This window comes from Sceloporus occidentalis, unplaced genomic scaffold (assembly GCF_023333645.1).
Source record: "Sceloporus occidentalis isolate IW3139 unplaced genomic scaffold, rSceOcc1.0.p SCAF_4, whole genome shotgun sequence".
NCBI classification, from domain to species: domain Eukaryota; kingdom Metazoa; phylum Chordata; class Lepidosauria; order Squamata; family Phrynosomatidae; genus Sceloporus; species Sceloporus occidentalis.
This window is the reverse complement of record NW_028316984.1, coordinates 90,838,230-91,066,348: the sequence shown is the minus strand read 5'-3', so window position 1 is coordinate 91,066,348 and position 228,119 is coordinate 90,838,230. Positions and strand designations below refer to the sequence as shown.

The window sequence follows — 228,119 nt, the reverse complement described above, 5'->3', positions numbered from 1 at the left end:
TTCAGTACAGATTAGTGTTTGTCATTATTCCACTTCTGTGCTGCTTGATGTAATAATGTTAAGAAATCCAAAGTTTACCCTCTTTTTATAAACAGGGGTTTGGGAATTAAACTATGGAATGATATGTCAGAGGAAAAAGGCAATGGCAAATCGCCTCTGGGTATTCCTTGCCTGAGAAAGAAAATTGTGGGGTCACCAGAAGTCATTCCCACTACGCTTTAAATCAGTTTGCAAACTAGTTTGAAGTGGTTTAAATGACCCTTGTTTGCACTCGGTTTGGAGAGGGGGGGCCCCACCTGCTAGACCAATTTAACAAACTTCTTTTTCATGCTCATTTTCCCCACGTCTTTTGCAATACATTGATTCAGCACAAGGGTAAACAGGATGCGGATCAGAATCGATTTTTTAAATGATATGAACAGGGAGGGTGCCTTTGGAATCGAATTGTTGGTCAATGTGAACAAGAAGTGGGTTATTTTACAACAAGGAAATGTGATTGGAGCAATTGATCTGCTACTGAATTGATCCACTGATCTGGATCGCAAACTGATTTATTTGTAAGTGGGAATGAAGCTGATATTTCAGAGGAAGAAGGCAATGGCAAAGCACCTCTGAGTGTTCCTTGCCTAAAAGAAAGAAATTGGTGGGTGACTAACTGAAAGAAAGAAGCTGGTAGCATGAACTTTTGGAGACTTGAGCTGACTTCCTCAGATACAAGATCCCTTTGCATATTTGTGTATATGTCTTCAAGTCACCTCTTGACTTATGATCACCTTATGAATTTGGTAGGATTTTCTTAGACAAGAAGTCCTCAGAGGGTGGTTTTGCCAGTTCCTTTCTCTGAAATATAGCCTACAGCTTCTGGTTTTCGTTGGTGGTCTCTCACACAAGTAGTAACCAAGGTTTACTCTACTTAGCTTCCATGATCAGATGGGATCTAACACTTATGAAAATAAAATTCTAATGTCAACATTTAACACGTAGAATGATTAAACAACAAACCCAGCAGCAGATCTCTCTATAATATGGACTACTTACAGTACACATAATTTAGATAACTTCCTTGGGAAATGTAACCCAGAACATTGCTCGGTTGTTATGGTTCTTTTTCCTCACTCTTAAAAATAAGCCAGATCAGTCCATACCTATCCTGCCAACACTTCCCTGGGAACTGAGCATCAGCACCTGGCAAATAAATACAAGGCACTTACTTATCTCCTCTGGAACGGTACCTGCTGCATGGTTAGGGAGCTGAATCTAGCTGCATTTTAAGGTTTAGAAAGTATTTTCAATACTGAATCAGCAAAGAATTGAATGGTAGCTATTAGCCAGGAGCCTAGAAAACATTTTTGTTGCGCTTGATAGTGTTTCTGTCAGCTTCTTGTAATGCTGCCACCACATTTGCAAATGAAGAGCTCACTAGAATGCCAGACATCTGAAAACCAGAGATCTCACATGTGCCAGTCCCTGTGACAGCTACTGCTGCTAGTTAAGATGTATAAGAAGAATCAGTCTAGCAAAGGATAGCAAAAATTGCAGACGACCACCAATGGCAACTCAACTGTCTCAGGATTATAGGTGCTATTAGATCCTTCTTGGTTTGCTTCTTTGTTTGTGACAACAGTCTCTTGAGAAACTGATGTCAGGAAGCTACCTTAAGAGACTTGAGCTAGTCTATTGTGACATCACACATGAGTGGTATTGTCTACTTGATAGATTCTATTGGGCCAGCTACCTCTTTTATCAGCTGATACTTCAGAAGATGCTCATAAATACTGCATACTGTATAGATAAGAGGACCACATCACCTACTGTCCCAAAGGTCCTTTTTATGTGGAGCCATTACAGCTAATAAGATCTAATCTACTTTAACTCAGATGATATTATGTATGTACTTTCACTTTGTGATGCCTATCACTCATCCTAGGGTGCATCCACCTTGTACAATTATAGCAGTTTGATATCACTTTTAACTGCTATGGATCCTTCCTAGGGAAACCAGGAATTTGTAGATTGTAGTCTCTAAATGCAATCCCCTTAACTACAGCACTAAAACTCTCTGGTACAGAATTTTCAGTACTTTACCAGACTATCCCATAATTTGATGAGATTGAGCCATGGCAGTTAAAGTATATCAAATAATAAACAAACCAAAGCACTATGTACAGTGCTGTGTACATTTACAGCTCTATATAAATAAAGCTTAATAATAATAATAATAATAACAACAACTAGAATTGTGTAGCATGGATACAGCAACTGTGTTTCAGTAAAGGTCTGCTTTAGTGTTGGGGTGGTAGCGTAGGGCATTACATCTAACTGTCCATTTAAAAACAGAAAATTAAGCCTCTCTCTTGTTATGCAAAGCATATATCTAACATACAAGCAGACTATATCACAAAGTTATGTGATCAAACATATTCTAGAAGCTTTGTTGAACACATGGAAGACAATATTTCGATTACCCACAGGTTACAAAGGTGATCAATCTTTTCTGACTGCTTCCTCACTTGTATTCAAAAATGCTGTAGTAAATAGTGATTTGACAACCAGCCCTGAAAAAATTATGTTATTGAGAACTGTGATCTTGATTCATCTTATTCCCTCCCACAAACTTATGCCACAACTAATGATATCAGGATTGATATTAATATATATCTACTCCACTGTCATTTCAGAGAATCTCCTGCTTGTCTCCACTTCACAAAGAGAAACCCCATCTATCTTTTCTTTAATGGCAGAAATACTCCTGGCTTTCAGTTTTGTTTAATATTGTTAACAACTTTTTAAAAGCCTAACAAGGGTGGGAAGGTAATAGCATAGAGCGTTCAGTACTATGAAGGATGATGTTACAGACAGAATATTCAGTTGGCTCCCTAAGGAAGGGTATATGAGGCCAATATGGTTCAGAATATTTGGCCCATTTTGCATATTGATACTTTTCATGACTGATGTGCTCTTTGCCTTTAACAGGAGGATACAAATGATGTAGTACTTGTAGTAATGATGTTAGTCACGACTTTCCCAGCATGGAGATAGTACACAGATGGGAAAGCTGCCCTGCTGTGTTCTGCTCTCATGTGTGTATGAGGTCCAAAACAGACTGCAGAAATAATCCAGTTTGAGACTGCTTCAACTGCCCCAGCTCAGTGCTAGTGAATCCAGGAAACTGTAGTTTATTGTGGCACCAGAGCTCTCTGACAGAGAAGGCTAAATGTCTCACAACACTATAGCTCCCAGAATTCACATACCCCAATTCATTAAAAGATGGCAAACTTTGATTTCTTAACATTACATCAAGCAGCACTGATCTAGAATAATGACAAATACTAATCTGTACTGAAAATAAGACTAAGGGTCCCATTGGTAATCAGCTGGCACTGTAACTGGAGAAGGCTATAACCCACAGAGAGGGCTCTACTGTAATCCTACCAGTATCTGCAAGGAAATAACCTATTGTGCCACATGAGCTGCTGCTAGATAATTGGATGGTGCCTTTATTTTTACCTCAGGTTAAATACCACTTCCACTATTCTAAGGCATAGAATGGTTACTAAGTGAACAGCAGAAGACAAGAAGTGAATCAGCGAGTGGCTCCAATCAAGTGGCCTATCCAAAACTGTTATCTGACCAATTACAAGAGTGGTATTAGGCATATCAAAGAAGATGCTACAGACAATTATGGGATTCCTTGCGAAACCAGAGATAACACATCCTAGCCATGATTAGGATTTCTCAAAGTGGCAGCTTTGACCAAATCAGGAGGACTGGGACAATAAATTTGGGAGCATAGCAGTGAATTGCTTAACTTTTAATCTCTGCTGCTTCCAAGGGTTCCTTGTACTACCAATTAGAATGCACTGTGCAAGTATTCTGTCTTTTAATCCTGGAGAGAGTTTCTATGATAAGAAAAAAGTTGGAGAAAGTGATGGGAAAACACAGGCAGATTATGAATAGAAACCTCTGGACCTCCAGTAATATTCATCGAAAGAGGCATGATGATATCTGGAAATGTGCATGTTCTCTCAGTCTAAATTCTCCTTCCAGAATGGTAATTTGTCCTCAAGGTAGATGCAAGTCCTTAAATGGTGCACCCTACAGGGCAAATACACAGCCCAAACACATTTGGAAGGAGAAAATAAGAATGGGGAAATGATGGCACAACTAACCTAGCAGACTATTATTATTATTATTATTATTATTATTATTATTATTATTACCTGTTTTAAAACACTTCATATTAGTATTATCTTTCTTCTATGGTGAAATAATTATCTCATTAAAAAATAAAAATAAAGCATCACTTCTTCCCTAATACTACTGCTCCAATTTATTTCTCTTCCCTTCATCTGCAATGATCTTGAAAAAAGAAAGGGCTGCAAGAGATTTTAATTACAGATACCTTGCAACATGTCTAGGAACCTGAAAGATCTCAAACCAATGACTATTTGGTCTAGTTTCTCTTCCGTTCTTCTTCATTTTCTCCTAAATTTGTATTTTGTTTAAAGAATAGATATTTGTTGCTCCAGTGCCTAGAACAACAATTTTGCACATTTTTATCATGTGGAAAAACTGAGGAAATCAAGTTCCATGAGCATATAAACATTTTAGTCGTCTTCTACAACTATATTATACATGCTACAAAATCTAAGCTTGTGTATCTCTGTGTTTTCCATCTCAAGGTGGGAGTCTCTTAGACCACATTGTTTATTTCTCTGAAAGTAAAATCCAATGCTGTTTTGCCAATGCAGTTCAGAAAACCCACTTAAACAAGAGAATGTCAAAATGTCACAATGATTAAATCATTCTGGCTTATAAGATTCCAGAATCCTTAATTACAAGCCATAACCTCTCTCCTTTTTTAGGGGAAATCCCTGCTGCACATTGATCTGGATTCATAATCGAAAGGAAAAGCCATCAGGGAGTTTTTATTGAACGCAGCAAGATAAAACTGCTTCATAAAAATAATTAAAAGCCTGTGCTCCTCTGATGATAAGGCTATGCCATAAAACTGTCACCTTTCTTGGCAACGATCAACATGGGGGTTTGGAAAAACAATCTCTGTTTAGAGAACTGTCACAAATTGAAATGTGTCTACTTGATGTTTTCTAAACTCCAGTCATTTGCTAAAGCCTTTAAGGATTAGGGTTTTAAAGAAGATGAGCTCTGACTCAAAAGATTTTGGGCTGTCCCTTAATTTCAGGTATTCTGAAATCCAAATGCTGTAGACTAAAGGAAGGCAGAACCTAACAAAAAGGCAAGAGGAACAGGTTTCTGGGAGGGGAAAGAGGTTTGTCTCATTATGTAGCAAGGGACTAAAACAGCTTCCTTGGAACTGCAAGTGGATGAGTGTTCCCTTTGCAAACACTAATCCCAAACATTATTTTCCCACTTTATGTTAAGCAAAACAGGGTGCAAAAGTGTCCTTTCAGTACCTGGTTTGCATTCTCTCCTCATGCTCATAGCAAGAACAGGAAAGTAGCAGAACCACTGGATGATAGCTAAGCCAAATAATTATGACATTTTCATATTTGAGGCAGAAAAGCTAAACAGTGAGCCACCGGGGGGGGGGGGGGGGGATGAAATAACAAACTTAATATATTTATTTTCTGTCTTTTAATATCTCCGCCCCCAAATCTGCCATCTGAAGCCGACAACTGCACCCTATGTAATAGCAGGACTCATCTTCTGTGCCAGTGTTGAGGTTAGAGTTAGTTTTGTCCCAGTACCTGTATGTCTTATTGCAGACTGTTATGCCTGATCCTGAGATACTGAGCCAGCTCAACCAGATTCAAACTATCACACTATAAGATAAAACGTCAGGCCATTTACCTATCCATCCTGAATCACAAATACATACACACATCTTAAAAAAGAGGACTGCTGGTCTTCACAGAGTGTACCATACTGGGTCTGGGAGGACTGGTCTCAAAGAAGTTCAAAGGCTATCAAAACTGATAATTGTTACATGGAAACCCAGCACAGATAATGCAGATACTGAATGGATTCCAAAGCTTCTTATATTGCATTAAGTGAGGATGGCTTGACAATGGACTCTTGGATCTATTAAGAACCCCAAAAAGGAAGGCTTCCAAGACAAACTCATATCTTTCTGGGGAAAAAGTCCAAAGGGAGCCCCAGACCCACTCACTATTCAAGGAGCCCTGATGGCACCGTGGTTAAATGCTGGTAGTGCAGCCACTCGCAGCCACAAGGTTGTGAGTTCAATGCCAGGGGCTCCAAGGTCCACTCAGCCTTGCATCCTTCCATAGGTCACTAAAATGAGTACTTGGGTTGTTGGTGGCAATTATCTTACACATTGTAAACCCCTTAGGGAGTGTTAGTTCACTGATAAGTGGTATAGAAATGTACTTTCTATTGCTATTCTGAGAATCAGTTACTTATGCCAAAATATTAGCCTGACACCCAACAGGTCTGGACTTTGCCAGTAGTTGGATGAGACACCATCACTAGATAGTCTCAAGATCAATGCTCTTAGGTTCTTGAAGGAAGAGAAAGACATCAATCTAGCAAATAAACTAATTGCTTGAAGGGAAAGTAACTCTCCACTGGCTCTTTCCAGCCAGAATCTCTTGATTTTGCACAACTTGAAAAGAGCTAAAAAGGTCATAACTTTGTGTGGCTTTAAAAAAAAGATCCTGCATTTTCTAATTTTCATCTGACTGGTTAGGCCATTTTTTTTCTGGGATTGTTGTGTGTGAAACAAATCCAGTATGGCTTTTTACACTAAATTTAATTTATGGGGAAACTGACAAGATTATTTCTGTTTCCTTATTTAAACTATTACAGCTCACTCAACACTTTTAAATTAACTTTTTACTTACTAGTTATTTATTACATTAAAAAAAATAAGCACAACACCAGACCAGATCATTTTTTTGAAGAACATATAGTCTAGAAATAAAGGTCTCCTGCCGCCCTGGTTTGCTGCGCGAGGGAGCTGCAGCGGACAAACCGCATGGCTCCCTCGCATAGCAAAAGGAACCCACAAAAAGTGGGTTCTTTCTGTAGTGTGGTTGTGATGCCGCAGTGCGCCAATGGCGCACTAGCGGCATCACAATGATGCCAGGACGTGTGGACACTAGGCGTCCGTCACGTCAAAATGGCGGCACCCATATGTACAAGGCGCCACCATTTTGATGCCCTCATCACGTAGAAGGGGCGAGTCGCATCTGGAAGCGCCACGCCTCGCACGTAACAACGGCACCCCATAGGGCCTGTCTGTACAGCGCCATAGATAAAATACACAACTGAGGTTTATGCAACACAACCTATGCACATTTTCTCAGATATGAACCCCACTGGTTAATGGTATTTATTCCAAAGTTATTCTGAGTAATTGCAGCCTTAAGGTTTTAAAAAATCATCTCAACAACTTTTATGGTCATCAAAATGTATTATTTACTGAGTTATGATGACATTTGTCTATGAAAACTGATTATCCCTATCTTCTGCAAATACTGCAAGACATCTTCCAATAAGCATTTTGAGTTCTGTTTAATCCTAAATTTAAGGAAATCCTATGCACTGAATGGGACACGCAAGCTGTCAGTTTTCCTTTATGTCCAATGGTTGTGGCTACTGAAAACTAACAGTGCCCCAACACTGGCTTGCTGCATTGGCCGGGAGCTGGGCGAGATGACCCTTGAGGACTATTCCACCTCTACAATCCTACAGTTCTATTATTTATTTACTTATTTATTCTCACTGTGTGACCTTGAGCAAATCACACTCTCTCAGCCTGAAAGGATAACAATGGCAAAGCCTGTCTAAAGAAACCTGCCAATAAAACCATGTGATAGGTTTGCCTTAGGGTCGCCATAAATCAGAAAGGACTTGAAGGCACACAACAACAATAACAACGCTTCTGTATACTGGTGAAATGTTACATGATATATGTCTTCAGCTGTCTAAAATGTTTCAGTTTGATTGTTTAAAGTTTTTTTCAACTTTTGAAATATATTTTACCTATATTTTTTAAAAAATTATATTGTAAGCCACCTTGGGGCACACATCTGGAGAAGGTAGGATATAATGCAATGAATAAAATAATAATAAGTAATATTTTAGTACTCTGGAAAGTGAAGTTACCCAACACAAACCCCAGATAGGGGGTGAACATGAACTAAATAAATGCTTATCTGTTTGCACGTAAACCCAAATTGAAACAGACCCTAATTAAATGTTTTCAAAAATCAACTACTTCTAATTTTCCTCTAGGAAGCTTCAAGAGAATAAGAAATGCAAGCAAAGGCCACCCTGGAGCCTAATCTAGCTGGACTGTCTCTTTCCCAAGAGCACACTGGAGCCTTTGGCCACCAGTGACTTGAGGAAAATTCTGATGATTTTTAAATGCTAATATTGTTTAGTGTGAGTTTTAAATGCTTTTTGATGTTACTGCTAAGTCACTTTGAAGGCATTGTAACTCAGAAGGCAAAATGATGATGAGCCAATGACAAGGAGGTGGTGGTGGTGATGATGATCCAGCTGATTTTTGTCTGACTCTGAATTTCTCTCTCTCTCATAGTCAGAAAGAGACATGCTGTACATGCTCAAAAGCACTCCCTAGCCATTTCTATATTAAATCAAATCATTCAGAACATATCTGAGTCTTGGTTTAAATTAAACCCAGCTGACCTGTGAAAGAAGTTCTGCCTGAACAACCCTGTGAGTAGTTACCTAATGTGATGTCTACAGCCAGAAAGCTCTTGAGATTTTTTTACACAGCATCCTCCATCTCAAACCCAACACTATGGTTTCTGACATAGCCCCTGACCCTAGCAACCTAACAGACCACCTCAGTTCCACACACAGTTGGCCTTCCTTTCCACCTCCCTGGCCAGAGGATTAACGAAAGAAATCCTCTTGGGAAAGGATTTCAAAACTACTACTGGCATTTCAATAGTTAAATGTAACTCATCAGAACAATGTTGATAAGTTTTCAAAGGTAGAAAGAAACTGCAGTTGCTGTTGATCTCTGTAGAGGAGTGTTTGCTCAGCAATTGTGAAATGTCAGTGGCTCTTCACCTGCAATGGTAAGTGTTATCAGTGAACACTTTCTTTGGTTCATGCATATGCACCCATTGAAGGGCAGAGCATAAAAAAGTGGATTTGAAGTACAGGCTTAAAATTCTTTTGATTTACATTGTGACACATTACATTTTCTATTTCCCTTAAAGTATTAATGGCAATACAACTCATATCTTAAGAGAAGTGTTAAAGTCCCTCTCTCTCTTCTTTGAGTTTTGGTTTTCTTTTCTCCCATCCTGTGTATTTTCTTGAAAAGTAATCATTATCCCATGCACTATGTACAAGTTCACTCATCTGGAAATCTCACTGCTGGCATGGTCTTACTACTAAGTAGCAAGTTATATTGTTACTTAACTTATATGTTACTTGAGAGGTTTGGGATCTTGCAGGCAAGATTCTTTCTTGCTTAATCCAGGAGCTAAGGTGCTATAATAACAATATCAAGTACATTTCTATTCTGCTTATCAGTGCACTTAAGCACTCCCTAAGCAGTTTACAAAGTGTAAGCAAATTGCCCCCAACAAGCTGGGTACTCATTTGAGCCACCTCAGAAGGATGACAGGCTGAGTTGATCCTGGGCCCTGGGTTGGTACTGCACTCAGAACCTTGTGGATTATGAGTTAGTGGCTGCAGTACAGGCATCTAACGACTGAGCCAGCAGGGCTCTTCCTCTGCTGTTTCCACTGCTATGAACTAACACAACTACCCTTGTGGAAACTGTACTATGTAATGTTTGTTTAGCACATGGGAGGATGTGTTACAAAAAAGAAGTTTCTCTCTTTGTAAAAGGGCTGTATCAGTGGACAGTAGTCAAAAGTTGTGTGGTATTTCATTGTAGTTGTGTGTCTTCAAGTCACCTCTGACTGATGGTGAACCTATCACAGAGTTTTCTTGGCAAGATTTGTTCAGAGCAGAATTGCCTTTGCCTTCTTCTGAGGCTAAGAGTTGCCCAAAGTCACTTAGTGGGTTTCCATGGCCGAGTGGGGACTTGAGCCCAGGTCTCCAGAAACACAGTCCAAGGCAAAAGTCCTGAGTTCTGCAGCTCTGTGCCAAAAATGAGAAGGGTAACCTTGGGTCTCACTCTCACAGTAAGTTGAACTATGCACCATACAGCTCAATGTGTAACAGGTGGCTAGATGAAATGTAAAAAGCAAATGCAAGGTAAGCACACTGTAACAGGATTTTCTTTTCCTATTGATTACTGTAAAGCACTATGAAAATAGGCAAAAATTGCATATTTCGCTGTATGTCTTAATTTCTACTGTGAAAAAAGAGGTTTGATCCAATAGACCATGAAAGTACAGTGAGAACCAATTCTGATCAACATTTTCAGATCACCCAGTTGTTTTACAGTGTTCTTATGAGTTTTAAAACAAAAGAGGATATTGTTTAAGGAAATTGTAACAGAAGCCCCACACTTCCATTTTTGTTGACTTCTTTTTAAGTATTGGGATTTTAAAAAAGGCAAATCACCTATTGCACTAATGGGAACCCTTCTAACCTGTGCAGGCAAAATGTTATGTTAAAAGTTGATATAGGACTGCACTCCTATAACCACTTACCTGAGATAAAGTTTCATTGAAATAAATAGAGTTTAGACTATTAGAACCTCTGATCTGTATTAACTCAAACATGGAATGACATATAAATTATTCCAATATATATTATGGATCATCAGGTGCAGTAATAGTTACAGTACCTGTCTGAATCTGTAAGCCACGAGTGATCAGAAATGAGTTACTTTTAAATAATCCTTTCCACAGGAACACCAATACCATTACACTACATTATATCTGTAGCTTAATAAGGGAAATCCTTTTACTGTATACAGGTTTGAGTCTCCCTTATCTGGAATTCTGAAATCCAAAATACTCCAAAAACCAAAACATTTTTCATGTTTGGTTGAGATAGTTACATCTTTGTTGTCTGATAAGTTTTGTTTCATGCACAAAATTATTTTAAAATAATATATAAAGTGACCTTCAGGCTATGTGTATAAGGTGTATATGAAACATAAATTAATTCTGCATTTAGACTTGGGTTCCAGCTCAAAGATATCTCATTATGTACATATATGGAAATACAGTATTGGTATTCCAAAATCCAAAACACTTCTGGACCCAAGCATTTTGAATAAGGGAGACATGTTCTGTACTCCTTTGACTGTGTAACTATAATTTTATAGTTACAGGGGTGTGACATCATTAGATGGCAGAGAGGAAATAGCACAGGGTTCAAATGCTGCCTCATGCTGCGCCACATGCAGCTGCCTTAGTATGAATGTTGAGGCAACAATTAAAGGGATGACAGGAGGGTATGGTACCAAGATCAGCTGATTGAAGTATTTGGGTTTTTTAAAAAAAAGTAATGGAAAGTATCTATTTTAATCATACTGCGGGAAACAAGAATCTAAAACAATGGCATTTTCAAAACTGTCACTATAACAGCAGTTATAACTATTAGCTCTAAGTAGCAAATGCAAGAAGGCATGAAACTGTAACTGTAAGTAAGTATTTATTAAAAATAAATCTGTTGTAAGCTTTGTTGTCTCCACCCCCTGAGTTACTGGCAGGGATAAAATGTGTGTATCTTGTAACGGGGAACTCAGTAAGTGAATACCAAAATACCAATGTGCAGATGTCAACAATCCCACCATTATTAAATTATTTTAGCCCAAAAGGGAGAAGGTGATGGACCCATGTGCATGCCCAATAACTTAATGCCATACTATTTTAAAACAGAGGTCTGCAGTTACTGCAGTGGGTAACTACATGCATATGTGGTGGAGGTGTGAGAAGGCTAAACTATTCTGGAAGAATATTCATTCAGAAATAAAAGAAATTTTTGGAATTAAAGAGGAAATGAACAGCAAAATGTATCTCCTGAATATAACTGGAAAATTGGTGACTGAAAAGAGAAATCAAAAGGTATTACAATTTGCGATAATCGCGGCCAGAACGATCTATGCCCAATACTGGAGAAATAAGGAATGCCCAAAACTAGAGGAATGGAGGAATAAAATGATGGATATATATGAGATGGATAAATTGACACATTTGGTAAGAAATAAATTGGTAGATAATTTTTATAAAAAGTGGGAAAGCTGGACAGAGCATATGCAAAAAAGCAGTACAAAACAAAGATATCTGGCGTTAGAAAAATGAAATAATTTTTAATATATACAGAATCCTCTTTATAGATAGTGACTAAGAATAATTAATGAATAGCGGTGATTTGATTGATAAGTTATGATACATATTAGAAATAAGAAATCCAGAAGCTATTAAGGCAACAAAAGGCAATAAAGAGGAGGAGGATAATGAAAATCAATTAAGGGTAATGGTAAGAGAATCTGTAAACTCCTAAGAGTTCAGTAAGTTATTAATAGGTGTGAGTATAAAAACCAGGAAGGACCAGCGTTTCAGGAAGTTTAAGTAAGATAGTATGGCTGATATATGCCATAGGTTTTATATGGTTGATATGAATTAAGGTTTTTTTTTTCTTTTTTTTTTCTTTTTCTTCTCTTCTTTTTTTTTTTTTTCCCTTTCTTTTTTTCTGACCTATTTTTTGTTTGGTTTCTTTCTTTTTCTTTTTTTTCTTTTGTTATATGTGAGGATTTGATGTTTTGCTGATGTTTTTTGTAATGTTATAATGAATAATGGTTGTTAAGAATTTCTTTTTAACCAATAAATTTAAAAATAAATAAATAAAAATAAAACAGAGGTCTGCAGATAGCCACAAATTTGAGCAACATATGCTTCACGGGGCTGTTGTAAGAATGAAGATACTGTGGTCCTAAACACATTTGCTAAGAAGTAAGTCTCATCAGACACAGTGTATCTTACTTTTGAGTCAGCATCTCTAGCGTTTATTAGAAAGTCCTTTGTACATAATTAGTAATAGAAGCAAAATTCACCATGTTCAGCAAAACTTGCTTCCACATAAAGGGGACGAAGTTTCCCGCATGGATAATGAAGCCAGTTTGTTAAGAAAAACAAAGCTGAAGCAACACAGCTGGTAACTCCCTTTCCCTGTCCCAAAGCCACCAGTGTTTGTTTTTCACAGGTATCAAGAACCATATATTTCTCTCTTTTCCTGGGCTACAGCAACACTCAGGATCTTAACTGGGCATGGGAATGCAAACAGCTCTTAGTGTCTCTTGCCAGGCAGCTGGTGACCTTCGCCATCTGGAGCTCTCAAGCAGTTAGCAATGCAGTCACACTAATTTAGTTAAGGTTTTAAAAGACTTTCTGGGAGAAGATTCCTTCTTCCCAGGGGCACTGACAGTGATGACCCACTGACCCCTCCTTTATGGTTAAGGTTAAAAGCAAAAACTACAGCTGTTAAAAGTTTTTCTTCCCTCCACGGTGACAGTCTTATGGAAGGAGCATGGCTACTAGAACAGCAATAACTGTTTATTTATGGCTGACACAGGGTAAGCCTATCTTCTTGACCCTTGCTCAGATACCCTCCCGAGCTGCCAAATACTTGTTTGCCATCATGCCTCAAAGTTAGCCCCTCCATGGGGGTGGAACCAGTCACTCAGATCCTAGGCATATCCCAGAAGCTGGCATGAAAAGAAGCTGCTCGTTTTAAATACAGGCTGCACCACAGATCTTGGCAAGAAATGTGCATCCTGATAGTCCATTACCCTTGTAAACCAAGGGAACCAGTGCTGAGAAAGCAGGTTGACTAGCAGTTCGGTGTCAACAGCTACTGTGCAGCACTAATAGGTAAGAAGAGAGCTGGAACCAAGGGATTTTCCAAGGCAAATCTCACCTTTGCCCTGGGCTTATTGGGTGGTCTTCAGGATTGTTGTAAGCAGGGTTGATGGAAGTGGCAGCACTCTTGGAAAGCTGTTGGGGTCCAAGAGCTCTGGCAGGACCCACCAATGCTGATGCTTGTCTTGGGAACTCCAGTGCTCTTTTGGCCCTTCTACCCATGGACTTATCTGTGACAGCAGCCTCTGGCTGGAAAATAATTTACTATACTATATATCTCACAGTGCCTCAGAAAATGCAACATAAGTAGGCTCTGGGACACTGAGAATGTAAAATGGCAGACTAAGATTTCCAGGTGAGCAGGTTCCCATTCCCACTGATTTCAGCATGGGCCCTTGTAATGTCACAGGGTTAGTCTTGTGTAACCATTACAAAATAATAGGTATGCATGATACAGTGAGACAGAAAATTCCTAAACTATCTCCTAAACAAGATTATTTTGGATATAAATAGCTAGTCTGATATATTATATATAATATGATATAATACAGACATACTCATTTTCTTATGTCCAAAGAACTGCACATCACATATGTAGTAATTTCCTAGATAGTATCACATGAACATAGTTAAATATAACTTAGCAACTGCCTAAAACTAGTATTAATCAATGATTAATTTTGCTCATTAATTTAACATTTTATTGATTCAGAAGCATCTAAATCCCAGCTGTATATGAACAAGCATTTGTGACACTTCACTACAGGTGCAGAATTATGGACTTTATCACACAGGGGAAAACGGGGGTTTAAAAAGGCATTTTCCTGGGAGATTTTCCCACAATGTAGCGATTAGAGAGTACTTATCCCAGGAAGAACCAGGAATGCTCTAGCAACAAATAATTCATAGAGAAATCCTGTGAATAAGTCCTCTCTAAGCATGGTGAGTGGGAAAATCTTTGTCGTGATCATGTGAATGTCCTGGGAAAATGCCGTTTTAAACCCCCAATTTTCCCCTGTGTGATAAAATCCTAAGAATGCAAGACTTGAGATATCATATCCCATAAAGCAGAGCCTTGATAATGAGTAGTCCAGTGGGATCACTCATGGCTTTCATAATGTTTAAGGCCAGCACTATGATTATGTCTATATCTGCCTTCAAGTTGCCTGTTGACTTATGCCTAGTATTAATTGGTAGTCTGGTTAGTACTTGGATGAAAGACCCTGCTTAGCTTCCAAGATCTAGTGCCTTTAGGGTATTTAGGCCCTTAGCATAACGATTACTCTTCATTAAATATGGTTTATATAAAATGGCTATGAAGAAGACTGCCTTATTTTAAAAACAACAAAAAATATTCCTCCAGAAAGCAAGGCATATCTGAATGCATGCAGATTTGTATGTTCCTATGCATAAGCCTCAGATTGGTTTCCTCAATTGCATTCCCAAGTTCATAAAGGAAGATGAAACAGACATGGTTCCCTACCTTAATCTCTTAAAACTGAGTGACGGAGAGTCCTTCCCTCAGGGTCCTTGTCAGCTAATCTAGATTCTGTCTGGGGTTCCATTGTCACCTTCTGGTCACCTGCATGGTTGCTTTGTGATAGTTGGTTAAAGCAGATAGGCTGAGTTAACATCAACACTCCATTTAAACATTCTTAACAATTGGAATCTTGGGATATTTACAAGGGAAATAAGTAGGCTCTTTGGTAATCTTTTTAAGCTATTTATTATAAGCAATCATAGATGTACAGATCTACCAATGTTTGGGTACTTGTTTCCATCACTTTACATTACACTGCATGTAAGGCATCATACATTCATTACATTGCATCATGCTGTCGTGATATCATTCATACATTACATTATATGGCCAAAAATGCCTGGCTTGTAACAAAGATGTTTTAGGCATTTTCCTTCCAAAGCTTATCATGTAGAAACAGTGTGGCACCATGAATAGAGCTTTGGATTGGGACTTTGGAGAACCAAATTTGAATGCACACTGGTGAGTTTGGGCTAGTCACTTATTCACAGCATGACTAATCTCACATAATTGTTTTAAGGTAAAATAGGGAAGAAGAGAACCTTGAGCTTACTGGAGGGATGATGGGATCCAGTGGCATCACTAAGGATTGGGAGGCGGGTCAGACTGCACCAGGTGACTCCCTAAGGTGATTTTTCTTCTTTGCAGAAACAGGCTGTTGCATTTGCCTGTTTCTGTTTAAAATGCTGTAAGAGATGGAGTGAGTGTGATGAGGTTCAGTGAGAGGATAAAGGAGAGGTCAGTTGTGTGTGTGAGAGGGGTTACACCATGAGCTACTGCACCGGGTGACACCAGCCCTAGTGACACCACTTATGGGATCTACATTTGAACTATTTTTTTAAAAAAATCAGAAAGTTCCTTATCATCAAAAAGACTAATTGAAAAGTCACCATAATAACCCCTTTGGTGGTTTTTTTTTTTAAAGTCAGTTATTGTCGCTATCTCATATGTGTGAATTCACCTAAAAACTCTTTCCCGAAATCAGTTTACATATATATACAAGTTATCCTGTTGGCTCTAGATGCTACAGCAAATTTTCTATTGCCAAATAACATTTTAATAGGGGTTTCTATCTATCCATTGAGAATCATACTATTGTGAATTTTTTTATCTACAGCATGATGGTAGAGGAGAAAAGCTAGACTGACTGTGGGGGCCATCTTATCATATGGAGCCCTGGTGGCGCAGTGGTTAAATGCCTGTACTGCAGCCATTCACTCAAAACCACAAGGTTGCGAGTTCAAGACCAGCAAAAGGTCCCAAGCTCGACTCAGGCTGGCATCCTTCCGAGGTCGCTAAAATGAGTACCCAGACTGTTGGGGGCAAATTAGCTTACTTGATAATTAGCTTACTTGCTGTTCACCGCTATGATCTTTGGAATAGCCGTATATAAATAAAAACAAAAAAAAATCTCAGAAAACATCCTTTCCTCCCACTGTCTCTGCAACAAGTGTAACATGTATGAAAACACCTTTGAACTGAACCAAGGAGCCCTAGTGCCAATGGGAAATGTGTGAGGTGGCTTTAAATAATCAATAATAATTAAACAATCACATAATCAATTCAAACTTTCTTCTCCTGTACTACTGTTCACCATAAAAACTACTTCCTGCCTGGGGACAAGGAGAAGCATAGCCATTCCCTGAGACTTCAGCTGGTGCTCTGGGACTTGGCAGCTTTATGGCAGACATTTTCTCAACTCCTGCCATCAGAGAAGCCCATGTGGTGGTGGGATTGTGTCACAAGGAGGCAGCTTGCCAAGGGGCTCCTCAAACCTGGATCTGGTCCTGGTTCTAAGGAAACTCTGATGGTCCACACATTAAGGGCTTTTGACAAACTATAATAATAGTAATTAAATATCACTTTGATCCACAGTTCACTCAAGTTGAAGTATTTGGCTGTGAGATAATTTAGTCCACTGAAAAGAGTGAAATTCAGTTTATGTCCAAATTCTTTGTTTTTAAGTGAAGTGGATCAAGCTATTAGTGCTCATATGACAATTTGGCAAAACTTTTGTCTATCCCAGATTAGTACTTAGGGTAGTCAGACTGAAAGCAGGAGAAGGCTACTCTGTCTTTAATGGCTGTATGGCAGAGGGAGTTTCAACAAGTTTGTTCATCACACAACCAGATAACAAGCAACACGTGCTGAAATTCCCTCTTCTACACAACCATTAAAGGTACAGGAGTCCTCCCCAGTTTTCAGTCTAACAAGCCTACAGCACAAGCTTCATCTTCACAAGAAAAGTCTCTGGATCCCAGTAAAGTTTGTTTGCAATAGAGGTAGGAGTCATGTGTCCCTCCTGATTTTATTGGCCTATAACTTCCAGCAACTCAAGCCAGCAAAGCCAGTGGTGAGGGCCACATAATTCCCACCCTGATTTAAAAGATGAGAAGAAAAAAAAGATCTCTGAGAAAACAAACAGCGCAAAGCATACAAGGAAAGAAGATGGTTTCAAAATAATTAGTACTGTTAATTTCCCCAATGTAAACACCTTACAGATATCCCCCCCCCGCCCCATATTTGCTTAGCTCTTTTCTGTACTTGACATGCAATAGTCATTCTCTGCAGTATTTTGTAGACCTGTTTAATAACCTGTGAAATGGCAGCTCACACCCTGCATTTATGTTAGATTCATCCCTTTGATTTCCGTGTGATGGAAGAGACTGCTGCTCCAGAAGAAAAGGGGTGGTAGATGCCAAAAGACCCTAGCAAAATCTGTGTCAGAGCAAGGACTTGAATCTAGGCCTTTTATTTTTCAATACTATGTTGACTTATACGTTGATGCATTTTAACTTACTCTCTAGTCATCCAGTGTACCGGAAATAATGATGTATCATGAACATGAAACTGGCTTCTGACTGAAGTACTGATTGGTGATTTTAAAGAGGAGAGATATTTCTTAAGGATTGCAGCAACAGGGAAGGGCATGTTGGTGATCTGAAACAACCTCCTTCTTTCTCCTTCTACAGTTGTACCTTTGGCTCTCTCAGCAAGAGCTTTATTTTTCTCTTTATGTGAAGCCCCAAAGCTGACTTAGCATCCAACAAAAATCAGCTCATTGACTTCAAATTCTTTCTATCCAGGTTAAAGAAAGCAGCATGGTGTTGTAGTTTAGTTTGCTGAGCGACTTGGCTCTATATATATATATATATATATATATATATATATATTTCATTCCATTATTTGTATCTGGGCCAGCATTCAGCTAGGAAGAGGATATTAGCAGAATATCTGAGCATGTGGTGTAGGGATGAGTTTGAAGTGCAGGTACATAATATCACAACAGTCTCTGTAGCCAAGACCCAAATGAGAGTCCAAAAATGCAAGATGAATTATTGGTCTCTGTTCACAAACTATCTGGACAGGGTTGCCAGATTTCAGGGCACTATCTAAAGTGTCAGTGAATTGATATGTTTCTCCAGGGAGGGAGACAAATATGAAGGTAAATGATACTGAAAAAGGACATTTGGCTTTTGTAAGAAGCTTATCCCATTAACATCCCAACATTTTTTCGAGGTTGGGGAGCTTGTGACTTCAAAAATTGGCCAGCTGAGCGAGACTTTGAACCGGGATGCATCCGGGTGGCATCCCAGCTAGATAGGTGGCGATTTAGGTATGATAACATCCGGGGGAATCCTGGATCCTGAATTCAAGGCAGAAGAGGTAAGCCATCTTATTTGTTAATGGGATAAGCTTCTATATGGGATGGCTTTAAAATACATTAAGGGTACTAACATCCAACCACTTAGAAAAATGGTTCTTGCCTACAATGGTGTAGTACTGAACTTCAGTTTCTTATTTTAATTAATTGCAATGATAGGAGAAAGTAAAGAAGAGATAGAGGAAGCTCAACTGCATATTTTGACTCATTCCATAGATGTCTGTTTTCCATAGGATCTCAGAAGGCTCCAGTTCAAAGAAGTAGCAAAAATGTCACACCCCAAGAAGACCACCAGGTAAGAATTAATGCTCAGATAGCTGAAAGCAAGCAGAACATCATGTATCTGCAGATAAAGGTCAAGGCTGAGAGCCTAGCTGGAAGCCAGGTCAATGAACTTATCATCACAGACATGTAAGGGTCAAGGGTCATGGCTAAGAACAGAGCAGTAGACCTGTTGTCTTAGCACAAGACTAGAATGAACCAATGGGATAAATAGTAGTGAGCAGAGGGAAATCTTCTTTGAACCACCCTTTTCTTTTGTAAATTCTTAATCTGTCAAGGGCCAAGTAGCATTTGGACACATTAATATCTTTGTGAGGCTTCAGCATTGGGGCTGTTGTCTATTTAGGTGGATTAAGGAAATTCCACACAGTCATACATTGAATTTACTTCTACTGGTCTCAGTGGCTTAAAAGTCTAGGCCAGTGAATTCCCAAACTTTAGTCCTCCAGGTGTTTTGGATTTCAACTCCTAGAAGCCCCAGCCAATGTGGCCAACAGTTTGGAATTCTTGGAGCTGAAGTCCAAAACATCTGGAAGACCAAAGTTTGGGAATCGCTGGTCTAGGCTGAAGGTGGAGGTATCGGGGAAAACACTGGATGAAATCTGGGGAAACTCTGGCCCTGTACAGATAGGCCATTAAGTACGTCCTGGCAATGTACTAGGGTTGCCTCAGGGCGTTGCTTATATACGCCCCACAACCCTAGTAAGTCACTGTAACGTTTCCCCAACACCTCACAATTCTTTCCTTCTTTGTGACCCAACACACCTGTGGGTTTTGAAAGGTCAGTAGCGTGGATGGATGTTAAATCACAGGCCAAGTGGATAGTTAAACAAGAATAAAAGTTTATTTTAACACAGAATAGGCAAAGGTAACTTTGACATGAAGTTGTTACTATGTCTTCTTTTGTTACATATATATATATATATATGTCTGGTTTTAACTTTCCAATAATAACTCAGTCGCACAGGCTATACTATCACTCAAGAAATTATGTAACCCAAACCCCTCTTTCTGAATCTGGCTACACTGAGTCTCTCCTCTCTAGACTCTCCAGAACTAATACTGTCCCTCTCTGGACCTAACAGACTCTTCCTTGGTCTATTATCAAAATACTGTTCCCTCAGTCTCTAATCCTAACTATCTTCCCCACTGAACTCCAGCTTCATCCCTCAGGTTTCCAAACCCTAACTGACCCAACCCAACTGCCAATCGGAATGTTCAAACTCCTCAGCCAGCACCTGATTGGCTTCTGATTGGCTGGTTTGTAAGTCAGTTCGTCACAGTCACCAGGACATCAAAATGGCAGCACCCTGTCTATATGGGCGCTGCCATTTTGACGTAACGGCCACATCACGTGGTGCAACCGCTACATCGTGGCGCCGATGCAGGGTGCCTGTGACGCCCTTTCAGCAGCGCTGGAAGGAGCTCCGAAACAGAGCTCCTTTCACACCGTGTATTGCTGGCGCAGCCTTTACACAGCTGCTCCAGTGATACAAAAGAGAAAGGGGCTGAGCGGCCCCTTTCTCTCTTTCCCTGCCACTGTCGGGGTGTTCTTGGGGCATGAAGCCCCAAGGACACCCCTTTCCAGGCTGTGGGGAAGTGGCGTTTTGCCACTTCCCCAAGGCCTGGAAAAGCGGAGGATCAGGGCCTCCAGGGCTGCCACTGTGGCAGCTCAGGCCCTGATCCGTCAGGGAAAGGGCCGGTCTGTATCCCACCTCTGAGACTCTCTGGTTCAGTACTGATGAGTTCAGTGCAACTCTTAAGTGGCCTCATTTTTCTGGAGGTTTAAGCTTCCCATCTTTTAATGAAGAGGGTCTGTGCCCATTGAGCTAAGTATGACATTGTTATAGTTTCTTTACTTCTCCAAACAGAGAGAAATTCTGCAGTGCATATTAACCAAGTTTAATTGTGTTTAGAAGAAGTTCACAAAGAATTTATGGTATTTTGTAATATTTGAAATTATTTATATCAGTCTCTTCCAACCTGGTGTCCTTTAGATGTGTTGGACCTCTAGAATCACCAGAAGACATGGGTAATGGTGATGATGTGACCTGCAATCCAAGTTGCCAGGTTTAAGATGGATGGTTGACACATATACAAGCTGAGCATATGTGAAGACACAACTTAAACACTCCGACAGACAGCAAAATCTATTATTCTACATCAAATTCCCAGGAAGAGAGACATATCTCCACCTCTTATTACTATTAGGTTACAAAGATTCAAAATCTCCTCTCTTGTTCGCTCACTCATTCCCTGCCTCAGCACTGCAGTGTATCTCTCTCACATACCTACACCTTTTACAGATACACTCTGCATTCTGAGTTGGTAAACACATGACATGAACTTTCCTCTAGTGTTCCTATATTGTGGTTTTCTAACCATTTGTTCCTGTTGAGATGCATTCCCTGAATCTCGGAAGCTATTAACACTTCTTCATAAGACTTTGTCCTGGTATCTCTGCAAAACAAATCTAAAGCCCTGAAGTTCTCAACAGATGTGAAGAGCCTCCTTTCCTTGCAATACCTCCAGCGCAAACATGCAGCAGATTCAGTGGTGATCTGACCACATCCTGTTCACAGAATTCTAATAGCAAAACCTGTAACACCTGTAATATATTGCTTCATACCAAACTAACAGTGTCTAATTGATTTACAACTGTAAGCTAATTGCCCCCAACAATCTGGGTACTCATTTTAGCGACCTTGGAAGGATGCAAGCCTAAATCGAGCTTGAGCCCTTGGCTGGTATTGAACTCGCAACCTTATGGTTTTGAGTGAGTGGCTGTAGTACAGGCATTTAACCACTGCACCACCAGGGTTATTACTGTTATTATTTAGCAAAGGTACTAATTATTTCAATATATAACCACCTCTGAGTATTCCTTGCCTAAGAAAAGCCTATGAAATTTATGGGGTTGCTATAAGCAGAGAGGTGACTTGAAGGCACGGACACAAACACACAAGATTTCTAACCCCTTGTTATTTACTTGCTTTTCTGCTCCTCCCCTTATAAGAGGGCCAACCAGATGCCTATGGAAAGCCCACAATGCACCTAAAGACTGGAACAGCACTAATCCACGTGTATTCACAACAACTGGTACTAAGAGGCAATGTTTTGGAGGCATCTCCTGCAGCCAGACATCCTGTTGGTCAACAAACACAAAATTGACTGTGAAATTATGGGTGCCCCCTGCAGGTACTTGAGACCGTTTGTGACAATGGACAGTAGCCAGCCAAATTCCACAGGGAGTGGAGCAGGATACAGTGGCAGTATCTATGGGCCCATTCACATTACAAAAAAAATCGGTTCTGAAACCGATTCAATCACGTGAAGTTCATACTCACCCCGAATCTCACACAAGCGAATCCGAGGCTTGCACACCCGTTCCATGGTAAATGGCCCCTAGCGCGGTGTTTTTGAAATCGGCGCAAATACCGTTTCTTTTGGAAAACCCCGGGTCCTGGGAATGAGAACTTGGCCTCGATCACGATCGAGGCAAATTGAGGGAGGGATTTAGGTCAGAGGGTGGGCAAAGGGCAAGGCATTTCCTCCCCTCATCGGCGGGGAGGGGGAGGAGGAAAGAGCCCTGGGAAGAAGGGAGCAAGGGAAGGCATTCTTTAGGAGCCTCTTTTCCCTGCATCCCCTGCCCAAAGCCCTCTGTCGCTGGGCATTCCTTCCCTTGCAGGAGGAAAAAATTCAGGTCACGAACGGAGCTCACGTCAGGCAACCCCCCCCCTTTTCAAATTCAAACACATTTTTTGAGCAAATATGCGCATTGTTTGTATTCCAGAGGCAGATGGAGCCGGGCTTGCACTTTATATCCTTGGATCTCCTTGCTTTCTGCAGAGGGGGAAGCTACAAATGTTGCAAACAATCAATGTTACATTTTAAACAATTTTTTTGAGCAAATATGCGCATTGTTTGTATTCCAGAGGCAGATACAGCAAGGGAAGCAAAGGGAAAGCTAATGTTGCTTTTAAAAGCATAAAAAAAAATGCATGGCAATCCCATCCTTTGCCTGGGACAGGGGCAGATCTGACCCAAAAGCCCACAGGTTTATAAAAAAAAGAGAGAGAGAGAGAGGCATCTCTCTCCCTGCTTCAGCCGCTGAAACCCCTGTGCCTGGCTCTTTAAAAAGGGAGGACACTTTCCCCGATGCCCTGCAAACGTCACCATGACGATAGCTTGATTGGCAGCAGCCACCTCGCCAGCAGACACAGAATGCATTCGATTTCTAAATTTGCAGGTCAAAATGCATTCGATTTCAAATTTGTAGTGGGCACTTGCTAACGGAGCGATTCAGGGGAGGGGCATCCGGATCAGCCCAGTTCCTTCCAGGTCTTTTCGCCAGTATGAATGGGGCCTATAATCTATCATTAGCTGTGCTTGGGGTTAAAGCATACATCTTAACAAGAGCTTGGAAAACTTCCTTTTTCTTTTTTCTTTTTATCAGACCACTACTCCCAGAATCTCCCAGACAATTGCCATCTTGGCTGAATGATCCTGGGACTTGTGGTTAAAAAAAAAAGAGTAAAACTTTCAGGTTCTGTTTTTCCTATGGCTCTGCCAGCAGCTATCATAATATCATGTGGCAGTCTGTTCCACAGGTTAATCATATATTGCATTTAGTACATGTTTGTGAACATGATTAATTTTCATCTTAATTTTATTTGCACCATTGGCAGTCTCATAAAATATCATGTTCTTCATTAAACATCTTTTTCTAGGCTAAAAAGCACCACCAGCATAAACTTTTCTTCAACAATATGATCCAGCCCCTAAAAGTGACAATCTTGCTTCTCCACTTGCTGAGCTTTGGCAGGAGGTAAATGTGGGCATTCAGAAGAGGAAGAATGAGAAAGAGACAGTCTAACTGGCCAGAAGTGTACAGAGCATTCTAAATATGTACACACACCAGGATTATATAATGCCATTATGAAACTTGCCTTTTTATCTTCTGTCTCTTTCCCAATAGTTTGTAATATTTTACTGGCACAGTACACTGAGTTGGTTGATGTTTCCAGAAGCAGCCTGAGATCTTAATCCCAAATGAGCATCAGAAATAGAAGTTGTTCTACAAGAAAGAGGAACCAGATTCCACAAGCATCAATCAAGCTCTTTTTTTCTTTTTGCTAAGATTGAGAGTTAGGGGCTTAAATACCCTAAAGGAACCAGATCCCCATCTAATCTTGGAAGCTAAGAATAGTTAGCCCTGGTTAGTATTTGGATGGAAGACTGTCAAGGAAGACCATGTGTTGTAAGCTATATTCCAGAGGAAGGAACTGGCAAAATCCCCTCTGAGTATGCCTTGCCTAAAATAATCGTATGAAATTAATCAGATCGCCATAAATCAACAGGTGACCTGAAGACACACACACATATACTGTACACACACACACTCACACGGTTGAGAGGTATGGTGTTTCCCTCTCAGCTTTGAGAAGCATGAGCTACACTGCAGGCAGTTGATGCCCCTTGTACAGCCAGCCCTTTGGTGGCTGCTGAAGAGGTCTAGAACAGGATGAAAGATTTCTGTATGCATCCATCTATTTAAATTAGGGAGCATGCTACAGACTGGGAAAAGGGAAAGGAAGGACTGTTCTGGGGTATGTCAGAAAGGAATTGGTATCAGAAAACAAAGCAGTATGAAGTTAGATGCAATCTAGAAATGTAAATTTTTTCTGGAATCTTGAAACCAAGGGGGAACCTCTCTTTTTTCGACTGGATAGACTGATCTATCACTTAAGCAGCCTGATCTATGCATGTTTTCTCAGAATCAAATCCAAGTGGCCACGTTCTTCCACACTAGTAGCTTTCTTTAGGACTGTATACTTTTCTTTGGATCAATACTTGATCCAAAAGCAGTTTGGAGCTTTAAAAATAAGTAAAAACCAGTTGAACCAGAGGGTGAGAATCAAGAAAGGAGAAAGATTTCAAGACCTGAGAAAGAGTGGAGATGGAGCTGCTTGGGATCCATTTTAACAGCATTTTAATACAAAAACAACTCAGTTCATCACTGACTAAAGTATCTGTTTGACAGGCAGAGTAGCTTAGGACAATTATTTAGCAGCCTCACAAGATGCATAATATCAAAGAAAGGATGCAATAAATCCTTTCTGCATTCATAAGTAATTCCCTGGGGCATAGGACAATGGTTGGTTCATAAAGAGTTGGCATTTGCCTCCCTGTCACATTGGATGAGCAATCAAGAAAGGAAAAACAGCACAAGATGCCATTACTTCCTTTCTTTTAATCACATTTCCAAAAGCATTTGCACATGTATAATTAGCAAAGACAAAACAGGCTGGGCACAATCTAGAGGGCTGTTTTAAGTTTATCCAAATAATTCTGCTCTTGCAGGATCACTTGTTACACTTAGTTTGTGTCCTTAACAGGATTCACCACCCCCATGCCTCACAAACTGATCTTGACATTTGCTCAAAGGATTAACATTGTTTTAGAAGATACTAGCTACACAAGGCTAGTGGTCATGATGCAGATTCTTTTCCTTGTATCCCATAAATAGCTAGCATGCAAATAGCTAGCTGTGCTTACAGATAAATCTAAGAATTATTGAACAAAAGACCACAACTAAAATCATTTTAATCCAAAATCAGTCTTGGCAAAAGAAAACGTAACAAAACACTCTTGTCAGAGCCAGATATCTATCCATGCTTGATATTTATATGAAGCATCTGCTACGGTACAAGGAAGTATGTGAGGGGGTTTCTTCCATCATCATTATAAGGTGCAGACTGTTAAGGAGGAATGTGGACCATGTTCAGTTTACCAATGAGGAAAAAATATAAAGAGATGTTTGGAATTTGCTGGCAAAGAAAGAACTACTGTTTTGATGAATTTACAGAAGATTATTATTACTATTATTATTATTATTAACCTTTATTTATAAAGTGCTGTAAATTTACACAGCGCTGTACATACAATCTTTTTAATTGGACGGTTCCCTGCCCTCAGGCTTACAATCTAAAAAGACACGACACAGAAGGAGAAAGGAGTGGTGGTGGGGAAGGGGATGAGGGCCAGCAGTTCTTCTATGCAGCACAGTTGTCCTGCATAGGCTACTGCAATGTTTTATACACGGGTCTGTCTTTTGAAAATTTCAGGAAACTTCAGTAAGCTAAACTATTAGCAAGAACTGGCTAACACAATCATAGTATGCCAGTACTGTATCATCTGTCATACTATGATCGTGTTAGCCAGTTGCCACAGAGAATGCTTTTTGCATTTTGTGCTTATTTTACCCCCAGTTTACAATTTTCCCTCACTAAATTATGCATGTATGTATGAGTGCATGATGTATATATGCATGTAAGTCAGTAGTACATATGTACTTAAGTAGACCATAACATACACTAAAAATTGTTACGTTTCCACTATAAAATAATGTTTATAGGTATACCTTTTACTAATATTAATTACTATAACAGCCTAGGTCTCTATACATAGAGTAGATATGCTCTTCATGATGTATACTGTTACTAAGCCTGTTATTGAAGATAAGATCTTAACTAATTAGGATACCTGTAGCACTTCAAAAACTAACAATTGTACCATGTCATTAGCTTTTATGGACTACAGTGTATTTCCTTTCCTGATGCATTATGAAGGTAATATCAAGAGCTGTTAATGTGGGCCTCATCATGTCATTTCAATTCATGTCAAACTATTTTTAAATTATGACGAGTCATGATCATTCTCATTTTATATGTTTTATATTTTTAAACCTATTCCTATCTAATCCTCTACAAATATAACACCTATTCTAGAAAGTTTACCCATCTGTATCTATGTAGATGTCAGGTTGTTTATTTTGCCCTGCTGTGGTTACTGGCCTTAATACTGATGTTGTAACTCTTCTGCAAGACTTAAATATATGGACAGTAGTAACAACAAGAACAAGAACAAGAACAAGAACAACACAGTACAGTGGCACCTGCAATTATTACAGGAGCATCTATTTATAAAAGGAAATATCTGTTGCCTCTTACATCCTGCTTGCAGCACAGTTTTGACCTTCAGTATACAGAATACTGAGCAATGAAAAGATAAAGTGGGATGGTGCTTATAATTAAGTAGTGGATGGAGCATCCATAATAAAGCCAGACTCTTTCCTCTTGCAATGGCTGTTCCTAATTCATCTGCAGGTTTACACACTAGTTAGCATGTATACTGTGTTTGTAATCATCAAAGTATTTTCACAAGTTTCTCATTAGCTAATCTGCACTGTGGAGTACTATGTACTCATATTTGATGGGGGTGAGTAGGAAGGAGCACAACACAACTGAGCAGCTTGCTCAAGGGCAGAGTGAGGAGGTGTTGTTTTGCCGAGCCAGGAGAGACTCAGCAGTTGTTGGCTTCCAGTCCAGATCAGTGATTATCACTAGTACACAAGTCAAAAGTATAAAATGAAGAGATTCCCAAACCGGGCTACCCATAAGAAGGCTGCACCTCTTATAAGCCTGAGGGGAAAATAGCACTGAAAAATTAATACAGTGTAAGAAGAAAGAAAGCTTTGAGGTACAGGATAGATGAATGCACACACATCCAGTTTGTACCTGCGGTGGGAAGCCACCACCCATTGTTACTTCCTACCACTTCTGGAAGCAGTGAATTAGACAAGTGCTTAAATCACACATGACATATACCAGTTTCACAAGATTTCTACAGGAAGAGATATCTGTGTGGGAAATTCATCTTGAGAGGTGGCTGTATACTTTTTTTTAAAAAACACCCTTTGTTAACCTTTGATTGAATTACAGTTCCAAATATTCTTCTGTACTAAGTTTTCACAAGCATCTGTGTATGGTGTAGATTTATGTTCGATGGAAGGATCCGCTCATGCAAAGATTTATGGGCAATTCAGTACTTGCCAAGTGAAGTCATCCCCCCCTCCAGGTGCCACACCCTATGCATATGTCAGTTTTATTCAGACAAACTATAGGTATTGAAGTCACCCCTTAATAAATTAGGGGGTGGGGGATCCAGAGCCAATCTTCTGCCCTAAGGACCCTCAGGGGATAGTACAGACTGCTGAAAACAAATCTAAAACAAAGATCAGGCCAAAAGTTTACTTCTGGCATTGAAAAACAGTTGCCATCCCCCACTTTTAAACAGTGTTCCTTGCTGCAGTCTATTTATAGTTAAATTGTCTCTTCTGTGGGCTTCTAGGAAATTTGTCCCTCCTTCCAAAAAGGGTAGTCTAAGAAACCCAGAGGGGTCAAGGCAACAGTGTACCAAGGATGGAGTGGTGGATGTGGTCTGCTTTGGGTGAAACAATAATGGGGTGCACTTAGATGTTCCCCCGCTCACCAGCTGACAGCACAAGTTCTGCTCTAGATAACCTGGCCCCAGCAGCAAGGCTATGGTGGCAAACTGTTGCTGCTGTGAGACTTACCTCTGAGTAATTAGACAGAAGGAAGTTCATTTCTAAGTACTAAATATAAGTATGCATGCTAACTTGGAAATAAGTTTCACTGTGTTTTGCAAGGTATGGCGTTCATTTTATTCAGTGTGGCTAACTCCTGCGAAAGAGTGCATACAGCCTAATGTTGCAGTCCTAACAGTATTTTCCTGGAAATAAACTTCATCCTAATCTACAACTCCCAGCATACCCAAGCCACTGTGCTTGCCAGTCATGTTGGCTGTGGAATTCTTAGTGTTATAGTCCTTTTCCAAGGGACTACAAGGACGTGAGGCATCTTTTGATCAGACTGAAAGTCCTAGCCATGGTTCCATGGATAGTGAAACAAGTGGAAAACTCACCTTCACAAGTGTTCCCAAGCTAATCTGGCCAGGGCTGATTGGAGTTACATCTACAGAACAGCACTTTGACCAGATCTATTCTCTACAGAGATGTGGAGGTAGTGCATGTGGAGCAGACCTTCCCATATTTTCAAGAAGTTACTGCTGGGTGAATTTGGAGAATGTAGATTGAGGATGCCATGGACAGCCAAGAAGACAAACAAATGGGTTCTAGATCATATTAGCCCCAATGATCCCTGGAAACCAGAATAACTAAACTAAGGCTGTTGTACTTTGGCCAAATCATGAAGAATAATGAACCATTAGAAAAGGCAATGATTCTAGGAAACGTTGAAGGCATTAAAAAGAGGGGACGACTATATGTCAGACGGTTAGACTCAATCAGAAAGGACATGGGCCTCAGCCTGCAGGACCTGAGCAGGGAAGTAGAGGATAGGGGGTCTTGCAGATGTCTCATCCACAGGATCGCCATGGGTTGAAGTCAACTCAAGGCCATTTAAAACAAGAAGACTGTCTTATAGTGCTGTAATAGAAGGAAAAACAGTAGTGGTTGAATCTCTCCTTTGTTGCTGTTATTGTGTGCCTTCAAGTTATTTCCAGCTTATGGTGATCCTAAGGTGAATGTACATTATAGAGTTTTCTTGGCAAGATTTGTTCAGAGGGGGATTGCCTTTGCTTCCTCTGAGGTTGAGAGAGTATGGATCACAACACATTGCAGAAATAGTCCAGTTTGGGATTGCTTTAACTGCCCTGGCTCAATGCTAGGGAATTCTGAGAACTGTAGTTTTGTGAGACATTTATCCTTGTGTTTCAGAGAGCCCTTGTGCCACAATAAACCACAATTCCCAGGATTCCCTAGCACTGAGACAGGGCAGTTAAAGCAGTCTCAAACTGAATTATTTCTGCAGTGTGTTTTGGACCTATGATTTGCTGAAGGACACTCAGTAGGTTTTTGTGCCAGAGTGGGGATTTGAACTCTGTTCTCTAGAGTCATAGTCTAATGCTCAAACCACTACACCTGCTGGCTCTGAGGCTCTTCTTCCTACAACCCATTGTAGGGTACAATTATATTGAAAACAGCAACTGAGCCACATTACTAATTGCAGGGATATTTTTCTATACTTATTACAATACCTTTATAGATTCATTATTGTCAATATGATATGCTGCCACTTTGCATTGTGAAATACTCAAAGCAACAAAGATACAACAAAGACAGGTCAGGTTTCTTATGAAGGGCTTTAATGGCTGTGGCATGGAAAAGAAAATATAAATATGGAAAACTAACATTAAATTTAGCAATAGCAGATATTTTCAATCCACCCCTACACTATTTACCAGCTGCATGACATATAAACATGTTAAATAACTAAGTAAACTGCACATGGTATAGGGTAGGCGATTCATTGCCAAGTCTTCTAATACTGTATCTTTTCCTTTGGTTACAACAACCATAAGAAAAGTGTAGATTTGGACTGCAGCTGCTGTTAACCTTATCCCCCCTCCCCCACAGTTTCCTAATGAAAACTACTGCCCAGTTAGCGCAATAGAGGATAGGTACAATATGATGTATTTCTAAAAGTAGCTATATTTTGCAGAAAGAATAGTTCACTTAAAATTAGTAATTTCTACACAGGATATGTTGTACTCTGACAGATTTCTCTCTGCTATAAAGAAAGCTGTAATTCAGGTAGTAGTTACAGGCATTCTGATTTCCCTTTCTCCCTTTGAGTCTTACTCAGAGTGTTTGTTTTTTCCATAGCCGTTTTTTACATTATTCATTCTTTTAATCTGCAGTCTTGTCTTTTAAAAATTAGACTTTCTGTCCAGTTGCAGGAGGGAAAAAAGCAACAACCCGGGAACACTCCATCTCTTTCTAATCAAGAGAAGCAGGAGAGGCCCCAGCAGAGGACTGCCAATCATAGATCAATTTACTACAGCAATCACTTGGTGTGGCAGCCATCTGATTAGCTCCTACATTGACTAAATGGGTAGCAGCACCAACAGCCCTTCAGTGCTCTCACACTTTCCCTTACTCTGTTCCTATTCAAGTGCCTGCACTGTTCTTCGATCAGATGGGGAGGGTTAAATAGAAAAAGGGAAATTGGTTGAAAACATTATTTCTCACTAACAACTACAAGCAGGAACCAGCAGTGTTTTACCGATTATAACACAGTTGTACTTTCCTCCCTGGTGTTTACTCATGACTACAAAATTAAGATGGCCACCAGGGTGACCAGGCATCCTCCTTTTCCAGGGCATGTCCTATATTTTAAGCTTTCTCTTCAGGATGAATTTCAAAATGCCCTCCATTTTGAGCAGGACTAAGAAGCATGCATTTAAATTGATATGAAGGTTTTTAGCTTTTATTTTGTAATTTTTCTTGAATGTCCTGCATTTTGTGGTGCCTTGTCCTCTTGTGCAGTTATGGTATATGGTCACCCCGGATGGCCACGCATATGTCAAAAACAGACGAAACAGAAATCCAAGATTCTCAGTGAGAAAGACAATGAGTGGGTGACTTATGTTCCACTGTCCAGATGTTAACTGCTAATGTGCAATTTCGAGACTCCCGATTATTTAGGGTTGCCAGATAGAAAACTGGAGGTCTTTTGTACCTGTAATAGTTGTGTAAAAGAGAACATTTCAGCAGGTATTGTTTCTCAGGTAACCCAGTAATAAGTAACACCAGCTGAAATTTTCTCTTCTATACAACCAAGAAGCACAGGAGCCCTCTCCGGCTTTCACTCTGGTAACCTTATGTGTGTCCTCTGAGACAGATATGTACATCCACATACAGATGTAAAGACAGAGCAGACAAAATGTGTCCTGACTGAAAGTAACTCTCCATTATGGATACGTTAGAATACACCTCAGACTGAAAAATTTCTACTAGGAGAATGACCAGGAATTACCTGTTTGTATCATACTGATTATTTTTGTGCCTTTAAATTGTTTTAAAGTATTATAATTAAGTATTAAAAATCTCATTCCAGCAAGGGAAATAGACATGCATGCAAGGAAATGTAATTAAAACCCATGAAGATTTGCAGGTATACTACCTTTGTTACCTAACTGCTCCTGGTCACAATATAAAGCAGAATGTTCTTAACCTTGTTTACCTTTCTGGGAAGCAGCAGCAGCACGTTTCACATTCAGAGTTGAGATTTAGGAATGAGTTGTCATGTGGTTTACAGTTCTCTGACCTGGAAGACATTGGAAACTGGATGACCAAACTGCTAAGCTCGCCCAATGCTTGAGTCTGGAACAGATGCCAAGAATGCCTGTTAGGACTTGAAGTGCTGTAGCTATAGAAAGTTCAGGTGCAGAAGGTGGAGTCTGCAACATAGTTTTGTAGATTACGTCTTGTACTGCTGTTAACGATGAAAAGATTAAGTAACGATGAATTTCCTATTAGAGATACTTTCAGGGGCTGTGGGGACGAATATGTGTAGGTGGAAAAAAGCAGCTCATCACAGAAGGCTAACAGGGTAACATGAAGCCAATTTTATTGTTTGCCTTCAAGACATTTCTGACTGTTGGCAACCTTAAGATGAACCTGTCATGGAATTTTCTTGGCAAGATTTGTTCAGAGAGGGTTTGTCTTGGCCTCCCTCTGAGACTGGAAGAGTGTGACTTGCCCAAGGTCACCCAGCAGGCTTCCATGGCTGAGCAGGGATTCAAACTCTGGTGTCCTAGTCCAACACTTAAACCAGTACATTATGCTGGCCAGCCCCTGAAGCCAGTTTACTTAGATGTAAAGGCCACCGAGTTCAGTTGGACATATTTCTGAGTTAACATGCCTGGATCACACTTTCAGGCTAAAGATCACATTTGGATGTCTACCCAAATGTGCATCCCATTACAAGTAATGCATGTTGTGGCACACCCAAATGTGGCTGTTTTTTCTTTCCACACATAAAATCAGATGGCTGTGTGAGTAAACATCACCATGTGTTGAAATATCAGCCTGATAGTCTCAGCAGAAGGGATGAGTTCCCACTTCCTCTCATTCTGTGTATCAGTAGAATGTGGGAACAAAGGCTGCACAAAAACATGGGGAGGGGGGGGAAGAGTGTGAAACAGTGGAGGTAAGGATTTTTTCATGAACACCTTCACATGCCCAAGAAAGCAAATCATCCTCATGAAAATTCAGTGCAATGCTAGGGTGCGCTCAATTTATTAAGCTCCTTCAGTTCTATTTAATAAGACACACCTCTCCAACCTGATGCATTCCAAATCTTTTACACTACTGCTCCCAAGATACCTAATAATTGGGTTATGCTGGCTGGAATTCATGGAAGCTCGGTCTTTCCCAACAGTACAAAAGAAGCAAAATGAAGGTATATAGGAGTTGAGATTTATGTGAAAGGACTGTGAATTCCATTCAGTTCTTATTTTGAAACAGGTTCTTAGGTTTAGAAAATACCCAAAGACATCCTGTTCATTAATTATAAATGTACATATTTTGCTGGGTGTTTCTTATGTGCCATGAAGGTGCATTTGAATTGTTTAAACCTTATGAATGAGAGATCTCCAACAAACAATGTTATTAAAAGCCCTGCTCAAGTGTTGCATACTCAGGGTCAGGATTCCTTGACTATCCATCCACAATGTGGTCTTCTCCCTTTCCTGCTCCCCTTAGCTTTACCCAGCAGTATTGCCTTTTCTTCATAGTAACCTAGTATGGTTGAGAAAAATAGTTGTTCCTGTTTGGCTTAAAAGTTGGAAATCAGAACCCCCTTCCACCTGTTGCAAATTACCCCCCATGCAACATTATTGTAGGTTAAAGTTGGTTAAAGATGTGTATTTTTAAAAAGATAGCAGTTCACAGATGGAAACTGGGACATGTGTGGCAAATCAACATCATAGTGTGTTCAACATGACAAAAGTTAATAATGACAAAAACAGGCATATTAGAAGAGGTTGCAGCATTTTGCTTGTTGCCTGAACCTATTGGTAAGGGCATGATTCTGCCTCCTCTTCTCTTTCCCTCCTCCTGAATTAACTGAATGCAAATTACTTTTCTGCTTTGAACTCAGTTTGCTGCAATTGAAATAAGCTGAGGACAAAAGGTAGAGTGGGAAGAGGAGAAGGAAACTGGGACACATGAAAAGCAGCTGAAAAAGTGGGATGACAGAGCATTAATTGGGAGTGTACCTGCCAGCAGTGGTACCAAGTAAACAGTACAGTTTGGTTAGGTGTAATAATGGAAGTTTATTTCAAATGTTATTTTTAGAAGCAGATATTTTAATGCTACAAACATAAGAACATTCACTAAGGAAATCAGTGTTGTTGAATGCAGTAGTACTTAGCTCCAAATAAACACTTAATCACATTGTACAAACAGCAGTAGCACAATTTCTAACAATCTTTTATCAAATATAGAAGGAACAAACTTTCTAAAAGCAGCAACACTACTTTATGATTTGGATTCCATAAATCTCTTGCAAGGGAGAACGTGCTGGAAGATGAACCAGTAGAAATGAAAGCTGGCTCCGTGTTTGACTGTGAACAACTAGCACAAATAGTTGTACAACAAATGAAACCCTGGATTTAAGAAATCAGAGGGAACAGTACACTGTGTTATTCAGAATGACTGCCTTTGAAAAATGACAGCCCTTACTATCTGCATTCCACCTAAAAGTTTATGTGATTATTTGTTACTCCTTCATTATTCGATTACACAATCTTGAAATTCCTCACTTTTCATATAAATAACTTTGAAAAATCTATTTAACTCGCAACAAACAGGATTGCACTGGAAAGAACATTTATGGAATGTAAGGGATTATTTTGCAAAGTACTTGCAGAGATAAAGATAACCTTTCAAGCAAAGAATGACCACTATTGAAGCAATGCTTGCTTTGCTCCACACTTGAACATAGTTACAACACATCCCACCAAACAGATGTTTTTAAAAGGTTATAATACCATACTTTGGTAACTTGAAATTAACTAGTTTTTCTCCAGCCTTGCAAGTCAATCATTGACAATCATAGTCTCATTTTATGTATCACTGCACCTGACCCTTGCTCTGAGTGTTGTTATGAATAATTCATATCCTACATCATCATTTAACTGTTGAAGTGAGTTTATTACTAGCCATACTATGATTGCTGTAATTACTTGTAGGAGTTATATCAGCCAAACAAAGAGCACGATTACAAATAACAATCTTCATTCCATCCAAATTAAATGCTCACCTTTCATATTATATAAATTTCAAAGGAAGAAATTTTAACAAAAAATGCTGTGGCACTTCTTTGGATGGCCTGAATTCATGCAGGTAACAGTTCAGTGCACTAACACAAAAGTCTTCTATGCCTTCTATGAAAAGTAAACCAATAACTTAGGTATCACAACAGTTTCACACCACTACTTCTCATGCTGTACAATAGAGGAGGAGAACCATTTGGCCCTCCAGATGTTTTGAACTGCTAACTCCAGAATATCTTAAATTTGCTTGTGCTGTGTGGGACAGATGGGAACTGAAGTCCAAAACATATGGAGGGCCAAAGTTTCCCTACCTTTGCCTTTTTTCAAGTAGGCTGGTAACCAAGCTCTATGTCATTGAAACTGAAACAGTGCCATAGTCTTTCCTCCTTATCCTCTTTCCCTGCCATTTTCTCCTGTGTTTCATTTTAGATTGTAAGGTTCTTGGGAGAGGTTCTGCATCCATGGTACTGTGTTTGGCTGATGGCTCATTATTCAAAAGTGGTTGCAGAGTCATGTTGTATTGCACTAATGCTTTGACAACAATATTTATTGTTGTCATTTTGCCCCACCCACCTTGGATATGTATGTGTGAGGACATGTATCAGTCCTGTGGAAAGAAATCGAGGCCAGTTGCTTTTTTAACATTTCTGTATCAGCAGCTGGGAATAGAGTTAATAGTGGACTGCATGCCAAAGGTTTGCATTAAATGCACACATGTAGAAATACTGGTGCTCACTCCAATGAATTACACTGTCCCCACCTTCAGCAATTGACTTGGTCTAGAATGGTTCTATTCATCATCAAAAAGGTACATTATACTCTTGTAGAGAACACTGAATACACACACACACACACACACACAGAGAGAGAGAGAGAGAGAGAGAGAGAGAGAGAGTCCAAACTGTGTAATATCATTGTCTAAGTACAAAAGCTTTCAAAGCTCCAAATATTCCTGACCACTAATTTAAATAAATAAATAAATAAATCTCACACCAAAGAAGGGAGGAACTCTGGAACCTGTCTAGGCTAGGCAACTGTGGTCCTCCAATTGTTGCGCAATTATGACTCCTTCACAATTGGCTTTGCTTGCTAAGGCTTAAAGAGGTTGCAGTCCAACAACATCTGGAGGGATACAGTTGTCCACTCCTGCTATGTACTACTTGCAAGCATTGTGATTAGGCAAGATTTCTCAGGGTTTGGAACAAGAAGCTGATCATACAAGTGTATTGCAACTGCTGGCATAACCTCTTGAGAATGAACACTTAGTATTACAGACCCCATTGCTCTCTGGGAACTAGCCCAAATGACTGAATAAACCGGGTAGTCATGTTCTACAACTGCAGACCAATAAACCCTTCACATGTAACCCACCCCACCCAAAACAAAGGCAACGCTGCTTGAATTGCACATAAGAGTGCAATCCAGCATTACTAAGAACAAGGAACTGCTAAAATAAGGAGAAGCAAATCAGACTGGTTTTTACCTTCAAGGCAATTGCCGGACTCTTCAGTTGGCTTGCAATTCCATAATACTGCAACTTTGCACTTAATGACCTTTCCTGCAATTAACTCTCACATTTCTACAGGGCTGCACTCCACACACCTTCTTTGTAACGTGCGCTTCTCCTTAGCCAGCACTTCTTATCCTTGCTTTAACGATGTAATTCCCTCCTCCACCGTTCTCCTGGCCTGAAGGGGCTCAGAAAACAGCTTTGTTCTGACAGGTCTCTGTCTAGAGTTGAAGGCAGAAGATTGTTTTAGAAGTCATGCACCTCCTTATGCTGTTGTAATTTGTTTTAACAATCCAGGGTCAATTTCATACCAGTTCTAGCTCCCCCTCCCTCTTTCTTACTACCAAGAGCAGACTGAAAGCATCAGACTGCCCCCTCGGATGTTTATTAATCGAGAATTTGTTGGTGTTGTGTGTCTTCAAGTATTTTCCAACATGGCGAACCTATCATGATATTTTCTTGGCAAGATTTGTTCAGAGGAGGTTTGTCATGGCTTTCCCCTGTGGCTGAGAGCAATTGACTTGAGCAAGGTCACCCAGTGGGTTTCATGGCTGAGTTGGGGATCAAACCCAACACTCAAACCACACACCAAGGAATGTGTGTACATACATCCATGAGGCTGCTCCTCTGTAGCTCACCTTATAGTCTAGTTTGCCCCTTTGTTGTTGTTGTTGTTGTTGTTGTATGCCTTTCTGACTTTGGCAATCCTGTCATGAGTTTGTCCTGGGAAGTTTCTTTGGAGGGGGTTTGCCCTTGCCATCCTCCGAGGTGAGAGTGTGACTTGCTCAAGGTCACCCAGTGAGTTTACATGGCCAAGAGTGATTCAAACCCTGGTCGAATTCAAACTCCTAGTTGGAGTTGGAGTCCAACACTCAAACCACTACAACATGCAGGCTCACCAGTAACCTTACTTACCCATATTTCTGGGTACACTGATATCCTCCAATTTAGGGAAAATTTATTTGTTTTAAAATTTCCATCAGAAACAACTTGAAACTAAGCTGAAATCAATGGTGTTACTTCCAGTGAAGTATATGTGCCTCAGATTCTGTGTTTTCTCTATCGAATTCCACTTACAATGCTCCTTTTGAAAGACACTAGTAGGCACCTGCCTAGACATACATGAACCCCATGATAACTGAAATATGATTCACAGATTTTAATTTTTGATGAATTATGAGACAGAATCCTGGAGACAGGGCCACAGCTTGCCTCCCTGCATGTGTAGAATAACTGTCAGGCGTAATCATTATTTCCACAGGTTTTTCGTCAGAGGTTCAGTTCCCAAGAGTGCAACTTCCAGTCCCATGAAAAATGTCCCATAAAAAGATCAGGGATGCATAGTCTGATGCTCTAAGCAAGAGGATTAGGTGTAGATTTTATACAAATGACAATATTTCACTTGAAAATACTTTTAGCACACGCACACGCACACACTTGTGCTCACACAAACACATATACACATTGGCATACCAAAGTTTGATCTGACTCCATATATATATATATATATATATATATAATCACCCAGCCTCTAAGGTACCTGAAGGATGTCTGGCCGCCTCTTGCAGTGCTGCTGATCTTTCTCCTCTTCGGCTGCACCGACTTCTCTGGGAGGCCAGGAAAGTATGGCTGACCTGCTTCCCGTTGCCAGGGACACCTAAGGCTTTCAAAAAAGGAGCCCCTGACCAATCAGGCCTCTGAGTTCGAGCGCTCAACCCCAGCCCATGTGATGGCTCAGTGTCTGTCTGAGTGAAAAGCATGACAATATCCATAAGGGGCAAAAGGAGCTGCTTTTGTATAACTTCCCTCCTCTCTCATCACACTGCCCCTCCTCACAAGGATCCTATTTAAACCCTGCCACAAAGCTGCAGGTTGATAGGGAGGGGGTGATGCACAAGAGAATAGAGCGGGTTGAGTCAATACCCTAAACTGTGCAACTTCCCAAAATCTGATTCCAAAGCTTTGCCCTCCCGCCAAGGCTTTTTGTGTGTGCCTCTAACTGCTACTTTCACGTGGAAAGTTACAGATTCAGTTAACTTGCCCCCACAAGTCCTGGGGAGATTAGTCTGAGGATCTTTCCATACAACGAGGCTGCATCTGCTTTGTAGAAATAATCTGGTTTGACACCACTTTAATTGCCATGGCTCAATGCTATGGAGTTCTCAGAACTGCAGTTTTGTGAGACATTTAGTATTTTCTGTCAGACGTTGGTGCCACAACAAACTACAATCCCAGAATCCCATAGCACTGAGCTATGGCAGTTAAAGTGGTGTCACACTGGATTATTTCTGCAGTGCGGATGCAGCCTGAGTCTTGTGAGTCTTTCCACACAATGGGTCAAAAGTGTTTTTCAGCCACATTTTAAACTTCTGCATACCCCAGTTTCTAAGGGCAACAGCAGAACTTCTTAGCTATGTCTGTATCTGAATTGCTGCATGGCAAAATATACAAGCTATTCTTTTTTAAAAAAAATCTAGGGAAAGATGCACAGAAGAGGGGGAATGCTATTTATAATAACTTATAACTGTTATTTTACAACAGCAGTTTATTGGTATAAGGCCATTAACAAAATGAGAGGATGATTCTCAAGAAAACACTTGGCATTGCTTTGCTATTGCTCACCACTTTTTCCTGCTCATAAATCAAAGGAGCAGAACTTTCAGCTGGATTCTCTAGGCCCAGTACACAATTCGTACTCATTCTTCCAGACTGAAAAAATACACTGGCCTGAGCCCTTGGAGAACAAAAGGAATAAAAAAAAGTTGCAAGAGGAATGAAAGGGAAAAGAAACCACAATGACATAAGCAAATAGGTGGGAGCCTGAACATTTCAAGACCCTTCAGTTTCTGCTGCTGATGTGCCCCTGTGGGATGCATGACAAAATTGTAATTGTTGAACCTGAAAATTTAACACATGCTGACACAAGGTTGCCATGTGGAGGTAGATTATCCACTGGATGCAGAACCTCATGGAGGTCTTTATGAAGCTTATTCTTTGTGGGTTTGTGATTAACACAGTTATACTGTGGTTCCACTGCATGTAGGATGGTCAGCTGCAAAGGAGGAGAACACACTGCAAAAATAGGACATTCAATAAAAATGTAGGACTTTACAAAATAACAACTAAAAATACTCATATAAATATAAATATGCTTCTTGGTCATGCTCAAAATGGAAGACATTTTGGGATTCTTCCTGGACAGAATAATGAAATGTAGGATGTGTCAAGGAAAAGGAGGACATCTAGTCCACCCTGACTGCATGGGATACAGGAAACACATAGCCTCCAAAGAGAAAAGGATCAAGAACAAGAAGTGACTGTGTGCAAGGTGGGATCCCATCTCTGACCATGTCATAAATTAGAGCTTAATCAGAATCCATGGCCAATACCCATAGTCCACACCAAAAATATGCACTGTCCAGCAATAGAGAAAAGGGAACATCATTTCATGAGATTTTGGTACCTAAAGTGTGCAGTAACTCATTATGACCATAGCAGAGGCAGAATCTTGAGGGAAGGTATGTGGTATGCACAGAATAAATTGTAGAAGTAAGGGCTCTAATCTCATCTAAACTATGTAAAAAAGAGCAGTATGTTCCCCTGTGTATGTGTACGAGCTTTCAGGTCACCTGTCAACTTATAGCATGAAATTCATGTCATTTTCTTAGATAAGGAATAACACTCAAAGATACTTTGCAATTGCCTTCCTCTGAAATATAGCTGACAGTAATTGGTATTCCTTGACAGTTTTCTTTCCAAGCACTAACCAGGCCTGATCCTGTTTGGCTTCAAAGATCAGACAGGATCTGGTACCTTCAAGGTAGTTAAGCTAAGCACATTCCTACTGTACAAAATGGTATTGTTCCATGCTGCACTGTGTATTATAGTCAGCCAATGTAGTTTTTCTTCCATTTTCTTTTTCACCTACATTATCCTCTGAGTCTGTGAGCTTTATCATGACTTTCCCCTTCTGATCACTCTCCCCATCCACACTTAAAAAGACGTACACATTCTCCTGCTAACAACCATAGCTTGGGAAGGTTACTTTTATGGACTACAGCTCCTGCATGTGCACTCTGCACTTTTAATCTGTCTCATCAGCACTAACAGATATAATTACATTGTAAAATTTCACTCTTGTCTTGCCCTTGGGATAAAGAGGTGGTATGTACATAATGAAAGAAGTCATCTGTTGCCATGCTACATCACTCCTTCTAATACAAACTCAGGAAGTGAGTGCTTGGAGGACTGTGGCCAAAACAGAACCAATGAGACCTAGCCAGGAAGTAGTAACATGTTTAGGGGGACAAACCTCAAGATTTTCAATAAAAACATGAAAAATTCTTAAGACACACACACCCTGCCTTGTGCCTCCAAAGCACAAGGAATACGCACACTCACTAGACATGGAATGAAAAGTTATATTTGGAAAGTAAAAATATAACTGGGAGGAGAGTAGAATGCCCTGCTTAGAGGAAACAGCTAGCTGGAATGGGAAGAATAATACTTTTTTAAGAAGAGAAGATCAGCTGCAATGTTTTCTTCAAAGGTCCCACAGTATCAGAATGTACATTATAAATTTAATCCATGGAGAGCAACTCATGGCTTATGGAGATGTTGTCAGATACAGATCCCTTTTGGTACTGCTCAGTTCTTCAAGCATGCAGGAATCTCTGCCAACTTGCATAACATAAATCCTTCAAGCTTGCTCCCTGGATTTGGAGCAATTATGTTTGGCTCATCTTTTCTTTTTTCAATATGTTTCTAATGCCTGACCAAGCAACATCAGGTTCCCAGACATATTTTAGTGGGCCAAGGCCATGGGTGTAACTCCTCTTCCAGAAGGAAGAAAAAATAGTTGCAAAGAAATGCTATTTCTTCTAATCTTTCCTACAACTAATTGACATATATGATTGTTCCAAACTGTATTTCCATCCCATAACTGGCAACTTTGGATAACTTGTTTATGCACATTTATGCAAAATTTCCTATTAATACCAAAGTTATTTCAGTTTAATACAGTCTAGTTTACCCACAATTTTCTTAAACCAACCTATAAATCTATCTATCTATGCAATCTATAAATAGACACTGCCTATCTGCAACACCAGCACATGTGGTTATTAATTTTATAATCTCCAACATCACAGACAAATGTGTATTATACAAGACCCATTTTCCTCAAAAAATCCGTTCTCAAAATGCCTTCTGGAATAAAAATATTTTATTTCATATGAATGTGCAGATAGTGAGGATGATGTCTAACCTCTCTGAGAAGGGACCTCCAGTGCCTGGGAGCAACCACTGAGAAGACTCTCTCCAGTTTTCCTACCACACAGATATATCTGTGAAGGTGGTGGAACAGAGGGAAAATTCTCCCCAGAAGATCTCAAAACATAGGACCCTACTGCATGGGGTTAAAATAGTGGCTTACCTTTCCCGAATTCAGTGCTAACTTCAACACAGAAGCTTCCTACTTCTAAAACTGGCTGTGGAAGCAGCTTAGATAACCCAGTCTGCATCTGGGATGGACCCGGGTGGCGATTCAGCGCCAATTTCTGTGTGATAGGGGCTGACAGCCTCCCAAATTAGCACTGACTTTGGGAAAGATAAGCCACTGTATTAACCCCATGCAATAGGGCCCATAGTCAGATCAATATGGGAAAACTGTTGCTGTGTGCTTTCAAGGCTTTTCCGAGTTATGGCAACCACAAGGTGACCTTGTCATGGGGTTTTCTTTCTTCTTCAGAAGTTTCTTCAGAAAGGTTTGCTATTGCCACCCTCTGACGGAAAGAGAATGAAACTTCCCCAAGTCACCCAGTGGGTTTCCGTGGCCAAGTGGGGATTTGAACCCTGGTCTCCAGAGCCATATCACAGTGCTCAAACCACCAAACCACACTGGCTCTCTATGGGAATACAGTCCTTCAAATAACTTCTTATCTTTCCATTTTATCTTCACACACAGTTTCAGTATCAGGTATTTGTTGGAACTATTCTGAATGAAGAGATGGGCCATTGATTCTCTCCTCCCACCCACTCCAAACATGGCAAGCTGTGCTTGCTCCCAAGTAAATGTTTCCCCATGGTTCCACCCATGGACATTTTTAAATACTCACAAACTGGCATACTTAATTCCACTTACAATTAGGTTAGTATCTGCTGTCCCCTTGCTTTTCCTAGCCAACAATTCTTTATATTCATAGTCAAGTGTCACTTAAAGCTATCAAAAAGCATCTTTAGACTGCTGCTGACTTAACAAAATTTCAGCGTCATATTCCACCCATCAGAAACAAAGCTCATTAAGCTACACCTAAATTTGTCTCTATGTGTGGTCTGAGATAAAAAGAAACAAGGAAATTAATTGTCCTGTAATCAATGAGGTGTGGAACACCTTCATGTAAATGTAATTAAACATACCACTTAAAAGTGGGAAAAGAGCTTAGAGATTTACACTGCAGGCAAATACTGGAGGACAAGGAAGAGCAGTTATAGAAATGACCTAGGCTACAAAGCTTAAGAAGAATAAACCAGGAAAGACAGGCCACCTGAGCATTAGAAATGAAAAGCACATTCATTGTGCAGACCAAGAGACATGATATTTTAGATGTTGATATTAAACAGTGGCATTGTTCCTTCAAGCATTTAGGACTTTATCACACCAGCTTGTTTTCTCACAACAAACATATTAGCAAAGCAAATGGGAATATACTGGTTTGGAAACATTCAGTATCACACTTCTCTGCAGTTGCACAAGTGTGCTGCTTTGGTAATCCCTGGTCCCTTCCACACCAGCTCCATAACCTTGTCTTTCAACCTATGTATGCCCTACTCAGTGCATGTGTGCCTTTTTATTTTTATATTTTTTTATATTTTTTTTGCTACAATTCCATAATTATGGGCAAACAAAAAAAATTGCTTTAATTCCAATTCACTGACTGATGTGATAAAGTCCATAATGTACATCAATCTAGTTGTAATTATTACAACCACTTTCCAGAAACCCTATACAGCCTGTGAGGGTGTCTCTGCAGCCTATGACCACTCCAAACTATTTGGACTACCCTTTTTCTGACTAAAAATGGTGAATTGCTTCTGCTGGAAGCCTTCAAGAACAGCAATTAATCTTTTTAAATAGGTTGAAGCCCTCCACCCCACCCCACCGTTTTCCATTTTTTAAAAACCAGTTTTTCAAAACTGGAAGTCAGCTTCAGGCTACCTTCAGATTGTTTTTTTTTCCCCTTTGGCAATCTGTGTGTATCTCACTGAGAGTCCTAGGGGAAAAAAATTGGCCCCAGGACCTAACCATTCCACTGTATTATCATCTGTCATCATGCCAAAACAGAGGGAAAGGTGTAGGAGAGACCAAGTGTGACTTGCCAAAGGTTATCTAGCAAGTTCATGGGAGAGGCAAGAATCAGCATGAGAACCTCTTGATCTATTGCTTGTTTTCTTCATCACTAGCCTATGGCAGGTCTCTGTACAGAAAAAAATTCTCCATAGAGAGCTCCTATATAAAATTTGGTCACTTTAGTTAATATGGCCATTTAAGAAGGCAGCAACTTCTGCCCTAGGTAGCTCTTCAAATTATTTGGCAACATTAATCTTTTTTATTCTGACACCCAGATCAATTCCTGACTTTATCAGAAGTAATTTTTCCTTATGAATTGGAATTACATCCAGAGATCTTCATTAATCCAGTTGCATTACCCAGAAGGCCATCTCTCATCTCCGTCACACCTATCTAAATAGTTTTACCTTCCTGCTCTCTAGGTATCATGTACACATACTGTACATACCACAACTATTCAAGTGTTCAGTACTCACCAATACTGAACATGTGAAAGGAATATCCAGAACAAATGAGCTAGTCTCTATTAGATGAGGGCTGGAAATAATACTGTTCTCTAGATGTTGTTGGATTGCAAGTTCTAGCAGCCTTAGCAAGCATAGCCAATGTTGAGAAACCCTAAGATCTGCAGTCTAGCAACATCTGGAGGGCCACATAATTCCTACTCCAAGTTATTGACTTCTATAAATCTTATTCAGAATTATGTCAAAGCTATGTCAACTAGGGATATGTGTCCTGAATGCACATGGGTGTTTAGAAAGCAGGCCTGGTCTCTTCAGACAGTTGGTACCTGTGGATGCTGAATGTCAGCATAGGACCACAGTTAAGAACTCCTACTTCATCAAGCAGTGAGGAGTTAGTTCTAGGCATAGTGCTACTCAGGGACAGATTCTTTTGTATGAGAAATGACTGAAAACATGATTTTTCTAGTGCAGACAAACATCAATTGAGGCAAACAACAGGTATTCCTTTAAGACTGCAAATTCATTACCCCACATCAGATCACAAAGTTACATCCAGCCTACACAGCTCCACTTGGCTCAGCATCCCTCTGTCTCAGTTGACAACAGCTGTCTTTATATATGTCTTACTTACATCATTTCCTCCTCTCACCTGAGGGTATGTCCAGCGATACCTGGTGGCTTCTATCTGGGCAGGCCACAAATCTTTTCCTGGTTTTAGCTGGATTATTAAAAGAGCTATACTGGATATTCAACCCTTTTCCCACAAACAAGTTCACCACTTTGGATAGCTTTTTAAACTTCACACTAAAACTCATAGTTGATTCACCATCTAGTGTCTTCAAAAGCAACCAATAGCACTGGACACAGGGATGGAAATCACCTCCTCTGTGCTTTCTCACCTTCAAAATGCACAAATCAATTTCCTGGTGTCATAAGACCATGTTCTGACAAGTACAAAGGAGCCCTAGTGGCGCAGGTTAAGTGCCTGTACTGGAGCCACAAGGTTGTGAGTTCGATTCCAGGCAGGGCTCCAAGGCCCACTCAGCCTCCCATCCTTTCATAAGTCAGTAAAATGAGTACCCAGTTTGTTGGGGACAATTGGCTTACACATTGTAAACTGCTAGTTCACTGATAAGCAGCATAGAAATGTACTTGCTATTGCTATTGCTATACCTCCCATGGCTACCTTGGGCTATTTAGCATGATGAAAGAATATCCAGAAGCCACAACATTATAACAGAGAAGAAAAACATTAACATCAGGAATCCCTGACATTATCATGTGAGCACAAACAGTATCAAAAGGTTCCCACTGTGCACAGCTATATTACTAATGCCACCTGAATGCTAGCAGATACTTACTATTGTGAAAAAAAACCCAATGAAATTCATGGGGTCTCTGAAGGTCAACAGACAACTTGAAGGCACACATAGACACACCACAAGAAAGGTACTGAAAGTCTATGTGTCATCTTACACCTGTTTCATAGGCTACGCCCATTTATTCTGTTGTCATTTCCACTACTTTTTGCAAGAGAAGAAACAGTTGTGACCCTGGGAGAGGTGCATCTCTCCCGATTACATTAATATTTCTCTCAAAATGATATTATCTTCAAAAAATAATTATGTTTATATGTTAGAGCAAAGGAGCTATCTAGACATCAAAGTACAATACCAATGGGATTACAAATGGTGGTATAATAAAACCACCATACTTACGTTATAATTACATTGTTTACATAAATATACAAGAAGTGTGCAAGCAGGATAGTACATTCATATTACTGAACCAGCAACATACCACAGTGAAGGATCTCAACAGATATAACATATGAAAGTGAATAACAAATTGTCTTGTAGTCATTATGATAGGACAGATAAAAATTACATATTCCGGCAAAGAAAAATCTTTTTTCTAATATTGTAGCTATTTTAAACATATTTTTGGGTGCTGAATTAAAAAAAATTGTAGTATAACCAGTTCTTTTACAAATTTGATATTTTTATCAATTCATTAGTTACTCAGCTTTGATGTTCCAGTGCAATTTCTTTTAGTGCTTTTGAATGGATTTTTGTATTTCATATCAGCAAATTAAAGTGTTTTGAAAGTCTGTTAAGAGACTGTAAACCCTTTCTTACTCTTGGTGGGACTATCTTTTGCAGGATTATTTCATTGAGTCACATATTACAACAAAGAAATGTCAAAGTAGGTTGTGAAAAAACTATATGTGATGAAGCAAATCTGAGGTCATTTTTGGATTTAGAATGCCAACTTCTTATAAAACCAGCAAACGTTTTTTAAAAAAAACCCATGGCCCTCAGTTTTACAGCCCTGTGTTATTTTTTAAGTAAACACAACTTCAGAGTGTTTTGCCACTGTCTTAATTACATCTCCATGCGTGGAGAATAAAACGTTGTTTTAATTATCTGAACATACATTAAGTGAGAAGCATAATCCAAACTCTCTAACTGATGCAGCAAAAAGGTGCTGACATGGTAAGAGAAGCAGAAATATTTAATAAAGACTATTATATGTGATGCTTTGACTATCATTTTTCTTTCATTTGCTTTCATTTTCAACTTTGGAAAAGAATCTAGAAGGAGTTTTTCATTCCTAATCGATACCTTTATGCCCTAATATTGAACAAATAAAACATGTGACATTAGAATATTTTTAAGCATCAAAACAATATTTAGAAATATTGCCTGGCATCCTGTTCAGTAGTTATGAAAACTGGATTTAAAATCTTGTAATTTGGGGAGTCATATCTACAGTGTTTTATAACCAAATGTGGCCCCTCAAAAACTACCTTTTCAGTCAAGAAGTGCCTCAATCAGCGGTACAGCACTGCAAGTCAGACACTGGGAAATGATAACTGCAGCACTTTCCTATTCATGGAGCACATTAAGAGAACAAGTTGCAGCAAGACCCACACTGATCTCTCTTACTGCCTCTTCTTGATGCACCACATGACAGGGAGGGCACTGTATACATTATTACCCAGTGCCCTGAAATCCTTCAGTTGGGCTGAGTTTGAGGACTGGCATTGTCAGACATGATGAGAATGCTGATGAGATGTAACTGTGAAGAGAGAGTTCCATCATCCTGGTTACAACTGATCATGTAGTGTTTTGGACCTTATTGTAAATGTTATCTCTGGCTCATAAAATAAAAGGTCTATGATTCTATGGAGATTATCGCACTGTGTTCTGAGAACGTTCCTGGAACAGATATTACTGCATTAGTAAACTAGAACGTGATCAGAACTGCATTTTACCGCACAGCGATTCCTGAAACCGTTCCGAGAACATATTCCACCAAGGCCGCCTCCGTCTCCTGATTGGCTGAAAGAATGACAGGCAGGGAGGCAGTGAAGCAGGCAGGCGAGCGACTGCAGTGAGGGAAGGGGTGTGTGTGAGAGAGAGAGGGGGGAAAGGAGGAGGGAGGGAAGGGAGGGAAGAAGGAGGGATCGGGAGGAAGGCAGGGAGAAAGAGAAATGGGGAGAGATGAGCCTTGCAAGTTACATCCCAAACCTCCTTTGCAAGGCTGGGAAGAAGGAGGAGCTCCATGCAGGTCTCTTCAAGCCGAAGAAAAGCAAGTTGCCAGGGAGGGGACTGGGCCAAGGGCAGAGCCCCGGCAGCCATAGCAACTCTTTAAACCGGTTAGAAAAGAAGAGTCCTCTGCTGTCATCCCAATTCCCCATTTTGGCTGCTTGTCAGCCTTTTGCCTCCTGTGTGTGCGCGCATGTAATGTGTGCCTTCATAGAATCATAGAATCACAGAGTTGGAAGAGACCACAAGGGCCATCCAGTCCAACCCCATTCTGCCATGCAGGAAATCACAATCAAAGCATCCCCAACAGATGGCCATCCAGCCTCTGCTTAAAGACCTCCAAGGAAGGAGACTCCACTACACTCTGAGGAAAGAGTGTGTTCCACTGTCAAACAGCCCTTACTCTCAGGAAGTTCCTCCTAATATTGAAGTGGGATCTCTTTTCCTGGAGCTTGCATCCATTGCTCCGGGTCCTAGTCTCTGGAGCAGCAGAAAACAAGCTTGCTCCCTCATCAATGTGACATCCCTTCAAATATTTAAACAGGGCTATCATATCACCTCTTAATCTTCTCTTCTCCAGGCTAAACATCCCCAGCTCCCTAAGTCGTTCCTTGTAGGGCATGGTTTCCAGACCTTTCACCATTTTAGTCGCCCTCCTTTGGACACGCTCCTTTTTGAATTGTGGTGCCCAGAACTGGACACAATATTCCAGGTGGGGGCTGTGAGCTTCCCTCCCCGCTTTAATTCTTGTCTGGCTCTTTGCTATGGAATTCTGGGAGTTGTTTGCTTGCTTTTGTGTGTTGCTCCAAACAGAGGAGCTTTTGTGGGTTCCTTCCTGGAGGGAAGGAGGAGAAGGTCCTGGGCAACCCTGCCATCCTTGCCTCCTGCAGGCTGCCAGCACAGGAGCCCCGCTGGACATGACACTAGAGGCCCCCGCAGAAGCAGCCAGACCCTCTCCCTCTTGTTCTCTGCTCTGCCCCCCCTGTTTCCCTCTCTCTTTCTCTCTCTTTCCCTTCTTTCCTCTTCTCTCACTTGTCCCAACTTTCCTCCCTTCCCTCCCTCCTTCTTTCCCCCCTCACACACACACACCTTCCCTCACTGCAGTCGCTCGCCTGCTTGCCTCCCTCCCTGCCTGTCATTCTTTCAGCCAATCAGGAGACGGAGGAATGAGAGAACGGATTTGAGAACAGATAAGAATATCGCACACACCTCTGTTGGAATGTTCTCATCACGTTTCAGCTCTCTGGGAACACATTCATATCTGTACCCTCCTGGAACACATTTGGAACACATTTAAACGTTCTGAGAACCCGATTGGAACACATACGTGCGGTATACTCAAATGCGTTCCGTTCTCATCACGTGATGAGAACGGTCTCAGAACGCAGTGCGATAATCTCCTATGTCTGGAGGAAACCATGTCCTATGAGGAGCAGCTTAGGAAGCTGGGTATGTTCAGCCTGGAGAAGAGAAGTTTAAGAGGTGACATCATAGCCATGTTTAAATGTTTGAAGGGATGTCATATTGAGGATGGAGCAAGCTTGTTTTCTGCTGCTCTGGGAAATAGGACGTGGAGCAATGGATTCAAGCTACAGGGGAAAAGACTCCCCCTAAATATTAGGAAGAACTTCCTGATGATAAGGGCTGTTTGACAGTGAAATACACTGCCTTGGAATTTGATGGAGTCTCCTTCTTTCAAGGTTTTTAGACAGAAGCTGGATGGCCATCTATTGGTACTTCTTTGATTGTGTATTCCTGCATGGCTGGGAGATTGGACTGGATTGCCTTTGAGGTCTCTTCCAACTCTAGGATTCTATGATTCTAACTGGAAAGCCACTGTAACTCTATCGACTCATCCATATGTTAACTTTTCATTTAATGCATTCACATGGATCCTATCCTTCCCATATATCATTGCTGCTTATCTATCAAAACATTACTCTTTTCAGTCCATAGTCTCCCCCCCCCCCCCCCCCGGAATAGCTATCATCTTTATTGCTAGTGAACAGGAAGGAACACAATGCAAACAGCTATATATAGCCACAGATTGTCTCAGAAAAGATACAAATGCTGTTGTGAATTGCATCCATAGCAACACACTAACACGTTGCAGAGTACAAAGGGGTCAGATCACAGAAATGCAAAACTGAAGAGAACATAGGCTTAGATTGGTCAGTTAGACTTGTAACAAATTGAGGGTGGAGAAATACAGAATGTTAAGCATGTTCCTATCAAACTGGTTTTCTCCTCTCTAAAACCTGACATAAAATAAGAGCTCCTGTTGTCCAACAGGTAGTGTCTTCTCCCTCCTTTTATGTTGTGGTCATAGTCCCCCTTAAGAAAGTAAAGATGCTGCTTTAGCCCATGTGAAAAACAAGGCAGGCTTGTTGTTTCTTGGGTGATTTTGGTAAGACGGAAAGCTTCCATCAGAGCACTGATTGGGGATGGATCTTGGTCAGACGGCAGCACAGCAGCAATTTTGTGTGCAGTAAAACCCATTTCTCCCCGTTCCAGCCTGATCCCAACCAGTACACAGATGAGGCTGGAAAATGCATGCAATAAACTCCTAGAATATGGAACAATGGGTGCAAGCTACAGGAAAAGAGATTCCACCTCAACATTAGGAGGAACGTCCTGACAGTAAGAGTTGTTCAATCATGGAACACAATCCCTTGGAGTCTGGTGGATTTTCCTTCTTTGGAAGTTTATAAACAGAAGCTGGATGGCCATCTGTTGGAGGTGCTTTGATTGTGAGTTTCTGCATGACAGAAGATTGGACTGGATGGCCCTTGTGGTTTCTTCCAACTCTATAGGATTCTATTATCCTCTCTCCCTTCCTCTATCATGGCTGTGAAGAAGAGTTCAGAAGTTTCTGCACTTCTTTTTTTAATAATCACAACTTGACATTTTGTTCAAACCCAGACAAACTGTAGAAAGCCTTACTATAGCATTATTAAAACAAGACAGTTCAGTACATATCCATTTGAAGAGGTTTTTCTTTAGTAAACCAAAGTTCACACTGATTGGGTTCAGGTATACTTAGTCAAAAACCAAAACGGAAACTTCCAGGTTCCTTCATTAGAGGAAGAGGGAACATGTGAACCCAAAATGCTACATAGTCTTATTCTTGTCATGCTATGCTGTCATTTAGCATTTCAAATGAATACAGCCATCTGTGGTCCCCAACCCAAGTTGGCTGTCAAGTACATATCCAATTACTGAGGAAGTCCCTCTCACTGTATAGGCTTGCCCATAGATTGAGGTAAGCTAGGACCCTCCTTTGCATCCCACCAGTGAATTCAATAAATACACTATGCAAGAATGTGGGACAGGGCCTTCTCAGCTATGGCATTCCCCCCCCCCCCCAGTTGTGGAAGTCCCTCCCTTTGGGATGTGGCCAGCACTGGCCTCATTTATGTGCCAAGTAAACACAGAGCTGTTTATTAATGTGTATAATTACAGCGCTATAGAAATAAAGTTTAATAATAATAATTTAATAATAAAACCTTTTGTGACCTAGGTAAGTCATTCTGCTTTAACTGTTTTGACCTGTTAATGTGTTTACTATGTTCCTAGTCTATTTAAATGATTTTTATTATTGTAAATTATCTAAATCTGTTTATAATGGTTTTACTTGTGTCATGTCCTGGGATCTTGTGACATAGGGTGAGATATAAATACTTTAATAAATAAAATAAATTTGTTAGCAAGCTCACTTGTACATGTTTTCTGTCACCCTTTGCATTTTAACACAACAACAACCCATGAATGCATACATTTTACTGACAAGTCTTCCAATAATTATTTACATGAAGTAGGCAATGTAAGAGTCTATGGCTAACAGGGAGTGGCAGAGGTGAGAACTGAGATTGTAGGTGTGCACTTATTATATAACTTCAGGATTCAATTAAAAACTAAAATGTGTAAAATGGACCCATTGGGTATCATTGTAAACTGCATTATACCCGCCAATATTTCACAGATAAAAACTGGGACACATGTGTCCAAGTAGCATCAGAGTGTGGTCAAGACAGCAAAAGTTATTAATGAGAAACAACACATGAGCTGGGAGAGGCTGTAGTAATTTGCTTTTGCCTTCGCCTACTGGGAAGGGCAAGATTCCATCCCTGCCCCCTGCTGAGTTAACTGAATGAAAACCACTGTATCTTTGCACTTTGAACTTAGTTTGCAATGGAATTAAGCTGAGGACAAATCCTTTGGCTAACCACACTGGGAGGCCCATCGTCTGTAAAGTTCTAGGGACAGGCACTTTTTATGCATGTGGAGCTGGCATGCTACTTAGGTGGCTTCAGAAACGCTACAACATGAGTAAAGGGAGGAGTTGCATTTGTACTTGATCTCTGTACCATTGCAGCAGCCACAAATAGTAAAGAAGATTAGAACAGCATAATGGAGACAGGGTGAATGATGCCCCATTCCCACTGGGCATATAAAACGACGTATATCACTGCGAGTCTGGATCGGATCAAGTTTCCGAGTCGTATTCGAATCAGGTCCATTGTTCCCATTACAAAATGGAGCAAACGTACTCAGTTTTTCTTGAGCCATGTTCTCATTCCCATTGATATTTCTCCGTTGTATTTGGACACGGGGTTTTTTTTGTTCCCCGTTCCCATTGCCTTTCTGGAACTGTTTTTTTAAAGCTATCAATCAAGCGCTTAGGCGATTAAACGTTACAGTGATGTCTAATCCCCCCTTCTTCTTCTTATCCCCCCTTCTTCTTCAAACCACCCCAATATGCAGCAGCCAGCCACCCCTTTTCTGTCTCAAAAAAAAGAAACAAGGCTGGATGCAGGAGTCACATTCAGGGTTTGGGAGTTTTTTTTCTCTCTCTCTCTCTTTCCTTTCCGCTCACAAAAAGTTTTCGCCAGCCTCCCTTTCTACATATCCCTTCTCCATTTTCCTTTCCTTTTTCCTTCCGCTCCAAAAAAAAACAGTTTAACTTTCTTCTTTTTTTAAAAAAAAAAACGTTTTACACACCACTGTAGAAAAGCAATGCGAACGGGAGAAAATGGCGCCCGGAATGCCAGGAAAGAACAAAGCTGGTGACATCCCCGGGACAGCCCCTTGAATATTGCTCCTCCCCCGATTTGCTCAGCCTTGTCATTCCCATTAGTTTGCCGTGGATCTGACACGGCAGCTGCAAAAAAAAACCTCTGGAAAAGTGGTGTCAGGATAACCCAGGTTATCCACCACTGACTTGGGTTTCAGCTAGAGAAATCAATCAAAGCTGGATCGAATGTGGATACAAATGGGAACGATTTTCCTTAAACAAGGAACAAAAACGAGTTCAAATGGAAATTATGTTCCTATAATCCGATTCTTCATTCGATTTATAGCCCAGTGGGAATAGGGCCCGAGATTAGAAATGGTGTTACAGGTTTAAAAGCTCTTTCCTTCCCTCCTGTCAAAGGAGTAGTAGAGAATAATAACAACATTCACGCAACAACTGTGGCAATAATCAAAGAGGGACCAATATAACGTTCTCTATATGAGGTATGTATGTGGCCAGTGACTACAGTATGAAGGGTGGTATAAGGAGCAAGATTTATATATGACACATGATATGAATCTTAACTCTGTCTCCTGATATCAGCCATATCATCTAAGTCCAGTTAGGAAGTACTAAGAGTAGGACATTGAGCTATGAAACAACCAAGTAACACATATACACAACCAGTAAAAGAAGAGATCACAGCAAGAGTTAAAAATGTGATTTATGCTTGGGGCAGAGTTAGAAGCTGCAAACGTTTTTAGTGAAGAAAATGACTACTGAAGTTTTACTTAGCATTTGTATCAACTCCATTCATTCAAAAACATACCAGAATATTAGCAAAACTTACACCAGGTTTCAGACTGTTATTCACAACAAGGTTATACAAATGGGCTATGAAAACAGCAAATACCCCCATTCCTGTTTACCTTGAATGAATAAAGCAAAATATATAATCAGTAATGGCTTTTTCCTTCCCCTTTTATAAATATTAACCATCCATTTTTTAAAAGTTACCATTAAAATATAAATCAATGAAGTAATTATGTCCTTAACCTGCAATCCCCCGGCAATGCAAGATTAGATTTACAATCAATTTCTTGGGTGTTTTTTTAATATTGGGGGAGGAGCTTTAATTACAGGAAAAGCCCTCAAATTTCCCAGCTCTGTAGTTGTATGATGGCAAACTGTCTAGACAGCTTTAAAGAAACATAGCACACAGCACCCTTTCTTGAGGGAGAAAAAGAAAATATAAACTTATTATACATAGAATTCATTGTAAGTTAAAGAGAATTGTAGGGACCAGCCTGTAGCCAGAGTGAAATGGAAAACCTAGGACAGAAGTATTAACTACCATACGCTCCAATATTTCACAGATAAAAACTGGGATGCATGTGGCCAAAGCAACATTAGTGTGGTCAAAAGTGTGTGGCCAATTAGCAAGAGGACAACATCTATTAATGAGGAAGAACATACAGTGCCCCTTTGTATCTGCTGGGGTTTGGTCCCAGGATCAGCCATGGATACCAAAATCCATGGATGCTCAAGTTCCATTAAATACAGTGGCATAATAAAATGGCAAAATTAAACTTTGCTTTTGAAAATTATATTTAAAATATTTTCAAGCCATGGATGGTTGAATCTGTGGATTAAAAGTCCATGGACAAGGAGGACCGATTATATTTAACTGCTATTTTAAGCTGTTTAAAGTCATTTATGTATTAAGTTTAGGAATACCTGAAAAAAAAAGGGGGGGGAATCCAAATGAGCCTATTGGGAAGGGCAAGATTCTACCCATTCCTCTCCTTTCTCTCCTGCATGACTTTCACACTTGGAACTCAGTTTGCAGAAACTGAAGTAAGCCAAGGACAAAGGAGGAAAGTGGGATGAGAAAAGAGAAACTCAGATAGCAGCTGAGAAAGTGGGATGACAAGGGACTAACCAGGACCATCCTTGTGAAACTGAGGGTATGGACTACAGACTTATCACAACTCTGTGTTACTGTTTCTGCGAATGCTGTGCTGCCTAATTGCAATCAGTAGCAGATATAAATTGTGTGTCTTACACAGAAAACAAAATTCTGCATCAAGAAAATTTGCATTTTGAATCCAAATAAGTACAGAATCTTTTTGCAAAATTTTGATAGTAACTGTACCAGAACATGGAGCCTTAAAGATCATGAGACTTGTATCCTAAGCACTACAGGTGCATCTACACTGCAGAATTAATGCAGTTTGACACCACTTTAATTGCCATGGCTCAATGCTATTGAATTCTGAGATCTGTCGTTTTGTGAGATATTTAGCCTTTTCTGTCAGAAAGCTCTGCTACCACAACAAACTACAAATCCCAGGATGCCATAGAATGGAGCAGTGTCAAATTGCATTAATTCTGCAGTGTGGCAGCAGCTTCGAAGGCTTGTTCCAAAAAGACTTCTTATTCATAAGACTTTCCGTACATGCATATTTCAGTCCTTTGGTGAGAAGAGCCTGAGGGACTATTTTTGAGCCAAGTCTTCAACACACAATGCCCGCCACTTTGTTTCCACATTGTCAAAAATTTGTCTATCATGACAATGGGCCCATATGGACAGGCCAAAATAAAGCTGCTTCGGGTCACTTTGGAGGTATGCTGTTTAAATGATGCATGTATCCTAAGGGGCCAGAAACTGCACCAAAGCTGTGCTCCAGTCCTTAAGACGGGAGTATGGTGTTGGCATGGCTTTCGGCCTATTAAGATGCATGCATAATTCAAACAGCATACTTCCAAAGTGACCTGAAACGGCTTTATTTTGGCCTATCTGTATGTACCCAATGGCTAAGATCTGTTTTCTAAAAGACAAAAATCAAAAGAAAATCAACATGCTTAAGAAGCCAAATCAGATTTCAAAGGTTTTTTTTTATTGTTGGCTTTTGTTTTGTTTTGTTTTTTGGACCGGTCACAAGGCAGAAATGTTGAGCACACTAAACATTTTTGTTATGGTAATTCCTGATAGCCTAGAATTCCAACACCTACCTTTTCCCCCCTTCAATAAGTAATAATAATTGTCATAGATCCCACACATTAAGATACACTGTTCCTGGCACTGCAAAACAAACTCAAATTATTATGTAGAAATCTGTGGTCATTCAAGTGGTATTTAAGCTTCCATTGTTGTGCACACAAAAGAGGATAAAGTCCTATTCAAACCAAATGTAAATTAGGTGACAAATCTCTAGAAATATGCTTTGTTGTACATTTCCCCCCAAGATTAAAGGAAAGAGGTAGCCAGATAAGAAGGCTAAAGTTAAAAGTTAACTTTAGGTCAATACATGTCCATTCAGTTTGGAAACAAAAGACAAAAGTAGGAAAATAACCAAATAAGAGGATAATGAATGCATTATCTTGGAAGGAATCTGTAGGAAACATCCAATTCAACGCCTACAAACAAAACTAGAATATTTCAGAATGTTTCTGTTGAATATTTATTCAATGTAGGAAAGTTCAGATTCCCTATAGAACATTATAATCTATCTGTACTAGCACCTTGTGGTATGATCTGAGGATCAAATGTACTTTTCTTTTCTTGGTAACATTTGTCAATTTACAACCCATACATGGAGATAGGAGTTCCAAGTAGCAAATAGAACACTTCCTTGAGAGCAGAATAGCTAGCAGGGAATTTTTACACACTAGTAAATGATCCATGAGCTAGTGTGGTGTGGTGATTTAAATACTGGACTCAGAAGGTTTCAAATCCTCGCTCAGCCATGAAAAGCCACTGGATGACCTTGATCAAGTCACATTCTCTCAGACAAAGGTAAACCCCCTCTGAAAAAAAATCTTACCAAGAAAAACTCATGATAACTTCACCTTAGGGTCACCATAAGCTGAAAACAACTTGAAGGAATATGACAACAATTCAATTTAGTTTACTGCTTGACTTAAGGCTGAGGTGGGAATGTGCAGTCTCCAAATGCTGTTGGAATGCAAGTACCACCAACCCTATCCAATGGCGAAGAATGCTGAGAGCTGCTGTCCTGGAGGGCCATGGAATTGTTGACCTTTGAACTAGGACAACTCTCCACTGAACAGATTTGCTCTCAGGTTAGCACCACAGAGTGATAAATGTAGTGGTGGTGAGAAAGGAAGGCAATGATCCCCTCAATATGGATGTTACATTTTTGAATTAGATCCCTGCAAAAATCAACACCAACAATATAATTTTAATCAGAGATACATAGCACAAGATAAACAATATACCTTTTGGTATGTCTTGAGTTACCTGCCTTTGTTGTTGTTGTTTTATGGGTATGTACATTCTGAAATATCTTGGTACACACTGCACCACTTCCAGGGTGACATTAAGGCCTCATTCACACTATGTTCTAAACCAGTTTGCAAAACAGCTTAAAAGTGGGTCATTCACAGTTGCCCCATTTTTCTCTGACCCGAATTGTTTTTTTCTTTGGAGGGGGTGTGTGGCGCAAATCCCCCTTAACTCAGTTCTTTTGAAACTGAAGCATTGTCTTTTCAAAACAACCGGGTTATTTTAGGGAACCGCCAATGGGAACATGCTGCTGATCACATTCGGGTACCCAGGAGGGAGGGGCAAGGGGCAGAAGGTGAGCAGAAGGGTGGAACATAATAATAATAATAATAATATGTTTTATTTATAGACCGCTATTCCGCGATGATCATAGCAGTGTACAGTAAAATCGTAAAAAATACAAAATAGAGTTAAAGGAGGGAGAAGTCTCATCCTTCAGGCAGTCCAAGATGTTGCTGGTCTGCCTGATGGCTCCCTCTGAGGCCGAGATGACAGTTGAGGAGGGAGGGGCCTCTTCCTTCAGGCAGTCCAAGATGTTGCTGGTCTGCCTGATGGCTCCCTCTGAGGCCGAGATGACAGTTGAGGAGGGAGGGGCCTCTTCCTTCAGGCAGTCCAAGATGTTGCTGGTCTGCCTGATGGCTCCCTCTGAAGCCGAGATGACAGTTGAGGAGGGAGGGGCCTCTTCCTTCAGGCAGTCCCTGATGTTGCTGGGTCTGCCTGATGGCTCCCTCTGAGGCCGAGATGAAACATACTCATCCTACAGGTCTTGGCAAATCACCATTGTTTTTCCCTTCTCAGGCTTGCGGTTCCGTGGGCGAAGATACCAGCTCTTTAAATCCTGTGAAGTCAAAATTTCCATGCTGTCAAGTGGTCTCTTTAAACCACTGCACAGCTGTTTCCCCATTCTCCAGTGAATTAGTCACCTTATCTGCATCAATGCCTGATGACCAGAGGTCAACAAAGTTGGGGAGAGGGGACCTTTTGGGGACATGGTGTAGTGTGGATTTTTTAAAAAAAAACGTTGACAGTTTCTGCGCACCTTTGCCTTTGTGTGGCACTGGGAGTTCAGTTGCTGGCACTAGCAGTTGCATGGCTGACACTATGGGGTTGAGGTTTCACCTCTGCTCCGTGTGTCTTTGTTGCCTGCCTCTGTTTACGACTTCTGGCAATCCTCCTGCCACCCTATCATGGGGAGTTTTTGGCATGAGGTTTCTTCAGAGGAGTTTGCCATGGCCATCCTCTAAGGCTGAAATAGTGTGACTCCCCCAAGGGGAACCACTCACAGGGTTTTCACGACAAAGATGTCTTCAGGGCATGGCACCCAAAAAGTAAGTGTTAGTAGTGCTAATGTGACTCTAGAGTGACAAGGCAGCATTAAATTCCCCAAATCAAAGAGTTGAATTTAAAGATCCTTGCAGTTTGCACACTTCAAATTCCTCTTTAATATACAACAGGGGAATTCAGATTAATGAATTGAACTTGGCCTGCACAACCGCAAAGTGACAAAGGCGTGTGTCATTTGATTGACAGTTTTTTTAAAAAAAAAAAGCCAGCTATAATTGAACTTATCTGCAATGGAAAATCTACTTTGAACAGCTCCATAGGTAAATGTGAACTTGAATTGGGTTAACATGCCATAGACAGGTTTGATCATGGCAAATGTAGTTCTGAACTTCTGTTTGGTGTTGAATCGATTATGTTATTTGATTGTCATAAGTGCAAAAATGTAAGTGTGAATGAAGCCTAAGAAACTTTTTGTGATTAGGTACAGTTATGACTCCAAGGCCCAGAAGCTAGTTGTTCTTTTATTGTTGTGATGCAAAAGCAATGATTTATTTCCCCAATAACTAATTAGTTAAATTTAGCTATAATGAGCCAACAATTGAACTACATGATATCCTATCATTTTGTGAACCCACAACCCTAAACTGTAACTTAAAATAACAGTTACACTGCAAAAGGAATGACATTATCCCTCATTAAGGCACAATCTTAATGAAACTTAATTATAATTTATTCATTGGAAGAAATGAAATAAGTACAAATAACTTGCTAGTTGTGGCTAATTACTTCAGAGCTCTGGCAATCCCATCTCTCAGCCATAGATGCTGGGACAGACCTCCTCAATGGGATTTGATTTCGGTATTGTAATGAGCTTTGTTAGTTTGACCCATCATTCTTTCCTGCTCTTTGTAAGTCTGTTTAGTTAAGTCTGAAATAATCAAAGAATAGCCCAAGAACAATCAGAGAAAACCATAGGATGAGCCATTAAGAAGGAATGTTGTCAGGGCCACAATATATGATGTAGCTGAGGTGGCAGATTGGCTGGGCTGTGGGATTGTGCAAAGCCATCCATCACTGCTGCCACCAAGAATTTAAAACTTTTGCTTATTTTGTTCTTGTATGCAGAAATGAAAAACTGTATAGCATAGTGGTTTGAGTGTTAGACTACAACTCCAGAGACCAGGGTTTGATTCCCAGCTTGCCCATGAAACCCACTAGGTGATCTTGGGCAAGTCACAGTCTCAGGGGAAGGCAATAAATAGCAAACCGCCTCTGAACAAATCTTGCCAAGGAAACCCCATGATAGGGTTGCCTTAGGGTCACCATACACTGAAAACTACTTGAAGGTACACAACAACAACAACTGTAAACATTGAGAGAGATTATGAGAGTGTTCATGCATATTTCAATTTTTTTCAACTTTCTGTTTTACCCTAAAACCCAGCATTTTTGCACAGAAAACAGAATGAAGGAGGTTAAAGAAAGAGCTAGAGGAAAGTCAAGATATCTGGAGTTAGTTTAGAAATAAAGGAGAGTTGTATGGTAGTTGGGAATGGAAAAGGATGATGGGTGGAGGGAAAATTGGGTGAGGATAAGGGAAACAGTGGCACATTTGATTGCAGTACTGACAGAGCCCAAGAAGAGCAATACTTGGTTATGTGATGGGAGTGATAATGGTGAAGGAGGGTGATAGCAGTCAGGGAATGGCACCAAGAGCGCATGTAGAGAAGGTAGGTGAGGTGAAGAGGATAGTCTTCTCAGTGACGTAGCTGGGGGGGGGGGGATTCTGTGGGGTCTGGACCCCCCTTCTGTTAATTTATGTTAAAAATAATATCAACCAAACCTTACGCTGAAGCTGCGCTGGAATACAAAGAATGGTGTGTGTGCCCATTGCATGCGCACAATGCTACACCCAAGCCCCCCCCCTTTCCCAAAATCCTGGCTACATCCCATGTCTTCTCTTGCTACCAAGTGAGATGGTGGGGAAAGAGGAAAGGCCTGAAAGAAGAGCATTTATTGCACAAAGAGATTAATCTGTCTGACTTTCTTCTTGTTTGCTTTGAGAACTAGGCATAAACTTTGATAAATAAATTCTTAATACTCTGCTGCATTTACTGCTTTGTTAATACAACACATTCTCTTTGCAAAGTCAGCAGAAACGTTTTTCTTTTTTCTTTTGCCTTGGGAACCTGGCCAAGTAGCACTTTGTAAAGGCTCCAAATGGAGAAGCCAGGCTGTTACTAAACAAACACCTTAGTGCATCTTACTGATAAATCCTACCCATGTTGGTAAAAAAAGAATCCCACTATCAAAGCCTCCAAGTGCCTTTGTTTTTCTTTTAGTAAATGTGAGGCTTATCTGATTTCTTATATTTTGAGGTCTGGAAAATCTGCATGTGCTTTATAGACTATAGCAAAGCCTTTGACTGCATAGACTATGAAAGTGTATGGAACACCCTTAAAACAGGGGAGTACCAACACATCTGATAGTCCTGATGAGGAATCTGTACTCAGGACAAGAGGCTACTATCAGAACAGAACATGGAGAAACAGAATGGTTCCCAATTGGCAAAGGGATCAGACAAGGCTGTATCCTTTCACCCTATCTGTTCAGCTTGTGCGCAGAACATAAGAAAAGCAGGCTTGGATACAGAAGGAGGAAGAGCGAAAATAGGAGGAAGGAATATCAACAATCTAAGGCAGGGGTAGGCAACCTTTTTGAGTCGGGGGCCGGGTTGCTGTCCCTCAGACAACTGGGGGGCCGAAGCTGGAGGGTGGAGCTTCCACCCTCCGGGGGCGGAGCCTCCACCCTCCAGGGGTGGAGCTGCACATGGGGGTGGAGCTTCCACCCTCTGGGGCGGAGCTTCCACTATCCAGGGGCGGAGCCAGATGTCAGGGGCGGAGTTTCCACCCTCCAGGGGCGGAGCCGCATAATATTTGCAAGAAGCTACTAGGGCCGGCAATGCCATAACACAGGAAAAACACATGCACACTGTCTCAACCTACAAAAGAGCAAGCAAGTCCATGTGGGGGGATTTTACAAAGAGAATACCAAAGGAGAACAACAACAATAATAAGAGCAATATTTGCAAGAATGGAAGTGACTGGGCAAGGCCACAAAACAGCAAAAAATGCATGCCACTGTCTCAACCCACAAAAGAGCAAGCAAGTCCATGTGGAGGGATTTTGCAAAGAGAATACCAAAGGAGAACAATAACAATAATAAGAGCAATATTTGCAAGAATGGAAGCGACTGGGCAAGGCCACAAAACAGCAAAAAATGCATGCCACTGTCTCAACCCACAAAAGAGCAAGCAAGTCCATGTGGGGGGATTTTGCAAAAAGAATACCAAAGGAGAACAACAACAATAATAAGAGCAATATTTGCAAGAATGGAAGCGACTGGGCAAGGCCACAAAACAGCAAAAAATGCATGCCACTGTCTCAACCCACAAAAGAGCAAGCAAGTCCATGTGGGGGGATTTTGCAAAAAGAATACCAAAGGATAACAACAACAATAATAAGAGCAATATTTGCAAGAATGGAAGCGACTGGGCAAGGCCACAAAACAGCAAAAAATGCATGCCGCTGTCTCAACCCACAAAAGAGCAAGCAAGTCCATGTGGAGGGATTTTGCAAAAAGAATACCAAAGGATAACAACAACAATAATAAGAGCAATATTTGCAAGAATGGAAGCGACTGGGCAAGGCCACAAAACAGCAAAAAATGCATGCCACTGTCTCAACCCACAAAAGAGCAAGCAAGTCCATGTGGAGGGATTTTGCAAAGAGAATACCAAAGGAGAACAACAACAATAATAAGAGCAATATTTGCAAGAATGGAAGCGACTGGGCAAGGCCACAAAACAGCAAAAAATGCATGCCGCTGTCTCAACCCACAAAAGAGCAAGCAAGTCCATGTGGAGGGATTTTGCAAAGAGAATACCAAAGGAGAACAACAACAATAATAAGAGCAATATTTGCAAGAATGGAAGCGACTGGGCAAGGCCACAAAACAGCAAAAAATGCATGCCACTGTCTCAACCCACAAAAGAGCAAGCAAGTCCATGTGGAGGGATTTTGCAAAGAGAATACCAAAGGAGAACAACAACAATAATAAGAGCAATATTTGCAAGAATGGAAGCGACTGGGCAAGGCCACAAAACAGCAAAAAATGCATGCCACTGTCTCAACCCACAAAAGAGCAAGCAAGTCCATGTGGAGGGATTTTGCAAAGAGAATACCAAAGGAGAACAACAACAATAATAAGAGCAATATTTGCAAGAATGGAAGCGACTGGGCAAGGCCACAAAACAGCAAAAAATGCATGCCACTGTCTCAACCCACTTTCTTTCTCTCCCTTCCTCCCTCCCTATCACTCCCACCTTCTCACCTTTTCTCTCTCTCTCTTCTCCTCTCCCTCCCTCCCTCTCCTCTCCCTCTCACCTTTTCTCTCTCTCTCCTCTCCTCCCTCCCTCCCTCTCTTTCCTCTCCCTCCCACCCTTTCTCTCTCTCTCTCTCTCTCCTCCCCTCCCTCCCTCTCTCTTCTCTCCCTCCCACTCTCTCTCTCTCTCCTCCTCCCCTCCCTCCCTCTCTCTCTCTCTGCCTCCTCCTCCTTCCCCCTGCCCCTCCATTTATAGGAGGGAGGAGGGCGGGGCCAGGAGGGAGGTGGGCAGGGCCCATTTGAAGGCCCGGTGCGGCTCCTGGAGCCCCGTTTCAGGGCTCCAGAGGCCGCATCGGGCCTCCCAATGGGCGCCGCCATTTTGCCCTTCAAAATGGCGGCGAAGTCTCACGCAGCCTTTATGGTCGCGCGAGACTTTGCCACCATTTTGAAAGGCAAAATGGCGGCCAGAGCGGCCGAAATCGGCGGCGATTTCGGCGGCAGGAGGGAGCGGGGGCCGGCAGAAAGGCGCCCGCGGGCCCCATCCGGCCCGCGGGCCAGAGGTTGCCAACCCCTGATCTAAGGTATGCAGATGACACAATACTACTAGCAGAAAACATCACAGACTTGAAGCAAATGCTAAGGAAGATCAAGGAAGAAATGCAAAGGCAGGCTTATTGTTTAACATAAAGAAAACAAAGATAATTCAACCTAGACAATGAGGAAACAGAAATAGTAAAAGAATTCTCATACCTAATTGTTAACGGTAAAAAAACAAACAGGTGTTTGATTTCTAAAGGAACTCATCAGGGATGCCCCCTCTCCCTGTTACTTTTTATTATGATAATGGAAATCCTGAATAAAAAGATCAAATCCGAGAAAAAGATCAAAGTCCCAAAACCCAAAAATTTCCAATATCATCTGCGAGCATATGCAGATGATGTAGTTATATTCCTTGATGATCCAATAATAAGCATACAAAAAGTAGAAGCAATATTAGAGGAAGGGGAAATAACTGGAATCAAGATAAATAAAAACAAAAGTGGAATAATAACCAAAAACCTAGAATTAAAAGAAATTGAAAAATTAAAAATGGAAATTGGATTTAAAATTATTGACAAAATCAAATACTTAGGGATAACAATCACCAATCATAATGAGGAGTTGTATAAAAACAATTATGAGGCCGTTTGGAAAAAAATTAAAGAAGACTTAAATAATTGGGCCAATAAGTTCTTGTCACTTCTTGGAAGATTAGCGATAATACAAATGTGCGTGCTTCCTAAAATGCTGTTCCTCTTTCAAACTCTTCCCATAACAGTTAACAAGTCATCTTTTAAATTATGCAATAAAGATATAATCAAATACATATGGAGGGGGGAAAAACCCAGAATAAAATCCAAAGTGATGCAAGACAGAAAAGAAAATGGTGGTCTTGGTCTACCTAACCTCGAACTGTACTACAATGCTTGTGCACTTTTGTGGGCTAAAGATTGGATTCTGTTAGAAAACAAAAAATTGTTAGAAATAGAAGCAGTAGATATGAAATTAGGATGGCATGCACACCTGTGTCATGAACAAATAGATAAAAGATTTAATACACATAAGGTTAGAAAGGCAATATTAAAAATCTGGAAAAAGTACAAAGATTTCTTCTACTCTAAGATACCGAGATGGACCTCACCGCAAGAGGCATTTCACAAAGACGAATACCAGGGGAATTACAAGTGGATAAAATATGAAGATTGTTTGTTAAACACAAAGGGTGAGATAGAATTAAAAACTAAAGAAGATCTGGAACGAGAAGGGATAAGAATTAACTGGATACATTATGAACAATTAAAGTTAGAATTTAACAAAGATTTGAAAAACAAAGGTATAGAAATGGAAAGAACAGAAATTGACAAAATCATAATAGGAAAAGAAAAAGGATTTATTTAAAAAGTTTATAAAACCCTTCTAGATATCGAACTGAAAGAAGAAACTGTGAAGGAATCCATGATAAAATGGATGACAAATATAGGAAGAGTAATACCTTTAGAAATGTGGATAAAATCGTGGAAACACACCCAGAAATTTACAAAATGTAATGTATTGAAAGAAAACTATCTAAAAATTCTACATAGATGGTACCTGACTCCCTCAAGATTAGCAAAAATGAAAAAAAATATGGATGAAACTGTTGGAAGTGCAGAGGGAAAGTGGGTATGATGTATCACGTATGGTGGCAATGTGAAGAAATTCAAAAATATTGGAAGAAGGTACATAAAGAAATACAAGAAGCAGTTAAAATAAATATACCCTTAATTCCAGAATTATTTTTATTAAATATTGTAAAGGTTACAATCAAAGTTAGACAGAAATCAGATTAGTATAATACTGTATTTAATTACGGCAGCACGAATGGTCTTTGCTAGACACTGGAAAACAAAGACAATACCAGATATAACAGAATGAAAAATAAAAGTTTCTGAGTTTAAAGAAATGGATAAAATGACAATGTATATTGCAGGAAAAACAAAGCAAGAATACGAGAGGAAATGGGGAATTATTGGGGGAATGTGGTACTAATAGAGAAAGATGGATAACTACAGGAGTAGGATAGATAAACCTGATTTTTGCAGAACTTGTTTTTAGGAGAACTCCTTTCCTCAATTTGATGGAATTTTCTTCTTATACAACCTGGTATTCAAAGTTATAGGCTCAAGAGAACTGTGATGCCTTATAGAAGTAGGTTGATGACAATTTAATTGTTCCTTTCTGTTCTTATCTTGAAATTACTTTCTTGGTTGTTTTTTGCTGGGTTTTATTTATTTATTTATTTATTTTCTTTTTTTATTTATTTTTTCCTGTTTCAGATGAGAACCAATATAAATACAAATATGTATACAGAAGAATCTTTTATATTTTGTTAAATCTCAATAAATACTAACATTGGGGGGAAAAAGAGTTCTCATACCTAGGCTCAAACATCAATCAGAGCGGGGACTGCAGTCAAGAAATCATATAAAGACTAAGAACAGGGAGGGCAGCTATGAAAGAACTTGAAAAGATCCTAAAATGTAAAGATATACACCTGAACATGAAAGTTAGAATCATACAAATCATTGCATTCCCTTGTATGGATGTGAGAGTTCTACAGTTAAGAAAGCGGATAGGAAGAAAATAATTTGAAATGTGGTGCTGGAGAAGATTGCTGAGGATACCATGGACAGCCAAGAAGTCAAACAAATGGGTGCTAGATCAAACCAGAAATCTTTCTGGAAACCAAGATGACTAGACTGAGGCCATTGTACTTTGGCCACACCTTGAGAAGGCATGACTCACTGGAGAAAACAATAATGCTGGAAAAAGTGGAGGGAGGCTGAAAGAGAGGAAGACTGCATGCTATATGGATGGACTCTATAAGAGAGATCACAGGTATGAATTTGCAGGACCTGAGCAGAGCAGTAGGGGACAGGGAGTCTTGGAGATGTTTCATCTACAGGGTGACCATGGGTCCAGGTCGACTTGAGGGTGGATAACAACAGCAAAAGCCTTTTGCAGTTATTTTTCTATGTTCCTCTCTTTGTCAAAGGAATTATTGATCTGCTCTATTTTGGTTTAGGTTCCCACAGACTCTAAATGTACACTAATTTCTCTTTCCCTTCTTCCTATAATTTTGCTATTCCATCTATTTCCAGGCTATTTTCAAATATAGATATAGATTAGATATAAATACAGATACAGATATAAATATACGAGCAACTTCCGGCAAACCAAGGCTAGCTTTAGCATCATATAATGTTACATATCTGAATTCCCAATCACAGATCAAGTGCCATAGAGAGAATCATAGAATCATAGAGCTGGAAGAGACCGCAAGGGCCATCCAGTCCAACCCCCTGCCATGCAGGAAATCCAAATCAAAGCATCCCCAACAGATGGCCATCCAGCCTCCGTTTGAAGACCTCCAAGGAGGGAGACTCCACTACACTCCGGGGAAGAGTGTTCCCCTGTCGGACAGCCCTTACTGTCAGGAAGTTCCTCCTAATGTTGAGGTGGAATCTCTTTTCCTGCAGCTTGCATCCATTGCTCCGGGTCCTAGTCTCTGGAGCAGCAGAAAACAAGCTTGCTCACATGACCTTGCATCACTGTGAAGACAGTGTTTCTTAATGGAGTAAATTCATCAATTGAGCTGCAAGGCCTCAAATGTGAATAATGCAAGGCAAGAAGCAATCATGGATATGTGTGCATGAATGAAAGCCTCAGTTTCTCCCCTGCTCCCCCCGCTCATTCATTTGTGTATATATGGTATGGAAGATAGTTAAGCACAAGAAGACAGCATGAGCTGTGTAACCGCTGTCATTATTCAGAACTGACACTACACTCATGATAATTTTATGAAGCCACAGCTACAGTAAACTTAATACACTGCACTAGACAGAGAAAGTTGCATACAGTCCAGTCAGCCTAATCATGCAATAGTTAGCTTCCCTTTTCCCTCTACTTAATCAATTCTATGGATATAGATTTTTTTCCCAGGCTGGGCTCAATGGAAATAAAACCTTTTTAGTGAGTCTCCTTCCTTTTAGCCTCCCCCTCCCCACCTTGTAAGGGAGTTCATTGGCTCTCCCCACCTTTGCTATGTTACTATGGTGACCTCAACAAAGACCTTAGTAGGCCTCTAGGACACAGAGATGCAACCATGGGACTAGCATCACAAAGCCTTCCCCTCACTCTCTAGAGTAGCAAATGGCAGAGGAAAGATAGACATGTGAGTTACAGGGATGGGGGTGGGGTGGGGAAGTGGAGAAAACATGAGCAATTATTTATATTTATATTTATATTATGCAGAATTAGTGCAGTGCAACAGGACACAGGTTCTGACCAAGGAGCAAAGACATCAATGCCTTAGAGAACAAACAAAGGGCCCAAACAGGCAGGCTAAAATAAAGCTGCTTCAGGTCACTTTGGAGGTATGCTGTTTAAATGATGCATGCATCCTAACAGGCTGGAAGCCATGCCAAAGCCACGCTCCAGTCCTCTTAAGATGCATGTGTCATTTAAACAGCATATCTCCAAAGTGACCCAAAGCAGCTTTATTCTGGCCTGTCTGTTCGGGCCCAAAGTCTTTATTATATGAACTCCATTCTATGATAGGAAAGTTACTGAGGGAGCAATTCTGATGTAACTATTCTACATCTTCAGCATGGTCTTGGAGAAGAGAGGGAGGTGAGAAGAGGAGTGGAAATATCCCTGAGAGTATGAGTTTATATCCCAGAGGGGTCAGGATAGGTAGACAGAGAGGGAGACCACACCAGGTCATTCAAACCCTGTTACAGTTGCCCGTTCTGAGGCATTAGCTCTTTCAGTGCAGGGTATTGCTGCACTTCCAATAGAAACAAGAACATTTACTTCCGGATTATTAGATACTCCATTGTGGGACTTTACTGTACCAGCCCCATTCTCATAGCAATAGCAATATAGCAATAGCAGTTACATTTCTATACCACTTTATAGTGCTGAGCACTCTCTGAGTAGTTTACAATGTGTTAGCCAATTGCCCTCAACAATCTGGATACACATTTCATTGACCTATGAAAGGATGGAAGACTGAGTCAACCTGGAGTCCTGCAGGCTCAAACTCACCATGTTTTTGCTGCAGTACCAACTTTTAACCACTGCTCCACCATTCATGTTAGGAAAAGCTTTCCAGCCATCCACCTTATTGCACCTCAGTCAATCATGCGACCGGAGCAGCTGCTTCTATCGTGCTCTGTCCCTCACCCTTCCCTTAATCCCATCTCCCTGCCTTATTTCCTAACCAGAATGTCTCTCGCACATTTTTGCCCCCCCCCCCCATTTTTCATGCAATTCTGGAGTTCCATTGCCCCATGGGAGTCAAAGAGAAAGAAAATATATAGGACATGGGAAGGTCATCAGGGTGCTTTGGAATAGCGAAGAGGAGGGGGACTAGGGAGAGAAGGAGACAGTGTGAGGCCACATAACTTGCAACTGCACAACTGTTCTGGGAGTGACGTTTCACACCTGGGGACTTGCACGATTGCCAGGTCATTGATGGGTTTCCCCCATGAATGATAAGGGATGCTTCAAGGACAGGGAAGCTATGTGTGAGAGGTGGCATCATGTGATGATTATTGCCAAAGCCGCTTTCTTCCCAGTGCACTTATGGTTTAAAAACTGTAGTAATGTCCCTGTTCTTGTGGTGAGGGCAAGTACAATTGCACAGGGAGAGTTTTAAACTGGCTGCACTTCCACTGCATGAATAAAATAATAAGCCTGTACAGTCCGCCCTCTGTATCCATAGGTTCTGCATCCACATGGGGTGTGGGCATCCATAGAGGTTCTACATCCACATGGGGACCTTGCACCCAATCCCAGCAGATGTCAAGGGCCCACTGTATTTCCATTTGACATTTTCAAAGTGCTTTATAGGCTTCATAGTATGCCTGCTACCAGTCCTGGATGACTGGCCACTTTCCCTCTGCCATTTTGTACATGGGGAGGAAAACTGAGAGATAATGACTTGCCAAGGGCTGCTTGAAAAAGAGTTACAACACAGGTTCCCAAAGCACAATAAAAATTATCACTGGACCATCATAAATACTGACCCATAAACAGGTCTTTAACTGTCAAAATCAACACTCAGCTTGTCACTGTTCACACACAACTGGCCATAGTAATTTTGAATATCATCTGTAATCTGTATATCCTATAATGAGGTTTAGAAGTTCACTCTTATTGCATATATCAGTGCTTCTCAAGCTACCTAATGTGGTAGACCAGCATTTCATGCCTAGTGTGCCAAGGATCAGTAACATATTTGTGCCACATTGTTATCATATTTAAATACCATCCTGGACACTCACTGCATACTAGTAGCTGATAGCTTGTGGACTGGCACCAGTCCATGGACCACCACTTAGAATAGTACTAGTATATCTGATATTTACAGTGTACCCTGATAGAATCTCCCCAAATGAGTAATGAATATTTATACTTGCATTAATGTTCTTCTCCCTCTCTTTTCAGAGATACATAGTCAGTTGTGTATAGTCCCCAGCTCACTGCCTCAGACACACAGACACATAGAACAAAACCTAGGAAAGAAATACATGTGAAAAAATATCAGAATGGAGGTGGGGAATCATACAGAAGAGCAGGAAATTGGAGTGCTGACCACAGGTGTCCATAGATCTTTCTTGTAGCATTCAGATAGATTTTCTACCTTTCTGTCTTGTTTCCAAGTGTATTCTTCCCTGGTTAGTCTTCCAGATGTTTTGTTAGAATGTTTTGCTTTGTGCTGTTCTTAAAACACCAGCAATCTCAGTGGGATTACCACTCTAGAAGAAGACTATCAGGCGAGTGACAGAATAGCACAGTAACAAAACGTGCATTGAGGAATGAAAGATTCAACACATGATATTTTTAGTCACCCACTTTAAATACATATACATTTTAAGAAATGGAAAATACAAAAATCACAAAACAAGTATTTACAAAAAGCCACAACATCATACAGGAAGACTAATTTTAAGAAGACTGACGTTTCCTAGTCAAGAGTACACTTGCTGGTGAATCTGAAGCTTGGGAAAGATACTTTTTTAGCGAAGACTCCTTGTCAAGTATATACCTGGGGCTAAACCCAAGACATGGGAGGGTCCACTCTGACTGGGAGTTATGGGAGTAGTATCCCAAAAAATTAACTTTCCCAAGATCCTGATGGATCTTTATTTGCTGTTGGATGTAGCAGTGGATATAGCCAAAGGTATTTTTTTTAAAAAAAAAAAGGAGGGGGAGATACATTTGCAAAGAAACTCTGTACTGTAAGATAATGTTTGTCTCCACAGGAAAAGCCAAGCCAGTTTCAGATATCACCCAGTGAAAGAAGAAGAAGATGATGGTGGTGGTGGTGATGATGATGATGACAGTGGCGATGAAGTCAGCAGCCTACCCCAGATAGGACACAAAAGACAGCATCCTGTCATCACCAGGGTCAGCGTGATGTTCAATCCTCTCGATAGTGAAAGATATGACAGCTTCTCCAGCTCTTCCCCACCTATTACTGAACCATCAAAGCATCAGTAAGTCAGTCATATTCATAAAAACCTTCACGTTCACAAGCTTTAACTTTTTAAACATGCTAATGGTTTAACATCGTGGGCTCCCATGAAGCACAGCTTTTTAAAATCCCACAATAACTTGACAGATCTGTGTCAAGCATTATCAAAACAGGAGCAAACTAATGCATTTGAGGGATGTGGACAGCAGTCTTGTAGATGTTTACTCATAAGCAAATCCTTCTAAGTTCCACAGGAATCGCTTCCAAAGAGGCACATGTAGGATTGTAGCTTAAACATTATTTAAAGAAATATAAGCAAAGTGTGTGACTTTGAAATGTGTGGTTGGCAACTAAACTGCTTACCCTCCTGTCTTATTTCATCTAATCAGCCCACTGGGGTTTGGTGATCTTAGATTGCTCCACTGTTGTTTATTTCTCTTCCTGTACATCATGACAAAATAAAGAAATACACACACATACACTGCATACCTATTCTAGCTATAGAACTGAATTGGAGGAGTGAGCTATTAATCATTGTTTTGTAAGCATGAAATTTGCAGTCATGAGCTCTTTTTTGTCCACCAAGTTCAGAACAAACTCTGCAATATTATAGCACTCTGACACCATTTTAACTGCCATGGTTACATCATGTGGGGTGTTCTTTTCCCCTCTTTACATGTAATCTCTGGGATAAAATGAGAAAGACACTTAATATTTCTGATGAGGAGAAGAGTGGTAATTTCTTCCATCCTTCTTTACCTGCATCAACCAGCCAAAGTTGCATGTCTTTGCTGTTTTGTTTTTTTCTCAGCCATGGCAGCTAAGGGCTATCAAATGCAAACAAAACAACTAATTTTTGCTGATTGTGAGACCAAGTGGAAGAAATTAGAGACAGATGGAGATAGGTAAAAGAACCTCTGAATCTTAGAGGAGCCAAGATGCCATAGGAAACCCTGCTTGGTGGATCCAAAAAAGCTGACCTGGAGTGTTGAGGAGGAGGAGGAGAAGAGGATAAAAAATTAGAGGCTAACAGAGCCCAGAATAGCAGACAAACTGTAATTATTACAACATATGGCAAGTCAAGAAAGGTTCTAGGAGAGCAAGAGAAACTGATGTGATGCAAAAAGAGAGAAAAAGAGAGAGAGAGAATAAGGAAGGAGAAAGAAAGTCATGCAGAAGAAAGAGATTTATATACAGGTTAGGGAGGGAATAGCAGACTACAGGTAAACAACCATAGTAATAAGGGTGAATGCATTTACATGTACACATATGTGTGCTTACATGCAATTACAGAGAATTTTAATTTTCAGGCCCACTTTCCCATTAAAGCAAAATGGGAAATTCATTTTCTTCAGAGGGGTACTTTTCCTTTGGGCATCAGCTATTGGAGTTGCATTCTGGCAAGGGTGAGAGTAGAGCTTCTTGTAAGCCACCTTGGGTACCATGATGGGAAAAATATGGGACACAGAGGTGTGCCTATGTGGGAGGGGGCAAATGAGGGCTTTGCCTCCAAAATATTAATTCTTTCCTGACCCATGACAATTTTCTTCATTCCCCAAACTTCTAGCATTGTAGAGAGTGACACATTGAAAATCATTCACACCTAGAACTCTCATACTTGCATTCTTTTGGTATTCCTAAATGCTCAGCAGAAGATTTAAGGAGCAAAATTTTTATTTGGAGGGGGCAATGCCCTTAGCTACACTGGTGGAATATTAAATAAGTAAAGTTGGGAGTAGAAGAGACAGAGCCAAAAGTAGGCAAGGGTATCCCTTATCTCTCCTGACATTCCCTGCTTCTTCTGTTCCTCACCTCCCAGTGGATGGGATAGATCATTCTTCCTGTTGGGTTGGCTGTTGCTTGCAGAGGGCTGTATGAAATGTGAGCAATAGTGACCAGAAGTTATCCACTCTGTCGTAAAAGTAAGGCCTTTTCCAGACATGACTCCCTATGGAATGCCCTTTTTAGGAAGCCTTGTCTGATGCCAATTTGGCTATCATTCAACATCCAGGCAAAAGCCTTGGCAGGAGGAGAAAGGCAGTTCATGGTGCAATGTAAACTCATTTTTATTTCAGCTATACACATTCTTCTGAATTTCTGTTATGTTGTTTCAGCCCTGCATCTGCTATTATATTGGTTTTATGGATTTATTGTTTCCGTCACAAACCAAACTGAGAGGATTTATTGAAAGGGGGGGGGGGTATAAAAACTCTCTGAGAAATGATATGCATCAAGAGCAGTCCTGGGAGGTATGGCATTGCTGTTGCTATAGGTAAACTGAGTCTGAGTTAATGAAGTACAGTAGATGTTACAGTATTTAACATGTATTGGGTAACACTTCGGTTCAAGTAATCTAGACAGCTGTGGGTAAGTCACTGTTTACCTCATTGGTTCAGATGATACAGGGAACACCTTGATCATCTTTAGAGCTTTGGAAGAAAAGCAAGAGAACAATATGTTGTAATAAATATGAGTTCCCCAAAGGAAACACATCCATTAGTCTCAGTTCCTCTGCTACTTTGCTACATATCCACTCAGCTCCGCTCTGTTAGGAAGAATCTTTATTATTATGCTTGATGGATGGAGAGCGTTGGAAATGGTATATCTGTGGCTGTTTCTCCTTATTGGGACAGTAGTTAGATCACATAGTACTAGTGCACCATGGCAGTATTTAAGTTACATGTGGGCAATTTCAGACTGGAAGGGCAGGTTCATATAATTGAATGTTCTTCCTCCATATCTAATTAAAATAAATCTTCTCTCTCATGTCTTTAAATCACTCCTGATCAGACAAAGAAAATGAAAATTCATTGGCTGGAGATAGCTGGTAACTGTTTGAGGGAGCCTGGTGCATCTACATCACATTCACAAGCACTATCTGGGCAAATAGATTTTTAAAGGATACAAAACCCTATAAAGAGACAAAAAGAGGATAGCAAACTATGATCAGTAACCCCTCCTTCAAACTGCTTCAGCTGTTTGGAAAAGCAAGTCTATTGTCTGTCTCCAGCCTTTCATACGATTAACTTCCCTATTATATAAACCAAAGAGGATTTCTTTGAGCAGGAGAGAACAGAATCTACTAGTAAATGCTTAACTTATGCTGAAATAAGTTGGTTAGACTTTAAGGTACCACAAAACTCCTTTTTAATAATAGATTTCAAGGTTATTTGTAAAAGACTAGCAGGGTTTCTGATGATCTAGCAAGAAGATCCTACTGCTCAGCTTTCGCTGCTGAAGAACAATGTTTGGGGGGAAATAAAAAGTGGTAGGGGGCCACAAATTCTTTGGCAGAGTGTGCTCTCAGAAGTACTCTGTCCCCTTAATTCTTAACATATGCCCACTGGCCTGAGCCACATTTCTGCACTTCTCCCCTAATGGTAGACACAGCATTCTCATGAAACAGAAAGAATATCCCACAGACCTTCAGCCTGCCTACTTGTGGGTGCGTTATACAAGCCTTAGTGTTTTACTTCCTTTCCAGGGAATGTTCTTCCATGCAGAACCGTGAGTCAGCAGAAAGCCCACGCTCCCTGCTACTGTTACTGCATCAGAGAGATCTGGAAATCAAAGGTTTGAAAAGTGCTGCCCAGAAAGAGCAGTCTAACCGACTTAACTGGATCTTGCAGGAGCTTGTGAGGCCAAGGCAGAAAGGACCACCTAAAAAGTGAGTTACAGTAAACTTTACAAAAGTAGAGTATGTATTCACTACAAAGCCCAACTAGGTCTTGCAGAATGGCAGGTGACAAAATAGGGCCATGGCCATCAAATAGCAAACAGGTTAGTAGATGTATTTTATCAAGAGGTGATTGAAGAGGATGTTGTTGGGTGGATTTGCTTATATGGAAGCAACATTCTCCGGGCATCTCTCACTGAGGTGAAACTGGAAGCATCATTAGCAGATTAAGAGATTATCAATATCCTGTGATCAACCCCAAATTATAGGGCACACCAAGCACAGATTACCAAAGTGAAAAGTTAGAAAAAACAACAATGACCCACCCATTAATGATAATGACTGTAAAAGTGCTGATCATGAGGGATTTGGTTTGGGGTGGAGTTTAAAAAAACCTGGTACTTGAATACTTGAATAGGAATACCAAATGTTACAGGCTCTGTTTCACAGGAAGGCACTTCTGAATATTCCTTGCCTAAGAAAACCTTATGAAAATGACTGGGGTTGCATTGACAGGTGATTTTAAAATAGACAGACATATGGGAAAACTTGACAAGTTATTAGCTGGAGAGGATTGTTTTAAATTTTAGTATTTGTAAATTTTGCTTAATTTAAATAATCTCAATCTGGTATTTGAAGATTGTAGGCAATGTATTCCCTTCTGTAAATAATCTGTTTGATAAACTTCTGAGATGTAATTAGCTTGTTTCTAATGCAGTCTCATGCCTACACCATTGTCAGGCTATTTAGCCTACAAGATACAGAGTGTTTATTTTGGTAGGTAGAAATAGTTTAGGCTCAAATGTAAAGCTACATCATTGAATGCCAAAGTTAGGATTGTCCATACCATTGCATTTCCAATTTTTATTTATAGTTGTAAAAGCTGAACCGGGGCGGGGGGGAAGCTGATAGAAAAATTAATTAATGTGAAATGTGGTGCTGGAAGAGAGTTCTACAGATACCATGAATTGCCAAAAAGACAAATGAATTGGTCCTAGAGCAAATCAAGCCTGAACGCTCCCTAGAAGCCAAAATGACTAAATGGAGACTATAGTACTTTGGCCACATAATGTGAAAACTCACTGGCAAAGACAATAATGCTTGGTAAGGAAGAAGGAAAAGCGGAAGACAGTATTTCAGATGAATGAATGAATCAGTCAAGCAGTCCATGATCCTGAGTCTGCAAGACCTGAGCTGATGACAAAGTTCACAGGGTTGCCATAAGTTGAAGTCAACTTGACATCAGTTTACAACAACAGACACTAAACAATATTTCAGGCAGCATTCCCTAACTGTCATATCTTATTTGTGGAACTTTATTTAAAAGAGTGCCAGAGGATACATAGACCACAACATGAAAGGTAAGATGATTTGTGTTGGTCCATCATGTATAGTGTTCGCAGTGGAATACTCATCCTTTTAATTTGCTGTAAACACAGAACACAGAATTTTTCCTCTGTAGAAAATATTTTGCTCTGATGTAACTTAAAAATTTAAAAAGTTTAATTCAGTGTCTGGTTTGCTTATGTCATGTTACTGATTTGCAAGCCCACATTCTAGCAAAAAGCATTATTAGTCCTGTAGGCAATTCTTCTACAGTTCCTGTAGTGACTCTTTAGAGCAGGGGTGGGCAACTACCAGAGATTCAGGAGCCACACTTTCTTTTCACTGGATCTTGGAGGGTTGCACACACCTTCCATATTGCCCAATCACAATTATTAAATATTTACAACCTTTTAAAAAATCTACTTTACTCTCTGGTTTTAAAAAATGCTCTCCCTGTTTTAAAACAGACAGAGGCAGGATACAGACCGCCCAAAAAGGGTGTTCTCCTGCTGCCTTGGTTTGCTGCATGAAGGAGCCGCAGCAGACAAACCGTGCGGCTCCCTCCTGCAGCAAAAAGAACCGGCAAAAAGCGGGTTCTTTCTGCGATGCGGTTGTGATGCCGCAAGGTGCCAATGGTACACTTGCAGTGTCACAAAGGCGCCGGGACGTGCAGACGCTAGGCGTCCATCACGTCAAAATGGCAGCACCCGTATGTACAGGGTGCTGCCATTTTGACACCCTCGTCACGTGCGAGGGGCAAGTCGCGTCTGGAAGTGCCGCCCCTCGCACATAACAACGGCGCCCCATAGAGTCCATCTGTACAGCGCCAGAGTGAGGTTTGCCATGGCCTTGCCCTGAGGAGGCTGACAGAGTGTGACTTGCTTGAGGTCACCCAATAGGCAGGGAATAGAACCCTGGTCTCCAGAGTCCTAGTCCAACACACAAAACACACAAAGCTATATACCAACCTTCTATCCATGAAGAATGCCAAAATGTCCTCCATTTTGAGCATGACTGAGAAACATGAATTTATATTGTTTTTTATTGATGTTTTTGGCTTTTAGTTGGTCGTGTCCTGCATTTTTTGACCATCCTACAATTTGTCCTACATCATGTCCTACATTTTTCTTACACTTTGAGGGGCTACCTGGGGCAGGGGCAAAATATTTCTCACCTAGGGTGGCCAAATATCTAGAGCCGGCCCTGGATGTATGTGATAAAATTGCCTCCCTCTCCTTCCAGTGGGTGTGATAGACATTTTGAGGGGAAAAAAATTCAGAAACCTTGGGGGCTGGGGTTCTTGGAGCCTCAGTGACAGCCTTACTTTCCCTACCCTTCTTTCATAGCATGGAAGGGAATGCTTTGGTTCACAGTTTCTTCCATGAGTTCCTGGCCAAACAATGCAATTCTCTCTCTGTGGGGACACCAACTGAAACAAAAGCATGTCACTGCCTATTCAAACCTGGTGACCCAGGACATGAATGAACTGCAAGTGGCATAGAAGAACCACTGAGCCTGTGGTAAGAATAGTTGCCCTTTTAGGCTAGGATTCCAGGATAGATATGTATACTGTGCTATGGAGCTATGGCTAAGTTCCCCTTTGAACTGCTCAATGGGAAACAAGGAGAGGAGATCTTTATATTCTGGCATCCTTAGTTATTCAGTCCCTTGGTTATTATGATAGTTCTTGTTTTAGGAATTGTGTTCTCCTTCTCACTCTGCGAAAGAAAGTCCAGTTTTACAAATTTGTGTTTTTATCAGCCCCTCCTCATGTAACTTTCACTTTGGTTTGACTTGCAGACATTTAAAAAGTGATTCAGGGGCTGTGCAGACTGCCCCTGAAAGGATGGCCTGCAGCCACCTCCCTGTTTGCCAGATTATGGCAGTGGCAACATCATGCCATGAGCCTGATCTGGCCTTTCCATGGTGCAAAAAAGGAAGTGCAAAAAGGAACTCCTTTTGTGCCCTGTAAAGGGCAACGTAGCCTTTGGTCCCACAGCTTTACAGAGCTCCTTTGGTGCTGCATCATCTAAACACAGCGCCAGAGGAGTGCTGTGATGCTACGCGCCATGTTGTGTGGCGCACGGCATCACGCTGCCATGGGGGCAGAATGGGGCATGCGTCGTGTGGACGCCATGCCCCAACTCTGCCCCAGGCCAGCCTTAATGGCTGGTCTGCACAGGCTCTCACTTTCTGGGTGTGAAAAACATTAGCTGCAGTTTTCTGCAGTTGAAATACTGTTGGTGGCACAGATGGTGATCAAACTGATTTTTTTCTTCTGTTCAGGTGTAACCTAAGTCCAAGCAGAGATAGGGAAGTTAATTTTAAAAAATAATTCATCCCCATTCCTGGTTACTTTCTTTGTAAATCGTCTGTTACCAATGTTTATTTATAATGCTAAGAAGCAAATAACTTGTTAATTGTTGTACTGCTTTGTAATTTTCTGTTACTTTTATTAGTAGTATTTTTGGAAAGAGAAAACATTAAGACTGATATGAGAGTGGCATAAAACTTGAAAATGTATGTCAAAATGTCTCTAAAGCCCAAAACAGGTGGGCAAAACAACGCAGCTTCAAGCTGCTTTGGGGGCATGCTGTTTACATGACACACACCCCGAATGTGCCCTGAAACTGCACTGAGGCTGCTTTAACAAAAAGAACTGGGCCAAGAAGGAACGGATAGAATCTGCTTCTTCCGGCAGCTTGGTCCAAGACTGTGGTGGTGGCCTGGATTGGGACCAGGCACATGCGGTTGCTGCAGTCCCGGCTTCTGTTTAGGGCCTAAGTAACTTTTGGACCCCAAGAGGTAACTCACTAGAAGTAATTATGCCATGTGTAACTCATTACTTCCATGTTCTGAGATCAAAAATGTTTATTTAATGAGCCAATAATGCAACAATTCTAATGAAATAATTTCAAAAACACTTAGGAGAAGATTTTTGTCTTGTAAAGGAGCCCTGGTGGTGCTGTGATTAAATGCCAGTACTGCAGCCACTCACTCACAGCCACAAGGTTGTGAGTTCAATTCTAGCCAGGGGCTCCAGGGTTGACTCAGGTCAGCATCCTTCCAAGGTCACGAAAATGACTACCCAGTTTGTTGGGGGCAATTAGCTTACACATTGTAAACTGCTTAGAGACTGCTTAGTTCAGTATGAAGCAGTATAGAAATGTAACTGCTATTATCTAAATGGCCAAAACAAAGTCTAGAAAAATTATGTTTTTGGATGACAACTTCCAGAGACTCCTTAGTTCAAGCAGTATAGAAATGTAACTGCTATTGCTCTGCTATTATCTAAATGGCCAAAACAAAGTCTAGAAAAATTATGTTTTTGGATGACAACTTCCAGAATCTGCCAGCCAACCCGGCCAGAGGCTGAGGATTCTGGGAGTCTTCTTTCCTTTCCTTTCCTTTCCTTTCCTTTCCTTTCCTTTCCTTTCCTTTGACTGCTTCCATGGATGGTCCAAGGAACTTGGGTGTGGGGAAAAGCAGTCCCCTATGGGACTTAAAATAGTTACAAAGCCTTTTCTAACCAAACAACATGTAAGAGAAACGAATTTTTAAAAATTCACACATGGGCAAAATCTGCATTAAAAACTTTTTTTTAAAAAAAGTTTCTTTTTAAAAACCTTTTAAACCTTTCTAAAATGTAGAAGTTCCCAAAATGAATTAGGCACAGGCAAGCTGTGTTGCATGTCATCAGTGATGACTATCCTGGAAAGTGGTGGCCTCCTCTTTACTGGAGGTTTTTAAGCAGAGCTTAGATTTGTTATGGTCATAGATGCCTTCACTGTGAATTTCTTACCTTTTCAGTGATTTGGACCATGTGATCATTGGGATCACTTCCATTTCTGCAGTACTTAGGTTTCTCAGATTTCAAAAAATTCCTAAGCTTTCCAGGGAGCAAACGTACACCTTTCAGAGTCCTAGAGCAAGTCTGGAAAGCATGTACCCAACTAGATTTTGCTGGACTGCATCTTCCATCAACTTCGCTCAGATCAAACTAGTACTGGTATCTTGAATTACAGCTCTCAGGCTTTCCCAAGCAGCATGCCTATTGTTTGAGGATTAGGGGAGTACAAAAAGGCCAATGTAGTCGTTGCAGTCTTCTTCTTCTCCTCCTCCTCCTCTCTCTCTCTCTCTCTCTCTCTCTCTCTCTCAATCTCTCTCTCTCTCTAGACATAGTTAAGAAATGAAAAAAGTCTATTTTCTGTGTTTGTTTTGTAGAAGCCCAGCTGAAATTGCCCTTCAGAAAGAAATAGACCAACTGAACGATGAACTAAAAGCTGTCAAGTGTGACCACAAGAAGGTGAATAACTAGCAGATGCTGTTCAACTTTGGCAGTCTGAAGTGTCACAAACTTCTGCAAGCACAACAAACTGAGATCCTGAAAATTGGACCAGACTATAGCCAAAAGTCTTGTGGAAACCCTTTGTTATTTTTACACAAGGTGTTGATTTGAGGAAAATAGTATTGGATTGATGTTTTTTGGGGGGAGAGATTTGTTTTGTTTTATTTATTATCCTGAAACCAGCGCTTAGATGCTAGGGAGTGGCATCACAAGGGAGTACCATTAAGCACTTGTTACCCCCCCCCCCAAAAAAAGTATGCCAGGTAATGATGTCACTTTAATGAATTGCCTTGGAGCTCTGAGGCACCCCCCTTTTTATGTGATCCCCCCAATCTGAAATTGTGCAGTTCAGGCACAGGTTATCCGGCTCACTGAGAACTAATCTATAATTGTTCCTTTCTTTCTGAGCAAAGGAACAGTGAAGCATGATGTATGTGATAGCAAACTGAATAATTATATGGGTAACTGGTAATAAGAGATTCTAGATTTATTAATCCAGATGGAAAGGATTGAATATTTTATTCACCTTGTTGAAATTTTAAGTGTATTCATAGACCAAATCATCACTCATTTTCTGGATTTGTGTGAAATTTAAGTGCACAGTCCTGCACACACTCCAGTTAATTCAGTGAGACTTGTTTGTGTATGAATGTATATGTGTTGACCCTATTTGGTTTATTGCATAATAAGATCATATGATGATAATGTTCTGAAGTCTTGAGTTCAAGAACTCAAGAAAGGTATGATGTGATCCTGCAGGTTCATCTTGGTTGCCAGGAACAGTTATATTTTACATGAGTGTAATATTGCAAAATAATTATAATTTTAAAATAAGCATTACCCTTGGAAGAATTTTTAAGAGAGGAGTACTGCCAGGAAAAAAGAGAACTACTTTTATTATCAAAGCTCTTATTTAAATATCTTGCCCCATCTTTTTTATTTTTCCTTTTGAAAAGGAGATACAAGAGCTGGAAAATCATCTCACAAAATCAAGATTGCATGTCCTGCAATTGGAGCAGGCAGTGAGGACACTGTCAGCAAAGTCAGACTCCACAATTTCAGAAGATAGATCAAAAGTAGCAAATGAGATTTTTGAGGTAGGAGCTAAAATGTATACAGAACTGTAAATAAATACATTCTAAATAAATGCACTATTTTACATTTAATAACTATAGTTTTATTCATAAACATAGATATACAGTAGACATAAAACAATTGATATATTCTTGCATGCAATTGCTGGCATGGGCTTGGGCTAGATAATTGTTTTGGGGAAATGGTGGAAGCAGCAAACAGAGACAGTCTTTCACTCTTCTAGTGTCTCTGGTCAAACAGGTTTTTGAAGCAAGAACTGTATACAAACTGCATGCAACAATGGCTCTACTATTCCACTTAGAATTGTTGGGTGAAATCCACTGATATCCTTCTGCCAAAAGAATTGACAAAACAACTTCCCCACCCCATTGTATGATGCTGGATGAACCCATGGTCTGTTTCCAGACATAGACTGAATTTCTACTAGTACAGTTGCTGTAGGCTATATTTCAGAGGAAGGAACTGGCAAACCACCTCTGAGTATTCCTTGCCTTAAAAAAAAGCCATGAAATGCTTGAAGTCACCATAAGTTAACAAACAACCTGAAGATGCACACACATTCACACACAGGTGCTTACCTACTAAATGTATTTGTTTCTCTAGCATGAATACTATCAAGGCAGTTTACTGTGGAACTAGATTTTGTAGCTTTGCTAGCATTTCTGAATTCAGTTATTATGACAAACATCTCTATTGATGTTATCACACAGGAGGAATGTCTCTCAATTTCAAAAGAAAAGAAAGTAGGGCCAATTCAGAAATGAACACAAGTACGTGGATGGTTATCACACCACAGAAGAACACAGCTTCGTAGTCTAGAATTCAAATTAGTATCCCTCCACATGCGTAGTGAGCACAGAATTGGATCATGACCTTTTTACACTTCCGGCGGGACATGCTTCTGGTTTCCATGGTTTTGCCTTGTTTCACGTTATTTGTTCATTCATTACCCTTTATATCACGTTATTTAGGCAGTTTACATTGTTTGTTCATTCATTATCCCTTATTTCACATTATTTAGGAAATTCACCAGTTCAAAACCAGTCTAAAGCAACCTTGTGCTTGGTTTGAACATTGGACTATGTCTCTAGAAGGCAGGGATCGAATCCCACTGAGGGACGTGGTGCAAGTCACACTCTCTCAGCCTCTTCAGAAAAAGACAATGGCAAACCCCATCTGAATAAACCTGCCATGAAAACCCTGTGACAGAGTCGCATGAGAGAAAGAGAGAGCCCTAGCCAATCCCTTCCCTCCAGTCGGAGAGGATGAGTTTGCAAAGGGAAAGAGCCGGAAAGGGCAGAGAGGAGGGAGGGAGGGAGGCAGGCAGGCTGTGTGTGTGTGTGTGTGTGTGTGTGTGTCTCTGTGGGGAGGGCTGCTTCATCCCCAAAACAGTTCCAGTAGTACTCCAAGAGGAGAGAAAAGCCCCCCACACTCAAAGGGAGGGAGGAAAGGCGGACTTTGGTGCCAGTCTTTTAACTTTTTGGGGAGACCAGAGCATTCCCTCCCCTCTGGGCAAAAGAGCTTGGGAATTGTAAGCAATCTAGGGAAGCCCAAGGAACACCTGGGGAAGGCGAGGAGGGAGTGCCGGTGGCAGCGGCATTCTATAAAGCCAGGCTTGCCTGTGACCTCTTCGTCCCGCCCCCAACTAAGGGCTCCCTCCAGACTGTTGCTGTTGTTGCTGCTGCTGCGCTGCTGCCGCAGCGACCCTATGGACTTTAAGACCCTGTGCAGCTGCACATTTCCAGGGGACGCCGCTGGCTGAATCCATCTCAGTGCCACAGCAGCGCAACTGCGCAGTGGCGCAGAAGGGACAGGGGTGGGATCTTGCTAGCTGTGTCTGCAGCAAGAGGAATGACTTGTATGGTAGTCATCCTCTGCTGCAGCGTTATTGCATTGTTGTGGGGAGATTTCTTGGGCATGGGATGTGTTCAGCTTGAAGAGGTGGCAGATGATTGTGATGGTTTAAGCAGAGCATCTATTGGAGTAGTGTGGGGCAGAGGGAGATATAGCGGTAGGAGAGTGGAGACTTATCGGAAGGGAAGATGAGATCAATACGTAATATCTATCTCTCCTTCCATCCACTCTCCTAACCAAAGAGATCTGAGGGTCAGTCCAACTGTACCACAAACCCTGTCTCTGCTCCTGTGCAATGCCAGGTCTGTAAGGAATAAGACCCACATTATTTACTACCTTATTCAGGATAAGAGCTGTGACCTGGCTTGCATTACTGAGACCTGGCTTGGGCCTGAAAGCGAAGCAGTGTAGGCACAGGCCCTTCCAGCTGGGTACTCAGTTAAGGACCAGACCAGGTTAGGTGGGCGGGGGTGGTGGTGGTGGTGTTGCCTTGATCCATAAGAACGCTCTTTCCTTGACCAGGAACCATGTCTGACAAACTGACTTTATCAAGTGTATTTACCTGACCCTGAAGGCTAGGGACAGTCTAGGGATTCTGTTGGTCTATCGGCCACCCCATGCGCTAACAGACTCCCTGGCCGAGCTGACACAACTGGTCTCGGAGCTGGTGCTAGAGTCCCCTAGGCTCCTTGTCCTGGAGGACCTCAACATCCCCGTCGAGGCCAGCAATGGTCCATCTGGTGTGGCTCGGGAGTTCATGGCTACCATGACTGCCATGGGCCTGTCCCAACTGGTCTCAGGGCCTACGCATTCTGCTGGTAATACACTCGATGTCGTCTTTTGTACGGACATGGAGATTCCGTGGGCAGAGGTAACTAATGTCTCTGCCCTGTCATGGACGGACCATTTCCTGGTCGAGGCTAGCTTCAAGGCATCTATCCAATTCCCTCCTGAGGGTGGTGGACCTATTAGGATGGTTCACCCTCGAAGGCTGATGGAACCCAAAAGGTTCCAAGAAGCCCTAGAGGGGTATATGGTTGGAACTGACGGCGATTCTGTTGATGCCCTAACACCTGGGATATAGATTTCTCCAGGGTTATACACAGTATTGCTCCCAAGCGTCCTTTCTGGCCCGCTTCCAAAAAACAACCCTGGTATACGGAAGATCTCAGGGAAAGGAAGCGGGCTGTGCAACGACTAGAGCGCAACTGGCGAAGACATCAGCACTTAGCCGATAAGGCACTCCTAGAGTCCCATTTGAAGGCCTACCGAGTGGCAATAAGTGCAGCAAAGCACTCGTTCTATGCTGCACGTATTGCATCCGCGGAGTCGCATCCGGCAGAGCTGTTCAGGGTAGTGAGGGAGCTTACTCAACTACCCCCCTCCCTGAACCCTATTCTGGAACCATCCAAAGCCTGCTGTGACGAGTTTAATAACTTCTTTGTGGATAAAAATCTCTTGGATAAGGGCTGATCTCGACGCCAGTATTTCTTCAGAATCCAGAGTAGAGGTCTCCAGAGCTTTCGTGGACTTTGTTAGACTGGATCATTTTGAGTCTGTGAGTACTGAGGAAGTGGACAAGATTCTTCGAAGTGTTAGGAAGACGACCTGCTCTCTCGATTCCTGTCCCTCATGGCTGGCAGCTGAGGGGGGGACGGCCGTAATTTTTTTGTTGTGCTGCATAATCAATTCATCTTTTGGGGAAGGGCCGTTTCCATCTAGCTTAAAATTGGCCGTTGTAAAACCACTGCTAAAAAAGCCCTCCCTAGACCCCCTGATTCGGAATAATTATCGGCCTGTTTCACTGCTGCCTTTTTGGGGGAAGGTGATCGAGAGGGCGGTTGCCTTCCAGCTTCAAGTGATCTTGGACGAAACAGATTTTCTAGACCCATTTCAAACCGGCTTCCGGGCGGGCTATGGAGTTGAGACTGCCATGGTCGCCCTGGTGGATGATCTCCGTCTGAGCATGGACAGGGGTAGCATGTCCCTGTTAGTGCTTTTGGACATCTCAGCGGCTTTCGATACCATTGACCATGATATCCTTCTGGAACGCCTGAGGGAGTTAGGTATCGGGGGCACTGCGCTCCAGTGATTCTGTTCCTACCTCTCGGGCAGATTCCAGATGGTGCAGCTGGGGGACGTGTGCTCCAATGAGAGGGCGCTTACATCTGGTGTCCCTCAAGGAGCCATTCTGTCCCCCATGCTATTCAACATTTACATGAAACTGCTGGGAGAGATCATCCGGAGACACGGGGCGTGGTGTTATCAGTACGCTGATGACACCCAAATATGTTTCTCTGTGTCTCCGACTGATGCAGTGACTAGGGATGGCATCTCTCCTCTAAATGCCTGTCGAGTCGGTAATGGGCTGGATGAGGGAAAACAGACTCAATCTGAATCCAGAGAAAACGTAAGTGCTCGTGATAGGTTTCCTGGGCCCGGGGATGGAAGTTTGTCCACCTGTCCTGAATAGGGTCACGCTTCCCCTGAAGGACTCAGTTCGCAGTCTGGGGGTGCTTCTGGATTCGTCGCTCCACCTTACATCTCAGGTGGATGCGACAGTCAGGAGCACCTGTTATCAGCTTCGGCTGATACGCCAGCTGTGACCCTACCTGGTCCAGGGGGACCTTGAAACAGTGGTACATGCTCTGGTAACCTCTCGGTTGGATTTCTGTAATGCGTCTACATGGGGCAACCTTTGTACCATGCCCAGAAGCTTCAATTAGTACAGAATATGGCAGCAAGGTTGGTCACTGGATGCTCCAGGATCAGCCATATAACACCTATCCTGCAAGATCTACATTGGCTGCTTATTAGCTTCCGGGTGCAATACAAGGTGTTGGTTATGACCTATAAAGCCCTAAATGGCTTGGGCCCAGGGTACTTGGAGGACCGCCTCTCCCCATATAATCCGCCCCGCACTCTCAGATCGGCCGGGAAGCACTTGTTAAGGGTTCCTAAGTCAAAATACACCTTGACTGCACAAAGGGCGTTTTCCATCTCGGCCCTGGAGCTTTGGAACTCTCTTCCCGATGAGCTCCGCTCCGTCACCTCTCTTGATCTCTTTAGGAAGGAACTAAAGACCTTTCTCTTCCGACAAGCTTTCCCCCATGTGTCATGACTTCATGCTTTTCTCCCCTGTTATACAATGGTCTCATTCAGCTAGTTTGTTTTTTCTGGTTTTTTATGCTGCTCGTATTTTTATAGTGTTTTAACGTAATGAGCTGTTTTTATGATGTTTATATTGTATGTTTTGTATTCTGTTTTGTATTCCCTTTTGCTTTGTTGTAACTCACTTTGATCTACCCTGGAAAAGCGGGCTATAAATAAATTATATTATTATTATTATTATTATTATTATTATTATTAATCTAAGGGTGACCGAGACATGCATTCCATACCATATTATTATTATTATTAAACTTTATTTACATAGTGCTGTAGATTTACACAGTGCTGTACATACAATAAAAAAATCAATAAAAATGAAACCTGCCAATGGTGTACATTCTACAGAATAATAACAAAATACATATAAAACAATAGATAATAACACATACCTGCCAAATTCGAATTGAACGCAACTTTGATGTGGAACAGGATTTGTAAATTCTATATTTCCCCAAATTTACACATCTCTTGGTTGACCCTGGATTGGGTTTGAATTGACTTAGTATTGACTTCGATTACGTGTAATAACCTCTTGCGCAAAAACGTGAATCCACATGATTGCACCCAGGATCACACTGCATTATCCTTCCAATTTCCCCCGCGTGATAACATCCTATGTGGCAGAATAAAATGCCTTGAGACAGCAAAAACATGTGATCAGCTATAATGATGTCTGAATTCAGAGGCCTAGCTGTGTTAGTCAGATTTACATCTGAGAAAGGAGACCAAGTCTACGAAACCTCATACTACAACTTTCACAGAGTTTCTCTCAAAGGTGCTGCAAGATCCCTTTGCATAATGATGTCTAACGCTGGAAAAAGGACTTCTGAAGTGGCCACCAAATATTATATTCTGAAGTTTCAAATAGTATTTCTTTTGCTAAATATAAGTCTTCATCCACTTCATCCTTCATCCACAAATGAACAATGTGCAGGGGTGTAGCTATTGATGTGGCGGGGGGAGGAAAATGGGGATACTGCCTTTTCAAATGAGAATTTTGTCCCTCAAATGAAATTTTATTCACACACCCACCCCCTTCTAGCATTGCAGAAAATAAGACACTGAAATTCATTTCCTATTTGTGGTGTTTGCATTCCCTTGATCACATTGCTTGCCCCTATTCTTTGGATGTCTGAACTGTATTTCTAAATGCTCATCTGAAGTTTTAAATTACTACAATGCTAGAAAACTGGAGATTGAAAGAATCTTTCACTGGAGAGGCAAAATTCTCCCTTGGGGGGCAGTGCCTTCATTTTGGCCCCCATAGCTACACCCTTGAACCAAGGATGGTATCAAAAGCATTGAGATGGAGATGCAAATCTTACAGTTACAGCAAGTTACCGTATTTCTCAGTCTCGGCCTGGTGCCCCTATCTGATGACTAATAATAGGATGGTTATATAAAAACCAAGTGAAGAAAAGCGAAAACCAGATGAAATACTTTTTAAAAAGAAACACAGAACAAAGAAGAACATCAGATCAATATTGGCAATACCATCCCATTACACCAGCAGATTGGCAGCAGCAGAATACTGATGTACATTTATTCAGGTCCTCCCGAACAGAAAGGTTTCCATCACCCAGTGTTTGAGGGAGGAGATCATAAATGGGAGGGTTTTTCCCAAACTGTGGTGCTGTGACTGAAAGACATGGTCTTTTTTACATATTCACATCCCTCGCAACAAACCTCTGTTTGTGGTGCTGAAGAACATGGACTAGACTCTAGTGTCTAGAGAAGGGGTGAGCAACTATATAAGACCACAGGGCCACATTGGGGCTGTGCAGACCGCTCCTTTTACAGCCAGATTGGGGCTGTGGCAACCACACATCGCTGCTCTGATCTGGCCTTTCTGCAGTGCAAAAAGGAGCCACAAAAGGCAGCTCTTTTTTGCACCTTGGAAAGAGCAATGTAGGTGCCAGCGCTGCAACTTTATGGCACTTTTTTGGCACTGTGTCATCCAGATGCAGCACCAGAGGAGTGCTGTGACACCATGCGCTGGTCTGGGGTGGAACCGAGGAGTGCATCATGTGGACACCATGCTCTGATTCCTTCCCCAGGCTGGCCTTTCCAGCCAGTCTGCACAACCCCATTAGACCCCAAGACCTTGAAAGACTATACTATCACTGGGGGAAAAAAAACCAAATTCTACTTCAAATGCCCTCTAGATGGTACAGGGTATATTTTACCATGTTTTCAGTTCTCCCTGGGCTATTTATGGTGCAGGAGAAGGCTTTTTTTTTTTTAAATAACAGAATGTAAATAACTTGACTTCCTGTTGTTGTTTTTTAAATTATTTTAAAAAGGCCCTACGCTGGTCCTAAATTTGGTTAAAATGTGGTAAAATGCCTTCAGTGCCATGTATAGGGCATTTGGGGGCATTTTGGAGCAAAATAATGTTGTTCCCTGGTGGGGATCACACAAGTGGTCCTCTGGGCTTCAGGCAGGCAGCCTGCAGCTGGCACTTTGCCCACACCTGAACAACAGCCTCAGATTTTGGCCTGAGTAATGAACACTTTTTGGAGGCAGTAGTCCAGATCAGAGATAGAAAGAATATTTATTTATCCCCTGGTCAAAAAACGGGAACAGTCAGGAAACCCTGTTAGGCAGACTAATAGAGTGGTGAGAATTTTATGCAATTTTCTGCCAGGGGTTGAGCATTTTGAAGTGCTGCAGGGGAAACCTTTTGCTGGAAAAAAAAATACCCTGGTTTTTTGGTGCAAATATTCTGTTCTCTGTGCAAAAAATGGCTATCTTGTACAGAAAACAGTTTCCCCCATGTGTTTTTTCCAGCAGAATAATTCTTCCGCAACCTTTTTGGGGTGTTTGGATATGGGAAGAATACTGTGGAGAAATATTTCTATTCTCCTGCAGCAAGGAGAACATTACTATAATTCTTCATGAGAGGACAAAAGCTGAGGATTTAGAATCCTAATCTAAATGTCCCCAGTTAATTAGAGCTTGAGAGGTCAATGTCAACACATTGAATTGGGCCCAGAAGCAATGTCAGCACATTGAACTGAGCCCAGAAGCAAACTGGGAACTAGTGCAGTTAGTTATGCACTGTGCAGCAAACCTCTGTGAAAAATTCAGCTGATTTGTTTTAGACAGACTGATATTTCTGAGAACCTTGTTTTGGAGCTCTCTTGTCCCTTCTCCATAGTAACATGACTTTTTCCAAGTCTTCATTTAGAAAGGTAATTACTACTTAACCAGTTTAGGACTGTAATGTAGAATAGCTATTAACACAATCAGAATTGCCTTATTCATGTATCTCTTCATGAACTGTACTTCAAGTTATGAGAAAAAGCTTATCTCCATGTCCTATCACTTAAAAAAAAACACCTCAATACACAAACAAGCTAGCCAGGTTATAGAGCAGACTAGGCTAAAAGCGTCTCCTTCACATGTGAAGATGTATTTGTTTGTTTTTGTACGTGGGGACGTTCAGACATGATTGCAGCCTGGAGTAGTACAATGAGGCACAAACATCATTGGGGATGCCGACCACTAGTAATGAGTTACTCACCCTGAAAGAGGCTTGAGAATTTTATGTGAGAAAATATTTAGGAGAGAAAGGTACTTGGGAGCCACACAGCCTCCACCTCCCTTAACAGCTGAAAAGGATTACACAGCAGAACTTGGGAAGGGTTTATTTTTTTCGGGGGGGGGGGGGGGTGCTACAACACCCAGGGGCCATGCTATCTTGGGGATTTTGGGAATGGTAGTCCCAAAGGCAACTTTCTCAGGCTCTGAAGCAAGGGCAATTTTGACAGCAAATGTTCCTGTCCTGAATATAACCCATTGCATTGTGACATTATATAGATGACAATGAAGAGAACTTGAACTGTATGTTCTAGAAACTCAAGAAGTTATTCCCTGGGGATTATGGGATGAGTAGTCCCAGCCTCTCCTGCTATCCAAAAAGAGACTCTGCAGGGAATGGATATGCCTGTTTCTGTTGCCTCCATCACCTCTACTTGCCCAGAATTACCTTCTTGATAGGGAAGGACAGTGTGGGGTGAGGAAGGGATTTGTGAGCAGTCATTGTGGGTGCAGTCTGCTTGTTAATAGCAGACTGTGTTTGTCAGTGTTATGAAGTTAACCTGAGGGTGGGTGCTCCCTTGTATAAGCTACCCTATGGCAATGTCACAACACGTGACCCCCAACAGGGCTCTTAGTAGACAATTTTCTCTGATTTAATTTCCTTCACTGACTGCACACTTCAAATGTCTATCAAGTCTCCTCCTTTTCTTGCCTGGCTTTGATAGAGCCACTTAATTTTTTTTTTTAAAAAAACTCATTTAGCTTATTCAGTTGGCTTATGTAAGTTCTCATCTAGCCATATTTCAGTCATTATTATAATTAAACTTAGTAAGAACTATGGCATAAGGAGAAAGGAGTATGGGATGAGCTTAATTGAAATCCTCCAAGATTGCAGGCTCAGATGTGTACAAAAGCCTGCAATGTCACTAAGCACTGAGCACCTGATCGAGGGCACAGAGGTGCTTTTGCTTTGCTTTCCCTCAGTCTGCTGCTGCCCTCTCCCATTTCTACGTCAGCCACTTTGCTGCTCCACATACATCTCTCTGGCTCCCTGGAAGGAAACAATGAAGTAATTGCTTTTGACAGGGTGCTGTTCTTCTTTGATTTGATTGCACACCTTCCCTAACCTTTCCTGTTAAGCTGCTGCTATGGTGCTGCTAAAACTCTCCTCCAGGCTCTGAGTGACTGACATTTCTGAGGGACAAAAGCTTCAGCCTGTCCCTGGAACTTTCCTTCAGTTCTCACAGAGGCTTTGCAAGCCTCACTGTTGCCCAGGCAGACAGGGGCAACAAGGAAGAATTATTGACTGGTAGACACCTCATAACTTTGTGCCTCGTGGAATCTGTCTGGGTTGATCCAAGACAGTTTGCTGCTTGAAGCAATGGATAAGATGAAACCCTCACAAAAATTCCCATTCCCTTGGTGGAAGATGTCCACTGGCAATTTAATTTCATTTCAGTCCTAATGGTGGGACTGTGTCTTTTACAACACATGAGACTAGCAGGCTATTTTAGGAGGGGTGTGGCAGGCTGTATAACATACACAACATGTCCTTTCAGTCTCCAGCTACTTGAAGCTACCTGCTTCACTCTGCCTGATGACCAGGCTAACCCTCCCATGTATCAGCATCTTGACAGCCTTGAATGAACTGAGCTGGTTTCCAGTCTATTGTCAAAAAAAACTTGAGTGTGTGTTTTATCCTTGAAAACAACCTAGGACCAGGAAACGTGGAGGATTTCCTTCTCTTGCATGAATATTCCCAAGTAAGAATTCAAAGACATAGTTACATTTGGACCAGTACACAAAGGGATTCTGGCACCTTTGAGACTAACTGAAAGAAAGAAGATTGTAGCATAAACTTCTGTAGACTTAGGAGCTTATTGCTCAGCATTTTAAACCGGTTATGGGATGCTCACCATGGGGAAACTCATCTGAAACCAAGCCTGATGTCTCTTCTGAACATAGTTAATGGATTTTTATTTCCTCAGGCCTTTTAAAACTCTACAGTATTTTGATCTGATGCTTTTTCTGGTTTTATGCTAAGGCTGTTCTTGGTCCTGTTGGCAGTAATTTAATTTTCTACTGGTTTGGATATTATTGTTGTGTTTTGATTTATTGTAAAGTGCAAATCAGTGTAGTTGTCAGGTAAAATAAAATTCGATTGACAGGGAGCTGGTTGACTTGAGAATAGAGCAGCTTATGTGAGCAATCCACTTTGCATAAATAGTATAACAGGGGAGGAACAAACCCTCACAAAATCATGTTTCCACTTCTTTGAAGGCAAGAAACAGAAGTATATTTTTTAAAATAAAAAATAAAAAAAGGGCAGCAATCTTTCTTCAAGTGCATGCCTTCCCCGATACACTGCTGTTGCAGGTACATCATTGATGTGTGGTGAGTCTTCTCCCACCCCCTCAGGTCAGCCACCAGAGTCATTATCAAAGCAGACTTTCTGTCTACCATCTCATTACATATCTTTGGTCGACCAGCACTTAGTAATTCTGATGTATTTCCAGCTCATGTAAGGATGTTTTTAAATGATTCTCTGTGTACATACAGACAGAAATAATAATCTATATCAGAATGGGAAATTTCTCTTCCCTCCCTCACCCCTGCCTTACCCCACACAGTCAGGATTAGAGAAAGGATTTAGTAAGGCCAACAGAAGACATAACTTAGAGGAAGGGTGGGAAAAAAATTAGCCTACATGTTGTGGCCTACAACTTCCATTAGCCCTATTCAGCATGGCTAAAGGTAGGGATTGTGGGTGCTGCAGTCTGAAATATTTGAAGGACCAAAGGTCCTTCATCTCTAGCATAGGATAGTATAGCTGGTTTGAGGGATGGAATGACTGACTGGTTAGCAACAACAAAAAATCCTGTCCCAGAGCACAGAGAGAGGATATACTGCTACATTTTGCTGTGGTTATCACTTATAAGTATCCAGGATCAGTCATGCTAAGCCATCTCCAAAGTCCATCTGTCTGTTCCAATGTGCTGTTTCCTCCAGTGGCCAGCAAGTTGCCTTTTCCACATGTAGGGAGGTGAACTGGCACAATTTAAGTTAAATAGATGAATGATGTATGTTTGCTTCTAAACCCTGGGTACAGTTAAAACATACTTGGTATTTCAAACCTGGAAACTATTTCCAGATGTATCTACAATACAAGAAACACTGTCCTTTAACTTTTTAAAATGAATTATTTTGTACTTTTTTATTGTTCTTCCTTTCTTCCATACTCTCACTCCCACATACTTTCTTAGTGCAGAGATATTGCTTCCAAAGTGCCAAATGAAATCATTTTCTTTAGCAAACCAAGCACCCAACAGGTCTGCAAGACCTACTCCTCTCCTCTTCCCACACCTCATTTCCAGTTTTGGACCTAACTGCAGTAAGTGTGCTTTCTGCCTTGAAACTGTTGTTGGCTGGCTGCCTGGTTTTGACTAACCTCTATGTATATGGGCATGCCTTCAAGTTGCCTGTGGACTTATGGTAACCTCATGAATTGAAGAGGTTTTCGTAGTTAAAGAATACTCAGTAGTGGTTTGCCATTCTCTGAAACAGCCTGAAGTAGTAGGTGGTGGTCCCTGGGCCACTGCCAGTCTCCAAGCTGCTGACTGCCAGTCCCAGCAGAGTTTTCAGGAAAGGAAGAACCAATTGTATCCAATGGGCACAAATATGGTGCCAGTTTCTGGTATATTGGGGAAAAAATAATAGCACTAGCCTACAGCACCTGGTATTCCTTGGTGGTCCCTCATCAAAGTACAAACCCAGACTGACCATGCTTAGTTTTTTAGATACAATGGAATCTGGTGCCTTCAAGGTATTTAGGCTGTTTTTGACAAATCCATAGTTTTCAACAAACTGTGTTTGGAAACCATTATTAGCAATAAACATAGAGTACTGTATATAGGGTTGCCATACCTGAAGACCTCCAAACCGGGACAAATGTAGGACAAGGTTTAAAAATGTATGACCTTTTTTTTAAATTTCCTGGCCAGGAAATTAAAAAAAGGTCCTACATTCTTAAACCTTGTCCTCCTCCCTGGCTTGGGAGGAAGCCTGGGCCTCCTCTCAGGCCAGGAAGGGGCGCGGGGGGCGCACATCATCGTGGCCATCGCCGCGGTGGCAAGCCGCCTCCTCCTCCTCCCAGGCCTCGGCAAAGCCTTGGAGGACTCCGCCATTGCGGAGCCGCCTCCAAGACCTCGCTGGGGCCTGGGAAAGAGCGTCTCCGCGGCCGGAGCTCCGACTGCGGAGAGCACTCCCAGGCCTCAGCGAGGCCTTGGAAGACCCCGTGGCATCCACGGGGGCAGAGGTGGCCGCGGGTGGTGCCGTCCCGGTTTTGGTGCCAAACCAGACCGGGACCGGGATGGCACCACCCAAACAGGGAATGTCCCGCCTACAGGCGGGATATGGCATCCCTAACTGTATATCAAACTGTGAAAGACAGGGGAGGGGTCTCCTAAGTGGTTCAGGGTACCAAACCATTGGTGAGCAGGCAGTATTATATCAGCATTGCCCTTGTAAACTACCCCCCCCCCCCAGATGCCTTCCATCTTACAGACATTTCCAGTTTAGGGTGGAAATACAGGACTCATGGCTGTATGAGTGGAATGTCCAAGGGAGCCTTCCCCAGTGTTATGCTTTTCAGATGCATTGGACTGCAATTCCGGAGTGTGTGGGGGGGGGGGGTTACTTTTTGGACTACAACTCTCACACTTGCCTCACCAGTATGATCACTGATCCTGCTAGCTGGGGCTGCAGGTGGGGGGAAATGAATACCCTGAAGGCACCAAATCCCTTTTGAACTTGAAAGTTAAGCAGTTTCAGGCCTAGTTAGTTCTAGGAAGGAAGGGAATATCAGATTCAGAGGAAGGCAATAACAACCACCTCTTTGTATTCCTTGCCTAAGAAAACCCTATATGGGATTTTCATAAATTGACAGCCAGTTTAAAGGTACAGTACATGGGCATGCATGCACTTGTGCCCATGCATACACACAGGAAAAATGACGGAGCACCTAAAAATGGAAACGTTCAAAGCACTGATCATTTTTGAACTAGGACCTTGACAGCGGAAGTTGATGGTAGTTTCAGCCAAAATATCCAGAGGAAACTACATCAGGGAAAGCTACAGGAAATAACTCAAATTAGTAAAAGTGTGGAGTATATGCACAGCAAGGCCCCATTATTAATAATGATCCATGTTCAGGTGAGAGTGAGTCAAACTTGAGAAAAAATGTATCACTCCCCTTGCACTAGAATGATACTAACACAACTTGAAGAAATAATACAGCTTGACACCACTTTAACTTCCCTGGTTCAATGCCATGCAATTCTAGGACCTGTAGTTTGTTGTGACACCAGAACTCTCTGTCAGAGAAGGCTAAATGTCTCACAAAACAACAGTTCCCAGAAATCCATAGCAATGAACCATGACAGTTAGAATGGTGTCAAATTTAATTATTTCTGCAATGTGGATGCAGCCATAAATGGCTCTTTCTGTCACAATGAGTGGCTCCAGTTAGGATGCAACAAGCATAGCTACAGTTAGCAAATGAGTGAGTTGCCCATGTAGGCAGTTTGTGCTCCCTGTGTGCGAACAAACAGCCGAGCAGACATTAGTTAAGTTCTGAATTACCCCCTCCTCACTCAAAGAACTGGAATTCCAAAGGGGCAAAGCAAAACTGGCAAAGAGAACTGGCAAAACTCCAGTGCTATTAGGGAAAACTGCTTGTGGGATTGCAGCCATGGCATGTCCAGCAGGCATCTCTCTCTCCCGCCTGTAATCCAGGACATGATAGAAAGTATGGCCATGAAATGGAGCAAGGGGAAATCCATTGTGTTGGTTTTGTGCTGAAATCCATTGTACTACTTACCTTCCTCTTCAAGTCATATGTAAATTTATAAGTACAAAGCTCTGCTCAGAAAATAATCTACTGAAAAGTTATCCAGACAAAACTTGCCTATTTCATCTGTGCAGTGAAAATATTTATGAATTAGATCTCATTCTCTCACTCTCTCTCTCTCACACACACACACACAAACACACACACACACATCCATCCAAAACCCACATGGCTCAGGTTAGTAATTCTATGCTTTGCTAATTCACAGAGAAAATAAATTAATCTGGGACAGCCTTCATCAACCTGCCACTTTCCCAAAATGTTGAGTATAGCTCCCATCACCCCCAGTCAAGCAAGAATAAATGTAACGTATGTCTCAAAGACATATGTCACAAAGATTCCTCATAGCACACTTTTTCTGTGATTAAAAGGGAAATTGCGCAAGAATTTATTTATTTATTTTAAGTATTTCTGTATCGCCTCCCAGCCCACAAGGACTCCCAAGGTGATGAACAAATAAAAACCAATTAAGACAATACAAAGTTTAAAACATTTTAAAAACACATTAGGCTACTTTTTAAAGATGCCTAAAAACAGGGTGAAACAATCCTAGGTTCCTCTTCTAATGTCAGCAAGCAGGAGAATATGAGCAGACAGATCTATTTGATCAACAAGAACAGAGAAATGGACGGGAACAGAGCTACAATCCATTCTAGGCCTTATTTATATCCATTTATGGGATTTACTTGATGGCTTTTCAAAAGAAATGAACAATATATTAGTCAGTATACTTAAATAGTCATATTTAAAACCAGCCCATTTGTTTAGAACAATTATTCATGTATTAATTGTGTCTCTATGTCAATAAATAAATAAATAAATAATAGTGGTTGTACTGAGATCTTTTGGAAATAGGGCAGGGCAGAAATACGTCAATTAACTTATTAATAAAAATGAACAATTCCATTGTTTTAGTTTAGAAGGAGATGCAAGATATTGTTATTATTCAAGTTAAGCTTTTGGAGTCTGACTGGGCAGAGGTGCAAATATTTCTGTCTGGTTTATAAGCAGAGCAACATCATGAGGCCAGTCCTTGTTTATCTATCTTATACAGTATGTAAGCAGTCAAGGCAGAGGAACAATGACACTTTGAACCCCATTGCTCAACTGAACTGGAATAGGAATTCTGGAGGAAGTCCTGGATTTATACAATTGTGTTTTTCATGTGTTGTCTCAGGATGCTTCCTTTACTTAGAGCATGGGAAAGCAGAGAGGCCACCATCACTCAGTGGTAGTAAACATGCTTTGCATGCATAGAGGGCCTGGGTTCAGCTCCCTGATAAAGACTCTTGAGCTTCAGTACCACCAGCTGCAGCAAGTGGCACTGGGCTGGAAAATAGTCTGATTCAGAACAAGGCAGAACAAATTAATTCAAACCACATTTTCTGCTTTCTCTGGCTACATATTAGGTTGGTTATGGCATCCTTCGCTTCAAAAGCAAATGCCTTACTACTGTGACCTGTTTCATTTAAAAGCAGGGGTTAGAATCAAGCGGGCTTCCATATCTTGTTTGACTGCAATCAAACTTCCCCATTTGATAACATACCCAATGGTGGGAATTTCAGTCCAACAAGTTCTGGAGAATGGCATGATTCCCACCTGTGGTCTAAACCTTTCTTGACCCAACATGTGCTCCTCATTCCCTAGAGTCCTAAGATAACTTGTTCTCAGCAACTCCCTCTTTCTTGCCCTCTCTCACACTTTGTATTGGTATTAGTATTCTTTACCCCTCCCTCCTGCCTTCTCTCCACATTACATGAGGTGGTGGTTGCTATCCACCCAGTTCAGTCAATTTTAAAGTAGAAAACACAATTGCAAGATCTGACCATTAGAGGGTGCACACTGTCCATCATATGTTTTATCTTTCACCCCTCCTTTTGAGAAAACTGAGAAGTTCAGGGTGTTAGATATTTCTTAGTATGTTCACATATGTTCCATGAATCCTTGTTTGTTTCATTGTATAATATGCCTCATTGAAAATACTTTCGGTCTTTAAGCAGACAAAAATACAGATAACTCTAGTCACATGACGGTTAGGAAAAATATGAACTTGAGTATTTATTGCTTTTAAAAATAGTCAAGCCTGAACTCGCACTAGAAGCTAAAATGACTAAACTGAGACTATTGTAGTTTGAACATATTATGAGATGATGTGACTCATAGGAAAAAATTATAATGAGTGGAAAGCAGTAGTAAAAGTAGGCAGTGGGGAGATGACACTGCAACTGTATTGATTCAGTCAAGGTCTTGAATTTGCAAGACCTGAGTAAGGCTGTTGATGACCAGGGACCTTGGAGCATTCACAGGATGGTCACAAGTCAAAGGCGACTTGATGGTGAACAAAAATAATAATGTCATATTTTACTGAATGATGATACCTCATCCTGCACCATATAATTTATTTTCAGCTGCAGCTAAGTAAGCCTTTTTTCTCTGACCTAGCTCATGTCCTGAAGTGACATTATCTTTGACATCTTTTTTCCCTGCCTCTTATGGTAGACTTTCCTTCTACTTCTGCCTCCCCCTTCCTCCTCCCAAAAGTAGAGAAACGTATTTTGTTCCATTGTGGTTTTTAAAAAGCTTTTAAATTTTTTTAAAAGGAGATCTACATTTTTAAATTTTTAATGGTCCCGGACTAAGGATTATTCCTGGTGCCACTTCCTCAGTGCCACTCTAAAGCATATACACCAGGACAGATAGGTGACCAGAAGGCAGGTTACCTGAGAAGATTGGCCATGTGTGGAAAGAACATGTTCAGTACTATGGGCTATTTTTAAAGGAAATAACACAGAACTCTTAATATTAAGTTTGTTCAATTCAACTGCAATTTATGGCGACCCTATCCTAAGGTTTTGTTGGCAAGATTTACTCAGAGGGGATTTGCCTTTGCCTTCCTCTGAGGCTAAGAGTGTGTGACTTGCCTAAGGCAGTGAGTTTCCATTACTAAGCAGGGAATTGAACTCTGGTCTCCTGGAGTTCTAGTCCCATATTCAGAAGCACAATTTTGGTTGCTGCATTCACTGCTTGAAAAGGATAGGAAAATGGCAGCTAAAATTATCACATCTTCCTTGTAAGGAACACATTGTGCATTCATAAGGATGGCATCTTGCCTCTGAATACCTGCCTTGGGTCGGTAATGGGCTGGATGAGGGAAAACAAGCTCAAGTTGAATCCAGAGAAAATGGACATACTAGTGATAGGTACCCCTGGTCCAGGGAAGGAGATTTGCCACCTGGTCCTGGACGGGGTCATACTTTCCCTGAAGGATGAGGTTCACAGCTTAGGCGTGCTCCTGGATTCATCTTTACAATTGTCATCTCAGGTGGAGGCAATATCCAGATGTGCTTGGTGCCAACTTCGATTGATACGCCAGCTGCGTCCCTACCTGGCCCAGAGGGACCTTGAAACAGTGGTACATGTGCTAGTAACCTCTCATTTAGATTTCTGTAATGCGCTCTACATGGAGCTACCTTTGTACCAAACCCGGAAGCTTCAGCTGATTAAAAATGCTGCGGCCAGACTGATCACTAAAACATCTAGATCAGAACATATTACACCGATATTAAAATCTCTGCACTGGTTACCGATTAGCTTCCGGGCCCAATACCTTTAAAGCCCTATATGGCTCAGACCCAAGTTACTTGAAGGAACGTCTCTCCCTATACAATCTGCCCTGCACACTCAGAACATCTGAAAAGATATTATTAGAGCACCCAAAAATCAGACTGAAATCGACTTATGATAGAACATTTACTGCTGCTGCCCCCAGACTTTGGAACAACCTACCGGAAGAGATCTGTCATATTAACACCCTAAATGCTTTTAAGAAGGCACTTAAGACGGATCTCTTCTGGTGGGCCTATCCATTTGATCCACCATAACTGAACATAGGTAATACTCTACCTCCATTACTCATATATAGGTATGGATTTGTATTAATTTTATTAAATTTTGTCTTATTGATTGTTGTAATTTTAGATAAATTTGTGCTTATTGTAATAGTGATTTTATCTGATGTACTCCCGTCTCGATCCATGGGGAGAGGCGGGAAATATAAATAAAGATTTTATTTATTATTATTATATGTGTGTGTAGAATTGGATGAAAAGGGATGTAAAGAAAGGGAATCCTTTGAAGGAGGTAGATTCCTTCTCCAACCCTCTGCAGACCAGATGATTTCAGAGGGTGTAGCCAAGTCCCTGGCAGTGGGTCTCTGCAAACAGCATTGGCTATTGGTTCTTTCACTGGGGACCCAGCTTTGCTCTCTTGACTCTTTCCCCTTCCCCACATAGAAAAAATAGATGACTAAGGTGGGCCACAGCAGAGTTGGGTTTTTAAATTATACATGCTGTGGAAAAAGTGAATTTCAAGAGACCTTTCTCTTTTTCATACTTCTAGAATTAAGGGTGACCCAACAATAGATCAAAGAATGTTCTTCACACACTACTTAATTTTATGGGATTTGCTTTTGTGATGGTCATTATTTTATGATGACTTTAAAAAGGGATGTGACCTATTCATAGAGGATGTATCTGTCAGTGGCTATTAGCCATGACTTATGCCTCTGAACATAACAACAGGAAAAGACTACTGCCTTTAAAACACCCTGTTTGTGAGCTTCACGGAGGCATCTGATTGTTGCCCAGTATACTAACCTTATATTTGTAAGGGCTGGAAGATGTGTGACTTCCAGTATCCTAAAACAGGCTACTGACCTTATATTTGTAAGGGCTGGAAGATGTTTGGCTTTGTTTCCCATTTTCGTATTCCTGCTATGTATAAGTAATAGATGACTTGAGGAAAGGCAGGATATAAATCAAATGATAAATGACAGTGATGGTGATGAATGTTGATGATGGGAAGGTGCCAATGAAGTAGTCCCAATACTTTCATAGACATGTCTGGCAGGGATACAAGAGAGGACCTTCCCAATGGATGCCCTTAGGCTCAGAAACTCCCTTCCTAGGGAGGCTAGACTGAGCATCTCCTTTTGCTATCCTTCTATCAGCAGGCACAAACTTATTAATTCTGACAGACTTTGGGAGCTGAATATTATTAAAGAAAAACCTTTAAATAGAGTGCTGTAATGTTTTAATGCTGACTTTTTGCATATTTTAACTGTGTTGTGTTTATTTTAATTTGCAAGATGGATTGAGTCACAGTTTTGAGTGGGAAAAGAGGGTACAGTGGACCCTTGTTATACGCTGGTGTTTGGTTCCAAGATCCCCCGTGTATAACAAAATCCGTGTATGCTCAAGTCCCATTAAATATAATGACATAGCAAAATGGTGTCCCTTATAAAAAAATGGAAAATCAAGGTTTGATATTTGAAATTTATACTTTTTGGGAACATTTTCAAACCGTGTATGCTTGAATCCGTGTATAAAAAATCCGTGTATAAGAAGGGCTGACTGTATACAATTGATGATGGTGATGATGATGATGATCATCATCATCATCATCATTTAACAAATGATTGCTTCATTCGTGTATACAGCAAAGCATAGCTTCTTAATCTGAAGTCAGTACTGTAGTGGTTCCTGAAACCATTCATTTCCATATGTTTTCCCTAAGCAATTTAGTTTGACTGGGAAGAGATGAAAAAAAATCAGCCTATGGGCAGGAACAGGTTACTTTATTGTTCAGCTAAAGTCAGCCCAGGAAACCAAATGCCCTGAGAGCAGTCATAAGGTACATGGTCCAGTTTTGTCACAGGCCTGTGTGCTGGTCTGGAAATCTTCCATTCTCTACTTTGAGCATTCTAAGGAAAGTGCAGAGTTCAAATGAAAGAAATTAATATTAATTTGATGATTACTACCCCTAACATTTTTATTTCCCACTCTTCTTGTGCAGCTCTGGTCAGAAGCAGGAAAGAAGATAACATCCGATACAAGTGATCTAAGGCTTCGGAGAATTCCAAAGCACACCAGCTTTGTTGATGCCTTTCATAAGGTCAGTGGTGCCACAAAAGAACAGTTTCCAGCAGAATCCAAAAAAGGGTGAAAAGAAGAGACTTCATCCTCCAAAACCTACATAACCACAACACTCTCACACAGAACAGCATCACCAGAATCCACCTCAATTAAAGAAAACAGCTTTAGAAGTAATTGCCTTTGGTAAACATTTTCTCAATGGTCTTGATGTTATGAAATATCCTTTCTTGTTGAGGATGAGATATATGCAAGTGTTCTTTACATCATTAATCTATACATATATATGAATTCACACATACACAGACACACAACTCACCTAATATAGGACTGCCTTCTACACCATGGAACTGACAGACTATAGCTTTTTTCCAGTCAGTCTTGGCCAGATGTTGCCCAAACTCAAAGGTGTTCCAGCACTGGGTATTACCTGGTGCCAGGGGTGGAATTTCTGGGGGAGGGGAGGGAATGGGTCTTCCGGAGGGTGGGACATCTGCCTTCCGGAGCGGGACTTCCTGGGATGGGAATTCCCCGGAGACAGCTAAAGGCCCGCGAGGGCAGGGGGGGAGAAGAGGAACAGGCGCATGCTTGTTCCTCCTCTTCCCTCACCCTCCCGTCTCTCCACATGCCCTCAAAAATGGCTTTACATGCCCGAGAGGGCACACATGCTATATGTTCACCACCGTGGGCCTAGACTATCAAAATATCATAATTTAAATTTAAAACATGAATATATTTCTCCTACTGTCTTTCCTTCTCAATGTTCCCTTCCACCATTCATCTTTATTTATTTCCTGTACTTCTCAGCCTCTGAAAATAATCTTTCTCTGATTATTATTGGGGTAAAAAAAACTTTGTGTGTCTATGCCACATTAGAGGCACATGCATGTGCATGTATTCTCACACACATATATTCTTCAAAACAGTCTCCCCCCACCCCAAAAGAAAGAGCAGTGAGCTAAAATGGAAGCCGAGTGGATCTACACAAGACATAAAAAGATGATATACCTGGATTGAAAACCCTTGGTTTTTGCATGGACTTATTAAGCAGACCTCATTGAGGGGCCATAGATTTTGCCTGGCAGATTTATTCTTATCCTACCTACATGGTGTTCATTATTTTCACTGCTTTTCTCTATTTTAGTTTGGGAGTGTAACATTATCAGATGAGGACAAAAAGGAAATTATCAATAAATTAGAAGCATATGCTCTAAAAGCACAATCTTCTGGCACCACAGATGAAAGTTCAACAGAAAGGTAACTGGAGATCACAGGCTTTCTGACAAAAAGCCTGGATGGATGGTGGTAAGGAGAATAGGGTAAATAAAGCAATAATTCTGAGGTAGGTTTCTGCCAAAAATGCAGTTCTTCTACTGAAAATGCACTCCTTCACCTGTCCTAGATAGTTCCCTGCTCACTAGGGTCTCTGTTTTGCTATAGAGAAATCAGTGTTTCATTAAATGGGTGGCTGTCTCAAGTAAAAAACTGTGAATGGCATCCTGTTAGTGACAAATACAAACTTAAGTTGCACTATGCGTGCAGAATGATTTTGTTTGGACAATATACAACATTCATATCCGGCTGATGGTCACGTAAGCGTTTGATGGGAATGTAAGTTGTGCATATGGGTAGTGTATTGACATACACAGAACAGCATGTGAATGCACATTGCCTTTGAGTATTATGCACAATGTGTTTTAAGCCATGCACACTGACCATTGATCCACATATGCTGTGCTACATTGGTGTTCAGTGTAGGGCATGCATACCAAAACTTTGCTACTGGATATTTACACTACCCTGAAGTGATATAGGACCTCAGACTAAGAATTTGAGGTGATACTGAATAGGGTAGATAGATGAGGGGGACATGTATCCTAGACTTGCACTGTTATTATTATCAATTATTGTTTATTGAAACTGTGCTTTTTCCTTAGGGATACTAGGACGGTGTACAATATACTAAAATGTAATTAAAACAATAAAACCCCCTCCAAAACATGTTATCAAAACAGATAACAAGGAATAAGCAACTACAACAATTGAGTTTTTTTTATTTGATATTTTTGCTTTTCTTACAAACATACATACATAAACTGATTACATAACACATTAATCCGACATAAGACATAACTCGAAATGACATGACACCTCATATCAAAACATATCTAAAAAACATATAACATGTAACATACAAGCACTTCCCATTGCTCAGTTCTTCTACATTTCTTGTAATCGTTATTCTTTATTTTATCTTAAACCTAAATTTTTATGTATAATGGCCCTTCATCACCATAGAAATTTCCCTTAAATTTTAACACAAAATGATAAGCGCAATCTTATTCCCCACTGTCTCAGGAAAAATGAATTTTACTTTAGTTTTATAATCATCTAAGTAAACTTATGTTTCGTTTTTCTTCTTAGCCATTCTAGTAAGATCTATAACTTTGCATTTTAACAAGTTCTTGAGTATTTTCTTTTCATCCTTGAATGACTCTACTTTTACCAGACATAATATTCTACCTTATCTAACATTCTCTTCTTATTTATAAATTTACAGTGTATAATGTAGACATTCAGATATTAACTGAGCTTTTTCAAATTTGAGAGAGAGAGAAGATATATTACTTCATAACAATATCTTTCCATCTCCTTTTTATATATATGTAGAACGTTTGCCATTCTTCTTTTATACATTCTTCATTTTTCTCTTTAGTCCAACAAGTTATCCTGTCCATTTCTGCCATTTCCAAAACTTTCATCAGCCATTTTTCTATAGAAGGGGCTTGATTCCGCTTCCAGAATCTTGCATATACAATTCTAGCACATGTAAATAAATAGAACAAAAGTTTGCCATGATTTTTCCCCATATCACCCTCAAACATACCCAGCAAACATATTTCAGGGGTCAATGGAATTTGAATATTTAGTTCTTTAGTTACTATTTCATATACATTTAACCAGAAATGCTTAGCTATTTCACAAGTCCACCAAATGTGGTAGTAGGTCCCTTTTGATTTTTGACACTTCCAACATTCGGGATTGCTATTTTTATATATTAATGCGATTTTCTGCGGGGGGAAGTGCCATCTGTAAATCATCTTATAGACGTTTTCCTTGAGATCTTGACTGACTGTACTCTTTAATCCTTTATTCCAAATATTTTCCCATCTTTCATATGAAATATTGTGTCCCACATTTTGGGCCCACTTTATCATACTATGTCTTATGATCTCATCCTCCGTATTCCAACAGAGAATCATTTTATAGAATTTAGCCATAGCCTTTTTCTTTCCTTTTCCTATTATCTCTTCTCATTCAGTTTTTCCTCTTGCTAAACCTGGTTCTACCATATCTAATTTCCATCTTTCTTTCAGTTGTCTAAGCAAATACCAGTGACAATTAATGCCTGACTTCTGTAATTCTTCTTGTGTCTTAAACTCCATTTTCTCTTGTGTATCCTTGGTTATATCTGAATACATAAGCCACTTTTTTTCCGGGATGCTTTCTCTACCAAAAAAAGCCTCATGTGGGGAACAACTTTGTACAATTTGGTTACACAATCTGGATTTCCACTTTTCCCAAACTTTTAACAAAGCTCTTATTAAGATGTGATGTTTGCACTCCTTATGTATTTTATCTTTATTATAGAATAAATAGGCATGGAGCCCAAATCTTAAATTTTCTCCCTCTAGATTCAACAACTGATCATTTTCTAATAATATCCAATCTATTAACCACCAAAGAACTGCTCAAAAATAATATATTTTAAGATCCGGTACCCCTAAGCCCCCTCTAGTTCTATCATCACACATTATCATTTTACTTATTCTGGCTTTCTTCTTGTTCCATATAAATTTCATTATTACATTTTGCCACATATCTAGTGGTTTAAATGTATGTAAAACCAGTATTGTCTGGAACAAAAAGAGAATCTTAGGCAAAACACACATTTGCTCAGTAGAAATCTTCCCCATCCATGACAGTTGTATCTTACCCCATCTATCCAAGTCTTTTTCAATTTCTTTCCACACTTTAACATAATTGTTCTGAAATAAATCCGTATTTCTATTTGTCAAGGTAATACCAAGATATTTCACTTTTTTTTCTATTTTAAAGCCAGTTTGTTGTTCCAAGTATTTCATGCCTTCTTCACTCAAGTTCTTAGTTATCATGTTAGTCTTATCTCTATTTACTTTGAGTCCCGAGATCTTTTCAAATTCTGAGAGTACGTTGGTCAGGCAATTAATGCTATCTGTAGGATTTTCTAAGATATATACTACATCATCAGCAAAAAGTCTAATTTTATATTCTGTTTTTTTAATTTTCATTCCGTGGATCTGCTTTTCTCCTCGAATGTATTGATTCAATGCTTCCAACATAAATATGAAGAGGAGTGGCGACAGCGGACAGCCTTGCCGTGTTCCTCTTCTTATTTCAAATTCCTCCGATTTACTGTTATTTATTATCAACCTTGCCTTCTGTTTGTTATATATTTCCTGAATCCATTCTTGAAACTGAGACCCTATTTCCATATATTCTAACATAGTGAATAATACCTTCCAGTTCACATTATCGAATGCCTTCTCAAAGTCTATAAAGATTAACGCCAACTCTTTATCATTATGTTTCTCATAATATTCAAGTGTGTTTATAATAATACGGATGTCATCTTTAATATGTCTTTTCGGCAAGAAACCTGCTTGATCTTTCCCTATCCATTCCATTAAAGCTTTTTTCAGTCTTTCAGCAAGAATTATAGAGAAAATTTTATAGTCAGCATTGAGTAAGGATATAGGTCTATAGCTTTTAACATCTCTGGGGTCTTTATTTTCTTTCAAAATTAGTGTGATGTTTGCCTGCTGCCATGTCGCAGGGTATTTCTGCTTTCCTATTGCATTCATAGTTGATTTTAATGGGAGAAGTACTTCATCCTCAAATTTCTGGTAGTACTCGATAGGAAATCCATCGGGACCTGGTGATTTTCTCTTTTTCCCTTTCCTAATTGCTTCAGTAATTTCGGCTGTTGTTATTGGGGAATTAACATGTCCTTCTGGTAAGTTTTAAATATTTGCAAGTTTGCTTTCCCTAGGAAGTATTCAATCTCTTTCTTCTGTACATGACTGTCTTTATATAACATTGTATAAAAGTCCTGAAACTCTCTTTTAATTCTTTTTTGATCTGTTGTTCTTCCCAAATCTTTTGTCACTATTTCTGATATTAATTTCTTTCTCTTTGTTTTTTCTATCTGTATGATAACCAACGGCCAGGTTTGTTTGCATGCTCAAAATACACTTGTTTCATATATCTTATTTTATTCTGAATCTCCTCATTCTCAGCTATCTCAATTTGTTTTTTAATAGTTTTGATTTCCTTGATAACAATTTTCTCTGAGGGGTTCCTTTCAAGCTCTTTCTCCTTCTTTTGTAAGTTATCATATAAACAGATTAATTTCTCCTTTTTCTTTCTTTTTTGTATACAGTTTTGTTGAATAAAGAAGCCCCTCATAAATGCTTTTGAAGTTTCCCAGACCGTCGTTATTTCAATGTCATCCTTTATATTTTCCTCAAAAAAAAAAGTTTCAGGGCCTGTCTTCCTCTTTTTAATATTTCTTCTTTCTGTAAAAGACTTTGGTTTAGTCTCCATGAGTATTCCGACTTTTCTGTTCTTATTACGGCTAAGATAGGACTGTGGTCTGAAATAGTCCTAGGTTCACAATCCATTTTAATCACGTCTTTACATATAGCTTTGGATGCAAACATCATATCGATCCTTGAAAAAGACTTATGGCGTTCTGAAAAAAAGTAAAGTCTCTAGAGTTCTTATATTTATGTCTCCATATATCTTGGAGCGCATGTTCTTCTATAAGGTTTTCAAATGCTACTGGTAATTTCCCTTGAGTCTTTTTAATCTTTTTATCTGATTTTCTATCAAGTTCTGGATTTACTACACCATTCCAATCTCCAATTATCATTGTCTTCTCATAATTCACCTTACATAACTCATCATTCAATTTGTTATAGAATTGTTCTTTTTGATCCAAGGGTGCGTAAATTCCAACTATCAAATATTTTCCACTTAAAGATGTCACCTCCACACCTACATACCGTCCTTCATCATCTTTAAATATATTTTTTACATTATATCTGTTATTTACATAGATAACTACCCCGTTTTTTTCTTAGTATTGGTTGAGATAAACTCTTTACCTAATATTTTATTGTTCAGAAATCTAAAGTCTTTTTCCCTGATATGCGTTTCTTGGAGACATATTATATCCGCTTTGTGTTTTGCTAGGTAGTGGTTCACCTTCCTACGTTTTTGTGGGGAGTTCATTCCCCTTACATTCCATGATATTATTTTTAAATTCTGCATTTTTGTTTACTTGATTATTAGTTATATCCCTTACCTTACTTCACTTTATTTCTGTTATCTCCTCCTCATTTTCGCTGTGTATTTTTTCCTCCTTTTCTTTATCTTCTCCTTTTTCTTCTTCTGGTTCTGTATCTGATGTTTCACCTGGTTTTTCTCTCTCTTCCTTTTTCTCGTCTGTCTTTGCCATTTTCTCTAATTCTTTTTTGTATTTTTTCAAAAATTCCTTCATCTTCATTATGGAGTTTATTCTGAATAATTCTGATTTGTATTTAAATATTACTCCTTCCGATCTGTCCCATCTGTATATAACATTGTTGTTCCTTAGTAGCATCACCAGGGGTTTGTACTCATTTCGTTTTTTCAGAATTCTCAAAGGGATATCTTTTAAAATAATTAGCTCCTCCCCTTCTATTTCCAAACTTTGTTCATAATTTAATTGAATGATTTCATCTCTAACTTTCTTCCTTGTAAAATAAATGACTACGTCTCTCGGAAGTCTTTTTTGTTTTGCAATTTTTGAGTTAACACTAAACATTTTACTTATTTCGTGTTCAAATTGTTCTTGCTCTGCTCCTACATATTCTGCAAGAATTGGTGAGAGGTATTCATATAGATCTTCATTCTCTTTCTCTTTTAATCCTCTGGTTTTTATACAGTTCTCCCGTTGCTTCAAATCTTGTAGCGCTCTCTCTCTCGTTGAGATCCCTTTCATAACTCTTTTCTAAGTCTATAACTTTTTTATTTATTTTTTCAGTTTTGTCTTCAATCTTTTCCATATTTTTTCCCATCTGTACAATGTCTTCCGTTGCCTTTCCTAGAGTATCTTTAATGTCCTTCAATTCTGCTCTTATCTCTTGACGTATTTCTTGTTTTATTTCTTTCCTCATTGCATTCATATCCCTTTTCATTGCCTTCATGTCTTCTTTTATCTCATAATAAAGAGTTTTTAATTCCTCTAGGAGGGCCGTTTGTTCCGATGTTCCCGAGCTTGCCCCAAATGATGGTCTTCTGTGTTGACTAGCTTCTATTTTTGCTTTCCTTGTATACATTTTTCTATCTGCCTATACTTTCGCCTCCCTTGCTGGCTGTTTACTGTCATCTTTCAGATCTTCTTTCACTGATTTTCCCTGCTTGCCTTGGCTTCGTTCCACATTGAATCTCTTCTACAACTGCTGACTTCTATCTGGCCTTTCTCTATTCTTTCCCCACTAGTCTTCCTCCTCTAGTCTTCCCCTCTGGCCTTGGCTTAGTTCTACGTTGGGCCCCTTCTGCGTCCGCTGCCTTCTTTTTAGCCTTTCTCCGTTCCTTCCCCACTAGTTCTCTTTCCCTGATTTTTCCCGTTTGCCTTGACTTCGTTCCGCGTTGGATCTCTTCTGCGACTGCTGTGTTTTTTCTAGCCTTTCTCTGTTCCTTCCCCACTAGTCTTTCTTCCCTGGTCCTCCCCTCTAGCCTTTGCTTAGCTCTGTGTTGGGTCCCTTCTGCGTCCCCTGCCTTCTTTTCTGGTCTTTCTCCGTTCCTTCACTGATCCTCTTTCACTGATTTTCCCCACTTGTCTTGGCTTCATTCCGCATTAAATCCCTTCTACAACCGCTGTCTTCTTTCTGGCCTTTCTCTGTTCCTTCCTAACTAGTCTCCCTCCTCTGATCTTCCTCTCTGGCCTTGGCTTCATTCTGCGTTGACTCCCTTCTGCGTCCGCTGCCTTCTTTCTAGCTTTTCTCCGTTCCTTTCCCGCTGGTCCTCTTTCACTGATTTTCTCCACTTGCCTTGGCTTCGTTCCGTTGGTCACCGTTAGATCTCCTCTGCGACTGCTGTCTTCTTTCTGGCCTTTCTCTATTCTTTCCCCACTATTCTACCTCCTTTGATCTCCCCTTCTGGCCTGGCTTCACTCTGCCGGGGTCCCCTCTGCGTCTGCTGCCTGCTCTCTGGTCTTTCTCCGTTCCTTCCCCGCTGGCCCTCTTTTACAGCAATTAAGTTTTAAAAATTCAGATCAACCAGTTAAAATGTCTTTGGAAACAAGAAATTGGTACTAACATAGTTGTGTGGTTGGTGCCAGCTGCACATTCATGGGAAGAAATTCCATGACTGAGACGGTTTTCTACCTTGTTTGATGAATAGTGTACAAAAGGTACATGGGAGAGAATTTCCCCAATGACTCCAAGTCATGGGCAGTCTAATATAGGAACTAATACAGGAACCAACCTTATGGAACTATGGTATCTGTTCATATCTCACATTTTGGATCTAACATCAGACCAAGGGCCCATTCACACTACACAATTATAGAGCCATATTCCACTAACTGCCATGGTGAGGCACTAGAGCTCTCTAGCTGGGAATTCTAAATGTCTTCACTCAAACTGCAAATCCCAGGATTCCACAGCATGTTAATGTGGAATGGAGTGCTATAATTGTATAGCAAGAAAGGAACCCAAAGCTCAAGTCTCATTATATACAATAGTGTAGTAAAATGGTGTCCCTTATATAAAATGGAAAAATCAAATATCTTTCTGGGATTTCTTTTTTAATTTGTTCAAGCTGTAGATGGTTGAATCCATGGATGTGGAATCTGGGGATAAAGGGGACCAACTATATTAAGAAAATGTCTGAGCTTTTTTTAAAAGTCTAAATAACCCTGAAGGATCCAAACAAAACTTTTCTCTCCAACTGCAGCTCAAGTCAGTTGCCCTCTGAACAATCCTCATTGGCTATCGTCTCTTCTCACAAATCAGATCTCACTTCTTCTGTGTATGAGACCAAAACGACAGAATCTTCTTTGAGTCTGCCATCAGGATTGGAGAAAACCCATCAAGAGAAAGGTATGTTTCGATTCTTCCTCTTTAAAAAAATGGTCTAGTGTAGGTTGGCTGGTTGGTTGAAGAGTCACAGTTGCAGTGGTGCATGCCTCTAATATTTCACAGATGAAAACCAGGACATGTGTGCTAAGCAACATCAGGCTGTGGTCTACATAGTAAAATTACTAATGAGGAAGAACAGACATGTTTGTAGAGGCTGCAACAGTTTGCTTTTGAGTGAACCGACTGAGAAAGGCAAGATTCCACCCCTTCATCTCCTCTTCCCCATCCTCAGTTAATTGAGTGTGAACTGCTTCTGCAATTTCACACCAGTTTGCAGCAGTTTGAAGGTTTGAAGTAATATGAGAACAAACGGGAGGAGGAGAGAGAAACTGGGTCATTTTAAGAGCTGCAAAAAAAAGTGGGACGACAGGAAATCAGGAAAACTGGAGGGTACAGTGGTGGCTGGTGGCTTCTGTGTTGGGAGAAGTCTGTTCTGGGTTTTAGTCAGAACTTTAAGCAAACTATCCAAACTGTTGAATCTTATCCCCCAAATAAATTCAACAGTCTGGATGCTCCTTTAAAGTACATTAAAGGTGAAACCCTTTCATTTCTCTATCCATGCTAGAACTGCAAGTGTAATGAGAAATAGTCTGGCCTTATTTTAAGTCCTAGTCAATGTCTATTTTCATGGTGCAGCTGGGGTTGTAGGAAAGGTGTTTACCTTCCTGGAGCACCTCTGTGCTCAAAGTGGGTTATAGATGTGCGAATCACATAACTCAGGCCTGCACAACTTGGCTGTAGGTAGGCCAAAATTAAAATAGGCTAAACTTCTTAGGGCCACAAATCGGTTTTAATTAAATATTTATTGATCAATAATAATTAATAATATTAATTCAGAATAATTAGTACTAATTCCATCTTCTTCTTCCTCTGCTTGGCCCTCACCTCAGGAGAAAGCCAAGCAGTGGTGGAGCCTTGTCTGTTCTCCTCCTCTGCCTGGACCTCTCCTCAGGAGAAGGCCAAGCAATGGAGAAGCCTTGAAGGGAGAATGTTTGCCCCTCTTCCTCCTCCACTGTCTGGCCTTCTCAGGAGAAAGCCAGGTGGAGGAGGAGCCTTGCAGGACAAGTGTTTGCCTGTCCTCCTACTCCTCTGCTTGGCCTTCTCGGGAGAAAGCCAGGCAGCGGAGGACCCTTGAAGTTGTTCCACATCCTCATGGGCCACCTGAAATCCTTTGGCAGGCCACATGCAGCCCCCGGGCCATATGTTGTGCAGGCCTGACATAGCCCATGCATCTAGCTCCTATCATCCATGTGACATGCAAAAAAAGTACCATAATATGAAGAAGTACCATCTGTCAATATTGAAATATATCAAACATGTTATTTCTGTGCCTACATTTGTTATCCTGTAGAAAAGCCATATAAGCATGCTCTCTGATGGGCTGGAAACAGTTCATCAACAAGAGTACATGCAGTCTGGAGACAAGTAGAATCAATAAAAATATAGAGAACAGCACTCAGTATTCACACACTTTGTGTGGAGCTTTCATAAAGAGATATTTCATTTTTCTTATATTTGATTGATTGATTGATTGATTGATTGATGTCCCTCCTTTCTCCCAAAATGGGACCCAAAGTGACTATACCATTATCCCATTGATTCCCTTCTACTGGGAATTAGCTAAAGATATGAGACCCTGTATTCTATGTTTTTATAGGCTGTAGGCTGTGCATCTTCCATCCTAATCCAATTGAGACATGTCTTTGTGCTATAAACTGAATACAGCGGACCCTTGTTATACGCTGGGGTTTGGTTCCAAGATCCCCCATGTATAGGGATGCCATAACCTGGCTGTGCCCGTGATTGTAACGGTTTTGGGGGTACTGGCACGGTCACGGTCCGGTTCACTCTAAATCCCGGGTTTGGGCCCCGGCCGGCAGCCATCGCGCCTAAAGGGAACACTCGTCCCCTTGAGACTGGCTGGCCAATGGCAGAGCAGCTGGGGCGGAGCTGTTTCCAGCCCCACTCTGCCATTGGCCAGCCTCAAGGAGGAGGTGGACCCTTGGAGGAGGAGGAGGAGGAGGAGGAGGAGGAGTGAGACTCTGGGCCAGCCAGGGGGAGGGGAAAGCTCCCTTTCTTAGTGCATGGCGAGGAGGAGGAGGAGGAGGGGGAAACAGGAGAAGGAGGAGGAGGAGGAGGAGGTGGGTGCCCATTTTCAAAGTTTTTTCCCCCCAAAGTGCACTTTCTGTGTACAGTAGAGTCTCGGTGAAGGAGCATGGGACGTCGAATTGGGGACAAAAGTCCTTCGCCTTGCCTCGCCTCACCTTCTCCCTCCCTCCCTAGTTCCCTACTTACCTTCCCCGCTTGGGTCAGGCTTCTCCTCGGCGGCTGCGTTTTCTGCAGGCTCCCTTTGGCCTGAGGAAAATTAAGCTGCCAAGGAGAGGCCTGGGGCTGTCTCCGCAGCCACCGAGTCCTCACGTTCCCTGCTCCCTTCTTTTCAAAGGGCTCCAAAAAGAGCCCTTTGGAGGAAAGGTGAGGTCTGGGAAGAGCAGGACCGGGCTAGTGCCCAGGTCTCTCCTCTCCTTTCCTGCCTCCCTTCCCTTCAAAGAGCTCCAAAGAACCCTTTGGAGGAAAAGGGAGGTCCGGGAAGAGGAGAGTGGCCTCGGAGGACAGGCCTGGGCCGAGCACACAAGCCCCTCAGAGGAGCCTGCGTCCTCGGTCTAGGCTTGTCCTCCTCTATTTTGATCATGCCTAAGAAACATGCATTTATATTAACATTTTAAAAAAATCATCAATTTTTTTCGTGTATCCTCCATTTAAAAAAAAATGTGTCCTACATTTGAAAATGTTGTCCTACATTTGTCCTGGTTTGGAGGTCCTGACTTATGGCAACCCTACCTGTTTATAACAAAATTTGTGTATGCTGAAGTCCCATTAAATATAATGACATAGCAAAATGGTGTCCCTTATAAAAAATGGAAAATCAAGGTTTGATATTTGAAATTTATACTTTTTAAAATATTTTCAAACTGTGGATGCTTGAATCCGTGTATAAAAAAATCAATGTATAAGAGGGGCCGACTGTATACTGTGTGGCAAAATGGCAGTGTTCAGTCAGTTCTATTACATGAGGAATATTCAAAAGAGGGCAAACTTTTAAGGGTCTAGATGTCAATGAGCTGCATTTGCTACTTATACCCTATTGTTAATGTGTCTTTAAATGTCTGATTATTCCATATTGCTGCAACCAAGGCAGTGACTGATCAGTACCAATTGACTGGCTGACTGATTGATTGGTAAATCAGTATCAGTCAGTTTATAGCCTACTTTTCAATTAAACAAATTCTCAAAGTGTGATTTAATATATACATGATACACAGGCAGTAGACCTTTAAAACTGTGATGTTATTTACTTATTAGAGCAGGAATAGTGTAGGGTTTGAATCCTGGACTAGGACTCTGGGAGAGCAGGATTTGAATCCCCATGGCTTCATGGAAACCCACTGAGTGACCTTGAGCAAGCCACAACCTCTCAGCCTTAAAGGAGGGCAATGCCAAGAAACCCCTGGGGCAGGATTGCTATACATCAAAGTCAATGTGGAGGTGCATAACAACAACAAATAATTTATTTATTACATTTTAAAAAACAAATCGGTTTCCATAATTTTCCAGATAAGTTCTGAAAAATTAAAATTCATTAGCAAAGAAATCTGTTTCTGAAAGTATGCAGCTAATACTACCACTGTGCAACATCTTTTACAGCAACTTTTCTTCATCTGTGTTGCTTTAAATATAACTTGCTTTAAGCATTTGTGCTGGAGTTGGTGGTGCAAAGCTCACTGTCACCAAAGGGAACCCCCCAGAGGTCCAAAGCTTTTCCCATAAAACAAGACATCTGTTAGGAAGTTCACTGAAAGATATACCATTGTGCTTCTTAGTAAGCCTGACCAGGGCAAGGTCTTTGAGGTGACATCACAATGGGATTCAAGCAACCATTTTATACCACGCGGAGATTTCACCCGTTTTGTTCGCCGAGCCCGCCTGAATGTTGTGCCTCTCAATGGCACTGTTAAAACTGGCGGCAACCACAATAAACATTGCTGCCCCTGTGGCCATCCAAACGAGACACTTCCACATGTGCTCTGTAACTGTCCTCCACAGTTGACAGCCTGGGAACATTGGCACAATGCTGTGATGAATCGACTGGCTAAATCTTTCCCAGCTTCAATGGGCACTATCTCTCTAAATCGAACTGTGCCTGGGACAGATAGTCAGCTGAGACCTGACATAGTAATCACAGATGAAGATCACAAGAAAATTACTATTGTGGATGTCACCATCTCCTTTGAAAACAGGAAGCCAGTCATGAGGAAGGCCAGAGAATGGAAACATCAAAAGCACACCCCTCTGGCTGAAGTTCTGAGACAAAAGGGGTATGAGGTCTCTGTCCATGCATTGCTTGTTGGAGCCCTGGGTGCCTGGGATCCAGCAAATGAACCTGTGCTGAGAGTTTGCAGAGTGGGAAAGCGCTATGCAAAACTCATGCGCAAGCTAATGGTGTCAGATACCATTAGATGGTCCAGAGATATTTACATTGAGCACATCTCAGGCCATTGTCAGTATGAGAACCCAGCTGCAGTTTTGGTAGAGAAGGAACTGTGCTGCTTCATTCTTCTTTTTCTTCCTCCCCACATCTTTTTCTCCCCCTCCCCCCCTTCTCTTTCTTTCTCCCCATTCTAGAGGCTGGATGACCATCTGTCGGGGATGCTTTGAATTTGATTTCCTGCATGGCAGGGGGTTGGACTGGATGACCCTTGCGGTCTCTTCCAACTCTATGATTCTATGATTCTCTTATATTTCTTTTTCTCTTTTTCTTTCCTTTTATGGTATGCAACTGTTTGGATATATTAGTGATTGCTATCGGTGATTTAAAAGTAAAGGATATATATTTTGGCCTTCTTAGTATGCTCTAATTTATTTAAAACATGTTTTAATCATTTAACGCTTCCTAAGAATGAAATTTGCTTTGTATCTAATTTCTTTATATATTATGATATTACAATATATATTTTTATGTGCAATAGCATTCTTTGGACTTGATATGTATTACTTATTGCTTTATGTTAAACTGTATTTCTAAATATTCTCTAATAAAAGGTTTAATCTGTTTCTTCCCTCGATAGATTTTATAAGAAAATAGTACAGCGCGCCTGCGCCATACGCGGCCTTGAGCATACGCGCTCAAGCCTCGGGGCGCGCGCAGGGCGGAAGGGGCGGCGTGTCCCATTCAATTGAATGGGCGCGTGCGCCCGTTGTGCCCCGCGCACGCCCGCGCCGTCGCGCCGCCGTGCACGAGCCCCATTGTTTCCAATGGGGCTCGAGCATAGGCGGAATTTGCCTTACGCGGAGGGATCCGGAACGGATCCCCCGCGTAAGGCGAGGACGGACTGTAATGTGCCACATGGTGATGCTGTTGTTGTTTTGTGCCTTCAATTGATTTCTGACTTATGGAGACTGTAAGAGATTTTCTTGGCAAGATTATCATGGAGTTTTCATGGCAAGATTTGTTCAGAGGAGGTTTGCCATGACCTTCCCCTGAGGCTGACAGAGAGTGACAAGGGCAAGGTTGCCCAGTGGGTTTCATTGCTGAGCTGGGAACCAAACCCTGCTCTCCAGAGTCATAGTCCAACACTCAAACCACTATGCCACACTTTCTCTGCCACATGGTGATGGTTATATTTTAATTTCCCAAAACTACAGTTCATACCTTAGATCAATGGAGCCTCGCTCAGGCTGGCCTTACTCTTGGACAACTGTCAGATGGAGAAAAAATTCCACCTTCTACAGAAATATGTAAAAGGTGAGTGGCAAAGAGTGGAGGAACTTAGAAGAGCTTATCTATGGAGGAAACAACAGCATTATTTTGTTGTGACATAGAGGAATGTTAATAAGCCTTTCTATTGCAGTTTCATCAGAGTAAGGAGCAACTGCTACAAATTTGCATAAAGTTTTCATTTATAAATGAAACATTTTCATATATTTTTTAAAAAATTGCTCCTTCTTTCTAGATGGCCCATACTCTGTCCAATGGTGTGTGGCATACCCCAACCAAGATATATCTTTGTCCAGCACTATACCAAGGGCTTTACTTAGAGGCCACTTCCTCCTCTCCCAGTGCAGTTGCTACAGTAGTTCAAGTGTTCAGAAGAGGAGGTACGCTTTTGTCAGAGCAGGGAGCCAGGACCCTTTTACTCTCTGATTTTGTTTCTGCTGTGTGTCTTCAAGTTGTTTCCAACTTATGGTGACCCTTGGTTGACCCTATCCCAGGGTTTTCTGGGGCAAGTGTGTGACTTGCCCAAAGTCACCCAGTGGCTTTCCATAGCTGAGTGGGGAACTAAAGCCTGATCTCCAGAGTCAACGTCCTACACGCAAACCACTACACCACACATTTTCCTTTCTTTGCAAATTGCACCTGGAGCACTTTGACAGTGCAGAACAAGTAGCTAGCCCATTATTCCGCTTTGGCCTACTTTGGGGCTTTGCTTTGTTCCTCAGTTGACCATCTTTTTTATGAGGGGGATTCCTCTCCATTCCTTCAAGTGCTTCATTTCTGATAGAATATTTTATTTATTACTGAAGTTTATCACTGATTAACTAAATTATTCCCAGTGGTGCAGGGAGACCCTATAGCCCAGCTGTTAAGTCAAACTCCCTCATTTTGCCTTGAGTTGTCTGGTGAGCTAGATAACAATAAAAACCATACTGGTAGTTAGAAGCATACTGAACATATTGGTAGTTAGAAAGGCTATGGTATGCCCTTAAAGACATGGGAGTGCCAACACATCTGACAGTCCTGATGAGGAATCTACTCAGGACAAAAGGCTACTGTCAGAACAGAACACAGAAAAACAGAATGGTTCCCAATTGGCAAAGGGGTCAGACAAGGTTGTATCTTTTCACCCTATCTGTTCAACTTCTATGCAGAACATACTATAAGAAAAGCAGGCTTGGACACTGAAGGAGGAGTGAAAATAGGAGGAAGGAATATCAATAATCTAAGATATGCAGATAACACCACAGTACTAGCAGAAAACCTCATAGAACTGGAACACCTACTAAGGAAGATCAAAGAAGGAAGTGCAAAGGCAGGCTTAATGTTGAACATAAAGAAAACAAAAATAATGACCACCGAGGACCTTCATAAGTTCCACCAAGACAATGAAGAAATAGAAATAGTAAAAGAATTCCTATACCTGGGATAAAACATTGATAGAAATGAGGACTGCAGTCGCGAAATCAGAAGAAGATTAGGAGTGGGGAGGATGGCTATGAAAGAATTAGAAAAGATTCTAAAATGCAGATATACAACTGAGCACAAGCAGTAGAATCATACAAGCCATTGTATTCCCTATTACCATGGATGGACGTGAGAGCTGGACATTTAAAAAAGAAGATAGGAAGAAAATCCATTTATTCGAGATGCGGTGCTGGAGAAGAGTGCTGAAGATCCCATGGATAGCCAAAAAGACACACAAATGGGTCCTAGAGCAGATGAAGCTGGAAACCTCCCTGGAAGCCAAGATGACCAAACTGAGGCTGTTGTACTTTGGACATATCATGAGAAGGAAGGACTAATTGGAAAAGACAATCATGCTGGGAAAGATGGGGGGAAGTAGGAAGAGAGGAAGTCCACATGCAAGATGAATGGACTCTTATTAATGAGGTCATGGGTATGGGGTTGCAGGAATTAAACAGAGTATGGAGGGCAGAGCGTCTTGGGGATAACTTATCCATAGGGTCGCCATGAGTCGAGATCGACTTAAGGGCAGTTAACAAAGTTAGAAGCAACACTGGAAGGAAGTTGGGCTTTATACATTATATAAACAGCTTAAATATATCAGCCGATTGGTGCTATATTTGTCAGTTAAGAACCACCTGCTGATGAAGTTTCACTAAGCTCATAACCTCAGTTCAGCTGGCCAGCGACTTCTTGCTATTCTGTGGGATTTGCAAACATCTGCTAAATGCATACTGTCTGGATGGCTGTATTTCTCTCCCTTTCTCATACACATTTGTACATACACTCACACACAGAGTGTATGTACAACGGCCAACATAAAGAAATTCCTTAATATATTTACCATACCAACCTTGTTACTGAATGAATAATTATCAGAATTACCTTACCTCAGAGTGACTTTACCCGCACATCCCTTCTCTCACACATCCGTTTCTAAATCCATATATTCTAATTGGCTTCTTGGGTGCCTTCTCTTCCAGAACTTTCTCTTCTGTTGGTTTCTTTCTTCCTCTAAAAGCAAAAACACATTTTTTCCTGGAACATTTAATTGAAAGCAAAATAAATAGAGTCCTGCATAGGCCTGTATGTTGAACTTGTCATTTTCTCAATTGCATCCATTTTCCCCAAGTGGCCTGTAACTCATTGTCTGATTCCTGTGCTTCCCTGAAGCAGATCAACTAACCCTGAAAAAATATATATTTTATTAATGCTCTGCCCCCACTTTTGTTTCTAGAAATTTACCACTCTCCCTGTCTCTTAATTGATTTTTTGCTTCTGATCTCTTGCTACACTTAGAATGGTCTTCCTGTGGTAAAATGTGTCTTATAGGCACGATATAGACCACCCAAAAAGGGTGGCCTCCCGGCATCTGTTTTTCAACTAGACCGAAGCCGCGGCTGCCAAACCGCGCGGCTTCCTGCGGCGGAAAAAGAACCTGCAAAAAGCGAGTTCTTCTCAAGCTGCGGTGGCGGCATGGTGCACTTGTTATGTAAGCACCACATGGCGCTGTGCAGATGCTGCGTGTTGCTTATGTAACAATGGCGGTGCCCTGTATACAGGGCGCCGCCACTATTACGGCCTCATCACATGCGAGGGTTGTGGGGCGTGTGGGCACTCTGCCCCCCAGGCAACCCTAACACGTGACTAGGGCGTCGGAAAGGCCCGTTTGTACCAGGCCATAGTTTGAAAATCATGATTAACATTCAAGCACATTCAAGGAGGGTTAGGGAGAACTAGCGTGGTGGACTATGACTCTGGAGACCAGGGTTCAAATCCTTGCTTGGCCATGGAAGTCCACTGGATGACCTTGGGCAAGTCACATTCTCTCAGCCTCAGAGGCAAAAAGCAAAACCCCTCTGAATAAATCTAGGGCTGCCAAGGCAGAAACAACTTGAAGGCCCACAACAAGAAGGCCCACTAACTACAGTTAGTTTTTATTACTAGCGAATAATGCACACCTCCAGACAGATCATATGTGTTGGGAGGTTCTGCTATTTGTTTCTGTAGTACTTGGTTTGTTTTTTAAATATTCAGATGATATTTCTGTTGTCCTGGACTGTTTTTTTGTCAATTGCTGCACTCAGTTGCACTATTTTATTTCCATCCTCAAGTGGGCTTCTTTTGAATTTTGAGACATATCTGATCAAAAAAGTCCCAATCTCTTTTCCTCCTCTAAAAAAGAATTTAGACTTGCTGTGTGCAGTGCCTCAGTAAATAAGTGAAATAGCACTTTTGCATTATAGCACTACAACACAAAAAAGGAAAGAAAGAAAGAGAAAGGAAGGAAGGAAGGAAGGAAGGAAGGAAGGAAGGAAGAAAAAATTGTCCTTCCATAGGACTACCTTAGTAAACCACATCCCCAGATTTATTTATTTTTTATGTTTTTTAAAACACATTTGGAAGAGCTCTGGTGCAAATCCAAGAAATCACTACAAACATGTCCCCAACAAGAATGGAATGAGTGGATGCAGAGGCAACAATGACCTGCAAAATCCAAGGAGCTATATGCTTCTTTAGACCAGTTTGTAAGAGCCGAATATCTTATCAGTCTCTTCTCTTTTCTTCACCATTTCACCCTCTAGGAGTCTTTCTGTCAAAACAGCCCCTCTCAAGATTGTCCAGGTGCACCGTAAGGGCAAATTTGTCAGAATCCTCAACTCCTTGTTGAACAAAGAAGTGGACCTGAGTGGCTACAGCATCCAACAATGGGTTGGGGGGTACCCAGTTTCTATCTACCGTTTCCCAAATGGCACCATTCTGCCTGCACAGCACCACATTACTGTAAGTAGCAGGGCCCCTTCACATTTCCAGCCCTTGGTGTGACATAAACTTGGTTGATGTGCAAAAGGGCGTTGTTGTACATGGAAAACAAACTAGAGAAACATCTGGACTGTTGATGAGCGAAGGGTCATTTTTTCAGCACATTGTTCTTACTGGCATAGGTATACTCATGTATAAGTCAAGGAATTTTAGTCAAAAAATCAATCCCCAAAATCTGGGTCACTTTATCCATGGGTCAGTGTAAGTACTGCAATTTAACTCTTATTTAAAAAAAGAAAAAAGAAACCATCTCCTTTTCTGAGTAGACTGGCAAAAGGATAGGGCTGCCTTAGTTCATCCCAGGACAACTTAAAAGAAACATCGACCCCTTCTACTCTCCCTGCCACTGCCAGAATGCATGCTTTTATGGGCGGGATACAAACCGCCGCTTTGCGGCGCTTCCCCGCTGCCGCCGTTTGCTCCGTGCGGGAGCTGCAGCAGCCAAACTGCGCGGCTCCCGCGCGGAGCAAAAAAGAAGCTCCAAAATGGAGCTTCTTTTGGAGTTGCGTTTGCAACGTAGCAAGGCGCCAGGGGCACACTCACTACGTCACAAAGGATGCGACGCGTACGGACGCTCAGCGTCCGATACGTCAAGATGGCTGCGCCCGTATGAGCAGGGTGCCGCCATCTTGTATGTATTCAATACGTATTAGGGTTAGGGGGGTGCAGAAGCACCACCCCTTCCTAACCCTAGTATGTATTGATGACGTACTATTTGGCGGTTTGTATCCCGCCACGGGTTTTTAAAAAAAGTTTTGGGGGAGAGAGAGAGTGTGTGTGTGTGGGGGGGGAGATTGGAATATCTGCTTTTAAAAAAAACCCTCCCTGCTTAAGGGGGGAAAAACTCAAAAAGGGCTACCAAGTTACAACTGCACATATATGAAAGGCTCTGGGTTAAAAAAAGTGAACTATAGGTCATTATGTACAAATATTAGTAGGACTTCTCAGTCTGTGTTGTGTTTTACAGGTTTGGGCTGCTGCAGCTAACCTTGCTCATGAGAAGCCTTCAGATGAGTTATCAGGCCCACGTTTCTTCAAAGCAGACCCTGGATGCGTTACTGTCCTCTATAATCGCCGTGGTCAGGTGAAATTACTTAGTTTTAACAGGTAGAATGGAAAGAATGCACCACGTGATTTTATACTTTTGTTTAGGTGGAGTGATGAAGAAGACTAAAGAGTATACCACCATTAAAGTTCCAAAGGTGACACTGATATGGAATAAACATGGAATTACCAGTCAAATCTTGGGGTTCATCAAGATATCTTCTTCTTCTTCTTCTTCTTCTTCTTCTTCTTCTTCTTCTTCTTCTTCACTTTTCTTTTCTTTTCTTTTCTTTTTCTTCTTTATTTCAAACTATAAATTTGTTTGAGAATGTTGGCAGGAAGGTAATACAGTATTTAAACATAAAGAAATAAGCAGTGGAGGTCTAGAGAATAACTTTCTATTACTCTTGCTTCTTCTGCCAAGATGGTGTCACAACATGCAAATGCTCACCAATTCACAACAGCTGCAGAGGCCTACAGTGATAACTTGGACCTTTCCGTGGACAAATTTCCACTCAAAGATGATGATGAGCAGTATGATGAGTCCATGCCTTCAAAAGAACTTGACTCCCACCATAGCAAGCACTTGAGATCAGGCCTCTTGTTCAAGAGAAGGTACAGATTCAGTCTGGATATGAATTAATAGCAGGAAAAAGGAATGGAATATGGTATCATGGAATATATTCATAGGTTGGTTGGGCCCTTAGAGGACCAACTCTCCCCCTCCTTGTAATGTAGACTTCACAATGAAGGAAACAATTACAGTGCGCCTGCGTCATATGCGGGCACACCTTACACGGCTTTCAGCATATGCTGAAAGCCATGCTGGGAAAAGGGGTGGCGTACCCCATCATGTTTAATGGCACATGCGCCTGTGGTACGTGTATGCCACCATACCGCCGTGTGCGCGATCCCTATTAATTTAAATGGGCTCAAGCATACACGGAATTCCCCTTACGTGGGGGGGGGGGGTCTTCCGTAACAAATCCCCTGCGTAAGGGAAGGGTGGACTGTACAATATTCCTGGCAGGTGGCTGGTAAGTCTAGCCTCGATTTGAATACTGGTAGCGAAGTAATGACTCATCTCCCAACACAAGCTGTCACTCGAGAGCTCTGGGCATTAGGAAGGTCCTTCTAATGTTTAGCTAAAATCTGCTTCCTTGAAATTTCCAGCCATTGAGGTGAATCCAGTTTGGCTGGTCTGTGAAGGGCACCTTCTCTTCACAGAAGGAACAAAACTTTAAGAAGCACAGAGGGTTACTTCTTAAATTGTGAAATTTCACTCTCCTGCCCCCTTTCTCTAGCCAGAGTGGAACTCTGCTAACTGATCCAGTCTAATCATGCTTTTTCTTTCCCATCTTCTGCATGATATATCTTCAGGGAGTTGTCATGTTTTTCCTTAATCTCTTCTTCCTTAGTGCAAATGTTACCTATGTATTTACTAACTCTGTCTTCCATTATGAACTTCTATTTTGGCCTCTGAACATTGTGGTTGTCTGAGTCCCTGGTGCCCTGGTTTATGGGACACAGGGTTCTTGCCTGCACCATGAAGCCCCAGAATGGTAACATCATCCATAGAATGAAGCAGTGGTGTCATTAGGGGGCTACAGGGATTCACACCACACCAGGTGGCACTCTAAGGGGAAGGGGGTGACACCACTTCTTTTTTAAACATCTACTTTTTGGCAGAAACAGGCTGTGGCATTCATCTGCTTCCCCTTAAAATGCTTTAAGAGATGGTGGAAGTGGGATCAAGCTAAGTGGAAGAAGAAAGGAGAGGCCCCAGAATTTTTTAAAATTAAAATTTTGGATTTTGAAATTTTAGTATTTTTTTAAAAAATTAAATTGTTTTTTCAAAAAAATCTGTTTTTTTAAAATCACATTTTAACCAAATCTTCACTATGTATATGTAAATAGATTTAGATTGTACATATGATATTGTAATTTGAAGATATAATTTTTAATTTTGATAGTTGTTTATGACACAACTATTAGCATTACAGTGAGTGGTATATGGGAATTACGATTTATGAGTAACATTAGTGCAAAAAAGCATTACTAAGGATTCTTTATAGTGTGAAATGGGAGGAGGTCAATGGGGGCAAGTGACACCATGAGTTCTGGAACTGGGTAATGCCAATCCTAGTGACGTCAGTGGAATGAAGCTCTTATGACAGTGGTGATGATCACCTGGCTTTCCACATATAGATGGTCTACAACTCCCAGCTGCCCCAGCAAGCATAGTCAGTGGTGATGAATGATAGGGACTGTAGTCACAATGTCTACAGGGCCAAATCTTTTACTTAACAGAATGCAATTAAGCTTAATTTTGTTGTGTATCATGTTAATAAGTTTCAGTGTCAAAAGATAATTGATGTGAAATTATTTTTGCATCAGCTCTGTGAAGTTTTTAAGGGGATCTAGCTTAGCTGAGTGTGTTGGTAGCACGGAGCAGACGCTTCTGCCCACTCTTCCAGCAGGATATGTCTCACAGCAAGCCAATCTGGTTCTTCTGTTCAGGTACACAAGACACCTTTCTATTGATACTTCAGCTACTAGCAAAACTCCACTTGGCTGTCCCATAGGGAGCAAGGCAAAAATCAGAGAATTGAATAAAGAAGCTCCTGGCTCTTTTTCCTCAAAATCTCAATCATCTGCAGGTATATTTTTGTTTTCCTCAAAACTTCCATCACTGTCAGCATAGGGCCCTGTGTCTTCTTAACTGCACTATAGATTTATGTAATGTTTTTTTAATGTTTTTTCTGCATATATCTGTTTATTGTGTTTAGAAAATTCTGAAAAAAACAACTTAAATGTGATACAGCCATGATCAAGCCCACTGGAACTCGGGGGTGTTGCTATGGGGGGGAACAAAATGAAGACACTGTCTCCACCCCCACCGCCTCAAATAAGAATCTTTCCCCCATTAAATGTTCCTTCATTCCCCAAATTTTTAGGATTGCAGTAAATTAAAACTTCAGTTGGGCGTTTAAAAATACAATTTTGGCAACCAATGAAAAGGGAAAGCCAAAGGTACCAAGAGATTGTGAACACACCAAATAGAAGAATTCCAGGTGTGAATAATTTCCAGTGGTTCACTCTGGACAATGCTAGAAATGTGGGGACTGGTGGGAAAAAATCATTCATGGGGCAGAATTCTTATTTGGAGGGGGGGGAATACCCTCAGCCCACCTTGTTTAAACTACTTGATCAAATGCAAAATGTATAATAGGGCCTTGATGTCTCTTTCAATAAAATAAAAGCAGTTTTAAGCAGAGAATCAGCAAAGAGAAAGGCTGTAAGCCTTTGCCCTTTTATCATTTCTTTCCTCCAAATCCCCTTGTTAAAAATGCATGTTCACTGCTGCTGGTGAGATCGTCTAAAGAACTGAAAGGTGTGTGAGTAGGATTTTAAAAATTGAAGACCATGACCATGCCCAGTTCAAAATTGTTTTTCTTCGAGCTTTCCTTCTTTCAGAATGGTGCATTTGTGTACCTTCAAGTCAATTTCGATTTATGGTGGTCCTCTCATAGGATCAAGATTTGACAGGATGTATTCGGAGAGGGGGGTTGCTATGGCCTTCCCCTGAGGCTGAGAGAATGTGACTTGCCCATGGTCACCCAGTGGGTTTCCATGGCTGAATGGGGATCTGAACCCTGGTCTGTCAGAATCTTAGTTCATGCCAAAATCTCTACACCACAGTTAACTTAACCCCTGACAACTCTACAATGTCTGACTAATAGCTATGATTTCCAGTCACTCCCCATGTGTGCTGGGAACTAGAAGGCTAGAGAACAGAAGTCTGTGAGAAAGAGATCTGAGCATGCACAGACAAAAATACAACCTCTGGTTTCTTGAATGTAGACACAAACTGTCAAACTGTGCCCACGTGGAGCATGCAATCAAATTACCTAAGTATCTGTCAAGTCTAGGCTCCTCCTTTTCATCTCTGACTAACTCTGCTTCTGCTTTTGATTGACTAAAAAGGACATATGATAATCCAATTCTGTCCTTTTTCACTTGATTAGAATACTTTCAGTACTATCTCCAGCCCTGCAAAAAAAAAAAACAATCACAACCACATTTCCTGGTTTTTGTTCTAGCAGGCAATTGTTGTACTAATTTTTAATAAAGATAATTGATAAAACTTGATACCATCCTTACAAACAAAACAAAACTGAAAAATGACAAATGCCCATGCTTTTGTGAAGGAAGACTGGGTATGATGGGGAGGCCCTCCACTTCCAACCTAGGCATTAAGATGGCATTTGTCTGGGGACTCTCAAAGCTCCTTTACCCTTCTTAACTATCATTCAGTGCCCTGCCCCCCCCCCCCCCCGTTGTTCTGCCTTTTCCAGAAATGATGGCATCAATCCCTATGAGTTTAAATAGAAATAATCTGTTAAAATGGAGAAAAGTTGTGCAACCTGCCTGGTATTGCTTGCTCTGCAAAATTCATTTCCTTGTTCCTTTGTGGGGTTAGGTAAAAATACATTTTCCCACATTTTGATAACACATGGAAATGTTTTAGACACATTATTTAATTTGGATGAGTTTTTTTTTTAAGTGAGGGAGGTGCTTTTAATGTTAACACTCTGCTTTTGTTGTTCCTAATAGTCAGTGAGAGCCCATCTTCATCCAGCGAGGGAGATTATTTTGCATTTCGTTCATGGAAACCTATAATTCGGGAACCAGAAACTAGAGTAAGTAGAACTCATTGTCAACAAACAAAGGCAGAAAGTATAGCAGGCTCCTCAAAGTAATGCATGTGATGTAGACTCTTTTTGGAATGAAATCAGAAATGACCTGTAGAAATGGAAAAAGCTAAATTTTTCACTATTGGGTAGGATATCTATAATTAAGATAAATGTTTTGCCTAAATGTTGATTTTATTTCAATCTGTTCCTATTATATTAAATAATGTGCCATTTAAACAGTGGCACAAGGATGTGTCATCTTTTGTCTGGCAAAGCAAAAGACCAAAAGATTTAAGAAATGGCACGAGGAGGAGGAAGTGGTGGTGGTGGTGGCCTAGGCCTGCCAGATGTAAGAGCATATTATTCTGTATATTGGTTGGTATGGTTGAAGGACTGTATAAGTTTAACAAATGAAAGGTTGCTACAACTAGAGAGTTTGAATTTGAATTTTGATTTCATGGTTATCTTTGGCATGATAAAACTAAAGTTTATTCAAGTTGTAATAACCATTATGTGAGACAATCATGATTACGTATCTAGAGTTAGAGTCTGAGTTATGTTTTAAACTGGTTCTCTTATAAACAACTATTTGAAAGATTTTAAAAGGATAAAAAAAAATCCAAGGGTTTGAAACAATTAAATCTGAGTTTGAAACTCAAGCATGGACTGATGCTTAACATTTGATTGCTAAAAGGTAAAAATTGTTGTTGAGATTTGAAATGGAAAGGGAATAAGTAAAAGTTTGTATGGTAACAGGAGAAAAAAAGAATATACACCCTCCCCCAGGTCCATTGCTCCCATTAGAGGACTCAGGGGTGAGGTTGTTTTCTCTCACACTCAGGGTTTTTTTTTTCCAGACAGTAGACGCTGCAGAAGTTGCCTTTACTGCTTCCATCTTCTGCCCTTTGCAAAATGAAGCAAAAACTGAAATCCTACTTGAAAAAACTCTTTATCTATATCAGAAGATTTCAGGAAGAAAAGAGTAGTCATGTTTAGTCAAATCAAGATTTCTAGACTCTTCTAGGAAGAGGGCATTTGCAGCAGAGAGTCAGTGGAGTGGGAAAGTTAATCATCCTCTTCCACCTGTTGAGTCTCCTTTTAACCCACTGTCTGTTTTGTACCACCTCAGGAAACAACAGTAAGGCACTATGAGTTTTCTGAGATATATGGTGTTCCATTTCTGTACTCTCATCTTCCAATGTGTCTTTCCTTAATGTCTAACACCACATCCCTGTCTACTTTCTCATGCATGGTCTGTACCAGAGACAGCAATTTCCTAAGACTGGCTATGGAATCCCCTCCATTAAGCTGTTGAGGGCTAGGTCTGTCTCAGCTATGATGACATTGCCAGGCCGTCAGCCCATCCACTGCCTAGCCAGGCATGGCACATGAAAGACAGTACAAGGACAGCAGTAACTTTGCTTTCTTTTTCTGACAAGCTGCAGCAAATATTGAGATGTCTCCGTCTCTTCCGTTCTTCTTCTTTGAACTTGACAGCTACTACTGTATGTGCCCTCATAGAAAGAGAAGGCAAAAAAGAAGCCATCTACTTCACCCCTCATGTCAATTCTTTCCTGCAGCTCATGTCTGACAGAGCATCTAAGAACTGATATGATTTTGGGACCCAGACAAGATGCTGTTAGAGCATTTTGCAACATGACAAAGTTTTTATGCTGCCTGTGAGCAATCTTTGGTTGATAGAGTTAACAATCATTAAGTACAAGTCCTTTATATTGCTTCTAAGGTTTTATAGCAAGACAGATTCCTCCTGCAATATGTCCATCACCTATGTTCAACTAACACAACAGAATGCTCCTTGTGGCCTTCAAAATGTTGCTGTTCTGTAATTCCCATAACCCTTCATTGCTGGCTGTGCTGACTAGGGTTGATGGGAATTGCAGACCAAAACATCTGGAAAACCAAAATTATTCCCATCTCTGCTACAGCCTTTTAAAACAACTAATTAATTTTGTCATATTCTGGGTTCCGTTGTAGCAAAAGCTGATGGGGATTCCTTGACAAAAAAAAATGGAGATAGCCTCCATATCAGATATTGCATCCACAAATGATATTCAAAGCAAAACAATCCAGTGGTAAACACAGGCTACCACTGTAAAACCAAGGTAGAATCAGACAGGAGAAATGATACCAAGGAGAACTAGTGCTTCCCTGCTGTCCAGATTGGCAGGTGAAAGACTGCTTCAGCAAAGATTAGAGCCATGGCAGTTACTTATGAAAGACTTTTCTGTTTCTGTTTTATGCTGTGGCACTGGTGACTTCTTTAGAAGGGTTCAGGTTTGTAGGTGATGGCATTTTGAGGTGTCTGAGAAATTTAGTTTCTTATTTGCCTTTGTGGCCAAACAGTATTTTTTTAAATGTGAACCTAATGTGGAAAAAATACAAAAGATATACATCTGAAATGGCTTCTCTTGGGGAAATTTCAAGATACAAAGGAGCATGTGATCTGAAAAGTTCTTCATGATGTTGGGCTAACTGAAGGAATTTCTGCCAGGACAATTATAAAACTCTTACTAGAATCTTAAATATACATGCTTATTCTAGCTGAAATCAATAGGTTAATCCATACATACACACACCACGAACCTTCCCTTGTATTTCTTTCTCTCAGGGCTTGCCAATATTATGAGCTAACTATCCTGGACCAGTGCTAAAGTGAAGATGGGAAATGGAATGCACACCATCAAGTCTTTGCATAGCTTTTTTTTAAAAGGAAGATGTTCCCAGGTGACAAAGGCCCTTCTTTTGCTTGTTGCACCAGAAATTGCTCATGAGAGGGGATAAAAACATCAGTCAGCTGCTTCCTGAGCGACAGGGGGCCAGGCCCCCATTGATCATAGTGACTGCTGCCCAGTAAATGAGGACTGGAGGGATTACGACAAGAGTCATTGCATGGTACCTTAACTATGGTGCTTATGTATTCATAACTCCCCAACAGGATTCTGCATGACGTTCTTGCTGTTGTATTTAAATCAAGGCGCCCGCAGCGTTTGTTCTCCACCTTCAACTCTTTGCTTAAACCTCCCTCTACTCCTGTCTCTTCATCATTCTCTCCTAATGATTTTGCTAATTATTTCATCTCTAAGATCACCACTATTCGCTCTGAGATAGTCCCTCCCAATTCTTCTGCTCATAATCTTCTATCGCCTTCGCCTAACAAATTCTCTGCGTTTCCTCCTGCTTTTTTGGATGAACTCTCTACACTTCTGAACTCTTGCAAACCTGCAACTTGTTCTCTCGACCCAATTCCTACTCGTCTTCTAATCTCTATAGCTCTTTCTTTTCTGCCCTCGCTTCTCCATATCTTCAATCTCTCTCTCTCTACAGGCTCCTTCCCTTCGGGCTTCAAACATGCTCTCATTTCCCCAATTCTGAAAAAACCTTCTCTTGACCCCTCCTCTTTGTCTAGCTATCGTCCGATTTCTCTTCTTCCCTTTCTTTCTAAGGTTTTAGAACGGGCTGTTTATTCTCGCTGTCTTGAGTTTCTTGAAGCCAACTCCATTCTCGATCCCTTTCAGTCTGGCTTCCGCCCACGGCATTCTACAGAGACAGCCCTCACCAAGATCTCAAACGATCTTTTACTGGCCAAGGCAAATGGCCTTTACTCTGTTGTCATACTTCTTGATCTGTCTGCAGCCTTTGACACTGTTGATCACTCTCTTCTAGTTGATATACTTTCTGACCTTGGGTTCTCAGACTCTGTTCTCTACTGGTTTAGATCTTATTTGTCAGGCAGATCTTTTGCAGTGGTCACAGGTGGTCAGACTTCATCCTCTTCCTTTATCTGTTGGAGTTCCCCAGGGCTCTGTTCTGGGTCCCCTTCTGTTTTCTCTCTACACACTGTCCTTAGGTAAACTCATCAGCTCTTTTGGTTTTTCCTACCATCTGCATGCCGATGACACCCAGTTGTATCTTTCCACCCCCGACCTTTCTCCAAGGCTTGAACAGCAAGTTTCATCATGTCTCACAGCTTTCTCGCAGTGGATGCGCCATCAGCGTTTGAAGCTCAACATGTCCAAGACGGAGCTTCTTGTCTTTCCTCCTAAGTCCACCCTTCAACACTCCTTTTCTGTCTCTGTGGACAACATTTCTATTCAACCAGTCCAGCAAGCCCGCAGTCTTGGTTTTATCTTTGATTCTTCTCTGTCGTGTATCCCTCAGATCCAGACCACAGCCAAGGCTTGTAGATTCTTTTTGTACAATATTGCCAAAATCCGACCTTATCTCTCCGCCTCTACTGCCAAGATCCTGGTCCATGCCCTAGTGGTCTCACGACTTGATTACTGTAACGTCCTCCTGGCTGGGCTTCCTCTTTCTCACCTCCGTCCTTTAATCTCTGTCCAGCATTCAGCTGCACGCATTATCACATCCGCCCACCGCTCTGACCACATCTCTCCTGTGTTGGCATCCCTTCACTGGCTCCCCCTCCCTTTCCGTATTCAGTATAAGCTCCTGCTGTCGACGTTTAAAGCCCTCCATGGGCTGGCCCCTCCTTACTTATCAGACCTTCTTTCTCCTCACCTTCTCACTCGGGCCCTCCGTTCTGGTAGTCAAGGTCTGCTGTCCCAGCCCAGGGTTTCCTCTGCCCCATCTCGGATTCGCCCCTTTTCACTCGCTGCCCCTCACTCCTGGAACCTTCTTCCCCCGCAAGCAAGGGCCATCACTTCTTTAACCAGCTTCAAAACAGAGTTGAAGACCATTCTGTTCAGAGAAGCGTTCCCAGGCATTGCATAATTGTCGCTTGCTATTTGATGTTCTTTTGATGCCTGTTTTATCGAACCATTTCCTGTATTGCTATGTATATGTATTAGCCTACTAGCCCCACCTCCTTTCCCTTCTCCTTTTATGTCGTGTCTCTTTAGATTGTAAGCCTGAGGGCAGGGAACCGTCTAATTAAAAAGATTGTATGTACAGAGCTGTGTAAATTTACAGCGCTTTATAAATAAAGGTTACTAATAATAATAATAATAATAATAATAATAATAATAATACAAAACACTTTGAGAAATATACTATTGCATCAGCAGTACAGCCAAGCAGAAACCCTTGCTCAACCAAATACCAGGTATAACAGCCAAAGGCAGCAAATGGAATATTGGGGGGGGGGGGGGGGGGACACATAGAGCAGCGTGTTCAGACTCATGCCAGCATTATGCAGCATTTCTGCCTCCACATCCCTGGTAATGATTCTTGTGATAATTTAGACTTAGGAACATCTTCCTTTAAAAAAAAAAAGCAGTGCAAAGACTCTGATGGTGTGCGTTCAATTTCCCATCTTCTCTTTAGGATAGTAAGCTCATAATATTGGCAAGCCCTGAGAGAAAGAAATACAAGGAAAGGGTCATGGTCTGTGTATGTATGGAATCCCTAAGTATCAACATTGACTCACTGGAACTGGGCCAGCCAGATAAGTGGACTGCAAGTGGAGAGGTCGCCTCTTGGTGCTGAGTTATTGACATGGAAATAGCTTCTCCTTTCCTCTTGCTTGTTCTTAGATAAATATCACTTTATCTACTTAAATAATTATTTCATAGTGTGCAGCAAATCCCACTAACTCTAGAAGAGATTTAAAGGCATCAGTGCTCCTTCTTGATCTCTTGCAAACACAAAATGACAGAGTATGATTAGCAGCATCAAAATATGGCCGCATCTGACTGGATACAGGGACTCTGCTGAGATTCACATGAGCACGGTGGGCAACACAAAGGAACAACTGCTAGTTTTTCAGTGAGTCCCTACTCATACCAGTTTTTAAGTGGAAAGGCACACATAGATAACCACTCTAATCATACAATGCTATCCATAAAAGTGGTTCACATTGAAAGGTGGGATATAATTTTGTAAAAATGCACTCCATGTCCATAAATGTTAACAGATGCATGGCATATTTTCCACAACTGAACAAGTCAGTGTTGTCCTAGTTTAATCCACTAAAATTTCAAGTGTTCTTACACATCACCCATTCAAATGACTCTATTAGGTGAGGACTGAGGACTGAAATGACCACTTACTGTGGTATCCATTTGGAACAAACAGAAAGCTTCCCTCCCCACCCAATATCTTCCACATGCTCAAGCTTACTTATTTTCCTTACTTATTTAAGATGAGGTTTCCTGCTATTACATTCCGTCATTTATACAGGTCTGCAAATCACATCAGAAACACCTGTAAAATATCCAGCATTTGATATGTACACGAAGCAACAGAGAAGCTATTAATAACAAAAATGTGGCAGTTAAACTAAGTGAGGGAATGGTATGCTTTGCTACACCCATTTTCATCTGCACAGCCAGTTAACATTCTACTAGCATTTCAAGGTGGCAGATTAATTCTTCAGAGATACAAAAAAATGCCACTGATATTCTTAACATCTAATGAACTAACAAAATGAGATGTACCTGCTCCCAATTTAGCTCACAGGTTTGCTGCAGAACTACTCCAAGAACATAAGAAAAGTCCTGCTGGATCAGACCAAAGTCTTATTTAATCCTGCATTCTTTTCCCATAGCACCCAACTTGATACCTATGGGATGGCCACAACAGATGAACAGACAGGTGAAATAAGCCCATTTCCAGGTGCCATCGGTGTGCAACATTTAGACACCACACACTGCAACGATGTCAGGAAGCCAGCTTGAAGCCACCTAGCTACTCAGATGTGGGTGGCTTCATGACATGCCGGTGGCATGGCTGCAGACCACCAGAGTGTCATGAAGTTGCCCTGCAACCACAGCAAAGTCAGCAAAGCCAGCTTTTCCTTGGCCGAAAAAGGAGCAGATCCTCTCCTTTTTCGGCCAGGTTGAAGGTGGATTGGGGCCACGTCATGTGTTTGCCATGGCCCCAATCCATCTTCAGAAGTGTTGGCTTCTGCCTATCTGTTTGGCCCCTTTGTGAATCTTAGGGCCCGGACAGACAGGCCACAATAAAGCTGCTTCAGGTCACTTTGGAGGTATGGTGTTTAAATGATACATGCATCCTAGGAATCCGAAAGCCGTGCCAACGCCACGTTCCAGTCCTAAGGACTGGAGCACGGCTTTGGTGCAGCTTCTAGCCTCTTAAATGTGTGTGTCATTTAAACAGCATACCTCCAAAGTGACCCGAAGAAGCTTTATTTTGGCCTGTCTGTTTGGGCCCTCAGTTTTCCTGAAGTGATGGCACACCAAAAATCACCCATTATCTAATAGTGCAACACCCTGAAGAAACAAGAGTCGAACATTCCTCTTTATGGCCCTTCTGCTAGTTACATGTACTGTAGTTCCAAGACCAAGATTCTGGAGTTGGGGAAACGCTGTAATAATGCTTTAGAAATTTAATAGGCAACTGCCAGAACACATCTGATTTTAATATGAATATTTATCTGATAACAGCAATCTCTTTTCCTTCAGGAGTTCAAGACTACACTGGACACTACACTTCCCATGGTTTCTCTTATAGGACAGAAGAGTGCTCGTTCAAAATATGGTTTCAAGTACATGACTTATATACCTACCACTACTGATCTGCACCTAAGGCGGTACTGTCCAGCTAAATAACATTTTAACAAACCAGAAAAGGAGGTTTGCTTGTTTTCTTTAAATATGCAGTAATAATAATAATAATAATAATAATAATAATAATAATAATAATAATAATAGGATTTATTTATATGCCACCCTATCACTGGGAATCCGGGCGGCTTACAACAGAGGGGATAATAGACGGTTCCCTGCCCTCAGGCTTATAATCTAAAAAGACACGACACAAAAGAAGGGAATGGTGAGGGGGGGGGGGGAAATCAGGTCCAGCATTCTTCTCTCCCTCTGAGGCCTGGACCAAGGCAAATGAACTGGAGGGAGGGCTCTTCTTCTTCAGGCTAGCCCTGATGGAGCTGGGCCAGCCTATTCTCTCCCTCATAGGCCGGAAGATGACAGTTAAGGAGGGAGGAGTCTCGTACAATCCCACAATTTGTCTGGCAGGCATCTGTCCTTCTGTGTCTTGTAACTCCAGTTCAAAGATTATTCTTGAGGCATGCTGAACTGTCTTGGAATGTGGAAAGACCACTACATTGGGGTGAATAAGGAGGGCTCTAGGTGGCAGAGACAAAGAGGAGCATGTTGACACCTTGTGAATGTGCTCTCAAATGCCTGATCAGCTTAAGTGTTCAATGTTCATATGTTAACCCAAGGAAGGTCCTCCCTATTGTAGACAGGTAGGAGCAGGGCAAAATAGCTTGGCATTTGGCATAAATTAAGCACGTCTTTATACATAGAATTTCCCCAGAAAGAAAGAAGTGAGGCTTGGTTCTGCATTCTTCACCAATGCCTTACTTCCCATCAACACCTCTCCTGTAGCATTTTTCTCCCACATAAGAGCCCAGTTAGCTCATTTTCTACATAAGAGCTCAGTTAAAGAGAAAACCAGTTGGCAAGCTGAGCTACAGTAAGGTAGGCAACTGCAGGTGGGGGTGGGATCATATATGCTCACAGAGTGAGGTATTGGCACTCCTGACATAACCAGAAGGGATGTTAATGTTTGGTTACATTTTTTGCTGATTTTGGGGGCCTGGAGCTTTGTGCATTGTAGGGACAAACCTACCATATTTGCTGGTAGTTCATTCCCCGCTTCCCTGAGTAGGCCACCCCCCTATCAGAACATTTTTAAAAACTGGAAATTGGGGCCCAATGGGCCCCACAAAGTTCATGAGCTGCATTTTCTTCACTTTAAGTATTGCAAAGTAACCTAAAGGGAAGGGGATCATTAGCATCCTTTTCCCACATATCTTTTTTGGCTTGTTTGTTTTGATCATAAAATCAAACACACACACACACACACACACACCATCTTTGTGATAAGGGCAGGTTCTATGCTTAAAAAGAATAGGATCTGTAGATCTCACTAAAACTAATGGAACTTTTCAAAGACATACCCATGTTAGTCTGGCAAATCAGTATGCAAAAGGATCTTGTAGCACCTTTCAGACTAACTGAGCATCTCCTCTGGAGTGTGTCCAGAAGAGGGTGACCAAAATGGTGAAAGTCTGGAAACCAAGGCCTATGAGGAGAGACCTAGAGAGCTCAGTATATTTAACCTGGAAAAAAGAAGGTTAAGAAGTGATATCATAGCCCTGTTTAAATATCTGAAGGGATGCTATATTGAGGATGGAACAAGCTTGTTTTCTGCAGCTCCAGAGATTAGGACATGGAACAACATTAGGAAGAACTTCCTGACAGTAATAACTGTTCAACAGTGGAATACGCTGCCTCAGAGAATGGTGGAATCTCCTTTGGAGGTTTTTAAACAGAGGCTGGATGGCCATCTGTCAGAGGGTGCTTTGATTGAGAGTTCCTGCATGGCAGGGGGGTTGAACTTGATGGCCCTTTTCTTCCAACTCTATGATTCTATGAAAGAGAGAAGTTGGTAGCACGAGCTTGAGTCTACTTCCAAATGCACAGGGTCTCTCTATTCAAGTCTACAAAAGCTCATGCTGCCAATTTCTCTCTTTCAATTAAACTCAAAGGTGCTACATGATCCTTTTGCATACTGATGGAACTTTAGTTATGGCCAAGTGAAATCTCACTGATTTCAGTGAGTCTACTTTTAGTATGAATTACACAATCCGCAGAAGAGATACTGTCACACTCCAATTTACCCAGAGATGCTCTATGAACATACCAAGCATCAGACCTGAGATTCCCCCAATATCATTTATATAGAAAGGAACAGTTTTGATCACAACTGCAAAGTGAGAGCTTGAAGGAAAATTAGCTTGAATAGCTACTGCTTGTTAAGAGCAATTTTCCCAACCTGTCTGTAAACCATCATTCTCTATATTGTGATGCTACTCCCATACAGACCTATGCTCTTTCCAGTCTAGGCATCCCTCTTCCCTCTTAGGCTAAAAATGCCCTGCACCTTATTAGGTAGAAACTCCCAATAGCATCTCGTTTTTTTTTAATGTTTCAGCTTCAACATAAAGTACAAGCTGCATATATTTTTTAAATAACAGTACTTGGTTTCAAAAATTCATGTTACTTGTCCATGTGTACCTGCCTGAATGTCAGCTCACACAACGCCTCTCCCTTTGATTTGAGTGCAAACCAGTGCAATTTAGGAAGTCAGAGATATGGCCAGCACCTGTTTCTACAACTATGGCAGTGATTTTTCTGCTGGTGGTACCTGGAAAAATCAGTCTGGTGCTTGTCTTATATGCGAATTGCTAGTTCACATGATAAAAGTTTACACTCTTGACTGCATAGCTGGGACCAGGGGAAACTGCATGCATTGTCAAGGGCTTCATTATGTGAATCAATTCAGTTTACTCCGATTTGTAGCCTTACACAGTATAAGAACATCCAAATAAGATAAGCTCCCTACAACCATTGCCTTTCAAGATACTTGTACAAAAATCTATATTTTTCAGTATCAATCTGAAACTGATCTAGGGAAAAAGTTACAAAACATTTGGTCATAAGTACATTTGCTATGAAAAAGCAAAAGGGAAAAATGAGGGATTGTTGGGAACCAGGCACAGTCAATGCAAAGAGGTTTACATCAGTCACTTGGCTTGGAGAAAACACAACATGCCAGCTCAGACATATCTGTATAGCAGTAATTCTGGATGAATACTACAAATTTCATCTCAGCTTCACAGAAAGTCCATAACCGAAAATCATACTTTCCAGCAAAATGTACATTAGTATTCACACACTGAAGTGGAATTGAAGTTTGTACAGGAGTCAAGGATGTGTTCTGCAAATGAGTCCTGCCCAAAGGACATGGAAATCACACAATTCCATTCCCAGACAGTTTCAGCTACATGACTTTTCTGGTCTGTTATTTTACTAAAGGGAACCTGTCTCTCTGGCAGAATGCTGAAGTGTGAATAGCTGCAGCTGGATGCTGAAGGACTGTCTGTACTTTCTTCCCATTGGGTGAGCCAAAGGGGCCTAAGCCAGTCATGCCACTTCTCTAGACATCAAGTAGGTAGACAGATACTTGCAGGGGCTATGGGGGCACAAGCTTCCTTTCCCTTCTTTACAACAGCTGCTAAAATGGCTTATCAGAGACTTGTAGATTCTCTCTTTACAGCTGCATTTTTTGTTGGAGGTACATCAAGTGGCTGTTTTTAAATTGCCTTGCTTGTCTGGGGACACTGTTGTATTCAGTGATCAGGATAAATCAGAGAAAGTACCTCATCAGGAGATGGGAAACAGAGGCAGCAGCTGAATGCTTTTGTGTCTTGGCAACAATAGCTGCAGAGCTACTCAGGGCATTTCCTACAATTTGTGAGTCTTGCTTTGAGTTGTCATTGAAATATCCGGCTTATTTGGCAATCTCTGCAGGGCAGCCTTGGCGGTCAGAGGGTGACCCACATTCAATACTGAAAATCTCCTTGGCTTTATGGGGCATGAGTGGACAACAGGTTGATGCATATTTATCTTGTTATGGTGGTTTCTGTCCAAAATAGTTCTAAAGAGAAGAAACACCAAAATGAGTTTACATTGTATGTTTGAAAGACCAAATTTATCCCACAAATCCTGTTCTCACCACAATTGGGCTAGTAAGAGGAACCAAGGAGGGACAACTGTGGAGGAGGTAGGGGCCATTTGTACCCAATCCCCATAGGGTTCACCACCATTCCTGAATTGACTGGAAGTGACATGGTGTTTCTGCTAGTTCTGGAAATTGCTCAGAATGCAGCTGATTTCTGAGACTTTTTGTTTTGTTTGTTTTGATCTAGGGGAAGTACTGCAAGGCCAAGGGAGTCAAACCACTATATTTTGAGGATGATCTGACTTTTCAGCTGTTTTTTCACCAATTTTTTTTTTAAAAATCAGGAATCTGGGTGCTTTTGAGTATCTCCTGGGCCCTTGTGCAATCCATGTTGACCAATGCAGCAGATACAGGCCTATGTCCCCATAGCACCTTTGGAACCTCATTTGTGGTGTGTTACAGTCACTTCCCTGCTCCTGCCCCTCTGTTACATGTTACATTCTTATGTAGTACTGGTGCAGTAGTGGTGACAGGATGATAATAAACAAGATAAAGACATCATTTGACAGATAAATGAATGATGCCATAGGACAGAGGGGAGAAGTGACCTATAGCTGGGCCCTGAGATAAAACATTAAGAAAATTTACTGGAGCTCCGGCCTAATTAGCCCTGGCTAAAATACAATACTAGCTAAATACAGTGACAAGTGGTTAGGTTAGTTTACTATCCTCTAGAACTTTAGAGATTAAAAATGCCACAAGAGTTTGTTACAAGGGCCACTTAGAAACTGCACCCCTGCCTCCTAGGAAGAACGTCATCCAGTGTGGCAAAGGGGCTCATTTCCCTGTTCTCTACCAGAAAGGAATTGGGGTTTTAACCTAGGATTTCAGAGGCAAGAGAAACGTCACTCTATCCTCTGCTACTGGCTGGATTGGAATGGGCAACAGTAGTAAGGGCTAGATTTTGCTTCTGTATCTCCCCAGTAAGCTGCAGAGTTTTGAAATATTTCTGAAAATGTCAAATTGGTCATCATTCCTCTCTTTCCACCCGCCAGAGACCCTTCCCTTGCATGTTCTGTCTTCTTAACTTGTCAGCCTGAAAGCAAGGCATGGGTCTTGTCCTGTGCCAATCACAGCACCATTTTAAAATACAGTATTGACTGATGCAAGCCAGTTTGGGAGACAAAGGCCCGTTACACACGGGCTAAAAAGTACGCACAGAGCGCGTACTACGGTTAAGGCGGGGCGGTGCTTCTGCACCGCCCTACCCCTAGTGCGCGCTGTGCGCGCACAAAATGGCAGCGGCCGTTCCACACGACCGCCGTCATCGATACGTCACAGCTGCGCCGCCTCCAAATGAGGCGCGCGCGGTTGTGACGTATTGGGGTCGCGGCAGGGCGCCTAGGGCGCCCTTTCCGCGACCCCGGAAGGAGCTCCGTTTCGAATCTCCTTCCTGGTTTGGTCCGCTGGGCGCAGCCTTCACACGGCTGCGCCCAGCGGACCAAAGGAGAAAGGGGCCAAACGGCTCCTTTCTCCCTCTCCCTGCCGCCACGGGGTGTCCTTGGGGCTTGAAGCCCCAAGGACACCCCTTTCCAGGCTGCGGGGAAGGGGCCTTTTGCCGCTTCCCCGCAGCCCGGAAAGCGGCGGATCGGGGCCTCAGCGGCTGCCGCTCTGGCCGCTGAGGCCCCGATCTGGCGGGGAAAGGTGCGCCTACAGGCCGCCCCAAAGGGGAGGTCTGTAACGCACCATAGTTTGTCAGAAAACCAGACAAAGCAGATAATCAATAAATACTATATGAAAGCAAGAGATGTAATGGAAACATGCTAGGAAGCTGTGAGTAATCTCAGATATAGGTTGTCTGTGAAGCTTCTTAGAACTGTTTTAGAAGGGTAACATCACTCAAGATCAAAGGTCAGCTAAAGTAAGTTTAAGATTAGTATGTTCTGGCTTAGTCTGAAAGTTAGATAAACTTAAACCTATTTTAGTCAATGGGCTTCTGGCATGGCCAGCTCAGTTTTGAGTTATGAACCTAACTAAGAACCGACCTTCTCCAGTGAAGGGTTGTTTCTATTTGGTTTAGCAACCTGGGCCAAAGATCTGCATAAGTACACAAACCTGTAGTTTGTTTCCATTTCTACTGGTCCTGAAGTGGGTCTGCTGCTGCCAGAGCTACAAGTCCTATGCCTCTGTCCTATAACATTACAGGAGGTATCAGTTCCTCTGTGGAGATTCAGCAGAGCAATCTTCTCCACTACATGATGCACTGCATCCCTGTTCACAAGTGATGGCGACGATGGCTTTAGTAGAGCTGCCTTTTTTGAACTGGGTATTTTCAGGTGTCTGGCTCTGACAAGTCCACCTGCTACACTCTGTATAGATGCAGGAGAGGGACTTTTTGGAGGCGAGGGTGTGTGGGTGTATTTTATAATGGCTGGTAATGCATTTTCGAGGACATATGATGAATCTGAAATACAAGAAGAAAGCACACCAATTTAAAAACAGAGCATGGTATGCAGCAGTAACACTTCATCAAACATAAGTAACCAACAAGAAGTTTTCGTAAATTTTAGATTAAAAACTCTTGTTCATATTATGGTGAGAAAAAAGACCTGAACTCCATCTATGAGGAGTTCCATAAACCTGAAGGACTGACAGCATATTCCTGTGCTTGTTGATGAAGAAGTAAGCCCTAGGAGGTTCAGTTGAACTTCTTCATTATGTGTGCAGAGCTTTTCAACAGGAGTAAAACACACTTACTATTCAGGTTAAAGAAACAATGGAAAGAGTAATCTGTTCTATACCCCTGCATACTACCTTGCATAGAAGATGGACTCTAGACACAACTTCATGAGTATGTTCTGGATGGGGCTGCACTGCTCCTGGAAGACCATGTGGCAGCAGGGGCCTAGACTGCTTTTGCTCAGCTTCAGCTATCACAATAGCTGTCCCTCTTTCTAGGGAAGGCAGATTTGGTGACAGCGGTTCGCAGATTAAACTACTGAAAAATGTGTAAAGTTAATACTAGTACAAAAGGTGGCAGCTAGAGTGCTGCCTGATGAATGCTTTAGAAGCCACATGCTACCAGTATCTGATTTCTAGTCTGCATCCAATCTCAGTTCAAGGTGCTGGTTTTCACCTACAAAGTCATAAATGACTTGAGGCCCTTTTCTCCATATAAGCCTGCCTAGAATTTTCAGATCCTCAACAGAGGCCCTGTCCCATGTCCTCTCAAGGCAAGAGACTAGGTTGGTGAGTTGGTAAGACAGGACCTCCTCTGTGGTGCCTCAGTTATTGAATTTTCTGTCAGGAGAAGACAGATTGGCTCCATCCCTACAGAGAATCTGGTTGGCAGCCAAGACTGACTTGCTTCATATGTTGTTGTTATTATTATTATTATTATTATTTAAATTCTAAAGCTTAATACATTATCAAACAAAAATAGTAATATTCTTGTAATAATAAAGAAAACGAAAAGAAAAGAATAGTGTAAAATTAGTTCTTGTCCAGAAATGCCACTATCATATAAATTATAACATTGTACAGTAATAATAAAACAGTCCAAATTACCCAGATTAGTCTTCCTCCTTCAAAGTGCACCATTCTAATTTGTATTTATCTGAAGCACTTGTATCTGTTTTTTTGTCATTAACGTGTTGGATATATGGATATCAGTTTTTAAAAAATGCATCTGGTTTAACTTTTCCTTTACTTAATAAGACATTATGAGACAATTTTTCCATAACAGCTGTAAACAACATCTCTTCATACCATACAGATAGTAATAGTGACCATATTTCCATCCTTGAGCTATTACCCATCAAGCTGCTACAATGCAAAATATTACTTATACAAAATGATTTAGGGCCCGAACAGACAGGCCAAAATAAAGCTGCTTTGGGTGATTTTGGAGGTATGCTGTTTAAATGCTGCATGTGTCTTAACAGGCCAGAAGCTGCGCCAAAGCTGCGCTCCAGTCCTTAGGACTGGAGCATGGCTTTGGCGTGGCTTCCAGCCTCTTAGGACACATACAGCATTTAAACAGTATACCTCCAAAGTGACCCAAAGCAGCTTTACTTTGGCCTGTCTGTTCAGGCTCTAAGTACATATAGCTTGGGATGAACAGGTTACTCACCTGTAATTGTGGTTCTTCGAGTGGTCATGTGTGCCCTCACACAATTGGATACTACGCCTGTGCAGAGACTCCATTCAGAAGCTGAAAAGCTGAGCAGATTGGCGGGAAGCCCCGCCCACTCCCATGTACTGAGCATGCCCAAACCCGCCAATCTAGCTCCTCCTTCAGTTCAAGTCCTCTGCAAAAACAAGGCAGGGACCTGTCCGAGGAAAGGTAGGGCAGGATTTGTGTGAGGGCACAGATGACCACTCAAAGAACCACAGTTACAGGTGAGTAGCCTGCTCTTCTTCGTGGTCTCTGTGCCTCACACAACTGGGTGACTAAAAAGCTAACCTAAGGAGGTGGGAAGGTCACTGCAAAATAGAGAAAAGAACAGCACAACCAAAACTGGCATCTCGATGAGACCTGGAATCTAGCTGGTTGTACCGGTCCATCTGCCTTGGTCCAGGCCTCAGAGGGAGAGAAGAATGCTGGACCTGATCCCCTCCCCCCTCAACATTCCCTTCTCCTTTTGTGTCATGTCTTTTAGATTGTAAGCCTGCGGGCAGAGAACTGTCTGGTTAAAAAATAATAAATGTAAGCTGCCCTGAGAGCCATTAGGGCTGAAGGGCGGGATATAAATACCTAAATAAATAAAAAAAAAATAAAAGTGGATGGCTGAAACCATGTGGCTGCCTTACAGACATCAGGCAGAGGGACACCTCTTAGGAAGGCATCGGAAGAAGCAACAGCCCTGGTTGAGTGTGAACGTACACCAACAGGAAGAGGCCGTTTGGCCAGCTCATAAGCCAGAGAAATAGTCTGAGCAATCCATTTTGAGAACCTTTGTGCAGAAACAGGGTGGCCCTTTCTGGATCCACCGTAACAAATAAACAACTTGTTAGTCAACCTGAACTCAGCAGAACGTTGGACATAAAATGCCAAAGCACGGTGAACATCTAGCATGTGCATAGTCTTTTCCAGAGGTGTAGATGGGTCTGGGTAGAAATTGGGTAGAACAATGTCTTGAGAAATGTGGAAAGGGGAAACCACCTTAGGGAGGAATGAGATGTCAGGTCTGAGAACCACTTTGTCTCTGTGGAAAACAAGAAAAGGTTCATCAGAGCGCACTGCTGTCAGTTCAGAAGCATGTCTGGTTGAAGTAATGGCCACAAGGAAAGACACCTTTAGAGTCAGCAGTCTCAGACAGGCCGAGCCCAAGGGTTCAAAGGGAGACCTAGTCAGCTGTGTAAGCACCAAAGAGAGAGACCTTGTCGGGGCCAAAGGAGGCATCGGAGGATGGAGATGATGGAGGCCTTTGAAGAACCTTTTCATAGTCGGTGTGGTGAAAAGGAGAGCTGATGGCGAACCAGGAGGCTGCTTGGCAACTATGGCAGACAGACTTTGAGAGAGAAGGCCAAACTTGATCACGAAGGTGTAAAAGGAAGTGTAAGGCTGTAGAAAGGCTCACAGAACTGGAGGGTTCAGCTCTAGCTGTAGCAAATTGACAAAAACGGTTCCATTTGTAGAAGTAGGATCGTTTAGTAGAGTCCTTTCTAGAGGCTGACAAGACCTTGAGCAATTCTGAAGAGTTCAGGGTCTGATCCTCCAAGCTGTCAGGTGTAGACTGAGGAGGTCTGGATGAAGGCCCGCTCCGTGGGAGTGAGACAGAAGGTCCGGCCAATTTGGAAGTTTGAAGTATTGACTCCTGGACAGGTGGAGCAGGGGGGTGAACCAAGGTTGTCTTGGCCAGAGTGGGGCCAGCAGAATCACTTTGGCTCTGTCTCTGGTCATCTTGTTGACAACCTTCGCTACAAGTGGTAGCGGAGGGAAGGCATAGAGGAATTCTCTGTTCCAACTGTGTAGGAATTCATCTCCCAGAGAACCGTATCCCCTGCCCGCCCTGATGCAGAATTGTGGGCACTGGATATTGTCCAGAGTGGCAAAGAGGTCCAAGGATGGAGTCCCCCATCGGGAGGTGAGAAGTTGGAAGGCTTGAAGAGACATCGTCCATTCGTGTTGAAGGACCTTGTCCCTGCTGAGAGAGTCTGCCAAGACATTGTCTTTGCCGGCGAGATGAATTGCCACTGGGTGGATGGATCGATGATGGCACCAAGTCCAAAGCTGTTGGGCTAGATGGAGTAGGACAGAGGAATGTGTGCCGCCTTGTTTGTTGATGTAACAGACTGTTGTTGTGTTGTCTGTTACTACTTGTACAACTCTATGAAGAAGATGTGGTTCGAAGGCCCAAAAGGCCTTGATCACAGCCAGGAGTTCCAGGGCATTGATGTGCATCTCACTCTCCGAGGGAGATCAACGACTTTGAATGCAGAGGTCTTTGAGGTGGGCGCCTTAGCTTGTTGTGGACGTGTCTGTGATGACCATCGTAGAGGATTCTGGGACCTGGAAGGGCATCCCCTTGAGGACATTGTCGGGAACAAGCCACCAGGAGAGAGAGTCCTTGACCAGTTGGGGAACTGTGAGTCTCTTGGATTGTTTGTGTTCCAGGTGATCGAAGACAGAAAGAAACCAGCTTTGGAGGGGCCTGAACCTTAGGCGAGAAAGATAGACCACAGCCGTGGTGGACACCACGTAGCCCAGAAACTGTTGAATGTCCCTCGCTGTAGGACGGACCTTGGAGAGGACCAGAGGGAGTCTGCTCTTCTGATGGGCAGATAGGCATGTGCCATGATAGAGTCCAGAGATGTGCCTAAATATTCAATCATTCTTACTGGTTGGAAGATAGACTTGGAGGGATTGATGGTGAGGCCTAGGTTGGTGATAAGAGACAACTTTCCGTGAATGTCTTTGAACAACTGAGTCTGAGAAGACAACACCAGCAGCCAGTCATCGAGAAATGGAAAAATCATTATTCCCTGTATTCGAAGGTGAGAGATGACTGCTGCCATGCATTTGGTGAAGACGCATGGAGCAGTGGAAAGGCCGAAGGGAAGAACGGTATATTGAAAGATATCTCCATCGATGGCAAACCGAAGAAATTTGCGGTGTCGTGGTCTGATGCTGATGTGGAAATAAGCATCTTTCAGATCAATCGACGTGAACCAATCTCCTTGATGGAGGAAGGGGAGGACTGTTTGGAGAGTTAACATCTTGAACTTGGGAGTTTTGATGTAAGAGTTGACCCCTCTCAAGTCCAGAATGGGGCGGAGCCCAACACCTTGATTCAGAACTGTGAAGTACCGAGAAAAGTAGCCATTAGTCTGCAACTGGGTGGAATGTGTTGGATGGCACCTCTGTCGAGAAGGGAGACGATCTCTTCTTGGAAAGTAGGGGAAGATGGAGTGGAACAAAAAACGCCACGTGGAGGAATACTTGAGAATTCTATGGCTTAGCCCAAATGAATGATGGTAAGGACCCAGGTGTCGGAGATGATTTGACAACATTGGTCATAAAAACTGGACAGCCTGGGTTGGGGGGCAGACAAAGGGAGAGAGAGAGAATGGATGATAGTGTTGTCTCAGTGGAGTTGTCAGAAATGGGACTTAGAAGAAGAAGGCTTCTTCGAAGATTGTTGTTGATTTTGACATTGTTGTTGTTGGTTATTTTGTTGTTTGTTGTGTTGTTTATAGGGTCTTCCTGAAGACTGTTGTGAAAAGCCCTTATATTGAGAAGAGTTTCCAGAGCGCGGTTGAGAATAATAATAATAAGGGGCTGATCTGTCATGCCATTGACGTCTCTTGTATTGTTTATTCTTCCTGAGGGGAAGTTATCACTGGCGATGGAGAATGAGGAGATAGCTCTGGCTCATATGTGGATTCTTCAGTGGAATGTAGCACAGTAGGTACAGAGAGAGCTACAGATGGGAGTACCTGGGGAATTGACAGTGGAACTGTTGATGTCGAGGTTATAATAGGAATTATAGACGATATGGGCGACACCATCGACATCAAGATCGACGTCAAGACAATGGTCTCCACTGTAGAGTGAATGGGAGAAGCCGAGGGGCGGGGGACAGTGGCTGTACCACGAGGTGCTGGTGATGGGACACAATAGCGGTCATCATTTTTAGGATAGCGAGATCGAGAATGACGCCGAGAAGGTGAATGAGAACAACGTTGAGGTGAGCGAGAGCAGCATCGATAACGAGGAGAGTCATCACAGAGATCATGGTAATGATACCGATCTCTATAGTAGGGAGAATAGGATCTATATGAGGAGGGTCGTTCTCTCCAATATTCTTCAGCTTGATAACGAGCGACGTAGGACCCCGAAGAATGAAGCAAGCCATATCTGTATCTGTCTCAATCTTGAGGCGAAGGGGATCTGTGGGCTCTGGTCGGCAACTGCCTTCAAGGAAGCAGAGGTGAAGGCAAGAAGGAGAGTCTGTATGCCTTCAGTGGAGTCACCACACGATAATGTAGTTGGCACCGGTGGCAGAGGAGATATCGTCGTTGGGACCAGAGTGGCGACAGTTGAAGGCGTAGGCACAGAGATAGCCGTCGACATCGAGTCAAGAATCCCTGATGCCGAGTCTAAAACAGTGACTGGGATGGGGGACAGAAATCATCCGCCGATGTAGAGGCGGGCATATAGAAAGCCAATGTGTAATCAAGCTTAGCGACAGCTAAAGCTAACGATGTCGAAACCGGGGCAGACAACGAAGTCGAGGCCGACACCGGCGCCAGGGCCGAAGTGGTTGAAGCAGCAGCCGCCATCTTAGGTTTAGGCTTCTTCTTGGGCTTGCCGAAAACAGGAGAAGCGTCAGACCTCTTTTTGGATTTCTGAGGTCTCTGTTGCAAGACCGAGGGGACCTCTTGAGGCAAGGATGACTCAGAAGAAGATGATTGTGACATCGAGGTTTTCGACGTCAATGCCGCCGATGATGCGGAAGCGGAGATCAATGTCGATGTTGACATTGAGGTAGTAGTTGTCGACGTCGAAGGCCTTGAAATTTTAGGAATTCTAGGAAGTTTGTGGGTGAGAATTGTTCCCAAGGGATCTAAAGCCAAAGCAAGCCACAAGAAAGATTTAAGTTTGGAGGCTCTATTCCTGAGAGTCACCGCAGTGAAAGCTCTACAATGGGGGCACCTATCAGAGTTATGGGCTTCCCCTAGACAAAAAAGGCATTTAGAATGGCCGTCACTGAAAGCAATTTTACCGTCGCATTCAGAACAATGTTTTAAAAGGGCGGCCATAAGAGGCCTAGAAGTGGTAGGCCTGTTGGGGTTGGCAACACTTTTCTAACACAATAATCAAAAATTTTAGAGGGCAATGCTCGAAAAAATGGAGAAAAGACAAAAATCTATTGTACAGTAAGGAAAAAAAAGAAAGACAAACAGTCTACCGTACAGTAGAATCTACTCAGCTCAGGAGCAAACCAAAGGAGATGTTTCTCTTGCGGCGAACGAAAGAACTGAAGGAGGAGCTAGATTGGCAGGGTTGGGCATGCTCAGTACATGGGAGTGGGCGGGACTTCCCACCAATCTGCTAAGCTTGTCCGCTTCCGAATGGAGTCTCTGTGCAGGCGCAGTACCCAATTATGTGAGGCACAGAGTCCACAAAGAAGAACCTTCACAATTCGCATCTTCAATAGAGAGAAAAGTTCTTGAACAATCAAACCCCAAAAGCAACTGTCAACTAGCAGCCCCATCACAAATGCCAGTGGGGCTGTAGAACCACAGTTCCTCCAACAAAAACCTGATCCTACATCTTTAATTCTGGAAATGTGAAGTGGCGTTCTACACCATTTGTATAATAATTTTGATAAATTTTCCAAAATATAGATTGAGACCAATCAAAATAGTCTTAGGGACCAAATTATGGCCCACATAAGATTTCTTGCTAATTGACTGCCAGTTAGCTGTTGTTTTATTAAGGGGCTGTACAGATTTCTCCTCAGATCATTGCTGTAGCAACTGCATGGCACGGCAACGATCTGCTCCAAAAAGGAGCCCCAAAAAGCATCTCCTTTCTCTGCCACTGCAGAGGCGCCATGAGCGCTCTGGAGCAGCGCTGTGACATCTCCCATGTGCCATGCCATTTGGATGCTGTGCATGAGCCACATCATCGTCGCGTGCACTGTGTAAATGGTAGCGCCAAGATGGCAACCATGGTGCACGGAAGGACTTGGGAGCATGTGGACACTCCACTCTCCCGAGCCTTACTTTCGGCCCCAGGCTGGTGCAAAGTACCAGTCTGTACCAGTCCTAAATTCATATAATCTACATGCTATTTGTTTTGGAGTTGTTAATCATATCCTTAATATGACCTTTGATGCTAAAAACCAAGATTTACTTTTTTAACAGTTGTGAGTGGGGTTTGAAACTAGTTTGTAGAGGCCATTTTAGCTTAGTTTTAGATAAGATTTTAAAATCTTTGTCTTTTATGCATTGCTTCACGGGCCCTGAGGAGAGCTGGATTTGCTGTTGTGTTAACAGCTTTTTTTGATTCAAGAATTTGATTAGTAACTTCTTCTAGCTGCATTTGTAGCAGGAATTGAGTCAGATTCTTTTTCTCAATCGGAGCTACACTGAGAAGGCATCTGTGTAGCTCAACTATGCTACAAAGTTTTAGGTCAACTTTCAGTGTGGCAACAGATCCTCTGTGTCTTTTAGGGTTATTTTACCTATCTTTATTGTTAACACATAGTGTTAGTGCCAAATCAAATGTCACTTTAGAATGATTGGATACCTGTCAGCTCTTTCAAAACATCATCAAGATGCTGCATTTCACATTTCTACTATGAGCTTCTTTGACTATTATGTAAAAGTTTGCAAGTGAGTGGTAATATTGCATGCAACATCTGAACAAGCACTATTAGCTCTACCTGATGATGACCGAGAAAGATGGGACTGACAGAAGGAATTGGATGATGTGATTTCCATGATGTTCTGAATAGTTCTTTTCTGGTCTTCATCACTGCTGTCATTGAGGCTGCAGTCCTGTTCTTCTTCCTCTTCCTCCTCTTCAATGTTTGTTATTTTTAGTACCTGTGGTAATTTCTCCCTTTGGAGGACTTGCAGATGCCTATTAGAGGTTTTAGCTGTTTAGTTAGAAGTTCATCCTCCCCCAATCCTTGAAGATTTTACAACGTATTTAATGATCCAAACAAACTATATTATAATTAAAGTATATAATTAATCTAAGCAAGTATAAAACTTTCCATGGTAAAACTTCCTGATGTGAGCTTTAGCCCTGGCACCTAATGCAAGGTCTTAAGGCTAATCTAAATCTTACATCACTTTAAAATGAATTTCTACTTTGGGCTACAGCTAATCTCTTTTAGAAACAAATGACAATACAGGGAGCTGCTTTGGGAAATTAGGACCAATATATTATTTAGCCTTGGTACTAGTCTTTAGCATCTGGTTTCAAATTGTTTCATTTTACAGATGATAAACTATTTTGAAAGCAGCAGTGAAAAAACATACACCCACACTTCTGTTTGGAACCCCATCATATAGATATGATGTATGGATGATGCAAGGACTATATACACTGGAATGTCTCACATTCACATATTACACCTTCCTAATTTTAAAGTGGTGATTTGGAGGGGGAAACCCTGAAAAAAAATGATGATGCAGCTTAGAAGGAATAGCATATACAGCACTCTTTCCAGAGTGGTGCTCCTCTGCTGGAATCCAAGTTCCTCATGGACAGGAAAAATGAAGATGACTGAAAGCAGTAATGTAAGATGATGTTGAAACAATGTGGAGTCCAGGAACTCTTTGTTTCGCACCATCTTTATTTTCAATCCATAAAGATAAGCTAGGCTTGCCACCTCCCTGTTTGCCTTTCACTGACAAGCCAAGACATTTTTATTTAAGCAGGCATTTGATATCTAATCATATCAGGGTGTGTGTTTTTATGGAGTATGTGTGTTTTAGTCATGCTTTTAATTATTGTATATTTTAATGTAATTTTATACTGTCTTTTAGATTATTTTAACTGTTTTAAATTTTGTTGCATTTTTTAAAATGTTTTTTTATTTGTTAATTGCCTTTGCAGCCTTCTGGGAGAAAGGTGGCATACAAATGAAATGAAATGAAATGAAATAGCTATCAACTCTCCCATTTACAGGATTAGTAACTTGTCTTAGAGGGGGAAATTAGTTCTAGAAACAGATCACTTCTGAATTTGATGCCACAAGTTGGCTAACATGCTTATTTTATATCAGTGGGAACAGACAGAAAGACTAATCAGCATTTTATTTATATAATACACTAGAGTAAGCGAGGTGTTTCCAAAGCCTTTACACTCACACCTTAAGATTAGTCTATACTTTGGATGCAGATATGATTCAATGTCAACATGCCTCTCTCCCACCATCAAAAACTAAGGAAACATAGGTCTGGGACAGAACGCCCCAAAAGGGTGGCCTGCCAGCGACCTATTTTCCTCCAGAAGGACACTGCAGCCACCAAACCATGTGGTGTCCCTCCAGAGTAAAAAGGACCCAGAAAAAACGGGTTCTTTTTTTAGCCGCCAGGTGGACATCATGAGTGCACCAATAGCGCACTTGTGATGTAAGCGATGCGCAGCTATGTGTATATGCTGCATGTCACTTACATCAAAATAGCAGTGCCCATGTGGGACACCACCATTAGTCTGCCGCCGCTCCGTGCTAGGGTTAGGGACCGTGTGGTTGGTGTGTGGTCCCTAACCCTAGAATCAGCAGTGGCATGGTGCTTTGGGACCATCTGTACCGCGCCATAGATTTGGAATGATCAAGAGACTAGCAGCAATATCCTCTCCCCCCACTTTCCTTAGAGATTTTCTAGAATGACAAATCATGGAAACCAATTTGTTATTATAATGTTAATTCTATTCAGGGGAGGTTGAAATTACTTGCTGCTTTACCTTGGAAAGCTCACCTGAGAACTCTAATAACTTAGAGATTAAAACCTGGATTCTTACTGGTGATGACGCTTTTTCAAGGCTTCTAGCTTAGCAAAGAGGTCTTCCCCATTTATCGAATCTGTGTCTCCAGAGTCATAGGTGTGTTCTGATGAAGGACACAATGGCTGGAACAGCTTTGTTACCACAAACTGCAACAGTAGTGGAAATGTGTCAGAATATACCTGACATTCACTGAAAACTTTCCAACTCTTATTTGTGTACAACTTAATTTATCTCATAATCATTCTCCTATTTATAAAATAATTCCTCCTATTATGCTCAGGGCATTTTGTACTACTAGGCCAGAGGTTGAAATCAGGGCATGGACTAGCAGACTACTACAAGATGACGTAGGAACACAGCCAGAGAACTTAAATTCCATCTGTTTCTTGCCTCATGGCTGTAAGTGCCTTTCCCTTCATCTGTCCTTACTCAGGCAACTGGAGAGAGTTATGGCACTTGCATGTGCTGCTCTCCTTTACCACCCGTCAGCTCTCACATGGGCTTCCACTATGAGTGAGACTCCCTACAAATGGGAAGGGTCCTTCTAAAACCCACCATGACTAAGGTATAATGATGTTTTTATTATTAAATCTAGGAAAATGCTCATCATTATAACAAGCATAACGTATATTGAAGAATGTCCTGTATACTGCAATGACCAAAATATAGAATGTGTGGCAAAGATGGTGGTGTGTGTATGGAGCAGGGATGGAATGGGTACGCAACAATTTCCTGATGGGGACAAAATCTGGTGTTCCTGACCTCTCAGCCACATTTGCAGGTAAGAACAGCACCGAGAATGTTACAACAATTTTGCTGGAGCTTTTCTTTTTGTTCTCGACACAAGAAAACCTGCACACTATGCAGCTTAAAGCTTATTTTGCCATATGTGTACCTAGGAAAACTGCAAAAAATACAAAGAACTATACAAACAGAAAACAATATATTAAAGTGTCTATCCATGTGTGCTGTTTTGTTCTGTGCACAATATATGGCTTCTTGTACTTTCAAGGCTGTAATTCCTGTTCTCATTTTAAAATTGTGCAACATTTAAAGTTACACAACATTTAAACCTGTGCAACATTTTGTTCTGTGCTTTTTTCTCCATCATTCTGGAAAGCTCTATGGATTTTGAAGCTGTGCATCATTCATTTTGTGCTCCCCCTTTCTTTTAGGTGAAAAAAACTTTTAAAACTGCAACATTTAAAGTTGTGTAACATTCTCTTTTGTGCTTTTGTCATCTTTTCAGAATGCTCTGTACCTTGTGGGAAAGCTGCATAGCTTTCTGGAAAACTATGCTACTTTTGGGGGAGCTCTGTAGCTTTCTTTAGAAAGTTATAGTTTCCCATCATTGCAAGAAAAAAAGTTATTGGAAGACTTGAGACTGTAAGAAGAAAAATCAATAGCTTTCCCCCAACATCTCTTGGGAATGAGGAAATTTAGAATTGCCATCCCTAATATACACTCAGATATACGCTGATCACTAGTTGGAGGAGGGCAGAAGTAGATGGCATATTTTACCCCAGCAATATTCCAAAGTATAATGTTGTATTTTTTCAATAAAGGTGGATGAGAGCTATTCACTTATATGTGAAAAAATACAGGAAAGCAGTTAGAGACAGGGACATCAAGAGAGGAGAAAAATCCCCTGCTCCCAGCAACCAGAATGTGATTTGAATGTTTTGTCCCTTCTCAATCTTCTAATTTATTGCATAGAAATAATGGAAGTTTCTGAAAATAGAACTAGCCATAACCTGTATACCTTTCCCTAGGTCCTGTTTTCAGCAGGATGCAATATATAAAGACAGCTGCCAATTTCCAGTGTTCTCAAACTCTTAATATCCCACAAAAAATGGAAAGCTCTATATAACCCTTGCAGATGTGGACCAGTCTGTACAGGCATACACTGAAACTTTGCCAGAGTATATTTCTTATGACCATGACAATGGTGCTCTACAGTTAAAAACTATGCAATTCTAATTCACATCACACTGTTTTGCCAAAAAAAATAGAAAATAAAAGCACTTAGGGAAAAAAGCTTACTCCTAATTTTTGTCTTCGAGCATGGAGAGCTTTGATGGGATTCCCACATATCACTCTGCTGATACCTGGCAAAAAGAAAATAAGAAGGGATTGTTCCAATTAACCATTTCACAATCTTAAAACCTCTTTTCTATACGAGTATATCTACTTTGCTTATATGCAACAATGTGGTAGGTTTTCTCATTGAGTTTCCATATTTAGAAAAAGGAATACATTAAGGAAAAAGAAGAAATCTGTGAGCTTTCTTGGGTCCCCTTCTGGGAGAAAGGCAGCACAGAAATAAAACGAAATAAATAAATAAGAAAGTAATGAATTTTCCTATTTTTGATCTGAGCATTTCTTTTAGCAGGAAGAAGAAAGCATTTAACAAACATAATTTTTCTAATGTGCCAGGTACTACTCCAAAAATGCTGAACAACATGTAGTGGTGTGCTGAGGAGCAAAGAGAGTAATGATGGTCAAAGAGCCTAAGTATCTCTCACTTCACTCAGCTGAAGGCAGGATGACATTCAACCTGCCCCTTCATGTGAATCAATATAATGCAGCTCTTTTATTTTCTGTCTAGCAAGAGACCACAGGACAAGCTAGATGCAACACAGGAGACAGACCAGTTGGGAAGACAGCATCATCTAGCATATAATGTAATAACATTTGAGCCATGTTTTTACTGTAATTATAGATAGAAGTCTAAAAAATAGGAATACAGAAATGTGCATGCAACACACTCACAAGAAGGATTCATGAGTTAATATGCCATTCAAGAACATTTATGGGAGAGTATTTTTACATCACTTTGTGTTCACTTTTTTTCCCCAAAGGAAACTGGAGAGGGATAAGAATAGCATAAGCCCATGGTGGTGAATCTATAGCATGCATGCCCTCTCTGGCATGTGAAGCTATTTCTGAGGGCATGCGGAGAGATGGGAGTGTGGGGGAAGAACAGGAACAGGCGTGCACCTGTTCCTCCTCTTTCCCCTGCCCTCCTGGGCCTTCAGCTGTCTCAGCAGAAGTCCTGCCCCTGGAAGTCCCTCCCCTGGAAAGCAAAAGTTCCGCCATTGGAAGGTGGAAGTGTTGCCCCCCCCCCCGAAATACCACCCCCACCCCACCCCCAGAGCTGGGTAACACCCAGTGCGGGAACGCCTTTGAGTTTGGGCACCAGATCTCTAAAAGGTTTGCCATCAATGGCATAAGCTGTTCCATTACCATGAGTCAAATCACTGGAATCATCTTCAAGCAGTCCTTCTTCATAAATGGTAGGCTCTAGGAGAGTGCTACAACCAGAAAGCAAATGGGCACTGGGAGGTCTCTGTGGAGTCTGAGGTCTGGAAGCTGACGAAAATTGTGTTACGGCAGCACTCACAGAAGAATAGGGCCATTCTGTTACAGATCTTGAATCTAAACCATGAGGGGGTTGTGGGGAGGGGAGAGAAATGATTAGAATGAGATACTGTAACATACAGGATGGTATTAGTTGCTACAATGTATGCCTGAATCTTGCCTTTTCAGACTGAAGTTATCTACAGTCTGGAAGGAATCTTGGGAAAGAAATCTTAGGGTTGTATAGGCTCTGCATACTTTAAAAGGATACCATGGACTGCCAAGAAGATAAATGAGTGAATATAGCAATGAATCCTGAACTCTGACTAAAAACCAGGTAACTAAACACAGGCTATCATACTTTGGATGTTTCATGAGATGACACTGCTCACTAGAAAAGACAATACTGCTCAATAAAGTGGAAGGCAGTAGGAACAGAGGAAGAACACATTACAGATATATTTAATCAATAAAAGAAATCATGACTTTGAATTTGCAAGACCTGAGAAGGGCTCTGGATGGCCAGGCTCATGGAAGTCTCTCATTCATAGGGTTACTGTAAGTCAAAGCATACTTCACAGCAAATAACAACAACAATAAGCAATATAATCAGTAAGCTGTAAGACTTCATCAAGGACTAAATGTTAATGAACTGTTCCTCCAACAGACCAAAAGAGATCTCATAACAGTATTAGACTGGAATGAGAAGTGGTCATGACAAACCCATATCTCTGAATGTTGACTGCTGCTGAATAACTGCAAATTGGGATAGACAGTTTCAAATTGTGATGCTGCATACTGGAAGGATGTGGAAGCATTCCATTTTTTTTGCTGTCCTCCTAACTCCTAACCACTTTTCTCCTAGTGAAGCTGAGAGAAAACAAGCTGGAGAAACTGGAGGGAAAGCAGAAGTCAGAAGAGTTCATAACCCCATTATTTCTCTATGAGGAGGCCCACAAACATCCTCTGCCTTATGACTATTTGGCATGCCCTCTCTTCACATTACTACCATTATTATTATTATTATTATTATTATTATTTATTTATTTATTTATTTATTTATATAGCGCTGTAAATTTACACAGCGCTGTACATACAATCTTTTAGTTAGACGGTTCCCTGCCCTCAGGCTTACAATCTAAGAAGACACGACACAAAAGGAGAAGGGAGTGGTGGTGGGGAATGGGATCAGGTCCAGCAGTTCTCCACCTCCGAGGCCTGGACCAAGGCAGATGGACTGGAGGAAATGCTTGGCTTCTTAATTAATGGTTAAAAGGAGGCTTCCTCGGTCAGAAAGGGGCTCACCTCTGGGAATGCTTCTCTAAACAATATAGTCTTTAACTCAGTTTTGAAACTGGGTAGAGAAGTGATGAGGTGTGCATGTGGGGAAAGAAGGTTCCAGGAGTAAGGGGCAGCAAGCGAGAAGGGACGAATTCGGGAGGGGGCAGTGGTGGTCCTACACTGTGACAGGAGACCTTGACTACAAGAGCGGAGGGTGCGAGTAGGAATGTAAGGAGAAAGAAGGTCAGATAAGTAAGGAGGGGCCAATCCATGGAGGGCTTTGAAAGTCAATAATAAAAGCTTGTACTGGATGCGGAAGGGGAAGGGGAGCCAATGAGGGGAGGATAAAAGAGGTGAAACATGGTCAAAGCGGCGAGCGGATGTGACAATACCACATCTAGTTCTATCTTTATGTGCCTTGTTCTCAGAAAAAAAGTCATTACTCATTCTTATTCCTGATAGTAATACCCGACACATGTGTGTGTAGTATATGATATATGTGGTATATGTGGTACTGAAAACTAAAAACTTTATCACTAGTAAAATGGTGCTTCACAAAATAATTTAACTTACCTGACTCAGATACTTGCTCTAATAAACATCCTTCTTTGATTGATTCCTTGACAAGAAACCACTGTTTGTTCATCTTGCATGGGAAAGGAATGGCCATTTGATCTGCTGGTATTTCATCTAAACACTTTAAATGAGGAATGAGTTTTTTTATTTCCACTCTGTAGTTGTAATCTGGGATCTGGGGGAAAAACAAAAACAAAAAAGAAGATGAACAAAACAGAAAAGCCAAGCGCAATTTTATTACAAACACAGCAAACATTCAACCCAAATTAATTCTAGCTTCATCGTGCCTAATGAACTATTAATGATAAGATAATAATACTAAACCAATGCCCCTTTTGCACATGTTCAACTGGTGGACTTCAGTGCTCCCCATCTCCCTGGCATAGACTTACATCTACTCTGACTCTTCCTTCCCCTGCCCCAATCTTTAGGCCATTACCAAATCCTGTGGAGTCCTTCCTCACCATCACCAAACTATTTTCTTCATGCCCCCATTAACCTGCTTAGAGCAAGCAGATGGTGCAGTGTGAGCTACCCATAGAAATCTTGATGATTTGCAGTAGTTTAGCAAGGAATCCAGCCATCTAATTAAGCATCCTGCAGATACTGATTGGTCTCCCAGAAGAAGCAATTTCACTGTTGTGAAATAATTAATTTCACAACAGTGAAATTGCTTCTTCTGGGAGACAAATCAGTATCTGCAGGATGCTTAATCCAGGATCAAAACTCTGACAGTGTCAAAGAATAAAATCCTTTCCCCTCTACCACTGTCCTACCCAATTTTTAAAGAGACAGACATGTTGTGAATATTGTATTCCACTAGAAAAGTGGACCACAGTCTATGTCAGTTTTGCAGGTGTGAAAAAATTCTCTCTCTTCCTCCCAATCCAAATTGTCTTTCTTTACATAGTGCTGTTTCCTAAACAAACAAAAATAGTTTTATGATGGAAATTTTTCTAATTTGGCCCTGAACTTAGCAGAAATAAAGAAACCTGGCAGGAAAACCAAGGTTGGATTAGTTGTGGAAGGCCTCTCTTGGTACTGAACAAATTCTAGCTTTCACTCAACAGTTTATGAGTATATCCAAATTGCACAATTATAACTGTTTGATCCCACTTTAATCACCATGGGTTCTTCTTACAAACTCTTCAGATTTGTAGTTTGAAGAGGTATTTGAACTTTCTGGTAAAGAATTCTGAGGCCACCAAACTGCAAATCCCAAGATTCTACAAGACATAACCCTGACTGTTAAAAGTGGGAGCCAAGCAACATCATCATCATCATCATCTTATATTTTGCCTCTCTACCTAGGGACTCAAGCCAGATTGTACAATGCAGGTATACACTGACTGTCACCCACCTGCCCTGCTTCCCAAGTAACTATTAGGTCTTTGGCTCTGGCTAGCATCCTTGCAATTTTAATTTAAAAAGATGTACACACACAAGCATATGCATACATACTGGATCCCCTTGCACAGGCAAAGACACAGGCAAAAAGTGCACAGCTAGGGTAGCGTAAAAGAGAGGGCTTTGCAAAGCCTCCTCTGGTATTCATTTGGAGGTGGGGGTCAGAGGTCTTTGCAGATGACTCATCTTGTCTGGGAGAAATGACCATATTGCATGATGAGGCAGCCTTGTGATCAGACAATGGCCAGATGGGATGCCCCAAGAGGATGGAAAGCTTAAGATGCAAGGATTTTAAAACAAAGCAGTGCCTGGAGCACCCTTTACACTATAAGATCTCTTGGCAGAAGCTGCACTACTCTAGGAATTACACAATTCTAGCAAAGGCAGGAGCAGCCCTAGCTATGTACACTTTTTAAAACGTGTGTGTGCATGTGTACTTTTAATAGCCACTCTGTTTGGGAGCCCTGAGCATCTATATAACACTAGAGTGGTTAACTTTCAATCCATATTTTTTTACCACAAAAAGATAAGTGCCTATTACTTCAGTGCACAGAATCATCTGTTCACATAGTACATGTACTTTACATGATGCGTAAGCTATAGGTCTGTAGCCTACAATGATCTCCTGATTGAGAGGTGCATCACATTACACATACATACAGTGCAATTGCAACAACAGCTGCACTCAAGACCACCACATTTATCATTAGGTTGTTGCTTTTGGTTTAGATGTCAGGAAGGGATGAGCTCATCTGGAAATCAAATTACACTGAGCAAATATACAGCCCAGTGTAGAGAGCTGTAAATTCATTTGAATCAGCATATGTAATTTTATTTTAATGTTTCTAAATATAAAAATAACCAGTTAGAGGTAATGCATTTATTTCTTTAGCTATGAATTATAAATAAATAATAAATAAACAAACTGTTTATTTATAGCCCGCTTTTCCTTGGCAGATCAAAGCGGGTTACACTGAAGTACACAAATGTACACTTTACAAACAGTAATCTCATAAACATCCAAATCAATATATAAACTATTAAAAACAATGTTAAAATTACAAGATTAAAACCACACAAAAACTAGCTTAAAGTGCTGGTGCAACGAGTGCAACGGGGAGAGAGCAGATCTTACAACATCAGGGGGAAAGCCTGCTGGAAGAGGAAGGTTTTTAACTTCTTCCTAAATAGGTCAAGGGAGGTAGCTGAGCGGAGCTCACTGGGAAGAGAGTTCCAAAGCTGCGGGGCCGAGATAGAGAACGCCCTCTGTGCAGTCACAGAATATTTCGTGTCTGAAACCCTCAACAGTTGCTTCCCGGCCGACCTGAGAGCGCGGGGCGGATTATATGGGGAGAGGCAGACCTCCAAGTACCCTGGGCCCAAGCCATTTAGGGCTTTATAGGTAATAAACAACACCTTGTATTGCGCCCGGAAGCGAATGGGCAGCCAATGTAGATCTTGTAGGACAGGTGTTATATGGCTGGTCCTGGAGCATCCAGTGACCAACCTTGCTGCCATGTTCTGCACTAATTGAAGCTTTCGGGTTTGGTACAAGGGTTGCCCCATGTAGAGCGCATTACAGAAATCCAACCAAGAGGTCACCAGAGCACGTACCACTGTTTCAAGGTCTCCCCGGCCCAGGTAGGATCGCAGCTGGCGTATCAGCCGAAGCTGATAACAAGTGCTCCTGACTGTCGCATCCACCTGAGATGTAAGGTGGAGTGACGAGTCCAGAAGCACCCCCAGACTGCGAACTGAGTCCTTCATGGGGAGCGTGACCCCATTCAGGTCAGGTGGACAAATATCCATCCCCGGGCCCGGGGAACCTATCACGAGTACTTCCGTTTTCTCTGGATTCAAGCTGAGTCTGTTTTCCCTCATCCAGCCCATTACTGACTCCAGACAGGCATCTAGAGGGGAGATGCCATTCCTGGTCACTGCATCAGTCGGAGACACAGAGAAGCATATTTGAGTGTCATCAGCGTACTGATAACACAGCGCCCTGTGTCTCCGGATGATCTCTCCCAGCGGTTTCATGTAAATGTTGAATAGCATGGGGGACAAAATGGCTCCTTGAGGGACACCAGATGTAAGCGCCCTCTTATCGGAGCACACGTCCCCCAGCTCCACCATCTGGAATCTGCCCGAGAGGTAGGAACGGAACCACTGGAGCACAGTGCCCCTGATACCTAACTCCCTCAGGCATTCCAGAAGGATACCATGGTCAATGGTATCGAAAGCCGCTGAGATGTATAAGAGCACTAACAGGGACACGCTACCCCTGTCCATGCCCAGACGGAGATCATCGACCAGGGCGACCAGGGCAGTCCTTTGTCCATGTTAAAAGGATCAGAACAGGGAATCATACAAGCTTAGAAAAAAAGTTTTGTTCACTCAGCCTTTAACTAGACTGTTTAACCTGTTGTTTCAACAATGTTGATTTAAAAAAAAAATCAACTGTAATTGTTATGATAATGCATTATATATTATATATATTCCTGGAAGTACTGGAAGGCAGTATAAAGTAAAGTAAAGTAAATAAATTCAGTATTACCCACTCTCTATACTAGCAGCTCTCAGTCTGATGGATGTTAAGTATAGCATCTTTGAGACTAACTGAAAGAAAGACGTTGGCAGGATGAGCTTTCATACACCCAAGTCTGTTTCCTCCACTTAAAGTGGAATCATATGTTGTGTCAAAATACTCTTCATTAACTTAGGCTGGGAACAGACTGGCAAGAAGGGGCGGCTTAAAGCTGCCCCCGGCAAAGACAGATTGGGGCTGTGGCAAACACACGCCACAGCCCCAATCCTCCTTGAAGCTGGTCCAAAAAGGAGCGAAAAAGATCCACTCCTTTTTGGGCTGGGAAAAAAGCTGACTTTCTCAGCTCTGCTGAAGCCAAAAGCCAGCTTCAAGATAATCTGGCGGCATGCAGCATGTAAATGCCACACCTCTGGAGCATCTTGAAGCCATCAATGTCTGGGCGGCCGTCTGACTTCCAGGCAGCTTTAGGGTGGCTTCAGAAGATGCGCCATGTAAACGCCTGGACAACAGCTTTAAAGGGCTGTCTGTACTGGCTCTTACTCCATGATAAAAACTTGTCATCATTTTAGAGGACAGGACAAGTTTTATTACAGTTTACTAATCAAAATACCCCTTCTCCGCCTTTCAGCTGGCCTCCCAGGGTGGCTAACCATTCAAAACAATAATGTATCCCAAGGAAAATTGTGAGAGAGGTCCAGAGACCAAGATCTGATGAAATGCTGAAGTGACATGACAGATATTTTCAAATGTTTAAAAAGCTATGCCAGAGATTATAAGATTTATTATAAGCTGCTTTGCATCCCATGTTGGCAAAAAGGCAGTACATATACAAATCAAATAAATAAATAGATAATAGACCTTGCTGGCTTGTTTGTTTGTTTGAGTATTTAAATGTTCCAGGCAATATGACCAGGACTAAGGGGCTCAAATTAAGGGAAGTAAATTTTTGATTAAACATCAGGAAGAATTCTCTGATGGTACAATATATGCTATTAGACAGTGGAATCATTTCTTTCTAGAAGAGATTTTCAAATAGAACTAGACAGCCATTGGTCAGGGAACCTGTGCAACGCTTTTGTCTTTTTAATTGTATTCTATTTTTAAACAAATGATTTGTTTTAATATTGTAATAGTTTAATTCTGTTTTGTCACTTTTGTAGATTTTTAATTGTACTGTGCATTTAAACTGTAGATCACGTTGATTCCCAGTTTTGGGGAGAAACAGGAAACAGAAACAACAGCAATAATAATAGATTACCTTTGAGACTTCTTCCAGCACTATGTTCTAAGATGATAAAACTCTAGTCTCGTTACCACTGTATTACCCCTAGTTAAAACCCAAAAAGCCATCTCGGTTTTTTTATTTTTATTTATTTAGGTATTTATATCCCACCCTTCAGCCCTAATGGCTCTCACTGTGTTACCACTGTGTTACCCAGTGTTACACTTGTCAAAAACGCCAAGTCTTGGTTACCCATTCAAAAGTGAGGAGTCTTGACTGGGCACTGAAGGAAGGTTGTTTCAAAGTTCAGGCACTACATCTGTTTCGTGTTGCGCCATCTCTACCAACAGAAGGATACAAAGCAGGATTTTTTATGCCATGATGAATGTTCAAGCAGGATTTTAAGGGAGGAGGCAGATTCCAAATTCTACCCTGGGAAAGTTTCCATGTGGCAAACTACACTGTTGAAAAACAATTTTATTTTATTTTGAAGGTTAAAATAAGGTAATGTATATAATCCGTAATGAAATCTGAACAAAACAGATACAAACCTCTAGAGACTGGGGGCTTGGTTTTAAGCATATAAGATTTCCCTCCACTGTTAGAGTAGACAGCTTTGTACAGAGCCCCAGATACTGAATCTGACTGAGGTCTTCAATATTATTTCCTTCTAGGTCTAGAATCTCAAGATGTTCCAGCAGGCTCACTTGACTTAGGTCAGCAATGTTGTTGTAGGCTATGTAAAGTTCCTAGAAAGATAAATAAAAATCAGAAGGAAAATATGGATTTTTAAGATTTAACTATAGTACTTTAAACTAAAACGCTGGACGACTGGCTTCCTGTTTTTATACTGTATATGGTTATTATGATGTGCCTTTAAGTTGACTCAGATTTATGACAAGTCTACCATAGGAGTTCTTGGCAAGATTCATTCACAGGAAATTTGCCTATTGTCACATATGTTGTTATGTGCCTTCCAGTCAGTTATGACCTATGGTGACCTATCATCAGATTTTTCTTGACAAGATTTATTCAGAGCACATTTGTCATTGCTTTCCTCTAAGGCTGACAGATTGTGACTTTCCCAAAGTTAGCCAATGAGTTTCCATGGCTCAGCAAGGATTTGAACCCTGGTCTCCTAATAAAATGTCAAATCACTAATGCCCTACCTTCAAAGAGCAGCAGGAAGAGATCCCATCTAAATCTGGTAGCCCACAACGAGCCATCCACAGGACCTGAAGATGAGACAGAGCTGTTCCAAGGTCCCTAAGAGAACAAAATTTGAGACATTGAGGGCCAGGTTTACTCACTCCTTATCGAAGCAGCATGCTTCAATTCAGGAGTTCATACATGTGACCACCAGTGTATAAAATTAATGTAAACTGCACTTCAGCTTCTATAAGCATGGATTTCTGATTCTAAACATCATCCCAGTCAGATTCAAATTCTGATGACAGGCTGTAAGGGCATTCCAGGAATAGATTTTTTTCCCCCTTTAACAACTGAAAGAGAACAAAACCTGAACAAGTGTCAAAAGCTCTGGCATGAATTGGTTTCAGTGGGTCTTAGGCAATAAGATCAAAGCCATTAACCCTCCTTACACACTCCTTACACACTAATTCTTTCCAAGATCCAAGGTAAAAGAGACATTCATATCACACACATGAACAAATGCATTAGCAAGGGTGTGATCTGTTTACAACCTTCTTCAGCTCTGTTGATACTCCTTGCATTTAAAATAAGTCTTCTATCAGTAATTTGCAATCCTGTGTACAATGACAAAACTGCTAGTGTACAATCTGATATTAACTAACTAATCCAAAAGCTCTTGTGAACCCAGAAGTACCCACCCACTGAGAAGGACATTCTGCAATTCCAATTTAATTTGAATTAATTCATAGTTAAAAGCTTGCCTTAAATCATTTTATACTGCAGTATTTGAACATGAACCCAATCTACATCCAGTCACTTTAAATTTAGCACCTTCTCCAAATAATAAAGGATTGTATGCAGCTGCAGTTGTAAAAGCTCACAAATAATTAACAACATAATCTTATGCATATATTTACTAAGAAATAATTCCCCCTGTGTTCAGTGGGTCTAACTCTCTAGTAAATGGTTTCAGGGCTGCAGCCTAAATCAAACTGTGCCTTAGAGTTAACATAAAATTTCTTATTATTAACTACCCAAAATTCAATATTCTACTATGCATTACAGAATCTCTCTTTGCACACAGTCTTCCATAGAAAGCATTATCTAAATTGGTGACAGCTAATGAAAACCTGAGAGAAAGCAGAACAAACTGGGGTTTTGAAAACATTAACAATGCTTTCAGGAAGATCTACTGGGAATAAGTCCATTTGGTGCAATATAATTGGAGAAATATAATGAGAAGACCCCCTTTGACTGCATAAATACAAACCAAAACTGATTCCTGATGTCAAGTCAATGACCCACCCTTTGAAAAAGAGAGGGGGGGAAATAGCAACCTTAAAAGGACTTCACACCTATACACTTTCCAGCAATTCATGAATACTGTTGAAAACAAAATGGAGATCTCAGAACCAAGCCCACAATCTCCTTCTCTAACACAAATTAATCTCCATGGTTGCAGTCTACTCCCTCTATGCCATGGAACAGGGCTCCTTACTCTGCAAAAAGACTCCTGAATAGGATCTAAGCCTTCTCCTCCTCTGAGACTTGTTGCCACATCTCCGATAACACCCTAAAGCACCAGGTTGTTCCCATCAAACTGGGGTTTACTGTAATTCCACTTGAAGTGTCCAGAAGCCTGGTTCTCTCCAGCCCAAGCTACTTGGAACATGGGCAGAAATGAACTTATATACCAGCCAATGGATGAGTGAATGGATCTCAAGATAGTCTAGCATGAAATGTAAGAAGCCTCCATATAATGTCAATTATCTGGCATATTCTTTGGTCTGTAAGGAGGTATTTGTGCAAATTCAGTGTGGGGAGAAAATAAATATCTAGAATACTGATATCCATAAAAGGCTTTGGTTGGCCCTGGCTTTCTTAAAAAGAGGTCAGGCTTAGGTCTGTGGGTCTGAATATGTGTGCCACATTTTATTTTTAATACTTCAGCATCCAGAGATATTACATTACAAGCAAGACAAAACTGACAAAGCAGGAGAACGCCAAACAGGCAAGTTTAATTAAAGCCCTCACTTGATGTAACCAATCCCCTTCCCCAAGTTTAAAGTTCCATGGGGAAGCAGATCTTATGAACAAGAGAGATGCACATCTGATTGATGACTCTGTACCTAGGTGGGATTTATTTATTTATTTATTTATTTTGCCACCCACTCTCTTGGAGTGGGACCCAAGGTGACATAAAGATAAAATTGGTTTAAAACTTACCAATACAATTTTAAAACAGTTAAAAATCATTTCAATCAAACAGTATATAATTTTGGCAGTATGCCATTCATAGGGTCACCTTAAGTCAAAGTTGGCTACAAAGCTACAAAGGGTTTTAGGTACCCAGGAAATGGATGAAGAGTGTCCTTAATTAAATTGTTGTAATGTCCTGAGGGAGAAATAGTGTTTGGTGACTACTGGAGTCACGGGTAACCAGAAGGGTTGTAAGATACAAAAGGTTCTATGAGAACTTAGTCTGTAAGGGAACAAATATGTAAAGTTTTAGAGAAGCAGTTACAAAGGGCATGAACAGACAGGCCAAAATAAAGCTGTTTTGGGTCACTTTGGAGGTATGCTGTTTAAATGCTGCATGCATCTTAAGAGGCTGGACGCTGTGCCAAAGCTGTGCTCTAGTCCTTAGGACTGGAGTGTGGCTTTGGCATGGCTTCTGGCCTCTTAGGATGCATGCAGTAGTTAAACAGCATACCTCCAAATTGACCCAAAGCAGCTTTATTTTGGCCTGTCTGTTTGGGCCCAAAGGCCCAGTACAGATGGGCCTTTTAGAACGTAAGGAATACGTGCTAGGGTTGCCTCGGGGCGTTGCTTACAGATGCCCCGCAACCCTAGTACATATTCTGTACATCAAAACGGAAGCACCCTGTACAGATGGGCGTCACCATTATGACGTTACGGCCGCGCCACGTCCAAACGGCACAGGTGTGACGTCTTTGCGCCGCGTCAGGCCGCTTGTGGCGGCCTAACAGCAGCACTGGAAGGAGCTCCGAAATGGAGCTCCTTCTTGGGGAGCACCTTGTTTCCGCAGCCATCAAATGGCTGCAGGAACGAAGCCAGGGGAAAGGGGCTGAGCGGCCCCTTTCTCTCCTGGCAGCGGCTCCCCAGGGTGTCCTGGGGCATGAAGCCCCAAGGACACCCCTTTTCGGGACCAGGGAGAAGTGGCATTTTGCCGCTTCTCCCTGGTCCCAAAAAGCACCAGATTGGGGCCTTTGGGCTGCCGCTGTGGCTGTCCTGGCCCCAATACGTGGCACAAAGGGGCGGCTGCAGGCCACCAATGTATCCCGCCAATGACAAGCTAAAGAAACTGTTAAATTGTGTAACTACCGTATATACTTGTCTATAAGTATAAAAAAAATATGTCCAAAAATTGACCCCAAAATCCCAGGTCGACTTATTTACAGGTCAGTATGGTAATGTGATAGCAGCTAGATTTCTCCATGCAGTTTCGTTCTGTCTTGAGCCAAGCAGATAGAGTCCTTGGTGATTGATTGCTATTTGTTTAACAGTCCCTCTCCCCCACGAGTTTCGTTGTCTCAGGAGTGTAAGGCTGAAACACTGAAGCCTTGTATTGATTGCTGCTTCCCTCTTGTTGTTTGCATACACACACTGAAGGAGCCTCCAAGTTTTACACTCAACCTATCCATGGGTCATGTCAAAATCCATAGTTTTGGCCCCAAACCTTGCCGTCGACTTATACATGAGGCCAACTTATAGTCGAGTATGTACAGTAATAAAGTATTTATACACTGTATCCATTGTGAACCATCCACTAAAAGAGATACTGTATTCAGCCTGACTTGCAAACAAATTTCTTACTTTGATTCAACAAGCAGCTGTCTGAAGTGATTTCAGAAACACATTAGAAATGCTACAAACATTGAGAAAGTCTTTTAGGTTTGGGATATATTAGACAGTGAGTGTGTGGCTGTCAAATAATAGTTGAGGCCAAGATGGTTGAAAAATCTGAAACCCAGAGGGCTGACGTCTAAAGAGAGTTATACAACAGGAGACACTTAAGCGAGCCCTGAGTTCGAGTCTCGCAGTGAAGAATTGGTGGGATATTGATCATCACCATCACACCCATAATGAACAAAGTATAAGAAAAAGATGTCTAATAATTTAGACATTTCAGATTCTTCCTTCCAATGTCTGCCTAAAATACTACCATAAACTGCATAAAGAAACTGGGAATCTTTACTGTTCATTTTGCTCTTAAAATGTGAATGGTGAGAAAAAGACCTAAAACATCCTAACTTCACAATGGCGGGATACAGACGGGCAAAAAGGGGTGTATTCATGACGTCATGAAGGTAGAGCCTTCAGACGGGCCTTACCTGAATGCCGCCATGAACACGCCCCCCGCACGCCCCAAGCGGGAAGAAGCGGCATTAAAAAGGTGCTGCTTTTCTCCGCTTCTTTTCCATTTGATGCGCAGCTGCGCAGCTCAGTCTGTAAGCTGCTGCACCGGTACGCCAGAATTGCTACGCCGCTAATTTAAGTTGCCCATTTAAAAGCTCCGTGTCTGCTGCGTCACATAATGAGTCGGGGTCCTGGAACATGCGCAGTTTGCAGTCAGGCTTTAATTGCAGCGTCAGCTGCCATGCAGGTGTGGAAGCTGCAGCACAGCTGCAGCGCATTTTAAGACTCGTAACCCTAACCCTAACCCTAACCCTAACCCTAACCCTAGAGCAACATGTACGCATGCGCTGCTTGGAAAGTTTGGACTTTAAAGTGAGCCCCTACACACATTCCTGTGCCATTTTCACCTAACAATAAAAACCGCTAAAACTGTAAATATTTACATATATACAAGGGAGGTGATGGGGGATGGCAGGGGGACAGCGGTGGCAGCGGAGACAGCTGTGGCTGTGCATTGCAGATTCAGCAAGAGCGCGGGGACCAAAGGAGAGGAGGCATCCATGATGCTGGTGACACTGGCAAAGTGCAAGAGGACAAGGATGCCAACACCAGCTGATCACCAGCTGGCAGGAGACCACCATTGTTCTTGGGCAGAGCGGGGGAAAAAGTTTTAAAGGGGCTTGGGCGCTTTAAATGTGCACATAGGCTTTCTGCCGCCGCTGCTTAGCGCTGCAGCTGCGCAGCTGCGCATCCGCCAGCCGGCAAAGGAAAAAAAAAGCCCCGTTTTTGGCCGCCCGTGAGGAAGCTGCCTCTCTCTTTGCAGCGTCCTCCGAGGCGGCGGTTTGGAAACTGCGGGTCAGAAACGGCCCCAGGTGAGGAGTCTTCACTGCCCCCCATGTGGAAGCCCCATCTCCTGAGCCACGCCCCCGGGGCGGGCGGTCTGGAGGCTCCGTATTCAGCAGAATACACCTCCAAGACGTCTTCCCCTGCCCGTTTGTATCCCGCCAATGTGTTGAAGAAAATGTTCAGTTCAGTAAGCATCCAAGGGAAACAAGTCAAGATCCTTAGAATTTAATATTCTCTTCAGCATTGAGGAAATCTACTATTAATTATAATTGTACCAGAAGGAAATTAAATGCACTACAATAAAAACGTTGGAAATGTTCCACAATACAAATATCTGCCTTTTAAGGTCAGTGTACCAAAAAAGGGCATTAAAACTTATTCTCAATCACTAATTTTCATGAGTTAATTGCATATGGGATGTGGCTTGGATTCAAAGAAGCACCAAAGAAGCAGAAGATAACTCCCCCACCCCTCCCAAGCCTGAAAATGATCTCTTGAAGGCACGGGGCAGTCCTCTTGCAGCCCTCTTTTGCTGGGCTATTGGGATTCAAGCCTGTATATTTTAGAATACAAGATAAGTACAGATGCCATAGTTATAATTAAGGCTCTTCAACACACATGAGAGATGGGAAGATTAACTTGTACATAGCTAAAATGATACACAGACTTGGATGTGCACTCTGACATAAAACCTCTCTTATTGGCAATATGTTCAAAACAGAGAATAAGCCCTCCTTATCCATGGATTTTTTATCCACAGAGTCAAGCATCCATGGTTAGAAAATATTTTTTAAAAAAGTATAATTCCAACTAGCAAACCTTGATTTTCTATTTTATATAAGGGGCACCATTTTGCTATGTCATTGTATTTAATGGGACTTGAGCATCCACAGATTTTTTCATAGAATCATAGAATCATAGAGTTGGAAGAGACCACAAGGGCCATCCAGTCCAACTCCCTGCCATGCAGGAAATCCAAATCAAAGCATCCCCGACAGATGGCCATCCAGCCTCCGTTTGAAGACCTCCAAGGAGGGAGACTCCACTACACTCCGAGGAAGTGTGTTCCACTGTCGAACAGCCCTTACTGTCAGGAAGTTCCTCCTAATGTTGAGGTGGAATCTCTTTTCCTGCAGCTTGCATCCATTGCTCCGGGTCCTAGCCTCTGGTGCAGCAGAAAACAAGCTTGCTCCCTCCTCAATATGACATCCCTTCAAATATTTAAACAGAGCTATCATATCACCTCTTAACCTTCTTTTCTCCAGGCTAAACATCCCCAGCTCCCTAAGGCGTTCCTCATAGGGCAAGGTTTCCAGACCCTTCACCATTTTAGTCACCCTCCTTTGGACACGCTCCAGTTTCTCAATGTCCTTTTTGAATTGTGGCGCCCAGAACTGGACACAATATTCCAGGTGGGGCCTGACCAGAGCAGAATATAGTGGCACTATTACTTCCCTTGATCTTCTAGACACTATACTTCTATTGATGCAGCCTAAAATCGCATTGGCCTTGTTAGCTGCCGCATCGCACTGTTGACTCATGTTCAACTTGTGGTCTACTTGGACTCCTAGATCCCTTTCACATGTTGTCTCCTTAAGCCAGGTGTCCCCCATCCTATATCTGTGCATTTCATTTTTTGCGCCATAAGTGCAGTACCTTACATTTCTCCCTGTTGAAGTTCATTTTGTTAGCTGTGGCCCAGCTTTCTAGTCTATTCAGGTCATTTTGAATTTTGATCCTGTCCTCTGGAGTATTAGCCATTCCTCCTAATTTGGTGTCATCTGCAAATTTGGTAAGTATTCCCCCAATTTTTTCCTCCAAGTCATTGATAAAGATGTTGAACAGTACTGGGCCCAGGACAGAGCCCTGTGGAACACCACTGGTTACTTCCCTCCAGGATGAAAAGGTGCCACTGTTGAGCATCCTTTGGGTTCAGCCGGTCAACCGATTACAAATCCACGTAACAGTTGCCTTGTCTAGCACACATTTTACAAGCTTGTTTGCAAGAATGTCATGGGGAACCCTGTCAAAGGCCTTACTGAAATCAAGATATACTACATCCACAGCATTCCCTTCATCTACCAAGCTAGTAATTTTATCAAAGAAAGAGATCAGATTTGTCTGGCATGATTTGTTTCTCTGAAACCCATGTTGACTTTTTGTGATTATGGAATTGCTTTCTAGATGTTCACAGACTCTCTTTTTAATGATCTGCTCCAGAATCTTTCCTGGTATCGATGTCAGACTAACTGGCCGATAATTGTTTGGATCCTCTTTCTTCCCCTTTTTGAAGATGGGGACAACGTTTGCCCTCCTCCAGTCTGCTGGGACTTCTCCTGTTCTCCAGGAGTTTTCAAAGATTACTGCCAATGGCTCCGATATTACATTTGCCATTTTAATACCTTGGATGTAGTTCATCTGGTCCTGGCAACTTAAATTCATTTAGATTAACAAGGAATTCCTGTACTATCTCTTTACTTATTTTGTGCTGAAATTCCCCTATTCTGTCCTCTGCTCCTTTATCCTCAGGTTGAGTTCCCTTTGCCTTTTCTGGAACCAAACCCCAGTGGATAACAAGGACCCACTGTAATACAAACTATATCCATGATTTATAGACAAAGATCAACCTATCAAAAGACATTGTATAAATTAACTTTCAAATTCCAAACCCTATAAATGGGTGACATTTGTAAATAGATAAATACGCAATGCAGTTTAATTTTTTTTAAATATAGTATATGTTTTGGACTTTAAATTCATTTGCAAACACATAACACTCTCCCCTCACCAACGATGAGTTGGATTAATACAATCAGCTATCACAGTCTTCCACATCTTCCTCACAGCACATTTACATCAAGTCCAGACAATACTCATGGGTCTCCTTTCCACTTATAAATCACTATGTAAAAAGCTACTGTTCCAAAAGTCCAATTGATTTATTGGTGGTCCATGTGTTGAAGTCAGATGTGTAGCACAGAGGAGAAATGGTGACTATATTTCTATAAAATCATCTTCCTTTACCTCCCTCCTGGTCAATTGTAATTGATTTTTCAGACAGTGCAACAAACCAAGCACGATCAAGTCATACCATTATGAGACTTTGCAAGATTTTCCACAACTGTGCAATTTGCAAACAAGCAGAACCACCCAGATAAACTGGCCATCTTTACATGACTTCTGATTTTGTTTTCCAATACTATACCTTCTTGTATAAAGCAATTCCTTTCTTGTTGCAAGCGTCAAGTAACAGAAAAAATTGAAAAACAACACTTCACAGAAATTATCAATCTTTGTCCAAGATTATTTTTCAAGCCATTGCTGGATGTATTTGAGGATTCTTTGATCCACTGTTACACAGAGATAGGGATGAGCAACTCTCTGAATAGCTGCCTAATTAAACTATTTGTTCCTGACATTCAACTATTTACATCTCCCAAGGGGTGGACAATCATTGTTCCCTTCTCATTTCTGATTACATCAATCACTTCTTTCATTATGCTGGAGCACAGTATTAGGAGTAGATTTCAAGAGGTTAGGTATTTAGATATCTGTTTTCAGTCAAAGAAAATTATTTGTCATATTGTTTTTACAACAGAAAACTGGAGTCTTAAAAAGCAAAAGTAAAATCTCTGGCTTGCCCTAACTGACCGTTGTCTCTCTAAACACTGCTGGTGAAAGGTAAGGAAAGAATGTGAAAATAGGTAGCCTTCATATTGCATTGCAGGGAAACTAAAAATTTGAGCTATTTGTTGGAGAAAAAAAATGTAATACTAGGTTAGATCTGTGGGCTTGGCTGCACAGGCTTAAAGAAATAGCCCTGCCCTGCTTTGGAACTCACTAGTGCAGATGACAGACATGGCTGAAATAGTAAGAAAATGGCCCAAAGATGCGCTGTGAGGCTTAACATCACGGCAAAAATAATATGTTTTTTAAAAATCCCTGTTTGCTCTGGTTCAAACTGGAAAGAATGAACTTTTGCATCGGCATACAGACTGCATGCTGGTATGAAGACATCAACTCATTGCACACCCCGTGAAGCAAAATGATGACAAACACATTAGATAGCAAACAATAATAAAACTTTAATATTAACAATAATGAACTAGCTAGTCCAACAGGGAGTCATGAAGGGAAAGGAGGAGAAAGGGGGTAGATACAGAGGGACATCATGTCTGGAGAGGTGCTCATTGTTCCAGGAGGGCTTGGAGGCTGCCTCAGACAGAACTCCCTGAGCTGGCTCTTCATGGTGGCACCCTTCTGTTCCAGTCAGCAAATTGCAGGGGCGAACAAGATAAAAGGGGCTCCATGACTGTACTGTATATGGGCAGTCAAACTATCGTGCGATCAAACAGACAGTTGTGTGGGGCACTCAATGGGTTGGCAGCTGGGTGGGCTAAGGGAGGCAATTGGCTGCTGCTAGTGGAGCATCCATGCATGTGTGCGCATGCATTTGAGGTGGAACAAAAAATAAACAATGATATGGCACGACTTGTAGCCACGATTGCTCTGTTATGACTGTTCCATATTTGCAGTGGAAAGGGGATAGTGCAAACTGCATATCGGCTGTCAACCCATTGAGGGAGTTGGCAGTGCAGTCAGCATGTTTTCCCTGTGAATCAGGAAACCCTGAGAGTGAGCTGGCTTTTCCCCTCCATCTGGTTTTGGCCTACATCTTATTATAGTGTTGGATTCTCAAGACATCAGAAGCACTAGCCTTCAACAGCAGGAGAAAGTAGTGGGTGCCTTCTTTTCAGTCACTACACTCCAAAGTAAGTTATATGAAGTGATATACATAGATAGTGCCAAGAGAACCAGGTTGAATTTTTGTGAAATTCAATGCACAATAAAAGAACACTGAACTAAGGAATTAAATAATCTTGTCAGAGAGGCAAACCATTGTTATGTTTGTTTGCCTTTCAAAAACTCTTTTCAGTAGCTAATACTACTGTGGCAATTTTTAATTTCATAATTAGCTTGATGAGTGCAGCAATTATCTCTAAAGTCAGAGGTTGATGCAGACAAGCACAGGAAGATATGTAATGATTGTGAGAATGTTAGTACAATGACATGAGACAGTTTACAAAGCCAGCCTCAATTAGCTATTTAATTTGGAATGAATGGCAGACATCAACTAGAATTAAAGGCCTGCTTTCCAGGAAGTCAGTACAGTGGAGCCTGTTATATGCTGGGGTTTGGTTCCAAGATTCCCCATGGATAACAAAATCTGTGGATGCTCAAGTCCCATTAAATATAAATGGTGTCCCTTATAAAAAATGGAAAATCAAGGTTTGATATTTGAAATTTATACTTTTTTAACATTTTCAAACTGTGGATGCTTGAATCCCGTGTATAAAAATCCGCATTCAGGACTAAAAATAAACAGAGAGAAAACAGTTATATTAACCAAGAATATGTCTAAAGAGGAAACAAAGCTGTTAAAAGAAAGATCGGGTTATAGAGTAGAGAACAAAATTAAATATCTAGGGATCTGGATCGAGAATGATAGCCTAAAACTATTTAATAACAATTACTTAAACACCTGGATAGAAATTAAAGAAAATTTGCTAAAATGGAATAAATTAAACCTTTCTCTACTTGGAAGACTAGATGTAATAAAGATGGCAATCCTCCCTAAGTTACTATATTTATTTTTGAATTTACCCATTGAAATTAAAGATAAAGTATTTGATGAATGGGATTCTGAATTTAGGAAATTTATTTGGAAGGGACAAAGACCAAGGATTAAACTACAGGTCTTAAAAGATAAGAAAGACAGAGGAGGATACTCGGTACCAGATCTAAAACTCTATTATTGGGCCTGTTGTTTGGTCTGGCTTCAAAATTGGATTAAGCTGGAAGATAGTGAATTGCTTAATTTAGAAGCGACCCAAGTCAGATTTGATTGGCATGCCTTTTCGGCTTATCAGAAAATCAACTGCAACCGAGACTTTATGAACCACCCAATTAGAAGATCTCTGCTGACGGTGTGGGGAAAAATTAAAGCGAAATTTTATTTTAGCATACCAATTTGGATTTCACCGCAGGAGGCTTTCTATGGTAGATGGGCAGATAACCAAAGGTGGATTACGTACAGGCACTTAATGAAAAAAGATGACAAAGGAGAGATGGTTATAAAGACAAGGGAAGAATTAGCTACTGAAGGGTATAGTATCTCCTGGTTTAATTATATGCAGATTAAACAAAGATACAATGTAGATAAAAAGTCAGTGGGTATCGAAAATAAATTAAATGCGTTAGATCAAATATTAGGGCAATCCGAAAAAGGGTAAGTCTCTAAATTGTATAATTTACTATTAGAAAGATACATGGAGCAAGAGATTATAAAAGATTATATGGTAAAATGGGCAAGAGACATAGGACTGGAAATCTCAATGGATGATTGGCAAAATGCATGGAGGAGGACAAATAAGTTCACAGTGGCTCAAGATCTGAAGGAAAACCATATGAAGGTCATGTACAGATGGTATTATACCCCCTGGAGACTTAAAAAAATTATAACCTTGATCAAGGATACTGCTGGAGATGTAAAAAGGAGAAAGGGACAATGTTCCATGTGTGGTGGAGATGCAGAGGAATCCAGAAATTTTGGAAAGAGGTACATGAGACAATCCAGTAGATATTTGAAATTAAATTTATAATGAATCCTAAATTATACTTGTTAAATATGACAACAGTATTGAAGCCACAGGAGGAAAAAAATGCTGGAGGATTTTGTTGTATTTAGTTACAGTGGCGAGAATATTAATAGCAAAAGCATGGAAATCAGAAGAAAGTCCTAAATGGGAGGATTGAATGCAAAAAGTTAACAAATATAGGGAACTAGATAAGATTTCAATTCAGATTAAAGAACAAAGTAAAAAGGAAAGAAAGGAAGGATGGGATAAAGTTGTAAGGATTTGGGAAGCAAAATGGAATGTGAATGTAAAGCTATTGGAAATTTAATCATAAGAATCTCCCACCTTACTTTGGTACTCTTTATATTGAAGCTGTAAAATGTATCCCTCTTAATATATTTATGAATTCCTCCCTGTTACTACAGGTCCGTGAACAACTTTATGACTCCTTCGACAAAGCTTACTTTTAATTTAGCAGCTGAGGTGTGAGATTAAAACTTGCTATGTATTAAATAATTAACTGTTACAAGGCCAGGACTAGGGAAGCGAAGTTCTTCTAGCTCTTTTGTAAATGTGCCCCAGAGCCTTTTTTTATTTTCTTATGTTCTTTCTCCCCAAGGAGGGAGATATTTAATACATACTAAGACACTAGACATTCTTGTTAGCTTAGATCTTAAAATATATATATTTTTTGCCAATTTTGATGATTAAGGAAGTCAGAAAGAACTACACAATGGTCAAGATTCTGAAGCCTCACAACCGAGGTATTTTATTTTTCACTGATAATGGTATTTGTACTATTTGTATTATTGTGAAATGTATAATAAAGATTATCTTTAAAAAAAACCCGCTTATAAGAAGGGCCGACTGTACTACTACATGTAGCTGACCTTACTTCAAACAGACATGCATAGGGCTGAGCTGTATGTCATACAGGAGACACAAGATTGTGTTTTTCTACACAGTCTTCAACAGTCTGAAGAAAAAGATATTTTGAGTGCCCCTAAGCTTATAAATACTAAATCAAACATGACCCCAAAAGTTACCGCTGCCTTGGTAGGATTCAGAAATTTAATCAGGAATGTGAAAGGACTTATAAGAAAGTTTTTTGTTTTGTTTTTTACAAAGTGGGTAATACTCAAGAACCTGGATGGAATTCACCATTTGTCATTATACACACAGCTCATTCCTCCTCAAAAGGAAACCATTTTAACTTCTATGGGACATATTCCTTTGTAAGTATACGCCCCAAAAAACATGCAAAGAATTATCCTGGAATTGTTTTTAACATGCATAGATTCTCATCTTCCACTCCCATTTAAAAAAACAAAAACAAAGTTATGTTTCATACAATGTAAAACAATCTCTTTCCAGTCTGTCAAAACCATGCCTGCAACAAGTACAACATATTTTTGCCAAGTCTGTATTTTAACATTAGCAAAAGGATAGCTATTAGCAATAAATGCTGCATTTGGGAGAAAAGACACCTTTTATTTATATACTGAAATCTTATTAAAAAGAAAAAGCATTACCCAGAAATATTACATAACCCTCCTCAGAAAGTGTTATTTTTTTCTATAGAAAAATATCATTACTATGAAACAACAATAACTGTAAATCCATTTAAAATAAGCTCCATCCGTTGTTTTATTTGCCTGATTACTGTCCTTTACCTCCATGAAGCAATAGATTTTTGATCTTAACTAGCTCCAGCTTAACTGGAGCCTAAAAAGTGTTTCTATGCTACTGGATTTCCCAGGCATTTCCATTAAAGCAACAAAGGTAACTCCAGGAAACTGGCTACCTTGCTATACTCTAGAAAAAACAGGTCATTCAGCAAGTGGGGATTACTCCTTATGCTCAGACAATTAACATCTAATGGAATAGACTTCCCCTGAAAAAGTATATATCTGTGTTTCCCCATATATCTTTTTACTCATCCCTGAAATTAAAAAGCACAAGCAATTAGATTAAAAATTGTAACTGGTAGCCAGACTAGAACGAATACTCCATTAGTGTTGATATATAGCCCTTTTTGCCAGAACCATTAGAGAGATAAGAAACATATGCCATCATGGAAGAGGAAAAGATTTTTTTAAAATGCTCTCTTCAGAAAATGTTCCATGTTTCTCCCTCAATTATTACTTCATAAATCTGTGATTACTTGGCTGAAGAGAAATAGATGGAAGCAATAGAGTAAAAGCTTCATAAAAGAAATGTAAAATAGGAAATTAACAGGGACCTAGAGCAGTACCTTTTCATCACATGCAGTGTATACTGGCCTGATACAGACTGCCAAAATAAAGCTGCTTCGGGTCTCTTTGGAGGTACGCTATTTAAATGATGCATGGGTCCTAAGAGTCCGGAGGTTGCACCAAAGCCACACTCCATTCCTAAGCACTGGAGGGCAGCTTTTGGTGCAGCTTCCAGATTCTTAGGATGCATGCATCATTTAAATAGCATACCCCCAAAGAGACCCGAAGCAGCTTTATTTTGGCAGTCTGTAACAGGCCATAGTGTCCCTGTTGGTCAACTAAAAACAAGAATGCCAACCTCTAGATCAGGCATGAGTGAGCAAACTGTGGCCCGAAGGCCCACAGAATTACCCCACTAATACCCCCAAAGGCCTCCAACCCCATAATTTTATAAAGAATTGGCATTATTTAGATAGAGGTTTTGTTTCCAAACTGCCAGAGTCATGTGAACATATGTAAATACCCCTACATCCTTAAGCATCCCAGAATCCAATACTACCCCCAAATACCTCCATTTTCTCTGGAGTCCATTTCAAAATAGCAAGAAGAAATGATACATCATTTCTTTTCACCATTTCGAGAGGGACTGTAGGGGGGAAATTTATTTATTTGGGCTTGCTTGTGCAGGGAGCAGCTGGAAGGGGGCTGGGGAAAAACTGACAGTTGCCCATCCCTGCTCTAGACAGGAAATAAATCAATTGGCCACAGAGGAGTATATAAATGCCAGTGATGTAGACTTGAGTCAACTGACTCAGACTTAAGTCAGACTCAAGTCACTTCAATGACGTGACTTGGTCCTTACTTGGCAAAAATGACACACTGACTTGACTTGATACTTTTAGATATTTTAGTGACTGACTTGCTGGTGCCATTCACTTTGAGCAGCAAGAAAGACCTGCCCCAAAAGTGTGGGGTACATATTTTGGAAGGGAACAGCAAACACGTAAGGCAATGGGCTTGAGGCTTTTGAAAAGTTTGAAGCTTCTGAAAAGCAGATCTCAATCCCCACTTCAACAGGCTTGGCTCCCATACTTAAGACTCTTCTTGAGACTTTACTTGAAAGTATCTTGCAAGGACTTGAAACTCGACTTGAGGCTTGATGATAAAGACTTCAGATATATGAAAATCAGTGCCTTGGCATGTATATCAAAGGCTACAACTGATACAAGTGGGTAATTTTATTTATTTATTTTTGTTATTTATCCATGCTTCATGCATAACTAGAATAATAATTATAATAATAATAATAGTATTTATTTATAACCCACCTCTCCCTGTGTTGGATCAAGAAGACTCAGAGACCTACCTAGCAGTGAGATAGGAAGGCAATACAGAAACTAGATCATAGCACAAGATATTCACCACTTTCAATGAACAGAAGAACATTTTCATCATAACCCACTTTGTTTTTAAAGAAACACAGAGGACCACTAACCAGGATGCATTAAAGATTCAGAAATTAAAAACTGTCTACAGGGATACTCAACAGTTCAGGAGAGAGCAATTCTAATTTCTCTCCTCGATCCTATCCATCCTTCCTTTGTCTCTTTCTTCCCACTCCATCCCATCTATTCTTACTCTTGTTTTTCAGCTTTTTTGTCTGCTTTTTAGCTATATAATCTTTGCTACAAATTACAAATTGTGGAAGGGAAAAAGCATTCACAAATAAAATTAAATTAAAAAATGAGACATTTCTTAAAAGAACATTAAGAAGAATTGCTTCATTTATTTTGTTTGTAGGTATGTGTGTGTGTTTCTGTCACGTGTGACCCTTAGCCATGTTGCTTAGGAATCCAATGACATGTAACACAGGAATAACACATCTGACTGAAGCAGCCTGCAGTTCACAAGACACCACCCTACAATGAATTTTGTTAGTCCTTAAAGTGTTACAAGACTCTTTGTAGCAAACATCAACAGACTAGTACACATTATGATACCTCTGGAAGGAATAATTTTGGTATCAGCTTCATGTGCCTTTGCAGGCCATATGCAACAGGCAGATCAGAGAAAATGAACATCACATTTTAAAGTGCTTTTCTATTAGCCATCATTACAACAAAACTGGACACCTTAACAGAGTTTTCTCAGTGTACATAAGATGAAGATCTACACCAGTCTCTCTAGGTTAGAAAGACATATTTGCAAGATGTCATATGGGAAACTGGAGAATGAAAAAGCTCTCTGAACTTTACTTTCTATGTTAAAACTCCTTACCTCACAGATGTAAGTACACTGTTGTTCAATTTCAGCTTTTTTAGATTAGGGAGGTAAGTACCTGTAAGATCAGGAGAGAAAAACAAATACATTCAAGTGAATATGATAGTCAGTGACACACACACTCACACATGCACACACACCATCCTTAAGGGCATACAGAAACAACCCAGGTGTTGGTCCCAAATCACAGAAACCCATTGAGTCAATGGAACTTGATTCAATGTGCTAACAAGTCCCATTTTCTTAATGGGCACACTGTGGCTGGAACTAATAAATTGTATTTAGCCCATAATTGTTCTAATACTACCCCTTATATATTTGTTCTCTATTGTATTAAGCTGATTCCTGGGTGCAATGTATTTTTTCTGACTTCTGTTGTATAAAGAATTGTAAAAAGAAAGGGGTTGCCTGGAAGTGATCACATACAGCCTGATCGCATTTGACACCTCAAGTAGCAACATTTTAAAAGTTATGTTTAGTAAAATCATCCTGTGTCTAACATCTGTTTTTGCTGAAGCCAGTTCTCCCCCCGCCCCTGAGATGTTTCGCAAGAGATATTGCTGCTGGTCATGTGCATACTCAGCTAGTTTCACCTTAGATCAAACAAGTTTTAGGTTTTGGGTTTTAAACAAACTGACTAGAAACAAAAATTCCAACATTAGCACGTTGAGATATATTTTAAAAACTTTCAACACTTGATCAGTTCTCTGTCTCCATCCCATGTTTTGTCATTCATTTTCTGATTTGTTTCTTTTCTCTCTCCCCCCTCTCCCCCCCCCCTTCTATCAGGCTCATCCACTCATCATCATCATCATCATCATCATCATCATCTTAAAGCATTATATTCTCTGTATATAAATCAGAGCTGAAAACATTCACACTTTCAAAAACAGAATTCTTGGTCGGGGAAAGCTGTTATAATTTCATGGCTGGCTTACTTGTGTTTTTTCCACCAACACAGTAGTAAATGTTTGGGATATTAATGACTGGTGAAGCAATTTATCTGATTTATTACTTAAAAACATTTTAATTGACTACTCCCTGTTCCTGACTGACTTAGTATGTGACACAGCTGACAGAAGAGCTATGATTGAGAATCACCACACTGGACAAGACAGGGCACTAAAAGAAGCAATTGGTGGTGTTCATGCATGTTCAAGATGACACTAATTTAACTGAAATTCCATCCTAGGGATTTTCTCGGCAAGATTTTTTCAGAGGAAGTTTGCTATTGTCTTCCTCTAAAGCTGAGAGAGTCTAAAGTCATTCAGTAGATTTGTATGGTTGTTTGTTGTAGCTGTGTGCCTCTAAATCATTTTTTACTTCTAGCGACCTTAAAGATATCATGGGGTTTTCTTGACAAGTTTCTTCAGAGGGGGTTGCCATTGCCATCCTTTGAGGCTGAGAGAGTGTGACTTGCCCAAGGTCACCCAGTGGGTTTTTAGCATGGTCCTACAGAGGTTCAAATCCTGGCCTCCTGAAGTCCTCATCCAACACTTAAAGCACTATACTAAAAGAAGTACTACAGAGCAGAAATATATTGTCTGCTGAATATTTCTGCTCTACACTCCACAAATACAGACATGTCTGTTGAAATACTAGCTGTAGATGGACAACGAAATGTTGCAAAATAATGTTGCTGTTATTTTTAAGGTTATATTCAGTTATAGCAATTGTGCTTTTTTGCCAGTGAAATGGACAGCGCTAATTAACTGAAACCCTCTCCCTACCTGCAACTTCATATGAATCCTCCAATCTGTTCCAGGGGGCTGGCAGACTGGTAGCAGATTTAGGGGGAATGGGGGAAGAGAGGAAGGGGAAATCCTATTGCATGACTGGAAGTTAGTCTGTATAATATTGGTTTCAGACCATTGTCTAGTTAATGTTCTCAAAACTGTTTCCTTCAGAGTTACTGCTTTCATTTACATGCAAATTTACTCAAATAAGCAATCAATAATGTGGCATAGCAGGCAACTGCAAATGGTACCACATTTTGGGGGAGGGAAGGAAGGAGTCTCCTAGGGCCTTCAACCTTGTCTGTGATAGGCAAACAAATTAAAATAAAGTATTCAATTAAGTTGGAAATTTACCAATTTAAAGCACCAACTTAATAAAATTTATTTTTTAATAGAAGTGATTGCCTTAGTTGGGATTTCAAAATTAATGTTGCTCTAGAATTAAATTACCAATTAATAAAATGAGACACAGTGTTAAGACATCAACAAGCAGTTGTTCTTCATCCAAATGCTATTTTCTATGGGATTTTTAGAGAACTATCTCTTAGTTTTTACAAAGTTCCCTAAGGTTGGCGCATTATAGGTTTTAGGTCACAAAAATAGGAAGGACAAAACAGAGGATGGTTAGTCTTCTTGGCATTCCCATGATCTTCCTTTTCTTCACAACTGATACTACATAGAAGCTTCTCAACTCTTCCAGGAAACAGATTTTTGAAGCCTTTACTTCTGGAACTTTGCTGGGGTTCATGTGAGAAACAGTAAGAAAGTGTGAGAGTAAGGTAATGAAATTACAGGGGGAAACTGAGGATATGTTCCTGTTGGTTGCTCTGTCTGTTGCTAAAGGTTTCAAGTTTTTTATAAACATCCACAAGACATTGTCCTTTCTACCAAACATCCAGAGACAATTCGATGTACAATCAGAAACATTTTATTCATATGAAGAGGCTTGTAGTGGTCTGGGGTTTTAAATTGCAGGATACATGGTGGCAATACCTCACTCTTTTTGGTCCTCTAGTTTCAATTAAAGAGCATTCCTCTGGATGGGAAGAGAGCACAACACCTTTATGCTAGAACAGTGAGGACAATGAACAATGTGCTTTTAAAAAAGAAAGTACGGTATGTCCATCTATGGCCCCATACAGACAGACCAAAATAAAGCTGCTTCGAGTCACTTTGGAGGTACGCTGTTTAAATGATGCATGCGAACTAAGAGTCCGGAAGTTGTGCCAAAGCTGCACTCCAGTCTTTAGGATGGCTTTGGCACAGCTTCCGGACTCTTAGTATGCATGCATCATTTAAACAGCATACCTCCAAAGTGACTTGAAACAGCTTTATTTTGGTTTGTCTGTATGTCTCCAGAGTCAATAGTGAGCAAAGACGCAGAAATGAACTATGACTGGCTAACTGTCTTTAGCATTATCAAATCTGAATATTTATTGGCCAAACTGTCAACCCACCTTCCTTCATCGTCCCTCCCCTCCCCGCTGGCTGGAAAAGTCTGTGAGGATTAAAAATCTTTTTTCAAGAAGTCTCACGGGGTAATAAATGAAACTTTCTGTTGTCAGAAACCTGGGGAGGGGGAGTTGGGGAGCCCTATAAGGAAAGAGAATGAGGTTTGGTGGGCTGGGTGAGAAATTGGACTTTTAATGCATTTGAATTAGTCTTTTAAAAGTTATTAATATTAACTTTATGTGTCAATCCTGTCCTATTTATCAGTAATTTGTTTCCAGGACAGTTAAAGCGGTCTCAAACTGGATTATTTCTGCAGTGTGTTTTGGACCAAAGAATGTCTGCAGCACTGTTTCTGTTTGCATTCTGGTTTTGGCCCTGAATGCAAACAGAAACAGTGCTGCAGACATTCTTTGGTCCAAAACACACTGCAGAAATAATCCAGTTTGAGACTGCTTTAATTGCCCTGGCTTAATGGTAGAAAATTCTGGGAACTATGGTTTTGTGAGACATTTAGCCTTCTCTGTCAGAAAGCTCTGGTGCCACAATAAACTGTAATTCCCAGGATTCCCTATTACTGTGCCAGGGCAGTTAAGGTGGTCTCAAACTGGATTATTTCTGCATTGTGTTTTGGACCTTAGTCACATTCATGGCACAAATAGTGAGGCATAGCGGGCATTTAGTGTATGGACAGGAACCTTACCAAAAAGTGTAGAATCTCCTTGATTGCTTTGGGGTAAAGGCAATATTTTGAATACATTGTTCAATGTACAGAATACACTGGCCTACATCTTCTGGCAAAACTCTGCCATAGACAACATAAAGCCTTGAAAAAACTATAGCATCCAGTCTTAAAATATTGCCACTTCAGAACCACAGTCAGCCTGAAGAAATTTTGTGGATACAGAAGGTATTTGAGGGAAACAAATCACTCATAAATAGGCTCCCTTTCAGCATATGTGGACTATGTATATTGGGGAGTGCTGAATGTGATACACACAGGGACAGATCTAGCCACTGATGAATAGTTGGTTTGAATTCAGAGGTAAACACCCATTATGGCCATATATGCAAAGTAAAATAGGATGATGTGGATAAAAGTGTGATGGTGCTAAAATGTTAAGACATCATCTTCTCCCACGAAGGAAGACATTTATCTGGGTAGGCTGCCAAGTGGACCATGGAAAGCATAACTTGGTTTACAGTATAGTGAAAACATTAGTTGAACCATATTTCCCAAATGAATGAAATGCATTGGAACACATTTTTTTCACCAGCTTAGAGCTAGCAGAAGGTCTGCTACTCAGAAACCTAACATGCACTTGTACCATTCAACTGAACAAGTGAAATATGCTTCTCCCTATTTTCTTTCTGCTGTAGGGATAAGAAAATGAGCAGTGCTTCATGTGTGGGAAATTTGTATAAAAGGACCACTGTAGCAGCCAAGTTATATGTTCTGCATGTCTACAGCCTGGCAGGCACAAAGAATGGCCCTTCACAGTGGGAGTTCCTCTCACAGACTATCTGGGGGAGGCTGGGGTACAAAAATGCCTCACAACACATTATTGCTAAGTTTTCCTGAGAAAACTTTTCTTTCAGGAATTATTTAGTTCTGCTTCCTACTTTTTTTTAGGTTTGCAAGAAAGATTTTCTACACTTGGAAATTATAGTGACCTGTAATTATAGCATTTGTAAAACATGGAAAATATACTGATTACATTTTCTTCAGGAAACAGAGATAGTAACCACCCAAAACAAATGTACTGCTTCATATGGACATGTGTTTTCTGGCTCTACGTGTTTCAGTATCATAACCCACAAAATCCTGTGCTAATAGGTGTCTTTTATCCCCTGAGATACGCTGGAATTTCAGTTGTTTCAAGAAATACCACAGAGGTTACCCAAAGCCACCTCAGATCCAGGATCTGACCAACAAAGTTTATATTAAAGCAGTGGTTCTCAGTCTTTTTACCCCTGTGACCTGCTTTCCATCTCCATGCAACCAACATCCCTCCTTGAAATAGTATATGAATAAATATATTTTGTTTGTGCAATATGAATATTTTTGTTTGTCTTACAGATAGCATTCTAGTGATAGTGCCCCTCTCTCTCACACACAGACCTCTTGGGCTACACATGAACTCCACCTTAACACTAAGCAAGAGCTTAGTGCTTGTGCTCTCTGCCTTGTCTCTTCGCTTCCTAAACCTATCCCCACCCATACCAGAGAAACTGTTTTGCTAAAGGGCATGAACCTGCTGTGCCAAGGACAAAACCTATGGAGAAGCTGAGTGGGAAATGCATTAAAAAGGGAAGCCAAATTTTTGCTATACCTGAGGTCAGAGGAAGGCATAGCAGGAACGTGCATAGGTAGTTGTTGGGCGTTTTCAGCAGCCTCATTTTCCTCTTTCCCTCTCCACTGAGCCATGCAGGCTGGCCTTCGCATACCTCAAGTCAGGAGGAGTTTGCTAAGTTTCTTTTCTTCAACAATACACTGCTCACCCCACAACTCCAACAGCACAGACTCCCTGAAAAAAACTTCCAGATCAATCACAACAGGTTGAAATGAGGGGTGAAGGAGTATATCATCATAAAAAGGCAACCCAGCAAACTCCTCCTGGTTTGAGAAGTGCAGAGATGGCTGTAGGGCCTTTTCAGCAGCCTTTCCTTCCTTTTCCCACAAGCTGGGCAGGCTGGCCTCTGTGTGCCTTATGGTTGGTTGCTAAGGGGCATGGACCTACTGTCCCACTGACAGAACCTTTGCAAAAGTTAGATGGGAAATATATTTTAAAAAGGAAAGGTATTTTGGGGGGGGGGGGCTGTGTCTGGGGTTGGAGGAAGGTATAACAGGGAAAATGCTTAGCACCACTTTTGCAGGGACCAGTCAACCCTCAACAGGCACGCACATAAACACATGCATGCCATTCTTTTTTACATTGAACTGAGTATTTGTGTATTCAGCTTTTAACCTATCTTTTATCTTATTTATAAGTTGGTGGTACACCTGCCCGGAGACCTGTTTTAAACAGATTATTTCTAATTTGATAATTATATAAAGCATGTCAAACTTTGGCTGATCTTTGATGTGAAGAAAATTACCTAATTGGTAGGTCATAACCTCTAGAATGTAAGGGATGATAGCAACACTGACTATGAAGGTAACTACTAGTCTTAGGTCTCAAAAGACAATCTAATTATTGGCTCACCAGGAGGTATTCTGTACTGATAAATCTGAAAATCTGAATGGACTGGGTGCCATTGGTCCAGACAGTCACAAGACTAAGATCAAAAAAAATATACAAGGATTCACATATATCATATTAAGCACACATTTTCCTAGCTGAAAAGAGTGTCATCCATGTCTGTGCTAGGAAGAATCTGATAAAGTGGGAGTCTGGACTTGGCATATTTCTACATGGAGAGCCACAATAATTTATGTATTTTTGTATATTACTGTTTCATGTACTCAACGTTTATACTTACTGATACAAATTATAAAACTTATATATATATACTGTAGTAATAAACAGTAAAAGAATAAATGGTTTTATAATAACCTCTACTCCAACCCAGCCAACCCCATTGGCTGCCTGTCCAGCCTAGAATCCTTGCAAGCCCAACCTTCAAGCTTTTTTACTCCCAAGTAAGTCCCAAGGGAACCCAATTGTGCTTACACTCAAATAAGCCTACTCTTACAAGAGGAGTGATCTGGGAGGAGACTGAGGAAACCAATGTTGTCCTAGATCCCTATGAACAGTGAGCCCTATTCGCATATGACTAACTGAGCAAAAGAAATTGTAGCATACGCTTTTGTAGACTTGGTCTAATTCCTCTGTGCATCTGAGAAAATAAACCAAGCTTATGTTACAACCTTTTTCAGTCAGTTAATCTCAAAGATACTACAAGATCCCGTTCCATATTGGTTATTATTATCCCCAGTTTATATAAGTCCATGTTTAAGACACTATCAGGATGAAAAAGCAAACTACTACAGAACTAATGTGTTCTACAAAGAATGAACATAGGAATTAAATACTTTGTTCTACGTATGTTTTATTTGAGAAAAGCTACATTTTAATTGTCAGGAATGTTCAAAATTATTTTGTCATAAATGTTCTTCAGCCAGAAAGAAGATAGTCTCAGACACATAATCAATTTAGTGCAACTGACAGAAGGCAAAAATTGAGTAAGTTAAAGGTACACTATTGTAAGCAAGGGGCTGTGCAGACCGGCATCTTTGGATGGCCTGGGGGTGGAGTCGGGGCATGACGTCTACACGATGCACTGCCTGACACCGCACCTAAGCCAGTGTGACACTGCGCACTGCACCACATGGTGCATGGTGTCATGGTGCTCCTCTGGCGCCCAACCTAATTAAGGGATCACCTCCTTCCGTATAATCCACCCCGCACCCTCACATCCTCTGGGAGGAATTTGTTGCAGTCCTCAAAGACCAGATTGACAGCGACCTCCCAGAGGACTTTTTCCGCAATCACTACCACTTTATGGACTGGCCTGCCAGACAAGATCTGTCAACTTACCAACCTAGAGAGCTTCAAGAAAGCTGTCAAGACGGATCTCTTCCAGCAGGCCTTCCTGGAATAGAACCCGGCCATATAATGCTCCCCCCACAGACATATATAAGCGAAGACTCTGCCCACCGTTATTTTATTATTGTATTATTGTTTTTAGATTTTATCATTTGTAATTTTAATGGATAAAATTGTTTAATACTTTTTAAGGGGGGGAATTGTATACACTCATCCCTCCATATTTTCGGATTTGATATTTGCGGATTTGATTATTCATGGATTATTCTCTCTATTATTATTATTATTATTATTATTATTATTATTATTTTATATAGCGCTGTAGATCTGCACAGGGCTGTACATAAAAACAATAAATATAAAAGAGTAAACCTGCCTATGGTGTACAATCTAAGAAATAATAGGATAATACATATAAAATACATAGCAATATAGGAAATGGTTCAATAAAACAGGCAACAAAAGAACATCAAATAGCAAGTGACAATTATGCAATGCCTGGGAACGCTTCTCTGAACAGGATGGTCTTCAACTCCATTTTGAAGCTGGTTAAAGAAGTGATGGCCCTTGCTCGCGGGGGAAGAAGGTTCCAGGAGTGAGGGGCAGCAAGTGAAAAGGGGCGAATCTCTAGGTCTTCCAGTGCAACTCTATGGTCACCTTTAACTAAAGTTGCACTGAAAGACCTAGAGATTCCTAGAGAGAATACTCTACTAGGCATTTATAACTCCTCCAGTGCAGTTTGATGGTCAGTGTCTGTTGGACGTTGACCACAGAGTTGCACTGGAGAACCTAGAGATTCCTAGAGAGGTGTCCTCTCAGGTAAAAACATGGCTTTTTTGTTATTTGCGGTTTTTCCATATTCACGGAGGTCTTGTGCCCCTAAACCTAGTGAATATGGAGAGACAAGTGTATATTGTATTTTTTAAAGGTTGTATGCCACTTTGATTGTGGTAACAAAAAGCGGGATATAAATTAAAGTTTTATTATTATTTATATTATAAAGCTGCAGAGCTAGCAGCACTGACGACCTTTCCAGTTTGGGACCACAGCTTGCAATTGCCATTGCCCTGATCTGGCAAAGATGGAGGCGGCTGCAGGCCATCCTTCAGGGATAGTCTGCACAGCCCCTAACTAACTTGATTTGTGGATCTCACATATAGAAATCTGGTACTATTATGGATGAGTTTATCAACCATTATTTTCCAGCAATAGTTTGCTCAGTATGCATTGAAGATAATACTTCATTTGAAGATAATACCTCATTTGTCAGTGTCCACCATTCGAAAATGAAGTTTTAAAAAAACAGAAAAAGAGAACAGGAGATGGTTCATTCGGGGAGCTTTTCATATTAATACCCTTTTGATACTCCTTTGATATTAAGATCCGCCCTGGCCTCGCATCAGGAGGCATGGAGATGCACTATCAACGATGCTGCAGCCTTTTTTGAAAGCTCATGCCGAACAAGTCTCAAAGAGAAACGACAACACAGAAAGAACCACAACCCGGAAACATCACTCAAGGAGACTTTCTGCTGTGCTTTCTGAAACCGGACGTGTTTATCTCGGATTGGTCTTGGTCTTTTTAGTCATCAACGCGCTTGTAGTAAGCGCGGGATGAGTCCTTCCTGAATCTTCATTCGTGGAGAAAAGCCAGAGATATTAAGAAGCTTTTAATTGCTGCTAAGAAAATAGAGGTGGCTGAAGGCTGCCCTTCAGGGATGGTGTGCACAGCCCCTAACTAACTTGATTTGTGGATCTCACATATAGAAATCTGGTACTATTATGGATGATTTTATCAACCATTATTTTCCAGCAATAGTTTGCTAAGCATGCTTTGAAGATAATACCTCATTTGTCATTGTCCACCATTCGAAAATGAAGGTTTTTTTAGAAACAAAAGAAAACACACACACAGAGAGAGAGAGAACAGGAGATGGTCCATTCGGGGAGCTTTTCATACCCTTTTGCTACTCCTTTGATATTAAGAAGTTTTTAATTGCTGCTAAGAAAAGGCTAGTAAAAATCAAGTGTTTTCTCACCAAAGTTTCCCAGGCTGTTCTCTCTCGTGTCTATACGCATCTCTAGGGCCCTCACTTGTTGCAGATCATCTAACCCTGTCAGGATTTTCTGCAACAATAAGAAAAAGTTAATTATGACACTTAGCATTCTTGATCACAGTATTCCATGAAGATGCTTGAATTCACTGAATAATTCAGCCCTATGAAGAAGGCTCCCAGGAGGCCCAATATTTGATTTCTAGTTAAAGAGTAAAGTTAAAGTTTCTAGTTAAAGGGTAAAGGGTACAACTGTCAATGTTGTTCAGTGCTACAGCAACACATAAAATATGCTTGTAACATGGGACATGAAGGCAGCTTCACTATAGCTATGCTGGATAAAGGTTAGCTTTCAATGTCTGCTCAGCTAGAGATGCAGAAGAATGGGGATTAGGGACATGTGGCCCTACAGCTATTGCTGAACTACAGTTCACTCCATCTCAAACCACTGACCATGGTAACTAGGCTTGATGAAGTTGTATTCTAATAACATTTGGAAGATCACACTTTCCCCAGTCCTACATTATAAATTACTGAACATCTTTAGACAGATAATATGGAAAAATAGGAGTGAAAGCATCTCATCCACAGCAATCAGAGAAACACTCCCAAGGTTATTTTTCATTTTATAGATACTTTCGAGTTGTAGTACAATCCCATAATAATGAGGCGTCAAGGCTCTACAGGAATCGTGCAGCATGGCACTTTGTGTATTCCATTCTAGAATGCAACCAAAGCTTTAGAAGTCAACACAATCACTTGTATGAGAATTATGCTCTATAAGCCAGTGCAAGCATATGTAGCAGAATGTTACTTAGACACAGAACTATCAAGAGTTGTTAAACAAAAACATTTAGTTCTAGAAATTAACACTCTAGAAAATGACAGAGAAGAAGGAATTATCATATGCATGCAGAGGGTGGCAAATTTTTGGAGCTCAGGAATTAAAAATACAAATCTGTAGTTGGTGGGAGTGAACCAAATATAATTTTTATGGTGATAAGTAAATCTTGGATAACTTTATAAAGGCCATACAATATATGGATTCATAAGAATAAAAGTATTTTAAACTTTTTGGCCCCATACAGACAGGCCAAAATAAAGCTGCTTCGTGTCACTTTGGAGGTATGCCGTTTAAAGCCACACCAAAGCCACGCTCTAGTTCTAAGGACTGGAGCGCAGCTTTGGTACAGCTTCCAGACTCTTAGGACGCATGCATCATTTAAACAGCATACCTCCAAAGTGACCTGAAGCAGCTTTATTTTGGCCTGTCTATATGGGGCCATAGAGATGCACTTTATAGACTGTGAACTAAAACCCTATGCAGGCTTATAGTAAAACAGTTATCTAAAGTACCACAACCTGTAATGTCTTTTTGGCACACTAATGGCATGAATCACATCCTTGAAAATGGCCGATTTAAAACATTTGTTCTGTGATAAGAGACACCAAAGATACAGAAATATTAGAAGAATCTGTCTTTCCCTAAGAATCTGTTAAAAACATACAGATCTTCAGGAACTGTAAAGTTCTACCTAGCCCTCAAAAGTTAAAAGTACCATTCCAATAACTGGAAAGTGCTCGAGTATTCTGTTTTTTGTTATCACTTGCTATGCCATGCTGCAGAGTATATATTGTTTTTGCAAAGAGATGGTGTGATGGAGTGCAAAAAGCTGCTCCTCCATGTGGGATTCCTTCATCCTAATGAGATTACCAGTTGTTCAAATGTGAATTAATCCAAATAGGCAGAAGGGATTATTATAAATTTCATTCTGTATGAAAGACCACATTCTCAGTGATATGGGTTTTCCAGAAAAAGAATTGGAGACTTAAAAAAAAAAGTGGGATGACTTCTAGAACCTTTTTCAGCATATTAAATAATGTTATCTGATTTAGCATGTTTGGGTTAAATATTACATTCAAGTACATTCAAAGCTTTATATCAGGGGTAGGCAACCTTTTTGAGCCGGGGGCCGGGTTGCTGTCCCTCAGACAACTCGGGGGGCCGAAGCTGGGGGGTGGAGCTTCCACCCTCCGGGGGTGGGGCCGCATGCTGGAGGCGGAGCTGCACACCGGGGCGGAGCTTCCACCGAAGCCCCGCAGGGAGGAGGAGGCATGTGCACGCCCTCTCCTCCTCGGTCCCTTTCTGGCCAAACACCCCCAACCTGCATTCCAAAACACACACAACAGCACATTTGTGCATTTCACATGGCTTTACTGAATGTGGCCTGATTGCATATTTCAGAAGCTTATTCCATAACCAAACCCCTTGGGTTTAACACTTAGCATGGTTTAACATGGCTATGCATATTGAACATGTCAAGGTGGTTTCACTGTTCTTGCACCAAGTGTACTTCTCAGTAGTGTGTACTTGGTCAAGGGACTTTGGTTTTCACTGCGCATGAGTTTGTAAAAATCACAACAATTTACATTGGCCATGCCTCAGAGGCTTGCTGATATCAATATCACCATTAAAGAACCAAAAACACACAGAAAAGGCACTTTGGAAAGTCACACTCTCTTGGCTTCAGAAACAGTGCGTGCATGCCTCTGAAGCTGACTCATATCATCATCATCATCACACTATCATTGTCAAAGCAAGGGAGACTTGTTAGCATTAAAAGCACCCAAAACACACTTTGGAAGGTGACACTCTCTCGGCCTCTGAAACAGTGCTTGCATGCCTCTCAAGCTGAATCATATCATCATCATCACACTATCATTGTCAAAGCAAGGGAGACTTGTTAGCATTAAAAGCACCCAAAACACACTTCGGAAGCTGACTCTCTCTCGGCTTCTGAAACAGTGCTTGCATGCCTCTGAAGCTGAGTCATATCATCATCATCATCATCATCATCATCATCATCACACTATCATTGTCAAAGCAAGGGAGACTTGTTAGCATTAAAAGCACCCAAAACACACTTTGGAAGGTGACACTCTCTCGGCTTCTGAAACAGTGCTTGCATGCCTCTGAAGCTGAGTCATATCATCATCATCATCATCATCATCATCATCATCATCATCATCATCACCATCATCACCACCACACTATCATTGTCAAAGCAAGGGAGACTTGTTAGCATTAAAATTTTAAAAAACCTTGAGGCCTCTGGCCACTCACCACCTCCTCCTCCTGCTGCCCCCTCCTCCTCTTCCTCCCTCCTCTTCCACCTCCTGCTGTCCCCACCTCCTTTTCTTCCTCTTCCTCCTTCTGCTGCCCCCACCTCCTCTTCCTCCTTCTGCTGCCCCCTCCTCCTCTTCCTCCCTCCTTCTGCTGCCCCCACCTCCTTTTCTTCCTCTTCCTCCTTCTGCTGCCCCACCTCCTCTTCCTCCTTCTGCTGCCCCCTCCTCCTCTTCCTCCCTTCTCTTCATCCTTCTGCTGCCCCCACCTCCTTTTCTTCCTCTTCCTCCTTCTGCTGCCCCCACCTCCTCTTCCTCTTCTTCCTCTTTCTGCTGCCCCCACCTCCTCTTCTTTCTCTTCCTCCTCCTGCTGCCCCCACCTCCTCTTCCTCCTCCCGCTGCCCCCACCTCCTCTTCCTCCTCTTCCTCCTCCTGCTGCCCCCACCTCCTCTTCCTCCTCTTCCTCCTCCTGCTGCCCCCACCTCCTCTTCCTCCTCTTCCTTCTCCTCCCCTTCCTCCTCCTCCTCTTCCTTTTTCTCCTCCTCTTCCTTCTCCTCTTCCTCCTCTTCCCCCTCCTCCATGTGCCATGCGGCCTGGGGGCGGGGTGGAGGAGGCAGAGGAGAAGGAGGTGGGCGGCGAGGGGAGGCAGGGAGGGCAGCGTGGGGCTTCCCCCTTTGCCTCCTCTTCCTTCTCCTCCTCTTCCTGCGTGGCCTGGGGGCAGGGCGGAGGAGGCAGAGGAGAAAGAGGTGGGCGGCACTGGGAGGCAAGGTGGGCGGTGCTGGGAGGCAAGGAGGGCGGCGCGGGGCTTCCCCCTTTGCCTCCTCTGCCCCAGGCCGTGCGGCCCTCCTCTTCCTCCCCCGCGTGGTGGAGGAGGAGGAGGGCCGTGCGGCCTGGGGAGGAGGAGGTGGTGGCGGCAGGACCGGGCTGGGGCCGGTCCTGCCGCCTCCGTGGGCCGCATCAGGCCCGCGGGCCGGGGGTTGCCGACCCCTGCTTTATATGAACATTATTTTACTTGAATATCTGTAATAATGTAAAAAGAATAGCACATACTCTTTACATTATACTCTTTATACTCATTGTACTCTACACATTCTTTACTCATTTGTTATATTTAACAAAAAAGACTACAACTGAAAGAACAAAACTTATTAAGACACATATCTAAAGAAAGTTGTACCTGATATCTTATGTCAACAGTTTAACTTCTTTTTGCTGAAAAATAACTGTAGTACTTGCAGATTCACTTTGTTAAAAACAAGTCTGTTTTCGGTCTTTTGTCCTGTAATGCAGCAGCTGCTTTACCAATTAATTTACAGAATTTTGAAGTACGCTTGGAGCTGATCTATCTTGCATGTGTCAGGGCGGAAGTAAATGTGTTTGTAATTCCATGATTCTCTTTGGGGATTTAAAACCCAAAGAAAACATGCCACTTCTGAGGTTGGACTATGAGTCTGGAAACCAGGGTTCAATTCCTCATTTGAGCATAAAAACGCACTAGGTAGCCTTGGACAAGTCATATTCTCTCAGGCACAGGAAAAACTTGTCACGAAAACCCTGTGATAGGTTCGCCTTGGGATCACCATAAACCAAAGTGACTTGGAGGCACACAACAACATCAACAACAACAATAAAAGTACTCGAAGGAATAGAAAATCTCTTGCTTCTTAATTAATCACAAGGACAAGCAGCCAAGACAGAATGTGATAAGTTGCCTATGCAATATATCACATCCATCCTTTGGTGAAATAGATCGGTCAACTAGTTGTACTGAATCAGATTTTTCTCAATTTGAAATGGAACTGCCGCATTACAGGACAAAAACCTGAAGACAGACTTGTTTTTAACAGGCACAAAAGTAATCTGAAAGTACGTCCCCTTCCTGTAGTGTATATACATTTCTTCTGCCCTGATTCCAGCTCTAGGCATACAGATGTTTTTTAAAAAACATTGCAGAAACCTAAAGATGTGTAAATGTGCAAGCCATCAACAGTGATCCATCTTTCAATTCACCTATGATGTTTAATTGTTTTTCTCCACTTGTACATTCCAGCACAAGATAGAGACAGATGCAACAGAAGAAGTCTGTCCAACAGATAAAGCATTCAAATACTCTTTTGGAAGCTCCATATTATTATACACATTGCAGTTCTTAATTGTGAAGCTTCCAAAAGCAGAGATCATGGTTGCATAGTGAATAGACCAAAAGAAGCTGATAGAAAGCACTCCCACCTAGCAACTCTTTCAGATTTAATAAATAAATAATAAATTGTTCATTTATTAACCGCTTTTCCAACGATCAAAGCAGTGTACAGAAATCGTTAAAAACAGTCAATAAGAACAGTAAAAACCACATCTTAAAAGTAGATAATTAAAATAGATTAATAGATTTCCCCATGCAGTTTCTTTCTCTCTTGAGCCAAGCAGAAAGAGTCTTGGGTGATTGACTGATATTGCTGTTTGTTTAAGAGTCCCTCACTGTCTGGGGAGTAAAGTCTGAAACAAAAGCTATACGCTGAAACAAAAAGCCTCAATGAGAATCCCTCTTGCCGCACATACACATACACATACACACACTGAAGGAGTCTCCAAGTTTTACCCTCGACCTATCCACAGGTCATGGCAAAATCCATAATTTTGAACCTAAAACCTGTCCGTGACTTATTCATGAGTTCAGCTTATAGTTGAGTATATATGGCATGTTCTGATCAGCGGAAACCGTAGTAGTCACCAACATTTACCTTTGTTTTTCCCCTGCAAACCTTTACTTTTAAAGTAAAGGTATTTCTGGTCAAACCACACCTTTTAAAACCGGAAATTGATGTCAGCTACTACTAAATACACCCCGTGGAACTTCTGACAACAGGATTTCATTAGAATAATTGCAATCCATCTCAGGATTAAAATAGCAGGATTCCAGCCCTTCTCACACTGATACTGATCCCACTGATTATGACTATGATAACTGGGGATTATAGATGTTACAGTCTAACACATTTGAATGACATCTACTCAGGGAGTCCTCCAGTACACCATGGAAAGTCAGTAGCAAGCTTTACGGCTGTCCACTACAGGAAGGATCAGCAAACTCAATAGAAAAGTATACCAAGTATATCAGTCTGAAAATACACACGTGATCACAGAAGTGAGCAGGAATGACATTTTATGTACTTAAAGAAAAGAAAAGTCTGGCAGACACCCTCTCAAAATATTTCTCTTACTGAAATGCTAACAGGAGAGAAAAACTGCTCCCTGATATATGTGTGTGTGTGTGTGTGTGTGTGTGTGTGTAAGAAACATGGTGTAATACAATAGTGGTGAGGAAAAAATGACTTCCTCCTACTCAACCATTAAGGAGATCCAAATACTAGAAAGACACAATGAAAATTTGTTTGTAATCATTTGTTTGAATAGCATTACTATTTATAATCTTGAAAAAGCCAAAAGAAATTAACAATATGAAAGCAGCTGCTTCAACATGAGCAGTGAAAGATCAGATAATAGATACCTCAGACCTGGTACTAAACGATGTTACAAATATAATTAGTGTTTCCTTGTCAATGCTGGATTTTTAAAAAGGAGGAAGTGTTTGCTCAGACTATACCCACTCAGAAAGACTTTCCATGCCAAATGAAAGTCTATATTTGGCAAAAAAATTAACTGTCAGAGGTAACCTTGAAGAATTAAACTAGATAAACTGAACCCTCAACCAAACACAAATCTGACTTGGCTGAACTGTTTCACAAGGCAAAAGGGATCAAAGGTTTGAAATACTCCCTATTTTTACTATTTTTGTATGTCAAAATAATGAGTTGTTTTCAGGATTTTTTTAAACACAGAAGAACATTACAATGTTTTAACTTCCATCTTCACACTGAAGTGGTACAGCGCTGTAGGAGACAAAATCCGACATGGCTTCTGCTAATTTGCTTCTATCAAAATTGTCAGCCATCTTTAACTTGTCTTTTTAGTAATCTGCTTCATGTCTAGTGACAGATATTTCCTTAAGGAAAATCCTTTTACCCTAAAACTAAATTTCATGTAAAATCAAAGCAAAGGAGTTCTTTCCCCTCTAATTGTTTTAAAAGTAAAAGATACACACACAAGCATATAGATGGAAATCACAGAAGCAGCCTTGCTGAAAATCTTAAAATACAAAGTGTACTGCTATAGTGCTTGTTGTTGTCAGAGAGGGTTTGCCATTGCCATCCTCTGAGACTGAGAATGGCGGGATACAAACCGCCGCTTTGCGGCGGTCTGCCGCCACCGCCGGTTAGTCTGCGGGGGAGCCGGAGCCTCCACACGGCGCGACTCCCGTGCAGACTGAAAAAGAAGCTCCAAAATGGAGCTTCTTCTTGAGTCGCGTTTGCGACGTAGCGAGGCGCCAGGGGCGCACTCGCTACGTCACAACGCCCGCGACGCGTACGGACGCTCAGTGTCCGATACGTCAAGATGGCGGTGCCCATGTAGAAGGGGCGCCGCCATCTTGTACGTATTGAATACGTACTAGGGTTAGGGGGGTGCGGAAGCACCACCCCTTCCTAACCCTAGTACGTATCCTATACGTACTAAATGGCGGTATGTATCCCGCCAATGTGACTGGCCCAAGGTTACTCAGCGGGTTTTTATGTTCAAACATAGATTTGAACTCTGGTCTCCAGATCATAGTCCAACGATCATACCACTACATCACGCTGGCTCTCACTACAGTGTTAGAATTCAAATATAAAGTCCTGTTAGTCTGTTGAATCAGTATGTAGAGAGAATTTGAAGCACCTTTATGAATAACTGAAAGAAGCTAGCAGCATGAGCTTTCATAGACGTGTCTACTTCCTCAGATGCTTATTCGCAGCTCTTCACCTTCCATCAAATACAGCTTATTGTCTCGCTATCTGTCTGCAAGTATCAGCCTACCTCAAGCTTTCCTCTGCCCTTAATTAGTAAGCAAGTAAATAATGCATGCTGCAGCATAAAACTGAAACAATCACTAGGGAACCAGCCTCATTCTCTTCCAAGAGGAAACACTGCTGATATTTTATGACTACAAGATATTACACAAATATTAATGCAATATTTTCAACACTTTTTAATGAACATAAAAGTAAATAATCAGTTGGACCCAACAAATGTTTCCCAAGGACAGATGTTCTTCAGACACCCAAAGATTTTGGAACAATAGTTGAATGGAGGAGGAGGAGGAGGAGGCAATTTTTGTCAGCTATTTCCTCCCTCTGCAATCTTTTTGTTTTGTTTTGTTCCCTCCCATCTACTCTGGGAAGTTTGGAGACACCCCTCATCAAACAGTCAGAGAGATAACAGTGAGGGCTACAGTGGGATGAGAAAACTGCAAAGACAGTGCCAACCTCCCTTTCCAATGACAGGAATGTTATAGGCACAGTTCTGCTCAGTGAATGCTCCCTATGCCAGAAATGAAGCTGGTTTTACCTCAGCATTGACATTACTCTCCTTTGCCCAAGGGAAAGTGGATGAGGAAAGTGCTTCAGCTCAGTGCTAAGTACCAAGAGCCATCATGACATGTCTACTTAAATTATTATCAGGTAACCAATAGCAATTCTTTAAAAGAGTGCTTGAGAGCCTAGGAAAATGACTGACATTGAAGCCTGATAATTCAGAGTTAGATTAATTTCTACAACCCGTAAACCAAAACAGCTCTCTCACACATGCACTTTCTTCAAAATATGTTAAGTATATTCACAGTATTTACATATATGCAATTTCAACTCTTCTGATAATAAAGGGAAGATGCCAGCCACAGATGCTGGTGAAACGTCAGGAATAAACTCTTCTAGAACATGGCCACATAGATACAGGACAGATGGGTGCGATAGGGCACCCTTGTCATGTGCGAGGGGCAACGCTTCGAGACGCCGCTCACCCCTCACACATGATGAAGGTGTCAAAATGGTGGTGCCCTGTACAGATGGGCGCCGCCATTGACACGACTGATGCTTAGCATCCGCACGGTGTGATGCCATAATGACATCGCAAGTGCGCCATTGGCGAACTGTGGCATCATTATGGCGCTACAAAAAGAACCCGCTTTTTGTGGGTTCTTTTTGCTGCGTGAGGAAACCATGCGGTTTGTCTGCTGCATCTTCCTCGCGCAGCAAAACAATGCGCCGGCAGACCGCCCTTTTTGGGCAGTCTTTACCAGGCCATAGTCTGAAAACCCCACAAAAATCTATGGATGCTGGCCATGAAAGCCTTCGACTTCACATTGGAAATCAGTATGTTGTTCAATAGGAATCATTTGTTAACTCTCTAGGTTGTAACTAATGCTCATGCTCACCAAACCTGTGTATGGAAGAGGGGGAAAATAGTCAAGGGAGCCCAGAACATCCTTTGAAAGCCCATCTGACTTTCGTTTACATGTTTATTTACATTGGAATCATGCAGTCTCATTTTTGTAACCTTTGGATGTCTCCTGGAACAAAAAATGAGCCAAACAAAATGATTTGGTATTCCTCTACAGAAATATCAAGTTTTGTCTACAGTGAGGTGTTTGGGGTGTTTCTGCAAGAAACTGACTTTTTATTTTTTAAAAGTGCCAAATTGCATTTTGGAAGAGGACACAAACTGTGAAGGGTTTCCAGCAATAAATTTGGCACCCAGAAAAGTATACATTGTTCATCTCTAATTTTCATTCTTTGTTGTTGCTGTTATGTGCCTTCAAGTCAATTCTGAGTTATGGAGACCCTATCCTAAGGTTTTCTTGGCAAAATTTATTCAGAAGAGGTTTGCCATTACATTCTTCTAAGGCTGAAAGAGTGTGAATTGTCCAATGGGCTTCCACTGTTGAGCAGGGGTTCAAACTGTAGTCTCCTAGAGTCCTAGTCCAATATTCACTATTCCACTTTCCCACACTGGGCTTTCATGACAGATTCACTAAAAAGGTATTTACTCACCAGCTTATCAGGAGAAAGATATTCATCCACAAGTTGTTCCTCCTCCTCTTCTTTAATGGATGGGCTTGGATTCAGGTGACCTTGCCAACCCAATTCTGTGACACGAACTGTTCCTGAACCTGGCCTAAAGACTCTTTTTAACTTCCAGTCTAGCTCCATCTCAGAGTTCCCTAAATATTACAAATAAAAGAAGATAGTTTTTAATTCCTGTATTCCAGTTAGCCTCATGCATCTAAGATAATGCTAAAATCCTACAGAGCTAACTGAAAACCAATTTCTAATCCAAACCTCAAATTCACAGGAGTCTACCATACTGGTTAGAGATAAGGGGAATCTGCAGCATGCCATACTGAAGAAAGCTACAGCAGTCTAATAGTGGCTCAGCCATGAACAACACTAGCAAGAACCTCATCTTCCAACAAGAGGTACCAAGGTATATCAAGCTAAGCAAGTAAAAAGACATGCTACAAGTCTTCAAACTGGTGATATGATAATAAAATTGCAGACTTAATGGGGGGGGGGGCTTGTCATTTAAATCCAGCCCTCTGACTGATGCAGGAAATCTGTGGCTAAAGTGTCCTCAATATTTGATTTGTCAGCCTCTGTTTGGAAACATCCAATAAGTGAGGGAGCAACACTTCCACAGATAACTGGTTCCATTGTTTAATAGCTCTTACTACAAAATTCAACCAGAATCTTACTATATTGTAACATAAGCACTTCCATGACTTCTGTTGCAGCAGAAAACAAGTCTTTACCCATGATACTTTTTATTGCCAGTTTCAAAACTTCTTCAATCTAAACATTCCCACTCCATAGTTTTTTGTGGGTTTTTCGGGCTATGTGGCCATGTTCTAGCAGAGTTTCTTTCTGACGTTTCGCCAGCATCTGTGGCTGGCATCTTCACTCCCTTGATCTTTTCTTTTGGATTTGCATTCCACACCTCTGACCATATTTCTTGCCCTCCATGTAGCCTGTTCCCAGCTTCATTATACTGTATTTTTCTTAAAAGTACAGTACCCACAAATGGATACAGAACCCCAAATCCATAAGAGTGAGCATGGTCTTCTCTGGAACAGACAATTTCACTCTCTCTGGGCAACTGAACCATCCACCACCATCATGTTTGGCTAGACTGAGCTCCATTACTCTCCTCCAGTCCATAACTGATTTCAAGTACTGTAGTCATGCAAGGAAATTATTACCACACCTTAATCCAATGAGAGAAAGAGAGAGAGCTGGGTATCATCTGCATTAATGATGATCCCACATTCCAAGACCACAGATGACCTTACACAACAATTTCATGTGCAAATTAAATAGCATGGTAGACAATGCTGAATTCTATGGAAAATAACAGGGAAACACACAGGGGAAAGCAACAGTCCCACAGAAGTATCTTCTGAAACATAGGGCCAGATGACGCAGTGCCAAAGGGGTGCCATATAGCCATGCCGCCATGGCTATGGCGCCCTTTCAAGGGAACAAAAAGAAGCCACTTTTTGCAGCTCCTTTTTGCGCCCTCAAAAGGCAGGATTGGGGCTACGGCGTGAGGTTGCTGCAGCCCCAATCTAGCAGGGGCCGTCTGTCAAACCCCTTACTCTCCAAGTTAGGAACAGAATCAAAGTAATGCAGTGTCTCCATCATCGAACAACAAAAAGTGTACAAAAGGATTCCACACTTAATGGTATCAAGAACCTCTGAAAGAATGAACAAAATGAACACTCCATTCGTCTTCTCAGAAAAGGGGGATTCACTGAAACACAAGTTTGGGCACCTGCAACCTGGTGTAAAATATGATAGAATGTATCAAATACACTTTTATAAGTGGAGGAGAATAAACTACCCAAGCTCAAGATTGTCTTAAATTACAGACCTATCTCCCATATATCTGTCTAGCCTCCTTCTAAGACCATATATACAAGCAGCCAACACCACACTTCACAACAGTGGGTTTTTAAATATGTAACTAGATATTACAGTTCTGCAAGATCAAGAACATGCCAAGACTCTAGACAACATCCCTCCAATTTTTACACCTAGCAGTTCTCAAAAGTGGAAAAATAAGACTGACAGATGAGAGGGGCAAATAAGGCATTAAACAGAAGGGCACATTATTGGTAGTAATTTGTTCCAGAATTACCCACAAGCTGCTTTCCTAGTCACAAGTTGTGACTAGAATTTGTGGACCCTATACAAGATCCAAACAATAAGAGGTTAAAAGTTTCTTCTTCAGCAGTAAGTGTGTATATTCAACCTGATTCACTCTGTTGCATTTCCTATCATACAAAAATAAAGTGGCTTTATATTATAACACTCTTCCAAAAAGAATGAAGCTTCTAGAAATTTTGTGCACACTGCTGTAACCAGTGCGCAGGAATATGCAGGGTTGGTTTCAAACAGTCAAATGATTATAAAATGATTAACCTTAAAATAATTTAGTGTGAAACAGTTTGTAGCAAAATTGATCTAACTTTAATGGAAATTAAATTCCAAGAAAGCATTCTTAAATTCCCAGCGAAAACAAATTATATTAGCCAGCTATTTATGAAATCAGAATGTCCTGTTACATATACCAATTATAAGATTCACCTCCTGCATTCAGCATAAAAAAGAATGAGCATCATAGACTTTACCTATTTGGAGATAAAAATGAAATTAGTGGGCAGAGTAACCCTAAATCCTTTCAGACTGCAGTCTGAGGGGAAGTTAAGATATGGCAGGGTGGACATGACAGTGTAGATAGGTCAACAACAAGGGGGCACATAAAATCATAGAGTTGGAAGAGTCTGCAAGGGCCATCCAGCCCAACCCCCTGCCATGCAGGAAATCTAAATCAAAACATTCCCAACAGATGGCCATCCAGCATCTGTTTAAAGACCTCTAAGGAAGGAGACTCCACTACACTTCGAGGGAGTTTGTTCCACTGTCGAACAACCCTTACTGTCAGGAAATTCCTCCTAATGTTGAGGTGGAATCTCTTTTCCTGTAATTTGCATGCATTGCTCCAGGTACTAGTCTCTGGAGCATCAGTAAACAACCTAGCTCCGTCCACAGACTCCTGCTAAGAAGCTCTATGAATGTAAATTTGCTACTAATGTTCTGCCAGGGGCAGCTCCCAAAATGAGATATTAAGGTAGGGGAAGGTACAGGTGGGTTTCAATCCTAGTAACTCCATGCCCCCAAGGGGGTCCTGGATTGGGCCTCTCAGATAAACTAACGTGTTGGCTCTGCTAATCCCCCCCCCTTTTTTTATTTCAATGAGGAAATTCTGAAGATCCATTGTGTTAAAGATCCATTGTGTCACAAAATTAACTCCTACACTTTCTGCCCTGGCCAATGTGATCTGCTAAGCTTTAGAGGAGGTAGACAATTTGGCACTTTCTCCAACCCCAGTTTCAACTGCTTTCTATAAAAACAATAGGCTCCTGAAGTCTTATGATGGAAATGCAAACATTATGAATAGGAAAGAAAACTTCCATTCTGCCCACTTTGAGTTATATGGATTGGAAAAAACTATTTTGCTGTTCTTATAGCCAGACAGTGCCACAAAAGAGTTAATCAACACATATGCATAAGCGAAACAAAATGATTTATCTTACCACTTCAGTATACTGCAGTTACATTATGATATGTCCTTTCATCTCTGAAACATATTGTGGAGCAGCACTTACTTATGGTTTGACAAGTAGATCAATTTGTGGTTTAATATCCAAAGTTATGCTCTTGGTTTTTATACTTCCCGATATCGATCTGTTTACTTATAATTCTTGTAGAAATGAATTAGCAACCACAATAATATTTCATGCCAGGCCGATGCGTGTAAAACAAAAAACTACCATATTTCCAAAACTGAAGATTCAATAAAAAAGACAACCCAAATCCAAGTCCTGTAATTTGGAACCCATATCACAAAGGACCAAACCCATAAAGTGTTTTTAAATAAAATATTACTTTTAGCTTTTCAATACAAGTATATTGATCACAGGCAAGGACAGAACAATTGGAGATGCAATATTTCTTTTAGAAAAAGAATCTTTCTAACATAAATTGTAGCATGATCATAGAGCCCTGTGAACATGTAACACGATACAATGAGAACTCTTTCTGGCATAAGTTCTGAAATATAAAGTGGTAGTGAAGAAGTATTTGATGTAATTAGGGCCTGGTGAATCACCAAAGTGACAATGATTCACTGCTAAGTATGCACTAATATACAAATCACTATTTTATCATTTCTGCAAACACCATAAAGACATGTTCAATTCCTGTAATGCAGTAGAACTTCTAGACTCTTAGCTTTGACACAAAAAATAAATCAGACAGTAGTATCACTTGATGTACTGTCTCATTGTTCATTTGATTTATCTGAACATTTATACCCCCACCTTTCTGTGATAAAAGTCAAGCTCAAGACAGCTGACAAACAAGGAAATAAATCAAACAATGCAACAACAATGCTATCAATTACAAAAAAATACCAGTACACCAGTTTTTAAAAAAGAATGACTCACATGTTTGCCATTGCCCTCTTCTGAAAACAGCTGTAGCAGCTACTATTTCCTTGCAGAATCCCTTCCTGGGCCTGACACTACTTAGTTTCTGAGATCAAACAGGACCTGGTGCCTTCAGGGTATTAAGTCCGCTAAAAGCTTTAGACACTGAGCACAGAGCTCAAACTGGTGCACACATTAGGAGAGATTCTGGAGATATGTGGATATTACCCCAGCTAGGTACTTAAAGGCCAGTACTGTACCAATGAAACTTGAAATAGCTTATGTGGTCCATCCTGCTGAAACAACTGAAGTCTCCAGGCTGTCTTCCAGGGCAGTCCCATGGCAAAATGTTCTACAGGGACTAACTTGGAAATTATGAGAGCATGATTCTGACTTTTAAAATATTGCACTTGTTAACCATTACAAGACTCTAACTATTAAGCATGTGAGGAATTAACACCGTGGAGGCAAATGAAACATCTGTAGAGTAGTGGGACTAATCTGAAAGTGTTCTTTCCTTTTTCAGTTACAGGAATACCTTTCTCCATAGTTAAAGTCTGAAAAAGAGCAGTTTACATAGTGATTCATAAACAGATCAATCCAGCTATCTGTACAAATATCTTTTTTGCTCTCAGATCAAAGATGAGGAACAGCCGAATCTATACACATAAGATTTCTTTTTTTCTAAATGTTCCCTTTATCTCTGAAGAAAAACTTTTATGGAATAAGTTTGTTCATTCTGTATTGCAGCTCCCATTCCGTCCGGCAAACACAGATACCTATTTTGCCACATATTTATTTATTTATTTACGGTATTTATACCCCGCCCTTCAGCCCTAAAGGCTCTCAGAGCGGCTTATAATTATTATTTTAATTAGACGGTTCCCTGCCATCAGGCTTACAATCTAAAAAGACACGACACAAAAGGAGAAGGGAATGGTGGTGGGGAAGGGGATCAGGTCCAGCAGTTCTTCTCTCCCTCTGAGGCCTGGACCAAGGAAGATGGACTGGAAGGAGGGCTCTTCTTCTTAATCGAGGCTGGGCCCAATGGCGTTGAGCCTGTCCTTTCATTATTTTACATGCCATTTTACCAGCAATCATCCTTCACCTTTCTATTCCCCAGCAATAAAATATCACTTTGAAAGCCCATTGCTCTACGGACTTTTTCTGTATGCCCTGTCACATAATTATTCAGTTTTATATGCCCAGGCAAACAGCAGCTGTTTAAATGGAAAGAGTGGAATCTGTGGATGCTACACACTGTACATATTGTTTGGTTTTGAAGTCCTTAGAGAGTTCTGCATGCCATTTTAAGTGTAATTTTGTGGAAGTGCCCTGTAGATAACCTCTCCTTGGAAGGAAAAACACAGTCTTTTGTCAGCTGAGATTTACTGTGATGTCACCAGGAAACTACTGTTACATCAATCAATTCCTAATGGCAAAAACCATTCTTACCTACATTTATACATTATGTTGCCTCTTATAAGCCCAGCCTTATTGTATCAGATGTCTTATTTCGATACAAATAAAAAGATAAAAACAGTGAGAGAGGAGTTTGCTTTAAAACTACTGGTGTTTTTATCATTTCACTCACTGTATCATAATTTAACTTTTGTGCAAATCTGCAAATTGTAAAAATGTCAGTTTGATTAGCCTAAACTTTAAGAATTTTGAATTGATTTCCTTCCATGTAACAGAGATGGTATACAAGACATCACTCACTTGACTGCCTGTGACGTATGCTAATCTCTTCCAGATAACCAGGTGAGTGATGGTTGTGGTCTCTATCATTCCTTACAGAATGTGAGATATAAATACAGCCAGCCTCGCTACTGTAGGCTCTTTGAATCTCAGGAAAACGAAAAGGAACAATTGCTATTAGTATTGTGCCCTGAAAAGACAGCACATCACTTATGGCAGATATTCCTTTCACTTCTCTCCTTATCTTCTAAATGCAGTGGAAAAGACCACCAGGTTGGAAGAACAGAAGCTGTAAGGTACTGTTAACTGCTTTCAAGGTGACTTTGATTTATGGCAACCCTGTGAATGAGACTTCTCCAAGATCCCCTATCCTCAACCACTTTGTTCAGGTCTGGTAGGTGCAGGAGTGTGGTCTCCCCGATTGAGTTCATCCATCTGGCATGGAGTCTTCTTCTCTTTCTACTGTCCTCCACCTTTCCTAGCATTAATGTCTTTTCTAATGAGTCATGCCTTCTCATGATGTGGCCAAAGTATGACAGCCAAAGTATGACAGTTTCGTCATCTTTGCTTCCAGGTAGAGTTCAGGCTTGATTCTGTTCCAGAACCCATTTGTTTGTCTTTTTGGCTGTCCACAGTATCCTTAGCACTCCTCCTCCTCCTCCTCCTCCTCCTCCTCCTCCTCCTCTTCTTCTCTTCCTCCACCTACTCTTCCTCTTCCTCCTCCTTCTATTTGTTTATATCCTGCATTTTCCCCAAAATTGGAAATCAAAGCAGCTTACAATTGAAAAGTACAATACAGTTAAAAATATACAAAAATAAGTATTAAAATAACATTGAACTATTACATAATTAAAACACAACACACATTAAAAAAATAAAGTGCAGTTAAGGCCCAGTACAGACGGGCCCTTTGCGGCACGCTCATGACATGCTAGGGTTGCTCAGGGGCGAGGCGTGCACATGCCCCACGACCCTAGCACGTCATGGGCACGCCACAGCTGCGCAGCATCATCCAGATGGTGTACGCAGCAATGACGTGCCAGCAGCGCAGTGTCCAAACAGCGCTGCGCCACTGGTACAACATCACGCATCGCTGGTGCTTTGGCATGGCGCAAGTGCGCTGCAAAAAATGAGCCGCTTCCACTCACTCCTTTCTTGCTGCACAGCAGCGCCGTGCGATTTGGTTGCTACAGCGCTGCTATGGAGCAAGGAGAGGCGCCTCCCCGGCGCCTCTTTTTGGCGCTCTGTACCATGCCTAAAAAAAGATAAAAGCACTTAAAAGCAGTACAGTTAAAACAGTACAATACTCTCGGCCCATTCTTTAAAGACTTTCTGTTTAAAAGCCTGTCTGAATAAAAATGTCTTAGCCTGCTGATGGAAGGAGAGCAGGGAGGGAGTCATTCTTGCTTTCCTGCAAAGGGAGTTCCAAATTCTAGGATCAGCCACCAAGAAGGCCCTCCTTTGTGTCCCCACCAACTGTGCTTGCATTGGTAGTGGGACTGAAAGAAGGGCCTCTCTTGAGGATTACAGACCTCTGTATGAGTAAAGACTTAAAGAGCTGGGTATGTTTAGCCTGGAGAAGATTATTATTATTATTATTATTATTATTATTATTATTAACCTTTATTTATGAAGCGCTGTAAATTTACACAGCGCTGTACATACAATCTTTTTAATTAGATGGTTCCCTGCCCTCAGGCTTACAATCTAAAAAGACATGACACAAAAGGAGAAGGGAGTGATAGAGGGAAAGGGGATGAGGTCCAGCAGTTCCTCTCTACCTCCGAGGCCTGGACCAAGGCAGAAGAGACGGTTAAGAGGGGACATGAAGGGATGTCACATTCAGGATGGAGCAAGCTTGTTTTCTGCTGCTCAAGAGAACAGGACCTGGAGCAATGGATTCAAACTATAAGAAAAGAGATTCCACCTCAACATTAGGAAGAACTTCCTAACAGTAAGAGCTGTTAGACAGTGGAACACACTCCCTCAGAGAGTGGTAGAGTCTCCTTCTTTAGAGGTTTTTAAACAGAGACTAGATGGCCATTTCTTGGGGGTGCTTTGATTGTGTGTTCCTGCATGGCAGATTGGGGTTGAACTGGATGGCCCTTGTGGTATCTTCTAATTCTACGATTCAATGATACAGGGATATACGATCTGTCAAACAGTCTGGACCTGAACCATATAGGGCTTTAGAGGATATAACCAGCACTTTGAATTGTGCCTGGAAACAAACTGGCAGCCAGTGAAGCTGTTTCAACAGGGGCATTGTGTGGTCTCTGTAACCAGCCCCAGTTAACAGTGTGGCTGCAGTTTTTTGAACCAGGTGAGGTTTCTGAACACTGTTCAAAAGCAGCCCCAAGTAGAACACATTATAGTAATTCAAATGGGATGTAACCAAAACACGTACCACCTCGAGGAATGGGTGCAGTTGGCACATGCTTTAGATGTGCAAAAGCACTATTGGTCACTATCAAAACGTGGGCCTCTAGATTCAAAGCTGAGTCCAAGATTACATCCAAACTGTGACTTTCATCTTCGGGGGAAGTGTAACTCCATCTAACACAAGCTGAATCCCTATTCCAACTGACCAGGAGTACCTCTGTCTTGCCTCGATTTCAGTTTGTTTGCCCTCATCCAGTCCATTATTGATGACATAAAGTGATTTAGGATCAGAGCAGCATCTCTGGATTGAAGTAGAAAAGAGCAGTAGACCTGGAGGTCATCAGCATATTGATGCCAATGCTCCCCAAAACTCTGGATGTCCTCTCTCAGTGGTTTCATGTATCTGTTGAATAATGTAGGGGACAACACAGAACACTGAATAACTGCCAAGGGATCGAGCAGGTGTCCCCCAGCACCATCTTCTGGGTTTGTCCCTCTAGGAAAGAAAGGAGCCACTGGAAAACTGTACCTCCAAATCCCATCCCAGGCCAGGAGGCAGGCCACAAGAATACCATGCTCAATGGCATCAACAGCCACGGAGAGCTCCAGCAGAACTAACAGGGACACACTCCCCTTGTCCAGTTCCCTGCATAGGTCATCCACCAAAGGGATCCACAGCCAGGCCTGAAACCAGATTCTCTTCCCTAGCCCCACATCTGAAATGAGTTGATTTTGTGAAGTCGAAGGCTTTCATGGCCGGCATCCATAATTTTTTGTGGGTTTTCCAGGCTGCTAGAACATGGCCACTTAGCCCGAAAAACCCACAAAAAACTATGAGTTGATTTTCTTTCTATCAACTTTCTTCACTGTCCAGCTCTCACATCCGTACATGGTGATGGGAAATACAATGTCTTGGACAATCCTAACTTTAGTGTTCAGTGTTATATCTCTGCACTTTAGGATCTTGTTCAATTCCTTCATAGCTGCCCTTCCCATTCCTAGTCTTCTTCTGATTGTAGTCTCTGTTCAGACCAATGTTTGATCCAAGACATGGGTACTCTTTGACTATTCAAGTTTCTCGTCATCTAGGATGAATTCATGTAGACTTTTTGTTGCTGCCACCGGTAATCCAAACAGACTTTCTCTCTCTCCACTGCCTGTCTCTCCCAGGTCCTCTGAGGCACAGTGGTCTCCAGTGGCAGTAATGATAACAAGGCACAATGGGTAGGTGGGTGAAAAGAAAAACTAACAGCAGTTTCTCCTAGTCATCTTGCTCTTATCCACCTGTTTTAGGCTGCTGTAACATTGCCAGTAAAAAAAGCTCTCCCTGAAACAGTAGGACTTATTTCAAGCAAGCTGTGAGTTGTGGTAGGGGTGTCAGTTGTGGTGTGAATCAAGAAATGGGTTAATTCAGTTAGGAATGAGTTACACTGATAGAATTTCACTTTCAGACAATAAGAAATTGAGAAAATAATAAAATTATGTAGTATAAAATTCACCTATGTATAAATGCAGATCATTATGGATGGGAGAGGAGACTTAGCCAAATAGGATATTTGCTTATAATTTTTGAATCTATAGAACAAACATCTGTAAGTCAAAGCAACAGACTTTAAAAGCCCCTCTTCTATTTATATTAATTGGCTTAATCTCAAAGAGGATTTCAAGGCAATACACATAAAATTAAACATTAATTGCAATAAAACAGTCTACATTCTCAACATAAAAGAGTAAAACTGAGAAACATCAAATTAAAACAATACATCTATATACACAGAGAAAAGGTTTTAACCTGACTCTAGAAATGTTCTTTAGGAGTAAGGAAGACTGCTGGGGAGAGGAGGGGACAAGAATTTTTTCTTCATTGAATACTTAAGATATGCCAAGGGTTTTTTATATTATATTGCCAATATGATTTGTGTTTTGAAAATGTTTCCTGCATTTTAAAACTAGAAAAAATAAAATAGAATGACAATGACTTTTCATTAGATACTTATTAGCCCTTTAAGAAAAGGAGTGGTAAAGGTCCTAAAAACATTATCTAAGGCGCGTTACAGACCGCCCAAAACGGGCGGTCTGCCGCCGCCGCCGGTTGCTGCGTCCAGGAACCGCAGCGGCCAAACCACGCAGTTCCCGGGCGCAGCCAGAAGTGGCGCCATGAGGCACTAGTCGCGCACTCGCGGCGTCACTTCCGCCGTGTGACGTCCGGGTGCTATGCGTCCACAACATCAAAATGGCGGCCCCCGTGTGGACAGGCGCTGCCATTTTGTACGGACTCGGTCCGTACTAGGGTTGAGGGGCATCAGGAAGTGATGCCCCTTCTCAACCCTACCACGCCCCTTCCTAACCCTAGCATGCCCTTTTGGCGCGTCTGTAACGCGCCTTTGTTTAAGATGGTGTATGGCTTGTATGATTTGTAGCAATTTTCATCGTAATATCTGTACACCTATCTTGTAGCATTTCTCCTTGGTTTTAAACATCAGTTGACAAACCTTTTATATAAACAGTTAGTAAACAAATAAGGTGAGGGCAGTTGCCTCATTGATATATTTACTTAGGTCCCTTGAGCTATATTTACCTGTCGTTATTTCTTCTTGGTGGTCATAACAACTCTCTCACCACTGAGATGATGAATATTTATATATCAGATCATTGCACGAACTTATGTTTGTGGTCTCTCTCTCTTTATCCACTGTTCTGTTACATCTGTGCTACCTATCCCCATTAGGGGTACACTGGTTTGATCTGTTACTGTTTATCTTCTCAAAATAGTATTAAAATGGTTTCCTACAATAAATAAGAGAAAAAATTCTGAAAGGCAGAAAATTCTTAATATACATTCCACAGAGACAGACATTTGTCAGACCTCATTAGTCAATATCCACAGCAAACATTCTGGACGTATTTCTAACACGTTCAACTGTATTTCTGTTGATCACAGGGCACGGGAATGAGACATTCAAAACATATAACATGAGGTTTAGCTCATCTACACTGGTACAAGTAAACTCTATTCAGAGTACTAATATTTACTAAATTAGGTGTGGGCACTTTGTTGCGTCTTGGGACTTATTGCTGTCCCTGGGATCCCGAAGGGCCCCATGGACTAACAAAAATGTTCCTCCAATGAAATCAAAACTAGACTAGAATAGGAAGGATGTCAATTTCCAGTCTTGAAAACCTGGTGTCTTTTATACAAGGATATAGCTATGTTGGTCTGTAAAATAAATATATAAAGAGATCTTGTAATACCTTTAAAATTAATTTAAAGAAAGACGTTGGCAGCATGAACTTTCGTAGACTACAGTCTACTTCCTCAGATGCACCATAATGAGGTCACCATAAGCCGACAGGTGACTTGAATGCACACACTCATGCAGAGGAAGGAGGAAAACAGCTTAGGAACATGTGTGTGTGCGTGCACCTTCACATTGCCTGTCAAAGTCACCTGCCTAAGATGAACATACCATGGGGTTTTCTTGGCAAGATTTATTCTAAAGAGTTTTGCCATTGCCTTCTTTTAAGGCAGTGGTCCCCAAATTGTGCCCTTTAAGAGCTTTTGGACTTCAGCTCCCAGAAACTTCAGCCTGGGGTTCTGGGAGCTGAAGTCCAAAATCTCTTAAAGGGCACAGTTTGGAGACCACTGCTTTAAGGTCACCCAGTGAGTTTTCCCATGGCTAAGGAGCCAAATCCTGGTCTCCTAGAGTCTTAGGCCAACACTCAGACACTATATCATGCTGGCTACATAGGAAAACAAAAACATTTCAAATTGTTAACAAATCTCACATTGCGTATTTTAGCAGGAGCTGGCTATAACCCTGCAAAAATGTTGCTTCAAAATATGTTGTTAGCCACTGTAAACCTCTAAAACGGGCATACATAAATATTTAAATAAATTAATTCAGAATACAGTACTTTTCCCAACTTTTAGAGAAGCATTAAAAGCATCTTAGGTGACATGGAACCTAAGTTAGGTGTTCTTGGAGCAGCTCTAAGGACTATGGATTGCTCATGTAAGCTAAATGATGTCAGTTATCTTATACTGCATTAGATACAGGAATGACCCAATGAACCAGGCTTGGATGTATGTGGTCACTTTACTTTTCCAGTATGGCTTACTTGTTTGACTGCTTGTGGCTATTTGATTTTCAGGTACCACGGAGTTTCGAAAACTCTAGTCAACAGGTAAAGGACAGCTGCTGCCTGATGATAAATGTGGCTACTTGGAAGTATGTCTTACGATTTCCAACTTGCAAGCAACTATGTTTAAGATTTTATCTGAAGTGTCTGGCCCACAGTCTAAAATATTTGGAATTAAAATTGTGAACACAACCACTCGAAACACTTAACATTTCATTTGAAATCTGGTGGTAACTCCTTGAGGCTCAGTTTCTCTGATAAATTACAGGACAGCAACACCCACCACTACGGCATGTTGGCTTGGCAAAGGAGCATTTATAGGACGGTAGCCAAGGAATGCAATCCTATGAATATTTACCGATAGCAAGACCTCATAGTGTTCAACTGTCAGGGTATTTCTTTACTCTCTAGAAAAAACTGTTTATTAAAGCTGTGAGTACAACATCTAACTTCAAAGACGTCACACAGCTACACCCGGACCCTGGTTGCGTGTGTGTGTTATGTGCCTTTGAGTCACCTGTCGACTTATGGCAACCTCATGAATCTCTTAGGGTTTTCTTAGGCAAGGAATAGTCAGAGGTGGCTTTTCCAGTTGCTTCTTCTGAAATATAGCCTTGAGGGTGGTTCCCCATCCAAGCCAGTCCTAGGTCACTGATGAAGTGACAAGAGGGCTTCTGAGCATATGTGGAATGGCCTTCCTGGGGAAAGAGGAGTTTCATGTGAAGTGGTGCTTGGAAGAAGCTGGAACTGGAAAGGTGACACAGACAGTGATTAAAGGGAAGGGCTGAGCCATGGAAACCCGGTTGGGTGACCTTGGGCAGAGTCACACTCTCTCAGCCTCAGAGGATGGCAATGGCAACCCCCTCTTTGAAGAAACTTGTCAAGCCCCATTATAGGGCTGCATCCACACGGGGAAATAGCCCGCTTTGGAACCGCTTTAACTTATTGTCTGGCTCAAGGCTATGGAATTCTGGGAGTTTGTTGTGGGCCCAGAGCCGAGCTCTGCTCTGCTCTGCGCCCCACAAAAACTCCAACTCAAGAGCCCTGGTGGCGCAGTGGTTAAATGCCTGTACTGCAGCCATTCACTCGAAACCACAAAGGTTGCGAGTTCAAGACCAGCAAAAGGGCCCAAGCTCGACTCAGGCTTGCATCCTTCCGAGGTCACTAAAATGAGTACCCAGACTGTTGGGGGCAAATTAGCTTACTTGCTAATTAGCTTGCTGTTCACCGCTATGATCTTTGGAATAGCGGTATATAAATAAATAAATAAATAAATAAAACAAATTAAGAATTCCGTAGCCTTGTGCCAGAAAGCGTCAAAGCGGTACCAAAGCGGGTTATTTCCCCAGTGTGGATGCAGCCTAGGCTCTCCATGACTTGAAGGCAGGTAAAGGCTGAGCTCTCCAGCCTGGTACCCGTTCATGCGTCCTCTGACCTGGGCCCACCTACCTGCTTCTCCAAGAGTGTGGCAAAAGGGGAAAACAAAGGGCCACTCTTCCTCCCCAAAGCGCCTCCGCCTCTCTCCCCTTCCCCTAACCCCGCCCCAAGGCCCCTCTGGCCCAGCTCCGGTTCCTACTACTACCAAGGCTTGGCGTGGGCAGCTAGGCCTCACGTTACCCCGGCAACACCCTCATTTGCATACCGCCCATTACATATCCATGAGCTCCGAAGCCCAGGAGCCAATCAACGCCCCCGTGGCTGCGATGGGCGGGGCGTGCTTATGAAGGCGCCGGCCAATCAGCGGCCGAGAGGGCGGAGTCCAAGTGTCCTCAGAAAAGGCTGGGTCAGTGTTAGGGAACCCTGGGAACTGTAGTTTATTGTGGCACCAGAGCTCTCTCTCTGACAGAGAAGGCTAAATGTCTCACAAAAGTACACTTCCCAGGATTCCCTAGCATTGAACTAGGGCAGTTATAAATATAAAGTTTTTAAAAATGGTTAAACTGTTTCAAAAAGGTAAAAACATTACACATTAAAAATATTAAAATGTATTCATATATATACAGAGAGAGAGAGAGAGAGAGAGAGAGAGTAGGGTCTTGTTACCCGCTGGGGTTTGGTTCCAGGACCCTCTGTGGATAGCAAAATCCGTGGATGCTCAAGTCCCATCAAAGACAGTGGCATAGCAAAACTGTGTCCCTTATATAAAAATCAAGGTTTGCTATCTGGAATTTATATTTTTTTTGGAATATTTCCAAGCTGTGGATGGTTGAATCCGTGGATAAAAAAATCTGTGGATAAGGAGGTCTGACTGTATACAAACCTTGGCATCTGAATTGCACAGCATTTAAAAGCCAAAGCCTGATGGCACAAAAATGGCTTACACAGTGTAAACCGCTTAGGGAATGGTTAAGTGCACTGATAAGCGGTATGGAAATGCACTTGCTATTGCTTGCTATTGCTGTTTATACACTTTCCCTAAGTGTATAAGGGCTAGGGTCCCAAGTGTATTTCTCTTATAAGTTTAATACCCTTCGGTAGCACGTTTTATGTGCCTATATGGCTTAGAATTCACACAGGCAGAGGCCTCTGTTATGTAACTAATAAACACTGACTTTATTGAATAACATTTGGCAAGAATGTAACTTAGGTAGAATAGTTCCAAGGTGGTGTGCTTACATAAATACTACAGCTGCAGGCATTTCACCGTTTCCTTTTTACATTCTCGAATACACTGAGGCTGTACAGGCTGCCCCTTTTAGTGCCAGGGCTGTGGCCCTGATCTTTCTGTGGCACAAAAAGGACCTGCAAAAATCTGTGACTTTTTGACTTTTCTCCACTCCTTTGGTGCTGCGTCATGTAGATGCAGCGCCAGAGAAGCGCTGTGACACCACATGCCTTAATGGCTGGTCTGTACACCCCTTTCTCTCCCATTCAGTATCCTCTCATCTCAGTTCCTTGCAACTCTCTTCACTTCTCTTAAACTCCCCTTCAACTTCCACTCAGCTGCTCTGCACTGAACTCCCCTGAGCAGAAATCTCTTGGACTGGACTCAGCTCAACTGACTTCCCAGTCACTCACTCCTCCCTTTTATATCTACTCCCTCCCCAGCAGCCCCTCCCTCACAGTCAGCCAAAACCAGGATTAGCTGTCAGGAGCCCGTCTGACTAGTGAGTCCATCACAGGCCTCTCTGGATGATCTCAACACTCTAGTGGGCTCATAAAGAGAGATACAGTCCTTCAAATAGCCTGGAGCCAAGCTGTATAGGGCTTTATGGGTCAAAACCAGCACTTTGAATTGTGCCCGGAAATGGACCAGCAGCCAATGGAGTTGTTGCAACAAGGGAGCTGTATGATCCCTGTATCCAGCCCCAGTTAACAACCTGGCTTTGTGATAGTTTCTGAACATTTTTCAAAGCCAATCCCACACAGAGTGCATCCCAAATGGGATGTAACTAAGCCATGTACCACCATGGCCAGATCTCCAGGAAAGGGTGCAGATAAATTGGATTGGAGCCTTGAATTGAGCGGTTCGTGTTTCTTTCAAGCCCATCATCCCCTGTGGACTCTGAATGACTGACTCCCTGGGCTAGCCCAAGACATTTTGCTGCCTTAGGCAGACCAGCAATCACCCTCAACTGGGGTTGCCAGGGTTAAAAACTGGAGAGGGCTCCTGTGCCTTTAATCATTGTACAAGAGAGAATGTCCACAAACGCTGTTTGTTACCAAATTCATGACAAGCAACATCTACAGAATTCTCTCTTCTGCCCAACCATGAAAGGCACAGGGGCCCTCTCCAGTTTTCACTCTGGTAATCTAGCCCCAACTGTACTTTGCAATTCCCCAAGGCAATGATGCATAATACCCAGAGCTCAGCAAGTTATTTCGGCACATGAAGCAGAAGAGCCCTCAAGCAATGCTCCCCATTCTGGGCAGTATTAACTGTAATAGGAAGAAATTAAATAAGGGAGAAAGCCTGAGATAGATGACTCACTCTGCTTAGTGGTAATTGCTGCCCTGTCAGTTTCTGCCAAGCAGGCAATTGCCATATCTCAAACATATCTACTCACAGTTAGGATCATGAAGCTATAAGAGCCCCAAAAGGCTGTACTGAGCATGTTTTCCCTGGCCTGGCTATCCCAAGGGGAGCCACCTCAAAAATTGGACAGGACCCCCTGAATAGCTGTGTGGAGGCAGGAGTTTTGATTCCTGCTGAAATTATCTCTTCCAAACTGACGTTAAAGTACAAGAACCCTAGTCTCTCCTCCACCCCATTTCCAACTATCTCCCCAAACATCTCTTCTGGTAGGAAGCCCCTGTGAACAATTAAAGCCTGCACGTCCTTAAGAGGTAGCTTACTACAGCCACATTTCTATTAGCATACTAGCTGTACCCAGCCACACGTTGCTGTGGCTCAATCTGGTTAAATGGAAAAGAAAGAAAAGAGAAAGTGCACGTTTCTGAAATACTCAATTTCACAATGCTTGTGGGTTTACAATATTGTTTGTTGTTCCATTGTCTGTGTAGATTCAGAGATTGTCTGGTTTGCCAACTCTAGAACACGCAACATATAACTGTCCATGTGAGAAGCAATCCATGTCTAGATCTAAACCGCAAAATTCTAAAGAGCTTCGTTGATGGTGATTGAAAACCCCAATCGAATTGGGAATTGCAATCTCTTAAATTGAAAGGGCATATTCATTGAGGTGTGTTGTTGTTATGTCCAACAGATGGTGCTGTTTTTTTTTAAAAAACACATTTTTACCTGTCACAGGTGGGACCTTTATACAAAAAAATTATTAGGTATATAAAAACATGCGTGTATTCGAATGGAACGTTGTGACAAATTTCAAAGCAGTCGGTGAAGAACTTTCAGAGATCTAAGATTTTGAACAAACAAACATTTACATTTTTATTTAAATAGATATGAGCACAACCCTGTACAGTAAAGTACGTAAACCCATATTTGCTACTTTATAGAGGCTAAGGGTATATTCCTATGATATTATTATTATTATTATATTTATTTATATCCCACCTTCCTTCCAGTACAGAGACTCAAGGCAGCTCCATACAGTTATAACACACTGATAATTGACTAACAGTTGAAAACTGCTTAGAGAGTGATGAGTCCACTATTCAGTGGTATAGAAATGTAAATGCTATTGCTAAGTGTCTAGTAGGTCCCTGGAACTGGTGTTGTTTTTTTTCAGGTGTGTGGACTCAACAGTGGCAAGCATGGATCAGGAATCTATCAGATCCTGCCATAAAATATGCTATCCGTTGCTTTGTTTGTTGCTTCTTGTTTTATTATTGTGTGTACTGTTTTTGTTAATGATCTATAGAAGTGTATAAGAATGGAAGAGGCGTTTATTGGTAAGATTAGTTGGCTGGTAAGATCAATGGGATTTGTGGTGCCTGAGTAAGTGACATAATTGCTTAGCTAGACAATGAACAGATGTATGGGGGAAGCTGGTAGTACTAGTATCCAGCAAGGCCAATCATATGAGCTACTTGGAAAGCCTTGAATGAGATATGTGGGGGGGGGGGGTAAGAAGTGAATAACACTGACTGTAAATAATTTGGTTTGTGAACAAATATGGGGAAAGCCTTCAAGTCTGTGAGGACAGGCACACTGCTAATTCTATGTGAGTGTTTGGGGTTTATGTAGTTCTATCTACAGAAGTCATTTTGTTAACTCCCTTGGTTACTGAAATAAAGTTTGCTGTTCAAATACATAAGGCTGATTTACTGACCCAAGAGGAATGGGCAGTTTTATGACATTGTTTGTGACTGTTTGCACTAGAGAATTCAATATACCTCACCAGACTACAAATCCCACAGTTGCAGAGCATGGAATCATGACAGTTGTTGGTAGAAAATGTCTATAACTGTACATCATGGACATATTCTAAATGATCACTTTCATCAGGGCCAAAGGATAATGTGCTCCCAGAATGTATTTTTATTTTATTTTATTTTATTTTTTGAGCTTGGATTGTAGGAGGCTGCAGTGAGAGCAGAAGAAAGGCTTAACAACTAAATTTCTGTTCAAGCGTCACATCTCCATGGAGAAAAATATACCGGTAGGTGGATTACCAGTTCCATAAAGGAAAGTCCCTGGGTAGGGGGTGATTCTGAAAAATAAAAACAGCTGGTAAAAAAAAACCCATTCTCCTGTCCTGATTGTGTTTCCTGAGACTGTTTTTCATTTTGTTTGTTTTTATCAGCTTTAGGAGAAAGTTTAAACACATGTTTCAGTATGATCTCAAATGCACCATTTGACAGATGCTTCACTTGCATATATGGCCACTTTGATAAGAATTTTATAATACAGAAAAACTACTCAAGTAAACCTTTTGCTACAGATATCTTAATGTGCATTGTAGCAAAGACATGGGTTGGTGCAATCATCCTCACAATACAAAATGCCCTCATATACACAACTATATGTGGGAACATAAATGTGAAGTCTCACTAATGTAATGTGGAAATTGATCTTACAAATGGACTTGCGGGGATTTCTTAGCAAGGTCACATGTAAACAGTGTTTTTGTAATCCTTAGATGGCAGTTTCTGCCAGGTCCTCTGGAGTGTATGTTGAACAACTCTTTCAGAGTGCTTACAAATGTAATGTTAAGATATGTTTTCTTCCTTCTCTCCTCTCTCTTGTGTGTGTTCAGCTGATTCAAGAAACAGACACAACAGGCTAACACAGGATCTCAAAGGAGTCATTTACACTCTGAAATATTGCCATCGTGTAATATGCCACAGGGAGGCATTTTCTGAGGGAATACAGAATCCTATTTGCTCTCTAATCAGTAGAGCTAAGATGTGATGATGAAGCCAATTACCTCTTGAACAACTACAAAAGATAGAAAACGTCTCACACTCAGGTGGGTGGACCAGACAGCTTGGATAGTGGGGTCTGGATAGTAAGGAAAGGTTGGCTCCAATTATCTGAAAATAATTAAATATTGCTATAATACTGTATCTTTTAAAAGGGCGTATGTATATTTTAGAAAATATGAGGTGCCTGTAAATAAGTTTTTGTGTTTGCCACAGAGGGCAAGAAGATATAACTAGAGATGATGGGAGGCTAGGCACCAATTTATTTTAATTACAGCAGCTAAACAGGGAATCAAGTCCCCAAGATGAAGGCACAGTATACCAGAAATACAGATGCCAGAAAATTCAATAAGTATTGGATTTGTTTGTGTAGGGAAAATAGGGGGGGGGGGAGCATGAAAACTGAGATAAGAAAAAATAGCCCACAGAGAAATGGGGGAAGGGGGAATAAAATTAAGCAGTGAAACATGAGTTTTGCAGGGGTAAACAATAAAAAATAAATTATATAACATAAGAGCCAACAGACGAATCTGCAGACTACACACTAGAAAGCGTGATCCATTGCAGAAAATGAAAATCTCACCAGAGAACAAGAAGAGCACCTCTCCTGGGGATCATCTGCTTTTGGATCCACTGATCCCCTCAGTTGATCTTGTCTTCTGGTTGGTCTCTTTTAACACACCACTAAGCCTCAGTTCTATACTAGTAGATGGCAAATTGAGAGAAAGAAGTCCATTAAACATTTCCCCCCTTACAGCTTGTAAACAACATTCCTTTGTTTCGGAGCAAATGGCATGATTCCAGGATCTTATCAGGGTTCACTCTGGGCATAGAGCCATTGAAAGTATCCAAAGTATCCAACTTGGTAGTTTCTCAATAATGTTTCATTGTCTTGTAGTTTCACCAAGACCTTGACACCACAGCAATCACTTGCCTTTTCACTCATTCCAAAATGTAAAAGATTCAGGCTGAGAAATCTTATCCCTGTCTCAGGAACAGGGACGTAGCCAAGGGGGGGGGGGGGTTCTTGGGGTCCGGATCCCCCCTTCCATTAGAAAAATGAATGGTATGTGCTGCTGCGCTGCCGCACTCAAGCTCCCTTATAATGGTGGCACTTAGTCTGGAACCCCTCCCTTCCTAAAATCCTAGCTACGTCCCTGTCAGGAAACAGTTATGCTGTATATTAAACAAAGCAACATTTCTTTAATTCCTTTCCATTGGTCCATAAACCTTGTTCCTAGTAATCCAGGCCCCCCAAAACAGGACCTGATTTACAAAGGACGTTATTGGACAAGGGAAATTGAAAGTATAATCCAATGGCAATCCAAATGCAATCATGGGGTTTCACGTTATTGTGTGATAGACTACAACACGCAATTTGGGCAAGCAATTTTGGGCAATGGCAAGCTATTTTCAGGCAATGGGAAGTCAGTTCGAATGCAATTAGAATTCACGTAAATTCGCTGAACTAGCAAATTCGCATGAATGCGTTCTGGCCCCACTTTCTTTTCATTCGAAATTAAGAGAAATTCCTCCCGTATGATAAATTCCAAATCCTTGCTAGATCAGACTAAAACCCTATCACCAGTTTTCTTGGTACACGGAAGACTGATACTCAGCCATTCTAGTTTCTATCTCTTTTGAGCTGGTTTATATCTTTCCCAGTCTCCAGTCATGTCAGAGATCTTTACTAATGTAATAAATAATATTCCCCTCCAATCAAATCAAAATATCTTATTGCTCATTCCTCTATAATGTAACACTTGGAGACTAGTAGTTCTCTTTGCGTTTGCCACCTGACATTTGTAACTCTCTGTAATCGGATTCATTGCAAGTCAGTCACTTCTTTATGTTCTATTTGAGCCACCTCTTCCTTTACAATTTTGTTTACAGTTAGGTTGGCCTCCTGCCTGGAATTTGTCTGTGCCTGTGCCCTTGGCATTAAATAAACATTTCTGCTTTATCCTTTGCTATCTTTGCACCTTTATACTTTACATACATACATTCAGGCCTCAGTGATTTTAAATTTTACAAAATATAACACCAAACCAGTGCTCAGCCTATAACTGTTCAACAGATTTTAGTAGAACTTAGTGGGTTTTCATCGCACAGTATAAAAGTATCCCAAAGCTTTCCACTACATTTTATTTTTAAAATATTTAGTATTCTTGAGTTTGGGCAGCATTTTATTCCTTTCAGTATCTGTAATTAATATTCTGCTAAACTGGACCCAAGGTGGCTCACAAAAGCTGCTTTTCTTAAAAAAAAAACAACCCCATAAACTTTTAAAAAACACAGTTAAAAACATCATATTAAAACAAGTGTGGATGACAGAAAGTCACACAGGTTTGTCAGTGGAGTGCAATCCACTGGGAAGCTTTTCCAGTTCAGCTTCACAGAAGTGAATTAGAACTCCTTAGTCTTGTCCCATGTTAGTGTGTTTTGCTGGGATGGGTCATTTGGATTTTCCACCAGCATGTATTAAGCTGACCCTGATCAATGTTGTAACTCTAAGCATACTTTCTTGGAAATTAGTTGGTCCTATTTCATCTCAAATCTATTAAAAGACTGAGCAAGACTAGTATTATTTCAGGTTGGAAGATATGTGGGTATATACACACACATCATATCTAGGTTGCTCATCAGTTATCTGGTGAGACTGACTTCATGTAATATCAGGTAACACTATTTCTGCTCAGCAGGCAATTTACTGTTGTACCAGTGTAAACTGGCAGGATGTGTGATTTATTAAGACAATAAAAAGAAATGCTGTATTGGTAGAACATTCCTGTTCCCTATTGCTCCTTGAGTCTACACCTGTCAACCACTATATATCTAAACATAAGATTCAAAATTAGAAACATATACAACCTCTAGTTTGAAATGAGAAATGCAAGTTGAGTATCTTCTGCAACCGATGAAAGTGCTGTAATAGCAGGGAGTCCTTGCAATTTTTGATAGAATATCATAAAACTAGTGTTGTCTATTCTATTTGAATTTTGTCAGTGTCTATGCCCTTGGCATTATATAAACATTTCCACGTTGTTCTTTGCTACCTTTATACCTTTATATTTTATATACATGTTATTCAGCCTTCAGAGGTTTTACATTTTGCAAAATATAAATGAAATTCTAATGGGTCAAAATACTAATGTAGTGAAATTAGTATAGCTGTAGACCAAATCATCCAGAGGTGCTAGTCCCAATTTTCCATATTGGATAAGCCAATTCTTAAGTAAATCCTGTTGAGTCAGGGATACAGTTGGGCAAGGCTGCTCTGGGAAATGCTATGTCTCAGATGAAATAACACAACAGGATATTGAAAGGCATATACTGTTTATACGTATGTATAAGTCTAGAAATTTCAGTCAAAAAATGAGCCAAAAATCTGTATCGACTTATCCACAGGTCAGTGTAAGTACTGAACTTTAACTCTTATTTTAAAAGGAACCCCCCTCTGGTGGAAGGCAGGTGGGCAATCTGTTCTGGAAGCATTGACACCCCACCCACCCACCCCGCTCTCTCGTCTATCCAGCTTTTAGTGGGAGCCTGAACAGTTAAGCCTGCTGGAATTTTGTAAATTCTTTGGCATTGTTTTCCTTTGGCCTGTTACAGACAGGCCAAAATAAAGCTGCTTCAAGTCACTTTGAAGGTATGGTATTTCAATGATGCATGTGTCCTAAGAGTCCAAAAGCTGCATCAAAGCTGCATTCCAGTCCTTAGAACTGGAGTGTGGCTTTGGTGTGGCTTTTGGACTCTTAGGACACATGCATCATTGAAATACCATACCTCCAAAGTGACTCGAAGCAGCTTTATTTTGGCCTGTCTGTAACAGGCCATAGCTTCATTCTTTATATTCTTTGTTACATGCCCCTAAATTTTACCCTCGACTTATATATGGGTCATATCAAAATCCATAATTTTGGCCCCAAAACCTGCCCTTGACTTATACATGAGGTTGACATATAGTCAAGTATATACGGTAAGACCTTATAATGAAGGAAGCATCTTTTCTTCTTTTTGCAAGCAAGCATCCATATATCTCTTTTTTTGTTGTTGTTGTTGAAATGAAATAAATAAGTCTTTCAGAAATGCAGTGTTATAACTTTGGCTTGGCTTTCCATCATGCCATTTCTTCCCAATAAAGGATACAGAGCATCCGGTGCAATCGTTCATGAAAGAATCCCTTGTTAAAAATACCAACTTTAGCATGTCCCTGCACACTAGCTTATAGTTTGCATTTCTCTCTAAGTGTTTAAGCACAGCACGTATTAATGTAATTTCCTGTTTGCTGGTCTTAGCTACACCCTCTCTCTTCCTACATCTGCTACTCTGAGTTTGTTCATCCTCCATTTTTAGTCTGCATTTCTATCTGTCTCCTCCTTTTTCAAAGACCACATATTACAGAGCTTCTTATCATTAGATGTTATAAAATTGTTAGTATCTGTAAGTAAATCATGTATTTTTGGCAAAGAAGAATAAACCTGCCTTATTTTACTGCTACACCCTGTGTGGAAGTGGGGTGGGACTGGTCGTTGTTCACATTCTGCTTGCAAATACTAATTATTCTGCTTGTGAGATATACTAATTTTGATCACATTCCACAGCATTCTTGTGACTCAGTCAAACGTTTAAATATGTTATCCAGACATCCCAGAGGAAATAATTTATTGAATTATTCTTACAGGATGTATATGGGGGAAGACTACATCCATCATCTAGTCATAGTTTTCCAGATCATACTTGTTCTGTGATTTCCTGTAGGTATGTCTCCCTACCTCTCAGATTTGGCTGCAATTGCACTGCAGTGATCCTTATATTGGTGACAGCACATGTTCTCATGCTGCTGCTTCAAAGCCTGCTGTTCCATCTCATCACTAACATTTGTGCACTCACTATAATATTTTCGGATGACTCCTGATGCCTTGTTTCTTTATTTTAAATATGTCAAACCTAATATTTAATCTTGTTGTTGTTAACTATGATCAAGTTGACTTCAACTTACAATAACCCTATGACCTCCAAGTGACCCTATCTCATATAAACACTTTTAAACATCTTTTCTTGTTTCCAATGTATATGTATTCTAACAATGGAAGATAATACTTCATAAAGTGGTTTCCTATTACTTAAAGCATATGTTGCAATGAAATGGTTGGTGTTTCAAAACAACACAGGGGTTCTTTTTGTTTTCCCTCTACTAAAACCAGGGGTGAGAATCTAAACTTTCACATATACTTCATCAGTTTTTATGGGAATTAAGCAAACCCTGTGTCCTTCCACAATTTATTGTGCGGTAGGATGCTGAAGAAATATAATTAATTTAATTTGCTATGTGATCATAGAAGCTACTGCACAAACCCTCTGCCAGTAAGCTATGATGATTCAAGTGCTTACTGCAGGAAAACTATAGCCAATACATTGTTTTCTTATAAAAATGTGTTGCTAATGAGTACTGGGAAATCATTTGGTTGACAGCATCATCAGCTGAATGTCTTAGTCATCTGTTCTATAAAAGTACTGTAATCTGATAGTCACCTAAGATGATGATGATTTTTTTTGTGTTAAAAGGAACATCATCAGCCCCAGTGTAACCAAAAAACAGGGTCCAGACCAGAGATGGAAAATTGTGGATGCGAAGAGGTTTGGGAGTCAACTCTAATAATGCCTCACAATTGGCTATTCTGAGTAGAGTTACTGGAAATTATAATCCAAAAATAGCTAGAGGAATACCACTCCCCACTCTTTTCTAAATTAATGAAAATAAATGGTAAATTTCAGATGCTTTGTTCCTTGCAGGTGGTTACAGGCAACCCTTGATCAGCTACAACAAAGGATAGTGAAAGCTGGCAGAAAGCTGAGAATTCAACTTCAGGGTGAAGAAGGAAGAGAAGTGGCCCAAATTACTTACTCGCTTTGGAATGTCTACATTTACTGCAAAATCTGGGCGAGTCCCAGGTTTTCCAGATTCAAGTGATCCTACACTGATCTACACTATTCTTATGGACATCAAGGTAGTTCTTGTTAAGTTCAGTTTTATCAGCCACAAATTCCCCCATTCTGAGGTCACCTCATTGTAAAATGGTGGCCCACAAGCTAGTTTCCCAGAGTCATTTTTGGCCACATGTTCATGGCCGCTCCACTTTATTATTTTTCCCCTGTCTGTCAAACATGTGAACATACCCATTTCCAACCTGGTCTGCTTCCTTCTTTACCTTGGGAGAACTGTCCTTCAGCCATCCCCAAAGCTATGACAAGCAATTAATCAGAGGTGTACAAATACAGGATAAATAGCTTCCAAACAAATATACTGTTAGCCAGTGATGCACACAAGCGTAGCACCCTTTTAAAGATGGCAAGTGGAACTCGAACTTCCTCCTGACCTTTCTTGAAAATTGTCACTTTCTGGTAAGAATGGTCATGTGACCCCTGGACCCTGTCTGTACTATTCCAATCAACACAAGTTTCTCCCTCTGCTGCCAATGCCACACATGCATTTATCTGAATTTTCCAAGAAATTCCAGAGAAAATCTAGATTCTTCCTTCTGCATATTAAAGACCTGCAGATTAGGAATATGATTTTGGGAAACTGGCATTTGATCCCAGCTCTGCCATGGAAACCCACTGAGTGACCTTGGGCAAATCATATTCTCTCATCCTCAGAGGATGGCAATGGCAAACCCACTCTGATGAAACTTGCCAAGAAAACTTCATGATAAGTTTGCCTTAGGGTCACCATAAATTGGACTTAAAGGCACACAACAAAGTGTGAAGGCACACAACAACAACAAATTTAGTATCAAAATCAAAGGTACTGAAGTTAGTCATTACTAATCAACTTTCAAGAAGCTATTCACTCAAAATATACAATATTTTTGACATATTAAATATGTGCCATTCAAACCATTTTGTTGTTGTTATTGTTGTATACCTTCAAATCATTTCCATCCCCACTGATGCAAATCTGGAGAGTTGTGCATGTATCTTACATCTTCATACACAAATTCAAGCTGCATTTTCTTACACGCTGCCCCCTTCTTGCTTTCCTTTTGCCAGCAGACAAGGACCTTTCTGTTTAAGTATGCTTTTAATATGTGGTGCTCTCAGGCAGACTTCTTATTGGGATGTGTACTTTGTTTTTTTTAAACTTCTGTATCATTTAAAATAATTTTATACTGTTTTAAATTATATTTTAAAAACTACATTGCTATTGTTTTCTCTCTAAGGTACCTTGGGTTCCACTATGAGAGGACAGCATATAAAACAAATAAATAGACAGACAGATAGCTAGAATTGCAACCAGTGAAATGCTATTCCATTGTTGCCATCATAAGTATGGACTTTGTATACCCACAAGTGTGGTATCACACACAGTGTGTCAGACCAGTTCAGTTAAGATAGATTTTTAAACACTTCTCATTGAGTTTAAAGTTCTCTGCAGAAGCCATTATGAATTGTTAGACATGGAGACATTCCTTAGTTGTTCTCTGCTATAACTACTCTTATCATTATTGGCCCAGACCAGGGGTAGGCAACCTTTTTGACCCAGGGGCCGGGTTGCTGTCACTCAGACAATTGGGGGGTTGAAGCCAAAAAATAAAGAATTAAATAATTTTTAAAAATTATATAAATAAACAAACCGGGACAAATGTAGGGCAACATTTTCAAATGGAGGACACATTTTTTTTTTAAAAAAGGAAGACAGGTGAAAAAAATTGCTAATTTTTTAAAATATGTTAATATAAATGCATGTTTCTGAGGCTTCTATAGACAATTGCTCCCCTTGCCCCCGCTTGCCCCCCTTGCCTGCCTCCTCCTGATAGGCCAAAGGCCCCTTGCACTCGCACGAGAGGCCAAAGGCCCCGGCGGCAATCGGCGGCAGGACCGGGCTGGGGCCGGTCCCAAGGCCTCGCCAGGCCGCATCCGGGCCATGGGCCGTAGGTTGCCTGCCCCTGGCCCAGACTGTGCATTAGATGTACATGTACCACATAGCTATGTCTCTTTTGCTACTTCTTCTGATGTTGTCCTCTCCATTTACCTTGTAAGCAGTGCAATGCCCTCCAACACAGCTATTTCCATATTATCAGAGTGTGTGTGTGTGGGGGGGGGGGGTAATAAGTGAGGCTGTATCCAGCTATTTCTTGTAATTGGACAAGCTACAGCAGGCTTCTGCAGACACCTCCAGGTATCCTTGCAAGCTTTCTGCAGATGACATCCTTGCAGCATGCCCAGCTGTTAAGAAATAGCTGAAAACATTCACATTCATTCCCCACTTTCTGACAACACAGAAATTGCTGCGTTGGGGTGGAATGTGCTGTTTACAAGCTGAGTTGGGGGGATTTGGGTAGTTGTAGGGTCAGAACTGAATTCCAGCCTATGCAATGACCATAAAAGTGAGTTGCACTGCTGTATATTTTGACTTATGCAATCGTATTTCACTAAGTGGGTGCCAGCCATTATTTACTTATTTACTGTTGGTAGCTGGCCTTTGAGCATGACCCCTGTCTCAGGTGCATCCTGGCAAGTGCTCTTACTGACATGAACCCTGCTTGCTAGATGATGCAAAGCCACCAGTCTCAGTCTTACTCACCATAGCAACCAAAACCTACTGATCAACATTATTCTGTTTCATGGGCTGGGTTGCCATGGCAAAATACTTGTGTCATATTGTTAGGTGAGAAAAGAAGGCACTTTGCTTTCCTCTATAAAGAAAACATAACAAAATGATCAAACTTGATCTCCAAAGCAGCAGCTAAGTTTTGGACCTGCTCAAAGCAACTGATAAAGAGTGGCCAAAACTGTTGCAGATAACATAACCACAGCAAAGGGGCTGGAGAGTGGGAGTTTTCACACATTGCAATTCCTATTCCATCAGTGGTTTTGTTGTTGTTGTTGCATTCTGTTTTAATCTCATTTGTCTGTTTTACACAATTAATGGGGGAGTGCCTTTTATTCTCCACATGTGGAAGCTTTCTTAAATGGCAAGAGACAGTGGTCCATTGGGGGATTTTTGGAAAACCTAAGAGGGAAGAGGAAAAGAGATTGTGATCCCAGGACCCAAACTAAAACAAGAATCCATCACAGAACCAGTATACACTTTCTGACTAAGTGCAAGGTCACATGAACCAATTGAGTAGACCATGGAAGCTGAGCAGAAAAAACGATGTGCTTACTTTATGTCTGTAAATTGCCCTGTGTAGATATTGTTAGTTGGGTAGTAAAGCACTCCTTAACTTCATGAACCCAGGAACAGTGGTAGCAGGGCTTGCACCCCCTGAAGTTAGGCTGGGGGTTGAGCCCCCCTAAAATTATCAGGCTAAAAGGATCAGGGCCACCAAAACTCCTCAGTAGTTGAGCCCTCT

At 41.2% G+C, this 228,119-nt stretch overlaps 2 protein-coding genes and 1 long non-coding RNA gene across 7 annotated transcripts; 2 read left to right on the top strand and 1 right to left on the bottom strand.

Moving 5' to 3' along the window:
- The first annotated feature begins 71,130 nt into the window (after nucleotides 1-71,130).
- Nucleotides 71,131-134,620, top strand: LMNTD2 (lamin tail domain containing 2). The gene is made up of 14 exons (XM_089523093.1): nucleotides 71,131-71,210; nucleotides 74,673-74,855; nucleotides 80,415-80,496; nucleotides 81,495-81,635; nucleotides 101,963-102,061; nucleotides 103,184-103,296; nucleotides 111,085-111,230; nucleotides 116,970-117,069; nucleotides 121,092-121,290; nucleotides 122,297-122,413; nucleotides 122,798-122,988; nucleotides 124,894-125,033; nucleotides 126,991-127,076; nucleotides 134,474-134,620. The coding sequence occupies exons 1-14, from the start codon at nucleotides 71,131-71,133 to the stop codon at nucleotides 134,618-134,620; spliced, it is 1,824 nt and encodes a 607-aa protein (XP_089379219.1).
- A 144-nt stretch (nucleotides 134,621-134,764) lies between these two features.
- Nucleotides 134,765-213,493, bottom strand: LOC149314327 (leucine-rich repeat-containing protein 56-like). 5 transcript variants are annotated; one of them, XM_089520861.1, is made up of 14 exons: nucleotides 213,421-213,493; nucleotides 210,410-210,618; nucleotides 199,253-199,422; nucleotides 189,192-189,279; nucleotides 179,416-179,476; nucleotides 163,097-163,193; nucleotides 162,479-162,676; nucleotides 156,751-156,928; nucleotides 154,783-154,974; nucleotides 153,580-153,644; nucleotides 151,552-151,682; nucleotides 149,459-149,658; nucleotides 140,676-141,024; nucleotides 134,765-138,536 (listed from the first exon to the last, which is right to left on the bottom strand). In XM_089520861.1, exons 3-14 carry the CDS (start codon nucleotides 199,409-199,411, stop codon nucleotides 138,344-138,346), a joined length of 1,911 nt encoding a protein of 636 aa, XP_089376987.1. In that variant the 5' UTR covers nucleotides 199,412-199,422; nucleotides 210,410-210,618; nucleotides 213,421-213,493; the 3' UTR covers nucleotides 134,765-138,343. The 5 variants fall into 5 exon arrangements, with proteins under 5 accessions (XP_089376987.1, XP_089376989.1, XP_089376990.1 ...); XM_089520863.1 differs by lacking the exon at nucleotides 199,253-199,422; XM_089520864.1 differs by lacking the exon at nucleotides 210,410-210,618 and having other exon boundaries at nucleotides 213,421-213,490.
- A 5,259-nt stretch (nucleotides 213,494-218,752) lies between these two features.
- LOC149314326 (uncharacterized) lies at nucleotides 218,753-224,775 on the top strand. Its single transcript, XR_016281116.1, has 3 exons — nucleotides 218,753-218,804; nucleotides 223,445-223,521; nucleotides 224,557-224,775. It is a non-coding gene; the product is annotated as an uncharacterized LOC149314326 (long non-coding RNA).
- The last annotated feature ends 3,344 nt before the right edge of the window (nucleotides 224,776-228,119 follow it).

Excerpts from the sequence above, each read along its gene's own strand:
- LMNTD2 (XM_089523093.1), top strand. The coding sequence starts at position 71,131 with ATGTTCAATCCTCTCGATAGTGAAAGATATGACAGCTTCTCCAGCTCT. Across the intron at positions 125,034-126,990 it reads AAAATCTCAATCATCTGCAG|TCAGTGAGAGCCCATCTTCA; the intron begins GTATATTTTTGT and ends TGTTCCTAATAG. Across the intron at positions 127,077-134,473 it reads TTCGGGAACCAGAAACTAGA|GAGTTCAAGACTACACTGGA; the intron begins GTAAGTAGAACT and ends CTTTTCCTTCAG.
- LOC149314327 (XM_089520860.1), bottom strand. The coding sequence starts at position 200,014 with ATGGGTAAAGACTTGTTTTCTGCTGCAACAGAAGTCATGGAAGTGCTT. Across the intron at positions 163,194-179,415 it reads AGTGTACTTACATCTGTGAG|GGACCTTGGAACAGCTCTGT; the intron begins GTAAGGAGTTTT and ends TTGTTCTCTTAG. Across the intron at positions 153,645-154,782 it reads TTCCAGTGATTTGACTCATG|GTATCAGCAGAGTGATATGT; the intron begins GTAATGGAACAG and ends TCTTTTTGCCAG.